Source organism: Canis lupus, chromosome 17, assembly GCF_048164855.1.
Source record: "Canis lupus baileyi chromosome 17, mCanLup2.hap1, whole genome shotgun sequence".
In the NCBI taxonomy this organism is placed as follows: Eukaryota; Metazoa; Chordata; class Mammalia; order Carnivora; family Canidae; genus Canis; species Canis lupus.
In genome coordinates this window covers 54,930,831-55,219,188 of record NC_132854.1, presented here as the reverse complement: position 1 = coordinate 55,219,188, position 288,358 = coordinate 54,930,831, and the positions used below count along the sequence as shown (strand labels likewise).

Here is a 288,358-nt window from a genome sequence, read left to right as displayed (position 1 = left end):
CTTCCTTTGAACTTTTAGGATGTGAAAGCAAAAGCTTGGATCAGTCATCACAAACTCCAATGCCTTCATGGACCATACAAGTTATGCAGATATGGGAAGCAACAAGAAATCATGATAGGAAGTGATAGCTCAATAAGAATAAATGCCAGGCCTAAATGTAGAGTTAAAATTCATACATTCAAAAACACTGTGTCAGGTACACCCAATGCGACCTACAGGTCACCGCTTGCAAACCTTGGTATAGAGAGTTTCTAGTTTATCACATACTTTAAATAGGCTGAAAAGTAGCACCATAAAATACTACCACTACTGACTGACCATGTGTATTAAATGCTCACTTTGTGTCAGATGTTGTGCTAGTATTTTTAATTCTCGAATCAAGTGAGGGACTATTGTTATTTATTATCATAGAAGAAGAAACATGTTCAGAGATGTCATGACCTTCTGTCACCCAAGGTCACAGAATGCTACGAGGAAGAGGCCAGACTTGACTCAGACACATATTTTTGATGGCAAATTCCATATTCTTGACTACCATTCCACAAGAATTAGATTTTGGCCAGAGAAGCTTTTAAGAAGGTAGAATTTGAGCTGTTAAACGGAAGCTAGGCAGAAAGGCCAAGAGAGTTTTCTGTGCCATGTTGTTCTTATCTATTTATAGCGTCCTTTTTTATCCCTTGGTAAGAGTAAATCATTGCAATATCCTTTAAAATGACAATCAATCGAATATCCAATATTCTGGTGAAATGAAAACATGTAACACAATAATAATGTCCTCAAAAAGAACAAAAGTAAGAGGAGTGTGGCCTTGACTGAAGCTTTCTGTATACATCCCAGGAGGATCCCAGGATAACTAACCAGCCGTGGGCATTTTCTGATCCTTTGCTTCATGAATGTGCTCAGCTCATTTGCCAGAAGTCATGTAGAAGCATCACCTTCTGGGATGGAACTGGGAACTAAGACTGTCAATCTCTAGCGACCGTCCTCAGCTGTCTCCATGAAACTAACCACTGCTGTATCTTGGTGCTTTTATACTGTTTCCAAGAATATTTTGCTAAGGCTTCTTACACTGAGAGCAACATAGGACAGTTTGTGATCTGTTTTGAGTTTTCCAGGAGCAGACTTCTACACGGAGACACTCAACTTGGCTCATTCCAATGTCACTCACTGAAAGGCAGGCTCAAACTAAGTTATTTAAGCCAGAAGTCCCAAATACCTACTTGATATTTGTGGTCAATTTTATGAGTTTCAATTGAAAACAAGAATGGGGGCAGCCCCGGTGGCTCAGCAGTTTAGTGCCGCCTTCAGCCAAGGGCCTGATCCTGCGGACCCGGAATCGAGTCCCACGTCAGGCTCCCTGCATGGAGCCTGCTTCTCCCTTTGCCTGTGTCTCTGCCTCTCTCTCTCTGTGTCTCTCATGAATAAATAAATAAAATCCTAAAAAAAAAAAAAAAAAAAAGAAAACAAGAATGGCCTTCCAGATGTTATTTACTCCCAAGAATTATGCCTCCAGTTCAGGTAACTGCCATCATTGGTTCACTAATTACTAACCTTGCATTAAAAAAACAAAAGCAAAAAACAAAACAAAACAAAACAAAACAAAAAAACAAAAGCAACTCAGAGCCAGATATAAGTATTTAACATTAATACTTAATTACCATTGCTTCATCTAACTGGCTCTCTAGGAGACCTGCCTGGTTTACCTGAATCTTGTTTTTGAGTCAAAAGTCTTTGGACATTTTCCAATATCTTCTCCCATTCCGTAGGCTGCCTTTTAGTTTTGTTGACTGTTTCCTTCCTTGTGCAGAAGCTTTTTATCTCAATGAAGTCCCAATAGTTCACTTTTGCCTTTGTTTCCCTTGTCTTTAGAGATGGGTCTAGCAAGAAGTTGCTGCAGCCGAGGTCGAAAAGGTTGCTGCCTGTGTTGTCCTCTATGATTTTGAAGAATTCCTGCCTCACATTTAGGTCTTTCATCCATTTTGAATTTGTCTATGTGTAAGGTGTAAGAAATGGTCCAGTTGCATTCTTCTACCTGTGGCTGCCCAATTTTCCCAGCACTACTTATTGAAGAGACTTTTTTCCATTGTATATTCTTTCCTGCTTTGTCAAAGATGAGTTGACCATAGAGTTGAGGGTCTATTTCTGGGTTCTCTAGTCTATTCATTGATCTATGTGTTCATTTTTGTGCCAGTACCAGACTGTCTTGATGGTCATGGCTTTGTGATACACCCTGAACTCTGGCATCATGATGGTACCAGCTTTGGTTTTCTTTTTCAACACCCCTCTGGTTATTCTGGGTCTCTTCTGGTTCCATACAAATTTTAGGATTGTTTGTACCAGCTCTGTGAAAAAATGTCCATGCTACGTTGATAGCGATTGCAGTGAATGCGTAGATTGCTCTGGGTAGCATAGACATTTTAACAATATTTATTCTTCCAATCCATGAACATGGAATGTTTTTCCATTTCTTTGTGTCTTCCTTAATTTCTTTCATAAATTTTCTGTAGTTTTTAGAGTACAGATCCTCTACCCCTTTGATTAGGTTCATTCCTAGTTATCTTATGGTTTTTGATACAATTGTAAATGGGATCGATTCCTTAATTTCTCTTTCTTCTGTCTCATCATTAGTGTATATCCGAGATCTATAAAGAACTTATCAAACTCAACACCCAAAAAACAATCCAGTCAAGAAATGGGCAGAAGACATGAACAGACATTCCTTCAGAGAAGACATATAAATGGCCAACAGACACATGAAAAAAATGCTCCACATTGCTTGACATCAGAGAAATACAAATCAAAACCACAGTGAGATCCCACCTCACACCAGTTAGAATGGCAAAAATTAACAAGACAGCAAACAACAAATGTTGGCAAGGATGCAGAGAAAAGGGAACCTTCTTACATTTTGGTGGGAATGCAAGCTGCTACAGCCACTCTGGAAAACAGTGTGGAGGTTCCTCAAAAAGTTAAAAATAAAGCTACCCTTCGACTCAGCAATTACACTGCTAGGGATTTACAATTGTATTGATTTGAAGGGGCACCTGCACCCCAATGTTCATAGCAGCAGTGTCCACAATAGCACACTGTGGAAGGAGCCGAGATGTCCATCAATAGATGGATAAAGAGGATGTGGTCTATATATCCAATGGAATATTACTCAGCCATCAGAAAGGATGAATACTAAAAAAAAAAAGAAAGAAAGGATGAATACTTACCATTTACATTGACATGGATGGAACTGGAGGGTATTATGCTGAGCAAAGTAAGTCAATCAGAGAGAAGAAATTATAATGTGGTTTCACTAGTATGTGGAATATAAGAAACAGCACAGAGCATCACAGGGGAAGGGAGGGAAAACTGAATGGGAAGTCATCAGAGAGGGAGAAAAACCATGAGAGACTCTTGACTATAGGAAACAAATGGAAGGTTGCTGGAGGGGAGGTAGGTGGGGAGATGGGATAACTGGTTGATGGGCATTAAAGAGGGCACATGATGTGATGAGCAAGGGGTGTTATACACAACTGATAAATTACTGAACACTAAGGATGTCCTATATATTGGCTAATTGAATTTAAATAATAATAATAAAAAAAACCAGAACAGGAAAAAAAAATGTCTCTGGACAAAAACATTTGTCTTTGTCTCTAGTACTTTGGAACTCTAGAGCAATTAGAGTTTATTTCCCTCCATACCAGGTTAAAAGCTTTGACTCATGATTTGTAACTTGTTGGAGAAAACAAATTTATTGATCTTCTGAACATTTCTAATTACTTTTGGGGAGTTGACACTTACTCCTCCTTTAGCTTTTTATAGGAAAATCCTGTTACGGCTTCATCCAACTTGTCTTAGCTGGAAGGGGACCATCTGGTTGTCTGCTTCTCCAACTCTCCTGACAGGAGTCATTTCTAATTGGATGTCTCTGATGATAACTCTTAACAGTTTTCTTCTCCAACATATACACATTTATTTGGCTGGGAAGTACTAATTTAAGATTTGGTAATCCATGGAAGCTTCTAAATGTTTTAAGAGAGATCTCAGATGGGGTAAAATCTTTTATCATCTGAAAATTTTGAAGTACACTTAAATAAACAATTTCTAGAAAGAACTCTACAAGTGGTTTTCTTGTTACCTTCCTGACATGCGTGCGCGCATATGTTTTTGTGTGTAAAACCAACCATTGATATACGGGCTAGGTATGTCGTAGTCTGATGTAGCCAGACAGAAAATAAACAAAATGAGAAGCTTAGAGAAACTTCCTTGATTTGGAAAAACCTTGACCTTTTCAGACTCATTTCTCATGGTTTTTCCATTGGCAGTGGTTAGAATTAAGATGGCATTAATAGCTGCCTGCACTGAATTTTCTTACTTTTTTCTTTTCCTTTTCCATGCTCTACATTCAGTGTTTATCAAACCCCTCTACTTCCTATTGGAACGAAGTTTAATTTTTACATTCTGATGACAAACTACTCTGGGCCTTCTTGGGACCACTGACATAGGATGTGGATGTCACCTCATTACATCAGGATCTCTTTCTCTCTCTTTCTCTCTCTCTCTTTTTAAGCTTATGGATAAGGCACTGACCCCAAAGTAAAAGAAGAGTTTCTGAAATCTCTGCACAACTCCTAAAATCAAGATGGAGTAATAGCTCCTTCTGTAATTTCTGCCAATTAATCCACCCCCACACCACAAACCAAAGATTCCACAATAAGTTAAAGAGCAGCGTTAGTGACTCAGATGGAAGGATTTCACCCATATGGCCCTACTGCAGTGGTTTTTCACTTGCTGGCTGGTATTTCCCTTTGTACTAACAGTGACATTTACCTGGGGGGAGGGGTGGGGGAAGAGATGACATTACTTGCCCGGCAGCTCCTGAGTCCTCAGCCTTGGGAGTGGAGGGAGCAAACCAGGCCTCCGGGGATTGGAACCCATGAACTCATACTTTGCCCAGTCAGAGCCTTTCATGGGCTCCCCACATATACAGAATAGGCCCCCCAATACAGCAGAACTGTCGGGGCCTTCCCAGATCTGCACTAGTTTGCCTTTCAGCATTCCTTGGCACTTCTTTACCCCAAATCAAACAAACTGAATTATTCTAGTTCCCCCACAAATGTCACATCTTTTTTTTTTTTTTTTTTTTTTTGCCTCCATCTCTGGCTCATGCTGTTGTTCCTGCCTGGAATGTCTTTCTCAGCTCCAGAAAAGCAAAATCAGATTCATCTTTTAAGGCCTGTGAAACTTTTTCAGATACGGTCTCTTCTCTTTCCAAAGATCCGTACCTCCCTTAACACCTTGACCCCTTCTGCCTTATAGTCAGATTGTTTGTTTACATTTGCTGTAAGTTCCATGAAGGAGACATCTGCTGCTTATTTGTTTTTATGCATGAGACTCCGCTTGGCAGAGTTTTTGCAGGGCCTCGGTGACTACTTATTGAATTGAATCTCAAACCCAACATTTTGAAGTCAGCAGCTCCTTTCTCGGCACCCATTCCCACGTCCTCTGGAATTCCCCAGCCTGGTGATAGGGACACTGCCCACTTCATTGCCCATGCCCGGGCATGTAGCATCACTCTTTCTCCTCTGTTCCTTAATCCTTCAACCTCCATCTAACCAATGATTGTATCCTGTCAACTCTGTCTTCTTTAGCAATCTCAGAATTGCACCTCTGTTAGGACACCTGGGTGGCTCAGTGGTTGAGCATCTGCCTTTGGCTCAGGGCATGATCCCAGGGTCCTGGGATGGAGTCCAGCATCGGGCTCCCCATGGGGAGCCTGCTTCTCCCTCTGCCTGTGTCTCTGCCTCTCTCTCTCTGTGTGTCTCATGAATAAATAAATAAAATCTTAAAAAAAAAAAAAAAAGAATTGCACTCCTGTTCTTTCCTGCCATGGTGCTGTAACATTAGATTTGGCCATCACCATCCCTTACCTGGAATGCCACAGCAGCTCCGAACTGGTCAGTCTGTCTCCCTTCTTGCCCTCCTTGTCACCCCTACCCAAACCTATTATTTTTCCACAGCATATCTAGTGATCTCTCTAAAATGCAGACTTTACTATGTCACTCTCTTGTCCGTGAGTCTCGGAATCTAATTTAGCTTCTTTAATGTTGTGTATAAGGCCCTTTAGAATCTGACTCCCTCTTTCCTTTATCATTGATCTATTGCTCCTCCTCATTTTCCACCAAACTCCACTCATACTGGATACGTAGGTTTCTGGGAAGGCTCTTCAGTATTTCTATGATGTTTGATACAAATTTATGTTTTAAATATATTTTAACTCTTTAAGAAACTATAATAAAAACTTTCTCAAATGTATATCACAGTTCTGTGTACCGAGGACCATTAATACATTAATTTGGATTGCAAGTTAGTTCTTTAGGATGGAACTTCTACCTTTTTCTTTTAAGATTTACTTATTTATTTTAGTGAGAGTGCATGCATGAGTCGCGGGGTGCGGGGGAGAGGCAGAGGGAGAAGGAGAGAGAATCTTCAAGCAGACTCCTTGCTGAGCAGGGAGCCCAATGCCGGACTTGATCCTGTGACCCTGGGATCCATGACCTGAGCCGAAATCAAGAGCTGGATACTTAACTGATTGAGCCACCCGAGGTACCCCTGGAACTTCAACCTTTTTTGACTATATACTTAAAATTCTGCTAAATGCATCATTGATTCAAAAAGTTGGTAATTTTTCATGGGATTATTTTTTTAAAAGGCCAAGTAAAAAATTCTACTCAAGTAAAAATTGTGTATCCTTGCTATACAGCTCATTAAATATCAAACAAGGCTCAGACTCACGGTATAGGCACATGTATCTCTACACGTCAAAGTATCATATTTTACTAGAGATATTTTAGCACTTACTGAGGGTTGGGGTGTTTGTTGCTGACTTGTATATCATGATGAGAAGTGCACACCATTGTAATATATTGTTGTGGTTAAACTTTGAAACTAAAATCTCTTTGACTCCTTGACTAAGTTTTTAGATTAGTTCATTTGTAGGGTACACTATGATGGAAAGAGAGCTGTGAAAAAAACATACTTTCCTTTTTCATCTACTTCTCTGTGTGAACTAGGGTTTTCTAGTTACTTTGAAATACGCACACACACACACATTTTTTTTCAATGGCCAAACATAACCAAATACAACTGAAATAATTTGGATGCAGAAGTCGATACGAAGCAAAGCGTTAACATTCAATTTCAGATATTTATGTTCATTAGACTTATCTGCTGTTCTCATTGATGGATGAGCAAATATTAAAAATCTAAATGTTTAAAATAAATTTGTGTTAGTAAAGTATCATATTTATCTATTTTATGTAATTGAGCTCCAAGTAAGCATTCAGTTAAAAACACCTTTTTTTTTTTTTAAAGTGAGAACCATTAAGACTACAAGAAGACTGTTTTTCTCTTGATCCTATTAAGGCATTCACAATATGTCCTCCCGAAGCATTAGAGAGAAGAACCACCAGATGTCCACAGGCATGTTTTCTGTTCCAGCCAGGACCAGCTCTATTCCGAATGGAGACTTGTCCTGTTGGCATATGTGTTCTCAGGGGAACATACTAAGGTATAGCTGACTTCCTGGGTGGGGGGGTGGGTATCCTCATCTCTGCCCCGATTTCCCACACTTCTCTCAGGGTTATACCTTTGAGAAGCCTCTTGGTGTTGAGAGCATGACCATGCATATTCTTCCCTTTTGCTTTGCTTCCTCTGCTCCCCATCTCCTTCCACACACACAGCATTGTACTATTCCCACGTACTCCAAAGAACAGAATTTGCTCTGCAGAACTACTAAATTGCAACAGCGTCAGGTAGTATCTTGCCCTGTGTGTTTTTTCAATACGAAGGCACCATACCTCCATGTGGGATTCATAATTTCTAGAATTTTAGGTTCTTCCTTAACCAGTCAGAAAATACGTGTTTATGGTTGTAGAATTTTTCCTCCCTACAGAGTGCTAACTGAAGGCGTGTTTGGTGTTTGTGATCAGCGAGTTATATGCTAGCTGGACTGGTCTTGTGCTGATATGGTCTAGCTGAACCCATAAAGACATGGATGCTGGCAGTGCTAATTCCACTGGGTTAAATTCCACCAGGAGGACAGGTGCTTACAGCTGCCCAGAATGGCATTGAGAGATATGAGTTTGTCCTTGTCCTTTTGAACACCATCCTGGTTGGATTCCTGAGAGCTTTAATTGTCACCCTGTGAACCGAGCTGGTCTTTGGCTTGGTGTTTATCAGCTCCCGAGCTGAGGAAATTGGGCTTTATCTCTTTCAGATTAGATCACTACAAGCCTCATTGGGTAAAGCTAGTGGGAGGAGGGATGGGGAGAGTAAAGCCCTTACTCCTTTTACTCAAAATGATTCTGCAAAGCCCATACCCTTGACAGAACAAAGCCCAGGACTCCCGCCCCATCCCCTGACCCAGCTCAGGATAACTAACTGGGGATTTATTTATTTACTTCTTTCAAGGGCTTTTTAATTAGTAAACCTTTCCCTTAACTAAAACGCTGATCTCTTTCAAGATAAAGCTCTTTGGGCCTCAGGTTTCTAGTCTCTTTTCCATTTCCTTCAGCTTTTATTAACTCCGTAGCCAGGTAGAGGGTGGCGGCTGTGGGATGGGGTGTCTGGCCCACTATGGAACTTTGTATCTTCCCCTGCTGTCCTGAGATCCCACTCCATCCTCTTCTTTGGTGGGGGGGGGGGGAGGAGAGAGAAAGAGAGAGAGAGAGAGAGAGAGAGAGAGGAAAAGAAAAGAAAGAAAGAAAGAAAGAAAGAAAGAAGGAAGAAAGAAAGAGAGAGAGAGAAAAAAAAGGAAAAAACTCTCCTAAACGCTGCAGTTGTTCCATATGATTTTTCTTTTTCTTTTTCTTTTTCTTTTTCTTTTTCTTTTTCTTTTTCTTTTTCTTTTTCTTTTTCTTTTTCTTTTTCTTCTTTTTCTTTTTCTCTTTCTCTTTTTTTCTTTTTCTTTTTCTTCTTTTTCTTTTTCTTTTCTTTTTTTTAAGTAGGCTCCATACCCAGCATGGAGCCTAACATGGGGCCTGAACTCATGCCCCTGAGACACCCCTATAGGATTTTGATTTTAAAGGGAAAGCTTTCCTCTGGCTTAGGGTCTGGCTGAGTGCTGGCAGTGTTTTATGGCTACAAGGTGCCTTGGGGTGGAAAAGCAGGGCCCCAGGGACGCTGTCACAGGCATAGGAACTGCATCTTGCAAAGGTGGCAGGCCTGTGCCCCCCACCCCCTCACCCCAGGGCCCTCAACTTAGCGTCTCTTTGTGGCACAGCCCCTTCTGCAAGGCCCTGGCACCCCCTCACCGTTTATTGTCCCTCCTCGATGCCCTGTTCTTTGACCTCTCGGGCAACAAACGACTTCCTGATTGCCAAAGCTGGGCCCCACCCGCCTGCCCTGGCCAAGATGTGGACCGAGGACTGTGCAGGGCTTCACCGAAATTCACGGATCCCCAGTGAAGTTACCTCCCTGGGCGTATTTATCTTGAAGGCGAGCTGGCTGCTTTGGAGTGTCTGGTGATTAACCGTTTCTTCTTGCTTTTTTTTTTTTTTTTTTTTTAACCCATGCTAGGGCTGAGGAAGGAAAATTCAATCCTTGCTACTTTTAGAGTGTGGAGTCGGCAACGTGGGCAACATATACCTGGGGCCCACTGGGGGTCCCCGGTGGGAAGGGAGGGGGAGAAAAGATCACAGGATTTCTGAAGCTCAAGTAAGCTGCATTCATGAGCAAATCAGCCGTCTCCTGGTTCTTGACCTCCTTTGGGCATTGTGAGGGCTGATGAGCTCATGCTTGTAAAGAGTGCAAGCCTTTAATTGAAGTATAATTAATAATCATCTGATAAGTGAATAACAATAATAATGATGATGTAATCCCCTTCCCCCACAGCCCCACTCCTGTTTCTTTGGGGAGTAACATTATGACATGATGTCCCAGTGTACTCAATTAGATGAATGACTGTAGGTGCGGACAAATCATCACAGCCATGTGCTCGCCGGCACAGCCCAGGATTGGCCTGCCACCGAGAAACCCGAGGGCCTAGAACAATGCAGCAATGTTCTCTAACCATTGCGTCGTTCAGATAATGGGCAAGTTCAAGCTGTTTCATGACTCAGGTACTAGGACAACCTACTTGCTTCTTTGCAACCTGGTGGCCCTCCCAGGCAGGAGAGATGAGTATGGAAGCCTTACGGAGTGTGACAGTGACTTATTTCTCCTGTTCCTCTGCCTCGTGCTTTCCACAGACCCCCACATCCTGGAAGATGAATGAGCGAGTCTTCCAAGGGGGGGTGACATGAGTGGATTTCTACCTGCCTCTACGCCAATGATCATCCGAGGGACATCTGGATGCGATAACGTGGCCGAGATTTATCTCGAGTACCTGATGGGATGAATGGAAAAGCAATGGGTTTTAGAAAAAAGGAATCTTTTTTGTTCTCTTGGCTTCTCCCAGTGGAATCTAAAAAAACCAGAGCCCTCAGAGTGGACACCAAGCTTAAAAGAAGTGCTTAGGATGGGAACGGGGTGGGGGGAATTATGAAGGAGGCAATTCATCACCCACTTTTGCCCTAAAGTCTTCTCAGGCCAGAAGGCTGAGATAGGCAGAATGGAATCCTCAGCTAGAAAAGATAATAACACCTTTCATTTGCAAACAATTTACAGTTTACAAAGCACTTTCATGCAGCATGACCTCATCTGGGTCTCCCAGTATCTCTGCAAGGTTGGCTAAGTTTATAATCACCAGTTTATAGATGAGGAGACTGAGGTCCAAAGTGGCTAAGTGACTCACCCACCCAGAGAGAAAGTGGCAGAGTGGGAGCCAAACCCAAGTTCCTAACCGGACACTAGGACTTCCTCCACGATGGACAGAGTCCACAATCTTCTCCCTCCTGGGAAGATCAGTGTTCGATTTATTCAACAAATAGGTAATGAACGCTCGTTCTGTGCTGGGCACGGTGCTGGGTGCTGCGGGGACAGCAGTGAAACGGGACATATAAGGCTTGTTTCATAATATTTTCACCACGGTAATAGTCTTGTGCGGCTGGCATCTCTAGGCCACGCTCTCCATTCAGAGAGATCCCGTAGGAAAGTCCTTTTGCTGCAACAGTGAAAGTCCGTTCCATCTAGCTAATGTACAAAAGGGAAATCTTTTTTTTTTTTTTAAGATTTATTATTTATTTATTTATTTATTTATTTATTTATTTATTTATTTATTCATGAGAGACACACAGAGGCAGAGACACATGCAGAGGGAGAAGCAGGCTCCCTGTGGGGATCCCATGTGGGACTCGATCCCAGGACCCCAGGATCATGACCTGAGCCCAAGGCAGACGCTCAACCACTGAGCCACAAGGGAAACCTATTACAAAAGTTATGGGTGTCTCACGGAATCTAATCAAATGTTGGTCCATCCCAAGCTTTGGGATGGCTAAGAACTTTTCCAAGATTCCCAACATTTGGGAAAGGACAGCTTCCAAGCTTTCAGCAGCGGGACCAAGGAGAACTTTTCTTTCCATCTAGATCACGTTTTTCTGCTTCCAAGTTCAAATCCCCAACAGAGAGAATCTGATTGGCCTAAAGTCTCTAGCCTTGAAACAACCCAGGCCATCTGTGCAGACGTCACCACTAGAGGTCCATCCATGGGTGCCGGAAACCAATGGGTGCTGACGAGGCTGCACAAAGATGTGGTCAGTACCATGTGCCCACCCCAGACTTTGGATGACACCCCAGAAGAAGCAGGTAGGCAGGAACGAGTGCCCAAAACTCTGTCATCACCTTCCCGAGGCTCATCTCCCCTAATTTTTCTATTTAAATTCTCAATATTCCAGAGAGAGATTTCTGTAGAAAACACAAATGAAATAATCTTTTATAAATACATTCTGAAATACTTATGGGCAAAATGTCTGGGATTTTTCTTTCAAATATTCCAGGAAACAAGAAGGGTGGGACATGATAAAATAAGTGTGTATGTTGATCCTTGTTAAAGCTGAGTGGTGGGTACATGGGGGTTCGTTCTACTATTCTCTCTACTTTTCTCTATTTTTGAAAATACTTATAAAACGAGTTAGAAAGGGGAATCTGCATGGCTCAGTCGGTTAGCGTCTAACTCTTGATTTTGGCTCAGTCACCACCTCAGGGCCATGAGATGGGCCCGCATTGGAGTCTGTGCTGAGCATAGAGCATGGAGGCTGCTTAGGAGTCTCTCCCTCCCTCTATCCTCCCCATCCCTGCACACATACATTCTCTCTCTAAAAACACAAAACAAAACCAAAAGTAAGCAAAAACCAAAAGTCAAGTAAGAAAAACGCAAAGGGATTATTCTGTGTCATTATGTTCTTTCCTTGAGCCTGTTTTTTTGGTTTGTTTGGGTTTTTATCTGTATAGATTTTGTGGGGAGAGTCCCTACTTGCCTTGTCATCTCCATTATTTGATGTTTCTTGCGGGATAGAATCATTTAATCAATTTTGCAAGTATGTGTGGAGGGCTCCCTCAGGTCAGGTGGTCTCTCCAGCTTCCAGGTGAGCTAACAGCACCAGCAGTTTGGGGTATTTGCTTGTGTATTTCCTTCACCACCAGTCCTTGGTACGGATTCCACAAAATGTTCTAGAGGGACTCTCGTTGCCCCGATGGCTCTGCTGACCCTTCTGTGCCAACTCTGCCATGAAGGGACAACAACAGCTGGAGGAAAGATCACACAAGAGCTTGGGAAGCCCCTGGGAGGCATTTGCAACTGCAAGGGGCATTTCTTCCCTGGCATCTGTTGCCCAGCACAGCTTCAGACATTGGCTGATGGCTCTGGGGTCAGGCCAGGTTCTAAAACACATTCAGGAACAACCTTTATTTTGACCCAAGGGGAAAGAAGAAAGGAGAGAAACAGCTCACTTGGCCCGGGCTCAGGTGGGGTGGGCCAGGTCAGGCGGCTCGCAGCAGGTGCCCAGCTGTATCTGTTTCCAGCAGTTCCATTAACACTTGGCAAGTTGCACTCACCTTCAGCATTTGTAACATGCGATTGTTGACACAACTAATATTACCTCATGCTCTTGGGCCTTTATGTGTTCCCTTGCCATTGTCATCAGAACGCAGGATCTCTGGGGTTCCTTTTCTATATATGCCATGTTTGTCCATGGCAGGGAGACAGTGTAGCCCCCCCCAACCTTCCCACCAAAAACACAGCGCCCTCATTTCTCCTGTCTGGATTGATGTTAAGCACTTAACATAATTGCCTTGCCGAAAAAAATAGCCAGAGATGTACAGTTGGCCCCACCATGGCCTCATATTTCAAAACCAGCCAGGCTTCTTTTTAAATACTCCTTTACAGGGTGTGAAATCCATCATGTCATGCGAGGTCCCCCAGGGCGCAGGGGAGACAAGACTCTCGTCTTCCTCTGGAAACACAGCCAATGAGTTGAGTTCTTCGCCTCCCCTGGCCGCCCCCACCTACCCTCGGTTCTTCATCTCATGACTTTCCAGTTGATTTCTCGTCAGTGGGCTTCCTCTTTTGAGTTGGCGGCCACCTCTGTGACTCTCGTCTGCTCTGCATGAAGAAACCACAACCGAATCGTTAGCAGCCCATTCTCTTCCCTGGGGTCAACCTGGCCCTTCCTATAGACCAGCGACGTTCACCCTACTTACTTTCTCAGGGTGAGTCAATACCCGAACCCTGGCCATTTTCTTTACCTCCCCCCTTGAAATGCCTCCTTTTTTTCCTTAGAATGGCCCAGGCTTCACCAGACCCACGCTTGTCTTCCCTCAAGCAACCTTCTCCTCTGCCCCCAGAGTGGGGGGTGGTAGGTAGGCCCTGTAGTAGAAGTGGGAAAACACAAAGCTGTTGACAATTTGTTCTTGCCCATCTATTGTATTAGAAGGTGGGGCCAGGAGTAAAGAAAAATAGCCTAGAAAAGCGAATCCTGTATAAAAAGAAAGAAACTGGGACACCTGGGTGGCTCAGCGGTTGAGCGTCTGCCCTTGGCTCAGGGCGTGACCCCAGGGTCCTGGGATCGAGTCCCACATCGGGTCCCTGCAGTAAGCCTGCTTCTCCCTCTGTCTGTGTTGTGTCTCTGCCTCTCTGTGTCTCTCAGGAATAAATAAAAAAAAAAAAAAAAAGAAAGAAAAGAAATAAAACAACAGCAAAGCAAATGACATCCTGCCATTCGCTTGGAGTATCAGTGGGCAACGAAATGCTAGAGCTTCCTTCTGCTTGCTGCTTACCTACCGATGGAGAGTGATCACGGCTTACAGTAAGAAAATGTAGGTGAGGTGGCTCAGTCAGTTGGGTGTCTGCCTGCCTTCGAGTCAGGTTGTGATGCCAGGGTCCTGGGATTGAGGCCCTCATGGGGCTCCCTGCTCAGTGGGGAGTAGGCTTCTCCCTCTGCCCCTCCTCCTACTTGTTTTCTCTCTCTCTCTCTCTTTCTCTTTCTCTTTTTCTCTCTCTCAAATAAATACAATTAAAAAAAAAAAAAGAAAATGCAGGTGATGAGGGGGCATTGACAGAGGGATTGACTAACCTATACGCCAGGCAGACAGCCCTCAGCTGCGCTACGTTTCACTTACTTCCTGCTGAATCACATCACCGGTGCTCAGGTGAGCCAGACCACCTTCTGGAAAACCATTCCTGGCCTCTGTCTGCTTGGTGCTGGATTTCCTCTTCTTACGACTGGTGTGGGTGCCATGACCCCCCGCCACCCCCCAGCAGGTGATGCTGTGGTTATGACTATTTCCTGGCCGCCGGGCCTTGCAGAGAAGAGTCAGAACACACCAGTTTGGCCCCTGGATCCGGCCTGTGCAGCCCTGCCGTGGTCTGCCCTGAGCCCTTTCCCTGGTGTGTGCACACACGCACGCTCGCCCTCCATGTGCTGGTTTGCCGTCTCCGTGCGTCTTCTGGTTACTAACTCAAAATTGGAACGTGAGGTCTCTTTCCTCCCTATGTCACGAAATCAAGAGTTTCTGTTGAGATGCTTAGAGCTGGTTTAGAATAATGACCGCAGATAAGACCGTGCCAAGAAGGTCTACACACCAGGCTGTACCAAGGAGACTCTGATTTCCCTGGTGGTGGGGGTGAGGGGGTGGGGGTGGTCCTTCTGTTTCCCTAGAATGATAAGCTCGGGCCTTACCTTGGGATACTTACTGTTTCTTCAAAGACTGTTTGCTTGTAGATTAACTTTGATCTTTGTCCACAACGAAAATGCTGGGGAGGTCAAACTATGTGGAGTGGAAGTACGAGGAGAGATGTGCATGACCCAGAGGCCCACGATGGGGACGCCCTACCCACCCCATTTGCCTAATCACGGGCCCAGATGAATGGAGACCTGGAGCCACACGGCCATCCACTTCGCAGGCCGGATACAGAATGAGGAGAGTTCAGAGGTAAGCAAGGCAGATACCATCCCTGCCCTTTTATGGACAATAGTCTACTGGGAAGACAGACTTAAAGAAATCAGAATAAATAATATAAGACTCTCATTATATGAGAGATAAATGTTAGAAAATTTAAAAAAAAAAGCAAGCAAGAAAAAAGATAAGATAAAAAAAAAAAAAGAGCTGGTCATACAACAACACGGCCCAGGCTGGAGCATCTGGGAAGATGATGTTTATGGGGAGATGTCAAGGATCAGGGGAGATGGTGGGAACTGGGGGGCGGTAGGGAGAGAGAGGGCACATAGTAAGGGTTGGGCTGGTATTTCACAGCAATTGCAATCTCCCTGGGAGAAAGGTAGCACTCTTCAGATCCCTTGGGAGTTTGTCCTAAGCCAATTTGGTTAAGTATGGGTCTCATTCATAATGATAATAACACAACAGTAATGCTTATTAAATGCTTGCTTGTGGGTAGATATCCTGCTAAGTGTCAAAGGTCACCTCGGTGAGGCTGTCCCTAGACACCCTGCATAGCAACCCCCCACCTCCTATTTCCTAGACTCTGTTTTTCTTTTCCCTTATCTTTTCTCTTACCACCATCTGGCATTGTCTATTGTCTGCCTGTCAGGCTGGAACGTGACCTACATGACAGCAGGTACTTTTGCCTCTTTTGTTCATTGCTGTGTCCCCAGAGCTTAAAACACTATCTGGAAATTACTTGGTGCTCAAGAAAATACATATTTGTTAAACGAATGGATATTGTTCATTTAATCCTCACGGCCTGTCTGTGAAGTAGGTACTGTGCGCCTTCCTCCGCAGATGAGCAAATTGCACAGAGAGATTCAGTGATTTACCGAAGGTCACACAGCCATCCGAGCCCAGGCAGCCCGACTCCAGAGTCTTGCACCACGGGCCTGTGTGCAAAATGGAAGGAGTTGTGAAAAGAATGTGCCAATTTGACTTAGAGCTTTTCTCTGGGTAAATGGCGTTCTGTTTAAAGACTTCAGAAACGTGATCCAATTCGGTATTGCAGTTCTAGATGCTACTGGTTTTATAACACAGGGATCATCGAGCAAGTGGAATGTAAGGACAATCATTGGATAAGGAAGCCTTGTGCCAACCCAGGGGACTTGCAATCCAGATAAGATAAGGAAGTACTGAGTCACACTTTCAGATCCTAGAATATAATCTGAAGCCAGTGTTCCTGGAATATTCTTCACTTACAACTGACGTCTTAATGACTTAACTCAGTCTGGCTACTAGGGATGTGAAATATGGAAACATGATTTACTGTTTGACTTGTTTAGTTGAACTAAATGCTCAGAAGTGGTTGTTGGTGGCTTGTGTATGCGTGTCCCAAAAACCAAGAGTTAGAATAAAGAAAACAGAAATATTTACCCCATAAATCCATACAGTAGACAACAGATTCAGTCTTGATGTGCTGTTTTTCACAGCTCTTCATGCCTCTGAGCCAAAATTATTTCAGCCTCTGGAATATAAGACCTCCTCCTGAGGCCATTTTGACAGTTCTTTCCTCTGACCAATTATTCTTCAGGAATGTAGCTGTCAATAGTTGGCTTTTTCCCAGATAAGAACGGTTTTATCTTTGTGCATGTGTATGGAGTTGTCAAAGAAAGGAACTTGCTTTTGATCTCAGAAACTTCATCTTTTCCTTTCTGCCCACGTACCCCTGAATCACTCAGCAGTCCCTAACCTCTTTTTCTAGGAAAGCTATTTAGGAGTTCAGCATTTATTTTGCTTTTTCTTTGGCCACTTACCATGTCAGAAGTGGTGAGTAATTCTGGTCCTTTTCACACGTCTGTCTTTATGTTGTCTTTCTGGGTCCGTCTCTTGGTGCCTGGCTCTGGTCCTTTCTGACTCAAGTGTACCATACACTCTCTGGCACACATACACAAATTTAGATCTACAAGAAGTGATGTATTTACAAGGAGTGTGTACAATTGCCACAAACTCACTGAAGATCTGTACCTTGTGGTATGTGTAAGTTATACCTCAATAAGAAGAAGGAGTTTTGTGTTTACAAATTTGTGGCAAATTTAATGAGAGTTTAAGCATCTCTTGAGTGGATCTATGTATTGGTCGGTGCCCCCAACAATAACTCAATTGGTATGATTGTTGAGTAAAGACAATACTTGTGGCTATGAGAGCTGCCATCAGCAACCGTTATTCATAGGTTACGAATGCTCAAGTTTTAACTCAATTTCTGCATACACAGAGCCACTGGAAGCCCGTTACCACCAGGAACTTGAAAGCACTGGAGCAGTTTCAGTGCAGGGAGGGGCAGTCTAGTAAAGAATGCATGAAGGGGTGCCTGGGTGGCTCAACTGGTTAAGCATCTGAGTCTTGATTTCTGCTCAGGTCATGATCTCAGGGTCTTGGGATCCCAAGCCCCCCATTAGGATCCTCACTGCTGAGTCTGATTGTCTGTCTCCCTCTGCTCTTTGCTCTGCTCTCTCTCTCAAATAAATAAATAAGATCTTTTAAGAAACACACACACATACACACACAATCAATGCATGAAGATTCTAGCAAACACCTTTTTTGTGGGATGCCTTGGACAAGTAACTCTTTCTCTTGCCCTTAGATTTCTTATCTGCAAAAGAGGATAACATTTGCCCCACTTTATTCCTAAGATTGTTATGAGGAGAATTACTTTTAAGCCAATGAAGTATATATTTAGCGCTCACTCAACCATGTCATATTCTGTGGGCACAGAAGTAGGAAAAGGCTTGCTTCTTGCATTCACAGAACTTAGGGACGAAGACAAGAAGGAAGACCAGTAGATACATGTTTACAATAGACAATATCACATCATCTAGGTGATGGGGTGCAGAGTGATGCAGACTCAAGTAAGAGAAACTTTAATTCTCGCTGGTGCCATTGGAGAAGGCTTTGTGGAAGCACAAGCATTTGAACAAGACCCTGCAGGAGGATGGTTTGGAAGACTTTCCAAGTAGAGGGGCGATAGGAACACAGCACAGAGATAGGTCTCCATGACAACCGAATGAGTCTGTAAACTATAAAACACGATTCAGTGGTAAAATATCATTTGTTACCTCTACTGGGGTCACTGCTCACCTTCCCCAGCACCCATGGCCACTCTAGGTAATAAAATAGCCTAGCTATTCCAAAAAAAGCCTAGCTTCCCAGCTTCCAGAACTTTGGGCTAGGCATGACTAACTATGGTAACCTTCAGTCTCAAAGGAGGTGATGCTACAGCTCAAGTACAACTCGGAAGAATAAACATCACCCAAAGGTTCACAGTTAAATTCTCTTTCCATCTTCTCACATTTCCCCCAAACCCTTCTCACATGGGCCTCCCCACTGCCCGCCCCTCTCATCAACTCTTCTCCCTTAACAAGGACCAGGGCAGGCTCTGAGGGGACCAGCCCATACTCAAACCCTGATGATGCTGATTTCTAGCTGTGTTATAGGAAGCACCCTCCTTTAATCCATGTAAGACATTTTACATCTATAAAATGGGAATGAAAATGATAGTCCCCACTTCATAGTGTTGCTGAGAAGGTTAAGTAAAATAATGTACCTGGTATGTAACACTCAAAATGTTATGTATCATATTATCACCTGGAGTAGGTGTTGCCAGACGATGGCTGGGGGCCAAATCCAGCCACGTCCATTTGTTTGTGTAACGTCTAAGCAGCTTCCTGTTGCAATAGCAGGGTGGAACCGTGACAGAGACTGTACGCTTCACAAAGCTAAAATACTGGCTGTCGGGCCCTTTGCAGAAAAAGTGTGCTGACCTCTGACCCGGAGAGCAGAGAAGAGAAAGCCAGCTTAGGTGGCATTTACAGCCAGTTAGATTTTGTCCTCAATGGGCTTGCTGATGCCTTTACGTCCTTATTATTGGTCCATGGCATCTAATGATCTATGGTGTGAACCCCTTATAATGGAGAAGTCCTTGGAGAGATCCTCACATCTCAGTACCATGGAGATTCCTGGGATCTATTTCCATCCTCTTGGGGTCCAGTATTAATAGATAAGGATCACATAGCAAATGTGGCGAAGGTGGGTACCAAGTTTCAGCTCTTATTAGTTACAGCATAATCTCAAATGGAAACTGCAGAAAACTGGAAGGTGAAAGAGAAGTTAGCATTACCAGGTAATGACCTAGTCACCAAGCAGAGGCAAGCAACAACACGGAAAAAGAAGCAAACTGTGGTGAGTGGTGTGAAGTTGCCATTGACCTCCTCTTGTGTACCTTAAATTAAGAGCCTTATGAAGTCCACTCCAATTCCATTTAAATATCCCTCTTTTAAAGACCTGCAACATTATTGTTATTATAAGATATACAGAAACCTGGGTAGATTGGGATTATGCGTTGGAGCAGTATTTCTAGGGCTTTGTTGTTTGCATACTGGGAAGAGCACCAGATCTGAGTCCAGGAAACATTGCCATGATCTAGGTGGGACCACAGAAGCATGTCACCTCACCCCTCTTAGCCTCAGGCTCCAGCATAGACAATCTCTTTGTTAATTGTTAGAGGATAATAAAAGGAGACGCTCCTAGAGTGGCGTGTGCATGTGTATGACTCTGTGGTGGGGTGTTCTGTAAGGAAGTGACTGTAAGCTTTCTTTTGAATGGTAGATGCAATGACAAAATATTCTAAGATGCGTTTTGGTCGCAACTGTTTTCACCTACTACCCCTTAGGCCATCTGCATCCCTTCCCCTTATTCAACCAAGGTAAGGTTGCTTTGGACCCCAGCTGCCATCAAGGCAGAGAATGAACCTAGTATTCACTTGTCCACACTTGTGATCCAGAGGCATGCATTCCTAAGATCATTGGCCAGGGGATTTGTCCCCGTCAGTGAAGAGGCTTTTTTAATCAAATAAAAAACAGATGTTCACTAATTTTAAAAATTCATTAAAAACGCCAACATTCATTGAGCTGTCACTATATCCCAAGCACTGTAGTAAGTGCTGGGGCCAGCAAGAATGGACAGACAATGTCCTTTAATGACCTCATATCCAGCCTTGGAAAACTCTTTTAACAATTCCATTCTGAAAACACGTTCTTTTATTTTGTTACAGCCAGTGACGACTGTGAGGCTCTCTGACACCCCATCCCACGACACCTTCACTGTCCTTCCTCCCACGCTTGATGCCTCTCCTTCCGGTTTCCACTTACTTTTGGAATTTCTTCCCCACGCAAATGTAAATGACTGTCAACAGTTCGGAAGATTTTTCTTCCTGGGGAACTTGCATTATAGTTCCATGTCCTCCCAACAGCACTTTTGTGCTAAACCTGGAGTTGGTCTCAGAATCCATCTGTCATTACCAATCAAGGTTGGCAAGGTCTACAGCTATTCATCATGGTTTAAGCCAAGGCTGAAATTTCAGGAATAAGATAATAAACACTAGGTTCAATTTTGGGGAGGGGAGGGAGGGGGAAATGGAGGTTTCATTTTTTTGTTTTGTTTTGTTTTGTTTTGGGGGGTTTTTTAGGGGGAAGCCCTGCAAAGTAAGATGACAGAGATATAGCCTACCCCTGTTATACATAAGGTCCCAACTTAGCAAAGGGAATAGCCCAAGGGTGGCAATTATCCTGCAGAAATGTTCTCTAGCAAGAAGAAAATCAGAGATGATCTTCACTGGGCTGAAAACCTTTTCATGGAGAAAAGGAAGAGTGTGATATTTATATTACTATAAAGGCACAGCTACTCAAAATATCCATAATAAGTGGAGAATTCAGAGCAGAAGCACTGTGGGTAGAGAAGGCACTAGAGGTGCTTTAAGGTGCCTAAATGAACAGTTGGCCTCAAGAAGAATCTAATTTGAATGCTGTAGAGCTAGCATATGAGGAGTTCTATTCTAGAAAGTTCTACGTACCGTGCTTGACAGGAGCTAACGTCCAAAGAAGGAAAATGAACACGTTCACTAATGAGGATTCAACTTGCAGTTGTAGTGTCAAAAAACTCAAAAATTTAAATAATATTCCAAAGCTTTCATGGTATTTATTTTTAAAAGATTTATTTATTTACTTGAGAGAGAGAGAGAGAGTGAGTGTGAGAGAGGGGCTGAGGGAGAGGGAGAGAGAGAAAGAGAGAGAATCCCAAGCAGGCTCCACCCTAGAGCAGAACCCCATGCGAGGCTCCATGGTAGGATCCTGAGCTCAAGACCTAAGCCAAAGCCACGAGTCAGATACTTAACCAACTGAGCCACCCAGGTGCCCCAGCTTTCACAGTCTAAATATTGTGAAAGTATGCATTAAACTTGGGAACCTGCTGTGATATAGTAGATTGTAAACATTTCCATATAGTTATAAATTTCAAATGCAACAGTATGCCCTCATGATTATAATAATAAATAAATCCAGGAGAGCTTAGTTCAAATAAACACATTATTGGAGTTGACAACGCAAGTGTGAACACCTCCCCGACTCACGGCTGTGCTCACTGCAGATCTCTGTTGGCAAAGGAGCCAACTTGGTATGGTCTAGGCTCTCTCAAGAAGCTCTCTTGACAATGTCTTGGCTGTGAATCTCTGAAGCTCTTCTTCAGTTGTCAAAGTATTTGAATCACTTGTCTACAGGTATATGCGTGTGATGATACAGCTGCCTTAATAATCTGCAGAAATATGCACAAAGTTATATTTCTGCCGACATCCCATTACCAATATAAAAATATCATCTGCTGTTTTGGTCATTTGCATTAATAATTAATTAGAAGCCTTTAAAATTCCCATTTCCCTCAAAGCTACATTTTTATAAGGGCTTGATTTGTTTCTCTCAATAATTTTGTGAAGTTTTCAGTGTTTTTACCAAATAAGTATCTTTTTATGTACCTTATAAATGCACAAAGACATAAAAAGTATTGTAAGATACCCCGGTATTATTATTTACCCTTATGATTTGTTTTAATTGGATTTTAAACATGGGCTTAACATCATATGTATACACAACCATGTGGTTATCTTGACCGGTAAGATTAACCTTGAACTACTCCTTCCTTCAAGGAGTATTGAAGGAAGGTATTGTCTCATTAGATGACCCTCCCTATCACCTCACAGATAAAGAACCAAGCTTTCTGCAATGTTTGAATTCATATTTTCCCCCCAAATGCAGTTGTAGGGGAGTCAAATAAATAGTAGATTTAGCAGCGGGGTTTATGCCTCAATTCTGTCAACAACCCAGATTAGCTGTTATTAAAAGGGCCTTTTGTTTAAGCTTTCAGAGCCTCAATTTTGCCATCCTTGAAATGGAAATGATATTATTTTTTTCTTATTAAGTAGCCCATTTAATTAAAAAATATTTACTAACATAATCTTTGAGAAAAGCACTGGGTAAAAACTCTAACATTAAGCAAATACAAGACCTCGTAAGACATGCTGTGATATTTTATCGCACCATGACTTCATCAGTCCCTATATATAGTTCTAACGATACCCAAACATTAATTGTATTTGGTCATTGGTAGTGGACATTTTTGTTTTTGTTTTTGCTTTTTAATCTGTCCCCAAAAAATGTACATCTTCTTCTGATGATAGTACAATTTTCCATGGAAATATCTTTTTCCTACTTCTTAATCCATGTGACTGGCCTGCCCAATGTGATGTAAGTGTGGCCAATCAAAGTACCAATCAAGTGTGGCCAATCTGGACTCAGTGACTGGTTCAGAAATGATTCTTCTGAGATGAAGCCGGGTAAATAAAAACTTGATTCTGGAATTTACCGGGTAGGGGCTCTCAACTAGAAGAATTAAGAAGCTTAGGAAAATTAAGTCTGGAGGTGCTCATGGTCATCTTATCACCAGATTGAAGCTAACGATAAACTATTGAAACTAACAGACAAGCAGGAGATGGAGAAGAACATATTCTGAATTACATCATTGGCATCCCTGAATTCATAACCTCTGAGGTTTCATTCGTGTGCTTTTTAGTTATCCAGCCCATGGATTTCTTTTTCACTTTAGACTTTGGAGTTGAGTTTCTGTCACTTGCAGTGAAAAGAGCCTTGACTGATTCATTAACTTCTCACTATGAAGGAGATGCTCTATAAAGAGTCCATGGCCAAGCTATGAATGACTCACAATTGCGTCAATAGATACATGGTGCTAAATGCCAGTGATATGGTTGTGTGATGGCCTTCACCCCATCTTCTGTACATAGCTGGACTGCCTAATAGACCCCGAGCCTGGATCTTCAGAGTCTAGGTTCTCAGCCAGCACCACAGCTCATCTAAACCCAGCCAACAGGTGAGTCTGCTCTTTTGTCAGATTGACGCCAGCTTTTAACCCTGGGGCTAGGATATGCTTCTAATAAATCCTCGTAGAATCCTGATGACTCAACTCTTCCCTGATTCATTCAAGATTTCCTACTGCCTGCAGAAGCTTAAATATTGCCTGAGTTGCACCCTCCCCCCAATCCATTGGCTCTCTCAGACTTTGGTGCCTGCAATGGATTTGAGCTCGCTCTAAATTACTCCTGAATATAACACTGAATTTGAACTCCTGACCACCATCCTCCTCTACCAGAATTGGACTGAACTTCCTTTCTCAGTTTTTCCTGGCTCCTGGACTTCCTTACCCTTCTACCATTCATTGGAAGTGATGAAAGCAATTTCATTTATAGATCTCTACACTTAGATATAGTGAGGCTATATCAGGATCTCAAATGTACTTTTTAAAAATAAATGAGATTTTTCAATTTTTCATGTACCAAGTGCCTATCCCCCACCCACAACCCCGAAATCAGAATCATGCTGGAGTTCTGTGGCCAGACTCTATTTGGGAAACCAGCCAAAGGGAATCTCTGCAACAGATTGGTCCAGCCTCAATTATGGCAGAGTAGTTGGACTACATGTTACTCCAAGAAAAAAAGTCCTGCCCAGAGTCACTCAGCACATTGTCATGTTGGCCCCGCAAAAGCAGGACAAGTGGAGAATGCCCACTGAAGACAGGAGTGACTTCATGCTCTGTCCCTGGAATTGCCGCTGAACTTGTCCTAGGAGTGAATGTTGGGTGCTAACCAAGAGGACTTTGATGATGGTTGGTAAATTTGGAAAATGAGTCCTTTGCCCGGATGACTCCTCACATTCGTAAGTTGGTGCTTTAATCTCCATGTCATCTGAGGCAAGGAATGTTGGGTTTCCTGCTTGGATGTGGGAAGTTGAAGACAGAGCTCTGAGACCTTGTCTACTTTAAACTGAGGAGCCAGGGAAAACTGCCAAGATTTTCTCCTTTCCTGATGGCCCAGGATCATCTCCCATTCTGATCTTGACCAGCCCTTGGAGCTCTTGCACCTCTCTGGGCTGATGGAAAGGACATGAGTCCAAGAGCAGAGTTCAGAAGACCCCCAAGACAACTTAAATCAGGAAAGGTAGAGTCCCAAGCCAGAAGTCATAGGGAGGCCAATCCTTTCCTTACAAGCTGACCAAGTGGCTGAGCACCTGAGAAGTCAAGTTCAGAGGGAATGGAATACAGCCCAGAGGCCATGTGGTGATACCATCCCTCCTACCATAGTCCTTGGATTTTGTCACGGCTGGGGAAAGGGATGGGGTAGTGAGTCTCAGTCCAGAACCATAAACTGAACTGTGGGTAACAGTTTCCATATAAATGATAAATGCTGGCTACACCTTGGACTAGCTCACCAAAGTCTATTAAAAGCAGAACATAGGAACAAAGCTTTATGCCTACAAGAAATTTGTTCTGAGTTTAAAAAAGAAACAAAACAAAAACTGACCGATGAACTTAGGTACACACCTTCTATGTAAAGCTGGAGACAGTCTGTACTGTACTTGGGTAAATGCAGGGTGGTTTTGAACATATGGTAAGTGCTTGATGACCACTTTATGCCTGATAGATTAGTTATTCTATAAAAGATTATCATGTTCTTTTCATTTGCTTTCTTTTTTTGTAAGTCATTTTCAATTAACTTCCGTATATGACACGCAGAATCCTAATAACAGACATCTTTACAGGTGCATGATCCATGTCAGTGTGCCTTAATTCTTCCTTTTCGTGTAAAATATTTGTTGAGATGTATATATATACATCTCAACAAATATTTTACATATTATATACAAATAATACATATTATATACATATGCTTACACACATACATATATACATATACATATACACAGAATCTGATAAATTTAAAAGCAAAAATTTGTTTCTTTTGAGAGTTAACCAAAGTCTTGACTTTCACCATTCATATACTAAAGCACAGATTTTCCTTAAAGATAAATTCTCTGTTTCAAAACGTTGGTGAAAGGGCAGCAGGGATAAAGAATTTCAACAGTTTAGGGGTGGTGGAAGGGGAAGTGGGCGGGGGGTGGGGGTGACTGGGTGACGGGCACTGAGGGGGGCACTTGACGGGATGAGCACTGGGTATTATTCTATATGTTGGCAAATTGAACACCAATAAAAAATAAATTTATAATAAAAAAAAGAATTTCAACAGTTTAAACTTAAGGTCCTGGGAAAAGTCCAAATGGAGAATATTTTATGATTATGAGAAGTTGGCTTTTTTATCTGATTATTTTTTACAGAGTCAGAAACACCCAGAGGGCAGTCAGAGTGCTGAGCAGTGACACGGCAAAGAGGGCTGGGACACTGTTCCAAGGGCCCCACGTGCTCTGCCCAGCTCACTGTGGAGGTGGCTTAGCTTTGGCGAGTCGCACAGATAGTCATTCAGGCCCAGATCTTGAATTTCAGCATATTTTGCTTCTGAAAAGACAAAAACCAATTATTGATAGCTATGCTGACCTCAGATACACAGGCTATCTTAGCAAAATGATCTTTTCCAACCGTATTATTGCCAGTTAGAGGTGACCCTGAACTTGTTGATAGTTTAGTGAAAAAAAAACAAAACAAAACCCAAACCCAAGAAATAGATAGTCTCCCTGCATTTTGTGTCTTCAGTTACCAACACGGTTTTGCCAGCCAAGCTCTCTCTTACTAAGGGGTCCTTTGTAAGATCATTCCAATGCCCTGGGAACCACTATTGGAGACTGTAGTTATGGAGTCTATGGAGACTCCTACTGGAGTGTATGGAGAGCAGAGCCCCACATAGAGAAAATCTGATCTAAAATACAGGAAGAAAGTGCTATGGTGAGCTCCTAGATGTAGCTGGACGCCTCTCTGTCTCCTCCAAGAGAATATGTCTCCTAAGAGGCCTAAGCCGTATCTGGCTCAGCCTCTATCCTATGTTGGGCTAAGTGTTTTGAACATAGCAGATGCTCGAAAGCTGTACTCTGGACTTTTGAGGTTGAGTTGAACTAGACCTTGGCATCATCGATTTATAATGAAAACAAGATTCAGATTTGGACTTTTTCCGTTCTAGTCTCAGTCCCCACAGCCTCCAATGGAAGTCTGAGGAACCCCCATCTCTTGCTCTGCACCTCGGTGAGCCACCCTGCCCCAGTGCTACCTAAGGTCTTTTCTCAGACAAGCAGCAGCAGCTACCCCACACCTTCCCTCCTGCCTCTGCTTGTCTGGCATGCTCAGCCCCTACAGCCTTGGGCTCCCAGCTGCCTTTGAAAAGGGTCGGAGGCATTGAAGTCAGGGCTTCTGATATTTCACGACATCCATTAATCATAATCATACAGCTACCTTTTTTTTTTTTTTTTTTTAGGATCTGCTATGTACTGGATAATGTGCTGGACTTGCTCAAAACCTGTTACTTATTTACTTTGCCTTGAGCCAGAAGAGTGATTCCTTTTGCTAATTCATTTGTTTAGACAGTGAAGATCCCTGATTTAATGAAACACATGTTCCTATGGAAAAAGAGAGACAACAAACAAGTAAACAAGGTAATTTCAGATAGTGACTACACAATGAAGAAATTGCAACTGGGTTATGATGTAGTTAACGCCGCTTTAAATATCAACATCAAGGAGAATCTCTGCAAGGCGGTGACATTAGTTCTGAACCCCAAATAAAGCAAAGGAGACTGGTAATGTAAAGGGCATTCATGTGCAAGGACCAGCATGGGCAAAGCTCAGAGGAGAGTATGGGCTTATCGTATTATGAAGTTATCTATGGATCTGTCTTTCTCTGCCAGAATTTGAGCAATATCTTAGTTCACCTACACACTCAGGAAGGAGATTTCCATCCCCAGCATCCTCCCCACCCCCAGCTCAGCAGGGACACTGTACTACATTCATAAGCATTTTCTTTATCTTTCAAGATGTAGCCAAAACCCTACCTCTGCTTTCCCATCTTGGTATTCAGTAAATTGATTTTGTATTTGTTTTCTCCTGGTTTATTTTTGCTGTATGAAACACGGGTCATCGCATCTACCTAGGCACCTCCTGGTACTTGTGAGGCTTTCATTCAACACATTTCCTAAGCATCAACCTTGTGCTGGGTATGGGGCTAAGGCTTGGGACTTAAAGATGCACATGGGTTGGTAACTGCTCTGTGACGGGTATGTATTTTGATAATTAGATTTGTATCATAGATAGCTATTTCCAGCAATGGCGGGAGAATTGACTGAAAAGCAACTAAATTGTATATTTGTATATAAAGAAAACAATAAGTATGTATATATGCACATGAATGTGTGTGTGTTATAGATAGCTGCTATTTGTAGCACTAACACCCATCCCCCTTTATTTTCCTGGAAAGAACACCCTGTTTTCATTGATTACCACCCCCCCACACCACTCCTGTTCCATGAGGTTGGGTGAGATTGATTCCAGTCTTGGGTTCCAGAGTGGCCATGTCATAGGTTCTGGCCAATCAACACCATGTTAATCCTAAGCATTTTGCTAGGAAATGAGAAAAAGTTTCTCTCCTCTGGGGCAGTTGAAAGGCTACGATGCATGACTGGAGCTCTGGAAGAGATCTTACCACTATGGAGGAGGAGTCTATGGAGAGTAGAGCCTCACATAGAGAAAATCTGATCTAAAATATAGGGAGAAAAAAAATAAAATAAATATAGGGAGAAAGTGCTATGATGAGCTCTTAGATCTAGCTGGACCCTCTTGACTCAGTTAAATGAACCAAAAAATTCCCTTTCTTATTGGTTCGAGTTTTCTGCTACCTACAATCCAAATGTTCCTGAATAATATAGATGAAGAGCCTAAGGCACATTGACATTAGTTGCCCAAGATCCCATAGTTAGTGAGTAGCTATGTTTACTTTAAATTCAGGAAATTGATCTCCAGAGTATTTGCTCTAAATTGCCTCTTAGATCAAGGTGGAAAGGGAGAGGAGCAGATGGATTTGAGATCTGTAGATGGTTGGAGCTGTAGAACTTGGGGACAGGCTGGACATGTGAATCAGGAAAACATGACTTCCATGTCAGGGAGATGATGGTGTCACTCATAGAGAAGGAGGAAATACCAAACAGAGGACATATATGGGGGTGGAAAAGAGTTGAATGCGATGAGTTGCGTTCTGGATGTTTTGAGTATGAAGTGTCTGTGGGGCATGCAAATAGAAATGGCAGGACCACAGGTGAACAAAAAGCTCTGGGCTGGATTCACTCAGTCTTTTAACAAATACTTATTAAAGGTCTGCTTTGTGGGAGCCATTGGACTAGATTAATGGGGATATATGGGAGAACTCTATAGTCATAGAAATTTTTAAAAAGATTTTATATATTTATTTGAGAGAGAGAGTGCATGCATGTGCAAGAGAGAGAGAGAAAGGATGAATGGGGCATAGGGGTAGAGGGAAAGGAAGAAGCAGACTGTCTGCCGAGCAATGTGGAACTCGATCTAGGATCATGACCTGAGCCGAAGGCTGATGCTATGGAAATTTTTTGGACTCACAGAGTTTACATTTAAGTCTGAGTATCAGGGGATCCCTGGGTGGCGCAGCGGTTTGGCGCCTGCCTTTGGCCCAGGGCGCGATCCTGGAGACCCGGGATCAAATCCCACATCAGGCTCCCGGTGCATGGAGCCTGCTTCTCTCTCGGCCTATGTCTCTGCCTCTCTCTCTCTCTCTCTGTGACTATCATAAATAAATAAAAATTGAAAAAAAATATAAAAAAAAAAGTCTGAGTATCAGTGTATAAGTGATCTTTGAGGTGTATGGGTGAATGAGAGTACCTGAGAATTGTATATAGAGTAAGAATAAAAAGAAATTTAACTTGTGTATCTCAGTTTCCTTGCCTATAACTACCCCATGGGGTTGTTCTGAAAGTTAAACTTTTAGAATGATGCTGTATAATGAGCCAACTGTGTATCTTAGCTATGATATGTGTGAGGTGCTGCTGATGTTGATAATGAAGACACTGTAAAGAGCAAAGAAACTGGGGCAGGAAGTGTCAGAAGTCGGGGTTAATGCATAACCTGGAGGTAAGATTGTGCTTATCACAAATGAGTCTAGATATACAGAATGAAATCAGAAAGGATACAAAACTGAACTTTCATTCTTACTGTTGCAGTACTTGCCATTATAGAGGCAACTGTTGAGAAAAGCAAATTTATTTGGTTTTGAAGTACCCCAGCCCCTATTAAATTAAATTTAAATGAAGGTGCCACTTAGCTGGGTGCCAGGGATGCACATACAAACACGAATGTGATATTGCCTTTTTCCTCAATGACGTTTATGTCCTCATGGCCCTCATTAGTGTCAACTTCTTGCCTCCACTGAGTTCTTCTTTGCACTCGTAGCCCTTTCTCCATTGACGGACAGGCATTAGCCTAAGTACAAAAGTCGGCTATTAGTCTTGATTTACATACACACTCACACGCAATATTAAGTCAAAGCCTCCGTCCCGTGGTGACTTGATTGAAAGCTTAGGGAGGTGGATGACATCCACTCCAGCCATCCTTTCTCTGCTCACTCTGAACACCTTCTAATGTGTACCTTTTTCTTACACAAAGCAATACCACTCTCTTGAAGCTCCACCCCAGAGCTATTGCCAGGCCTCTGTTTACACATCCAAGGATTTAGCAGATGCTTTGAGGTTTCACCTTAAAGAGTCTGAATAAATTCTTAGAAAAGGGTCATCTTCTTCCCTAGTCTTTACCTGGGAAGAGAAAGGTGGTTTACTCAGAGATAGACTGCAGGTATCTATGAAATATTTATACACGAACTTAAAAATACGTACATTTTTAGTAAAAAATATTGCATTATGCTCTACATGTATTTTTGTTGTCTGCCCTTTCACGATTATAAATATATTTTAAACATTTTTAGTGTCAACAACTCTGATCTAGAACATGATTTTTAATGGCCACATATTACTCTGTCTATGGCTATAATGTAATTTTCTTATGTAGTTTTGACATTTAAATTGTTTTCAATGTTTCACTTTCATAAATAATTAATTGGAGAACATCTTTGGGTCTATACCCTGTGGTATCCCTGACACCTATAATAGAGCCTGGCATTTAGTAATTGTTCACTAAAATATTTGCTGAGTGAATGAGTGAATATGTTACCTTGATTTTCATTCCAGGTGCTAGTGTTTTTTTCATACTGCGTATTATTTAAGTCCAAAGTTTTCTTTTTAATAATAACCAGTTATCACAGACTGTGCAAATCAAGGTCCCAGTTCCAATAGGTAGTTTTAGTTAACATGATACTATGCAAAGTGACGACTGTATTACTTTGTTTCCTTAATTCAAAAGTAATGCGTGCCAACTTTAGACCATTTGGAAAATGCATATAAAGAAAAGGAAGAAAGGTAAAATCACCTCTGATTACAGCACTCTTAATTACATTAAGAGTTAATCACTATGACATTTTTATATATATATCCTCATTAATCTTTTTTTATGCAAATATATGGAGTTTTTTTTTTTTTACAAAAAAGGAGGTATAATACTATGCATAGTTTAGTAACTGCTCATGTCATTAAGTGTTTTTTCTTTTACATAGTTATTATCAGGCTTCTAGTGTTACGTTTTATGTATGAACTGCAATATTTTTATCTAATCTCTCATTGTGGGCGAAGTACATAGTTTTTTGTATAAACCATTCCAAATATTCTAAAATCTAATTAATATATATGTTTTTGTAGTTTTCAAATGTTGCACTATAAAGCTATACTAATTTCTAAAAAGCAGAAATACATACTATAGTATAGTTTTGCTACAAAGTAGATTGGGGGAAAAAATAGGTGGCACTTTTCCATGTCCTACTTGATCTATTTCTGTGTTATTTGAAAACTTTACCAATGGTTCGTATTAATTTTATAATTAAAAATAAACACTGAAAATGTTTTTGAATTTTAATTTACATGTAGCACCCAGATCTTGGTTTCTAATCCCATTCTCCAATAAAAGGAACCTGCGCTCCTTAAAAAAAAAAAGGTTAACTCCAGGGTTAGGGTAAGGGAAATTTAAGATGATCCTGGAACATCTTGTAGTGCCAGAGAATAAGAAAAAGCTCAAAAGGAAAAAAAAAAAAAAAAAAAAAAGCTACATGTCAAAAGGATACAGGGACCAACCAATGGCCAAATCCAGAATAGTCTGAGCTGCACAAGACATGGTATTGGATTGTAACCCAAAGTATAAAATAAATATCCATGAGCTCCTAACGTGATATAAATAATAATAGTAATAAATGATATAAATGTAATGTGAATAACTAAAGAAATAAATAAATGAGGGATGGGGGCAGAGACAGCTCTTCCTTACAGAAGAACTCCAACTCATTTTCAGAGAGCCTACCCAACTTCCAGGAGGTGGAGCTTAATCACCCCCAGTCAAAATAAAAGAAACCACCCCCGCACTTTGAACACGGAGAGCTGTGTTTTGTGGGTGCAGCACGCAAAGGGGAGATCAGGGACTTTACAGTGACGAGCATCACCTTGGCAAGGTGATGGCCATCAATGTAACAGCGGTAAGTCATGTTGACAGCATGTGCCCTTGATATGATGTGATGAAAATGGGCACTCGGTATCTGTGGTTTCCCACACTAAGAAACTTGGGCCCAGGGATCCCTGGGTGGCACAGCGGTTTAGCGCCTGCCTTTGGCCCAGGGCGCGATCCTGGAGATCTGGGATCGAATCCCACGTCGGGCTCCCGGTGCATGGAGCCTGCTTCTCCCTCTGCCTGTGTCTCTGCCTCTCTCTCTCTCTCACTGTGTGCCTATCATAAATAAATAAAAATTAAAAAAAAAAAAAGAAACTTGGGCCCAGTCTAATCTTGAGAAAACACCAGACAAATCCTAACCAAGAGGCTTTCTACGGAACATCTGGCCAGCATTCCTCCACCGTTCAGGTCATCAAAGACAAGGCATAGCAGAGAAACAGTCACAGCTCAGAGGAGGCTATGTAGCTAGGAGGATGAAAAGCAATGTGGGATCCTGAATTAGATCCCAGAGCAGAGAAAGGACATTAGTAGAAAACGCAAGGAAACCCGAACCAAACCTGGAGCTGAGTTAACAGGGTCGTGCCAATGCTGACATCTTACTTTTGATCATTGTAGCACAGTTTCTGTAGGAATAATACCATTAGGGGAGATTCTCTGAGGGGGGTACCAGAACCCTTGGCGCTATCTTTGTAACTTTTCTGTAACTGTAAAACTATCATGAAATAAAAAGTCATTTCAAAAAAATTGAAGTGCTTCCATCAACGAACATGCCTATCAGCAAGTAGCTTGGCATTAAAAAAAACCGAACCACTTCTAACCCCCTACGTCATACCTAATCAGGTTACGGAACACGATGAGTTAGAATCACAGAGTTAGGCCCACCCTGTCCAATGGCTGTGTTTTTAATATTGTGTCTTTGTCCTTTTTTTTAATAGGGCCTGCCTTTGGCATGCCTGTGATATCACGGCTCTGTCTTTAATCCTGCCCTACCTCTGACTCAGGCTTGTGCTGTAGCCAGGGGCCCCATCCTCTGTACTGGGCCTCAGCATCTTGAGGCTCCCACATCCTAACATTGAGCCTGGATGGATTTTCTGCAGCCACTGATACTTTGGATCTTGTGCCTTTTCAACTACTTTCTCTCAGTCAGTCGGGTCTTGGTAAGGTTAAGAGCTACTTTTGTTAAGGACGTTAGACTGGATTCTAAGGGCAACAGGAAGCTTTTGAAGACTTTTAAGCAAAAGAGATGCATAATCTGTAGAATATGAACCAGGAGGGAGGGATGCAAGAGTGGCTTTCAGAGTGGCTATTACGGCAGCCCCCCGGGGAAGATGCGGTAGGCCCAGACCCGGGTGCTGGCACTGCGGGTGGGGACTTCTGATACCATGACAATGAATAATGATAATCATAAACATTTATATACTCCTATGGGGTTTCCACTGCAAATGCCTTTACATTCTTTGTCAATTAATGTTTACAACCCTGGGTAGAGTTTCCATTTTGCAAATGAGAAAAACTGGAGCCATACGAAATTAAGTGAATTGCTCCAGGCTAAGCAGCATAATTTTAACCCAAGCATTTTGATTCCAAATCCAATGTGCTTTTCCAGTGCCCAATTGCAAGATTAAGGGGGAGATACATGTTAACAATTTGGTCTATTACCCCTTGGGTTAATGGCTTTCGAAATTACCGTACTTACAAGCTTAGGAATACATATTCCTGGGCCCCCCACCGTTGGAGGTTCTGACCCAGCTTCTGGAAGGGGGGCCCAGAGCTCTGTAGCACCCTGGAGGCTATAAGGAAAGGGGCTTGTGAAGCTCACTCTGAAAACCAGAACTGCCATGGTCTTTGCTTCTTTTCCCAATTCCCATGCACAGGCAACATGGGGGGCAGCTGTTCTCCAAGTTCATGCACCAGCGGTGATTCATGTACTGAGTGTGGAGCCTGACTCTGGGCTCCATCTCACAACCCTGAGATCGCGACCTGAACCTAAATCAAGTTTATTGATTGCCCACCATGAACTAGGCACTGTAGAAATGCTTTGATGTAGAAATCTATATCCAAAAAAAAAATGGATATAGATTTTTTAAACTATTTTTTAAAATATTTATTTATTTATTTATTTATTTATTTATTTATTTATTTATTTATTTAAGACAGAGAAAAAAGAGAGTAGAAGAGGTAGAGGGAGAATCTCAGGCAGACTCCGTGCTGAGTGTGGAGTCTGACTCGGGGCTCCATCTCACAACCCTGAGATGGTGACCTGATCCGAAATCAAGAATCAGATGCTTAACTGACTGAGCTACCCTGTTGCCAGCATCTTTTTAAACTATTATTTGAGGGGATCCTGAGTGGCTCAGTGGTTGAGCGTCTGCCTTCAGCTCAGGGTGTGATCCTGGGGTTCTGGGATCGAATCCCACATCAGATCAGGCTCCCTGCGTGGAGCCTGCTTCTCCAGGCCTGTGTCTCTGCCTCTCTCTGAGTGTCTCTCATGAATAAATAAACAAAATCTTAAAAAAAAAAAAACTATTATTTGTGCAGTCATCTTTCCAAATCTGAGTAGCATTAGCAAACTTGACTTTGAAGCTATTTTTGCTGTTGAATGATTACTTTGTCCTTTTCGCTCCTGTCCTGCCCTGAGCCTCTTCTGCGATCGCTGTCCCCATGTCCCAGGCCTGGCTCTGTGACTTCCCAGCAGCAGGCCTCCAGCCACAGAAGCGCCGCCACACACCGGCTCCTCCAGAACAGAAGCCCCAGCCCACAGCAGGCTCAGAGCGTGTGGTTTCGCAGCCACAGGGAAGAGGGGATGGGAGAGGTTGGTGTGAGCATCTTCTCATCTTCAGCACTCCAAGCGGAACTGCAGGTGATGACTTCAGTGCGCCGCTTCTCCTTTAAGAAAATAATGAAATTGTCCAGAATCGTTCCCTGTCTTATTTGGCCTAAATAATGGATTTTCTTTCTTTGTTTAGCTCTCTGGTACATCTAAAATCAGATGTACTGCTTTATGTAATTGTTTCTTGTTACTACTTTATTTGAAGGTCACTTAAGGCTTGTGGCTCACTATTTGTGAATTTTATCTACTTTTCAATCATTACAAGAGCATAAATACCTACGTACTTGCGTCTCGAGTTACAAAAAAAGTGGGGGGGTGGGGGGAGCCCAGCTCACATGGGTTAGGTGCTCTGAAGAGCAAAACTGCAGTGACCCATCACTGTTTTATGGATACGCTTTGCCTCAGCCCCCACCGGGCCACCATGCAATTCCAGGCCCTCACTCACCACAGGAATATTTTCCTGGAAGGCAGAGTCAACCCAGAGAAAACCATTCTTTCCATGTGGTGATGGCTTCTCCCCAGAGGCCTGGCCTCAGCAAGGGGTGTGGAGAGGCATGTTTCCACTTCACCCAAAGGGGCCCTGGTCTGCCACACATGCAACTTGCCAAACCCAGGGGGTATGTCCCTCCCTCTACCTCAGCTGAGAGCTCTCTGGTGGGGAGAAGACGCATGGAAGTTTATTGATTGCCCACCATGGACTGGGCACTGTAGAAATGGTTTGATCGCTTACAAACATCTCTTTCCCTCCAGCAGGTGGGACTACACGTGGCCGTCATCGGGTGGCCTTCTCGGTGGTCGGTACTCTCTGGGACCCCTCGGCCCTGGGCAGCACACACTCCACAGCCCGGGCTTGGCAGGGTTTCCCAATGGGATTCCCAAGGATCACAAATCCTCCTGGCTGGGGGCACCTGGAAACTCTCCTGCAGGACACAGTTGGCTCTTTCAGCTCCACTGTTGCCCCTGCCCCCAACCTTGGTTTATTTTAGGATCAACGCAAACCGCTGACCTCTCACAGCAAGCCCTAGGGGTCAGGACCTAGTTTAGCTCTCAGTGGCTCTCCTCACCTTAAAGGGGACATAGAAGGGATCTATTCTTTGTATTCCCCTCTAAGGCGACGGCCATGGGTCATATAGTCCCAGTCTCTGTCTAACAGCAAGGCCAGGTGAAGCCAGCAAACCTTGTTCACTCCAATGTGCTAACTTTGGATCTTTCTGAATAATCCTTCCTGATTTTGCTTGTGGGGTTGAGGAACAGCCCTCTCCATAGTCCCTGTCCCACAAACAGCCCCCTGACGTTGGGGGCCTGGACACACCCTTCACGAGGGCAGCCCTCTAGGAGTGGTGAGACCTCCATCTGCTTTCATAACTCTTTCAGACAGCGGGTCTGTGGGGAGAAGGGAGGAACCAGGATTGGTCCGAGCTGGTTTCTAAGGAGCCCAGCCTAGAATCTACATCATGACTACCCAGGGTTTGGTGAACTTGAGTCTACGGTGTTTAATCAGAAAGCTGGAAGCATGGGGTGGTTGGCATCGCCGGGCAGAGAAACATCCACAACAGGCAAGCGCCCTCAATGGAGGCAGGGCCTGTATGGGCCATCGTGGTGGAAGCAGGACCCCTCACAGCAGCTGGGGGGAGGGAGCGATGACAAGTCCTGGCCCTCCAGAGAGAAAGGAGTGTTCTGGCAAGGCGTGGGCAGATTGTCAGGCCCCAAGCCAGGCAGCTGTGGTTTGGGGCCGGGTTCCAGGGCCAGCAGAGAACTGGAATGCCAAATGGGAGCTGAGCAGGCGCCCAGTCATATGCCAGACTTGGCCCACGGGGCGGGTTTAGACAGAAATGCTCTGCTTTCAGGGCACCTGGGTGCCAAAGAGCTTTCCTCATATACCTGGATCCTGGGCTTGGCACAGCAAGACTGATCGAGTCCCTTTCCCCCAACTAGTGGCCAAAGGTCCCAAATTATGAAACAATAAGCTTGTGTAGGATCAGATCAGCTACCTAGCAGAGTAGAGTAAGTGTGCAGATGTTCCAGGGATCTAGGTTTACCTCTATCTTCATCCTCCCCACCAGATTCTTCCCTTGAGAGGCAGCCGTTCTTATAAACTGAAACAGATGAGTTCTTGCTAAGATGCCTGATAGATTTTTTTTTAAATCTCTTAAATTCACACACAAAGAAACTGTAGATGATAGATATATACATCTATACCTACCCACAGACACACTTACGCATGCAGATCGGTCTTACATACATAGTAGATGAATCCCTAAAAAGTCATCCTTAAGTTTTTATAAATAATTTTTACTTGAAATTATCAAGGCAACATCTCCTGATGGATCAGTATGCTCTCTTTCATTAAATAATAGGACATATGCAGCCTAACTTTTTTTTTCCTTTCCTAGTTTTTTTGCCAGGAACCTCAGAGCTCAACTTCCTATTTAATTTCATTAATTCATTAGCTTCAATCTTCTGATAGAATAGTTATTTTCTTTGAACCTATTTTGTTACATGACTTCTGTATATAGGTCCTTGATGTAGTGACTTCACGGGTATTCATCAAATGTAAGTTTCCATGATTTTCAAAGTGAATAATGAGCAAGTGATAAATAGCATCTTAAAAATACGTACCAGGGAAGTTTGCCAATTGATGGATTACTAAGTTCTGGAAAAGCAGAACTCTACTGTAAGGAACAGAGTCCTATCTTGGAACCTACTTGCGTGGAGTCTGGAGTGTGGAATTCACCCTCTGTGGTTGAGTGTGAAGGAGGGTACCTCTGTGTTGGAAGGACCCACAGTAGGAGAGAACTCCTGGTCTCCCCCATGGGTGCGCTTTGCCAACACCACTCACTTTGCACCTACTCTCTCAGCCATATTTGCAAACACACCTAGGAATGTTGGCTACATCCTCCCCGGGCAATACAGACAATGCTTTTGCAGTCCTTTATCTGACCTACTTGGTCAACACGGCGCCTTGACTCAAAGATATCAGGGAAGAAAAAGGCCTGCAGTGTCACTGAGTCCATTCCTCCGGGTGGGGCAGGAGTGAGAAGAAACCTGATCGGCCCCCTCCATCTCTAGGGAGAAGCATGTGGTGAAATCTCCTCTTTCCACCCAGAGCAAAGCCATCGGCATTGGCCATCTTAGGAGTAACCAATTTAGTTTCTCATTCTGGCATCCATCCTTACTGTGTTCTTGGAGATAATTGGCTGAAGCAGGAATATGTGTTTAGAAAATCTCTCACAAGCATATCGTGGGGCCAATAACCCACGTGCTGTTCCTCAGCTCTGTTAACCCTGGTCTGAAGGTGGAGGCTGGAGCTCTGCTCTCCTCAGGAGGGGCTGGCACCTGGTGGCTCTGCGGGGCTGGGTGAGTACGGTGGACAGTACTGCCCCCAGAAGACTGGGAAGATGAGCCACTGTCTTGGCCAGTTTTCCAGGCAGGGGGCCATCGGTATGGAGTGAATGGCATTAGGATCCCCAGTGTCCTAGAGGCAGGAAATGGATAGATGGAAGGTATCTCCCCTCAGAAGCAGCTCTTTGGGCACACATGTCATCCTCGGCTCTGATTTCAAAGGTCAAAAAGGGAAAGTCCTAGGGCAACCTGGAATCATCCTAAAATAAGTAGAGGACTGACATGGGGGAAGGGATTTGGCTTATATCATGTAATGTTTTGAGGAACTGAACTTGGACCTGTGAACACCAGTTAGAAGGAGACCAAACTGGGTTCCACATGAGGAAGGTTTTCTATCTCTTAAGGTTGTTCAAAAGTTACTGTTTGCTGGGTACAGAGTTTCTGTTCTGGAAGAAGAGGGTTCTGTGAACCGGTGGTGGGGATGGTGTTACAACAAGGTGAAGGTACTTCATGCACCGACTGTACACTTGAAAATAGTTAAAAGGGTAAATATTTTGTAATGCATATTTTATCACAGTAAGGAAATTAGGTAAACATCGTTGGAGATTAAAGGACCTTGTGACAGTGGAAGAAAAGTGACTAGTAGCCAGCTTATCACACTAGCCTGAGTGTGCTCTTCTGGTAGCTGCTGCTGGTTTTCTTTTGAAGAAGCAGTCCCAGAAACCACAAACTAATATGGAGAGAGAGGCTAATTCCTCAGGATTTTTTAGACAGAAAATAAGAGCAGGAAGGCAAGTTTCCTTAGGAAAGGGGGCCCATCTGCCTCCCTCTCGTCTGCATGTGCGAGTGGACAGCATGGGGTACTCATTAGCTCCTGGGGGCAGCAAGAGGCATGGTGATGGTGAGGAAAGATTCTTCCTACTTCTAGTTTTGTAGTTATTTAGCCTCTTAGAGCCTCACTTTCTTTATCTGTAAAATGGGAATAACATCTTTGCAGAAACAGAGAAGTGGTCTCTGAAAGTACCTACCACATAGTGATTACCCACAAAAATGTTCATTATCACTGGTCTCCCCACAATAGTCATTTTTTTAAAGTTCTACTTTTTAGACACATTTTTGCCATGATTTGTCTGTCAGGGATGTGGTTCCTGCCAAATTCATCTTAGCAACCAGGAAATGGAGTTGATACTGCAAAACATATTATGCTTATTCAAGGCAATATAACCCAGTGCTATTTTGAACATCCTGGGTGTTTTACAAAAGGAAGAGTTATTATTTGTCTTAGGTTCATTGGGACCTTCCTCAGGGTCCATCAGTGGCACAGCTGAGACTTGGTCTCCTGACCCAGGAGACACTTGGCCCCACTGCATGGCCCACTCAAGTGTCCTCCAGCTCTCACCTAAATGCCTGGATCAGAGACTCTTCTGGAAGAGGTCCAGGAGGTACTTCATCAGCATTCCACACTCTGCCAAACGACAACCGGGAGACGGAGGCCAAAGCCAACCAGGGGAAATAAAGGCAGCAATGCTTTTTCTAACTAGTCCATCAGCACTGAGGCTGTAGGGTGCTCCTCTCTCCTAGCCACCCCCAGACATGCTTGTCTGTAGTCACCAGGGCTTGACCTGACAGACTGGTGGAACAGAGGGAAACTTCCATGAGGACTTGGGGAATAGAAACCCTGTGAAATGTGAAACCACTGCTCTGACTTGTCCACAGCGCTTTGGGGCACAGAAAGGGAATTTCTGGTCTCTGGTCTCTGTTCAAGCCAGCACGGAGTGCCTCTACCCATTTCCCCACCCCTACTGAGGGACATTTGGCAGCACTTGAAAATGGCAAGACCCTGCAGGTTGCAGTTGTCCAGCCCTGGTCCTCCAGTGTTCCAGGTGGACTCTGGATTTTGCCTGATTCCTACCTCCTGAGACTCAGCTGCCTCAGATGGGGCAGCAGCAGGTGTTGTAAGACACCTATTGTCTTGGCATGTGTGCCTCACCATTTCCCTATACTTCAATCCCATCTTGGTGTTTGCTGTAAAAGATTACCTCAAGTCATTGATGCCAAAAACCCAATTCAAACTAATTTAGGTAAAGATGGGAAATTACAGGCCTTGGGAAGTCTAAGGGTGAATCTAGGCAGCTGAATCCAGGAACCCAGATCATGTCTCCATGACAGTATTTTGTGCTCTCTTTTTTCTCCACATCTCCCCTGTGGCCTTCATTCTCATTCTCCCTACCTGGTAGCAGGGATGGCCACCAAGTCCCCAACTTTTTATTAGCTTCACAGCTGCAGAGCATAGAAAGGGAATCTCCTTCCATCATCAGATGATTTTCTAGAGGCTGATGAAACACCAAAAATAACTTTAGTTTCTGCCTTCAAGCCTCTTATGGCAAATGGGTTAAGCCTACGAGATCACTGGAGTTTGATTGGTTTATAAAAAAGAAGAAAATATGATTTTGAAACTGGATGTATTTGTATGTGAAGCCTCTAGAAGGGATTCTGGAGAATCAGGGAACTAACTGAATGCCACTGAATGCCTAAAGTTAAGAAGTAGGGGCTCCAGGACAGGGAAGGAGAAAAAAAGAAGGGCACTTGAAAGAATTTTGGCCTCTCACAACTTTGGTTATATATCATTTCCAACAGCTATAGTTAGTTCCTTGGCTCCACACAATCATGATTTGTGGTGATCTAAACATGAAAACAGTGGTCACTACATAAAGTATATGTGAGTAAATTGGTGAGACTCGACCTGGGAAGCCAAGGGTCTGACTCTACCTTCTTTTACAGATCTGGAAGGTGTTGGGAAAGGAATAGGAGCCTGCTGCTAATGTAACCAAAGTGAAGTTTCCAGCATGAGTAATTAGCGTGAAACACCTACAAAGGGGTACTTGGGTCACTTAGTCCGTTAAGCATCTGACTTTGGCTCAGGTCATGATTGCAGAGTTTTGTGATTGAGCCCCACATCAGGCTCCTTGCTCCACGGGGACCCTGTTTCTCCCTCTCCCTCTGCCCATCCCCACCCTCTGCTTGTATTCTCTCTCTCCCACTCTCTCTCAAAAAAATGAGTAATACCTTTAAAAAAAAAACAAAACCAACCTTCAAACTTGGTAAGGAACTATAGAATCACTAGTGGTAGTAGAGGAAAGAAAGAAAGAAAGAAAGAAAGAAAGAAAGAAAGAAAGAAAGAAAGAAAGAAAGAAAGAAAGAAAGAAAGAAGAAAGAAAGAAAAGAAGAAAAAAGAAGAAAGAAAGAAGAAAGAAAGAAAGAAAGAAAGAAAGAAAGAAAGAAAGAAAGAAAAAGAAAAGCTTTTTTCTAACCACAGACATTCACTGTAAGGGCACAAAGGCTTCTATTTCATGGCCAAGATGGAATAACAGGAAATGAATTGACTCTCCTGCTCTCAGTAACTAGAAAATTGGACAGAATATTGAAACAATAGTTTTCAGATATTAAACAACAGGCAGCATTAAACTATGGCCTTGAGAGGAGAGGTGGAAGGTAAGGAGAAGCTGGGAGTTCTATAATTGTTCCAGCTTGCTACCTCGGGGCAATTTCCAAATTGCAGTGCAGAGGGAGAAACAGAACTCAATAATCTCATTGGAATGAAGAATTATAGAGATCCAGGTGAAAGGATGTTGAAGGCACTAGAATTTATAGATATGGGTATGAGAAACAGGGAGCTACCGAGAGAGAGCAAGCTCCAGAGATTTGCAGAGGGGTTGCTTCAAAACTTTAGTTGAGTACTGAACTATCTACACACAAGAGGAAAGTATATGGTAGGGGAAAAACCCCTCAAAGCAGCAGGCTGAACATTTCCTGGGGTTCACACAGGGCTGGGAATAGTTTATAGGCAGGAGGGAGACTCTTCTCATTCAGTTCTACCATACTATTGGAACTAAACACATCCTGGACTAAAGGTTGCATTGGATCCACCCATAATAAAACTTAAAATCAAACCTTGAAAGGATCCAGTTGCTTCTAGGCAACTTAACCTTGTGCTATAATAAAGTTCACCACTATTTCAAAGAATACAACAAAATCCACCAAAGAACAATATAGAATTACAGTGTCAGGCATGCAATGAAGCAGGAAAATATTATTCCTAACCAGGAGAAAAACTGATCAATAGAAACAGACCCCAAAATTTCAGAAATGATGAATTAGCAGATAAGAGCATTAAAACAGCCATTTAAAACATGCTACCCATGTACAAGAAAGAAGAAGAAAACATAAACATGATAAGAAGACAGACTGATGACATAGAAAAAAAAGATATGGATGGGACAAATACAGATTAATAATGCAGTATCTTAAATGAAAAACACTGGATGAGAATAATAGTTGATCAGATACTGCAGAAAAAAAAGATAAGTGAGGTCGAAGGCAGAGCAGTAGAAACTATCCACAAGGAAGCATAGAGAGAAAAAAGACTGAAAAAATTAAGAGAGCTTAGTGACTTGTGGGCTGTATATGTATAATCCAAGTGGATGACATCTGTATAATTAAAGTGTCAAGGAAATGATGTGAGGGGTGGGGAGAAAATATTTGAAGAATCATGAATAAAAATGTTTTAACTTTGATGAAAACTATATATTGACAGATTCAAGGAGCTCAACAAACACCAAGCAGAATAAACATTAAGAAAACCATAACAAGACACATTATAAGCAAATTGTTCAAAATCAGTGTAAAAAGAAAATCTTAAAAAGCAACCAGAGGAAAAGGGACACATCACATACCTGGAAACAAAAATGACCATAACAGCAGATTTCTTATTACAAACTGGAATCTGGAAGACAATGGAGCAATGTCTTTAAGGAAATGAAAGAAAAACTGTCAATCTTGGATTTAATGCTCAGCAAAAACAATACACAACAATATAAAAGTCATTAGAAACAACAAATACCCACCATTTGCTTTGACGTGGATGGAACTGGAGGGTATTATGCTGAGTGAAATAAGTCAATCGGAGAAGGACAAACATTATATGTTCTCATTCATTTGGGGAATATAAATAATAGTGAAAGGGAATAGAAGGGAAGGGAGAAGAAATGTGTGGGAAATATTAGAAAGGGAGACAGAACATAAAGACTCCTAACTCTGGGAAACGAACTAGGGGTGGTGGGTGGGGGGTTGGTGTGACTGAATGATGGGCACTGAGGGCGGCACTTGGTGGGATGAGCACTGGGTGTTATGCTATATGTTGGCAAATTGAACTCCAATAAAAATAAACAAATGAATAAATAAATAAATAAATAAAACAATATAAAAAGAAAGACAGTGAAAGCAATATAAAAATAAGAGTGAAATGAAAACTTCAAACAAACAAAGGTGAGAGAATTCATTGCTAGAAGCTCTTCATTATAAGAAATATTAATAGAAGTTTTGTAGGTAGGATAACCACTTGAGAAAAGGATCTACTTAAATAGACCAAAGAGTGCCAGAAATGGTAAATATGTGCATAATTTCTTTAAATGATTGACTGTCTAGAGCAAAAATAATCACAGTGTATTGTGAGGTTCATAACCCATGTTGAAGCAAAATGTATGAAAGTGGCACAAAGAAGGAAGAAATGGAAATATACTGTTGTTAGATTCATTTACTATACTTAAAGTGGAATAATATTGGGGCGCCTGGGGGCTCAGTCGGTTAAGCGTCTGCCTTCACCTCCGGTCATGATCCCAGGATCCTGGGTCAAGTCCCACATCAGGCTCCCGATCAGCTCCTTCCTCTCTCTCTGCCCCTCCCCTGGCTCTTGCTCTCTTCCCTCTCATTCACTCTCTCTCTCAAATGAATAAATAAAATCTTTTTTTTTTAAAGTGGAATAATATTATTTGAAGTTAGACTGTTGTACATTAAAAAGTATAATACATACCCTGTAGGGCACCAAAATATGTTACACAGATCAAGTCTTGGTAAACAAAACAAAACAAAAACAACAGCACAACCAGAAAACAAAAAAACTCCAAAGTGCTATTTCAATAATTTTATCATTCTTAAATTTGTGTCTTTCATTCTGGCTTTAATTAGCTATAATGACATTTGTAATTTCAAAATTTAACCTGTCTCTGTAGTTCAACATCTGCTCCTCCTTTATTAAACATTGCCAAGTAACAGCGCAGGAAGTATTTTCAGCAACATGCTGGTCTCAGCAAGCTAAATTTGGTACTGTGGAATTTGTTGGTGAGGATAAACTATGTGAGAATTCCTATGCTTGAAGTAATGCTGGCATCGGGCCACTTCTATTTAAATGATGGCTTTGGAAAAAATGGTGTTTACAAACTGATCCTACCACTTACAAACTGTACTACCTTCTGTTGGGGAAAATACGTAAGGTCCCTGTGACTTGGAGGTCCCATACATTGCACATGGTGGAGAGAAGAATACACACTGCTCTGGAGCCCTTCCTTATTTCCCGTAGAATGAACAGACTTTTGGAAACCGTGATGGAAAACTTGCTTACTTAATAACTAGCCATTCTTGTCAGATGAGTAGAAAATAATACTGAGTGACCTCATTGGTTTTTCCATCAATGTGTCTCCCTATTCGGGACTACACGTGGGTCATATTTGAAACTATGAGCTTAAATCAGGTCTATTACTTAGTGGCTGGCTGGATAATCTGATAGTGGCACAACATTGTTAAGTGGTGGTGGATAACTTAAGGAAGGTATACAGTTAATAAGCACATCTTAAAAAAAAAGCACATCTAGATAGAGACCCAGGCAGCCTGGCGTGGTAATAAAGAACAAGTCAGGGATTCAAGAGATCCAAACACTGTCCCAGTTTTGCCATTTGCTAGACCCAAAGCAAGCCCATGTGACCTCCCCAGGCCTTAGTTTCTATTTGGACTAAAGTAATGCTTCCCTAAGTGGAGTGCATACCACACACTAATAACACCAGATTTTGTTATTAGTGTATTTTAGAAAATATAACCATTTTAGAGACTATAGCTCTATCCAACCATAATTTTATAAGTATTGCTGATGAGGATGAATGAACATATAAAAATCAAGTGAATATAAAGACAAATATTATGTAAACAAGAGTCCAGACAATACTAGGATGGAGAAAAAAAAACTGGAAACATTATCAGTCTAAAACGCTGGGTTTAGAAATATTTGTTTTAAAGCGTTTACAATAGCACATAGTTTGCACATAATAGTGTAAATAAAATAAGAGAAAGATCCTGGCCACAAAACAGTAGAAAGTAGATGTCAGTTCTCTATACTAGGAAATCAATAGATAATGCTAAAATTTTTTTTAAAAGCCTAAGTAGAAATATTATAGTTTTTTTTTTGAAGATTTTATTTATTTATTTTGAGAGAGAGTGTGTATGAGTGGGGAGGGCTAAAGGGAGAGGGAGAAGCTCAAGCGGACTCCCTGCTGAGTGTAAATCCGGATGTGGAATTTGATCTCATGACCCTGAGATTATGACCTGAGCTGAAATCAAAAGTCCCACGCTTAACCGACTGACCCAGGCACCTCTGTCAGGGTTTGTTTTTAAAAATAGAGAATTGAAGCTAAATATGAAAACAATAATTTAGAAGCACTAAAAATGTTAACTTCAAGAGGTGGAGTACGATTTTATTTTATTTTTTTATTTTTTTTAAGATTTTATTATTTTTATCCATGAGAGACACACAGAGAGAGAGGGGCAGAGACTCAGGCAGAGGGAGAAGCAGGCACCATGCAGGGAGCCCGACATGGGACTCGATCCCGGGACTCCAGGGTCAGGCCCTGGGCCAAAGGCGGCGCTAAACCACTGAGCTACCAGGGCTGCCCCGATTTTATTTTTTTGTAACAAGTATTGTAGAACTATTTGACCCTTAACTATATACAAAATAGTTTTGGCACAATTTTTAAAATCCATTTAAAAAGTTATAAGAGTATGATGCATATGACAGTACTTTGGAAAATACTGGCGGGCAAGACTGTAACCTCCCAATAATCTGTGAACTGATTGAGATAAATCTCCATTGGCATTTGTTTGTTGTCATGACACCCAGGAAGCTCAAGTCACACGCGTTTATTATTTAAATTATCACGAATTATCTTGGGGACAGTGGTGCAGAAGATTGTAATATGGAGACTTTACAGAATTTTATCACCCATGGCTGAATATATTTGTGACTCCTGAAAAACTTTAAGTACTCATTTATAAAGGTACATGTTCGCCTAATAAATATGGCCCTTCATCCCCCCTTCCTTTTTTTTTAAGGATTTTATTTATTTATTCATGAGAGACACACACAGAGAGAGAGAGAGAGAGGTGGAGACACAGGCAGAGGGAGAAGCAGGCTCCATGCAGGGAGCCCAACGTGGTACTCGATCCCAGGACTCTAGGTTCATGCCCCGAGCTGAAGGCAGATGCTCAACCACTGAGCCATCCAGGTGCCACTCATTCCCCCCCTTTTAAGCTACAGATGATTCTGGAATTGCTGGAATCAGGATGCACAGACCACAGCTGGAAGCCTTTATCGATTCCATTTCATGACATTTATTAAGTTGGAAATATGAGAAGTGGGTAGGCATCTATCGTTAAATGAGATAAAACATATAAAATACCAGGCACTGAAATGAACATTTGCTACCCTCTCTTCCACGCAACCCCATGGGGAAGAAGATTAACAGGCAATCACTCAAATTGTCACTGATCATTTCTTGGGTTCCTGGAACCTGGAACCAGAGTGATGTTTGGGATGTGAGGAGCTTCTTTCATAGGCGGAGTCTAGAATTGTATCAGAAGAAAGGAAAAATTAATGGAAAATGACTTGATCTTACACCCGATCGTTTGGAACATTCCAAAGCCAAGAGAGGCCTTTCTTGTCACACGTGATTTCATGATAATTAGGGCCAGCTGTGCCTGGGCAATTCAGGTCAAACCAGATGCCAAACCCAACTCAAACACTTGCAGGAAGATCTTGATCGTCAAGAGCCTTCAAACATCCTGTAGAAAATCAAAAGAAGGTAAGTTGTGTTATCTTTTCCCATTTTGCCAAAATGTTTTTGAGTCACCGACAACTTCTATGGTGTTCACTTGTGCTTCGTACCTAAAGATAATGCTGCTGCTGATAGATTGTGCATATATGGAAAAATCCTTAAAGGGGGGGCATCATTAACAGCTTTTCCACTCTGCTGGGATTTGTTCTTGGATTATTGCCCCTACCCATAAACCAGACAACTCACCCATATTTCTAGCCAATAGAGATGAACTGTCTCAGAATCTCTCTGAACTAGAGAGGAATTGAGTGACTGGGGAATGGTTTGGAAAGAGGGAGACTTTTACTATATGCTCCGTTGTAACTTTTGAACTTAAACGAAAAGATGTATGAGAATTTCCTATTTTAAAAAGTAAGCACTATTAAAAAAAATACCTTTTCTTGGGAAGCCTGGGTGGCTCAGTGGTTGAGCGTCTGTCTTCCAGTAGGGTTGTGATCCCGGAGTCCTGGGATTGAGTAATGATACTCGCATCAGGCTCACTGCAGGGAGCCTGCCTCTCTCCCTCTCTCTCTCTCTCTCTCTCTGTCTCTCAAGAATAAATAAATAAAATATTTTTTAAAAACCACACTTTTCTTTTCAGTGGGAGATATATTTGTTTGCTAACTGGCTCACCTTAGCTAGAGAAATTCTAGTTGACACAAACCCTACTTTAGAGACTGGAAACTTCTTCCAGGTCACTTCAATTTTATTCTTCCTATCGAACTGTGGATTTCTTAAAGTATTTTGAATTGCAGATCCTTTCATCTCATATTTCTTTTACTTCTACTTCTACTTCAGGACAACCTTTTTTTTTTTTTTTTTTTTTTTTTTTACAGCTGTAGCTGAGAGAGCTCCCCAACAAAGCCATACAGTATTTTGCTTCACTAGAAGGAAAGTAGGTTAGGCCCCAAAGCAGTGTTGGGGTTGCTTGGTCTCGTGACTCCCTGCTTACCTCAAGCCGGCCTGCCCCTTCTCTTAGGCCCCTGTTTTCACAGGCCACTTGGTTGCAGCTAGAAAGGAGGTGGAGTAAGAGCCATGGCTCTCCTGCTATTTGTTATGGTGACCGACTTGGGGCTGAATGGAGAATTCACTGCATTCCTGAAGTTGACTCACTTCCAACCAAAACCCTTGGGTTGGGGTTGGAACTCAGCTCAGGCTTTCCAAAGGGCTGTTCCTGTGAGCTGGCCTTGGATGATCTTATCTGGGCCAGCTCAGGATTGCTCTTCAGCTTGGAGACCTCAGTCTAGCTTGTTCGGTAGGACGTTGACTTAAAAAAAAAAAAAAAAAAAGGCTTAGCTATCTGGAGATGAGAAAGAGAATTCTGAGAAGCATTTTCAGAATTGATCTAGACTCATCTGGGTTCCATGAACAGTAGAAGCTCCAACAAAGTAACCTCCTCCAGCTGTCCTAGATGTGAGCACATGTCAAAGGTATTGCAGGAACAGGCTGGTTCCAGAAGTGAAGGGAGCTCGCACTTAATTGGATTCTCTGCTTTAATTACTGGCAGCCACACTCCTAGATTCTCTCAAGTTCTGCAGCAAGATTAGTATAGAGATGCAATAATATTGTCCTTGAAGGCGTTTTAACCTTTTTACTGAGTAATTCTACGATGTATAATAGAACTCATACCACTGACCCCTAGGTTTTCCCATTTTGGTGAAACCTATACTCAATTTATAGATCAGCGGTCCCTAAATGAACTATTTGTGTGTAGTGGACATGCAAGGTAACAATGTGGGGGAACAATCAGAAAATATTTGAACCTAAATTTATTTTTATTCAAAATAAAACAGAAAGCTTTACTAGTATTTAATGAATGGGTTGCCACTGGTCCCTTCTCTTAGTCCACATGTCAGAAGGTCAAGGGTTCTGGATGACAGAGGAGAAAACTTGAAGGAATCTTATAGTTTGGAGAAATTAATAGCATCACCATAATTTATTTGTTTTTAACGTACTGGGACACAGTGCAGTTTATGTGCGACAGGTTGCATGGATTTGCAGGTTTTATAATCTTTAAAGTCTAGTTTTGATAAAACTAAACCTTATTAAAATAGGCTAATGGCATGAAAATATTTCTGTAATGGAACCAGGGAGTAAAGCTGATATCAAAATACAATCAAGTAAACAAGATTATGGTAGAGCAGACACCTCTCTTATTTATGAGGTTAAAACAAGGTAAAAATAAGGAATCTATTTCATCACATAATCCCAACTAAAAATACTAGTGAGAGCAGAAATATGATTATTTTATCTTTATCTCATCTTCTTGAAATGTCTATTTTTGTGATTTTTTTGAGCATACATAATATGTTAATGGAATTCTACATGTCTATGATTTTATAAGTAGATAACCATCTCATGAGCAAGTATGCCCAAACATTTTCTTACTGATGGGATATGCAATCAAAACAATTTGGAGGTCACTGTTAAAGAGAGGCAAACTAAAGCAAAATAATATTCAATTATTTCTTTGTATCCTGAAAACAAATGAGTCAGAAATAAGTTCTGTCCTTGAGTCCAATCACAGCAAGCCCACCGCTCAGGGTCTCTGTGATTCTCGAAAATGCCATCTTCTTAAAATATTATTTCTAATATTGTGTGTGAATTAAACCCATGAGGCTAAAACAATGCTGTGGGAAGAATGAAAGTTCTCAAGTCAGACAGCCCTGGGATGTAGCCCAGGCCCTGTAATTTACTTGCTCTGTAACCCACATAGTCTTGGTTTCCTTATCTGTCCCCTGGGGGGTAAATGACCTCACAGAGTTGGGAGGATTACACGAATTAATAAATACACAGTCTCTGGCATATGGTAGCCTTCCCTCCCCCTGCATTATATTTTAACTATAATTCATGAAATTTAACTCTAGACTAGACTAGAGTGAGGTTGGCCCAAATACTTCCAGAAGTCAGAAATGCTGTAAGAATAAAATCATTACCCTTATCTCCAACATACTCATGCAGATTCCACCCTACTCGACCTGAGCCACCTGCACCGAAATGCTCCAACACTCTACACTGAGCACTTCTAGCATCTTCATGCTGCCAAAGAGCATGTTTAGTTTCCAGGACTTTCTTGGAAATGCTAATGGACCATGTCACCAGGAGACTGAATATTGAAATCATATGAGTCATGTCAGAATCTTAGCAGTGGTGACTGACAAAGTAAATCAAATGAAAGTAAAACTTTGCATTTGTAAATAAACAATGCTTGCATTACACATACTACGAAAAGCAGAACTCAACAAGCCATGTCGGCTGGTAGAGACATCCAGAGGGATCTGTGATTACACTGGGGGGAGGAGTAGAGTGAGAGAAGCCCCCATAAGTAGACATTTTAGAAACAGGAGAAGGGCATGAGAGTTTTGTGTCCAGAAAAGGGGGATGTTTTTAAAATAATAAGCAAAAGGATTGACAAAAGATCTGAATGGATGCTTCACCAAAGATGACATTCAGGTGGCAAATAAGCAAATAGGAAGATGCTCGACATCATTAGTCATTAGAAACATACAAACTAAAAACCACAAAGACCATCACTACATGCTTTTAGAATGATATAAAAGAAGAGAAAAAGAAAAAAACTGGAAACCCCAAGTGCTGATAAGGATGAACTCTTATACTTTCCTGGCAGGAATTCACAGTGGTACAGCCACTTTGGAAAAGAGTTTGCTAGTCTCTTATAAAGTTAAATATGTACTTACCATATAATCAACAACCCACTCCCAGATATATACCCAAATGGGCTGAAAACTCATGCTCCCACAAAACCTATACCTGGATGTTTACAGCAGCCTTGCTCGTAAACTGGGAACAACTCAGATGTCCTTCCACAGACGAATAGATAAACTGTGGTATCTCCACACCACGAAATACTACTCAATAACAACAAGGAACAAACTGCCGGTCATACAACATGGATAAATCTGAGATTATCTTTTGTATGGTGAAAGAAGCCAGAACCTAAATGCTACATGTTGTATGATTCCATTTGTATGGCATTGTCAAGAAGGCAAAACTATAAGGACAGTCGGGAGAGGAGAGAGGTTGGGATAGGAGAGGAGTTGATGACAAAGGGGAAACGCAAAGGAATTTTGAGGGTGATGGAACTGTCCTATATATTATTATGGCAGAGAATACATGACTCTGCATTTGTCAAAATCCATAGAATAGTCTAAAGTTCTTTGTCTAGAATTCATTCAAAGAATGAATTTGGGGCAGCCCAGGTGGCTCAGCAGTTTAGCGCTGCCTTCGGTCCAGGGCCTATCCTGGAGACCCGGGATCGAGTCCCACGTCAGGCTCCCTGCATGGAGCCTTCTTCTCCCTCTGCCTGTATCTCTCTCTCTCTCTCTCTCTCTCTCTGTGTGTCTCTATGAATAAATAAATAAAATCTTAAAAAAAAAACAACAAAGAATGAATTTTATTACATGCAAGTAAAAGAAAAAATCAACCAGACTGTCAGAAGCCCCAGATGCAATGTAGACTGTGGCAAATGAACAAAATAGTATTATAAATGAAAGATATGAGCATGGTTACAGGGGTGGGGAAGAAAGGAAACAATTTAAGTAACTCTGCAAATAGTGTTTTGAGTGGATATAGCGAGGCTAAAGACAAAAAAAATGACTTGTATACAAAACTATAGTATACTCCAGTGAGCAAATTTTTCTCTTACAGGGTATGGGTTAGCAATTTTGAAACTACTTTACCTTCATGCCAGAGTTGAACAAGGTAAATATAGCATAGATAATGAGAGCCAGGTTTCTTCTTGTTGGGGGAAGAAGTAGTATGCAAAGGGCCAACCTGTGGTCCTGGATTGCGTTGTTGGCATCCGTATGAACTCGTGTGTGGTATGTTTGTATGCTTTTAATATATATTTAGACAGATAAGGGATTCTTGACTTTGACACTATTGACATTTTGGGCTGGAGAATTCTTTTTTATTTGTGCCTGTGCATTGTGGGATGTTTGGCAGCATCCCCAACTTTTACCTACTAGATCCCAGTAGTAGCACCCTCCCCTTGAGTTGTGATGCCTCAAAATGTCTGCAAACATTACCCAATATCCCCTGGAGTGGAGGTGGGGGGACAAGATTGCCCCTGCTGGAGAACCACTGAATTAGTTGTATGCAGAAGCGAATACAGATATCTGTGTCTGCATGGTTTAGTATGCATGTATGATTTCCTAGTTCTATCGACTGATGATCTAGAAAACAGTGACATCTCAGTGCATATGAGCTAACTCACTCAGATCTTGGCTTCTAAATACCAATCTTCAATAGAAAGAATTAGGGCTCCTTGGAGAAGTGGTTGGTTCCAGGAGTGGGTCAGGGAAAATACAGGATGTGCCTGAAGCACCTTGTGATGTTACAAAATAGGGGCATGCTCCAAAGACAGCATGGGGGACTTTTGAAACCTGAACAAGCCTCCAGTGGCTGGAGCTACAATGATTTGAGGGGAAAAAATACCAACAATACGGGATTTTAATATGGAGAAAAATCTAAATATCCATGAGTCTATAGTGCTGTCAATGAATAGGTGGAAGAGACATGACGATTCTTCCTCCCAGAAGAATTCAAGTCAATAAATGTAGAAAGGATGAAGGAAACTGGAGAATCATTTGAACATCACAGTCATCATTGCAAAAGGAAAGAACCACTTAATGGATGCTAAAATTGGTAGGTGAAAGTTGAAGGAGAAACCTGGCCAACATTGCCCTAACCAAATGATCAGCGTTAACATACCTGGTAATTAAGACACACTGATATTATTTACTCCTTAATAGGATGCAATGAGAATAGATGCAGTTTCACCTCTGAATTTTATAACTTTAGGTTGCCAGGAGACAACAGACAAACCCAAATTGAAGGACATTTTACAACATACCTGACATTAGTCTTCAAAATTGTTGTCGAGGGCAGCCCGGGTGGCTCAGTGGTTTGGCTCTGCCTTCAGCCCAGGGCCTAATCCTGGAGGCCTGGGATTGAGTCCCACATCGGGCTCCCTGCATGGAGCCTGCTTCTTCCTCTCTGTCTGTGTCTGTTTATCTCTCATGAATAAATAAATAAATCTTTAAAAAAAAATTGTTGTCAAGATTGCAAAAGACAAGACCAAGTAACTATAACAGATTAGAAGAGACTAAGGAGGCAGGACAACTAAAGGCACTGGGGCGTTCTGGAATAGAAAACCGGACATGGAATAGAAAAACTGGGGAAATCTGATTGAAGTCTACAGCTTAGTTAACTATTTTGTATCAAGGCTAATTTCTTAATTTTGCCAATTGCATCATGATTAGGTCAAGTGTTGACATTAGAGGAAGCTGAGTAAAGACTTTAGGAACTCTCTGGATTGATTGCAAATTTTGCAGGTCTAAAATTATACAAAAATAAAGTTTTTGGTTTTTTTTTGTAAGATGAGAACCGTGGAGTATTCCTCTGCATGACACTCTCAGTTCAATGATAACACATAAGTTATATTCCAAATGCTATTCAACAGCTCTAAAAATGAATAAATTTCCAGAAACTGCTACCAAAGGTACATGGAGGTAATTAAGGAACTCTGAGTAATTCTGAGAACTCTGAGAACCTACCATGTATTCTTCAGTGTCAATCACTTCTAAGGAATTAAAGAGTCCTATCTTTTAGAGATCTATAAAACATGTCACATTTTTCCTATATATTGAGAGTTTGATATATCCTAAAAAAGAGAATGTGGCTCCGAGTAGTTGTTAGAATCATTTTGAATGAAAATGAAAAGAGATGTACAATCTGCCTTTTTTTCCTGGTGAAGCCACTTCTCCTCCTCCTCTTCCTCTAAGTATTTTCCCAAGGTTCCTACCTGATAGACCTGAATGTGCAATATTAAAGGAAGCTGGTTGCAGTGGGGACATGAACCCACTGGGGAGGCAGGGCAGAGAGCCAGACCCTACGTCAGAGAAGAAGCGTTGAAGACAGTCGAGAAGAATGGCTGCCTTCTCAGTCCTGCTGAGCTCCCAGCCTGTGGCAGATGATCATTCCTCACAACACCAACACCCTGTGAAGGTCTGCAGCATTGTCCCGTTGAAGGGCTCAAGTTGTGAATGGCTAAGCCAGTTGCCCAAGGCCACACAGCTACAAGTAGCAGAGCCAGGTCTCGAAACCAAACATTCTAAGGCCACAGCCAACACCATTGCCACTTTTCCTCAAAGTCCTCACAGTGGTTGTGGAGGTGAAGCAACCTAAGGCTGAGAAACCAGGAAGCCACTGTGGTCAGAAGTAAGACGAGGTCTGGAAGTCAGACCGGATGGCATGGGTCAAGGCAGGCGGAGGTCTTGGAGCTCAGTGGCCAAGAGAGTGACTGCAGGCAATGTTAGCTCCATGGACCTTGTTCTTTCCTCTTGGGAGTAGGAACTGAGGTAGGTGTGAGCTGAGCTGACCGGCGGCTGTGTGAGGAAGGAGGCAGTGAGCCGAACGGGCAGGAGCATAGGAGGAGACTCACACTAGCATGATGAAAGCCTAGGCCCTAGGACTTACCTTTGTAGGACGTTGGCCACCTCTTTGAGCCTGATTCCCTACCTGTAAAATAGGCATCATAATTGTGAACCAGATCATGTTACTTCTCTACTCAAAATCCTCCAGTGGCATCTGATCACACCTAGAGCAAAAGTCCCAAATGTACAAGGCCCCCTGTGACCTAGCCTCTGGATCCTATCCAATCTCTCACCTGCTTCTTGCTCACATTGCGTCAGCCATGCTGGCCTCCTTGCTTTTCCTCCTACACTTGCTCAGTCTCACCTCAGTAGACAGTTTGAAGCCCCCTGTCCAGGTAGACTTTCAACAGGTGTTGCCTCTGTCTGGAATGCTCTTCCCCCAGATTTGTGCATGATTCACTCCTCTATTAATCCAGGCCCCTGTTCCCAGGTCATGCTCCCTTTCCTCCATCGTCCTTCTCCATCTCCTTCATCCCTTTCCTCTGCTTCATTTCTTCACCTCATTTTCACCCCCACCTGACATGATGTTATAGAGCCATGCTTGGATTTTCTGTTGTCTTTCTCACTTGAACACCAGCTCAGCTCCACCACAACAGTGACTGTGTCATTTTTAAATCGCTGTGTTCCCACTGGCTTCCTCCTAGTGGGTATTCATATATTTTATGAACTTGTAACACTGTTGTGAAGAGTAAAATTAGATAAGGCACATTAGATGATGCTTGTTAGTGCTCGATATTAAAGGTTAAGAGAACAGGGGCACCTGGGTGGCTCAGTGGTTGAGCATCTGCCTTTGGCTCAGGCCATGATCCCGGGGTCCCAAGATCGAGTCCCACGTCAGGCTCCCTACCGGGAGTCTGCTTCTCCCTCTGCCTGTGTCTCTGCACCCCCCTCTCTCTCTGTGTGTGTCTCTCATGAATAAATAAACAAAATCTTAAAAAATATATATTTAAAGGGTAAAAGAACAGAGAATGCAGATGTAGTTTGATGCTTGCTGAATATTGGGTAAGAGAGCTAGGGGTATAGGGTGGTTCCTACCTGTTGCCAAGATAACAAAAACAGAGACACCAATTTATCATTTTATTATTATGGAATTCTAGAAAAGTCAGTATGTCACATAGAGAGAGGTGGTGACACTGACTGCGGTGATGGGGCACCGGATGATAAGAAAAAGGCCAGACATTTATTCTTTTTTCCAGTTCTCATACCTCTGTACCCAAACACTCTCCAAATAGTGCCACATTTTCATCTTTATTGGTGGCAGCACAGGATATTCTTCATGCATTGGCACACATGACCAGTTTTTAAGAGCTGGTTTTTGAAACACAACTCTGACGCGGATGGACAAATCTGCTCCTCAGAGGACCTCAGTCGGCACATCATTTTTGTCCTGGATTACTGCAAAAAACCTCCCAACCGCTTGCCTTGAGTCTTGTGCTTTTCTTAATGAACCGTCTCAGATCACTTTCCCAAAGCAGGGGATGGAGCACTTTCCTAAACCCACCGTGGGGCACTGCTGCCTACCGAAGAGCACAGAAACTCCTTACTTGTCCTATTTACCACCCTGGACCATCTGAGTCCAAGCGCCTTTCTAGGCTCATCCTAGATCCACCCGTAGCCTCTGGTTCTCAGACAGAGGGCATCCCTCACCATTCAGTGCTCCCTACACAGTTACCTGCATTCTCACCTGCTTCCTTGTTCCTGAACCCAGACCTTCCCCTTTCCACCACTCACCCCACCATCAAAATTCTGCTCAAGGCCTAGTTCAAACCCACATGCCTGTGATTGCTCTTTTGAACGCAAAGCTTTCCTGTGCCCCATGCATGATTTTCACTTATTCCTCAGGGGTACACTTAGTTCGCTTTGCATGTGTTAGTTGGTGTTTTGTGTCTATCTTTTCTACTATGGCCAAGGTTTTGGAGGGCAGAGACTGTGTCATATTCTTTTTTGGTTCAACCTTCAGAGCGTTGTTCAGAGCAGGTGATCCGTGGAGGTCTGATGAATATGCGTTCCCTGGGCAGTTCAGCGTAGGCTCTGTGGTTGGTTTAATATTTCTAGAGAGTCCACAGTGAGATAGACATGGGATGGGGTTCAACAGTGTCTGCTCTGTCACTCCCATTTCCGATGAGATGTGGAATGAGACTCATTACAGGAACTGGGTTTTAATTTTTTATGTTAATTTTTTAAAATGAAAATATAGGTTAAATGTAGCAACTAACTGTCTAGTGGGAGAAAATAGGGCTAACACACCAGACAAGCCCATAGATAACAAATGGTGGTATTAATCCTTTAAAATCTGTTGATTTCTATGACATTCTAATGCTCATATTCATCCGTTCATTTGGCACAGCAGTTACTTAACTAGCATGCAACCAAAACATCATAGTTTATAATAGGATTGGGATATGCTGGTGCCTTTACACAACTGAGCTTAGAGGAGTGGGGTGGAAGAGATTAATTAAGAAAGTTACTTAAAGTTAACTGGAGGTTACTGTTTATTTATTTACTTTTAAGGTTTTGTTTATTCATGAGAGACACACAGAGGCAGAGACACAGGCAGAGGGAGAAGCAGGCTCCCTGCAGGGAACCCGATATGGGACTCGATCCCGGGACCCTGGGGATCACTCCCTGAGCCGAAGACAGATGCTCAACCACTGAGCCACCCAGATGCCCATGGAGGTTATTTTTTAAAAGTAAAGAATTGGAAACTACCTAAATGTTCATCAGTCGGGCACTCATTAAGTAAATTGGAGAATCCACACATCATGTTAACGCATGGGACCAGCATAGAAAAATATGCATAGTAGATACTCAGGAAAAAGGACAAGTTGCAGAACAATACATATGGTATGATACAATTTATATTGGGAAAAACTTCTATGAGTGCACAAAAGTGTGAATAAAACACATAAATTGTGTATACATACACACATATACACACACACATTTATATTTTTTTTTCTGGAAGAGTACATACGTTAAACTGTTAGCAGCAGCTATCTGTAAGAAAAGGAATTGAAAAGGAAGTGCAAAGTCAGAGAAAGGGAAGGATAATGTTCAGTTCTAATTCTTTATATTTCTGTGTAATTTGAATTCGTTATAATAAGTACATGTTATATTTGCAATTAAGAGCAACAGTCCCTAAAGGGAATCCTTTGAAGAAAGAGGACATTCCCAGGGCAGAAGGGTGTTGGAATGGCAGTAAACACACGGCCTCAGAAACCTAGAGAGGGGAGCGGTCAGGGGGCCACACACAAGCGAAGCCACCATCTTCTGTTAGGATCTGGCCCCACTACTGTGGGATGTGCGCCGGTCACCACCAACCCCACAGAGACACAACCCTAGGAGGGGACCTGTGCATTCACTTACCTGCCTAATCACCATCACTCCTACATTGGGATCAAATGGTTTTCTCTCCTGGTGGAAACCCCTTCAGGAAAGGATTGGAGCTTGGGGTGTAGGCTAGAATTCATTTAACCCATGCTTCCCCACCCAGAAGCCAGCCCACTCCAGTAGTATTTCAGTGCATCCAATTCAATTCCTATGTGGGCCTCCAGAAGGGACACCTAATGGGCACCCTTGTTTTGATAAGCATTCATCAACAGTGTTGAAGGATATCCTCAAGTTGCTCTTTTGTTCTGTTTTTTAGGTAAAGTTATCTCAGGATCTGTTGACTCTCACATAGTTCCTGCTCAAAGCAGGATTTGGTTGGTTGTTTCTGTGCAAAGTTGGTATAGGAGACAGAGCCCTGGAGGACAGGCTTCTGGAAACTTCGAAGAGAGCTGTTTTCTTCTCTGTGCTTCAGTGTCCTCATCTGTTAAACGAAAGGGTGGTACCAGATGATGTCCAGGGTCTTATTAAGCACTAACAGTTTTATTCCGGTCTGTGAACCTTTGCATGAACACATACCCTCCACCCAGGGTGGTGTGGGGCATGGGGAGGCCCAGAGACTTCCGGTATAGGTGACTTGTTTCAATTCTTTCTCTTTTGACTGCTCCTCTGTCCTTCTTCCAAAGTAAAAAACTAACACCTCACAGTGCTATAATCTGATATGGAATCTGCCCAAGTGGCAAGCGCAGAAAACAGCAAAAAGCTACACAAGGACAGACACCCATTCTATCATGTCCAGAGACGAAGGCCCATTGTCCAGCACTACATCTGGCCCCAAGAAGGTGCTCAATATGAGTTCTTTGAACAAATAAATTAGTGAATAAATGATGTCATCAGCTGAGAGAAAGGCCAGTCTGATGAAAGGAAGGCTGGAACTTCTGGAAATGGACCTTGGGGCCAGCTTAAAGGCTCTCCTGGAGCCCACCTCACTACCACGGCCTTGAATTCTTTTCTCTTCCTGGGGGAAGAGGGGCATCTCCGGGACTGAAGGAGGGTTCTCTGAGGTGTAGCAAGTGAGACTGGCTATCCCCTCCCTACAGAATGTTCTACAAGAAAGGATTTTAATCCCTCACCAAATAGAGCCCTTTATTTTTTCATTTACAGTTGGGAAGTGAACTAACCTGACTGAACAGTCGCGAATGAAAGTTTTTCAGGGTCTGGTTGAGCAAGTGGATGGGACTCGTTCAAAGACAGAGCAGGGCATCAAAAAATTAGAGCTCAAACAATGCTTGAAAGTTTTGTTATCTTAAGTAGGTTAAACTAATTTGTCTATACTTTTGTTTATCCTTTTATTGGCTTAATAAGTTCTTTCTTCAAGGACAACACAATGATAAATTTCAGCCAACTTTAGTTGTCAAAAATGCCTAACTTCGGTCATTCAAATTAATATACTGGAAAAATTTACCTGTTAACTTTCACAGCCGACTCTTTCAGAGGCTCCTACCTACTTATTTCTGATGTCCAACTTCCTTGTCACTCATATTTTACTGTAATCTCTCTGATTTCTAATTCTTGTCTTTTTCTGCGTATCCCTTGTTCGTGCTCAATTTTCTACTTTTAGCTCCTTGTAACGTCTCATTGCCAAAGAGCACCAAGCTTCATTGCTCCTGGCATTTGTGAAATGTTGAGTTTTCCCCCAAATGTGTGTGCTTCCAGCAAATCAACACACATGAAGAAGGATCCAAATGTGGTTTGGTCTCTTTTTAATGCTTCTTTGAGCCCTGGTCAAAGTGAGAGAGACAGTATGGCCTAGGATGTGAAAAACAGCTTGACTATTGGTCAGTACTAGAGGCCTGTGATTTAAGGGACATTTGTTCACCTTTCTAGGCCTCAGTTTCTCATTGCAAAAAAGAGGCTATTAAAGCTGACTACCCTCTGTGTTTTCAGTTTTGACTTTCCACTGTGTTGTGAGAGGCAGCATTTGGAAGTAGTTGGTATGATTTATAAGCCAATTTAGGTCAACCAGAAAGGGATAATGTAAATCTTGAGAAATACAACTACCAGGGTGCCCAGAGACTCATGTAATCACCTCTCTTCCTGGAGAGATTAGGAAATTGTGGTTGAAAAACAAAAAGCCCTAAGTTGCAGTCCTGGACTCATTGATTAAAAACAACAAAAACAACAACAACAAACCTAAGTCAGTATTTTCCTTAAAAAAGAAAGAACTACAAACAGTATGTTTTGAGGTGAAAGAAAAGTAAACAAGCATGAAAAAATGTTTATTAAAATTTTTAAACTTTCAGTCACATGGTTGTTCTGGAACACAAAAGCCTTCCCTGTTTTTGTTACTAAGTGGCCTGTGATTTAAAGCTCCTGACAACACCAGCCGCTCACAATGACACTGTCCCCCTTTCTTCCCTGCACGGTCCTAGCAGACGCTCATTTGTATGTATGGTTTCAGCCTGTCTGCAGCGTCTGGCCAAAGGGACAGATACTAATGGCATATGGTAATTACTATCCAACAACTTCCTTTCATTAGAGTGTTTATTAACATTCTCACTTCTGCCCATTGAACCAGCTGGCACGAGGGGACACTGGCAGCCCGGAGTTCACGTGCTGTTTTCACTCCGGGTTCACACGATAGAATAGAATTTTCCTTTTGGGTAATGAAACCTTTTCTGTTTCTATGTCAGCCGAGAGCTTTCTGAGATGCCCGGAAGCTGACACCAAAACAATAACTTGGAAACAAAGGTCTTGCGATCGTGCCCCACCTTTAGACTTGTTCCAGATGTATTTTGGTACCATAGCATGGTAGGTATCCATCCATCCGTTTCGACATCTCTTCTGTATCATTAGTGGGCACCAAAGGACCCTTCTAACTCTGTGCGCCCAGAAGCTTTGAAATAATTTGTATATTAGTGAAACTATAAGCTATCTTAGGAAGAACATCAGTCTTTTCTAAATACAACTCTAGTCTGGATTTCTCAAGAGCAAGACAAGACATGGTTCACTAAAATTTAAGGGCATGGGCACTGGGGGAGTTGGGGCAGAGTAAGCTAGCCAGGCAAAAGGCCTGAAAGGCCCAAAATTTGGACATCACGATGAACTATGAACAGATACATTTTCATATTGAACAACAGCCCAATTAACCATAAAGAGCTCTTTAGATCTTTCCACTTCATTGATCGCACATGTCCCTTTAAGGCACCCCGAGGAGGGAAATGGACAAGTCCCCACCAGAATGACAAAGCAGGAATGACACGGTAAACAAGTGGTTTCCAGCCTTTCCACCCAGTGACATCCCCCAGCAATCACTTGTCGCAGAATATCAACTGTAGGAAAGAGAGCAGAATGCTAAAGAGGCCGTTCTTAGACAGTCCCTTTGTCAGGAAATCACAGTAGATTCCACTTTCAAGGGGATCAGAAGCTTGTTCTCATCTGATCAGGCTGTCTTGCCACAGATATTAGACTAATGGGGGTTTTTTGCTCTCAGAGTAGAGCACAGCTTTCGAATACCATGCAAAGAGCAGTGATTTTGCCAAGGGATTTTCACAGTTGCAAAGGCCTTACAGCTTTTGTACCTTCTTTTTAAATGAAAGCTAAAGCAAGCTTTGTATTATTAATCCTGTGAGGAGGCCACATGTCTTTCTCTTCTCACCCTTGTGTCCCAGGCACCAGACCCAACCAGCAACCAGGGTTATGTGATCTAAAGCCAAGACTACACTTGGTTTGGTCACACTCTGTGTGGGTCTGGTGTCAAGGAGCTCTGGGAAGGAAGGTCTCTGGCGTTGCTGGGGGTGGGCAGATAATGGGGTACCACCAACCACGGGGAGGGTGCTTTAGTGAGAGGTATTCATTTAATCAACAGGTATTTGTTACCTACAAACAAAACTGAGATTTAGCTGTTATGCATCAGGATGGTTGTATCTACTAGTTTTTAAAACATCAAAATACTTCCATACTGATGGTTAAATGTCCCTACACCGAGTCTCCCCTGTATCTCTATCTGCCCCACACATCATCAATCCCCTGTACCTCCTGAATTCCTAAGACCAAGTACCTACAAGATTTGAACTTAGCCTCACAGGGGCCTCTAGGACTCTGCTCTGGCATCAGAGCTCATATGGTGTGAAAAGGGCAGTGACCACTTATGTGGGTGTAAATAGCTACACTCTCCCCCATTGCCTCTAATGTCCCAGCACTAAGCTGGGTGTCAGTGATACACAGGGGAATAAAACATTGACCCCTGTCTTCCAGGATCGCCCAACCAGGTGGAGACTATCACACACAAAAAAGCTCTGTGCTAAACCCCAGGAATTTTGAGATGATGCCACTTTGGTGAAACTGATTTGCAGACTTGGAAACTGGACTTTATCAACATGCTAGAGTGGATCAAGTTCTCAGGGACAGATCACATGAGTCAAGCTCTCAAGAGACAGCTCTATAAACCAAAATCACAATTTATTAATTTGTGATGAGAAATGAGAACTTCCAAGCAGAATGGACATTCGTGTCACCTTGACTAACACATTCTCTCCCCGTGGGAAACTAAATAGGAAGACCAATGGTAATGAGAACACAGCTTGAGTACACAGCCTGGGCAGGGGATATTAGAGGGATGGTTTTAGTGTCAAAGGGTGTCACATTTTCTTAAGCTCATGTCTTCATTTCCTCTTGGGAGATGGACCTGCCAAACAGATAGGACTGGATGTTCCCGTCAACTCACCCGTGCACTCGTCCCTTGGCAAGCCTTTCCCCTCTGACTCCCACTTTCTCTTTCCAAGTAGACCCCCTCCCTTGGTTCACTCATTCTATCTTTAGATTTGTTAATACCTTCAACTAGTCTCCAGCCAAACTCTGTTGGTTTCCTGTCCCTGGCTTGGAAGCCCTCTCTCTTTCAGGTGGCCCGCACAAATCCTGGTGTTTGGGTTGGATCCCTGTCATTTAACTCTTTGCTGCTCAGGCTTGGCTAACTTTCAGGAGCATCTAAGAAATCTTAAAAAAATACTGATGTCTAGTTCCTACCTCCAGGGATTCTGATTTAATTGATCCAGAGTGCAGTTTGGGCATTGGGCTTTTTTTTTTTTTTTTTTTTTAAACCTCACCAAAATATGCAACCGGGATCTGGGGCTCCTGAAGAGTTGAAATTCAAAGAAAAGAGCATTGAATTTGAACAAAGTCTGAGAATCACTGACACAACTCTCAGAGTTGGAGGATGTCTCGACCTGCATCAGCTTTTAACACATGCCAGCACTCTGGTTCCAGCCCAAGCTGCTGATGTATTTGGTCTGGAGCGGGAGCCAGGCAAAGGCATTTTTACAAAACTCCCCAGATGATTCCAATGTGTGGCCAGGGTTGAGATTGAATGGTCTAAATGTTAGTTTTACTGAATTTTTGGTATCAGTTCCTCCTTGGACATGGCATTGCACAGAGGGGAAAATAGGAGATGAATTGTGGGAAAGGTCTGTAGAGGTGGGTTTTCCAGAGGAACAGCAGGGGCCTATGGGTGTAAGCTCAAGTGGCATCAGCAGGACGAGCACATGGCCAGGATGTGGTAGAGGAACTCAAAGTAGGTTTCTTGAGGTCTATACCAAGCTTCAGGTATTTCTCTGCCATGGACATATATACTCTTAAGAAGTATCTTCTAGTAACTTCAGTAGACGTCACTGAAGTCAATGGGTGTACTTGAGGCAAGTTTGGTCTGCTGTACACTTTCCTGTAGGAAACTGACTTCTTGTCTTCTTTGAGTACTCTTTTGGCTGCCCCTCCACCTAAGCCCCCCTACTTCCTGAAGATCGCCATATTGAAAGAGGCTTAGCGACATTCCGGTCCATATTGTTTTTCACTCTGTTTAGCAGAGAAGCAAGAGACTGGAGAATCCCAGCCCGTCGTCTTCCTAAATAAGCTAAGGATTTTCCATTTTCCTCACAATTCCCTAATTTCCTGTTGGCGTTTTTAACCTTTCCAAAGAGCATTAAAAGTCATCTGGGCTCTCAGGGTGTTTGTAGCCTTGTCTGATTGCAGGGCATCTGGGAAAGCTATCAACTCCATTTTGTAAGCAACTTAAAAAAAAAAAAAAAAAACTGCATTCCTAGGAAAGGAAAAGGCAATGGGCCGGGCTGAGGTCTACCCTAGTGCCTTGACCCTTCTTTCTCCTGGGACTGCCAGTCATGGGCCTACAAACTAAAAGATTGTGAGTAGGGATGTGAGCCACTCGCTGTGCAGATGACACAGCACGATTCCAAGGGAGCCACTGACTCAACATGCTGTGACCACAGTGCTCACAGCCACCTTCCCCCCTGCTCTGTTCGGCAGGTTCAGCAGAGGTACCATTCTTTGAATTTCACTTCCTCTGGGGCCCCAGATTCTGGGGCACATTTGTGCTTCTGACACATGCAGCGCCAGAGAAGTCCCTTGTTTTCCTGGGCTTCATTTGTTCATCTAGAAATAGATAGGTGTTTTCCGGGTCTCAGCATTATTCCACGAGCCACTTTCTCCAGGCCTGTGGGAGCCCAGCTATTTGCATGACAGAAACAATTGGCACATAATCTCTTGGATAGACTAAAGAGAACATTAATTTGAAGACTTTGATAACCAGATCTGAGGCTGAATTCTTCTCTCTGGCCCCTTTTACACATTTCAGATTAGGATCCCTTGAGGCCTGTCCCTAGATTATGCGCATGAGGACCCAGTATTTCTCAGGAAGGAACTATAGGAAGAAACCCCCTCTAAAAGGCATCTCTCAAAAAAATAAAATAAAATAAAAAATAAAAGGTATCTCTCTAGATCATTTGAAGAGGAGCCACGCTCAGCTCTTTATAATCTTATAAATATCCATCATTAAATATGGTCCTATAAGATAGTCCTCCCCCTCACCGTAACTGATGAGCTTCCGATCAGGATTGTCTTTGTCTTCAGAAACCAACAGTTTAGGTGTCCATAGGTTGGTTCTACTGCATTTGCATGGTCACGTATGCATCGCTGCCTCATGGTCTCATCTTTAGCTGGTCACAGTGAGACACTTCTCCAAACTCCCAGACACTGTGGTGAATGGTAAGCCCAGATGAAAGAGTCAGATCCCCATGAGATTGATGGGCATCCGGTGTGGTGCATGTGTGTGTGTGGACCCGCGAGAGGTAGTTTGATTCCTCATGCCAGGATGTTTATTTGCTCACTATTCAAAGTCACAAAAACTTCCAGGAGGCAACTGTGCTAGGAGCACTTTGTTGTTGTCTTGTTTCATGCCCTCTTTTCTAAAGAGAATTGTAATTGCTTAATGTTACCCTGGAAGATCCATAAAGATTTTTGGTTATAACTGTAGGGTTTTAGGGCCAGCAGACACCTTAGAGATCATCTGTCTGATGCTGGCACCAAGCTTCTACACATGACAAAGCAGCAGTGTAAAGTCACACAGCAAGTTTGTGGCAGGTAACACCCAGGTCCCCTTGACTATGTTACCCCCCAAGAACCTCGACCCACCACTCAGTCATTACAAACATAACCCTGTTTTCCCCTACCTGAAGCTGGACTACATCGTTAGTAATGAAGCAAATTTCACTACTTCATGCCCACTCTGGCTCAGCCAAGATATCCTCAATCCTCTGTAACATGTCTCCTTAGTTTTCTGGAAATCTCCATATACATGGACAGATTTACTCTGCTGGGTCCACCGGGCCACTCTTCACCACCAGACACCACTGAGCACCACTGTCTCATGCCACAGCACTGGAAAGCGGTGGAGCTCCCCAAAATGCTAAAAGTGTCCTGGCTCTGGTTCCACCTCCTCCTAGAAATGGTCTCCTTCACCATATAGTTACTTTGTGGCCTCAGGGAAGCTGCTTCTTTGGGGCTCTGATCTTTTCTGTTAGGACTTCCACGTGAGTCTTGTGTAAGGGGTAAGTGACTAAGTGTGGATGTATGTGTGTCTGTGAAACAAAAGTGAGTGACAAACACTCTACTGAGAACTTGAATCACAAAGACTTAGCACAGGATCAAGCTGCCCAAGCCAGGCTCCAGCTCCCCTTAGGATGAGTTCTTTCTCAGAGGGCTCCTCAGTTGTTCGTGCAAATAAATGTCTCCTCTAGGCCCACCCCAGGGGTTTAGATTTATGCCCATAGTTGAACTCCAGCTCAGATGTAAGGTAGATCCCTATCATACCAGTAGTTTTCTTCTTCTAAGTATATAATGTTAATTGAGTATTAAAGGATCCATTTGGCTTGAGGGCCAGACCTTTTCTATGAATGTGGCCTAAATACCACCCTTGCTTTCTGTTCCTCAATTTTTCCATCCACAGTAGCTTTCCCCCATCTGCTCTGCTGGGAGACAGCAATGGATCCAGGCCTTGTGGGGCTTGAAGCTTGTATACTTTTTGGCATCATCTAATAAAAAAGAGTACAAGATGCCAAATACAACGTCAGTACAAGAATGAATTTTGGGTTAGAATGAGTATGGATATCACAACATATTTTAAAGTCTAAAAAGATGACCAATAATAAAACTATAAAACCTAGAAAAAAATATCAAAATATTTTTTTTGTTGGGATGCCTGGGTGGCTCAGTGGTTGAGCAACTGCCTTTGGCTCAGAGTGTGATCCCAGAGTCCTGAGATCGAGTCCCACATCAGGTTCCCTATATTGAGCCTGCTTCTCTCTCTGCCTCTCTCTCTTTCTCATGAATAAATAAATAAAATCTTTTTAAAAATATTTTTTATTGTTTGACTGTCTGGTACACCTCTCTAATTTCTTTTCAACTACTTTTTTTTTTTGCTGCATACTTATTAATTGCTTCTTTTTTTTTAACCATGATTTTGTAGTACCATTTTTTTTATAGTGATAATACATAACTTAGTATTTCCCCTCGCATGGTTGATGGTAAATTGTATTTTATTACTGATAGTTAGAAAAGTTTCTTTTGGCTTCACAACATGTTATCAGTCATCTCTTGTAAACTTTTAGGATGAGGCGAACTTCTTTATAATTTCTTTCACGTATGAGCTGTAAGATTTCCAGGCAGTTCAAGTTTGCACAGTAACTAATCTTCAACACTCTTTGGATTGGTGACACTCACTAACTGGCATTAGGAGGGATCCATGCAACTGAAGTGACCTGAAGCTTAAGCCTCCTTTACCTCCTACCCTAGCTTCTCTGGAAAATGAGTAGAAAAATGCCCACCAAATCCACTTCTCCCCACCCGCTCTCCACCACTATGCTGGAGCCAGCTCTGCAACCGTTGCTCAGATAGCACTAGAGCCTAGAATGTGTGCATATGGCAGCTGCAGCAGAGATAATGAAACTGGTCTCGAACATTTTTTTCTGTTGCTTAAAGCACTTCCAACTAATAAGCAGATACATTTATGTTGGACCAAGTCACCAAGGAACTCTTAGGAATGAGTTAAAGCTCTTGGGGTGTCGCAGTGGGGCATCACGCTCACTGTATCTTTCTTCTTGAATCCAGCAGTTTTCAAATAGTGCTACACAGACCCATAGGTTTCCAGAGATTCCTCAGGGCCTGCCTAGGATGAGGATGGGGGAAAGTACTCCATGGGCAGAGCCCTGGGTCTCCCCTATCCATCAGATTCAATCAGATTCAACTGTTTTATATATTGAAAGGTTTCCATTAAATGAAAGTGTTTTGCTTAAAAGAAAAGTCTGAGAATTTTTTCCCAGTTATTTTTCATCCAGAACAAGCAGTATGCACTCAAGATGTGTACTCTTTGCCGTTTAGAAATACTGTCCATTCATTTGCCAATGATTACTAGTCAAAACACTTACAATTAAATGATTTTTTTTTTGTTCTGTGTTTCACTACTACAAGTTCATCTAATATGTAGGTCAGTTTGTTTCAGGATTGGATTATTTCTACTTTCAATTTTCTGTTCAAAATGCAATTCTTTGAATAAAAACCATTTTGTTTCAATCACTTAACACAGATACTCTGGGAACACCAACAGTTTCTTGGTACAGCAGGGACACATCTACTGTTGGCATTTAATAAGGTGGTTTTGTGTTGTGTGTGTATGTGTTTGTTTTTTTTTTTTTTAACTTTCCTTTTTAGCTCTCAGAGTTATTCCTGTATTCACTTGAGGTTTGCCCTAGTATTTTTCTCTGGATTTTGTTATCAAGCTCTACATTTTGCCAACTCTTCCATTTAGGTGTTTGCTTTTGTAAGATGATTTGCAAATGAGAAATGATTAGCATTTTTCAGATGTTGTTTGTTACTTTGGTGCTATATCTTCTTCTCTTTTCCATAAAGGTCACAGGACATGTATTACCTTTCTCTCTTTATTCCTCCTTATCTTCAAGAACTGGTCAGGAATTACATACCTTAGGCAATTAGTGAGTCAATTTATACTTGAACAAGCAGATACTTGAACAACTTGGTATTTCTGATTCCGAGTTTTCCTTCCTGGCTTTTTTTTTTTTTTTCCTCTTCCGTAGGTTTCTTAGAAGCTGATTTTGGTTCCTTCTCATATTCCACGTGTTCCGCCTGAGAAATCCCACCCATAACCACTGCCTCAGTATCACGTGTGCAGGAACCATATCTATTTACCTCTCAAGCTGTGTTTACTTTCCTGAGTTCAAGACCATATTTTGTTTGTTTTCTAAGAAGCGTACTTCATTTTTCTAAATTTTTTTTATTATTGAAGTATAGTTGTCATACAATGTTGTATTACTTTCAGTTGCAGAACATAGTTATTTGACAATTCTATACATTACACATGCTCAACCTGGTAAGTGTAGCTACCATCTCTCACCCAGCAAAGTTATTACAAAATTATTGACTATATTCCCTATACTGTAGTTTTCACTTCCATGACATATGTTTTATAACTAGAAGTTTGTACTTCTTAATTCCCATGATCTATTTCACTCATCCTGTCATCTGCCTCCCCTTTGGCAACCACAAGTTTGATCTCTGTATTTAAGGTCTCTTTCTTTTTTTTTTTTTTTTTAATTTATTTATTAATGAGAGAAAGAGAGAGGCAGAGACACAGGCAGAGGGAGAAGCAGGCTCCATGCCGGGAGCCTGATGTGGGACTCAATCCCGGGTCTGCAGGATCAGGCCCTGGGCTGAAGGCGGCGCTAAACCGCTGAGCCACCAGGTCTGCTCTTAAGGTCTGTTTCTTGTTGTTTGTTCATTTTTGTCTTTTAGATTCCACATGTAAGTGAAATTATGTGGTATTTGTCTTTCTCTATCTGACTTATTTCTGTTAGCATAATATCCACTAGGTCCATCTATGTTGTTGCAAATGGCAAGACCCCCCCTTTTTTATGGCTGAGTAATATGGAGACTCATAATTTTAATGGCTAATGAGTTATCACCACGAAGTCCCCTAAGGCCTCAATATTAAGCTACTCCTTGAAATAAAGAATGAAGTTGTCTCCATGTAATGAGATAGACCATTATGTTTGCTCTATAATGTTATTGTCTTTTGAATCAAGCATAGTGCCAATTCAATGAAATTCCCTTTTCAGGGTCAGCCAAAGTCAAAATGCTAAGAGCAAATTTAAAAGAAAATAGCTATTATTAGAAGTAATCTGTTATACTTTAGGGGCAGCCTGGGTGGCTCAGCGGTTTAGCGCCGCCTTCAGCCCAGAGTCTGATCCTGAAGACCGGGGATTGAGTCCCACATAGGCTCCCTTCAGGGAGCCTACTTCTCCCTCTGCCTGTGTCTCTGTCTCTCTCTCTCTTTCTGTGTGTCTCTCATGAATAAATAAAATCTTAAAAAAAAAAGTAATCTGTTATACTTTAATTGGTCAAACCAAACTATACTGCTCATTGTGATATAGGTTTGACAGCCTTCTGGGGTCTAACAGCCCATCCTCTGGTAGGGAACCAGGCATATGCCCAAGCTGTGTCATGAACCCTATTTATAAGACTATAAAACATGGAATATAGTTCCCATATTGGAAATCCCATTTTTGAAAAAAATGTGAAAAACTGTCCCTTTTGACTGGAATTTGGAACAAAATATCTCTTCCTTTCATGTGTCCGAAAGTCTAGATCATATCCCTCCCTTTACAGCCGTTCACTCATCCCACAGATATTCGCTACGTGCTTTCTTGTAGCAGGCCCATTCTAGTTGCTGTGAGACCTTGGAGACCAAGACAGGAAGTGGAGCTTTACCTTTTGGAACAGGTAAACAAGCACAGAAGCAACATGACTTTGAAGGTGATAAGTAAGGTTGGAAGATGAAGCAGAACAAGGTGGAAGGAGTGTGAAGGGGGGATTAGGGTTGCTGTTTCAGGTAGAGGGGCGAGGGATAGACTCTCTGGAGGAGAAGCAATCTTTGGATAGAAGCTTGAGTGAGGTGAGAGGGAGCTCTGTGCAGATTAGGGGGAAGAGCATTCCAGGTGAGGGAATAGCGAGTACACAGGTCCAGAGATAGGAATGGGCTTGATGTGTTAAGGAAGGGCTATTGACTTCATGTCCATGGATAGAATCAGAGGCCCTGAAGTTGAATGGGGGAAAAAATCGCATCTCTCTTTTCACTAACTTCCAACTGAAAGTTAGCTTTTCTTTCATTGAGGAATATGGGCAAACAAACTGCAGTGCATTAGCAGCCTCTGCAACTTGTCACCCAAAGAAATCACCGACACTTTCATATAACATTATAGTTGTTACAGATATCTGCAAATGTCATTTGTGCCCATCACGACTTCAAAATTATGATAGTTGTTAGGGCTGCTAGATCCTGATATTTAACATGGTGACAAAGAAGCACATCTATTACTTATCACAAATTTGATTTTTAGTACTCTGGTAATCATATTTCAGTGCAGTTGTATCTTTTGTAATCTCATGCATTTTATTTTATGAATTTAAAAACTTGCCTCTGACAGACAATCCATTGGTCTTATGAGGTTGCTGAAGGGATTGAGGCCACAGAAAAGGTTGAGAACTCACATCCTTGAGGAGAGCAAGAGGGCAAGAGTAAAGTAGCGATTTAGTAGTTGAGTTGGATGCGGTATGCAGGGTCCAGATCAGCAGGGTTGGCGAGGCCATAGTTGAGAGTGGAGTTTTTATGTTAAGGGCAATGGGAAATTAGTAGAGGCTTTTGACTGAGGGTTGTTTTCTTTCTTTTTTTAAAATTTTATTTATTTTTATTTTTTTAAGTAAGCTCTAAGCCCCGTATGGGGCCTGAACTCACCATCCCGAGATCAAGGGCCATGTGCTCTATTGACTGAACCAACCGGATGTCTGTAGAGGCTTTTGAGTTAAGAGCCAACATGATCTGATTTAAGCATTGGGTCACTCTGGCTGCTGTATGGACAAAAGATTGTTACGGTTAAGAATGGTATCCGGGAGACGGTGAAAAGGCCAGATGGAAGGCCAGTTGGAAGATGATGGTAGAGGTAGTGGTGGTGGAAGAGGTCACAATTTAGTGGTGTATTTTGAAGGCAGAACTGACAATTTGATGACAGACCAGATGTGCATGTGTGAGGAGAAAAAAGAAGAAAGACTTTCAGGTTTATAGCAAGTGGGTGAATAGTGGTGCTGCTTGTCAACATAGCAGGGGCTGGGGAGGAATAGGTTTGGGAGGTGGGGTGAGGTGACTATGGAACCAAGAGTCAGTTCTCTTTTAAATAGATTACACTTGACATGCCCATCAGCCATCCACATGGAGCTAACTGGGTAGGAGTTGGGTATGACCGTGGAGCCTGGAAAGGTCCACAAGGGATAGAGAATGAAATGTTGGGTCCTGGGTGTACAGTTGATATGTGAAGTCATGGGACTGGAAGAGATCACCAACGGAGAGGAAACATCCAACATTTAGAGGTCTGGAAGAGAAGGAAGGAGCTGGCAAAGTTAAATGAAGTGCACAGCCAGGGAGACAGGAAGGTAGGATGGATGTTTAAAGAAATACTGCGGAAGAAAGAAGTCATTTGAATCATAAAACATGGCTCAGTGCAAATGCCACACAGTACTTTAAAAACGGAATTTTGTAGCACAAACAATAATGGGTGAACAGAGTACGGTACAGTGTCTGTACACTACAGAGCTCCACTTGAGACTGTGGTGTAGCTATGGACAGATCCTAGATTTCAGGACTTGATGTCTGCGACTGTAGACTGTAGTTGGTGTACAAGCGTGTTATGTTCTTGGGTATGTTGTTTGACCACTTTGCTTTTTTTCTTTTTTCTGTCTGTAAATTGAAATCCATCCATAATGCTGACCTGTTTTACAGGAAGGTTGTGAAAAATCTCACATACCCACAAGGGAAAATCGACCACAGTCTGCTTTGCAATATCAAGGTGCTGAACAGCAGGGTGGGACTTTACCCAGTTGTGTGTTCAGCATGGCTCTTATGTGGGTCCTGAATTCATCAGTCCGCACCTTTACTATATAATTCTACTAGGTCCTGTTCTAGACAAAAATGTAGAAGGAAAATTAATCGTTAGCTGTTCCATATGTCTTTTTAGATACCTCTAGCCTAACTTTGTCAGGCCCCACAGGATCTCCTCAGTCTGACTTCTCCAAGGGTTTCACATGATGCCCACTTTTCCCAAGTCTCTTTTAACAACGTGAGGTAAGGCTTCCTGTTCCCTCAAGGCCATGCCTTGCAGATGCAGGCTACCAACTCCCTGGCCCTACATCCTTTACCAGTAGGCACAGAGCCTATGGGAGTTGTAGGAACAATCCAGTCCTTCATAAGTGCCAGCGGAGGCTCCTTCTTCATCCTCTACCCTTCCCATTATCCATAACACAGTATGTTCCTGCGCCATCCCTTCCGGTTGTGTGGTTAAACCACATCCCAGTCTCTTCCAGCTGTGCCCAACTTCCCCAAGTCCCAAGATACAGATATGGGAAGGACTTTGGGCTAGGGGCTAAAAGGCCTGGATTCTGATTCTATGCCACTACATGCCACTTAAATGGTGAGTTTTACCTTCCAGAACACATGGTCTAGATGAGCTTCAGAGTTGCTCTCACTCAACCCTACCACAGCCTGATAGGGAGGACCATTTTACCGAACCCTGGTAAAATGTTAGTGGGCAGTAACTAGACTAATATGTTTCCTCTTTCTGGTCACACATTTGAACTTTACCTTGAGTGTCCTGAGGAATTTTATCTTCCCTTATTCCCAAAGGTTTATTTCAATTTCAATAGTGGGGCAGGCCCACAAGGGTACATCACTTCAGATAACTGAGCCTTCTAGTAGACCTCAAACCACCTTCTCCACTTATATCTCTGAACAGTCCTGACTATGAGGACCAGTTGGTTAAATGAAAGGGATATGGGGATAGGTCAGTGGAGAACCATCTGATTAAAAAAAAAATTGTTAGGTTTCAGGCCTATAGGGTGCATCTCATTCGAGAGGAGATGAATTGGTGGGAAAACAGAAGACTAGAGAGATAACTGCTTGTTAGCTTCCCTCCCTCTCCCCCACTGGTCTGAGAGTGGCCAGACAAGGGTCCTTCCCTGTGGACGAGGGTGGAGAATCAAAATAATAGGAAAGTCATCACCACATCTCATAGTCTAGCTCCCAGAGGGCAGAAAGAATCCTCAGGTCTCTGTTCAAGTCAGAGGGATATCCTAGCTTTTCAGAGTCTGCCTGTCTCGGTGTTGTGATGGTAAGAGTGGAGACCTGTTAAAAGCAAGGATTTGCAAATGCTGTCATTCTCTCTGTACTTCCAAAATCATCCAGGCTCCACTTGTGTTCACGCGACTCCTGTGACCTTTTCCAGGCCATTCCCAAGTGGGCCAAAGGTCTAGAGAAAAGCCCCATTAAGGAGAATGGAGACGAAAATGCTACCCCACCCCCACTCTGTGAGACCTGGAAAAGGAATAGCAAGTGGAACTGTAGAATACTGAATAGTCTCCCTGGGGAGAAAGAAGACATCCACTATCTGGCTGGCTTTGGTCTTTGTGGGGACAGTCCAAGATCAGACAAAGGCTGCCTGAGAAATAAGATCTATCACTTAAATATTCAGTTCCCCAAAATGTCTACAATTTAATTAAACAACAGGGTTGATCTTCTAGCTCTTGAGGAGCTCTTTTTAATTAAACTTTGCATTTCTTCTCTCGGCTCTGCAGAGACATTCCAGGGTAGCATTTGGCTTTGAATGAGCAGTCATTTTGGCCACCCACGATGGTTTGGAAAAGTCCCACTGCTGAGTTAACAAAATTCTTCAATGTGAATATCATTGACTTTTCATTTTCACTGATATCCAGAAACTTTCACTACCGTTAATGAAACATGTGTGTGTTTTATTCCTTTTGTGGTCGTCTGCAAAATATCTCTGTGTAGCACTCAGATGTTGACTAAGTTTCAGGCCAAATTTCAATTATTCCATGTGTAAAATGGTGTCACAACTCTGACGCTTCACACAAAATGATTTTACACTTTGGACGAGGAATAAAAAGCTCAGGACAGTGTATGTGGCAATGACATCTAAAACCCAGTAGCCAGACATCATAAGTCTGGACACCAATCACCCTGCATTACAGTGAGGAAGCTACCACTGCAGAAATTGCTTGAATTTAAAGTAGCAGCTTGAGTGCTCAGAGTGGAGAGAGTCCATCTAGGGTAAAAAGGACATTAAATTATGATGTAAACATTATTCTCATAAGCTATTTCAAGTTCGGCCTGAGACAGTGCTCTGCACATGTTGAAGCAAGCTGATTAACAAGGAGAACGGAGCAAACTGACCGAGAGGCAAGCCAGAGAAGGCTGAGATGAGAAAAGATGGAAGAATGAGGGGGAACAATGTGGTTATTGCCTTCTTATGATACTGACTGTAAAATGTGAAACTATGCGGCCATTTTCTGCTCTGTAGAAACATACTTCCCAAAATGCTATGTTTCCACCTAATTCTGTAGCACAGATATACATAATCTGAGTGTCTCCATCTAAATTCTTGGAAAAACTGAGGCAGAGCATCATAAATTTCAGATTGGAAACAAAATCCACCAAAATAATGAAGATTTCTAAAATCCAAGGTCACTCTTGATGGACTGGTGTTCAAAATATTAACTGTAACCTTCCCAACAAGTTTTGTTATGCAATGTTATTTTAGAGCATCGCAAAACAATGCCTAGAACTGATCATTGGAATTTTTTTCTTTTTTAACAATTTGCAATATGAAAAGCCTGGCAAAAGTTGGTGTTGCTCTACTGTAACCATTAGTATGTTGTGCTTTGGGGTAATTCATTGACTTTACAGCAAATGCTAATTAAGCCAGAAATAATTGCTTTATAATGTGTGTATAAGAAACAGGAAATGGTAAGTTGAAAAAGAACCAAGAAGTTTTTCAGTTTCTTTTTGAATATAACCATATGATACATTCCTCTTTTTTCTTCTCTGTGTGAAAGCAGAGTAATTCTGGTTGCTCTGTTTTGCTGTCTTTGAGGGTTTGTTTCTAATAACTAGTCTAAGCAATTTGAAAATGCTTCTTTTTTTATTCCTAAGGGAAAGCAATGGCCTATATAAAGCATGCTCTGCTTCAAAACTGACTAATGTTAAGATTATCTACATCATTAATGAACACAAGTGGCTTGAAATATTATACAGGGGAATCTGTTCTTAAGGCAGGACCAGGAACATAGCAACAGGGAAAATAAATCCATTCTTAATAACAAATGAACAACCACAGAAGAAAAGTGCTGAGATCTCTTCCTAGCACAAAACAAGAAACTAAACTATTAAAGGAAAAGAACTATTGGTAGCCCTAGAACCCACAATATAAGCTGGATCCTGAGCCTCACTTGCATTGTGATTTTCCAGATCTTTGAAAACTGACTTTCTATGCTGGGCATGCTGAATGCATAAATATAATGGACCTTACTGAGTAGTTACAGTTCATGTTATGATTACTCATCGACATCTTTAGCTAGTGGAGGTTTTGGGTAGCATTATTTTATATAGGTCAATGGCTATTAAAAATAAACTCCAAGATCTTAAAACAAAATATATGTGAAGATCTTTTCGAATGTTTAATCTGCAAGGCCAATGTAAGACAGTATCATTTTATGTCAATATAGGTAGAACATATGGCCAAGGGGCTTGGAACTCATTTTTAGATGGAAATTTCGTGATAGTTATTCTAAATGAAAATAACCAGTACGTGTATCTTTGGCCATTGAATTTGAAGGAGAAAGAAGAGGAGAAAAGAAAATAGAAATTTGTATTAGTTAGGATTCGATTTTCATATAACAGGAACCCAAGTCCAACTAAATAAAGGAAATTTTTTGGCTTGTGTAAAACTTCAAGTCCGGATAGGGAGCTGGACCCAGAGACTTGAGTATTATTTGGTATCTCTCTCTCTCTATTGGCCTCATCTTTTCCACTGCCAATGTTCTTTCCTCAAAACATAGGAAAGACGGTGTATTAGTCAGGGTTCTCTAGAGAAAAGGAACATGTATATGTTCATGTATATGCGTATCTATGCCTACATCTGTCAGAATGGCTACACTAACAACACAACAAAGAACAGGTGTTGGTGAGGATGTGGAGAACCCTCTTGCACTGGTGCAGCCACTCTGGAGAACAGTGTGGAGGCTCCTCAAAAAGTTAAAAATAGAACTATCCTATGACCTAGCAACTGCAATACTAGGTATTTATCCAAAGGATACAAAGATACAGATGTGATGGGGTACATGTACCCCAATGTTTATAGTAGTATTATCAATAATAGCCAAACTATGGAGACAACTCAAATGTCCATCAACTGATGAATGGAGAAAGAAGATGTGGAGTGCTTGGGTGGCTCAGTCGGTTGAGTGTCCTACTCGTGGTTTCTGGTTTACTTGATCTCAGGGTCATGAGATCAAGACCCATGCTAGGCTCCACACTCACCACTGAATCTGCTTGAGATTCTCTCTTCCTCTCTCTCTGTCCATCCCACTTGTGTGCTCATGCTCTCTCACTCTCTCTTTCACTAAAAAAAATAAATAAATCTTTAAGAAAAAAGATATATTATATATATATATATATATATATATATCAGACTATTATTTAGTCATCAAAAAATGAAATCTTGCCATTTACAACAACATGGATGGAGTTAGAGTGTACTATGCTAAGTGAAATTAGTCAGTCAGAAAAAGACAAATACCAGATGATCTCATTCATATGTGGAATTTAAGAAAGAAAACAGATGAACATATGGGGAGGAAGAAACAAAAAAAAGAAAAAAAGGAGAGAGGGAAACAAGCCATAAGAGACTCTTAATGATAGAGAACAAACTGAGGGGTGATGGAGGGAAGACGGGTGATGGAGGGTGATGGGATGGGCTAGATGGGTGATGGGTATTAAAGAGGGCCCTTGTTATGATGAACACTGGGTGTTGTATTTAAGTTATGAATCATTGAATTCTACTCCAGAAACCAATATTGCACTGTATGCTAAGTAAATATACAGTAAAAAATTTCCTTTTTTAATTTTAAAAAAGTAAAAAAAAAATTCCTTTTTTAAATTTTTATTTTACAGAATTGACTCATACAATTGTGGATGCTGATCTATCCAAACTCTGCAGGATGGCTTGGCAGAGTGGAGAGCCAGGGAAGAGCCAATGTTACAGTTTAAGTCCAAAGACCATCAAGCTACAGAATTTCCTCTTGCTTGGGTTACATCAATATTTTTACTATTCTGGCCTTCAACTAATTAGATGAGTCCCACTTGCATCATGGAGGTCAATCTGCTTTACTGAAATCCACCTATTTTAATGTTAATATTATCTAAATCTCCCTCACAGAAACTTCCAGAATAATATTTGACCAAAATTCTGGGCACTGTGGTTCGGCCAAGTTGACACATGAAATTAACCATTACAGATGGCTTCAAACAGTCCTAGTCTTCAGCATTCCAAATTAAAAACTCAAGCAAAGAAAGTAAGTTTTTTTTCCCCTAGGATCCATATACCAAGCCCAAATAAAGATCTTGATTAGACATACTTTTATCCCATGACCATCCCAGAAATGCCACTACTATGGTTGACAGGCCCATCAGCACCTCACGCAATGGCAAAGGGGCATGGTAAGCCCTTTGTAACTGTTCCGCCATCATGTTCACTGAGCATATGACTATCTGGGACATACTAAGCCATCTTGTAGGTGGGTTCGTGCTATGTAAATTCCCATCCAGTGCTGAGTTCATATTTTGGGGAAAGGTATATGTGGCTAAATGCTGTGGGATAAGAGATAAGTGAAGGATAGACAGAGAAGAGTCCACCTTTAAGTATGTGGGAAGGAAACGTGTTTCAACTGCATAATCTATGACCCATTCATTGATCACCACCTAATTCATTCCAATAGGAACACACTGGACAACAACGAATGCCTTAGCCAAATTAGATAAAATTGTTTGGAATCTTCTTTAGGTGATGATAGGGCTCCCCAGGTTTTAGAATGTGGATATAAGTTGGGATGTGTTATAATTATTTGTTCCTATTCCATTAGCCTATTCCTATTGTTTGGAGAGTTATTTAAATTAGTTATTGATCTCTATTTAATAGTGAATAAATATTGATAGTTTTATTTCTAGTATTCATATTTGGTTTGTGTTTGAACTCTAAAATATGTTTACACCTAAGTCATTCTATGACATCTATGGGAAAACTTTTCCCTCTCAATTTCAGATACACTTATGAATCTGTTTTTTTTTTTTATTCAAATTCAATTTGCCAACATATAGTATAACACCCAGTGCTCTTCCCATCAGGTGTGCTCCTTAGTACCCATCACTCAGTTACCCCATTCCCCTTCTGCAACCCTTTGTTTCGCAGAGTTAGGAGTCTCTCCGGGTTTGTCTCCCTCTCTCATGTTTACCACTTATGCATCTGTTGAACAATTGATTTATTTCTGTCTTTAAAACTTGTTTCCTCCGTCCTTGTTGTGACTCACCCCTTTCACTTGTTGATTCAATAGCTACAATGTTCCAGGCTTTGTGAAAGATGCTCAGGTTATATGGATGGACAAGGCAGGGATGGTTGGTCTATATCCTATGGAGAAACCCAGACTGAAACAAATCATTGTAGGTGTGACATTGGGGCCTCAGAGCATGCATTTGTGTACTAACCTCACTCAGGCTCTCTCTGACTCTCATACCATTATTCTCCTCTGCTCTACTTCTCTCATCCAGTGTGCTTTTCTTTTATCTTGCAATGTTTTATTTATATTTGAAAGCTACCTGAATTCTTTTGGGAAGGAAGCAGAATATAAATGAACTAACAGCTCTTATTTTGCAGTGTGAGTTTAGCTATTTTAGCCAATGCATTTTGTTATTTTAGTAAAATGCCCTACTCAAGAACCATCTCAAAAGCATGTTACAGGTAGAAAGGTACACTAGTTGGAATGAGAGGACCCTTCTGCCTAGATTCTAGTCCCCACTGTGGGCAGAATCAGATAAGCAGCCCTCTTCTGGGGATGTTTCTCAAATTTAAATAATGATAACTGCACTATTAAAAGAATTATCATAGACCTCCATTATTGACTTATTTTTATTATGTTACTTAAATATGGAAAGTCATAAAATAAGGTATAAACTCCATATATATATAGTTATTATACAACTATAAAGCCAAAACACATTTGTTTATTAAATACAAGCAAGTCTGCAAAGCTAATATACACAAATCAACAATTTTAATGTGATGAAGAATGCTGTTTTGCTGGAATTAAATTTCAAGCACCGCCTCATAACCGATTTTATGATTTTTTGGTTTCCCTTTTGTGACTTCCATAGTACTGATGTGACTTCAAAAATACTACTACTAACACTTATTCACCTAAGTATGCTTTTCAAGACAGTATTAACGTTTTCAAGACGTTGTTCTTTTAGTTGAATAAAATCTTACACATAAGCAAAACTGTCAGTGAGAAATCCAGGGATTTAAATCCAGTTTTAAAAGTAGCTCTATAAAACTGTCTTGTTCTTTTGAAGATAAAGTTAACATCACAATATAATTAGAATATACATTAAATGAATCACAAACCTAATTACTGCTTGAATAAGGAACAGAAAAATGCTTCACTGTATATTTGCTATTATGCTTGCTGCTAATGAATTTTTGCAAGTTGGTACATATAACGATGGGATCTGCTTACAAGAGGAATACATACTGACTGCAGTAGAGCAGATTCTTTTGAATGTAAAACTTTGACCATGGGATTAGTGAATCAACTCTCTCAGCACTTTCCTCTTTTCAAACTCCGGCAAAATTTTTGTCCGCATAGCATCCTCATTGGAAGTACAAGTATTGCGTGGATATGCTCAGAATTCCATGTGATTCTGATAATCCTAATTCTTTTTTAAGATTACCATTGAGATTAAAATGTAATAGTAATAATAATTTTTATAAAGATCCCAGACCTTAGGGAAACATACAGAGCCCATAGCTTAAGAAATATTGCCTTGCAGAATTCTTTTATATCAGGTTGACCCCTATGACACAGAATAATAGCCTCACAGGATTGAGACAGAGAGGGCATCCCAAGCCCAAATCCAGGCTTCTTTCTCGTCTTTCCTCTTCACCACTTGTCACCATTTGCCCCCATCTGTGGACAGACTCATCCATGGCCCATCAGCTCCTGCCCAAGATGCCAAGGGGTCATTGTCTACCTTTACCAGATGCTCTGACAAAAAGAGGATTGAGGAGCTCTCCAACTGTGCTTCCTACATTGTAATATGCACATACATCCCTGTAGATCTTGCTCGAATGCAGATTCTGACTTAGTAGGTCTGGAGTGGGGACTGAAATTGCATTTCTTTCTTTCCCTCTTTCTTTTTTAGATTTATTTATTTATTTGAGAGAGAGAGAGAGAGAGAGAGAGAGAGAATAGTGGGAGGGGCAGAGGAAGAGAGAGAGAGAATCCCAAGCCAGCTCCATGCTAAATGGGGAGCCTGAGGTGGAGCTCAAGAGGAGGCTTCCATGACTTTGAGATCACGACCCCAGTCCAGACAAAGAATCTAGCCCTTAACCGACTGTGCTACCCACCACCCCTGAAATTGTATTTCTAACAGGCGTCCGGCATCCATGCAATGCTCCAGCCCGCACTGGAGAAGACTGAGTCTAAGCCCTGTGGCTCTCTTCTAGGACACACCTTAGAAGAGGCAACTTTGCATCTTTTGCCCTAAATTACTGGAAATTTGCCCTAATTCTGTGTTTTGCTTGGGACTTTGGCATTTTGGCTTCTACAAAATGGAGCAAGGATTTATTAAATAGATTAAACAGATTACACGAGTCTTATTTTTATCCAAGAGAAAGCAAAGTTTCATCAGACTCAAAGGTCTTTATATTCTAGGAACTTTTCATATCACTTGTTGGTATGAAGTTTCTGTAAGATTAATAGCCAAAAGATCAATAACTAAAACTCTAGTAACCCTGAATTACTTAGAATTCTTAGTGGTAAATCAATAAATTGATTAATTTAGAAATAAATTGAGTGATTTTATTTTCCTTTTGGGGTGGATTTCACTGACTGCCAGAGCACTTAAATGTGCCATTATATAAGCCTGTTCCCAAATTGATATTTATGGTTAGGAAGTATTTTGATTTTTAATTAAATGCTATATATTGTTGGAAGAAACTCAGGACAAAACTCTCTTCCTTCTGTGAAACCTATGAAAATCATCCTGTATCAGTTATAAATGCAGATGGCTGTGAGTGACAGAGAATCCAACTCACTGTGGTTTTGGCAGATGGTGGGTTACTTTCCTCACATAACAAGACTCCTGGAGGTGGGTGCCCTGGCAGGTTCAGCAGCTCATGGATGTCAGGGTCACTATCTTGGCAATTCTCCTGGTCTTTTCTTCCTCATCACAAGATGGCTGCCTCCCGTTTAAGAAGTCAGATCTGCATTTACAGGGAGAAAAAGGAGGATAAGGAGGGCATCCTCTGTATCCATGGATTCAACCAAAATAGCCAAACATTTCTGAAAAGCCCCAGTGGCCTCCTCCATGTGTCACTGGTGATAACTGTGTCATGTGACCATTCCCTCCCCACCCCCCAGTAATGGAGGCAAGGGAGAAGTTTGAGAATAGATGATGAATCATCCATCCAATTTTTTTTTTTTTTTTTACTCTCCAAAGTTCTCTTTAACTGAAGCAGAATATTGTTTAACTTCGGTTTGTTTGTTTGTCTAATGCTACGTCTCTGGTGATAGTAATTGCGGTGGTTTAAGAAGTATGAGAGATACATGAAATTCCTGAAAAGAAGCTCAAGGTTCAAAGATTTCTGATGAATATGAAAAGTAGAACCCTACTACCTGAGGCTCATTCTAAGAACATGTGAAAGTGTCCTGAGGTAAAAAGGTCACAGGGTCATAAACTAAGTCTTGGAGACATTCTTGTGGTTCCATCCCGCTGAGTCCACAAGGACTGCAGGATTCAGCAGGAAAGATTTCTCCTTCCTTTCCTTAGAGCATTTTTGAAGCTTTTAAAAGGAGAGTTTCTAGAAACATGACAATGCGACAGAGTTCCTGGCTCCTGGCTCCTTTGTCCTTCCCTGGTTTTATCACAGCAGGCTGCTGTTCCCAATGGGTCCACATCCCACTGGAGACCTCAGCATAGCCTCATTCCCCCTCCCTACATGCCCCAGGGGAGACCTTCTTCATTAAGCAGCTAAGAAAGAACATTGCAAAGATTCCAGCACTTGCTCAGTGTTTGATTTCTTGACCTCTTCTTTATTTTGACACTTTGATATGATCCAGTAGTTTTTAGCATTATACTTGGTCTATTTGACATATTTGTTCTAAACTGGTCATGGATTCTTGACTTTGTCCTTAATTTCTAATTCTACTTATAAGCATTAGGTTTTTAGTGACTATTTCTAAGGAAGTCCCTTAGTGACTATTTCTATGGGCCCATGCATTTATCTGTGTGGAGTCTTTTGTTTTCCAGTTTTGCTAGGAATTCTGTATTTCTTATCTTTTTACAGAACTAAGATGGCTGCTGTTATGATGTTAGGCCAACCTGTATATGGATTTCTTCATTTACTTGTACTTCAGGTGCTGCCATACAGGATGCTGTATCAGGATGGCATCCCCACCACCCCTGGAGGTCAGCCTCAAATGGAATAAAGCATATTTAACCGTATTTTGAGTGTTCTCTCCTCCATGTCTAGGATCTATGTTACTAAAGTACCAGACTATAATCACACAAAATTGTATTTTCAATAGAAGGAGAAAGTCTATTCATATAGATTTAACTGTACAATAACATCTTCTTGAGACCTATTTTGATGAGTTTTTCTTCTAGAAGTTTCTGTGTTTTAAAGAAGATATGGGAAAGAATTCAGAAATAGGACTCAGAATAAAGGTTCAGATCTTGGGGAACCTGGACAAAAGAGAGTTTTTTTGTTTTTTGGGTTTTTTAAAATATTTTATTTATTTATTCATGAGAGACACAGAAAGAGAGAGAGGCAGAGACATCGGCAGAGAGAAAAGCAGGCCCCCTGCAGGAAGCCCCCTGCAGGGACTGGATCCCAAGACTCCAGGATCACGCCCTGGGCCAAAAGCAGGCGCTCAACCAATGAGCCACCCAGGGAATCCCCAAAAGAGAGAGTTTTAAGCAAGGAGTCCTACCTGGGCCCCTTAAAATGGAAGGTGTATGGGGCAGAGTGTGCATACATTACTGCTCTTTATAAGGCTTGGCCCCACCCCCAAGTATGATCAAAGAGATGTTGCCATAAGGGAACCTACTCCAAGAATAGCTTGGGTTACCACAAATGTCTGGAGTAGGAGTGGTGGCTGAATTGCAAGAAAATGGCACTGAACAAGGAAGTAAGAAACTAAAGAGAAACTGAATCTGCTCCTCAGGGCTCCTTGAAGGCAACCCCAATAGTGTCTTTTACTAAATACTTTCAGAGAGTAAAGACTGTAATTTCTGTGGACAGAAAGAAAAACTTGAATTAAAAATCAGATTTAATCTCAACTTTCTAACATAATAAATTAAGACCAGAATGAGCGGTGAGGGGACTCAACCTTTCTGCTTTTCTCAGACAATATGATATGTCCCCATTTGATAATGCTTATGGTGGTGATCATGGTGAAAATATGAGTGCTTCTTTCTGAACAAAAAAAGCATTTAATTACCAAGTTGTTTGCAAAGAATATAAACCTGATATTAAAAGGTTGAAAGAAACTTAGAACTAAGTTTGTGTCTACAAAGCTGTAGTTGTCAAGAAGGTAGGATGCTGGGACAAAAACAGGTAAATAGATCAATGGAATAGAATAGAAAACCCAGAAATGGACCCACAACTCTATGTATCTTAATCTTTGAAAAAGCAGGAAAAAATATCCAATAGAAAAAAGTCAGTCTTTTCAACAAATGATGTTGGGAAAACTGAACAGCAACATGCAGAAGAATGAAACTGGACCACTCTCTTACACCATCGACAGAAATAAATGAAAAAATGGATAAAAGACCTAAATGCGAGACAGGAAGCCATCAAAATACTAGAGAACATAGGCAGCAACCTCTTTGACCTTGGCTGCAGCAACTTTTTGCTGGACACATCTCTGGAGGCAACGGAAACAGAAGCAAAAATGAACTATTGGGACTTCATCAAGATAAAAGGCTTCTGCATAACGAAGGAAACAATCAATAAAACTAAAGGGCAGCCTACAGAATGGGAGAAAGTATTTGCAAATAACATGTCTGATAAAGGGTTAGTATTCAAAATCTATAAAGAACTTATCAAACTCAGCACCCAAAAACCAAATAATCCAGTTAAGAAAAGGGCAGAAAACATGAATACACATTTTTCCAAAGGACATCCAGATAGCCAACAGACACATGAGAAGATGCTCCACATCACTCCTCATCAGGGACATACAAATCAAAACCACAATGAGATACCACCTCACACCTGTCAGGATGGCTAAAATGAACAACACAACAAACAACAGGTGTTGGCAAGGATGTGGAGAAAGGGGACCCCCTTACACTGGTGGTGGGAATGCAAACTGGTGCAGCCACTCTGGAGAACAAGTTCCTCAAAAAGTTAAAAATGGAACTGCCCTGTGAGCCAGCAATTGCACTACTGGGTGTTTACCCAAAGGATACAAAAATACAGATTCAAAGGGGTACATGAACCCCAATGTTTATAGCAGCATTGCCATCAACAGCCAAACTATGGAGAGAGCCCCAATATCCATCGACTGATGAATGGATAAAGAAGATGTGGCAGGGCGCCTGGGTAGCTCAGTCAGTTAAGCATCCAACTCTTGACTTTGGCTCAGGTCATGATCTTAGGGTTGTGGTATTGAGCCCCATGTGGGGCTCCTCCTCAGTGCAGAGTCTGCTTAAGATTCTCTCCTTCTCCTTCCACCCTTCCCTCATTTACACATGCTCTCTCTTTCTCCCTCTCTTAAGTAAGTAAGTAAGTAAGTAAATAAATAAATAAATAAATTCTTTTTTTAAAAAAAGATGTGACATATATCTAGAATGGAATATTAATCAGCCATCACAAAGAATGAAATCTTGCCATTTGCAACAACATGGATGGAGCTAGAGTATATTATGCTAAGTGAAAAAAGTCAGAGAAAGACAAATTCCATATGATCTCACTCATACGTGGAGTTTAAGAAAGAAAGCAGATGAACATATGGGAAGGGGGCAAAAAGAGAGAGAGGTAAGCAAACCATAAGAGATTCTTAATGAAAGAACAAACTGAGGGTCGCTGGAGGGGGTGGGTGGGCGATGGGCATTAAGGAGGGCACTTGTTGGGATGAGCACTGGGTGTTATATGCAACTGGCGAATCACTGAATTCTACTCCTGCAACTAATATTACACTATATGTTAACTAACTAGAATTTAAATAAAAATTTGGGGGAAAAAGGAAGTGTAGTGTCAAGATGTTTAAAAATGACCAAAAATGGTTGACTGCTTAAATACATACAGTGGCAAAAATATACCCTTGCTTTTCGGAGCAGCAAAGAGGTGTCAGCTTACGGAACAAGGAAATGATGGGTCTTAAACACACTGTTTTGATGAGCGACAGCTGGTGACTATGTTCTGTGTGTGGCATTTCAGAGTGTTTTTGTGTGTGCATGTGGTAAAGTACCAAGAGTTGTATGTAACCAACTCCTAGGCCTTGGAATTGACTTCTTCCAAGTGGCTGCTTTTTCCCCAATGCTGGATCTCTGGTCATACAACCTGTTTTCCCATTCCCTGATGCTTTGGTTTGCATTTTTATCATTTTTTCCCTAAATCTTCATCACCCTTCAGAAATGACATAGCCTCCTTCTTCAATAAGAAAATGGAAGCTGTTTGGCCCACTTCTCTTTGGCTTCCGTGCCCTCTGCCCTCTGGTAATGATGTCTTTACCCATCCTTCCCCCTTCCTGTCTCAGAGGAAGCATCATCCTTAATTCTTTCCAGGGCTAATCCATCTGCCTGTGGTCTTGAGTCTTGATTTATCACTCATCTCCAATCTCACCCTCTCTCTCTTCACTGGCATTTCTCTAATCCATATACATGTTGGATTTATACCATCCTTAGATGAAACATGTCGCCTTTCAAAGGCCATTCCCAACTTGCTCCCTGCCTATCATGGCTGTTGACCAGACCTGAGACCCCATGTCCCTGGGAAACGGTTGCTGCCCTAGCCTCACCTCCTCTCTGTTGTCAAAGTCCTGGAGGCTCCTTGGTTCTGACAGGTCCCCCTTCCTCATGCCGCCATCTACCTCAGAACACCAACTCTTCCCTACTGTGGGGCTAGGGGTCCCATGGTCTCTCTTGTCTCAGGCTTGACTTTCTCCCCTAGACCTGGAGCCTGCTCTTCATTTTTGAACTGTACTGTGCAAAGCTGTTCTGAAGATCCAATGAGATAACAGATGTGAAGTCACATGAAAAACACTTAAGAAATGGGAGCTTTTTATCAGGGTTAGCTTGTCCCTGACTATAGAAAACTGACTCGAACACCCTACCTCCCCAGGGCCCCCCAGCCCGTCCTCCATCCCTGCTGTCCACCAGTGAACAACCTAAGCTGAGGTCGTACATTGAGCTCTCTCCCCACAGATGACATGCTGGTCTGTGCAACTGCACCTCCACCTGGCACCCTCCATTCCCACACAACTTGGACTCCCCAGTAGGGGTATCTCCAAAGTTTCTGCTTCGTCAGAGTGAGTGGACCACCCCGCCATCTGCTCCATGACACGTAACATCTCAAACCTTGGTTTTACAGGTTGTGATTTATCAACTTATACCTTAGGACCCAAACTCTTCAAAGGTCAAAGTCCACTCTCCTAGGCGTTGAGCCTGTTTCCTTCCTGTCTCTCTGTAGCGTTTCCTTCTGGCTCCTGAAATCTCTCCTATTGTAACTGATTTCCCTCAAAATCAGGTTCTTTCTCTCTGCCTCTTCCTACACCCCTGCTCCGAGAGCCCCTCTGACGTTGTATACCTTTCTTGCCTGACCAGGCTCATTACCTATTCACCAGGAATGCCAAAATCACCACAACATGAGTCTAGCCTTCCCTAACTCCAGACCCAGGGGGCCTTCAAACTATACACTTCCAACAGTCTCTGGTCCCCTTCCTTCCTCCTGCATCCCCCAACTCTGTGACTGGGAAACCCACCCACCTCCATTCAAGGCAGAAAATTCAGTTACCACCGACCCCCCCGCCCCACCACCACCTACTGCTCCAACTACAGATTTCATCCATCTCCATGCTTTATCCATGTTACTTCTTTCCCATCTTTTCACTATGCTTAGTTCAAACCCTCATGATGTTTTATCCAATTTCAGTAACTTCCAAACTGGTCTCCCTCCTCACCACCCGCACTCTGGGGCCAGCTATCTTTAGAGAATTCACATAGCCACCCTGCTTCACTGCTTTTGACGAGTCTCCTTTGCCAAAATCATTAGTAAAGCATTCCATATCCTCCACAATCAGGCTCCGGTTTGTTCTTTTATGCTCACCTCTTGCCAAAAGCTCCCTGGACCCAAGCTGAGTGGGATGTGGTCTCTGTTTTGTTTGTTATTTCATTTCGTCAACTGATCAACTAATTTTCACTCACAGGTTTTCTCCTCTGCCAAACAGCTCAGCCCTGCCTGAATTGTTTAGCATATGTAGATGATTCAATCCCAGAAAATATCTTTGCGTGGATATTTTTAGTCATCAAATGACATAAACACTCTACACATTAATCATAGAGTTTATAAAATTTCAAAGGAAACCTATAACTATATGATGGCAACTCAGAAATGTTTGAAAGAATCATGGCATAATGATATTAGCAGAACAATTCCCAAAACTTCATCCCATTGATATCCAACGCTTATTTACCCAAGCTGTGGGAAGGAAACAGCACAAATAACTCACAACATTAAGTAGAAAAATAGACATATTTTGTTGGATACTACATGATATTTTTTTCCATCTTGCAGAGTGACTTTTCTAAGGAGGCTTTTGTTAGATTGAGAAAAATTAATTTCTAATCCCAGCCATCAAGCAGCTGATGCTAAACTGGGGAGTGACTCAAAAGCATGGGAATTTCAGGCATCAGGCTGACTAGGAGACTATATCTGTTATAGTCTTCATAAATATGGATTTTAATATGAATTTACAACTCTAATTTGGACGTAAAATGTGTTTTTCCAGCCCCACTTGGCTATTGATTTGCTTTCATTTTATGCCATCGCGGCTTATGTCTTAACTCAAGATTGTCGTTAATGCTACACCAGGAACCTGCTCTATAACTGCTAGGAATGTAGAAAGTTGGTGATTTTTGGTTTCTTTGTCATTGTGTATGGGTCAGACGTAAAGTACATTCATACAGCGGAGTCTACAAAATATAGTCATTGTTGAAATGAGAGGTCATTCTATTTTTACTCACTTTCACTTTAATTGCAAATTGTTAGTGCAGGAATTTCCACAAAAGGGTTATGCAAGCATGCCCAAATTGCTTGAAATATTTTCCACTTCTCTGACTTCCCATGGGAAAAGCCACTAGGTTGCATTTGTGGCATCTCAGTTGGTTCAAGCAGCCTAATTGGGATTTAGAAGCTTTCAACTGGGCGGGTGTACAGAGGGACATCCAGGATTGGAACTCCTGTCTCCGTTTCCTCTCTCGAATCTGGAAAAGTGTAAATCACCCATCATTCATACGATCTGAATGATGGCAGCCAACATCCAGATTTTGTTCCTTCACTGTTCCCATTTTTACATTTAATTCTTTAAAATGATTTCAAAAAAAAAAAAAAAAAACAAGAAGATTTCAACTGTTGGCCAGGAATTTCGTCAGGAAAGCAAAGTACACTATTGTGTTCTCTTTAAAAAAAAAGTGGGGGGGGGGGTTTGCATCTCCTCTGGGAGAAATATACTCTTGGGCACTGGGAACTTTCCTGTCTCTTAGGCAGAAGCACCTAATCACCGCCCCATCTGTCAGAGCCACCTAATTGCAAACACGGGCCTTTCGCAAGGTAGTGTACTAATGCAAAACAATTAATTAAAGCTCGGAGGAGAAGAGCTGTTTAAAGGTACATACTCCCCTCCAGAAGTATAACTCCCACCATGTGGTCTTGCACCGATTCTCTCCCATGCTTTCTTACACACCCTCGTCCGCCTACCCACGCAAATTGCATTTGCCCTACTTTTCAGTTGCCCCTGTCCAGCATTCGATGCAACTGAGACAAGTCAGGGAAAAAGCCAAAGTCAGCAGGTCTTTACTTGTCTCCCAAGCTTTACTGGGCATTTAATATAAACCCCTGGGGGTCTTGTTAGAGTGCGGATTCTGATTCAGCAGGTCTGAGGGGGGCCCGGGAAGCATCATTTCGAGGGGGCTCCCAGCAGTTCTGCTGCAGCTGGTCCCAGACCACAGTTTCAGTAGGAATGATCTAGGTTATGAGGTGCTCTCCCCCCAGCCCCCCACCCTGATGTGAATTGGGACTTATATTTTCAGGATTCCTGTGCAAGCCCGTCTCCATCTCACTGGCTCCATACAATGGACACATCCCCAGATGATCTCACCTGTTTCACGGCTTCTCAATCCTACTTTCCTCCTTGGCCTCAGTCGCTGTTTCCTCTGGAATCCTCAAGGAAGCACTTCAGTGTCTAGGACTCTGAGAGATCACGCAAGGATTATGTTCAAGACGTGTTCCCTCCTGATAGTTTGAGAAACAAAGACACACGTCTTCTCCTCTTGATTATAACTGAACTGTGGCCAGGCAGGGCGCCTTTTGGAAAAACATACTGGATATGAGAAATGTGTCCCAAACTCCCTAGGGGTCTTAAGCTCATGTGCCTCAGGCTCCTTCTCAGTAAAAAAAAAAACAAAAAACAAACAAACAAACAAAAAAAACAAAAAAAAAAAAACAACTATAAGCCTCAATTTGTTGATCTTTAAAGCCCCCTCTTTCTCTAACCCTTGAGGATTCTGACAGTTGGTAGTTAAATCGTCTGGAGGAATTCCTACTGACTTAAACCAGTGGATGCTCTTTTAGGAAGGTCATCCTATTAATATGGAAACCCTGTTGAACTCTGCAAATTCTGGTCCCACCTTTGTGGGACCCAGGAGGATATTACTCCACCTATAAGAATAGCATGAGGGCACTGCAACCTTGTTAGGTTTTTTTTTTAATTAAAAAAATATTTTGGGGGGGCAGACTGGGTGGCTCAGCGGTTTAGCTCCTGCCTTCAGCCCAGGGTGTGATCCTGGAGACCCAGGATCGAGTCCCACATCGGGCTCCCTGCATGGAGTCTGCTTCTCCCTCTGCCTGTGTCTCTGCCTCTCTCTCTATCTGTGTCTCTCATGAATAAATAAATTTAAAAAAAATTTTTTTTTAAAGATTTATTTGTTTTAGAGAGAGAGTGGAGGGGGTGAGAAAGAGGGAGAGAGAAACCAAAGCCAACTCTATACTGAGCATGGAGCCCCACAAGGGGTTCAATCTCATGATCCTGAGCATGGAGCTCCACAAGGGGCTCGATCTCATGATCCTGAGCATGGAGCTCCATAAGGGGCTTGATCTCATATTCGTGAGATCAGGACCTGAGCCGAAAACAACAGTTGGACACCTAACCGACTGTGCCACCCAGGTACCCTTATTTTTGTTATTTTTTTTCAGTAGGCTCCATACTCAGCATGGAGCCCAAGGGGGTTTCGAACTCACAACCCTGAGATCTAGACCTGAGCTGAGATCAAGAGTCAGCCTGAGCCACCCAGGTGCACCTACATCCTTGTTAGCTTATTCCTACCCGTCTTTATGGCTGGACTCTGAGTTTCTGGTCTAAGCTCTCTGTGGGGAAGGGAGGCAGTCATGAGGACTGTGCCTTGTTGCCAAGACCACAAGACTTGGTGGGACCAGGTAAGTATTTACCCCAAGCACGTCAAGTCAGCCTAACCCAAAACAGGAAGTAGAGAGTGACTCTAAGAAGCCAAACCAGAGACAAGACCTGCAGTGAGCTGGAACCAGAGTCAAGAAAATAAGGTATGATCAGAAACTGGGAGGCTTGGGAACAGTCCAGGAAGCAGAATTTGAAAGGACGTGTAGTGAGTGGTTTTGGGTGGAGACTGAAAATGCTTGCAGGGGGTACAACTAATGTTTGAGTTACTCTATTAAAGGAGCTACTCAGGGCTAGTCAGAGAACTTTGTGAGGGCAGAAACTCTACTCGTGTTCTGCAGAGTACCTCTAACAATTACATGCTCAAGTAAAAGAGATGAGCCAAAGTGAAAATGTGCAAATGAACGAATGAATGAAACAAGTCTATTTTCAGATCACGTAATTTATCCACGCTCCTCCTATCCGTTCTCTCCTTTTTCTTGGCAGCCATACAAGTTCATATTCTTATTATTTCTCAAGCAAACCAAAGGGACTCCCCATTTGTCCAGTCCCTCCCAACTTTACTTCATACTGCACAATGGCAGCAGGATCAGTTCTTGTTGGTGCCTTAGTTACCTGCATATCCTTTTCCATCAGAGAATGTAAGTCTCTTGAGGTTGATGGCAAGTGATCTACCAGTTTTGTATGTTCACTGTGGCTAGCACTCAATAACTATTTGGGCTTTTTTAAAATTTTTTAAAAATTTTTATTTATTTATGATAGTCACACAGAGAGAGAGAGAGAGGCAGAGACACAGGCAGAGGGAGAAGCAGGCTCCATGCAGGGAGCCCGACGTGGGATTCGATCCCGGGTCTCCAGGATCACGCCCTGGGCCAAAGGCAGACCTTAAACCACTGCGCCACCCAGGGTTCCCTTTTTTTAAGATTTTATGTATTTGAGAGAGAGTGAGTGAGCAAGAGCACAGGTCCGGGGAGAAGTAGAGGCAGAAGGAGAGGGAGAAGCAGGCTTCCCACTAAGCAGGGAGCCCGATGCAGGGCTCGATCCCAGGACCCTGGGATGACAACCTGAACCAAAGGCAAACATTGAACCCACTGAGCCACCCAGGTGCCCCTCAATAACTATTTGTTGAACTGACTCATCTATGTTCATTATAAGTCATTTTAAGATCAATATCCCAAACATTTAAGGTAATAACTTTCTTACAATGTTATTTTTCAGTACTAAGACGTCTGAGAGTTATACTTGATTGAAATGTTCTTATAAAATCAACTCATTTAAACTTTCACATTAATTATTATTCTAGGATTGAGTTAGTACTTTTTTAAGTTAGGGAAACCTTTCATGAAGTAGAGATTCTTCACTTAAAAAAAAAGCAAACTCTGTGAGAGCTATGGGCACCCTTTCCCCAACAAATGCACCTGTGCACATATGCACCATCTTGCATGTGTTTCCAAGGGGTTCAGGAATCCTCTTGCAGGCCCCAGAGTTGATAGAAGTCAAGCCTAGAACTTCTGCTGGAGAAGAATGAAGGTTTTCTGCAGCTGAAACACTTTCCCTTGTTTCCTCCTTCACTCTCTTCCCCCAGCCTTGCCACCTGGCATTCAGGAATGCAGAGAATCAGTCCATCAATACCCATTTTGAAATTAAAAACAGAAACTAGGCAGGAGGCAGGGTACAGTATATTCTGTGCTCTTATCAACAATAGTCTTTATCATGTGATTATAAAAATCAAGGAAGGATTGGCTGATGTGACCACTCTGGAAGCCTGGAAACATAGGCAGGTGCTTTTGCAATTGCCAGCTGATGAAAGAGAGCACACCTCTCCACCCAGCCCTGGGGGCTCCTGGGAGCTTCTAACTGTCCTTGAGGAAATGTTAAGAGCAAGGGCTGATTCTGAGCCTCAGGAGCACCTCCCCCTTTTATTTCTTTGAAGATTCCTTTCCCCATCCCTTCAGTTTCAAAATAGTGTGTGGATCTGACATATAGGAAAGGTTGCTAGGAGAAGGGGGATTAGGGCCTCAAAAATAAAAAAATGAAGCTAACCTCTCAAATGTTGATTCTGGTTTAATTCCCTGACAGCTTTGTCCCAGAAGTAAGGGCTTCCAAGTTTCTGTTTCAAGTGAAGATATTTCCATATCCTTTTGCAATTTTGAAATCAGAAATTTCTCTGATGCAAGTTGTCATAGCATGATGGAAGAGAACAGAAAAATCTGTTGAGATCTCAGGATTCACTCACCTTTCACACTCTTTTTCTTTTCACTCTTTTTGCTGGCCTTCTATCTCACAGTGGTAGTTTCACCAGGGTCCAACCAGCCTTTGAAACGGATCCTAAACCTCTTTAGAAGCCCTTGAACCTTCTCTGGGCTCCACCAGTTTAGCTCATGATTGATTTCCCAGCATGTTGAGAGGCAGATGGTTTGATAAGCAGCATGTTGATGCATAAAAAGCACAGTCATTGATGATCAATTATATAAGAAAATTACGGTTTAATAGACATCATCAATTTTGATTTCTGTCACCAGAAGAGGTAAAATGATGGGGTGGGAATAGTATGTGTTTCCTTTAATTAACCTGTGAAGAAACCGATTGTCTTGTGGCAAGCTTCACATTCAGTCATTTCAAAATGAGAGGGAACCAAGTTGCAACAAGAATGACAGATATTAAGAGATGTACGTGAGAGGAAGACCCTGCATTTGGAGGAAGATGGATTGAAAACTAACCCAAGCATCATTTAATAACAGTGTACACAGTATCTTGGATGGAAAAATCCATGAAATTTTCCACTGTTCAAATTCAAGGCCCCAGAGGTAGCATAGCAAAAATCAGACACAACCTGCTATCAAATCAATGCCACCAGACTAATTGTTCTCTTCACCAATGAAAGGTAGGACATGGTGTACATAGGAGTTGAAGCAAATATATTTGAGGTTCTCTGGCAAGCTTCTTGCTACTTAACTCTGTGGGTTTAGACAACACTATGCACGTCTAGATCTCAGTTCCCCATTGATAAAATAAGAGGATTATAGTTGTAAGACCTAGCACGTTTTAACACTTTCACAGTGTCAAGGACCATGCCTGGCGTTTTAATGTATTTTCTTCAATCTCTTAAGCAACTTTACGAAGTAGATATTATTTCCACATTACAGAGGAAGTTAAGGCACAGAGAAAAGAATTAATCACCAGATGTGACATAAGAAACAAGTGATGGATCTATGATTCTTACCCTCCTCTATGGGACTCCAAGATAGTCCCTGACAGGCTTGGATTAGTTTGCTAGGGACGTCATAACAAAATGTCACAGACTGCGTGGCTTAAGCCATAGCCATTGATTGTCTCACAGTTCTGGAAGCCAGAAGTTCGAGATCAGGGTGTTGGCAGGGTTGGCTCCTGAGGATGCACGGGAGACTGTTCCATCCCTCTCTCCTAGCTTCTGGTGGCTTGCTGGCAATCTTTGACATTCCTTGACTTGTGCGTGGCAGGATGACTCCAATCTCCACATGGTGTTCTCTCTGTATTCATGTCTGTCTAAATCCCCTCCTTTTTATAAAGGTGCTAGTTATATAGGATAATAAGCCCATCCTACTCCAGCATGATCACATCTTAATAATTTCATCTGCGGCCACTCTATTTCCAAACGAAGTCACATTCAGAGGTACTGGGCATTAGGACTTGAAGATATGAATTTGGGGGGGACACAGTTGAACCCAGAACAGTGCTTTTAATCTTATTAAGGCCCTACAAGAGGGATCCCTGGGTGGCGCAGTGGTTTGGCGCCTGCCTTTGGCCTAGGGCATGATCCTGGAGACCCGGGATCGAATCCCACGTCGGGCTCCCGGTGCGTGGAGCCTGCTTCTCCCTCTGCCTGTGTCTCTGCCTCTCTCTCTCTCTCTGTGACTATCATAAATAAATAAAAATTTAAAAAAAAAGGCCCTACAAGAGAAATGCACAAAGAGTTTATTAATAATAGGACATAAGCAATAGTTCCAGATGACACTTTATGCCAGAGTGCATTAGTGTTTTCTTGGGTGGATAATCAGCACTAACGCTTCAGAAGCTTAAGGAAACCACATTTGGCTGGATGACAAAGCAGTGCCTTCCACTGTGATGGGACTTCCACTGAGTGGAGATAAATGGCAAAGTCCATGTGGTCAGTAAGGAGAAGAAAGAGGGGTGTTGCCGTGTGTAAAACAGTGTGTGTTTGTTAGAAAGTGTGAGATACGTAAAGAAGGGATGCTGTCCCTGTCATCAAGGAACTTACAATTGAGCTTCAGAGGCATGAATCAAACCCAAGAAAAGTTAATTCTCAAGGCAAACGTTTAGAAGATGATCTTCACCAACACATCTCTGGGCAGCTGGGCAGTAGGGTGACCTGCGGTGGCCACATGAGTGACAGAGGCCACAGTGAGCTCCAGTACTTTGAGAATGTCCTTGGGTCACTAATGATGTGAACTGGGGTTTTGGCTTTATTTTATTTATTTTTATTTATTTATTTTTTTTAAAGATTTTATGTATTTATTCATGATAGAGAGAGAGAGAGAGAGAGGCAGAGACACTGGCTGAGGGAGAAGCAGGCTTCATGCTGGGAGCCCGACGCGGGACTCGATCCCGGGACTCCAGGATCACACCCTGGGCCAAAGGCAGGAGCTAAACCGCTGAGCCACCCAAGGATCCCCTTAGCTTTTTTTTAAAGGGTGGGCTTTGTGTAGGAGAACAGCAGGCAGAGGCGTTCCCACAGAGAGAACAAAGTAGTCAAGTCTGAGGCCTGACTTGCCATCAGACTTGCCAGTTGGGCTGAAACACCAGGTTCTTATAGGGAATGCTCTCAGGCTACCTTCAACTTTCCAGAATCCTGCATCAAAGCGACCCATCTAGGAAGACATTTAATCAAAGTATGTGGTCAAAACTTGTGTTCTATAGGACATTGGTAGGTGTTCTTCAATTGGTAAAAAAAAAAAAAAAAAAAAAAAAAAAAAAAGGTTACAGGTTTAATAAGTTTAGGAAATACTGCATTAATGGTAAGATTTCAGAGATACTAGCAAAAAACAAGTGGCATCCTCAAAGGGAGCAATTTCAGGAGAGTTTAGTAAATGACTGGGCAAGCTTTGAGGAAACCACAAAGGAGGGAGAGTGGCCCGTGGCTGGTAGCAGCAGGAGCCATTAACTACCCCTAGGCTGAAGGGTGTGGGGTAGAAAGGCTGTTGCCCCTGAAGAGGGATGGCTGACAGGGATGTGCCCTTGAGCTGAGGATGCAGCCAGCCCAAGATGACTTGATGGGGCAGAGTCAGGGGAATATATATCCCCTCCCACTGCCCCCCCTCCCCACCTCCTGTTCAAACCCACTCATGCCAAAGTCCAGGCAATCCACTGATAGAAAGCCTCAAGTCATCCTCCCGAGGCACAGAGCGGAGAGGGGGTGGGGCTCATGGATTTGGAGGGACGGATGGAAGTTTTCCAGCACAAAGAGTACCTTCACAGGAGGGCTTCTTAGAGTATCTAGTATGTTCATGTGTTAGTGACCCTACAAAGGAGGCTAAGGGGGGCAGTATTCCTAAATTAGCTTTACCACAAAATTCCTTTTTTGAAGGATTTCTAGCACCAATGATCAAAGGAATCCATCTTGGGAATCTTTGACCTGTGGGATGAAATCAAGCCTCTTATATCAGTCAAGCTTCTTTCAAATCAAACTGTCAGAAACCAGTCTCAAGTTAGTTTAAACAAAAAGAGGATGTGTTTGGGGCACCTGGGTGGCTCGGTTGGTTAAGCGGCCCACTCTTGATCTCATTTCAGGTCATGATCTGAGGGTTGTGAGATCAAGCCCCATGTCTGGCTCTGAGCTGAACATGGAGACTGCCTGGGATTCTCTCTCTCCTTCTCCTTCTGCTCCTCCCCACCCACTTAACCACCCTCCACCCTCCCATTCATGTGCTCTCTCTCTCTGTCTCTCTCTCTCTCTAAAACAAAAAAACAAAACAAAACAAAACAAAAATACACCAGAACGTGTTGGTTTACACATAATTGGTGAGTCAGCAGGGACCATTGATTCAGGCATGGATGGATCCAGGAACTTTAACTATAGTGAGGGTCTGTCTGTCTCTTTGGCGCTCCACTCTGCCTATCTAAGCTTTATTCTGCATGCTGGCTCTCGGCAGGAGAGCAGCACCGCTGCTGACTGCCTCATACCACCTCTTCTCAGCTTGGCAATCCCAGTGAAGAAGAGACTTCTTTCTTCCTATGTCCATATGCAAATCCCATGATGATTCTGAGTGTTCCTGCCCAGGGAAAGTATTCATCTCTGAACAATACCTGTCCTGTGATCACACACTGAGGTCCTATGATAGACTCCACTCAGCCCTTTGGAGGTAGGGAGGGGGACTGGCCACATTTTCACAGACTCACCAGGACCCTATCACCCCACAGAGAGGGTAAGGATGATTCCAAAGAAACAAAAAGAGAAGGCCATGATAAAGCATGCAAACTTCCTACAAACTAAAAGGATAGCTTCCATGATCTACCACATTTCTTTCCAGAGCATTCATGTCTTCCCCCAGATTCAGCCTCCAGCAGTGTATTCCAATGCTCTCTTTTATAAACTCCCTGCTCCAGCCAGACTAATCTACTTGAACACACCATAAATTCCTGTATTTATTCCTTAGACTCTCATCAGACTGGAATCCTGCTTCATCTGAATCAAGCCTCAAGACTGCAACAGACTCCGTCTACTGTGTCCCCCGTTCCTCAGTATAAGCTACAGTTCTAGTTTTCTCTCCTCTGAACTCCTATTGCATTAAAATTCTACCCCCTGCCCTTCCTTGTTAATGTGCGTATATGTATGTCTAGTATCCCTACAGACATGACTAGATTGTAAGCTCCTTAAACTCCATGAAATCATCTTCATACCTTTGGACTCTATATCTACCTTGGCTGGCCCATTGTAGATGTTAATTAAATATAGTTTGGTTGTTTTTTCAAAAGTTCAAGGTTAGCATCCCATCTTTTCTTGTTTGCCTGCATTGTTATCAATCCTTTATGTCCTCTAGGCCACCTTATAGAGTGGCTTTGAAAAATGTTCCTACCAAAAAAAAAAAAAAAGAAAAGAAAAATGTTCCTACCTTACCGGGGTCCCAGCCTCCTATCAGAGGGTTATCAGTGTCAATGTTGTGGAAAAGAATAATCCTCTAACTCATTTATTTGTTCATTTAGTCACTTGTTCAGTTCATATCAATTACCTTCTAATCACCTTCTAATGACCAACACACTGTGTTAGGTGTTGTGGAGCATACACAGATAAATGAAAAATAGATTGTGCCCTAAGAATCCTTAAAAAGGAAGGGGAGCCTGGGTGGCTCATTTTGGTTGAGCATCTGTCTTCGGCTCAGGTCATGATCCCAGGGTCCTGGGATGGAGTCCCACATTGAGTTCCCTGCTCAGCAAGGAGCCTGCTTCTCCCTCTCCCTCTGCTCCTTGCCTCTGTTACTCTCTCCTGTTCTGTCTCTCTCTCAAATAAAAAAATAAAATCTTAAAAAAAAAAAAAAACTGGTAGGGAATATAAAATAAGAACAAAACACAAGGTAATAGATTGTGCATCAAACATTTTACAATCCTCTGTAGAGGAGAATTGGCAACATCTAACAAAACTACGTAAACATTTAACCCTTAACGCAGCAATGCTGCTTCTAGGAATTAACCCTGAAAATAGATCTCCATTTATGTGAAACAGTGTATGTACAAAATTTTTCATTATGGCAATTTTGTAACAGAAAAACTGGGAAGAAACCTAAATACCCATCCTTAGAAGATGGTTAAATAAACTGTGGAACATCCACACAGTGGAATACTATGTAACCCTAAAAAAGACAGAAGAAGATTATCTGTTGAGTGATTTCCAATATATATTGCTAAGAGAAAATAGAAGTAGGGTATAAAAGTGTACTAATGTGCTAGCTTTTGTCTATAAAAGAAAAAATATATAAAATATTATATTTGCTAATATTTGCACAATGAGAGAAGGAAAGGATGTAAACCAGAAATAAATGAAAATGAATACTTACAGGATCAGGGGGGCGGGGGGTGGGGAGGAACAGGTGGTTAGGAGCGAAGCATCTAAAAGGTCTAACTTTTGAGCCATATAAATCTTTTATATATTCAAAAATGAAACTAAATTTAAAAGAAAGAAACCAAGCATTCAAATTGAATGCAAACATAAACAAATGAACATAACTGCATATCAAATTGGTAGCCTAACTACAGAGAGAAAAAAAAATCATCCAGGTAGCTCTGAAGCCAGGATTCTGACAACATAGTTAGTAAGAAATGTTCTAAGGTCAAAGAGAAGCAAATAAATCTTAAATTTTAGTACGTTTGTTGTCAGCAATTATATTGATGCTGTAATTTTGAAACTGTGTGTATGTGTGTACGTGCATGTGTGTGTGTGTGTGTGTTGAAGAGGGTAAATGAGTAATTACACTGATGTGGGAACCAGAGAGCACACACTGTGGAATAAGAAAGATGTAACTCTGAAATTGGGGAAAATGAAGGAAAACTCTGTTGTGCTCAATTCGAATTTAAAATATCAGTATAAATTTTTTTAAAAGATTTTATTTATTTATTTATGAGAGACACAGAGAGAAAGAGAGAGGCAGAGACACAGGCAGAGGGAGAAGCAGGCTCCATGCAGGGAGCCCGACATGGGACTTGATCCCAGGTCTCCAAGATCTGCCCTGAACCAAGCCAGCGCTAAAATGCTGAGCCACCTGGGTTGCCCTAAATTTTTTTTTAATAAAGAGATTTCCTAACCCGTCCATCAAAAGAGACTAAAACAATGACATCCCAATAGAAATGAGCACTTCCAACACCCAGATTTTGTTTTCTAATTACCAATTCCCCACAGAAAGGAACTAGGGCCACTTGAGAAATGGCTTATTTCAGAATTGGTACAAGTTTAAGGTAAATATGGAGTATCTTGTTCCATAAAGCAAAGAAATACACAAACTCTAATGGAGTTGGTGTCAAAATATCACACGAAGGAACTTCAGAGTTTCTTGCTAGCCAAATTTGGCACAAATTGAGTATAAACAAGAATATGGATCATAACATGTTGAATAAAAAAAAAATCAACAAGTCTCTGCAGACTTAAAGAGGAGATTCAGTAAAATATTACTCATCGATAAAAAGGAACTGCCAAAACACACAACATGGATGAGTCTCAAAATCGAGCAGAGTGAAAAAATCCAGACAAAAAGGATTACATTCCATAGGGTTCCACTGATATAAATTCTAGAAAATGAGAACTAGTTGAGAGTGACAGAAAGCAGAGCAGTTTTTGCCTGCGGATGGGGTTAGAGGAGAGAGGGTGAAAAGAAACATCCCTTTAACAACTGCAAGGTGAGGAGCAAACTGAAAAGGAAATCACATCAGACCTGACCTCAGTATAAAATGATAATTTGGAGGAGACATTTGCTGCACCCATTCCCGAGGCCAAGAAGACCCCCTTCGTAGTAGACCTTGACATATGAATGGAATAAAAATCTCAATCATATTGCTACTTATGAGATCTGTGCTATTGGTAGGGGACCACTGAGGACATCCTGATTCCAATCCTGGGTACAATTCAATTGATATATTTTGTTACTGGTTGAATTGTTCTTTTTTTTTTTTTATTTTTCTAAAGATTTTATTTATTTTTAAATAAAGCAATCACAAGTGGGGAGGAAGTTCAGAGGGAGAGGGAGCAGGGACCCTGGTGTGGGGCTGCATCCCAGGACTCCTGAGTCATGACCTGAGCCTAAGGCACATGCTTCACCGACTGAGCCACTCGGGAGCCCCTGAAATGTTCTTTTAAAGAGTATATAGTTGTTTTCAAATAGGCTCTTTAATAATTCCATTTCTCTAAGCACCGAGAAATAGTGGTTTCTATTCTATCCATGTACAAGTCATTACTTCCAATTTCGATGTTTTATCATATATTGAATATTTACCAAGTTCTGCAGTAAGTCAGGAAGCATGTACATAGTGTCATGAGAGAACAAATTTATAAGCTACCATCATCATGGAGATTCTGCGAGAAGCCCATCTCATCAGTCACTTAGGAATATTATGTATAAGATTTACAGTCCTTGCAAGTGAGGTTTTCATATGTGATCGAAGTGTCTATCCCTTACTGCTACAGCCCAGTAAGTGCACAGATGGTGCCGTGTGCTGGGCAGAAAGGTGGGTGGGGACCCAAAGGCACCCTCCTGGTGCCTGTAGAAGCCAACATGTGGGCTTGCCACAGAGTAAAAGAAGCAGCCGACGGGCTCCTGGGAGGTTCAATTGGTTAAGCATCCCACTCTTGGTTTCAGCTCAGGTCGTGATCTCAGGGTCATGAGATTGAGTCCCCCATGGGGGACTCCCCATGCTCAGCAGGGAGTCTGCTTAAGCTTCTCTCTCTCTCTCTGACCCCCCCCCACCGTTTTCTCTCTCTCCCTTGCCCTCACACGTGCTCTCTCTCTCTCTCTCTCAAATAAATAAATATAAATAAATAAATCTTTTTTAAAAAAAGAAGCAGCCAAATTCAAGGACTGATCTCCTCAATCAGCATGAGCCCCCGTGCTAGAGAGGAGTTTAGCGATGTAGTGTTTCAGGGTGTTGGGTTGGCCAGTCCCCCTAGAATACCATGTGCCATGTGACTGTGGCCCCTACAATTGATCACACCCCTTGGGTGAAGTACTCCAAGCTCTGTTGTAAGCAGAAGTGAGTCATCCACCCAGGGCTCTTCTAGATCTTTCCTACAGGGACTTGAGCTTTTGGCTCTGTCCATCTGTTTCTTCCCAAGGAAACACATGTTCGGGCCTCAGGAGAGGGCCTGGAGCCTTGTGGAGCAAATTGCAGGCTCTACTCCTACTTTGCCCTCCGTAGCCCATGACCCTCTGTGACAAGGTGTACATTCCTCTGCTTTCAGATTGCTATTGACTATGGGATGTGAACCTAATCTTTAAAGTTTATCTTCTTTGAAGTCTTTTGGGAGTACTTACTATTTAAAGAAAGCAAGTGGCAAATCCTGGGAAAATGTGCATAATTACAACATAATTGATTTACCATGTAAACTTGCATCTCATTTCACTTTATTTTTATTTTTTATTTATTTTTTAAAAGATTTTATCCATTTATTCATGAGAGACACACACAGAGAGAGAGGCAGAGACATAGGCAGAGGGAGAAGCAGGCTCCATGCAGGGAGCCTGATGTGGGACTCGATCCTGGGAATCCAGGATCATGCCCTGAGCTGAAGGCAGACGGTCAACCCCTGAGCTACCCAGGCATCCCATCTTATTTCACTTTAAACATGGGGAGGCTGGAGTGCACAGCTGTACTTTCCAGAAGCAGAGGTAACTTATCCCATTCCAAGGTGGCACGTCGTTAGAGATCATAATCCCCTCCACTGGTGAGCAGAGCTTTGTCCTTGCTGCCCTTCATTGCCAGGGCATCTTCTCCTTTGGGTTTGGGGCAACCATCCCCAGCTTCCTTCCTTTTCTCCCCCCACTACATTACACGTGACTGAGCAACGTCCAAGGGCTAATTTGGGAGGAGTTGAGGGAGTCAAATGGGACTTTGTATTTATGATTCATTTCCACTAGCCTTACAGAGATGATGGATGGCACTGAATAACACATCCAATTTTTGAGGCTTGATATTTGCTAACTATGTAGCCAGGCCCCTTTGGCTCTCATTGAAGGAGAAACTTAAGCTATTAACTGAGATTAAGTGACTCATTTTGAGGTCAAACAGTAAATCAAGGATAGAATGAGAATTAGAACCACAGCTCCAAAGAGCTGCAAAAACAGACGTGAAGAGGAAAGAAGGATACAAGTTAAGAAGATTTCTCTTTCTCCTCTGACTACACTGACAGACAACCTTGGCTGTGGATTATTCTCAGGGATTAATAATTCATCTTGAACCTCAATAATGAATTAGAGTGTTCATGGACACGGCATCTTTGTGTGACGGTTCTGTGCTCTACTCTAGAAGAAAGTGGAAACGGATTTAAATGGTTCACGGATCTCTGCCTGCTGCTCTGTCTGCAGGGTGGAAGCACTTCAACATAACCCAGCAAGAATTCATTTAACACATGTTGTATGCCAAGCATTGTGTTAGTCCTCTAAAACAAATATCAGAAAAAATTTTTTAAAAATATTTTGTTTATTTATTCGTGAGAGACACAGAGGGAGGCAGAGACACAGGCAGAGGGAGAAGCAGGCTCCATGCAGGGAGCCTGACTCGGGACTCGATCCCAGGACCCCAGGATCACGACCTGAGCTGAAGGAAAATGCTCAGCCACTCACCCAGGTGCCCCAAATATCAGAAGTTTAAATAAGACCCAATCCCTGCCCATAAGGAACTTAAGAGTCCAGTGATCTACTCCTTACCTCAAATTGTTGTTTGAACCATTCTCTTTCTGACTTGTATAATTACAAGAAGAACGCAAATTAGACTTTGACTCTAAAGTATCAAGAATACACAGTTCCTGAAGACCCGATTGCTTGTTTTTTATTCAGCCGGATGAACCGGAGGATGCCAACACGCACACATTGACATCAGTGGCTGCCCTTCAGTTGTAGACTTGGAAAGTGGATTCTAAATCCTCCAGTGAAATGTTTTGGCAGGCATTTTCATCCAGATATGATTAACAAAACTAAAACAATGCGCACATCGATTCTGACTCTCAGGGAGGTCCTTGCTGGAAGTGTTAGCAACTGGAGTTTCGAGTGCTTTTGTCCAACCGAATCTCATTTCCCCACCAGTCATAATCTTTTAAGTAGCTTTTCTGTATTGGGGTAAATAAAGTAGCATAGGCATTTCCTTGCCCAGCCACTCTTTGCATTTTTCATCACTGTGACATTTTTGGAGGTTATGACTGACCCATGACTTAACGACGTAAGAATACTCTCAACAGCAGAAAGGCTGTTGGAAAAGCTATCACACAAGTATGCAACCAGCTAGAAATCTGAAGGAGCATGGTCTGTGCAGTCCATTCATTCAACAAATATGTACCCGGTACATTTTTTTTTTTTTAAGATTTACTTATTTATTTGGAGAGAGAACAAACGGGAGAGGCAGAGGGAGAGGGAGAGAGGATCTCCAGCAGACTCCGAGCTGAGCATGGAACCTAAAGAGGGATCATGACCTGAGCTGAAACCAAGAGTCAGACGCTCAACTGATTGTGCCACCCAGGCACACCAGGACAAACACATTAATGAAATCTTCCGACCTGCTTCAGCAGACTTCCCCACCTCTGCCTTCTTCACCTCTAACCAATGCAACTTTGGGGACTTCTTCAGAAAGAAACAGAGGTCATTGCTTGGGAACACCTTCACATTCCTGTCTTCTGACTTCTCGATCTGTTCTCATTTTTACTTGTATGGTCTCAGAGCATCACCATCTTTCCTCCTGCCCAGGTTAACTCATGGTTCTGTGTTCTAGAGCCCATTCCTTCCCAGTTAAGGATCTCCTTGCCATCCAAAACTTCCTTCTCCTCCTATCCTTGGGTACTTTACTTTCTGCATATAAAGAAGCTTGACCCTCCTCTTCCTGGGCCCTTGAGCCCAATCTGACCATGGCCTCCTCTTCTTTTACTTCAAAGCTTCTAGAAGGACTGGCAATTGCTCACTTTCTCACCCACTGTTCACTTCTCGAGCCACCATCCTCTGGCTTCTCTTCTTTATGCCACTGAGATAACGCTTGCCAAAGTTATCGTTCATTTCCAAGCCCATCGAATTTTATTTTACTTTATTTGTCACAGGTCTTCATGTCTTTTGAAACTGCTTTCCGTCTGGAAACTGCTACTCCCTGGGCCTTGAGGTATACTATGTTGGTCCTCCTCTTTCTGTGCTGGCCACTCTCAGTGACTCCAGAAGCTTCTTGTCCATTATGCCTGATGACAGAAACCTCAGCATGGGTAGTTTTCTGTGCACCTCACATTAAACTATTGCATTTTAGTCTTAACAACAAACTTTAATGAGTACAAGTATCCCCCCCTTTCAGTCACAACAAACGTGAGGCTTAGAAAGGCTAAGCCATCTGCCCAGAGTCAGGGCAGGTGCCCGAGTCCAACCTAGGCGGCCAAGCCCCAGAAGCCCGCCCCACCTCTCAGCACCTAGATGTTACCTTTCCCCTCAACCCTTTTGATTAATTTTAGCACCTCATTTATCTTCATCTCACCTCTATGTTCTCCCAGAGAGATCTAATTTACTTCCATGTTTTAATGATGGCCTACCTATATAGTGACGACTCCTGGGACGGTTCCGACAAAGAAGCAGACTCCAAACTGGACCTGAATATGGGAGAGACTCACTTGGGAGAAATGCCTATAAGGGATAAAGGAGAGAGTGGGGACAGAAGAGGATTTTCTCAGTGTGCCCCTGAGAAAATCTACGTTAGAGAAATCCTGCAGGGTGTGCTGTGCTCAGTCATGGGCAGGAGCGGCCCAGGGAGGTGGGGGCACAGGGAGCCCTGCAGTGGGCCCCAGTGGAGGGGCAGGAGGCTCTCTGCCAACTAGGTTCATCACAGCAGGTGCCCTGGAAGGGACACCTGAGCAGTTTACCAGGGAGTACACCTCCATCAATAACACGGAACTCCAAGAGACCTTTCCGGTGCTAACCAGTCTTTGAATTTCAGTCCTACACTCAACCATTCTCTTGCCATGGCTATCCCAGTCTCACGAAACCTCAAGCTCAGCATGTCCAACACTCAACCCACTTAAGGGCCTCAACCCTAAAAGTTCCATGTTCTCCATAGTCCTGACCTCAGTGTGTGGCACTGCCACCCATCCATCATCTGAAGCCCCTCCTTCCCTCACCTCTGCACATACAATCCGAAACAAAGTTCTGTGGATTTTATGTCCTAAATTTCTCTTAAATTGGTTGCTCATCCCCTCTCCATCCACACTACTGCTGCCTGTGCGCAGGGCCTCATCATTTCACTCTGTCAGAAGAGCTTTCTATCTGCTCTCCTCATTGGGCCCCTCCCACTGCGCTGCCCACGGAGCGATCTTTCCCCACAAAACTCACCCCATGGACTGATAATCCCAGTATGACGTCGAGAGTGCTTAGAAGTGAACCTCACGTGCTAGGGAATTGGGTCCCTGATGGAAGTACAAGGAAGGTTTCCTGGAGGGAAAGCATCTGCAAAACCACCAAGTACATGATTAGCCCCTGTTTCAATAGAGGATAATGCACTTGGCTGTTCATGGCCAAGAACGGTTTAGTCATAGGAACGTTACGTGCTGCTATTAAAACAGCAAATTGCTAAAGACAAATAAGGAAAATGCTTCAATTTCCCCGAAGGTTGAGGACCTTTAGGCTTGGGATTTCTGTCTTTTAAGTGCAGTCAGCATCGACACATATCCGCTGGCTGCGTTTCACGTTCAGCCACCGACTTTGCCACAGCGCTCCCTGACCTCACCTCACACTTCCCATCTCCTCTGAACCTGAGAGGCAAACTCATTCTTACCTCTCTTCAGGGAGGGATTGTTTATTGTTTCTCCGAAGAGAAACTTGAGAAGGCCAACAGTGTGGGCCTCTTTGCAGGTACAATGAATTCTTGATGGGTCTGAGAAACAACCACCCAACTAACAGTCTATTTCGGATTTCAAGGACATCAAAGAACTTTAGAAAATCACCCAAGTTTTGAGTATTTTGAGTTTAATCTCAGGACGTGTCAATTGAGATATTACTCTAATATGCTCTGGAGGATACTAGATAGTTTGCTCAGTGAACTGACTTGTGAAAATTTAATCAGCTAACTTACGCTTCCTGTCTCAGTGCATCCAGGATGCAGAAATAAACACTTGGCTTCTTCCAGAAGAAATTCATTCTGCATTCTCTAGGATACAATGCAATAGAAACTATAATAGATCAGATCAACAGACACATGTGAAGATGCTATAAACCATAAATAATGCCAAATATCAGCTTTATAATTTTGGCATCTAAACATAATTTCCCTAGAGGATTTCATTTTAATCACAAATAGTTTATGAACTGGCTTCATATTCATGTTTATTTTCTAAAGGAAATGATCCCATTATCTTCCCTTTGACTGTAGGAGCAGAGGAGAAACAGCAGGAGAAAGACAGATGAAGGAAAGGTCATGGCTATCGATTTGATTGTTCAGGCAGATGATTAACTGCCTCTGCAGAGACAGCCCCAAGGGCCACGGAAGCCGTGGCTCGATTGAAGACTTTCCCAAGTTTCCCTCCTTATTATTGAAATCTGCTCTTGGTTTCACAGGTATACATTGGTGGCTTGATAACTTCATTTTGTGCGCTCTAATTTTTCCTCCGTATTCAAGACCAGCAAAGCAGGTAGTAGCTCTATGCCCAGTGAGGCATCTCCATGCCAGGGTTTGTGTTTGTGCCAAGGTGGGAAGGAGCAAGAGGCAGAAGAAGCCCAGAGAGATCGGACCCAAGACACAAAGTGAGGAGAGGAGGCATCGCTGCCACACTGGGTGGCTGTTCATTCTTTTTTAGAGTACTGGCTCAGTCCCAGTACAAATAGGCACTTTCCTGGTGGACCAGACTATTGGTTTTCTATACTCCAGTTAACTGAGACAAGCTGGTGGGTCAAGATCAGCTGGAGAATATGTGTCACAACACAATACTACACATAAAGTTCTAGTTTTATTAGCAGCAACCATTATTATTATGAAATAAATGTGAGCCCACTAATGGTTATTCTTATAATAACATCTTTCTCCCTCCTGTGCACTCCAGTGATCTTTCCTGGGGGAGAGCTGTGGTCGGAGGGGGTTACTAATAGGCCAGGGAGAAGAGGAAATCACTTCTTGGCTACACTTCTTGGTGTTTGGTGCCTAAGCACCTCCTCTGTGTTGGGTGTCATGGTGGGAATAAGGTTGAGAAATGCTTGGTTCAAGAACAATTTCTCAGGGTGGGGGGCCCGGGCCCCAAAGCTGGTGCATGACCACACTTACGTGTAGCATCTTTCTTCTCTCTTCCTCCTCCCTCTGCAGTCTGATGCTGCAACACACAACATTCACGTGGTGCTTAAACACTTCGGATGAGCTCCTTCCAAACCTTTCACTGAGTTGCCTTGGGCCAGCCTGCTGCCCCCAACTGGGTGCTGCAGCTCTGCCCTCACGGCTGCAAGCATCCAAGGAAAAGAGGGAAATGGAACCAATCACCTGGCTGTTCCAGGATGCCATCATCGGGTACCTAGCCTACCGGAAAAATAGGCAGCGTTTTCCTTTTTCACATCATAAGCATTTGTCATTTAACTGCTGTATGACCTCAGGAAAAATATCTGAGCCTCTCCAAGGCTCAATTTTCTCACCTGGCAAATGGAAATATGGTAGGTTGGTTGTAAGGGTTAAGTGAGGTCTTGTTGCTGGGAGGAAAACTGTTCTTCTTCTAACTTGAGTACAGATTATCAGGAGAAAAGATGAGAAGTTTATTTACTTTCACAGGAGCCTGCAGATCAAACGGCTCTCAGAACAGCCAGAGATAGGGGTTATATACTCAATGGGAAGAAGGGAGGGGAGGGAAGGGCCTTCTCCGGTAAACAGAGGGAAGGGATGGCAGTTTCAGATAGAGTTTGTTAAGCAATTAGGTGATAATATTAGACTGCTCTCTGGCTGTGAATCTCCTGAGAGGGAACTGATAAGCTGTGTTTTTTGGGAGGTTCTGCTTAAGTTAGATTTCTTTTTTCTTTTTTTTTTTTTAATGAAAGAGAGAGAGAGAGCTTGAATGGAAGGGGAGGAAGGGAAAGGAGAGAGAGAATCTCCAGCAGACTCTGTGCAAAGGGAAGAGGCCAATGGAGGGCTCAATCTCACGACCCTGAGATCATGACCTGAGCTGAAATGGAGAGTCAGATGCTTAACTGACTGAGCCACTCAGGCGCCCCAATAAGGGTTCTTTTGTGGCAGCTGTTTGCTCAGATGTTTTTGGCTTCAAGTAATCGCTAGGCCACTGAGGTACTAATTGGATCCCTTCACCATAAGACGGTGTTGGAGGTGTTATAGGATAGTTCAGAGACATTACCAAACAAAGGGCACCACCAACCCTAGGGCCGATGGCTCCCTCTGGGCAAAGAGGAGTAGGATGGACCACAGAGCGACAGCAGCGAGGGGGAGCCACGAGGCCTGTCTCAAGAAGAGAAAAGAAATTCCCACTCTCTACTTTTCTACCATAAACACAAATGAAGGGTTTCTGTCTCTACCAGGTAACAGCCTCTTTGACCCACAGCATAAGAAAAAAAAAATCAAGCTGAATAAAAATAACTTTATTTATGAACTTTTACTTCACATTGCATAGATTTTCTGTTTTGATTCCAATTTTTAAGGAACTCATATTCCCCCATTTGTTTGTGGTATACAGTATGTGGCTGAGAGTGAAGACACATTAGGAAAAAAAATCATGTAATACACAGTTATATCAAATATGGTTATTGTACCAACATAGACTGACTCCCAGTGAGAACCTTGCTTTAGTTTTGTTACTTATAATTTTTAAAGGATTTATTATTTGCATGAAGCGCAAAGGGCATTGAGTCAAACCTGTGAATGTTATTCTACATTAATGCAAATAACTTCTAAAAGGATAAATCTGACATTTTAATAGGGCCGATACAACAAATCTTTTCTTCCATGAGGTACATTTCCCCTTCCAATGGCTAACTCATATATATGTATTTATTTATTTAGTTAAGATTTTATTTATTCATTCATGAGAGACAGAGAGAGAGAGAAGCAGAAACATAGGCAGAGGGAGGAGCAGGCTCCATGCCGGGAGCCCAGTGTGGGACTCCATCCCGGGTCTCCAGGATCACACCCTAGGCGGAAGGCAGGCGCTAAACCGCCAAGCCACCCAGGGATCCCCTAACTTATATTTAAATAAGAAGTAAGGAGAGTAAGGTACAATGGTGGTAATGAAATGCGCACCCAACATTTCTTGGAGTGACTTAGTCACTGATGCCAAAGATTATCAATTAGTCTAAGAACATGGAGTACATATTAACAAGCGTTTCTGGAATTATTTTAGGAGAGGTGACATTTCTCATAGTCCAAGAGGTCCCCTATGTTCAACCATTCTTTCTGCCCCATAGTCACCTGCTTAAGACCAGGACATGATAGAACTACTCAGTGGTTCTAGTCACTTAAGAAAAAAATCTTGCTCTCTGCAAGTTGCCAGAATTTTTGTCTGCGTTATTGTTTCTTTTGGGTTATAAATCCCAAAGCAGTAGCTTTCAGCTCTGGTGTCATGAGCCAGACATTGATGTGTCCTCATCTGTGCGAGTGAAAGGAAAGGATGGCAACTCAAGGAGTGAGATGTGGATAGGACTGAGCAAAACTCACAGCTTGCCCTATAGGTGTGCCTAGACCCCTAATGCATCTTGAATGCCTATAGGAGTGGGTCCTTCATGCAAAAGTCCTCTGTAAAGTGTGCCCCTTTAGAACAAAGGTTGGGGCCATGTTGACACAGGTATCTGCCCAGCATGGAAGAGTGTCCTCACAAGCTGGGAATCTCCTAAGGACCTCGATGATGATAGTAACAATCATGGTGACAACAAAGGTGGTGATGAGGATGATAATGTGCCTTTGTTCTCAAGTAATTGCCAGTTTCCCCTATTTCATCTTTTCTTTGCCTACATCCAGAAAAGCTAGAAAGTGAGCCTAAAGGCAAAGACTCCTTCCTCCCCGGAAGCACAATGGACGCTAAGAGGTAAAATGTACAAACTCTTCTCATCTGCCTGTTCCACCCATAGGCCTGGATAAAGGTATGATCTACTTTCCCATGTCTGAGGTCCCTTTGGAGCCCCATCAGTATAAATTCAAGGTTCAGCATGGCTAGCAAAGAATAATGGGTGTTGCTCTTGTGGCAGACACTGCAGTGTTTACCCAATAGCCAGTCTCACCCCCAACCCCTTCTGGTGTTTACTCTGCAGCTCTGGGGCATGAAACATCAATCAGAGGCAATCACAATAGTCTTCTCTCCGCCAGTAACTGGTTTAGGCATTGGCACCTTGACCCTGTCTTTCCCTGAGGGTGAGTCTGCTGTGGAAAGTCTGGAAAAGCTTTTCCTCATTAGTTAAAAATAAAAAGTTGCACAAGAGGACATACTCTTTCCTTTGCTGGACATCATGGTACCTGCATGTGATACCGGGAGCTGCTGTAATCCCTGGGGGCCAGGAGAGGAGCTATTGGCCACATACGGGGGATGTGAAGCTGCTGAACAGAAAGAAGGGGAGCACCTAAGTCTTTGATGCCATCACGGTGCCCCTGTGGTGAGCTAACCTGGTCCTGCTCCCTCTGTGGCATTCTAGGTGGGTGATGGAGGTTGTAAGCCTGTGATTGCTTAAACCACTTTAAGGAGTGTAAGTCTTCTGCTGCTTGTGGGAAAACTAGCAGACACATACTTTAGAAGATCATCCAGGCTTCTGATCAGCCACGCAGTGATAAAGGCCATGAAATTGGTAAAGAAACTACAGGACCATGCACATGAGTTGCCCTGGCCCCTCATATAGTTGCTGGTCTAAGAAAAAATCATTGAAAATAGGGCACCTGGGTGGCTCAGTCGGTTGAGCATTTGCCTTCGGCTCAGGTCATGATCCCATGGTCCTGGGATGGAGCCCCACATTGGGCTCCCCGCTCAGCAGGGGAACCTGCTTCTCCCTCTCCCTCTGCTGCTCTCCCTGCTTGTGCTCGCTCTGTCAAATAAATAAATAATTAAAATCTTTAAACAACAACAACAAAATCATTGAAAACTATAATTTTTCAGTCTTCTACATCCATTCACTCACTTACTCAATGACTATTCAGTTAGCTCTTGCTGTGGTTTTGCTGAAGGACATAAAAAATAGCATACCTCAGGGTGACTTAGTGCTGTAGCATTCACCAAGAACTTCACATGCTCTATTTGATGCCCACAAGAACTCAGTGAAATCAGTATTTATTATTCCTATTTCACAGATGGAAAAATCTGAGGCTCAAAATGATTATCCAAATTTCCATAACCTGACTCCAAGTCCATGTTTTTTTTCCATCCAAATCTGAAATGTATCTTGCCTGCAGGATGCTCAGGATCAAAAGCTATGGAGATGAGGTATCCCTACATTTAAAATGAAAAAAAAAAAAAAACCTCAAATAATATTTGGATGGCAATGCAAACAGCTATTCAATTAATTTTACAGTATACTAAGTAGTTAAGTACCAAGTGTAGAAGGTGAGAGCAAGCATCATCCAGGAGGAACTTAGCAATGTTGATGGAGAGTCAGTGTGTATGTTTAGTACAAGTGGAAAATAATCTTTCCCACACAGGGACTAACAGCTGTATTGGAATCTGATATAATCATATAAAAACAATTATAATTTCATATAAATAAAAAATGCATAAGCCAGATTCATGTTTCTTATCAGATCTTAGTTACCTACTTTTGTCATCTGTAAGTAATTAATTCCAAGCTTGAAAGATTTGATAAAATAATTTCATTTGAAAAGCAATCATGCATGTATGTTGAGAATATTAGAGGAAAGATTTAAGGTGATTTCATTTGCCTCAATAACAAAGTGAAGGAAATGGATACACTTTAGATTCTTACTTTTACTAATTATTACTTATTTCACTTACAGAGCTAATAACACTCAAGCCCTTCAAACTGTGCTGTCTGCTTCAGGCTATTTAACTTTAAATTTTATTAATTAAAATAAAATGAAATAAAAGTTTAAAATATAGTTTCTCAGTTGCACTTCCCACACTTCATGCGCTCAAGAGCCACATTGGTTAGTGGCTACCATACTGGATAGTGCCAAATATAGGACATTTTGGTCTTCGCAGAAAGGTCTGCTGGACACCGCTGCTCTAGATTCTCGCAAGTGATGGACTGATAGAGAATGTAGTTATTTCTTGAAAGGGGGGAGATACTCATTTCATACTAGAATTTGTTTTTGCATTGCATTATATAATTATAGCATCAGAGTTGCTTTGTTCACTCATTATGAAACAAATATTTGCGCTTTGTTAGGCACTGTATACATACACTATTTCAGTTCCCCTAGGAATTGACAATTGTTTCTCCCAGAATCTAGTGCCTATCACCACGCAGGAAAATAGTCCTACTTAATAATTTGTTTATTAATGGGATGACTGAGGAACAACACAGACCTTAAAACTTCTTCCTCTGTCATTGGGCAGGTTAGGAATGCAACCTATGCCTCAACTGCAGATGATAAAGCAAATTCTTGGTCGGTTACCCAATCTCTTCTCTTTTTTGCTGATAGAACTCAAGTTTTATTCAGGACAATAATGTCCCCAGCCAGAAAGGGATCAAGATTTTACCACACACACATGAGAATTTTATTTCAGCTTTCCCATCCTCTCTTTCAGCTAGTATGGCCATGTACTCCAGATTTGGCCAGGGAGATCTAAGAAGAGCTCTGAGGAGAGTGGAATTTGTGTAAAGTCTTTTTCCTTCCTAGTAAAAGAAAATTGACTTGACTATACCACTTGCCTCTTTCCCCTCATACTTGTTTTGAATGTGGATGTGATGTCGGGAGGTGCCACAGGCATCTTGCAACTCTGAGGACATAAGTATAAGTGAAGAACCAAGAAAACAGAGACAGACTTTGTCGTTGTTGAGCTACTGAGCCACTCCCTGAGCTACCATCAGACTTCCTATAGAAAAACAAAACACCCATTCATTTGAGCCACTTTTAACTAGGTATTCTGTTACTTGCAGCTAAAAGCAACCCTAATTTATACACAGCACTGTGGTACTACTTTGGGTTTCTGGACCCAATTCTAGCACGGGTGGAGAGGGGCTTTCAGCACACCACCAGGCAATTTTCAGACACCAGCAGGGTGTTTGGAAATTCAACTCAATTCAATTCAATTCTTAAACTATCCACTTGGAGACAGCATCAGATGCCACAAGTTATGGGCTCAGTCCTACAAGGCTGCCTCCCCATACCCCCACCCACTTCAGATGCTAGGCAAAGCCCAGATCATCACCAGTGATTCTGACTGGCTCTAGGTCGAGAGGTTCCCATGGCCCTTTCCTTGGGTTTGATTACTTTGCTAGAGCAGTTCACAAAACACAATGAAACATTTTACCTACTAGATGACTAGGATATGAAAGGATATGACTCAGGAGCAGCCTGATGGAAGAGATACAGAGAGTGAGGTATGTGGGAAGGGATGCGGAGCTTCCATGCCCTCTCCAGGTGTGCCATTGTCCCTATGTCTCCGTGTGTTCACCAGCCTGGAAGCTCTGCCTTTCATCCTTTGGGTTTTTATGGAGACCTCATTACACAGGCATGATTGGTTGAATCTTTGGCCTGATTGATTCAATCTCCAGCAACTCTACACCCACCCCAGAGGTAGCCCTGGGGGTGAGACTGAGCCTCTAATCACATGATTGGTTCTATGGGCAATCAGCCCCCATCCTTAGGTTACCTGAAGGCTTTCCAAAAGTCATTTCATTAACTTAACAAAAGACCCTTTGCTCTCTCTTATCCCAGGGTTTTTGGAGCTGTGAGTCAGGAGCCATAAACAGAGGCCAAATATATATGAGAAATATTTTTTGGGGGGTCATCTGAATGGCCAAATATATTTCTTACAAATCACAATATCTTAGGTAAACAATGTTGCATGCAGACCATCCAATCCTTCTTCATGAGGCAACTTTTTATCTGATAAGATTCTATATTTGGGGTGGTCATTATAATGTACCCTCAGAAACAAACTCAAGTATAGAGGACAAACTGGTGTTTGCCAGAGGGGAAGGGGTGGAGGATGGGTGAAATAGGTGAGGGGGATTAAGAAATGCAAATGTCAAGTTATAAAATAGACAAGTCATAAGGATGAAAAAGTACATCATAGGGGATACAGTCAATAATTTTGTAATAATATTGTATGTAATAATTGTATGTAATAAATTATATGTAATAATATTGTATGGTGACAGATGGTCACTACACTTATGTTGTGAGCATTGGGTGATATACAGAATTGTTGAATCGCTGTGTTGTACACCTGACATACAATATAATATTGTATGTCAACTATCCTTTAATATTAAAAACTGGCACCCGGTGACATTCAAGACTTTCATAAGAAGTCTTAGAGCTTCTACTCATACTAGTGGGCGTGTTCTCTCTTGAGACTCTCTCTGGAGGAAACCAGCAGTCCTGTAAGAACTGCAACTACATGAAACACTTGTGTAGAGAGAGTGATGCTGGCCAGCTGCCAACTATCCCAGCCATCCCAGCTGAGGCCCCAGATTTCATGAAACAGAGAAAAGCATTCCCACTCTGCCCTCCTCAAATTCCTGACCCACCAAGTCACAAGCACAATAACATGTTTTATGCCTCTAACTTTCAGGATGGTTTGTTATGCAACAAAAGATAACTGGAACACCCTTGGGATATCTCACATCCATTAAGACTAAACCATTTTATTTTTTTTAAGTAGGCTCCACCTCCAAAGTGGGGTTTGAACTCATGACCCTGAGACCAAGAGACACACTCTTTACTGACTGAGCCAGCCAGGTGTCCCAAGACTAAACCATTTTATAAATACTGGCTTCTCAGAACTTCATTTTAATTCTTTGAACATCATCATCATATTGACCTAATTCTGCCTATCTCTATCATCCTTTTGCCAGACTTCCTGTTTTCCTCACTGGATCTGGTACCGTCTGGTACAGTTATGGAAGTCATGCACTGCACAAAAAAAAAGGTGTCAGACCAAGAGGTTGAGTAGTGTTGAAGTAAGTCTTTTTTCTTTTTTTTAATTAACATAAACATTGTATAGCCTAGTGGCTGCCCTGACTGGGACAGACAGTCTCCCAAAGTTTTCATCATCAGGTCTCTTTGCTGATATTTGATTGCCTATACAGTGTAATCCAATCTTACCTTTACCTTCATTTTCTTTCTTTCTTTCTTTTTTTTTTTTTTTTTGCATCCTTAATGCCTTAAAATACTACTCATTGTGTCTCCTGTAAGTACTGTATTCCTTTTTTTCCTCTTTCCCCATTAAGGAACTATTTTTTTCTCTCAACTGAAGCAGCTTGTTTTCTGATTATACATAATATTTGCCTGTTTAAAAAATTTAAAGAATACATAAAAGTATAAGGAAGAAAGTAAAAAAAAATAAAATCACCTGAAATCCCATCCCTGAGATAACGGTCATTAACATTTCGTTGATTTTTTTTTCCATGTGACTTTTTTCATATATATGGAAACTTCTGGATCTTTCTGTCTGCTTTCTCCAGTCTTTTCCCCAGATGATCAATGTAGAGCCATCTAATTAGAATCCTCTACAAATTTAGTTGTCAGACTTTGCCTGAATGCTTACACTGCTTAGTAATATTTAAAATCTCTCACTTTCTTCCAACCACATTTGGTTAGTTGACAGCTTTTCAGTTCTCAAACACTACTCATTTGGCTGAAAATAGTGAGTGCCTCCATGACTCCCCCTCACCTAAGTGGACTTCTGTTGTGGCCCATTGTTAGAAGGTGGTTGAGGGACAATAAGGTATCCTCCAGACTGAAAAGAGAGAAAAGGAAGCCAGCCACTCCATACCATTTACACAGTTTTATTAGGGGTGACTCACTAACAGGAAGGATTGGCTGGACAATAATCCAGGCACTATACAGCTATTTTCCTCAAAGTCTGGCCCTTAATTCACAGATTTTATAGACTGAGGGGATGTGCAGAGGTCATTGGGGTGAGGTCAAAGGTAGCTGTCTAAAGTGGCACCATCTGTGCACCAGAGCAGAGGGAGGGGAAGAAACTATGTTATTTACTAGTTATCTAAAGTAGTGTCATCTGTGTGCCAGAGGGACCATCAGAACAAACCTTCCTTTTGGTCAGGGCATACGTTAACGTCCAGGAGGCCTGGAACATGTAACCCCAAGGGAAGTCACTAAGTGGACACAAACCCAAGATGGAAAGGCCAAAGATAGAGGAGTTAGTATTGTTAATGCTTCTATACCTATGCATCCAAAAAGGGTGAAGAGGGGCAAAGAGAAAGAAAGAAAGTCAGGGCTATCTCAGAATGGGCAGTTGGCAAGCTTTGAAGACAGAAGCTGGGAAGGTGATGTATATTAGACCGGGATGGCATATTCACTGGAGCAAGGCCAGGTCCAGATGCAAGAGTCAAAAAGTAAGATTGCAATGGAAGCAAATGAAACAAACGTCTTGTAGAAATCCTGTTAGACACCTGAGAGTGGCTCTAACAGGGCTTTATTACAACCAACACCAGTTGCTAAAGTACTTACAGGTGTTAAGTGGAACTCATTACAGGCTGGACTCCTGGCTCTTGAGGACCGACTCCATGTGGCTCCTCGGTCAGTTATTCCCCTCACAGAACCTGCCTGACCATGAGCCTTGGAACAGCTCTTGCCTGCAGGAAGGCTAAGTGAGTACCATTCTTTGTTCAAGGGCTATAGAACTTCTTTTTTTTTTTTTTAATTTATTTTTTATTGGTGTTCAATGTACTAACATACAGAATAACCCCCAGTGCCCGTCACCCATTCACTCCCACCCCCCGCCCTCCTCCCCTTCTACCACCCCTAGTTCGTTTCCCAGAGTTAGCAGTCTTTACGTTCTGTCTCCCTTTCTGATATTTCCCACACATTTCTTCCCCCTTCCCTTATATTCCCTTTCACTATTATTTATATTCCCCAAATGAATGAGAACATATAATGTTTGTCCTTCTCCGACTGGCTTACTCTTCCAGATTGTAGTTGCCCTAGGCCCAGCTCTGCCCCGAGACAGATTCTCTCAAAGCAAAATCTCTTCCTGACATTCCTAAAACCCTTGCCAAACTCTGACAAGAGTATATTTATCATCACAAGCCATGTTTTGAAGTGGGAAACTGTACGTTTTGCTGCTATGTAGAAAAGAGGGAAAAATCACCAAGTCCTTCAGTAAAGGACAAGATCCGAGGGTCAGGTGGCTTCTAATGCAGGCTTTCAAGCAACCTACCCATCTTCAGCTGCATAGTTACTGTCGATGTCCAAAGTTCCTGTGATTCCAAATCCTAAGCATTTCAGAGACATTATGGTATAAATCAGGTCACTTCCAGACTTCTCTCACTGCTGGTTTAGGATTCGCTTTTCACAAGTCTACTAATGCAGTTATCGCTCATCCATCTGCTTTACAGTTTTCAAAATGTTGGTGATGTTTGTCCTCACGGGTGTGTGCCTGTTTTACATTATGTATTTTTAACCTTTTGCTGTCATTTTTGAGGGGTTTGGGAAAGAAATTGAAGTAAATGTGCCCTCAGTTTATCGTCTTAAAACAGAAGGTTAGTATGCAAGTATTTGCAAAGGAGAGCAACATGGTAAAAATGTTATTTTGAGAAGTTAAGATCATCTGTAAAACGCAGGAAAAGCTAGAGGGTCAGAAATATAAGTTAAGGAGTCAGGAGAGCACACAAGAATCCAAAAGAGAGAAAAGCAAAGATCTAAAATATAATCCTGGCAAAGAGAATGAAAAGAAAGACCCCAATCTTAAAAAAAAAAAAAAAAAGAGGAAAGACTTTGTTGACCAATTGACAAGATGGAAGAAAAAAGAATCTGTGCATTGTTGAGCTTGGAACAGAATGAGAGGCTCCTATGAACTTATGAGAAGTAATGAAGAGATTTTGGGGGGGCAATTGATGGGTTCTATTTTTGTAACAGTGAGTGTTGAGAATGAAGGATATGGGTGCTATTTTCTTAGAACAGCCAAAATAGAACAGAAATTCTGCCAAAACTCATCAAACCTTTTTATTAATTTACAGGGTAATAACTTTTAAAATACATTTGGAATATATATATATTCAAGAATTTCTAAGTCGACATGGGAAATGAATGGACTCAAAGATTCAGGTGGTAATGTCTTCTCTTCCTCCACATGAAGGTCATAATTTTTCAGGAAAGGAGTTTTATTCTTGGGAGATGATAAATCAGAGTTTCTGACTTGGGAGTTACCAGTTTAAGTTTCGGGTACCGCAGTGAAATCAGGTTTGGAAAAAAAAAAATCCTGCAGCTTCTCATCCCACTGGTAGTCAGGCTGCCATTTTAGTTAAGAGACCATAAGAGTCTTTTTAAAGAAATCTGATTAGCCCAAAAGGCAAAGCCTAAATATACAGACAACAGAGGCTCCCTGTGCCAGTCAGGAATCTCCATAGAAACAGAATCAATAGGATATATGTATATTAAGAGATTTATTTTAAGGAATTGGCTCACACAATTGTAGGGGGCCAGAAAATGCTGAATCTGCTGGGCAGACCAGTAGGCAGGCCACTCAGGCAAGAGTTGATGTTCCAGACTTGACTCTGAAATCTGTAGGACAGGGCAGCCCAGGTGGCTCAGCGGTTTAGTGCTGCCTTCAGCCCAGGGCGTGATCCTGGAGACCCAGGACCGAAGTCCCATGTTGGGCTCCCTGCATGGAGCCTGCTTCTCCCTCTGCCTGTGTCTCTGCCTCTCTCTCTCTGTGTCTCTCATGAATAAATAAATAAAATCTTTAAAAAAAATAAAAATGAAACCTGTAGGACAAGCCAACAGGTTGGAAACTGAGGCAGGATTTCTTTGTTACAGTCTTGAGGCAGAATTATTTTTCTCTGGGAAGCCTTTGGGAAATTTTCGCTCTTAAGGCCCTCTACCTATTAGATGAGGTCCACCCACATCATCGAGGATAATCTCCTGTAAAGTCAACTGTTTGTAGATGATAATCACATCTCAAGATGACTTTACAACAATGTCTAGAGTAGTATTTGACCGAACAACTGGGCCAAGCCATGCCTAGACAAGGTGATGCGTAAAATTTAGCCCTAGCACTCCCCAATGAAACTGCTCAACCAGATGGCCCCAATACCAAAGCCCAACATAAATAAGGCATACTCATGGCACAGACCTCCTAGTCAGCTTTTTAAATGCTCTATGCTCAGGGGCACCTGGCTGGCTTAGTCAGTAGAGCATGGGACTGTCGATCTCAGGACTGTGAGTCTGAGCCCCATGCTGGGCAGAGAGATTACTTAAGAAAAATAGTAATAAAACAAAAATAAAAAGATTGTCTAAATGTACCACACCAAAGAAAGATCGGTTAATTGAGAATCCGTAGACATCGCAAGACAGTCCTTTAGAGGGAACAAAAACAGTTTAGGGAGAAGAAAGCAACAAAAAAAACTATCGTTAAAATTCTCAGGAGATAAGAGACAATAATTTGACCATGAAACAAGGAGACACTGTTGGGGAGCTGGCGGTGGGGTGGGGGAAGGTTCAGAGAGCTAAAAGGACTTCCTTGAAAGTATAAAAATTAATACATAAATTGAAAACTCAGTAAGAGGGTTACAAGATAAAATTGAAGCAATCTCTAAGAAAGTAAAACAAAATGACAAGAGATGGGAAACTGACGGGGGGGGGGGGTGGGGGGAGGTCATTTTAGGAGGATTGAATAAGTTTTCCAGAAAGAAAACAGAGAAAATGGAGGAGAGGAAATTTCAAAGAAATAATTCAAAACATTTCTGCACATTAAAGGTTACAAGTTTCCAGACTGAAAATGTTTACCAAGTTCCCAGCCCAGCAGATGAATATCTATCCACACCAAGTGATTTCATCATGAAATTTAAGGAATCAAAGATAAGAGAGTAAAGTTTTGGGTGAGTGGGATGGATAGATTACATACAATCGATCAACAATCAGACTGACTTCAGGCTTCTCGACAGCGTCAGCAGAGGGCACATTAAAATGAAGCCTTCAAAATTCTGGGGACAAATGATATTTTTACCCAGAATTCTATTTCCAACCAAACCCAGCAAATTTAAGGGTAGAAGAATGATGTTTTTATAAATAAAAGTTTTCTTTCTTTTTTTTAAAGATCTTATTTATTTATTCAAGAAAGACACAGAGAGAGAGGCAGAGACACAGGCAGAGGGAGAAGCAAGCTCCCTGTGGGGAGCCTGATGCGGGACTCGATCCCAGGACGCCCTGAGCCGAAGGCAGATGCTCAACCACTGAACCGCCCAGGCGCCCCAAATAAAAGTTTTCTAAAATTCATTTCCCAACCACTTTTTCTCAGCAAGTAGTAAAGGGTGTACTCCTCCAAGAAAAGGAGTGAATAAAGAAGAAGAGGACAGGAGATTCAGGAATCCAGGCCTCTAACAAAAGAGACAGGCAAAGGGAATACTTAGCAGGATGAAGGGAGATCCCAGGACACAGCTGGCATGGAGAGGGTAGTCAGTCCATATGAGTAAGGTCAGAGGATCCTGGGACAGATGGCTCCAAGAGCATGAAATTGATGATTGCACCCAGCATATTTGAACATATTAAGAAGAGAGTGACACCTCTTGAGGATTGTTTGGGGCACAAAAGTAAACAATTAAAAAAATATATATATATATTAGATTCAGGAAAAGCAAAAGGTCATTGAAGAAAGGAAAAGTAATAATGTCAGCTAATACCACTGGGTTCAATTGTCTAGTGAAAACAATGTAAATAGTGACTATGGCTTCACAAAATCACATGCCTGTGCAGAGGCTGTATGTTTGTGGTGCAGGCGAGGAAGTGGAGGAGGGCAGCTAAATCCTTATCTTACATAATAAAAATAAACAGTATGTAATCCTAAAAAATCAAGAAAAAGTAGTTACTTCAGTTGCAGTCCAGTACTGTTGTTTAAAGATCTAGAGGTGAGTTTATTTTTTAATTTTTATTAAGATTTTATTTATTTATTTGACACAGAGAGAACACAGGAAGGAGGGGCAGAGGGAGACACAGGGAGCCTGATCCGGGTCTTGATCCCAGAACCCGGGATCATGACCTGAGCCAAAAGCAGCCATGTAACTGATTGAGCCACGCAGGTGCCCCTAGAGGTGCATTTAAAAAAGAGGAAAAATCAGAGTTCAAATTGTCTCTGGGACGAAAAAAAATAATGAGCTAATGGGAGAGAAGATAATTACTTTTCATACTAAGTTTGGTAGAACTGCTTGATCCTTCTTGCATACATAATTTTGACAAGTCTTTTTAAACCCTCAAGCCTGGAGGACAAAACCCAAACTCTTGGAGGTCCAAGAGTTCACCCTCTGGAGTCAGAGTGACCTGGATTCTAATACCAGCTTTGCCACTTCCCAGTGATGTAACCTTGGGTGAATTATCTAAGTTCTCCAAACTCTGTGGAAAGGGTAATGATGCATCCCGAGTGATCCACAGCCCTGGTTGTGAAGAACGAATAAAATAACTTAGGTCAAATCTAAGCATTAGGCCTGATGCATCCTCAGTGTCGTATAAACTTTCGCTAATGTTTTTGGCTACAGTCAGGCTGACATTCAAGGCTCTCTCTGTTATCTCTCCCATCTGCTTTTCCGACCTCGCATCTTATTCCTTTTCCAGAAAGATTCGAAGCTTGGGCCAGGCAGTTCTCATCCTTTCTGGAACCTACTGCGTTCTTTCCTGCCTCCCCACAATTGCTTGTTTCCCTATTCCCAACCTATTTTGGTTGAGATAACAATGGAAAAGACATGTGTTACACCCTGTAAATAACTAGGCAATATTTGCATCCATTGGATCGAAATCCAAGATGTAAATATTTCCTCTAGGGGCTAAAAGCCGAAAGGAGGAGTTCCATTTTTGTTCAAGATGTGTTAATCTTGTCATTGCTCAAGGTTGCCATGGCTCCTGTTTGGCACTTCCAGGACTTAAGCTTATGCCACCACATCTGAACAAGTGGAAATAACTGCATTTGATTGAGACAGACTGGCAGGCTAAGAATCTTGTGAGATAGGTCAACGTTGCAAGTAGAAACATAAGCCAGAATTTTTGTGTCTCGGTTATGCACTCATTCTGGCTGCTGTGTATTTCCAAGCTTCGTTTTTTTTCCTGGTGAACAGGGAGCAATTTATTTTGTAAACCAGGGGGAGATATTCTTTTCCCTTTCCTGTGGCACAGTTTAAATGGGAAAAACCCAGTAACCATTTGCTTGTAGTTTTTAAAAAATAAAGTCTTTGATTTAGTAAGTAATTTGTTAGTTATTTTATTAGAGACTTCATTAGGATATGAAGATATACGTGCTCTAGCCTAAAAAATAAGGATTAAACCGGAGAAAATTAAGCTAATTAACTTGGACAATTCATGTTCTTCCGTCAACTTCACAATTATTTTCAAATTCACAGTCATAGTTCAGAAGGGTTCCTTGGACAGAAATCAAAATTGTGTTTTTATGAGACTCACTAACCTATCTCTCATGACATTTATGCCCTCTGGTACTTTCTCTCTTGGTTCTTATCTAGCCGCTTAGAGACTTTTGGTCTCTGGTGTATATGGGAAGCGAATAGCAATGGGAATAGTGTTAATTGCTCTTGACTGCTTGAAATGCTCACAAGATTTCAAAACTTTATAAATCATCTTATAAGATTTCTTTTGCAGATTCAAAAAGGAGGGATAATATCATCTTCTAATCATCATTCTAAGGTGAATGCAGATAGGTCATCTGGAATCTTATACAAATTCAACAGCATTTCATCATTTATTATCCTTGCCATCAATATTTTGTTGACATTTGCTGACACTTTATGAATGTCCCTAAGGCATATGGTACTAAATCAGTTGCTATAAGGTGTACAACTGTATAGACTAGGAATATTCTCTTTCCTCATAAGGTAAATAATTCATGAAGAGCTGTTTCATGTAAGCTGTATTTATTTATTTGTTTGTTATCAATGGTAAAGTGGGAGATGAGAACATTTTAATGAAAAACAGAAAAGTAAAAACCCTCAGGCTGAGTTTTGAAACCCTTATTCCCTTGACTTTATGTATTTATTTTTAAATATTTTATTTATTTATTCATGAGAGACAGAGACACAGACAGAGGGAGAAGCAGGCTCCATACATGGAGCTGGATGTGGGACTTGATCCTGGGTCTCCAGGATCATGCCCAGGGCTGAAGGCAGGCGCCAAACCTCTGAGCCACCCAGGCTGCCCTCTGTTGACTTTAAAAAAGGATAAAGAAGAAAAGATTTAGTCAAGCAAAGGACTTCTAAACTTTCACTTTAGTTTCAACTTCAACTTTAGGACACTTCGGAAACAAATAGAGCACAGGTAATCTCTACTTTCGATAACTTCTTCTAAAGATTTTATTAATTTGATAGAGAGCACCAACGGGGGAATGGCAGGCAGAGGGAGTGGGAGAACCAGGCTACCCACTGAGCAGGGAGCCGGACACAGGGCTCCATCCCAGGACCCTGGGATCATGACCTGAGCTGAAGGCAGATGTTAAACTGGCTGAAGGCAGATGTTAAACTGGCTGAGCCACCCAGGTGCCCCAATAATTTCTTCTAAACTGAGTATTAACCCATGATTTCCCTTTACTTCTAATTATTTTCTTGCTTATTAATTTAAACATACCTATCTGTTTAAATCTCGTGGTAACAAAGTCCTAGATAGCAGGAAAAGATACACTGCCAAAGAAAAATTGCCAACTACAAGTTGGGACTGTTTTAAATTAAGGTCAAATCCAGGGGCCCCTGGGTAGCTCAGTCAGTTAAGCATCTGACTCTTGTGGCTCAGGTCATGATCTCGGGGTCATGGGATCAAGTCCTGTGGCAGGCTCACGCTCAGTGAGGAGTCCATTCGTCCCTCTCCCTGCCCTCCCTTGCCCCCCCCCCCACTCTCTTGTGCTCTCTGTCTCTAAAATAAATAAATAAATAAATAAATAAATAAATAAATAAATAAATAAATAATCTTAAAAAAAAAAGTTCAGATCCAAAAAAGGACCCATAAACCAAGTTTCCAGGACCACTCATTATATACTGGCTACCAATGAGTAGCATGAAAGTAACACTGAGTATCAACCCCTGTGGTTCGAAAATTTCATCTGATAATGGCACCTTCCTTGGGTTCAATACTACAATGACTTCAAGTACAGTGGTTGCCAACTCTGCAATTAACAGATTGATGAATATACTGAAAAATTGGGCAGTTCTCAAGTGGTAATCCCACTAATGGATATTATGCTTGATAAATTAATTCTGAGGCTTAACTTCTGTACAGAGTGGAAAACAATTAGAAAATCAAAGAGAAAACAAAAATAGACAACAGCCCAAGACACAAATGTCAAAGAAATGGCTTGTAGCATCTCAGACAGAGGAGGACAAGAAGAAACAGACTTTTTCAGAAACATGGCCCATGATATGAGATGACTACCTCATTAGTCGGCCTCAAGTGGCTGAGTGGTGTGGAATGCTGCTTTGCACATGCACGTGACGTGAGTGCAAAAGCTTTTTGTTCGTGACGATTTTACTGCTGTCTATGCAGGACTCGCTCAATTACATGTGATGACCACGTACTTTTTCCATCACAGCATCTACAAGAATGTTTCATTTGGATTTGCCAGAACAACAGCTAATGAATGGCCAACGGGGCCTCATATCCCTTCCCACCAAAGTGGTGCCCAGGGAACCCCACCCCCGACTGCAGTTTAATATTTTCCTAATATTTCCCTTTCTTTTTCTTATTCTACTTTTTTCTTCTCTCTTTCTATGACTGGTAATACGCAGGTTGGGGTCAAACACTTCAAAATTATTTCTGGTTTAATAGTCCTCGTTTTCAAATGTGCTTTTCAGACTTTAATTAAACCTAGTCTCCCTGAGGGCCTACAGGGAAGCAGTGTTTTTTCTGCTTTCCAGAAGGGAACAATGGAAAAGGAATAATGACTACAGACAGTAGAAGTGGAAAGGACAATAAAAAAGAAACTCTCCTGACCTATTCTGAATTTAGAAGCTTTTCTGCCTGTCTTCAGACCTAAATTCACTATGAAGCATTTTGTGGGAAATCTATTTCCTTGAGGAAGTTGACAGGCATTATATTCTGTTTTAATAAAATGGGAAAAAACTCTCACTAATTTCTTATAGCATCACACATAAAGTAAAACACAAAATATGAGAAAAATGTCCAGTTTCAGCTTAGATAAAAAAATATTTTTATTATTTAAGTAATAAAAATGATTATTTTTATTTCTAGGAAAATTTATTCATAATTTATGAACAGAAAAATATATTCATAAATTTATTCATAATTAGACCAAAAATAATTACAATTTGGCCTACCTGCCTTCAAAGTCATAATTTGACAATCTTCTATAATTATAATTATATTGAGACACTTTTGTCTTTAAAATCCACACATAAGTGGACATAAAACAAACAACAAAACTTCAATGAGACAGCCACTGGTTAGTTGACCCTGTATTTGCTGAGGCCAAAGAGTACATTTACAAGTGATATAAAAAACAAAAAACAAAACAAAAAACTAAACATAAGGAACATACTTTGGGGGGATAACAAAATATCCTTGAGAAAGCACCTATCCTTTCTTCCACAGTAAGACAAAGAGAATTTTACTTCTAAAGGCAGATGGTATAGGCCTCGTTTGTTTTTTTTTAAGAGTTTATTTATTTATTCATGAGACACACACACACACACACACACAGAGAGAGAGAGAGAGAGAGAGAGAGAGGCAGAGACACAAGCAGAGGGAGAAGCAGGCTCCACACTGGGAGCCCGATGGGGGACTCGATCCCAGGACTCCAGGATCACACCCTGGGCCAAAGGCAGGTGCTAAACCGCTGAGCCACCCAGGGATCCCCATATAGGCCTGTTTTTAAAGAGAAGGCAAAAGAGCCCCCCCACCTTTGAGATATAGTTCTGTACAAATCTTAACAGCTTATAGGAACAGAAGTAACAAGGTATAGACATCAAATTGATGAAGATCTTCTCGCATAAAACTTGTATTATTTTATTGAAGTAATAAATAACCTACAGTGTTATATTAATTTCAGGTGTAGCATATAATGAGTTACCAATTCTGTACATTGCCCAGTGATCATCACAATAAATGTACTCTTAATCCCCTTGCTCTCTTTCACCTTGCCTCCCCTTTGGTAACCACCAGCTGGTTGTAAAATCTGTATTTTTAATAACTGAAGAAATGAAAAGAATGAGACATTGGATGGGAAAGAAAACATTCTAGCATGGGCCAGTTTGGAGTGGACTGAGGAGCGTGAGTGACAGAGTCCAGAGGCAGAAGAAGCATAAGACATGGACACAAAGTGAGAAATAGCTTCCCCTGTCACTGGAGCCCTGGCACAGTGTTCATTAGGCTCCACTTCTCACTGTTCTTCCTGACACCAGATGATCAATCCAGGCTAATTGTGGCAATTCCATTCGCCTTGCCAGGAACTGGCTTAGGAAAGGGGCCTGTGACCCAATGAGAAAAGTCTGCTGACGGGCTTCTGGAAAAGGTCCTCTCACTCTTCTGAAAGAATTAGAGGAGGAGATGGACTTTCTCCTTTTCTTTGGAATATACTCACCCAAACCTCTTCCCTAAAAATTGGCAGAGTGGGGGAATGGAAAGAATTTCAGAATTTGAGGACATGGATGAGTTATGAATCAACCAATCTTGAATCCTCCCTTACTTCTGGACTTTCATTCATGTGAAATAATGTTTCCTTATGCTTGAGTCAGTGTATTTACTCATTTATTTATTAGAGATCTGATTGGCTTTACTAATCAGTTCTTGAATCGGGCAGTAACCCATCAAGTAAAGGGCAACTCCTAAGCCAGTTTAAATCAGGGTTTTCTGTTATTTATTAACCAAGAATTCTCTAGCTGAGGGACACCTGGGTGGCTCAGAGTGTGATCCTGGGTCTGGGGATCAAGTCCTGTATTGGGCTCCCTGCTGGGAGCCTGCTTCTCTCTGCCTATGTCTCTGCCTCTCTCTCTCTCTGTCTCTCAGGAATAAATAAAATCTTTAAAAAAAAATTCTGAAATTGAAATAATTAATGAGATATATTGGGTATTTCACCAAAACTCTTGCAGAGTTTTTTATTATGGTTTCCCTAATGTATATTTATATATACATTATATATAATGTATATTTATACTCAAGTTCGCTGAGCCTAGTTCCTTCTACAATCTGGATTCTCTTCTCAACACATAGATCTTTCTCAAGTCCTAACTCAAGAATCCCTTTATATGTTGTTTACTTGAGAGGCATCTGAACTAACTGACTTGAAATAACTTTGCAACCGAGGTATTGGTGTTCAGAATGGAAGGATAAGCAAGCAGCATCAGTTACAAAATAATGCTTAAAACATCAGTGTGTCACATATGATCCCTTCTAGACAATATAACAAATGAGCTAATAAAGATGTCATAACTAGCCAACTTGACGTTCCTAATAATGTGGCCAGAAAGCAAATAGAATTTATAAAGAATTTCTTTATTCTTCCCCTCACTCTTCCACTGACTGATGACTATCTTGTTAATGACAATATATTCTCTATTCTGTGCTGGTAATTGAGAGCTAAACCTTCACAATGGATATCAATATTCATGTTGCTGGGATTAGGAACAATGGGTATAAAAGAACAGTCCTGTTACTTCCAGGATCTTGATCTTGATCTTCAGCCAGTATTGCTGAAGCTGAAAAATCACAGGTCTTTCGGAATAAATATCTTTGGGTGAAAATTTGACTTTTTAAAGTAGCATAGCAAGGGTGGCATTACAATGAGTGAAGTCGATGGTAGGTTTGACTAGTAAAGTGAAATGGGATGGCCTCAAACCTGGGGTTTCTTATGTCCTCTGGGGCCCCTTTGTAGGAGTCTTGGGAGTGCTCTGTCCTTTTGCCAGGACCCTTTTGTCCTTAGTTTGACCATAATAATAGCATATAGGTAACAAAGGAAGAAATACAGTAGGGGAGATAGTAATTCTTGTGCCCAGCATTCTTTTATATTTGTAGTCTTTCTCTAGTGCTTTCCTATACCTAAGTGTACCTCATAGCACATCTGAGCTATTGCAATATCTTGACCTCTGTCATTTCCCACTTGAAATAATCTCATGCTCCTGTCAAGTTGCCTTTCTTGTCCACAGTTCTTATTTATTATCCTCATGATAGCTAGAATCACTTTTTAAAAAATTTATTTATTTATTCATGAGAGAGAGAGAGAGAGAGAGGCAGAGACACAGGCAGAGGGAGAAGCAGGCTTCATGCAGGTAGCCCGATACAGGACTCGATCCTGGGACTCCAGGATCACGCCCTGGGCTGAAGGCAGGCGCCAAACCGCCAAGCCACCCAGGGATCCCTAGAATCATTCTTTTAAAATATTTACACAGTATACCATTTTCCCTCCTCTTACTCTCAACTTTTCTATATCCTTATGATTTAATGTTGCCTCTTTCCTGTTGGGACTCCAATTGTATGTATCTCGGACCTTCTTACTGTAGGCTCCATGTTTCTTATCGTCTGTTCTGTATCTTCTCTCTCTACATTCTGGATATTTTCCTCTGTTCCATCGTCCAGTCCACCAAATCTCTTTTTAGCTTTATCTAATCTGTTATTAATCTCTTCTATTGAATTTTTAATTTTAGTTATGGTATTTTTCATATATAAATTTTGAGGGGCTCATTTTTAGGTTTTTAGTTTTCTTCCAAAATCTTAGTCTTTTTAATATTTTGACATATTAAATACAGCTATTTTTAAGTTTGTGCTGGATGGAGCTTCAGTGGGTCTATTTCTGTTTTCTCTTGTTTATCTAGGTTTCCATCATGTCTCCCCTTATGTACTTGGATATTTGGGGTGTGACATGTTTTTACAGAAATTTGCTCCTATAGATAGCAAGGGGCTCTAAGAATCCAATCTCAGAATCAAGTTGATTTGAAGCAAGGATTCATTCCCTATGAAGGTCAGTTGATTCTCGGTTCATCCTTACTTCTATAATTTAGCCTACTGAAGTATCAACCCAAAGCCTGAATGGTTTACCAGGTTTATTCCTCATCTCTTTGTGACTTCAATTTTTTCACCTTGGCTTCACAAGCCTGTCAAAAACACTAATTTCTCAATTTCTTAGCTGCTTCTTCCAGAATCGGTAAAGACTCTATAGGAAAAGTTCCCTAACTGCCAAGCTTGTGTCTGTGATTTGTTTTCTCCTGGAACGTGGCCTTGTAATTCTTAATTAACTTGTTGGTTCTCTAATGCCTTCAAGGAAATTTTTTTCTAACATTTTGTCCAGGGTTTTTGTTTTTGTTGTTGTTCTCAGTGGGAGTCTTTATTCAAATTACCCAGTCTACTATGCCAGAAGTGAAAAAATCTGATCCTTTAAAAATATAAGTCAAATGATGACACTGAAACTCTCCATAAGTAAAATAAAAGTCCAATGACTTTTATCCAGCAGATCCTATGCATCTAATTCCAGGCTACCTCTCCAACTTTATTGCCTCCAACTCTCAAAAACTTTCCATAAATCTAAGGATAAACTTGACATAAACTTCTAAAGCAGAAAGGTCATGTGATATGTTTATTTTATAACCCTTATAGCATTTGGCATATTATCTGAGCAATTTATCAATTATGATTAAATTTAAATATATGCTAAAAAATAAAGATTCCCCCAAATAATGGCTTAAACTAGACAGTTTATTTCCCACATATATGGAAGTAGTCTAGAGATAGGCAGTCCAAGGGTTTTAGGAAGGCAGCAAGTATCAGGGACCCAGGCTTTTTTTTTTTTTTTTTTTTTTTATCTTGTTGCTTTACTGTGCATGGTATCCATTCTCAAAGTTCATCTATGGCCTAAGATGGTGCTAAAGTTCCTGATAGTAGCTGTAAGGAGGAAGAGGGAAGTAAAAGAGTGCTTCTCCATTTTAGCAGACTTTTCAGAACACATAACATCTCTGCTTTCTTCTGATTACCTAGCCAGTGTTGTGGCTTCACCTAGCTACAAGGGCAACTCAGAAATGTAGACTTGTAGCTGAGTAGCAGTGGGCTAAGCTAGAAAATTAGAGTACATTTAGAAATAAGACACGGGTATGCAACCAGCAATCTCTGCTACAAACACTAAGCACATTTTTTCCTAAAAGTTTTTGGATTGTCTCTTTTTCTTGATCTGGATCATCTCAACTACTGCTGATTCATTTCAATGCTTACATCATTAAAATACACAATTTCAATCTTCCAAAGATTTTCCATGCAAAATCCTACAATTGAAACTTCTCCACCAAGCAAAACAACTTGTCTTCTGTTTCTTATGCAAACATAGAAATATTATTTCTTTAATAAAAAAATTTTTTTTGGCAAAATGAGAGATGGGAAATTTCCCCTGAACACCCAGAGTTGTCAATCACATATTTTCAGTAAGTTTACTCTGGTCTACTGAATGTGAATGCTTCTCTTAATTAGTCCATATCTATAGTTAATTTATGTAGTGTGAGCACCACTGTCTTAGTCCATTTGATATAACAAAATAACAGACTGGGTGCCTTATAAACTACAAATTTTTATTTATCATAGTTCTGGAGACTTAGGAAGTCCAAGATCCAGATACAGATGATTGAGTGTCTGGTAAGGATCTGTTTTCTGGTTGATAGTTGGATGTCTCTTTGCTGTGCCCTTCTGTGGGAGAAAGGGTAACAGATGTCTTTGAGGTCTCTTTCATATAGGACACTAATCTCATTCATGAGGAGTCCATCTTCATGACTTAATTACCTCCTAAAGGTCCCACCTCCAAATATCCAAATACCATTGGGGATTAGGTTTCAATAAGTGAATTTGGGGGGGACACAAACACTGAGTCTGTAGAAGCCATTTTCTGTGAACCTCTAATTAATATGTCTATTAATACTTTCTCTACTGGATTTTAATTAATGTGTGTCTTTTCCACTGGACAGTAACCTCCAAGCAGTTGGAAGCAATGTCTGTTTTGCTCTCATGCCTAGCATCTAGCATGGTGGGTGGGGCATAGTAGGTGTTCACTGCATATTTATTGAAAGAAGGTGGAATTTAACCTTTATTGCACACCCATTATATGCCAGGTAGTAGAGTATTTTGCAAATATACTTTTATTGATTTTTCATAACAGCCAAATGTGATAAGAATTATGTCCCCTTTCACAGATGAGGTAAATGAGGCTTGAAGAAGATAAATAATTAAACTAAGTCACAAAGCCAGAAAGAGGTGGATCTGAGGTCTGACCTATAACCTCTGTCTCTACTGTAAATGCTCATTTGACGCTGGCATATTTCTGTCAACTAGGTGGGCTGTTCCCTGGCTTCCTCTGATAAAGGGCTGACTGATTTCATGATAAGATGGAAATACTAAATAGTAGATGATTATCTTTTCCATGGCAAATTCCTGAAGTCTCCGTGCTCTAATTAAAGGAACTCACTTATAACAATTATATAACAGACTTAATGGTAGGCAGTTGGGTCAGTTGCTAGTTTAAAAAGGATGGATTCAGGAACATGTCTTCAAAAACCTGACAATGTGGACCACCAATTACCCACAAGGGTCAATTTGTTTAGGTGATACAATTTTGATATTAGATTTCTGGGACAAAGCAGGAACAATGCCAAAAATTTCAGTCACCATACCACATAAACTTTAAAGGGTGAGGAAAAGGCAAGAAAGGCAGAAAAGATAAAGGAAAAAAGAGAGAGAAACATATACAAAAGAGTGGAAAACATACAAAACAGTGAAGTGGAGAGGAGAAGGGAATGACACTCATTTGTTTTGTTGTTGTTTTGGGTTTACTTCCTTTAGCTACTCAGCTTTCAGTCCCCATTCTTTCAGTAATAGCTTCCCCATTTACTTTTTGGTAATTCCATACGCACTTTTGGATTCCATCTGGTGAGACTGTTGTTTGGGGACCCTGACTTCCCCCAGCCCCTGAGCAAGTTGAACCTAGCTAAACCAGTCACATGCTCTCTTCCTGGAATCAGAATCCTTTGTTTCAGATGCAGCTGTTGAGAAGTTCATGCTGTGGAGACTCCTGTGAGCTATCTGGGTCTGTCCTTTCCACCACTGGATCTTCAGCCTCCTCTCCTCAATCCTTGGAACTTCCCAATTTTCCCAATAAATTCTTTCCTGGTTTAAGTTTATCGGAGGCAGCTACTCTTGTTTGCAACCAAAGAACACGAGCTGATATACTCAAGGAAGAAGGAGGCAGGTGGAAATCAATGCTGAAATTAAGATCTGGGATAAGATCCATTGAGAATCTGTTTTCAGTTCCCAAAGCAGTAGGTACTGGGATCAAACCTAGTTTAAATGAAACAAAGGACAAATTAGTGTTCAATCATCTCAGATCTCTAGGAGCAAATATACTCACTCTATAAAGTAGCGGAAGGCTTCCAAAAGGTAAGAGAAATATTCTTTTCAAGGATAACCTATTGTAGGATTGACATCACAATTTGGGGTACTGAAAAAGTGTTTCCTGCAAGGCAGAGGTTTACCTCAGTTTTTATTTTATAAGATTTCTGTGTCTTTGATAATTTCACATTTTGGCATGACTAAAGGATTTTTCCATTCAAATCAACCTCCTTCAACTTGGCTAGTCCCTCTTCCTCCCCCCTGACTTGCCCCGTGGGATTCTTTCTTTTCACTGCCAAGGATTAAATTCTCTGTGAAAGCCTTGAAGGCAATAGACATCTGTACAGGAAAGGAGATACAAAACTGTCCAAAAAGAGAGAAGCACTCCCAAAGCCTTAGTGAGAAAATAATTGAACTCTTATTCATATTGGGAAAAAGTCTGGTTTCAAACTGAGTTTTTTATTGACTTTTTTTTTTCATAAAAGGATCATCGTTTATGTTGAATAAGAAAACGGTTATTGTTCTACTTTACCAAAGATGCTAAGTTTGCATGTTTTAAACATCAAACAAACATCTCCATAGAGAATGGCTTGCTTCCAATACCTGGTGAGCAGGCCAGACTTTCAGAGCAGCCCAGTTACACCAGTTCTGTGTTGATGGGTGAGCGATTCAAGATAGAAGGCTGAATTAGAATTCAGTCCTAATCCTGCTTAAGATGCTGGTTTTACTAGGTCTTAGCTTGATGGTCAGAAGACAATCCCACATAGCTCTAGTAGCACAGATCCATTGCTCCCTCTTCAAGCCACGAGCATGGAAGGCATGGGTGTTATTAGCAATGTGCAAATGGCAGATGCTGTGAGGACAAATGGAAAAAGACACATAGTATATAATGTCCACCTTAACTATTATCCTGTTATCAGTCCTAATCTCTCCACCTTATAAATATCTAACATTAATATTGTATTTCTGGCAGTTGATGAATGGAGTCCTATGTTGTATCAAACTACAGTGATTGTCAGTTTAGACAAGATGAGGGGATCATGTGAGAATGATATATTATCAGACCTCTATCATCTCAACTTTAGTTAGTTCAGTCTATTAATCTAACAACTCATGGGAAGCTTGAGGCTGGAAACGAGGGAGTACGATTCATTGGACAAGAACTGAGTTCTAGATATGAACTCTTAGAAAATAGACTCTTGAAAATGTCTTCTCTTTGTGTTTATTTGCCATTGGGAAATGGTATCTTTTTTTCTTCCTTTTTACTCTGTGTGAAAATTTAGCTTGGGGGGAAAAATCACATAGGTTATTATGTCAGGTCTCCCAAATGGTTAGACGACTGACCCTTCAGTAAAAAAAAAAAAAAAAAAGAAAGAAAACCTAAGGGTTCTTGGCTTTTCTTATAATTGCTCAGGCTCCAATTCTGTTGAAAAGTGAATGGAAAAGCTATTCTATGAAATGACTCTTTAATATTTGATAAATGAGTCAGTCTTGTGGGCCTATATGGTTGCAGCGGTCATGCTTCTCCGCTAAGACTGCATATGTTCACATGGGATGGTCATTAAGCAAGCCTTTTAAGATGACAGAACTCCATTCTTCTGTCTCATTTCCCAGAAAGAAGAATAATGGAATAAAGTCTGGAGAGTAAAAAGGGGAAGAAAGGGGGATACGCTCTTCCCCCACCACGGCTTTCTAACCTAGAAAGGCAACATCATTTGTGGCAAAGAGCTGCATTCTACGTGGCAAAATAAATGGGAGGTATTTATTACTAAATCTTCGTGACACTTTAATGAGATAGTGGGAGAATATTATTATTAGGGCCTTAATGATTTGGGAAAATTGAGACAAAGGGATGCTGGAAAATATATTAAATATTACACTATTAATCTGAATTAAAAGACCAGAACTGGCTCAAATATTTTAGTTCAGGGAAAGGAACCTCAAGCTGGAGAGTGAATTGGATGATATAGACTAGATCCAGCTTTCACCTGGATTCAGATGTTATTTCCACTCTATTCCAAGTGAGATTTGCTTTTAACCATAGACTAAGAGAGCTCTGGTCTCTCCCCAGAGAAATCAGGCTGTCAGACCTCTCCCTTGGATTTTTCTTCCCCACCACACACCCCCACACTCCATGTATGCCACACATACCTACCAGCTGCCCACCAAAACCAGCTGCCTCAGGACAGGGCTGTCAAGGGAAGTCCTCCTATGGATGGACAGCCCTTGGTGGCAGCAGGAATCCTCTGCATGATTGTCCCTATGGCCTCGATTCTGACTTTGGGCTCTGGCCCATGTCTGGTGAAAGGAAATACATACCCATTGTAGAAAACATGAAAAGTACACATTTTTTTTTAATTGCTTACAATCTCACCACCCAGAGTGATCACTGCCAATATTTTGATATAGTTTTTAAAAATTCAATCTAACTAAGACATGTAAGTTGGAGTCACACTATATATGCACTTTTGAATCCTGCTTTACTTCTCTCTTTTTTTTTAGCTTTGTATGTGAGGATTTCTCCGTGTTATAAAAACATTCTTTGTAATTGCTACCCACATCTATTATATAAAAAAAAATAATGATTATAGAGATCAAGGAAAAACCAGAAAACGGAAGGAGAAAAAAATAATCTAAAAGTTGAAGATGGAGGAATGATTGTTATAATCACCAATTTATGGAGTAGGATGTTCAAGGAAAAAATTAGGAACTGGTACATAAGGAATGAAGCTGCTTTGACAAATGTATAAAATAACAAAAAGATAGTTGTTAGCACAGGTGTAATATATAATATTTAAATACCAAGAAATCAATTGCTATTGTGTAGCATTGAGTTATATTGGTAAGATTAATTAAAGCAGTTTTACTAAATAATAAGGAAATGCCTACATTTTAAAAAGATGCCTAGAGAAAATATGTAAAAGGGAGCTCATTAATTGTAAGAATAATAATATTCTTAACATGGCATTGCACGTTAGATTCCCTTTGTGAGCTTTAGTGAGGAGTTAGAAAAAGAGGCAAATGACAGTCTGTTAAAGGCAGAACTAAAAAAAAAAAAAAAAAAAAAAAAGACAGAACTGTCTATTTCCTCCTCATCCCTGCCAAAGACTATTATTCTCAAGGACAAGAAAAAAATGTGGTAGTATTTGAAGCTCTAGCATAGTATTTTGTGTTCACTGGAGACTGATTCTGATACCACCAGCCCCTCCCTCCCTTTGCTTCGGGCTCTCTCCCACTTCCCAGTTACAGCCAAGGGGTGGGCTAGAGCTGAGAGGACAGGACCCTGGAGAAGGCTGTGGCTTATTGCGAAGATGATGGATGGGCTCCCGGGTCACAGAAGCTGCATTCCAATCCAAGAGTTGTCACCACTAGCTGTGTCACCTGGGCAAGTGACTCAAACTGTTTACGGTTTCCTTTCCCCCTTTATATAGTGGAGATCATGAAATCTATTTCTTATGGGATGTTAAACAAAAATTGGTTGTTATTTATAGTTCATTTTTATTTTTCCATATCTCCCCTCCCACCCCCTGCTTTTTTTTTGACCATGGAATTGTAGTTCACTTCAACAGTGATTCTAGTTTCTTGTTCATTTCATCTTTATAATCAATCCACTAAATTTATGCTATGATGAGCCAGAAAGATTCTCTCATCTCAGTACTTGCCATTTGATGTTTAATAAAGCTTATAGGCTCATAGGTGGCACTAATAATATTCTTTAAACATTCATTAAACAAAAATTCCCTCATTAAATTTTTTTTATTGTAGGGTACCTGGGTGGCCTAGTCAGTTAAGTGTCTGCCTTCTGCTTGGGTCATGATCTCAGGGTCCTGGGATAGAGTCCCAGTTCAGGCTTCCGGCTCAACAAGGGTCTGCTCTCCCTCTCCCTTAGTGTGCACTCTCTCTCTCTCTCTCTCTCTCTCAAGTTAATAAAATCTTTTTTTTTTTTTTAAGATTTTATTTATTTATTTATTCACGAGAGACACAGAGAGAGAGAGGCAGAGACACAAGCAGAGGGAGAAGCAGGCTCCATACAGGGAGCCTGAATGTGGGACTCAATCTGGGATTCTGGGATCATGCCCTGAGCCAAAGGTCAGACGCTCAACCACTAAGCCACCCAGGCGTCCCAAGTTAATAAAATCTTTAAAAAAATAAAATAAGAACTTCCCTATATTAAAAAAATAAATAAATAAAGAAGTAAATTTTTTATTGAGAGCCTTATATGTGCTAGGCACTATGCCAAATAATATGGCTAGAAATGAATAAATCCTAGCTGGATAAGAAAGTTAAAGAGATGATGTCCAGTATATTTAGAAAAATATATAATTTATAATGGAAGGAAGCTAGTAAAAATTGGATTCTCCGTATAAGTTAATGACAATGTTCTTTAATTTTAGGAAACTTTTTGATGGGTAAGAATATGAACTAAGAAACTGGAAAGGTGGGGCACTTGGGTGGCTCAGTCAGTTAAGCATCTACCTTTGGCTCAGGTCATGATCCCGGGGTCGTGGGATGGAGCCTCATGTCAGGCTCCCTGCTTGGTGGGGAGCCCCTTCTCCCTCTCCCTCTGCTTCTCTCCTGTTTGTGTGTACTCTCTTGCTCTCTCTCTGTCAAATAAATAAATACAATTAAAAAAAAAAACTAAACAAAAGAAATTGGAAATGTAAAATGAAGTGATAATCAGGAGGCTTAATTTTAGCCCATACATTAGCTATACAATTTTGTGCAAGGCATTTAATTTTTTCTCTAACAGTACAATGGAATTCAGGGTCGCAAAACAAATAAATCAAATACTCTCCTAAATAACTCATGGGTTCAAGAGGAAACCACAATGGAAATTATAATTAGAAGGGTAATTAGAAAGGTAATGGTGATTAGTATTAATTAGAATGAAGTGAATGTATGTAAATGAATTTAAAATAAAAGACAGATTGAAAGTAATTGAGCTACAAATGCATCTCAAAAAGCTAAGAAAAAACAAAGTAGAAAAAGAAAATAATGAAAGTAACAATAGAAAGTAAGGAAATAGAAAAATAATAAAAATATAGATCATTAACAAAAGCAAGATCTCATTTTTGGAAAGAATCCAGATAAGGCAATTTATGAAAACTGGCAATTTATGGGCTAACCTCACTTAGATGCCATTTAGATGCAAAATTTCTAAATTAAGTAGTAAGAAATCATATCCAATAATGTATTAGTCTGTATGTATGTATGTAGTGTGATTAATGGTACAGCCATTATGGAAAACAGCATCCAATAATGTATTAAAATCATTTCTAACAATTTATTAAAATACAGTGTGATTAATGGTACAGCCATTATGGAAAACAGTTCTTAAAAAAATTAAAAATGGAATTACCATAAGATCCAGCTATGGCACTTCTGGTTATATATCCAAAAAAACTAAAAGAGTATCTTAAAGAGATATTTGCACACCCATGTTCATTGTAGCACTATTCACAATAGTCAAGGGGAGGAAGCAACTCTAATACCTATTAACAGATGAGTGAATAAAGAAAATGTGAAATATACCCATAAGGGAATATTATGTAGCCTTAAAAAAAAAAAAGAGGGAAATCTTGTCACATACTACAACATGAATGAATCTTGAGGCTGTTATGCTAAGTGAATTAAGCCAGTCACACAAAAAAATATTGTATGAATCCACACATAGGACATGTCTATAAGGTAGTCAGAAGCATGAAAACAGAGAATAGAAAGGTGGTTACCAAAAGCTGAGAAGAAGGGGATAGCAGAATTAGTGTTTAGTGGGTATAGAGTTTCAGTTTTACAAGACGAACATGTTCTAAAGATTGGTTGCACAACAGTGTGAATATATGTAACACTACTGACCCATACCCTTAAAAATGGTTAATAATGTAATGTTATATGTTTTTGCCATCTCACTGACATGAGATTATGTGATTTTGGCACAGTGGATTAAGAAAAAAAATGATCGGGATCCCTGGGTGGCGCAGCGATTTGGCGCCTGCCTTTGGCCCAGGGCGCGATCCTGGAGACCCGGGATCGAATCCCACGTCGGGCTCCCGGTGCATGGAGCCTGCTTCTCCCTCTGCCTGTGTCTCTGCCTCTCTCTCTCTCTCTATCATAAATAAATAAAAATTAAAAAAAAAAAAAAGAAAAAAAATGATCATGGCATAGTGGATAATACTCAGACACTGGACTGAAATGGCCTGGGTTCCAATCCTACTTCTACCACTTATCTATGTAACTTTGGGCAAATTACTTTTTTGTCCTTTAGTTTTTCATTAAAGTAAAGATAAAAATAGATCATAACACCTCAACCCAAATAACAACACAAACATCGTGAGCAAGTGGGTTTATCCCAATATCTGTCAGTCTAATCCACTGTATTAAGAGATAAAAGAATCAACAGATGCAGAAAAATGTTAAAATTCAACACTTGAAATGTTTTTCTCTAAGACTTATGTGGCTTTTCTTTCCTTTCCCTTAGGCCTCTGCTCAGTTGTCATCTTATCAGTGAGGCCTTTTCGGACCACCCTGTATACACTAACACCCTACTGCACCCTATCTTCTAACCCTGCCTTACATATCTTCACAAAAGCACTTCCTAGGCATAAAGATAATGGAAGAAACAGCAAAGAAAAAATAGACAAATTTGACTACTTGAAAAGGTAAAACTTCTGGATGCCAAAAAAAAATAAAAAAATAAAAAGCAAAACTAAAAGGCAAATTTCAAAATTGAGGAGAGTATTTACCAGCAATATAACTGGAAAAGGGAGTTCATAGAGAATAATAAGAAAACTTTTATAGAAAGAGTTGGCAAAACCTGTATAGAAAGAGTACTCAGAATAATCCATTGCAGAACATGAATTAGTGACTCGAATTAGAAAAAAAACAACAACAAAACTTCAACCTCACAGAGAGACTAAGAAATTGAAATAAAGGGATGCTTTTAAAAAGAAGTTTTTGAAATTAGAATGATTTTTTTAAAGAATATAATTCGTGTGATAAGATGGGCCCTTGTGCCCTGCTGGTGAGAATATAAAATGATTCACATTTTCTTATATGAATGGTGTTTTGCTGGGTAACAAGTTACTATTATACTTAGCAGCTCAAAGCAACAAATATCTATCATTTCACCGTTTCTGCAGATCAGAGACCCAGGAACTGCTTAGCCTGCTGCGCAGGTAGGGCAGTTTGCAGCTGGGGGTGGTCCCTGCAGGCTCCATGGAGGCCCGAGAAACTACTTTTAGGCTCACTCATGAGGTTTAGGCCAGAATCAGTGGCTCATGCCTATTGGCCAAGAACCTCATCCTTGCTATGTGGACTTCTCCAGAGGCTGCCAGCCTGTCCCCCAGCCTGGCAGCTGAGTTCTCTCAGGGCTAGTGACTCGAGAGAAAGTGTGACCAAGACAAGTCACAGTTTCTTTTATAATCTAACCTTGCAGGTGACTTATCATCGCTCTGCTGTATTCTCTTAGTCACATAGACAAATCTTGGTAAATATGGATAGGGACGACCTAAGGGTTTGAAGACCAGGAGGCAGGGATATTGAGGGCCTTCTTGATGGCTAGTTGCCACATTTCTTTAAGCAATTCATCAATATTTAAAAGTTTGTATCTGAGACGCCTGGGTGGCTCAGCAGTTGAGCGTCTGCCTTTGGCTCAGGACATGATCCCGGGGTTCTGGGATCGAGTCCCACATTGGGCTTCCTGCATGGAGCCTGCTTCTCCCTCTGCCTATGTCTCTGTCTCTCTCTCTCTGTCTCTCATGAATAAATAAATAAAATCTTTAAAAATAAATAAAAATTAAAAAATAAAAGTTTATATCTACCCTTCAATAATGTTAGGTAATTACATCCCCAGCAATTTTTTTCTAAGAAAGTAATCATGTATGTGGACAAATAATATGCCTAAGCATGTTTAGTATATCATTTTTATAACAGTATAATCTGGGAATCATTTAAATGTGTAATAACAGAGGATTTATTTATCAAATAATGGTAATACCATATGATGGACTATAATGGATCCATCAAAAGTGGTGATTTTTGGAAGAATTTTCATATCGTGGGGAAATGATATAACGCTTAGGACATTATAAGGCAGGGCATGTACATTTATACATAATATGCCGATTATGTAAAAATTAAAATAATTATGTTTTAAAAAAGATGGACATATCCTAATGCAGCAAGAAGATAAAACAGAATATATGTACTATCCCTGGCCTCCCCTCTCCCCTACACAAGCTAAACCTGGATCTACTTATAAAGAAATAATCAAACAGATCTAGCTTGTGGGATGTAGTGAAAAATGACTGGTCTGCAATCTTCAAAAAATGTCAGTATCAGAAAAGATAGAAAAAAACTAATTCTATACTCAGGAGAAGACAGTAATGATATACAATGATGTTTAGGAGTCCAGGTTCTGTATGTCTGGGCTTCCTTTTTGTACGATGAAGATGTACCTGCCTCTCCCACCCTCCCCCAGAATGAATAAAAATAAAGGAGCTAAGTCAGAGACAGGCATGGATCCTTTATTTTCCTTATTTAGGTAATTTCTATGCCCAACATGGGGCTTGAACTCACAACCCCAAGATCAAGAGTCTCACACTCTACTGACTAAGGCAGTTAGATGCCCCCAGAAGTGGATCCTTTAAATGCAAAGAGGTTTGGTAAGAGAGTGGGTCTGCTTAATCTTTCAGATAACTTCTCCTAGCTGCTCTCCAACCTTCCCCAGGCACCTGAAAGTTCTGTGTTAATTCAAAATTCTAGGGGCACTTGGCTGGCTCAGTAGAGCACATGATTCTTAATCTCAGGGTCATGAGTTCAAGCCCCACGTTGGGTGTGGAGCCTACTTAAAAAAATGGATAAATTAAAATAAAATAAATAAAATTCTATTCCCGTGTGGCTTTTCTGGACATTACCTCTGTATCCCTAACTAAGTACTTGCTCCACTACTGACCCTATTATTCTTTCATGACCTGATTATTGCACATTACTGCTGTAATATCCTCTACTGAAATATGATTATAGTCATTCCTGAATGTTCTGTTAGAAAGTCTGTAGGCATAAGCGGAGTTCCACATTAAAAATGAGCTACAATTTAGACAAGTCTTTAATAAATGTTTGTGGGCAGAGAGACCTCATTGAAACAAAAGCAATCAATTCTTGTTATCTTTGCTATTAGAAGAAAGCAATAGTGGAATTCTTCCAAAACAGTGCATAAAGTATAATACTTTAATGGATTTTCTCCCCCTCAATGGATTTGCCTGCCTAAACTTTTTTTTTTTTTTCTTTTGGTCTAGACCAAATTTCTAATGATTTCACATCCCTTTGCACACATTTGTAGTTTGGGGATGGGGGGACTCCACTGGTGTTGATTGAGAGGTTCAGGATGGTCTAGGAATGCAAACTGCCCTTGGGAAATTCACATGCAAATAACGAGGTGGAGATTGTAGCCTAAATACTGATCAAAATGCAATTCAATCTGTGCCATAGACTTCAGGCTCTTCTGGCCCTTGGGACAACCACAGTCACGTCAATGGAATGGGGGCCTTTCCTGAACTGGACAAGCAAGTCTAAGCTTTTAAAAAGTTCCCTAGTTTCCTTTTGAAAATGGAATTTAAGCTTATGTTTTAGAAAACTTCGTGTTAGTGCTTTAAAAGTGGAGCTGATGACTTACTACTGTTACTTATTTTAAACAGAAAACGTACTTTTTAAGTCTTTCTCCTTAGGAATATTCCATCTGTCCCTGTAAGGATAATAGGCTGCCATGTAATAAAATTGATGAATGTTAAATACATAGGGACTCAGGACTTTTATTTTATGCAGGGTTGTTTGCTATCATGTTTATCAGGGAACAAGTAGCCTCAAAGAATCTTTTAGTACATTGTTACTCTCCCTGCTTTCTGCTATGTTTGGTGTATTTTCCCGGTCATTTTAGTAATATTGTTAGATTTAGAACATAGAGGCAAATGTCTACCGTGAAAAAAAACAAAGAAACCAAAGCAAAAACCCAACAACGAAAAATTAAGGCATCTAACAATACTTATACACTTACTAAGAATGAATGATCAAAATAAGGAGTGATAATTGCAGTTTTTTACATCTGTACTGGGCACTACCAGATGCTCATTTCCCAGCAGATGTGTTCATCAATGAGGAATCATAGTTTTTCAACTACAATGCTGCTATTATTTCACATTGAAATTATTCTTTTTTAAAAAAGATTTATTGAGGGCAGCCCGGGTGGCTCAGCTGTTTAGCACCACCTTAAGCCCAGGGCTTGATCCTGGAGACCCGGGATCGAGTCCCACGTCAGGCTCCCTACATGGAGCCTGCTTCTCCCTCTGCCTGGGTCTCTGCCTCTCTCTCTCTCTCTGTGTCTCTCATGAATAAATAAATAAAATCTTAAAAAAAAAAAAAAGATTTATTGATATAAGTCATCTCTCCACCCAACATGGGGCTCAAATTCAGACCCTGAGATCAAGGGTCCCCTGCTTTACCAACTGAGCCAGCCAGGTGCCCCACATTGAAATTAGTCATCTAATTTCTAAAGCTCCATATTGTGCCAATGTAGTTGGGGGATTAAGAAGTGTTTACAATAATTTGAAAGTCTCTAGTTACTTTTAACCTGGAGGAAGAATGTCTTTGGTGAAATACGAACCAAATTGTTCTCCTGTTCCTTTCCATTTGTCCTTTGTTTACAATAAGGTTATGCAAATATATCTAAGCTGGGGGTAAGGGGTGGGGGAAGGTTATCTCTTTTTGTGCTTCCAGAGATATATAAAAGACTATTGTATAGGCAATTTCATCTAATAAAGGGCCCACAGTAGTTATTCACTTAATGACACTGAAGTTGGATCGTCTTAGCTTTCCTGTCCTTAGTTCTTCTAAGGGGAACAAAACCCCACATTTCCTATCTTCTAGTTGTTACCAATACAGCAGCCCACAAATAATTACATACTTTTAGTTAATTCAACTTTAAGTACTTTTCAGGGGAGAAAAACCATATTTTAACCTAACGAAGTCAAAAATATCTGCAATACAACTCAGATAGGATCAGCCATACTTGTTAATATGCATTTGTGAGATGTTGAATGTTTTTTCTTTTAATTAGTCGATACGCTTTTATTTGCTTTTATTGTCTATGTTTTTGCAGCAGTATTATTCATGAAGTAGAACTCATGTCCTTAGGATGGATAGCAAGTGGTGTTATTATGTGGCTGCTGCTGCATAATATTCACAAAGAAGTAAATGAAGTATTATACTATTTTGGGGTTTCATCAACGTGAAGCTGGGTTGTAATTTCGATTTCTGAAGTATGATTAGGGGAATGGCAGTGGGGGGGAGGGGGAGCAGGGAATGGGAAGGGAAGAGAGAGAAATGGCAAATAAGGCATTTGTTATAAAATCTATTCGACATTCAAAAAAATGTTGACTTGTAGATCAAAGCTATTTGAAAATACATGAAGGTCTGAGTCTTAAATGAGTGACTCATCTGGTACAACTAGTAATAAGATGAATGCTAAGTTAATGTCTTATTAGAACAAAGTTATTGGAAACAGTGCCAAAAGACTATTTTCTTTGGACATTTTAATAATGCAGAGCTGGGTGGAAATGGTGAATTGCCTCCTCCGAAGATTCTACAGATCTGAGAGGCTCTGGGGTCAAAATATCCCTGTTCTTCCAAAAAAAGAAGCAGCATAAAGAAGTCCTATTTTCAGGCAGCTACTATGTACTCACTAGGAATATACTAGAGCTACAGAATAATTACGATTAAAAAAGAATTTACTGGGGGCGCCAGGGTGGCTCAGTTGGCTAAGGGTCTGCTTTATGCTCAGGTCATGATCTTGTGGCCCTGGGATCCAGCTCCTCATCGGGCTTCCTGCTCAGTCAGAGGTCTGCTTCTCCCTTTCCCTCAGCCACTCCCTACCGTCGCGTGTGCTCTCTCTCAAAAAAATAAAATAATAAAAAAAAGAATTTACTGACCGCTTGCACACTGTGCTAAATAAATATTACGTATTCAATTTAGAAACATATCCATAATGATCAGCAAGGTAGCTTCTTTTATTTTTTTTTAAGGTTTTATTTATTTATTCATGAGAGATAGAGAGAGAGGCAGAGACACAGGCAGAGAGAAAGCAGGCCCCCTGTGGGGAGCCCACTGTGGGACTCAGGACTTGATCCTGGGACCTTGGGATCACGACCTGAGTGAAAGGCCAACGCTCAACCACTGAGCCACCCAGATGCCCCAGTAAGGTAGTTTCTTTATTCTAACCTAAGTTATATAATCGAAGGCGGTTTTTATTATTCTGACAATTGTAGGGGAAGAAAAATAATTTTCCCTCTACCCTTCTGAGTTCTTAGCTGAGACCCTTGTAAAAAAAAAAAAAAGGGAGAAAAACAAACAAATTTATTAACATGCTTACCTCCTGTATACATGGAAGGCACTCAGGAAAAATGAGTTACTCTGAGGTGTCTTTAGAATTCAGGATTAAGTGCTATCTTAAGAGGGAAAGGGTAGGGGAGATAGAGGAGAGTGAATGATTTTTGGGAAAGATGAATGGGCCATTAGAAGAACAGATGGGAGGTATGATAGTTTGTGACAAAGTCTGAGTATGGTGTCAACTTGAAGTCACTTCTTCATGACAGTTGGTTGAGGAAACTCCAGGGGAGGGCATTTATGATATCTGAGTTCCTTTTGGAGAATATGTCTTCAGGCAGATAAAAGGAGTTCATAAATAGTCCTGCATTTGCTTTTTAAGTGCCTGTAACTCAAAATATCGATATACCAAAGCAGCATGTGGTGGCATGTCTTATTACCCTTTACAATCATAAGTAAAAGAAAAAAGGATATTTCGTGTAGGAAGAAATGCAAAAATAATAGCAAAACCCTCATTTGATATTAATACTTCAAAATGGAAGTTTTGACTAATAGGAAGCTAGTAAATTTTTTAGATATATTAACTAAGTCAAGCTTTAAACAATGGATCATTTTATCTGAAATTACTCTACTTATTGTAGGCTTTGTAGGAGGTCTGTGACTAGTCATGCCAAGTAAGTTCTTAGAAAATAGTTCTGGGGTTCATCTCACTGGAAGAAGCACATCAATTCTTCACATCCTTAAACAAGGATGGAAAGAATGCATTTCCAAAATCCACAAAGGCTGAAGATTCCAGTTCTCATCAGTATTTAACAGGATGCCCTATCCCTAAACAAATGCAAAGCTGTCAGAAAAGGAGAGATTCAACTCATATCTTCTTACTGTTTTCACTGGACTTTGCTGTTTACAGAAAAAATAAAATGCTTTGGGCATGATGTTCCATGAAAAAGAGTAGTCAGCAAGTTGTTATAGGCTTAGATTGGACAAGGAGAATTTTACAGAGATCAAGTAAAGAACAGAGAAGGAAATTTAATACTGTTGAATGCCCTTGACCAAAATTTTGATAATGAGCTTATTTCCTAATGTCATAATTTCTGAACTTAATGTTCTTCAGAAACATCTTGTGAAAAGTCTAGTAGTAAAGTTCATGTGATAAGTTATGTTGACAATATTATTATATAATGCAGGATTTATGAAATTCTTTGTAAGTACTTGTTGAGTACCTATCATATGCCTGACCAAATAAAGAAAATTTAGCTCCTTTCTCAAGATGCTTTTTATTGGAAGGATTCCTTTCAAAATTCTTTTTTTTTTGTAAAGATTTTATTTATTTATTTATGAGAGACACAGAGAGAGAGAGAGAGAGAGAGAGGCAGAGACACAGGCAGAGGGAGAAGCAGGCTCCATGCAAGGACCCCGATGAGGGACTCGAACCCAGGAATCCGGGATCAAGCCCTGAGCCAAAGGTAGGTGCTCAACTACTGAGCCACTCTGGCGTCCCTCAAAATTCTTGTTTTTATCGAATAATTTGGGATCAATGTTGGGATAATATAAATATTACCTAATTTATTACCTATTCAAATATGTATTGATATAGGTGTAATTTAACAACCATTTTTATAATGTCAGTTCTGACTTGAATAAGGAGTATGTTTAGAAACTCTTTAATAAATAAAATCTTAAAAAAAAAAGAAACTTTAAACATCAAAGGTAAGTCACTGAATCAGCATTATCAATGTGATCCCATTCCTATCTATAAATAACTAGGGCAAAAGAGCACCTGGACCTTCTCTTCCTTTTTTTGATGGAAAGCTTGGTTGGCATTTTTGCAATTAACTTTATGTTTAACCTCAGTTATATACTTAATTATCCTGAGTTTAACAAGTGTGTATAGCATGTAATAAAACAAATCAATTATGTTGGGCTTTTTCCTCCTAAATTCCATCTCACACTTTACTTTGAAATTCTAACCTCTCCTCTTTAAATCATTCTAATTTTATCCTTCATATAGAAAGGTTTTGTAAACATCTTCCATATGTAAGCAATACTATTGCCTGTAACATTACGTGGTTGTTAACATTAATGGATTTTATCTTATGCTTCTGTCTCCAATTATCTTGTGTACATCTAAGATTTTTTTCTTAAGATTTTATTTATTTATTCATGAGAGACACCCAGAGAGAAGCAGATACACAGGCAGAGGGAGAAGCAGGCTTCTGGCAGGGAGCCTGATTCAGGACTCGATCCCCAGACTCAGGATCAGGACCTAAGCTGAAGGCAGCTGCTCAACCGCTGAGCCACCCAGGCATCCCTCTTCTTTTTTTTAAAGGTATTACAATAAGAAAAGATTTTGGCCTTTAATGAATTCCTGTTTTTCTTCTACAATGAAATTAACTGGAAATGTCAATTTAAATGTTACTAAAAACTACCTTATCAGTTTTTCTTTTTAAACATAAAGTCAGAACAGAGGGCAAAAATGAATGACCAAAGGAAAATTTTATATTAAGGAATGACTTCAAAAGCCATTCCTTTTCCCTTGAGCTTTGAGACTTGAGATACACCTAACTGTTCATGAACCTAATCTTTAAATACAAAGAAACACTGGCTGCTATGATTTGTACTTTTTGACCTGGTTTTGGTTCATGCACGGTAGAAGGACAGACGTCTTATTAGAATTATGATACAAACAAAAATAATAAATGTATTTATTTCTATAATTTTATTCAAAAAGATGTACAAATACAAATTGGTCCTTAGAACATATTGAAAAGGCTAGATTACTATTGTCTCTATTCTGCAGGCACTCATGTTCAATAAATGCTAATTGCTAAAATGGGAAAACATTTATCTTGTCCTATATAGACAGCGTTCCTCAATTATGTACGATTAATGCCTTTTTTTTCAGCCGACATCTGCTTTTGATCAGTGAAAGATCATCCAACTTACTAAATCGTTGTTCTGTTCGTTTATGTCCAGTTCCTACATGACCACAGTAGAGTCTGAAATATGTACACTCTTTCTTAGAATGTCTCTGCATCGGGAGAAAAGGATGTTCCCAGATCCTTTGGAGACCTCATTAGAAAAATCAAAATGTGAGTACTCTGTAGAAAGTTAACTTGGGAGCTAGAATTGGCAGGAGCCTGATCTAACAAAGTGGCTGGAGGCAGCTGTGAGGGGTGGTTACACTACAGCCATTTGCATCACAGTCTCAGCACTTGCCAACTTGTGAGACCTCAACCTCTGGGCACCTCACTTTACTTATTTGTAAAGTGGGGTGGGGTAATTATAGTCCCTACTTTATACAGTTGTGAGGATTGAGATAAAACACTTAAAGCATTTAGAACAATGTGTAGTACAGAGTAGGCATTAAGTAAATATTAGCTCTCATCTGGGGAGATTTGGAGTGTTATTTGACTATAGACTTAAAAAAACCCCTAAATTAACAAATTACTTCTTTTTGCATTGTCACTTCATGGTTCTGTAGCAGAAGTTAGGATTTTTTTTCAATTGTGAGAAAATTCTCTAAATTAACACATTCATAAGTCAGAAAAGACTATAGCAGAATCTGTAACATTTATATTTGGTCAAACAGGCAAAAAGTCTTTTATCCTCTTCATGAAGAAGAAAAGCTGTATGTAATTAGTGTGTGTGCAGCATATCTTTCTTGGCATTCAAAAGCATTAAAAGAACACTCATTGATTTCCAAGAAAGTTTTGAAAAAAAAAATACCAGTCCCTAGAGTTCAGACTGCTTTTTTAGAAAAATCTCTCCACCCAGAGGCATGGAATCTGAAATTTAGAGGACCTGAGTATCCAGACTTGGGTATAAACTATGGACAAGTTATTTAACACCTCTGTGATCACTTCTAAAATGAGAATGTCTTTTCCTTCAAAGGGTAGAATTAATGTGTATCCGTGTGCCCTCTGAACCATAAATTAAGATTTCTGAATTCAAACTTCTTTTGTTTTATAAGAATATCTCCTTTGAGGATATAAAATTGTGTCACTGATCAGAAACATACTTGTATTAAAAAATTAAATGCTGCAAAAATTAATTAAAAGCTAAACTGCACTTATTGAAATTTGAATGAGAAATTTCAAAATAAGCATTTTGTGCTATTTACAAAAGTCAAATAGCATACACTATTTCTGGTCTCATTTAAAAATTTTTCTAGAGAGCGAATTGATTTATAAACATGCTGTAATATCCCTAAGCATAAGTTTCTGCATTTGTAAAAATGTGTGACTTTTTTTTTCAGATGGTATTTAAAGTTACAGATAAGTAATACTGATAACTGAAGCATTGGTTAGCTAGAATTATTAGGCATCTTTTCTGTACATGTTTTTCTTTAATATCTGTCTTTTCACTCATTGCTGTTCTGAGTGTTCAGTATTCTCCTCCTGCCCTTTGAAGGCATTACTTTTGGAGAATCACTTGGTTTTAAAGACCGACCCATTTCACAAGGTAAGTTGTGTCATAATGTTCAGCAAATTTTCTATTTCATGGCAGGAAAAAAACACTAAACACAGCCAAATACACGTTTGTTTTCAAAGTCGCAGTAACTAGATTTAAGTGAACACTGCACTACAGTCAACAGAGAGTAATTCAGAGCTACACCTTCAGAATGTAAACGGGAAATTCAGTCTTTCAAAAGGCAAAGGAGAACTCTACTAAGTTCAAAGGATTTAATGACTTCATTACATATAGCACTCAGCATTTCATATTAATGTAAAAAAATCCAGACTTTTAAAATTAAAAGGTGGTAACATAAAGGCACCTGGCTGTTCAAGTGCTTCTGCTTGTTTTAATGTACTTAAAATGGCCACAGAAATGCTGGCAACTGAGAGATCCAGAGAGGTTTCTAAAACTCAGGTTTCCATAATCGCAGAGTTGATCCTTGTATCTTACTGGGGCTTGATGCAGCCTAAACAGGAATTTGGAAGTGATATGACAGACAAAAATGAAATACGTTTGAAAAGGCCATATTTTCCTATGACTTACATTCTCCTGGAAGTTTTTTCTTTTTTTGAACTTCCTTTTAAAAGAAATAATACTACCATCCTCCCTACCCCCAACAAACCAGCCCAAAACAATATCCTTTACTACTACTGGTTATCAGAACGAGTATCTGCTTTTGTAGGGCTGTCTCAACTTATGGTCAACTTTGGATAAGACTTTATTATATGTTTCATCTGCTTCTAATCCTATCAGCACAATCATAGAGGGTATTTAGGGTCCAAGGGTGTGTGTGTGTGTTGAGCTGTTGTTGTTTGGGGTTATTTATTTTTGTTTGGGGTAATTTAAAACTTGGACCTAACACAACATTTTGAGAGATCAAGTACATTTTTTTTTAAGAACATTTTCTTTCATAGGAGTCCAAAGAAACATATTTTGTCTATCTACATCCCATTGCAGGTTCAAATGGCTAGGATAGTTTCTATTTTCCATTCACAAACTATTAAATAGTATGTTAGATTTGCATTTCAATCATGGATGGCAACCATTAACCACCAGTTTCACCTGCAATGAGAATTGTCGGATATTAAAAAAAAATTATTTTTGTAAAATACACGAATGGCCATGGGTATGTAAAAATACATTCACATATTCATTAATATACCACAAGTGCCATTTCTTCAAACATATTTCATTTTTATTATCACACCATTTTCAATATTTGTGGTCACCTACTTTGTACCTAGCACGGAGCTCCACATTAGCAATTTAAAGTAAAAAAAAAAAAATGTATTCCTGCGTTTGGGTTCAGTGGGGGAGACCACAGAAAAAGCAACAATATATTATAACTTTGACACAGGATATACACAGGGTGTTGAGGGTGCATTTTTATTCAGTGGTGCAAGAGAATGGTGACTCTGTGGGATGGAATGAAGAAAATGTAGAGAAACCTAAAGCTAACGTGCCGAATGGACAACTAGATGTCTATCAAACTGTGCAAGAGACTATAGCTCTTTATGCTCAAACAAGCTCCTGAAGTCGGATTATTACCCCACACAGCTGTGAGATCTCCTAAATTAGAGGTCTAACCATAAAAGTTTAGTCCTCTAACAACCTAAGCAAAAATAAATAAATAAATAAATAAATAAATAAATAAATAAATAAATAAATAAATAAATAAATAAAAATTTCTCTCTAGGATTTTCCCCTACCAGTTTGTTGTTTAATTCCTGGGAGAGGAGCACATTCCCGCTTAGTAGCACATTCTAGCTTAGAGCTGGAATGTTTCGACGGGTAGTGCTAGGGAAGCAACTTCCAGTAAACTGCCTCCAATCAGACCTGACGTTGCTTCTGCAGAACTGTGTTCAGACCGTGCAGGGTTTTTTTTTGTTTGTTTGTTTTGTTTCAAACTGGAATTGCAGATGGCTTTTTCTTTTTCACCTGTAAAAGGTGGTCTTCATTGATCACTGCATCTGTGTGGCCACCAGGACTTCGGTCTTGTAAGTCCAACCCACAGGGGTGGGGTGGGGTGGGGTGGGGTGGGGGCTATAGCCTGGACGAAAAGGCTTGCATGCTGGAGATCAGCTCCACCTGTTGAGGTCAATTAGTTTACAGGGGCTAGAGGCTGCGGCTTCCCTCCAGGTAGGGATGGGTAGGGATGGACTGCAAGCAAGCACGCCCTCTCCAGACCAGAGCCTGCCCGGGAGGAACCCCGGCAGCTAAGAGCAAGCAGCTGCAGCAGCTGCAACAGCTGCAACAGCTGCCGGGGCTGGCGCACCCCGGCCCGTCGAAGGGCGAGGGGACCGCATGGCAGTCACCACCGCACTGCACAAAAGGCAGCCCCTATCTAGGAGGCGCTGGGGCCTGGCGCGGTCCGCGGAGCTCGGGGCGCAGGAGCGCGGGGGCGGGGGGGTGGGGGGTGGGCGAGCTCCGCCTGCAGGGGGCCGGGGGCGCGCCCAGGTGCAGCGGGGAGGGAGGGGGGTGGTGGTGGGAGGAGGAGGGCTCCGCCACGCGCCTAGGAAGAAAGCCTGACTCATGTCGTGTCGTGGCGGTGGCGGCGGGCTCCTGGGAACTGCAACTCGTGATGCTGTTGCTGCGGAGAAAAGCCTCATTACCCATTCCGCGGGCGGGCAAGGGCGGGGGGGGGGGCGGACACCCACCCCCTCCCCGGGGCGCGCACTCCCGGGCCCCGCCCCGCCCCCTCCCCCTCCCCTGCCGCGCGCCCGCCCGCGCCCGCTCCCGCGCCCGCGCACGCGCACCGGCCGCGAGCGAGAACAGAGCGGACACACCTAACCTGCGCGCGCGCGCCCCGCGCCCCGCCCCCACTCGGGCCGAGCCGCGCAGCCCGACCCGGATCCGCTCCCCCGCCCGAAGCGCCCCTCCCCTCCCTTCCCCTCCCCTCCCCTCTCTCCGCGGCCTCGGCGCCTCCGCCAGCCTTCGGCAATTTCCGGCGCTCGGCGAGGCCCGAGGCCCCGCCGCCGCCTCCTCCGCCGGACCCGGCTTTCTGTCTGCGGCGCCGGGGCGCATGCGCAGACGCCATCTTCCTCCGTCTCCTTCGCCTGCCCCCTCCCCCTCCCCCCTGCCGCCGCCGCCGCCGCCTCCTCCTCCTCTCGCCGGCGGTCGCCCCTCCTCCTCCTCGTCCTCCTCCTCCTCCTGCGCTCGGGCGCTGGTCCCTCCTCTCCCGCTGCCGCGAGAGACTGGGGGACGCGGCGGAGCCGGAGGAGAGCACTAGTAACAACCACCACGGCCCCCTCCCCGCCCGCCCGCCCTCCGCACCCACCCACTCGCCGACACCGGCCAACCCCACCTCCCGTTCCTTTGAACGGCGTCGGCTGCAGTCGCTTGCACCAGCCCGTCTGGCCCCCAGCGCCGCCGAGGAAGGAGCCGCCCGCGAGGACGAGGACGAGGACGGGGACGAGGACGAGGAGCCGAGCGGCTCGCAGCCCGCCGCCGCCCCCCGGGGAGGCCCGGGCGCCGGCCCCTTCCTCCCCGAGGACGCGTGCCGAGCCGAGGCGCCTGCCCCGAGGGAGGAAAATGCTCGGGCTCCATGGCTGCCAGTGATGGAGCGGTCCCTGCGCTCCCGCCGCCGCCGCCGCCGCGCCCCGGCCGTGCTCCGCGAGGACCCGGCGTCCCTGCGCGCCCGCCCGCGCCCCGTTGCTGGGCTCACCGTACCGGGCGCCCCGCCGCCCCGCTCCGAGCCTCGCCGCCCCGGCCCCGGCCGCGGCCAGCGTCTGCTCACGGAACAGCCGCCGCGAGCCCAGGGGGTTTGAAAGGGTCCGCGGGGCGCGGGCGGGGAGGGCCGAGCGGGGCCGGCGGGGCCGGGAGGGGACAGGCTTGAGCGACCCTGAGCTCGGGGCTCGGGGCTCGGGGGCGGCGAGGGGACGGCGGCCCCCGCTCCGCGCCGCCTCGGCCGGTGCACGGCGCCCGGGAGGCTCTTGCAGCGGCCGCCGCCGCAGGGGCTGCGGTGCCCCCGAGTCGGCCGGAGAAGGTGGGCATTTCTCGGCTTCCCCACCTCCTCCTCCCCCTCGTCTCCCCCGCACCCCACCCCACCCCACCCCACCCCACCCCCACCCTCCCCTGCCCCCTCCCTCCTGCCCCGCACCCCACGTGAAGGCGGACTAGAGAGGGGGGTGTGAGACTAGAGGGGAAAGTGAATGGCGGAGGACTGAAGGGGTCCCCCCCGCTCCCCCACCTCTCGGGCCGCCCCGTTCACCCTCGTTCATCCTCCCTTCCCGAAGCTCGCCCTCGAAGGCAGGAGCGGCCGGCGCCTTCTGCTGAGGAGGAGGAGGAGGAGGAGGAGGAGGAGGACCCGGACCCGCGCCGGGCGGAGCGTCAGGTCCCGTTTTCTTCCCCGGCGTCTCGAATACAAAGATTACGGTGCAGAAGAAGGAAATTGCACTCGCCTCCTCCGCCCCCCCGGCCCCCGACACAATGCACCAGCCGCCCGAGTCCACCGCCGCGGCGGCCGCGGCCGCTGCAGACATTAGCGCTAGGAAGATGGCGCACCCGGCGATGTTCCCTCGAAGGGGCAGCGGCGGCGGCGGCGGCGGCGGCGGCGGCGGCGCCTCTGCGCTCAGCGCGGCAGGTACCGGCGTCGGTAGTAGTGTCACATCTTCCGAGGATTTTCCGCCTCCGTCGCTGCTCCAGCCGCCTCCCCCCGCCGCATCCTCCACGTCGGGGCCGCAGCCTCCGCCTCCACAAAGCCTGAACCTCCTCTCGCAGGCTCAGCTGCAGGCACAGCCCCTCGCGCCGGGCGGGACTCAGATGAAAAAGAAAAGTGGCTTCCAGATAACCAGCGTCACCCCGGCTCAGATCTCCGCCAGCATCAGCTCCAACAACAGCATCGCCGAGGACACGGAGAGCTACGACGACCTGGACGAGTCCCACACGGAGGATCTGTCTTCCTCCGAGATCCTCGATGTGTCACTTTCCAGGGCGACCGACTTGGGGGAGCCTGAGCGCAGCTCCTCAGAAGAGACTCTGAATAACTTCCAGGAAGCCGAGACACCTGGGGCAGTGTCTCCCAACCAGCCCCACCTCCCGCAGCCTCATCTGCCCCACCTTCCCCCCCAGAACGTTGTGATCAATGGGAACGCTCATCCTCACCACCTCCATCACCACCATCACATTCATCACGGGCACCACCTCCACCACGGGCACCACCATCCATCCCATGCCGGCGTGGCCAGTCCACCCATTCCCGGAGGGCCACCCTCCAGCCCGGGATCCAGAAAACTCTCTGCCCCTGGAAGCGCCGACAGCGTTGCACCAGCTGCACCGACTTCTGCTGTATCATCGGGAGGCTCACCTGCATCCGTAATGACTAATATCCGAGCTCCAAGTACTACCGGCAGTATAGGTATAAGTTCTGTTACTGGCGCTACTACGGTGAATAATGTTAACATCACTGCTGTGGGTACTTTTAATCCTAGCGTGACAAGCAGCATGCTTAGTAATGCCAGTATAAATGCGAGCAATATCCCTAGTGCTGCTAGTGCGAGTGTCGGGCCTGGAGTTAGCAGCGGTGTGAATGTGAATATCTTGAGTGGCATGGGCAATGGTTCTATTTCTTCCTCCGCTGTTGTTAACAGCGCCCCTAATGCAGCTGCAGGGATGACTGTGGGATCAGTTTCCAGTCAGCAGCAGCCACCGACAGTTAACACGTCGAGGTTCAGAGTTGTGAAGTTAGATTCTAGTTCTGAACCTTTTAAGAAAGGTAGATGGACTTGCACCGAGTTCTATGAGAAAGAAAACGCCGCACCTGCTGCAGAAGGTGTGGCGATGAATAAAGTGGTGGAAACTGTAAAACAAAACCCAGAAGTGACTTCTGAGAGGGAGAGCACTAGTGGGAGTTCAGTGAGCAGTAGTGTCAGCACACTGAGTCACTACACAGAGAGTGTGGGAAGTGGAGAGATGGGAGCCCCTACTGTGGTGGTGCAGCAGCAGCAGCAGCAGCAGCCAACTCTTCAAGGTATGGCTCTTCAACAGATGGATTTCAGTAGCTCTGGTCCTCAGAGTATTTCAGCAGTCAGTATACCACAGAGTATTTCTCAGTCACAGATCACACAAGTACAGTTGCAGTCGCAAGAACTGAGCTATCAAAAGCCAGGTCTTCAGCCTGTCCCTCTGCAAGCCACTCTCAGTACCGCGACGGGTATCCAGCCATCACCTGTGAATGTGGTTGGTGTAACTTCAGCTTTAGGTCAGCAGCCTTCCATTTCCAGTTTGGCTCAACCCCAACTGCCATATTCTCAGCCGGCTCCTCCAGTGCAAGCTCCCCTTCCAGGGGCACCACCCCAACAGTTACAGTATGGACAACAGCAACCGACTGTATCTGCACAGATGGTCCCAGGCCATGGTAAACCGGTGACTCAGAATCCTACTTCAGAGTATGTGCAGCAGCAGCCGCCGCCGCCGATGCTCCAAACAGCGGTGTCCTCGGGACAGCCCAGTGCTGCGAGCGTGGGAGCAGGATCGACCGTGATTCCTACGGCCCAGCCACAGAGCATCCAGCTGCCAGTGCAGCCCACCGCAATCCAAGCACAACCTGCAGGGGCCTCTGGCCAGCCTGTTGGCCAGGCTCAGACGGCAGGATCTGTGGTACCTACTGGCGGTCAAATCGCAAATATTGGTCAACAGGCAAACATAGCTACTGCGGTGCAGCAGCCCTCTACCCAAGTCACACCTTCAGTTATTCAGCAAGGTGCTCCTCCGTCTTCACAGATAGTTTCACCTGCTCAAACCGCGATTATTCATCAGGGAGTTCAAACTAGTGCTTCGAGCCTTCCTCAACAATTGGTCCTTGCACCCCAAAGTACCTTGTTAACTGTGCCTCCCCAGCCGCAAGGAGTAGAATCAGTAGCTCAAGTTTCGCAGCAGTTGCCTGCAGTTAGTCCTTTGCCCTCTGCTAGTAGTATTTCTGTTACAAATCAGGTTAGTTCAGCTGGTCCTTCTGGAATGCCTTCTGCCCCAACAAACTTGGTTCCACCACAGAATATAGCACAAACCCCTGCCACTCAAAATGGTAATTTGGTTCAGAGTGTTAGTCAACCTCCCTTGATAGCAACTAATATAAATCTGCCTCTGGCACAACAGATCCCACTAAGTTCTACTCAGTTCTCTGCACAATCATTAGCTCAGGCAATTGGAAGCCAAATTGAAGATGCCAGGCGCCCAGCGGAACCCTCCTTAGTTGGCTTACCTCAGACTATCAGTGGTGACAGTGGGGGAATGTCAGCAGTTTCAGATGGGAGTAGCAGCAGCCTAGCAGCCTCTGCTTCTCTTTTCCCGTTGAAGGTGCTACCGCTGACGACACCCCTGGTGGATGGCGAGGATGAGAGGTAAGATTATGCCGTGTTTCTGCAGACATTCAACGGATTCAGAGTAGTGAATCTATTGAGTAGCTTTGTACATGCACAAAATTTGTCGAGAGCATTACCTCTTTTTTTCATTTTTGTGTGTGAAAATCGTTTTCGTGGTAAGTTTCCTAGAGCAAGAGTGTCATGGAATGGTTTCAGAGTGGAGATAGCAGGTGGGTGTAAGTATGCAAACTATTTGACAATAGTTATTGAGTATTAAGTATAGGTCTGAGGGCACCAGGTGTTTTTTTGTTATGCTTTTTAAAGGGATTTCTTACAGAAGATTTTTGCTAACCTATATTAATAGTTCATCCATTCCTTTGAATTACTAAAATACTTATGATCATCTCTGGGGGCTGGAGGCGGGCGGGGGGGTGCTGTGGTTCCCACGAATGTTTCTCCTTTTCACTTCTACTGTGTTTGATCTTAGTCTGCAAAAGATAATGTTACCTGCTTTTCCTAGTCAGACATTATAGGAAAGATGACCTAGTCTGGGTTATATAGGTTACCCTTATACTGTAATTGACCAACTTTTGTACACTTATTTAATGGTCATTTTATCTGAACCGAAGAGGAATGGGAATCTTAGAAAGTATGTCATGGGGGAGGGGGGCTTACACTGTCAAAATAACCAGATTTATCTTTGATAGTGGTAGTCTGTACATTTTATTTTCCCTTTTGTATAGTGGATCAAGGTGGTAGCCATTTTAAAGAATAAGGAAAGTCTTGAAGGGTTGGATTTATAGGGGCATGGAAATAAGACTTTGTTCTCCTGTTAATCTATTCCACCTGTTCCCTTCTTTGCCAAAAAAAATACGTAAGGCCAAAAAAAAAAAAAAAACTATTAAACCAGTGTTTTCATGATTGAATTGGAAATAATGCTCTAACCATGCCACTGAATCAAATTGTGTCCTTTAAGCTGACTGATTAGAAAGTTGTGAAATCTCTAATGATTCTACATGGCTTTTAAACAAAGTTGATTTTTTAAAGGAATGTTCTTGTCACAGATTTGCAGGTCTGTGACTTAACCTTGATCAAAATAGCATCATAGGGAGTTAATGACCAAGGCTATTTATTTTAGCCATGCAACTCGGCATAAGCTCTAAAGACATTTAATTATTTTAGTATTAGTTGGAGATTTTTGTGATGGAACTTTCATCAAACCAATTGGAAATTTATATCCTAAATGTGTCTTTGTGGTTTTCACCTTGGAAAAATTGAGAGTATTTCAAAAGAATTGCAGTTTTTAGAAAAAGAGAACAAAGGCCAAATGTTCCAGTGAGGTTTTCACGATACATATATTTTTTTAATTACTTAAGAGATGTTAGTTAAAAGTATGGTTAATTGATATAATTTAAAATCTTGTCTTTCAGGATTTTTATAATTTTTTCAGGAGTCATATAATTAAAACCTTGTTACCTAACCAAATGAATTCCGTATCACGTATACAAAGTTTACTTAAGAGGACCTCTTCTAGGATGTGGTTTCCTTAAGAGTCCTAATATAATTACTGATAAAACTCTGTTTCATAGGTCAATATTCACACCTGTAGTTACTAATATTCACTATAATTTTAAATAATTATTTGCCCCAAATATTAATGTTTTCTAAATCTAGAGTGTGTGATTGAGTGAAGCCCCTGAAAATCAGGTATTATGTGCATACTGATTCCAGCAAGATAAAAGACAGATGAAATACACAAATGAAAACCACACATTTTGAATTGAAACCTGCCACGATTTTTGTTAATTACCATTTGTGGTCTCCTGGTTGACTTTCTCCTTTTCTTCCCCTGGTGGTAGGGCATGATAGAGCTTTCCACAACTTGCTTTTCCAGACAATTAAAGTCAGATGTTGCCACTTAGAAGTAGGTTTTTCATTGTAGGGATAGAGGGCAGTTTAAGGTATTTAGTACAAAATTAACTTTTCCATACAGTAACTAAGAGGAAGATTAATTAGGGGCGAATTATGTAGAAAGATTTGGAAATGAACAAGAAGTATGATTGAATATTGGTGTGAAGTAACTTGAGTTGACTCTACCTGTTTTGAATATACTACATATTTGAACCTTTGTTAGTTAACATCAAAGTCATCAAAACCAGGAAAGTTTTGTTTCATAGTTATCCTTTAAATGCTGAAAAATCAAAATGTGTCACCCCTAAAATACCTGTAAAAGTCAATAAGGGGAAACATGTATATTATTTTTTTTCATGGTGTTTCACTGCAAATTATTTCTTTTATCCCCAAAGTTTAGAGAAAAGAAATGTTTCATTTAAACTTGCCCTTGGAAGGGAGTTTGAGAATATCTACGAGAGAAAAAAGTGATAATGATTATAAAAAAAATTCTTACCTTTTCTTTCCATGATAACATCTGTGTCACTTGCATCTTCTGAGGTTTGCTCACCAATTTCTCTCTTCAAGAGGTAGAAGGGGGGCGGTACGTTATAATTTCAATATTATGACTTAGAAACCGTGTTAGCGATGTAACTTTTTTTGGTGGTGAGGCAAATGAAAGATGGTTATTCTTTAGGTTTCTTTTGAAATAATACTCTTAACTCTTTAAAACTTAAAATGTTTATTAGGTATGTGGAACATGCTTTCAGTTCATCATTGGGCAAGACCATAAATTAGAAACATGGGTCAGGGGTTAAGATAATAATGTATCTTGTTTTTTAAAATTCACTCTCATTGAAAAGGTATTAATGTCTTATTTTATCCTTTTACATGAACTTACCTTTATTAAACAGGGAAAATATAGGCATTTCACACTGATCTGTGGTCTTCTGTGTTTTCCAACTCTTAGTACAGCCTTTTATGTAAAATTGGTCATACTTCTATTCATCGCATTAAGACTCAGCTCAGTTGTTACCTCTAAAGCATTCCCTTTACCCAGAACATGTTGTTTCCTTAGCACTTTTTGGTATTCCTCTATGTAACACACTGCACTCATTCAATTATAATTATGTTTACCTGTCTTCCTCACAAGACTCTGAGCTCCTTAAGGGCAAGAACTAAATATTTTTTGAACAAATTAACGAGTTGACCTTTCTCTCTCTCTTTTTTTTTTTTTCTGTCACTATTTAAAATTTATATTGTTTCTCATCTTAAGCACAGCTATTAGAGATTCAGGGTCATACAGTATATGCAATAAATTGAAAAGAATAAAGACACTTGCTTTTTTGCACTTCTTTCACCTCATCATTATTTGAGGTGAATTTATCTCTGTCTTCTGAATACAAATGCCTCTTATGTAGTGGGCCCTCAAATTTTGTTGAAGAGGAAGGAAAGTCTTATCTATGAAATAGGAGTAGTACTCATTTTTGCCTACTGAGGATGGTAGCATTAGATAAAATGTTTTAACTATAGAATACTAAGCTACAGGCTTTACTTTTTATTTAGGTTGTACCTGCACACTTTAAAGAGTAAAAAAGTTTACATGATTATCAAAACAAACAAAAGCTTCCTGTCCCCTTCCTTTTCCATTTTTTCCTTTCCCAAAAGCAGTCACTTACCTCTTTTCAGTAATCCTTGTCCTGTTTACCTCCTAGTTTGTAAACAACATGCTTGTATTGTTACTGGATATGCAACATGGCTTTGATGGGTAGGAGCATGGACTCTGGAATTAGACTGTAGGTTTGAATCTTCTCTGTCAACTGTTTTATGTAACATTGGGCTACTTAACCTCTCTCTACGCCTCATTTTGCTCATGTAAAAAAAAAGTGGGGGTGTACCTATGTCAATAGGGTTGTCATAGGAAATGAATTTGGGAAAGCCTTTAGAACTGTATCTAACTCACATGCCCAGTATAGTGTGTGTTAAATAAAATACTCTCTGCTTTTGTTTTGCTTTTATTAACTTCCTGGATAGAAAATGAAGATTTAATTTTGTTATCAGCTACTCCACTAATCTCCCTTACCTCACGGCACCCTTTCTTCTTAATGGTTATGATTTCAGCATTCTTGTAAAATAACACTTTTCATGTGCTGTACAATGTACCACACTTGCCTGCCTCCCTCCACCACACCCCAGCTATCTAGTACATGTAGAATGTATAGTATATATATTTCTATATATTACTTAGCATATAGAAATGGTAGTAGGTACCTCCCCCCCCCCCCCCCCCCCGCCCCAGGTTTTCATCTGTTTCCTCCGAATTGGCTTTATGCCCATTTTTGCTTTGCCTTATGGGACAGAGCCTTTCCTCAGATGTCTGGTAGTTCTTGGTCATCTGCTTGCACATTAGACTAAAGAGCTTATCTTGTGTGACTTGTTGACTGTTAGCTTTACCATAGGGTGCTCTGGCTGAAGTTCAGTGTCTCTGCCCCACCCTGTGGCTTAGTTTTTGCTGTAATTATCACTAATTCACCTTTTCATTGAGTGTCCCTTGAGATGTTCAGACATACCAGGTATTGTTATCAATTTTATCTTCCTGAGGCAGTGTCTCATGTCCCTCTGACCTTCATTCTGGACTGAGTGTCTTCTAGACCTGGTACACAATCATTATTGTGGGATTCCCTTCACTGTCTCCTGGGGTTGGCTTTCCATTTTGCAGTGATCCATGTCATGTTCATTCTTGATTTACTTGATGTTTTAAAATCGTTTTAGGAGTGCCTAGCTGGTTCAATTCATAGAGCATGTGACACTTGATCTCAGGATCATGAATTCGAGCCCCATGTTGGGGTGAGATTATTAAAAAAAAAAAAAAAAAAAGAAAAAGAAAAAATTCTAAGGGGTGCCTGGCTGGCTCAGTCTGTAGAGCATGCAACTCATGATCTCAGGGTTGTGAGTTTGAGCCTCGTGTTGGATGTAGAGATTTCTTTACAATCTTAAAAAAAAAAAAAAAGGTTTTAGTTTACTCTGACACTTGTTTGATTATTTGGTTAGGTTAAGAATACTACATGTAAAGTTGTAATTTATAATTTTACTCCATTGCTTTCTAGCTTCCATATTGCTTTTCAGAAGTCTGAGTAGTTCTCATTTCTCAAATATTGTGTGTTGTTTTAAATTTTTTCTCTGACCTTTTTACTCCTCTCTCTCTTCCCCTCTCTCACTCTTTAATTCTCTGAAAGCTTTTATGATTGTATCTATTTCCAGGGTTTGGAAATTTTATAGTAATGGGTCCTTCTGTAGGTCTCTTTTCATCCATCTTGTTGAGTACTTGGTGTGCCCTTTTGATATGGAACCATCTTTTAAAATTTTTTTTAAATTAAAAAAAAATTTTTTTTTAAAAATTCATGAGACACACACAGAGAGAGAGAGAGAGAGAGAGGCAGAGACACAGGCAGAGGGAGAAGCATTCTCCATGCAGGGAGCCCGACGTGGGATTCGATCCCGGATCTCCATGATCATGCCCTGGGCTGAAGGTGGCACTAAACCGCTGAGCCACCTGGGCTGCCCCTGGAACCATCTTTTAATTCGTGGGAGTTTTTTTTTTTTTTTTTTTAATGAGGTCTTGGTTATAATTTCCCATTTTCTTTTTTATTTTTTTTCCCTTTCTCAAACTCTTATTGGGGTTATGGATCTTCTTGACTTTTTTCTAATTTTCTTGTATTTTACTATTTTCCATCTCCTTTTCTATTTGCTCCATTTTTATTGAGGTTTTCATGTATTATCATATATTTAATTTCCCAAATCTTTTATTTTTTGGTCCTTGCTCCTTCTAAATAGTATCCTGCTATAGAAACAATAGTACATTCTCTTATATGAATATATAAACATTATTATTTTTAAAAAATATTTCTTCTTGTGTGATCAGTGTCCCCTAGGTTTGTTTTCTTAGTTTGTATTTGCTTTGGTCTTTTTTTTTTTTTTTTTGCGCTTTGGTCTTTATCTTTAACATTCTGTAGCCTTGGATGGTTGGTGGTTGTGTGTGAATAGGGGAGTAAAATGCTAATTAGAAATCCTCAGTGAGCCTTGTTATCTTTACTGTATGGTAACTAGACTGGGCTGTTTGGTTAGAGGACTTTTAATGTCAGTGTCTTCATGTCTTTGAGGTGGTTAGATCCCCTATAGAAGTCTCTTTCTTGCCTGAGATGAAGGTTGTGGGGGATAGGGAAGTTGGGTAAAAGGTCTTGGGGGAATCTGAGTATCCCCGTATATATTTCTTCACTCAGGCATCCTGTTTTTTGTATGTCTTCCTGCCTCTGGCTATACTTGATTTTCTCAATCTTGGGATATTGTGTTTTATATTCTTCAGACAATATATTTTCAGTTTTTTGTTGGCTTTGGGGAGGGGTGGTTGGTATCAGTGGTGCTGGTTACTTCTTAAAAAGACATTTACACAATCTTTCTTTATTTTATCGCCCTCTCTCCCCCATATCCCACTTTGGATGTATGTGGTCCTGCCAATTGCTGAGTCTTTTGGGGATTTTACAGTTTAAATTGGGTTTGTTCTTGGCTTTCTCCACTGTTTGCTAAAGATTTGATTTTCTAGTGTTTGCTAAGTCATTTGTCACTCAACCATCTGCTTTCCAGTTTCTGAATTTTTGTAGCTATTGTCTTTTCACCCATTCTCTTCATTTTTTGTGAGCTTATGTCGTTATATCTTAAAAATTCATTTTTTTTCTGGTAATCTTAGTGGGGTTTTTAGAAAAGGAGTATGAAATGTGTTTACTATCATTATATACCTGTCTTAACTATAGAATATTGCCCTATTGAATATGAAGAATGATGCAAATTTTAATAAAGTCATTGCTCCAAGATTTGATCTGTAATGACAACATAAATTTTAAGAGTGGAATTGCTTGGCTTATATTCATTAGAAATAAGAATAGTACGTAAGTCAGTATTTCAGTTCACAGACATGATTAGAAATGTTAGAATTAGATCCAGTTAATATTTATCATCACATTAAACCAACTCAACAACCCTGGGTTAAGTTTTTTCTATTTTACTGGCGACTAAACTGAAGCTTAGTTTATTAGAGAGATGGAGTTGCCTCTGGTTACATGTATTGTAGTAAAACAGCTAATATTTAAAGCCATTTTTCCAATTAAGTATTTTGGTATTTTTGCTAATAAAGCCAACAAGAGGTAAGACCCATAAATAATATTAGAGTGGCTGAAAACCTGAAAAGAAGGCAGACTCCTTTGATTTGTGTATTTGTGCAAATAACAGAATTACCGTGGAACATACCAATGTTTACCTGTAAGCCCTTGATGAGAAAAAAGTGGTTAAAGTCATCACGTTGATGTACCTTGAATGCAGTAGGTTTTTTCCTTTTGAAAGTTGTATGAAATTTTTTTTTTTCAGGAAAACTGTTTTAACTTCCTAATAATTTAAATTCAGTTTTTGTAGCTTTGGCTTCAGAATTGTAGGTCAAGTAGATTTTGGTTCTTGCTTAGAAAGTTGAATTTAAAAGTACGAAACTGAGATCCTGGGTGGCGCAGCGGTTTGGCGCCTGCCTTTGGCCCAGGGCGGGATCCTGGAGACCCGGGATTGAATCCCACATCGGGCTCCCGGTGCATGGAGCCTGCTTCTCCCTCTGCCTGTGTCTCTGCCTCTCTCTCTCTCAACTGTGTGCCTATCATAAATAAATTAAAAAAAAAAAAAAAAAAAAAAATTTAATTTTTATTTATTTATGATAGTCACAGAGAGAGAGAGGCAGAGACATAGGCAGAGGGAGAAGCAGCTCCATGCACTGGGAGCCCGAAGTGGGATTCAATCCCGGGTCTCCAGGATCGCGCCCTGGGCCAAAGGCAGGCGCCAAACCGCTGCGCCACCCAGGGATCCCAATAAATAAAAATTAAAAAAAAAATAAAATAAAAGTACGAAACTATGCAAAGCATGACCTGTTCTGGTGCTGCAATATTAGAAGCGTGCTGCAATATTGGAACTCTGGTGGTTGGTTTTTGCCATGTCACTGTATTGTTACCATTGAATATGTCATGGTAAGAATATGCTTTAACGGCTCATTAAAAGGAATTACATGTTTACATTATTTTAAAGAACTCTTTATAATTAGTTTTAGATTCTAGGTTGACTTTTTTTTTTTTTCTAGCTTCACATATATTCACATATCCTTCCACCATTTCTTCCTTACCAGTCGGTTTGACCCGGAAATCTTATTTGACTTTTTAGCATTGTTGGGCCTAGTTGACCTTTGTTTTTCCTCTTTCTTGAAACACTCTCTTTTGCTTTCAGTTCCTTCCCACCTTTCTGGCCCTTTTTTTCAATCTTTCCTAGATTCACCTACTCTGTCAGACTCAGTGTTGGAGTTTCTTCAGGTTTCTGGTTCCTCTTCTCACTTACTGCCTTTTCCATAAGTGATCATCTGCTCTGTGGCTTTAGATGCAGTCTATGCTCTCAGTTTCTGAACATGCACCATTAGCCCACCCTTCTCTTAGCTTTAGGGTGACCCTGTTATGTGCCTTTGTAAGACATCTCCACTTGCATTCTGATAGTCCCAACAGAGCATGAACTTATCTCTTCATTACCTAATCTCTCACATCTCTCTTTTGTTTATCTTCATTTTAATAATTATTTCTTACTAGTTCTTCACTTTAGAAACCTGAGGGCCATGCCTGGTAACTCTCTTTTCCTCACCCCATGCATCTTGACCATAACCTTCAAAATATATCTTAATTCATCTGCCCCACCACCACCATTGCTACAACTCTTGTCTAAACATATTTACCTCTTAAAGTACTGCAGTAGCTTCCTCACTAGCCTCTTGCATATATTCTTGAGTTTCTTTATTATTATATCTTGTAGTCAGAATGATAGTCTTAAAAATCTGTTTAGATCACATATTTGCCCAACACCCTTAAAAGCCTTCCTATTACTTTGAAAATACTTTTTTGCTTTTGCTCACCTCTGGCATCATATTATGCCACTTCCCCCCCCTACTTTTCTGCGTTCCATCTGCCTTCTTTCAGTTCAAGTTGCCATCTATCCTTACTTCTTCCTTAAGGGTAAGCACACAGTACACACTGTTCCTTCAGCCTGAACATCCGGTGTTCACCTGCTTTCCATTCCTTCTCAAAGTTTACCGGTCACATTTTAATAAAAAAAAATTTCAGTTCCAGTGTAATTAATATATCATATTAGTTTCAGGTCTGCAGTATAGTGATTCAACAATTCTATACACTGCTACTTGGTGCTCCTCACAAGTGTATTAACCATCACTTTTTGATAGGCCTTCTCTGAGCTAGCAAACGAAACTCAGGTTCTTTGTTAATGCTGTTCTTTTTAATGTTTATTACAGTTTGTAATTTTTTTTTTTTTTTTGTGAGTGTGATTATCTGATGGTTTTAAGTTTCATGGACCGGGATGTTTGGTATGCTACTACATATCCAAAGTATATTTCAATGCTTAACAGATAGCTTGGTAAAAATCTATGTAGTGAGTAAATGAGGCAAAGTGGCAAAAAGATAACTTGTTTTTTTTTAAATCACTACTGTGGTATATTTGGAAGGTAAATAAGTTCTGTATAGATGACCATGTGATATCACTGTTTCTTCCTCTAATAGAGGTGAATCAGAATTGATTGATTACTTTTTGCTTTGTTTATGAGCCAAAAAAGCAATCTCAGTCGTTGGTTTTAAGAAGCATTTTGTTTTATGTTTGTGCTTATTTTGTATTTACCTATTTTTATGCCAATAAAAGTTCTTCAACTTGAATAAGACCAAAAAAACCCCTATTTACTTCTAAATTAGGATATCAGTATTCTTTATCAACTTTGAATTCGTTCATCTACTCAACATATAATGTGAATCTGAAGCAGTATCCAAGTATTGGAAGTCCTTTGGTGCAGTTTCAGCTTTTGAAAATATAAACATTTAACTTGTAAAAATGTCATTTGTATTGAGAGTTTTCTTTATTAGACAGTTTAGTAAATAATGAGTTAATTACCTGTTTAAAATTCCAAACTGATCTATTTTACTTATAGTTATTATGGTTACTTGTTATTGAACAGGTAAGTTATGGATTATGTAAAGAGGAATGAGAGGTTTGGCAGTGATCAGAATTAGCAATAAATTGATTATGGGTATTAATGGGAGTAAAAAAGTGTTAAGAGATGAGGTCTTTACTTTTGGGGTAATTAAAAACAGACGGGGAAAATGTAGAATCTAATGCTGTAGTACAATATCATCAGTTGTGAGAGAAACCTATCAGTATTTAATCTGGTTGGCTGGCTTAAAACCATATTTGTGTAGATTGGGGAGAAGATTTACTATGGTTGATTTTTATTAAGAATTAACTTTAGATCATGGTGTGTATGGATCTATCATGGTATAGATGGTATTGCCCTTCCTCATCCATGAAGCTGTAAAGGGTTACTCTGAGCTTCATGTGGTTAAGACAGATGAGATAACATCTTGTTTTTCCAGGCTTCCTAGATTATTTTTGTAATATCAGCTCACCACTCAAGTTGGGGAACTTCTGATACCTTGGGTACATGCCTGAGTAAGTTGTAGTTGGATTGATTATAAAATTGCTCATTGTGATGAGACTTCATTCTCTCCCAGCTTATCTAGTTATCTAATTTCTTTGGTATGAGGCTTTCCTTGTGTATCTTCACATGGTAATAAACAGCATATTGACTAGTTAGGAATGTTTTGAAGGTATAAACATATAATTTAGGTAATATCTAGCAGTAAATTTTTGTTATAATGTGGCTATGGTACATTTTCATTGGTAATAGTAGTGAAACATTCTTGTATGACTTTTTTTTTTTTTAAGATTTTATTAATTTATTTGAGAGAGAGAGCGAGCATGAGATAGGGGAGGGTCAGAGGGAAGCAGACTCCCCTTGATCCTGGAACTCTGGGATTGGGACCTGAGCTGAAGGCAGACACTTTAATGGACTGAGCCGCCCAGGCATCCCTGGGGGGTTGTTTTTAACAAAGTATTTTGAAATAGATTATATCCCCTTGAGTCCTAGCAGTCTTAAATTTGATAGGATGCTTTTGTTCAGTTTTCAGAGAGGAAGAAAGAGTCCGGTACATTTATTCAGTCATTGATTAAATATTGAGTTACTACTCTGTGTTAGGTACTGTCTTTAGCTTGTTTGTAGACTCTAACAATTTAGCAGTAAGAGTAGTAGTTGTAAGAGCTGAATATTCCAGTACTTAGGGGCAGGATTGTTCTAAGCACTTTACATATATCAGCTTATTTAATTCTCAGAACAATCTTATATGAGTTGTAAGTAGCATTATTATCCCCATATTGCAGGTGAGGAAACTGAGGCATAGAATGGTTAACTTAAAAGATGAAGTAACTTATTCAGAGGTCACATAGCTAGTAAGTGGGAGCTAGGATTTAAATCCAGGCAGTCTGGGTTTCAGAGTTTGTACTCTGAACAACCCTTGCACACTGTTGGGCTCTGTAGCGTATGATCAGACCTGAGTCTGACAGCAGTATTGAAAGTTGTTTTCGCAGTCAGATTTCCTATATTGGAAGGCACTGGGAACTGCAAATATCTCTTATCCTGTTCTATCCTCATCTTATTTTGATCTTGGAAGTTTGAGTGGGAATGCTACTCTTATACTCAACAATATAAGCCCTGTGAGAAGAAGGACCTTATCCATCTAGTTTACCTGTGTATTCTCACTGCATGCAACAGTACCTGGCTCATACTATGTTCTGAAATATTTGTCGAACGAGTGAATTCAGACATGTGGCAGAAAACCCCCATAAACATCCAGAATGGAGATATCATGCCAAATACTCTGGCACCCTGTTACCATTATGTTCACAGCCATTCTGACATACAGAAGGAAGTTTCAGATCTTCCCACATATATTACTGTACCTGTTACATTAAATTCTTTCTATTTATTGAGTAGGTACTAGGTGTACATTATTCCATAGTAATGGTGTAGGCAAAGATGTGATCAAACATGGTTCTTGTCCTTAGGGAGTGTATATGACATGCATATGGTGAAATGATATGACAACATAATAGCTAAATAACAGTTTTAAATGACATGAAAAAATAAAAATAAATGACATGAGGATGTGAAATCAACAAATCAAATTTAGAGCTGGGAATCTTGAGGTCTCACTCAACTCTTGGTTTATAGATGGAGGAACAATTTCAGAAAGGCTGAGTGAATTCTCAGTGCTACAAAATGTTCTCAGACTAACTGGAACTCGAGTCTCGAAAATGACATAGGAAATTGCATTCAGAATTCACAGATGGGATAGAATGGACCTTTGGTAGGTCAGGGATGCAGTGTGTTTTGAATGGACCTTTTGAAAGTTTTGGGTTGAAGGAAAATGTTTCAGGCAAGAGAGTATTAATGAAAAGGGTAAGAAATAAGAAAAGCATTGAGAACATCAGTAAGGCAACAGTTGGATTTAATAGAGCAAGTTTGTTTTAGGAAGTGACTGAAGATTGAATTCCAGGAGTAATCTGGCGTTCAACACTTGTTGACTAAATCACATTCAAGGAAGATTGGTGTAAAAAGAAGCTGTATTTGGATTGGAATGGGGGTATACTTGGAAGCAGGGAGGACCAGATAGGAAATTGTTTTTTGTTATTTTTTAATAAATGAAGGAAATTAAAGGGATAGTGATTTTCTTTGTAAAATGATTCAGTATAGAAGCCCTTTGGTTAGCAGATTTCTCAGTTTATAAAAATACTGTATTCACTTTCCTATCCTCTTTTCCCTCAAAGCAATATATTTGTCTTCTCACTTTAAAAACAGACAAAAATAGCCTAGTTTCTAGGAAAGGCTATTATCTATAGTTGTAGTTTTAAAGGTATGTTAGATAAGTCATAACCTTGAGGTAGGATTTTCGGCAGTTGGTTTTCATGGGGTTCATCTGTGTCTAATCCAAAGCAGATGTGTCCCAAATATATTTAGTAGTGAAAAGAAATCTGAGTGTGAACTATTATTTTACTATTGGTTTTTTACATTAGTGATCAGAGACCTTTCCCTGTTTACTTTTCATACATTCCATTGCTAGTCTCTTCCAGGCAGTGGAAAGAGGAGGAATTATTTCTTCCTATCCCCCTGAGCACTCATAAGTCTCTACCAAAGGGGAAATGGTATTGGTATATATAGTTATTTAAAATGTTGAAAGAGGACAGCCCTGGTGGCTCAGCGGTTTAGCGCCGTCTGCAGCCCAGCGTGTGATCCTGGAGACCCTGGATCCAGTCCCACATCAGGCTCCCTGCATGGAGCCTGCTTCTCCCTCTGCCTGTGTCTCTGCTTCTCTCTCTCCTCTCTGTGTATTCTCATGAATAAATAAATAAAATCTTTAAAAAAATAAAATGTTAAAAGAGCATGAATGCTGTCATCGACAATAAATCTAATTTGATTATTTTACTGACATTTAAGGTGCCCCCAAAGTAAGTTATTCCTTAATATGTTGGTGCCTTTTTTCACTTCATTTGCCATTTAAAATTTTGAGAATATACCCATATGTGTGTGTGGATATCTATACATAAAAGAATACAATTTTTAAAAGGACATTTTGTAATTCTTAGATTACAAAGTGTCCTATGTCTTTGAAAGAATATAACTTACTAAGTATTCGCACAGAGGTATTTCTATCCTTAAGGAGAGCCTACTTATTCTAGAATATCTCTACATATAGATAATATAGATGTCTGTGTGTACACACACACACAGGAAAAAGATAATAGGTAACAGGCTCCAAATACTGCCCTCCTACTATTTTTGTTCCTTTGCTTCAGTTGTTTTCACCTACTTATAATTTATTTTGTAATGTTTATAGCTCCCTTTGTAGGCTGCTTGAAACATTTTAGGGACTGACTTGGGATAGAAGTGCAATAAATGGAAAAAGTATGACAAAGGTGGGATATGAGAGATATTAATAAAGCAGTATTGAGAGTCAGAAGGTAAAGATCATATGCTTTTGAAGAGGTAATGTTTGAGAGAAGTTATTTTAGTAGAGAAAACTTACACCAAGAAGGTTCAGGGTATAGGGAGGATTTATGGAAAAGAGCATAGGACATAGTCTAAGTTAATAGATGATGGTGTCTGTATATAGGAACATAGAAGATAAGGCTAACTTTGAAAAGCCTTAAAGGCAGGATTGAGAAGTCTGGACTTAATTGGACATGGAATGGAGGGCCGTTTTTAGTTTTTGTGCTGTGTAGTGGCATGGTCTCAGTGCTGGGTTTTAGGAAACTGCTGACTTTATTTGTGATGTCTAGTTGCTTCCTTCCCTAATGGGGTATGAGAAACTCAGTAATTCCTTTTTCTGTCAGTGGTGGAGATGGAGATATATTCTCTTCGTGGTTGCAATCAGAGATGATGGTTTGAATCAGTGACCTTGACCTCATTAGGAAAGCTAAGAAGGCAAGGACCCAATCCACACATGGTAACACTCCACTAATCCAGAGTTGAATACTGGTAACTTAATCCTTTGGAATACATCTCTGGAATGTAAAGGCCTCCAAACTGCTTGAAATTGCTATCACAAAATAAAGCCATGTGGATACCCCCCGCCCCGCCCTCCCAACACCCTCCCCAGGGCTATTTTTGGTTCTTTTCTTTTTTAGACTTTTTAAGTCTTATGTTTGTTTGCTAGCTTTATCATCTTAAAGCAGATGAGGAAGCGGAAGGAAAAACGGGATTCTAAGGCAGGTAAGATGACATTGGGAAAGTAGTAGCTATAGCCTGACAGCAAAGGAGGAGTTAGAAATTTTAAGAATACCTCAAAGAAACAGGATATCATATTGAATGATTCACCAGTTAAAAGTGAGATTATATGATAGATAATTTAACTCACCAACATCCTTAGGAAGTTTTTGTTTATGCTTAGTATTAATTTTATTTGTTGTGTTTTATTGTGGTATTTTCAGCAATGCCAAGGATTCTCTTTCTGTTCAGGAAAAACTCGTATTTAAAAAAAAAACTTTTTAAAGGTGATTGCCATAAAACTTTAATATTAGCAAATTTATTTTAGAAAAATGCTGCTTTTAAGTTACTTTTTTTGCTTTTTTGTTCAAGTGTATTGCTATGGGTGCAAGGTGGTGTGAGGTGAATTGAGAAAAGACTGATTTTGACCGTTATGCTGTCCACTCATCAGGTGCTGAGAAGCCATCAAATGTCTGGGTTTTTCTCTTCCTCTTTTTAGACTTTATTACTGTAATTATCTTACTTTCCTTTGAGAGTCAAGCTTAGAGCCATCTCTTCTCTTTGGTTAATGCTCCCTGTTATTGTAGAATCTTGGAATAAAAAATTTGACTCCAAAGTTGTTTAGCTTCATTGTGTTTTTTCTTTGGGAATCTACCAAATATTATTTACTAGTTATTCTCTGAAATGACAGCAGGATTTAATATGTTTAGACAACTGCTATATTTTATTATTAGGAATTTTACTTATTTCTGGGTTCCAGGGAAGAAGGGTAGATCCAAAATGGGGAAATGAGTTTAAATCTAAATTAGATATCTTAATAATGTCTCTTTCATTCTTTCTTTTTTTTTTTTTTTTCTCTTTCATTCTTGAATCCAACAACAATTAACCATGATAGTAAACCCTAATTCTTCTAGGAACAAGTATATTTAATGCTTATTGAAGGAACATAGGATTTGAATTATTGGCCTCTTTAGCTGTTTTTTTGGTAAATTTATATAAGATTAATGATAAATTCGTTGGGAACCTGAGGATTGTATGACAGATGATTCTAAAATTTCTTCTACTGTATTATAGGCTGATAGATTATTTAAATAAAATATTATCAAATTAAATAACTTGGTCACATAAAACTACTAAGTGATGGAGTATTCTGCTAGGTGATTTGATTCCAAAGCTTGTACTCTTAACCATTTTGGAGATTGTCCTGGCCCACTGATGAGCATCAAAAGGTGACAGCTGACAGCTATAAAAAGCAGTCTTTAGCCTATGAAGATGGAGGCATTTGGCCCTGTAGACTGCATTGGTTTCTCATTAGAGAATTGTACAGTGACTGATGTTCCTAATCCTGTCAATCCTTAGTTATTTTCTCTTAATATTATTTTCCTCCTAATTAACTCTCTTAATTTTGAAAGCATTCTACACAAAATGATTAAACTTTCGCTGAAGAATAAACTTTTAATTTGGAGAATTTGCTTTAGTGGAATCCAATTTTTAAGACTAAATGAGTGTAGAGAAAGTTTTCTGATATGAACCTTTTCAGTAAGTCAAGTTAGTAGCCTTTCATTGGTCTCATTTAGTGAGCTTTTATAGTAAAGTGTTCATACTTTATATATATATATATATTAAGGCTTAACATCAAATTACATTGATACTTTGTAAAGTAGAAAACTCCCTTTAATCAGTTGAATCATAATGGTACATTTTATAACTCAAATCTTTTAATTTTGAATGGTTATAGCTTATATTTGCATCTCCTGCTTATTACTGGAATAAGAAAGTGCTAGTTTATGTGAATACCCTGTAGTAAGTTGAAGAACAGGATTTACCTTGTCTTCTTGCTTATTATCTTAGAAGAGGGAGTTTATTATTATTATTTTTTTAAAGAATTGCATTAGGTATTCTTTTAATTCAAAGTTTTTTTTACAGTAGAGGTTCTTTCCTTCATTTTCATTATATTTTCCTTGATTTATAAACATTGAAACTCTAGAAAGAAGCAATTGGAATTTCTTAAAAAATTGTAGTTAATAATAAAGATCTTAATGGATCTAGTAAATTTATCATTTAATAGTAATATAGTGTAAATCTTAATCACTTTTTCCATAATTTCACTCTCCACTAATGTGAAATAGCTAAAAGCTACTGAAAGCCAGTAATTTTCACATCTTGTACAAGTTGATTGCATTTCTAGACATTTTACTTATTGATACACTTTTGACAGTCTAAATTTGCATTCTTCCCAATCCAGGTAGGCAATCATATTGAAGGGAGAATGTTTAAAAGTAGGATTGCCTTTTGTGAAATGGAAGGCCGAAAGACATGCTTTGGGTTTTTTCTTTTATTTAAAGGTTTAGTTTCTAGTTGTACTAAAATTTTTAGCTCATGAGGATCTACCAGTATTTCATTAAATTTTCTTATTAAGAAATGAATCCAAAATGCAAAAGCTTTTTAACAAGTAGACACCTGGCCTAACAAAACCTGAGTTGTGCTGTATTTGAGCTTATTAATATGTGACCTAAATGCCATTTAGTGGTCTGAGTTAGAGTCTTAACACATGAGTAAGAGAGCAGAAACAGAGAAATAGGTATAGAAGACCATTAAAGGCTACAGAAGGAAAAGAGGAGGATCTGGTGATGATTGATAAATTACTTAACAGTTTTGTTGTCTACATCTCTATAGCTAGCAATATAAAATGTTCTAGAAAAACTAGGCTAGTTTAAGCAGTTGTCTGTTAGCCTTTGAGGCTTTTTTATAGCACTTCTAGTCTTTCCTGGTATTGTGATGATTTATTTACTTAAGAAATATTTGAATGTTATGTATGGTAGCACTGAACAAAGGTACTAAGGACACAAAAAAAGTCATGGTTTTGGTTTTCAAGAGTTTTGTCTAGTATTCTGAAGAAGCATCATAAGATCTTGATATAACTTCTGAATTCTCAAAATTAAGTTACATTATGCTTAGTTCTGTAAATGGTGTGCATGAGAGCTTTTTGATTCAAATGAGTTGATTAACCAAGGCTATGGATTAAGAAGCATAGAGGACAAGGAGGTAGTGTTTAACGAGCATTAGCTTTGGCATCAGATCTGGTATCTAATCTTGTTTATGCCACCTTTTTATTGTGTGACCTTTGTAAATGTAAGCGTAAGCCCAATTTACTTACCTGTGAAGTGGGAGTAATAGTTACCCTTGCACTGTTGTTGGGAGGATTAGAAGGGATAAAGGATGTAATGCACCTAGCTCAGTTCTTAGTAGTTTTTGTGCACGGTAGCTGCTTTTATTATTGTGCAAGTAAAAATGATTCCTTTCAGAAGCACTGTAAATTAAAATTAAAAGCTTGTCTACGTAGTTATAGACTTTCTACATACTATAGCTTTCTAAACCAGTGATTCTGCACCTTTGTGACATTTTTGGTATAGGCTTTCTTTCCTGGGGCTCCATAAGGGAATTAATCCCTATAGGAAGAAGAAGGACTAATCTCTCTCAGTCCTCCTAGGAATGGCATGTATCTTGTATCACCATTCTAGATGCATATAAAAAAGGGAATTTATTACTAATAATGGCATCAGAGATTAATTCTTCTGAGTCTTAGGCTGCTGGGACTGTATTACAACTATTTGAGAAGTGCTTAGAAATTCTCTTTTTTTTCTTTTTTTAAAAGATTATTTATTCATGAGAGAGAGACGGAGGAAGAGACACAGGCAGAGGGAGAGGCAGGCTCCATGCAGGGAGCCCCATGTAGAACTCAGTCCTGGGACTCCAGGATCATGCCCTGGGCTGAAGGCAGGCACTAAACTGCTGAGCCACACAGGGATCCCCCAGTGCTTAGAAATTCTTAAATTTATAAAAACAAAAGTTATTGCAAAGCATGCCTTCCTCTCTTTCTTAATAGGGTAGGGATTACTTACAGAGAATATAGTGTCTTCTGGCATTTGTTAATATTTCCAAGATAGAACTATTACCCTAATTAAGTGATTCTTAAACTTTTTCATTTTAAAGGTTGTTTTAGATGGGCCTAGTGTCCTGAAGACCATCTGTTCCATACTCGGTACCATATGGGACTGAACACTATCTCCTTAGAATGAATGGAATTAATCAATTTGTTTTTAATAAGATAATGGGTCAGTACCTGGTTTTTAGGTTTCAAAGATTCATTGAACTGGATTTTGAAATTTAGTATAAAAGTTTCAAAAGTAGTGTTTTTGTATACCACTTCTTCAAGGAAAAAAAAAAATTCTAGAGCCCAGGCATCTTGGGGAATGTTTTTTGTTATATACATCTTGGAGGTTAACCTTGTATTTTAATGTATTAGAGACTGAAATTCTGCAGAAGAGAGACAATTTTATTTATTAATCACTAACCTTACCAACCTTTTTGATCATCTAACATTTGTGAATGCCCTATAGAACTAGTGTTCTTTGTAATGCACTTGGGAAATGTTAATCCCCTTCATATTACATATGAGAAATGTTTTGGGCCGTATAGTTAAGTAGTGGTGGCAGACTTCACTGGATTTCTTCTGTACAATTATTATTCTACCCTCAACAGTTCCTTTCTTGCTATACCATCCTGTTTTTCATAAGTATTCGATTTATATTAGAAATAAAAGTAAAATTGTTGTCACGTGAGTATATATACCAAGTGAGCCATCTGGCTGAAGTTTAAGAACATATTTTGAGAACTACAGCACTGACATATTTGCAGCCTCATTTAATTGGCCTTGTCATTGTAAATGGTTTACAGACCTTAGGGGGATAGACTTCCTATGAGTTAATATATTCCTGGGGGAAATCTGTAAACAGGATAGAAAGAACTAGTTAACTCTGTAAACATTCAGAGATAGGGAGGCTAATCAGTTTGTTCTATGCTTTGATTACCATTAATGTAGAACTTTTTACTAACTTGTGTTTCTTATGTTTTAAAGTTTAATGTTATTAACAAAGTAAATGAGCCAGCTGAACGTTCTCATCTCCCATTTATCCATTCTCTATGTTACGCTTATTTGAGAAATGGATTAAGAAAATAAAAAAAGGGATGTCAAATTCTGAGGACAAAAACTGAAGTCTTGGGGACTAAAAGATTTATCAAAGGGGTGGAAAGAATGATTATCGGAGATGTTTCTGAAGATCTATTGGTAGATTAAGGAAGGAATGTCTCTTTTGGGAATGTCTTTGAAGGTAGACCACTGTAAAACTGGAATGTCAGAATTTTTAAAACTACTAGCTGCATTTAACAGTTTAAGAAATTTGACTCAAGTTTTGAGGGAAGAATGGAAAGAGAAGTACTATACTCTCGTATTCTGAATAAAATTTAAAGGAGCGATTTATTAAAACGTGAAGGAATATACATGACTTATTTCTTAATGAGGGTATATCCATATGTAAAGTCTTGCTGAATTGAGAACTTTAGTAGTATTGGCACTTTCAAGGGTTTTAATCCAAGATTTGTTGTGACTTTTTCAAAATTGTATTGATAGCCTATACAATGCTAACTAAACTTCATGTATTTTTTGTCAAAGTTGTATTTCTCAGATTATTAACTTGACAGTGGTGATATTTTTTTCCCTTCATACCTTTTTGGCAGTATTTTCCTTTTCAAGACATGGATTAGGACTATACAATCTTATTCCCAAAATGTCTGGAAAGTAGAATCAGCTATGGAAGTGGTAAATGGTCAGTAAAATACCAGGATTAAGGTATTTTTCCAGGATTTAAATTTAAGATAGCATATCAGGTTGGACATTTCTCATTTTTCTGTTGTGTAATCTCATTACTGCATAGAACTTATCTGATGAGTAGTTGATTAACACGTGCTGTCTTAATTTCCAATGGAAAGGTTTCCTTCTCTCTAAAACTTGTGGATGCTATTGACATTATGATGTTCTTTTTGTCACTGCAGCCTCAGTGTGCAGACAAGTTTAATAGAGTAGATTAAAGGCATTATTTGTAACTAGATATGTCTTTTAAAGAACCTGCCCCATTTTATTGATAAAGAATTGGAAGACGCCCTGTTCTTATATGAAGTATTATATACAGTTTTATTGTTTCTATCATATTTACATTTATATAATTATATTTGATTTTTATTGGACTCAAATTGAAATGAGGAAGCAAACGACCTTTCTTTGATCTCATATATATATATATACGTATATATATATACACATACATATATATGCAAAATTTATATATATATATAAAAGAATTTGAGTAAATATATTGCAAGCTATCCATAAATAACTTTTAAAATACACTGCAATTGAGGACAATTAAGACATCCATACAGAATATCTTATATTCTGTAACAAACCAAAGACTGTTCTCTGGGTAGTAGAATTGAGCTGTCAATCAGTAGAGAATAAAGTCTAATTTGTTACTGCCAGATTATTATTTTAATCATGCTCATCATAACAGAAATGATGACTTAAATTGTAGATACGATATTTAAATTACATTAAAATAATTAGAATCATTAAATTCTTTGAAATTTTTATGCATTTAAAAGACTATGCTATAGATTTGTTAGGCAAGTCAATAGATATGTAAACTAGAAATTCAAATGTAAAAAAATCTTTCTGCATCTTCTTTGTAGATACTTAAAAGGTAAGAGAGAATTCTGATTACCATTTCAATTTACTTTTAGATACAGGCTTTTCAGGTTCAATAGAAACATCTGTTTCTAGATTATTTATTTTGCTGATATGGAGTTTTGCTGCACTTCATTTCTAAGTTTTATTGCCTTGTCAAACTTTGATTGGTTGATAGAAATGACAAAGTAAATAACTATCAACTCATCTATATTTAAATGAAATCGAAGGAAAGAATTTCAGAATTCTACTTAAAACACTAGCAGTTTGTCATATACTAATATTTGAAAAGAAAATATTTAATTGTTAATGAAAATAATATGACTTAGAAAAGTATAAAATTAGGATTCTGGATCCTGGAGACAAACTGGTTTTGAATTTCCTGCTCTTACAGCTACTAGGTGTATGATCTTAGGTGAGTTACTTTATTACTTTGTGCCTTAGTTTCCTCATCAGTAAAATTGTGATCATTTTAATATTGTATATGTCAGAGTTATTTTGAAGATTGAATGAGGCAGTATATATAAAATGCATAATATATTACTTGCTATATACTAAGTTCAATAAATGTTAAAAAATGAAAAGGTCGGGCAGCCCTGGGTGGCTCAGTGGTTTAGCACCGCCTTCGGCCCAGGGTGTGGTCCTGGAGACCCAGGATTGAGTCCCACATCAGGCTCCCTGCAAGGAGCCTGCCTCTCCCTCTGCCTGTGTCTCTGTCCCCCCCCACCTTCTGTCTCTCATGAATAAATAAATAAAAATCTAAAAAAAAAAAGTCATTATTTTATTTGTAACTGATTTTTACAAGTGAATGTAAATTATTTGGCTGGCTCACGGAGAACAGGATGTGACTTTCAGGATTGTGAGTTTGAGCCCCACGTTGAGTGTAGAGGATGACTTAAATAATTAGATTAAAAAATAAATTATTTTGAAGCTTCATCATTTGATTTTTAGTAAAAAAAAAAAAATGCAAGAGGGACACTGATGGCACTAAACTTCGTTTCCTACAGACATTTTTAAAGAAAAACTGAGCAGAATTTTTTATTCCTCCCATTTTTATAATGTAGCAGAAGTTTATACATGATAATTAACTTGGGACAGCTTTTGGTTTCTTATCTACCTATTCTATCATATGTTTACTGTAGTCTAAAGCTAATTTCTACAACTAGTTGTTTAACATAAACATACTTCAGTTTTTCTGTTTGTGGGTGAGGTTTTCTCTTTTGATTTCATATACTTCTGAATCAGAGTTCTCTGTATAGAGAACTATTTCCCAAAGAAATTAAAAAACATCATCTGATTAATTTTCTGATATTTGTACAGAACATGACATAATGCTATTATTTCCATTAGGATTTGTTTTTAAAGAAAGATTGGTGTAAACTTTTCATATGAAAAATGTAGATTTATATTTCTTAGTGGACATTCCATGGATATGTCAAATATGGTACCTTATTCAGAACCTGTTTTATTTTTTAGTTTATTTTAAGATAATTTTAGATTTACCAAAAAGTCGCAGATTTCATAAAATTCTCATATACTTTACCCAGTTTTCCTTCATGGTCTTATTTTATATAACCAAAGAACAAACATAGAAATCAGGATTTACTACTAGCAAATCTGTAAACTTTATTTGAATTTTGACCATTGTCCATTCACTAAGTGACCTTTTTCTGGTCCAGGATCTAACCTAGGATCTCATACTCTTGCACTAATTACCATGTCTCCTTAGACTCCTCCAATCTGGGATGCTTCCTCATTTTCTCTTTGCCTTTCATGACTTTAACTTTTTTTTTTTTTTTTTTTGACTTTGACATTTTTGAAGAATACTAGCTAGTTAGAATGTCCCTTAACTTGTGTGTCTGGTATTTCTCATGAACAAATTGGGATAATGCATTTTTGGCAAGGATACCACAGAAATGATATGATGTCCTTAACATTAGTCAGTGCATTATATCAGGAGGTATATGGTATTGATTGTTCTGTTACTGGTGACATTATCTTGATCATTTGGTTAAAGATAGATCTGCCAAGTTTCTATACTCTTAAAATTATTCTTTTTTCCCCTTTTGTGAATAGCAAGTGTTTTATGGGGAGATATTTTGTGACATTATAAATATCTTGTTTCTCATCATATTTTCAATTTCTCATATTCTCCTATATTCTCATCATAATTTCCATTAATTTTAGCATCCATCAATCTTGCTTGATCAGAACCTTTTGAATTTAATACTGTAACATATTTTGTTATTGATGTATTTCTTGTTATAGATGGATAAGTGTCTCAAAGGAATTAATGTAAAGGCAGCATAATTCATAAAACATCACTGTTTTTCTTTCTGTAGTCTTTTCATCTGTTTCTGAATGCACTTATTAGGGATGTAGCACAATCCAAGGTACTGGAATAAAAAAATGTGATAGAAAGATAATCCTTTTTCCCCCCCTGGTATCTTGTATATATACTTCAGTATATGCTGGCCATTATAAGAACAAAGCCAAATATTTCATACTAGCAAAATAAACAGGTGGAAAAGAGGTAAAAATAATAGTCTGGATTAATTATGAAAAGAATTTATGAGGGCAATTTAGAAAATTTTCTTAACAATATACTTTTACCAAGGTTTTCTTTCCTTGTCAAATCTAGAGGCCTTTTTCATTCAAAGTAGGCAATGGAAAATTTAAATAAGTTTGTGTTTAATCTTCTTGACCTTGAAGTTGCTGTTTTTTTTTTTTTAACACAATGTATATTTTTATGATTGCCTTTTGTCTTTTATTCTGTGGTAGATTAACTACTTTAAAAAATGTGTTATGCATTGTTTATCTGTTTTACTTCATCTTCTACCTTAATCCGTGGATCATGAAAACACATTACTTGTCTCTTGTTTATCTGTTAACAAATACTTGATGTTTAGACCTAGTGGAGTAACTTGAATCTCAATAACATTTTTGGGTAGTATCATTTCCAAAAGGGTGAAGAGAAAATATATGGTTAATCTTAGAATTTGGTAGATCTTGAAACATTCTAATAATTAGGGTTTTTCATTCTTACTACTACTTTCTTCTTGGGGTGCCTAGGTTAAGCGTCTGCCTTGGGCTCAGGTCATCATCTCAGGGTCCTAGGGTAGAGCCTTGCATCAGGCTCCCTGCTTAGTGGGGAGTCTGCTTCTCCCTCTCTCTGCCTCATAATGCTCTGCATTCCTTAAAGTTTCAGGCTTTCTTCCTTATTTTTGTGTTTTTGAAGTGTATCCTACTCAACAGTATATACAAGATTGTGGATTAGAAGTAATCGTTTTCTCCAGAGTCAGTACAATACCATGGCTAATTCTAAAGAAGCTGGTTTTGTTTGTTAGTTCCTTTGCTTTTTGGCATGATCTCCCTTTTTCAAACTGAATATCTAAAATTGGGTGTTCTGGCAATATCTGATTTCTTACTAATTTTGAATCTGGAAAAGACCAGTAGAAAATCTATAATAGGTGTTATAATTTAGCAAAAATTTTTATCATCTTAGGATACCTTTGAAGTTCTGCTGACCGTGTTGGAAAAACCATCCTAGAAATTGATTTCTTCCAGAAGAGATACATGAAAGTAGTATTTTTGATAATTTTTATTTTCTTTGGGGTTAGAAAGTTGAACATTTTAGTGTCTACTTTAGATAATCAGCCACTTGACAAAATTCTTCTTTTTGTTTCTTGATCAGTAGTCTTCATTCATTTGTAAAACATTTACAGAATTAACTCACTGTGTCAGCTCTTTCTGGAGATACGGTTTCTGTTATGGTTTTCTTGATTTTCTTCTTACTGCCAGCTGGGACTGTTCTGGGAACCTGGAGGGGTTTGTGAGAAATTCTTTTCTTTATAGACAGCCTTAGAACTAGTAAGGAGTGATGAAAGATGAGTTAAGAATATGTTATATCATGGCTTAACTTAGCATAGAATGTTTTGTTTTATAGATGATGTATAAATATGTAAATCAGCAAGTTCAATTTTAGTTATAATACAAATGAATAGAAATAGTTTATAGAAACATATTGCCTCTTATTTCGTTGCTTAAAAATGATTAGGCTTAGGTTTTTCTCTTTCTTCAGTATTAGCAATGCTTAAAACTAATAAGCAGTACATGCTCATTTAGTAATTTAGTACTGAGAACAAATACTGCAAATAGTCTAGTCTGAACATTTCAGGAGAATTTCTCAGAGTGGTATTTATATATAAAATTCTTAGATTTATTGTTTCTGATTTGAATATAACTGAATTTTCACTAAGAATCTTTAAAAATTGAAATATTATTGATAAGGTTCAAGTGATTTTATTGAGGTGTAGTGGATTAGTAGACCTCCTAACATCCATTTGAGTTCCTTTGTGGCATTTTAGCACTGGTGGATTTGTTAGCTTTGTTTTGAAATTTATTCTCTTAGCAGTTGAAATACAAGTTCTCCAGTGGAGTGCTTATTTTTTCCATCTCTTTAAACATCACGTAGAAGAGTGGTGTCTTAAAATAGAATTAAGTAAGGTCCTACTGTGTCATTCTTAAGAGCCTTTGTCAATAGTAGTCTCACAATGGCTGCTCTTTCTTGTTTGAATAATGATCTCATTTTGAAAGTGCCTTTACATTTTTCTTTATAAATGATACATTATCAAATCCATAGTCTTCATAAATAATTAACTCTTGAAGCAAGAGAGATACGAGCGCTTCTCAATGATTCAAAATAATTTCTATTTAAGGACATTTGTTTATTCATTTTTGAGTATGAATATGTTGAATCCACAAGTTTTGGTACATCAGGCAAAACAAGTTATTTCCTGAAAGTAATCTCACTTGGGAGAAGTTTATGAGTGGATCTGCTTCTCCAGCCCTATAATTATCTATCCTAAGACCATTTGTTTTTGCTTTTAATATGTTTGTATTTTTCAGTTATGAATCCTGTGGGGTATGGTAAAGAAATCAAGGCTTTAGAGCTCCTACTGTATGAGAAATTGTAAACTTAGCCTACTATTAATCTGAGCAAAATATGATTTGTTAGGAGTTATTTTTCATTTTGAAAGTGAAGCGAGCCTGTAACTTAAAAAAAAAAAAAAATTACTAGTTGTATTTCCTGTTCCCAAGTGGAATGCTCCCTTTTTGTCTGTGTTTTCAATCAGATGCACTGTTACTACTGATTAGTATTCAAGAAATAAGGGAAAACGGGGAAATTTGGGAAATCATATCTTCATAGTTTCTGAATTTACTTTTTAAAACTTTAAAGTGGTTAAAGTTTACTTAGATCTCATTAATTTGGGAATCTTTAATCTTATAGTTTATATTAAAATATTAGATATGAAAAATAATCATTTTTCAAGGGAATTGATTAGAAAAGACTAGAGGGTACATTTTTAATAATTAAAAAAATACTTTTATAGCACCTGTTTGCACAGTATACAGTAATCCCTCCTTATCTTCCAAGACTCCAAGTGAATATCTGAAAATGTGGGTATTACCGAACCCTGTATATACTGTCTTTTTCTCTGTGCATAACATACCTATGATAAAGTTTCACTTATAAATTAGATCAGGAAAAGATGAACAACAGTAATAAAATAGAACAATGATAACAAAAATGTGATAAAAGTTATGTGAATGTGGTCTGTCTCTCAACATCTTATCGCATGTCTTCACCCTTCTATTTGTAATGATGTGAGATGATAAAATGCTAGTGATGAGATGAAGTGAGGTGAATGACCAATGTGACGTAGCATTAGGCTGTTGTTGACCTTCTGATGATGTGTCAGGATCATCTGCTTTTGGATCATGGTTGAACAGGGTAACTGGAACCACAGAGAGCAAAACCACAGGGGGTCTGTAGGTACTACTAAGATGGCTGTGGGGCCTACTGTAGGTACAATGAATACATAAATAAGCTAGCTATGATGTATTAATGCTAAGCTTTTCTCATCTGTTGAAAAGCACCCCCTTAAGAACTCCAGCTGTGGAATACTTTGTTAATCTATTTGGGATTATAGTGTTTTGTTTTTTGACTCTTGAAAATACCTAATTAGAGTACAATTCTTGAGATATTTAGTATTCAGATCTTTTTCTAGTTTGTACTCCTTTCCTCTCATCATCCCTCATAATGTGATATGTGACCTCCTCAATGTGATTATACTATGAAATACTGTGGTAAGCTATTGCTTAAAAAGTATAGTCTTCAAAACTCAAAGACTTTAGGACTTAAAATCTATTGGAAACTTAAAAATAAAAAAAAAAAAATAGCTGCCACATAGGCTTATAAGGTACTTTCGTAGTTAGTTGATACCTCTTGCTAGATGGCACTTGCACCCCCTGGACTTCTTTTAGATATCTTTTTTCACTTCTTTACATTTTGGAAATCACAGATTTGATGGTTAAATTCATAGGTTTTCTTTTCTTAGTCCAAACTGTTTTCATTTCTCACTTGTACAGAATTGGATATATTCCTAAAGTAGAAGGGTTAGCTTGTCTTTCTTCTTCAGGCTTTAAAAAAAATTGAGTCTAAATGTTGTTAGGTAATGGAATAACGATTCCTTTTCAGCTGTTGGTATATTTCCAAACTGGCTGCCAGAGCCAAGAGGAAGTGAAGGCTTTAAAACACTAACTTTGGTTGGTTGCTACTTTCTTAGTGCTGAGACTATAACCTTTGTTGGTTGATTGATAGAGAACAAGAGAGCACAATCCTCGTTCCACTAACAGGTAAGGAACCTTTCTGATAACCAGTTGGCGTGAGAGAGAAATTACCCGATAACATTTTTTTCTTAATTTATCCACAAATATAACATGTCCATGAAATACTATACTGTGACTGTGTTCTATACAAAAGGAATGTGCAGCACCTTTCTATTTAAGAATAAGATCTGAAATTTAATAGGGATTTATCACTCTGTACTACAAAGTACAATTATCTATTTTCTACTTACGTTAAAGTTTACCCTGCAGTCCCTGTAACTTTAAATACATATCTGCCGATCTTACTCTCCTTTCAGCTTTTCCTTGATCAGATGCTATGTGCTTTGACTTCTTTCTCTTATTTACCTTATTCCTATAATAAAGTAAACTATTTTCCAGTGTCTTTATCATCATCTATTATTTGGGTATATCTTACTGCTTTAATTCCTGCATTATAGCCATTAATGATTTATTTCCTGGTCCTTCTTGACCCCAAACCAATGATCATACAATTTATAAAAGATTTGGAGATTGTATTCCCTATGTCCACTGTTCTGCCCTCCTACTTTTAAATATGAGTGCTTGAAGAATGAATCTTTTCTAGGGACAGTAGTCGTAGCTTGATAAAATTTAGGTTTAGCTTTGTATTGCTGTAATATGGGACTGTAGTCTGATTAATTCTTTAAATTACTGGAGACTTTAAAACGAGAACAAATTCAGCTTCTTAGACAATTCCCAAAGTTTAGTAATATTTCTGTTAATATGCTTGATTATTCTGTTTCTCCTTTTCAATCCATCTTCTTCTCTTTGGCAGAAGATTAACTGGAACTCCTCCTTTGATATATCTGAGGTCGAGTGCCTTTCCCGGTCCCTTTAAGACAACTGTGCTCTTGTTTCTAGTCCTAATTTATCATTTTTTTGAGTTGGTCTTCCACTCGAAGTCGGGTGGTTTGTCACAGAGAATGTTACGGCTTACACCACGATAGGTCCCTTCTTAATAGTTACTGAAGAATTAATCATTTGTGGTGACAGATTTCTAAAGTTCAAATTAAGGAGGCACTAAAGAAAGTATGCTCAAGGGTAGCTCCTTTTTATCCTGAGGATAAGTCATTACAAACTCAAATGACCAGAGAATGTAATTTCTTAATAAGAATTTTTTCTTAAATCTATATTCAGCTCTCTATTTCAGTGCTTCTCTCCTACCAGAGGTGCAAGGAGTGATCCTAGAACCACAGATACAGCCAAGACCACGGAGAGCTTTTGACGTCAGGGGTCCACTTTCTCCACTGAACCCTTGGAAGCAGAATATCCAGCTTCTGGAGAGAGTGGGAAAGGATAATAAACAAGTGGGTGCTTTCCATTATTTACTTGGGTTTATTTATAGATTGGAGTGTCCTTCCATTGCCCATTTAATTCTATTGGGTTCATTATAAGAACCAAGTGGGGCTGCAACCTGTTTATTTTTTTTTCTAAGAATGCTAACTAGTGCCCATTCAAAACAGATACCTAACAGTTTATTTAATTTTCTCTCCAGATAATTAAAGCAGTGGATGATTTGGGCACTAGATTTGGTGACTGCTTGTATAGTCCACGGGAATTTTAAAAAGGAATGTTTGCCCATTTTAACCTTTAATGGTATTAGTGGACTTCTAAGTGCTCTTTTATATTCCAGTAATTAAGAAGTTTTTGTATTTCATCTTTGGGCAAGCTGGACATCTGAACTGTCCTAATTTATGCTGTCTGATGTCCAGGTGTTATCCTACTCTGTTAGAACTTTTTGGTCTTTTTCCTAACTCAAACTTTAGGACTTCATATGAATTAGATCTTTTAGAAGATACAATGATAGTACCTTTATGGTTTTACTGTCAAATCGAGGCTTCATTCTTTAATAAGATGAATGTGAATGATTATAAGTTTCAGGATATATTATCCCTGAAAGCTACGTTAAATATATACTCATAAGTAGTTTCCCATTCCCTAGGAATAATGTTATTTGTGGCAAAAGAGCCTTGTCCTAGATGTTTCCCATGGCATTAAGATGGTTTTCTCTTAGTTTCTTTGATGCCAAGGGTAGGATTTGATTCCAGGAAGTTCTTATCATCTACAGTGGGTAGAACGTGAACTTTGGTGTCTTTGGCAAGTTTTCATTTTTCCTTGGTGGATTCCTTCTGTGACTCCAGGTATCTTGATAATGGGAGACCGGTTTATTTGTTCTCTAATTGCCCAGATTTCTTTCAACTGGTAAACATCATACTTCTTCAGCAAAAGGAACTCTTCTAGCAGAGCCTTCATGGATGATATCTGTCACACATGCAGCACCTGCAGTTTGGAAGGCAGTGGTGAACGGAGCCACGCAATATATCTAGAAGACACAAGGATGAGAGAGCCACCTGTTCTTGTCATTTATAAACTTTAAGATTTACTCTGGTGTACTCTTGGTCTGGAAACGGAAAGGCTCAAATAATGAAATAATTTTTTCAGATTGGAGTTTTACATGGCCATGCAAACATTCCTTTCTATTCAGAAGACTGAAATAGAGGAAATATGAGAGACTCCTTTCTTTTAAAAGCAGCTCTCTGTTTCACTTAAAAGATTTGTGGGATTGAAAAATCACCTTAATGAAGCAGGCAACCCCCCGCCCCCGTTTTTTTTAGTAGTATAGGAGATCCCAAAGACTTCTCAAACTGTTTTTTGTTGCCTGACACTGAAAAGAGCTAGTAAACAAAAGGTGAACTTAATTATTCCCAAATTATGTTTAGTGTTAGGATACACTCTTTCAGGCTTATCTTTTTCTGGTCTTGAGCCTTAATTCTTATTTGTCAAATCAACAAAGATACCAGTATAAAGACATCTTTTGAGATCAAATAGGTTGGTCGGTCTTCTAAAGTAGTAAATATCTGTTAAATTTGAGGTATTGTTCTGCCTTGAAGTTTGAATGATACTGAAACGAAGAAGTGTTTTATAAGAGCAAAGGCTATTAGTAGTATTAGAATAAGCCTCTACATGTGAATAAGTGTTGCAAAATAGTTACCCAAATGGAAGTAGTTATCAAAATGTTTCTATTTTTCTCTTTGGTATCTATTAAATAGTCAAAAGTTATTAAGGAAGTTTTTGAAAGTTATTTGATGCTGCCAGTTTGTTTTATTTGGTATAGTTTTTTGGAATAGAAATTCTAGAATCCTTAATATGGGAGCATCTAAAATGTTTTAGGAATCTTGAAGGTCTTAGGAACCACATTTACTAAGTTATAACTTGGCCTTTAGTCTTTCTTTCCATGAGACCTGTTTTTTGCCTCATTAATTATAAATTTTTGTATAGTACTTAAAAGTTTAAAAGATCAATTTGAACTAAAATTTCCGTAGGGAGCTCTGAATTCCCATAAATGATTACAGCTTTTTAACTTGATTTGTTGCTGTTAAATATGAATAAGACAGTCTTTACAAACACATAAATTTAAAAATACCCACCATTTTAGAAAGAACTCAGGGGAAATGAAAGTGAAATTTGCTTGGAAATTAAGTTGAACTCTTTGAACCACAGTACCAACCAGTTTATGGCCTGTGCGATTATAAGCCTTTTGTTTCAGCTTTAAAGATGAAAAGTGATTTAATCTCTTAACCTCATGCTTTGATTAAATTTTAGCTCTGTTCCTTAAAGTGTGCAAAAGAAATGTAAGTGCATTTCCATTTACCTCATGCCACTAAAAGCTATTTAAAAGTGAAACTTTTTGTATATTAATGTGAACTGATTTGTTTATTTAAACTTTTATTTTGATACATTTTCCTTTCAGATTTTTTTATATTTCGTGTCACTATGCAATTCTATATTTTTCAGTGTTTATTTTATGATTATTAGTATAAGCTAATTTTTTTCCTAGAATGACTAATTGTGTAATATTTGTATTATGTGATCATTTGAAAACTAATAAATATTTTCTCCATGAAAAAAATGCACTTACTGATAAATGGCTTATTTTGTTTCAGGAGTAGACAATGAAAACAATATTTTTAAGTGTATTTTAATTTTATGTGTCATCCTCTAAGTATTTCTGAATATATATCCTATTCTTGTGTATGTTAATCTTTTTTGAAAAAATTTTTAAAAAACTGTTAAATTAAAATGATTATTCATTGGGTCACCCAGTGCCAAATGTATGAAATAGGTAATCTATTTATTTAGTCTTTTTTCCCATTTTCCTGATTAGCTTCATCTTTGTTTCCAGAAGGGGGTTGGTTTCTTTTTTTTTTTTTTTAGATGCCATTTTGGTGTGTCCATTTTGCAAACCATTAAAACTCTCGAGCAAATATTGTAAATATCAGGAATAAACATGGTCAAATCTTTTAAAGTGAGATTGATCAAAATATAAACGGAAAGGTAAAACCCGTTACAAAATAGCATATAAAAGACAAATCCTCGCCTTAGGAAAAAAAAAAAAAGCATTTGGAAATAATGGCCGATTGGAAAACTACCCAATTCACTAGAGCTGTTAACAGGAGACAAAAAATATTTTATATTTTAATGTTCTGTTTGAACTGATAATCATAAGAGAAATTTTAAGAGTCTCTTGCTTTTAACTTTATCAAGACAACATGGAAAAGGATAAAGCTTAGTTTTTATGATTATAGCTACATAAACTTAATTGAAGCCACTGGAACAATTTACCTTTTCTATGTAGTTTTCTAGAAGCAAGAGGGATTTTCCTTTTGATTAAGAAGTGGACTCCAAAAATTAAAAATCAATGTTGGAATGGGGTCCTAGACAAGAAATAAAAGTTGGATTAATGACAACTTGTGGATTAAAATGAAACAGTTTGGCTTCCCAAGGAAATTACACTCTGAAAAAATAAAAAGGAAATTCTGATATAGAATAGTTACTGTTTGGGGGATAGCAGGAAGCTGAAATTCTTGGCCTTATTACTCTGGTAAGTTTGGAAAAGAAGTTAAGATTCTGTGGATAAGATTTTGGTTTTAGAATTAAAGCCATTAAAAGATTCACAGACCTATTTCAATGGAAGGCTATATTTTTTACTTGAATTAAAAAATTTTATAAGCTTTAACTATACATGCTTAAAAGACTGGGGTGTGGGGTGTTGAATAAAAATTTTGTACTAGAAACTTCGATCATAATGTAAAAATAATGGTGAAATGAGAGTTTTATATACTTTAATTTTTATTATGTGGACTCTTCCTACATTTGTCTTCAAAATAAAAACATTACAGAATGTTAAACATGGCTTACCTTTATATCTTTGAGGTATGAGAACATAGGCTTATTGTTTCACCATCATTCATTGGATTAACTATAGTATAAAATTTTGTTTTGTTCTTTAGTGAGGAGACAAAATAGCTTTTGTTTAAAAAAAAGTAAATGTCATATAAACAGTGTGGCTGACAAAGAACTGACCTTACAGTTTTTTGTAAATATGAGCTCACATCTTATTCTTATTTTGCTTTGCTATATTGAAATAATTGGGTAAAATGTCAGTGCTTAGACATCCTAAGCAATTTTTTGCTTTCTTTTCATTCAGGTATTTTTACTTCCTGTTAAAAAGATTGCATATTAATATAGTCCTAAAATGTGAAAGATTTTTGTTTTCAAAAATAAGCACATAGGTGCTCTAAAATTATTTCCACTAATATCATCAAGGTAATTAGATCACTGCATTAAAAATGTTAGGGAACTTCAAAGTATGCTTCGGAATTTTCAGGAATTATGATCAAAAGGGATCTCTACTCGAGGTAAGGTATGGCATAGGTAGAAAAATGTTAAAAAATGTGTTCAATGAAATGTCTGATGGTAAACTACAACAGATATCCTTGGATTTTGAGACAGGTGTAGAATTAGGAAAATAATTTTTCTAAAAACGTCTCTGCCAGAGAAGAGAAAAAGATAAATCACAGATTTGTTTTTGTAGGACTTTGGAATGCATTTAGATAACATATACCCACCCAGATATTGTTTCTTTGGTATACTTAGCCTCCTATGTGTCAGGGCATCTTTTATCTGTGCACTCTCTCTTAGTGTTATCATCCACTTTTAATTTAGTATTTCTTAAGCTCTGAGCACTATTAAAATATTACAATTTGTATGGAAAGTGGAGTACATATTCCATGAGATTATTGTCTGGCTTCATTTTGCCTGTTTTTCTTAAGTGCTATCTAGAACTAGAAAACAGTTGTACTGAATAATTTTTATCTTGGTTTAAGAAATTTTGAGTTTTAAAAGTATGCATTTATGCTGCAACTTAGGGGAATTTGTTACATAAGGCTTAAAAAATAATAATGTTGGCTAGCATGTAAAATCATTTAGAGAAAAACATGCTACTCTTCTCTGAGGAATATTAAGTAGGTTCACAGAGTAAAAGTGTTAGCATATACTATTTAGTACATCTAGAAACAAAGGAAAATTCAATATCCAATACAAATGATCTAGAAAAATGATTTAGGTTTATTTCCCCCTAGAAATACGAGTATAGTTTATTCAATAGATGGTACCATAGAAATCATAATAATCTTTTATCCTATCTTTTAATTCTTATTATAAGAATACTAGCTTGTGGACATTGGTGTTCAGTTAAAATAGTTCACTATTCCATTTTCACCTTTATGGTAGCGCAAAAGATTGTGTTGGTGTGTAAACTAGAGATACAACTCACTACTTCATGAGGTAGATGACCCCATATTTAGGATACTCTAATGGTGTGAAGTTGATCCGTATTTGCTTCCGTGTCCTATTTTTTTTTTTTAACTACCATAGACCTTGTCTAGTTAGCATCCTTGTTTTATACAAAGTAATGAACATGCAAGGATATCTCCTGTATATCTGATATCACGCAGTTGATAAACAACTGTAGGACTCGGGGCTCCTGACCACAAGCTGCTGCCTTCTCATGTTGATCCTAGTTCTGGACAACATAGGTTGATTTCCTTCAAATATGACAGCCTTCCGGTGTTGTAAGATGGCTGTTTTCCAGCATTAATTTCAAGCGTGTTTTGTTGCGCTTATTTTTAAATAGATCAAGCACCTCCATTTTATTGCTCTTACTCATGTAACTTTGTTTTGAACTCCGTAAAAGTCTTTTTTTTTTTTTTTTTTTTTAAATTTCTGAACATGCTTCAGTTTATCATTGTTCTCAATGTGTGACACCGAGCCAACACATGACAGGTGTGTTCCACCTGTTTGGCCTTAGACTACCCCTGTCACTTTGTTTATCCTTACCTATCCAGTAAGGTGCTTAATTTTATACACAAAAATTCTGTAGTGATATGCAAAATATTTTGTATCTAAAAATTAGGCTAGTAGTTAGTCTTCATGTACTGGCAAGTGTGTACAGTTGAGTGGGAAAAAAAAAAGTAGTAGCTAAGGCCTTGAGGAGTCCTAGTTTAAAATGTACAGTCTTCCATTCTTTGCTTGCTTAGTTCTGGCTGAGATTAACTATACATTCCATTTTAAATGACTTGCATAATGTGAAAAATGTTATTTTTCAGGTGATTCTTGCTAATTTAAGGGTAACCAGGCCCTTTGGAGCTAAACTGTTGACACGGGACTGACAATGAGAAGAAAATCAACTTGTGTTTAGTAACGTAATTAAAATTAGAAACCAAAGGCTACCTCAGTGGAAAGGTTTGGGATGTGTCCCAAACAGCAGAAGATGAAGTAGCAGCCCTGGAAATCTGAGAATGTGGCCTACGTTCTAATGAAATCAGCATAGTTTTGAAATACAAGTGCGAATACTATAGCGATGTTTTAGCATACCAACATTTTAAATTACAATGAAATAATTAGCTTTTTTCGCCCAAATTTTTAAATTGAGCTCCTGTAAGACACAAGGTGTTTGTTTAATGGTTGCATGGGCCTCTCTGGGTACTACAGGTTTACCTTTGTTTGAGAAATACCTGTTTGAAAGAGGGCATATTATCCTTCTTGAGTTAGAATTTTAGGGCAAATGAGGGAGAAAAGAACAAACACATGCCTGCTCTGTGCAGCTTTGGCCAGGTGCTTTATATGTATTTACCTAATGTAACCTAGCAGACCTGTGAGAAAGGTGACCTTTTTCATTTTACACACAAAGTTACTGAAGCCCAGAGGTTTCAGAATCTGCCCAAGGGCACATAATCAGTAAGCAACAAAGATGGCATTTGAAAGACCTGTCAAAATAGAATTTTATTGCACCTTTGATTGCTAAATATCTTTGCCAAAAAGAATGCATGTTCTCAGGAACGTATTTTATAGAACCTCAGTGTTTAATGTAGATAAAAGGGATATTTTCTTAGTATGCAATTTTTAAAATCCACTCTTTTTAAAAAAAGTTTATTTTATTTTTACTTATTTTATTTACAGGAAATATTTTAGTTTTACAGGAAAATTGGCCAGAAAGTACAGAGAGGCCCCCGCAACCCCCAATCATATACCCTATTTTCCCTCTCATATTTTACTTTGTTCTTAACCTCTCACTTCTGGGTTGCACATTTTTTGCAATTAATGAACTAATATTGATAGACATCATTAGGATTTACTTTTGTGTCAAATACAATTTGGGTTTTGCTAAATATTTTTGTGTTCATGAGAGCTACTGATCTGTAATTTTCCTTTCTTGTAATGTCTGTGTCTGATTTTGATACTAGATTTGCCTCGTAGAGTGAGGAATTATTCCCTTTATTTCTTCTTTCTGAAAGAGATTGCAGAAAGTTAGTATCATTTCCTTAAATATTTGCTAGTGTTCACCAGTGAAGCCATATGAGCTTGGTGCTTTCTTCTTGTGAAGGCTATTAACTGCTGATTCTATTTCTTTAATACAGATAACCCTATTCAGTTTGTTTCTTGTGTAAGTTTTGATAGAGTGTATCTTTTATGGAATTATTTCATCTCAAGTTTTCAAATTTGTAGTGATAGGGTTATTCATAATACTCCTTAATAGCTTTTAATATCCAAAGGACTGGCTGTAATGGCCCCTCTTTCATTTGTAATATTAGTTGTTTCTTCTTTTCCACTTGTTAGCCTGGCCAGAGATTTATCAATCTTACTGATAAAATAGCCAGGTTTTTTTACTTTTTTTTTTTTTTTTCTGTATTTTAGAGTTTTCCATCTCATCGATTTCTGTTCTAATTTTTATTTCTTCTACTTGCCTTAGGTTTATATTGCTCTTCTTTCTAAGCATTGTTTTTGCACTATCCCAGTATTCTGATAAATTGTATTTTCATCTTGTAGTTCTAAATATTTTAAAATTTCTCTTGAGGATTTTTTTTTTTTACACCAGTGTGTTATTTTGAAGTATGTTGTTTAATCTCCATGTATCTTGGGATTTTCATCTACCTGTGAATATTTGTTATTGACCTTTAGTTTAATTCCACTGTGGTTTGAGAGCATTCTCAATGTTGTTTCTATCCTTTCATATTTTTTGTGATGTGTTTTATGGTGAGTGTTCCATGTGAGCATGAAAGGGCATATTTTGTTGGATGAAGTATTTTTCAGGTGTCACTTAGGTCTAGTTCATTGATGCTGTTCGGTTCAACTGTGTCCTTACTGATTCTCTACCTCCTGGATCTGCAGTTACTGATGAGGATAGAACAGTGTTGAAGTCTTTAAGTATAAATAATAGTGGATAGACTAACCAGTTTTTAATTTTGGTTCTATCAGTTTTTGCCTCATGTATGTTGATGCCTATTGTTAGGCCATTGTGTGTTAAGGCTTGTTATGTTCTCATGGAGAATTGATCCTTTCATTAGGTAATGACTCTTTATTCCTGGTAACTTTTTCTTGTTCTGAAGTCTGCATTTCCTGAAATTAATGAAGCTATTCTAGCTTTATTTTGATTAGTGTTATCATGGCATAATATCTTCATCTTTTCACATTTAATCTACATATATCTTTATATTTAAAGTGTGTTTCTTATAGACCCCCTTAATCTACATATATCTTTGTTTTTTAAAATGGGTCTTTTTTTTATCCACTTGGTAGTGTTTGTCTTTTAATTGATAATATTTCAGCCATTTACATTTAAAGCAATTATTGATATAGTTGGATTAATATGTTTATAACTTTTTCATTGCCTTTGTTCTTTTAAAACAACATTTTAAATAAAGGTGGCTCAGCGGTTTAGCGCTGCCTTCAGCCCAGGGCCTGATCCTAGAGACCTGGGATCAAGTCCCACGTCGGGCTTCCTGCATGGGGCCTGCTTCTCCCTCTGCCTGTGTCTCTGCCTCTCTGCCTGCCTCTCTCTCTCTGTGTCTCTCATGATTAAATAAAATGTTTAAAATTTATATCTTTTCCTCCTTTTTAAGTTTTTCTGATATTGAGTATATTCCATTTTCTCTCAACAAACTTTTAATGTTTTTTAGTTATTGCCTTAGAGTTTGCTATATACATTTATAACTAATCTACCTTAAAATAATACACACCACTTCATGAGTAGAGTGGGTATCTTATAATAGAATATTCTTGCTTTTTTCCTGCCCATCTTTTATAAGATCGCTGCCCTTTATTTCACTTTTCTATAAGCTATAATCAACAAAATATTGTTGCTGTCATTTTGAACAAATTGTTATATCAATTTAGAGTCTTAAAAATAAGAGGTTTTGTTTTGCCTTTTGAAATTACTTCTCTGATGCTCTTCCAAAAGGAAATTGTGTAGACCCATGACCTGTATAATCTCTTTCCTCTGGAGAACTTATTTTAGAATTTCTTTCAAAGCAGGTCCACTGGTGACAAATTCCCTCCATTTTTGTGCGAAAAATTTTCTTCTTAATTTTGAAGGATACCTTTGCTATATACAGATTTCTAGATGGGTAGGTTTTTTTTTTTTTTTTTTTTTTCTCCTGTCTCAACACTTTAAATACTCTGTCTTCTTGCTTGTATAATTAAAAAAACAAATACCTGATCTAATTCTTATCCTTATTCCTCTGTAGGTCAGGTTTCCTCTCCCTTACTCCTACCTCTGGTTCTTTGAAGATTTTTCCTTTGTCTTTGATTTTCTACAGTTTGAATATGATATGCCTAAGTATAGATATTTTGGTTTTATCCTATGTCATGTTCTCTGAGCTTACTGGATCTGTGCTGTTAGTGTCTGTTACAAATTTTGAAAAATTCTTAGCCATTACTTTTTCAAATAATTCTTTAGTTCCTTTTTCTCTTCTCCTCCTGGTATTCCCATTGTGCATATGTTGCATCTTTTTAAATTGTCCCATGGCTTTTGGATATTCCTTTTTCCCCTTCTCTTTACAGCGTAGGAAGATTCTGTTGCTACGTCTTTTAGCTCACTAATTCTTAGGCCGTGTGCAGTCAGCTTATGAGCCCATGAAGTGCATTTTTTATTTCTGACTTTGTTTTTTGAATCCTAGCATTTCCTTTTGATTCTTAGAGTTGCATTACCCATCTGTTTCTGCATTTTATCCTCCTCTTCCATTAGAGCATTTACTGTATTAGTAGTTGTTTGAAATTGTTGGTCTAGTAGTTCAAACATATCTTCCATATCTGAATCTGGTTCTGATGCTTGCTTTGTATATTCAGATTTTTTTTGTGTGTGTTTTAAATCTTTTAGGGTGCCTTATTATTTTTTTGTTAAGTGCTAGACGTGCTGTATTGGAAAAGGAACTTGGGCAAATAGGTCTATAGTGAGGTTTTATGTTGATCTGGCTAGGTGTTAGTCTGTTTACTGTTTGTTCTACCTATATGTGTCAAAAGCTGAAATTCCCTCTAATGCGGAATTTTTTTTTGACCAATCTGTTTTCTTTGGGATTTCTTAGAGATTCCTTTATAAATGGAATCTGAGCTTTGCCATTCTTCTAGGAATTCCCTATTGATGTAATGGGTAGGGTGTGGATGTGGAAGCGCTTTGTGATCCTATCTTTAGGTCTCAGTCTTTTAGTGGACTCTACTGTTGGCTTTCACCTTCGCAAGTACCCTCCTTTCCCCTTATGATATACGAAAGGTAGAAAGGGTCTGATTTGGATACTTCCCTTTATCCATTTTGTTAGGCTTTGGTAAAATAATATTCCTTGTGGGCAGCCCTTTGTTAAGGAGAACCATATGCTCTGGGTATATTTCAAAAGGGTTACTTTTCCTTCTCCTGCTTCCAGAAGTAGAAGAGATTTTTCTCTGTTCTTCACCCTGCTAACCTGATGGGGCTTATGGAGATAAAATTCATGAAAATATAAGAGGCCCCATAAGGTTGATTTCCCAGGAGTTTTTTTTTTTTTTTTTTTTAAGATTTTATTTATTTAATGAGAGCTACAGAGAGAGAGGCAGAGAAGAGACACAGACAGAGAGAGAGAGAGAGAGAGAGAGAGAGAGAGGGAGGCAGAGGGAGAAGCAGGCTCCATGCAGGGAGCCCGACATGGGACTCGATCCCGGGTCTCCAGGATCACACCCTGGGCCGAAGGCAGGCGCCAAACTGCTGAGCCACCCGGGTGTCCCTCCCAGGAGTTCTTAATCTCTTAAATTTATGTGCTCTCTGTCTCTAGCAGTCAATTCCTTGTACGTTTTTCTACCCAGCTGGCTGCAGCAGTGGTTTCTCCTAGTATACCACCAGGTATACTGCTGCTGCTGTTATATTTGCATTCTCCACTTTTGGAGCTGACCGTTGGTCCTGTGACCTCAGTTCTCTCTCATGGGTGGAAGGAGAGTGTTGTTGATTTTTACTTTAGCTTTTTTCTTGTTGTGTGCTCAGAAGTGACAACTTTTACTTGCTGGACTGGAGACTGAGAGTCACTGAGCATTTTTAAATATTCGAATTTGCCTTCAATTTGGTTTGAGTCCTTACACAAGTAATGGTGTTTTATTAGGGGACTTCTAAGCCATTATGGTTATTTAATTTGGTTTATTTAGTCCTATTTAGCATCCACTTACTAAATTTCATGCATCTTCCAAACACTGGTGGTAATTAAGATGCTTCTACCCTTGTATAGCTCTTTTTAAAGTCTTTTGCTTTTTTCATTGTCTTGTAGATCCTGGATATATCTCTTGTATCTTGTCAAGGACTTTGGCTTTAGTATTTTCTCTTTTTATGAGCAGATCTCCCTCTTTACTAGATCAGTAATATGTTTGGTTATGTAGTCATTTATCATCTTTAGAAAAGGAACTTTGATTCTTTCCCTACCCTCTGTCTTCTGTAATCTCTGTTCGCTTTTATTGTCTACTCATAATGTTACAGTTTCTCAAATTTTATGTTTCTTTCAATCCATTCCAATCTGACTTTTGGCATCTAATACTACTATGACTGCTCTTGCCAAAGTCACTCAGTCCTTGCTGTTGCCAAACCACTGCCTTTTTATTTGATCTTTTAACAGAATTCAGCATAATTGAACATTTCTACCTTCTGAAATGCCCTTTTCTTGACTTCTATAGCAGCATATATTTTTGGTTTTCCTCCATGCATTTAGTTTTTAGTTGTTGTTGCTGGTCTTACTCTTTCATCCAACTATGGAAAGTAGTTCAGTGCTCTGTCCTTGAGCTTTTCCCTTAACCTCTTCTCCCTTTACACTTAGATAATTGATTGATTGATTGATTTAATCTCTACACCCAACATGGGGCTTGAACTCACAGCTTCAAGATCAAGAATTGCACAGTCTTCTGACTGAGCCAGTCAGGCGCCCCTATGCTAGATAATCTTATCCATATTAGATGGCTTAATAATTTTGTTACCTCTGCCCCAATTTTTATCTCCCCTTACCCCCAGCCCCTCTCAAAGCTCCAGTCTTGATACTCACTTGTATAATTAAAAAGTTAAAATGCCCAATCCTGTACAATTTTTCTCCTAGTCTTCCTTACCTCAGGGGAGCACCACTGTTTATCTCATTATATGAAAAACCATGAAGTGATCTCGTCCTCATCTCCCAAATACTGTCTCCTCATTTTTGTTAGTCCCTTTGTTTGCTTTTGACTTTGTAAACTTAATTTATTTACAGCAGTTTTTTTAATTATTTTTTTAAATTTTAAGTAAATTCTGTACCACATGTGGGGCTCAAACTCACAATGCTGTAATCAAGAGTCATATGTTCTACAGACCAAGCCAGCTAGGTGCCCCTATTTACAGCAGTTTTAAGTTTACAGAAAAATTGACCAAAGGGTACAGAGAGTTATATTGATTCCCCCTCCCTCTTTCCCTACTAATATCTTGGATTTATTTTTAACATTTCTTGCAACTGAACCAATTTTGATACCTTAAGTTTACATTAGGATTCACTAACTGTGTGGGTTTTGCTAAATGCGTAATGGCCCATACCCACCATTTGGGTATCTTATGATACCCATAGGAATTCCACTGCTCTTAAAAATGCTTTTTTTTTTTTTTACCCCTTAAAAATAGTTTTTGTACCACCTTCTCATCCTTCACTATTCCAATCCCTGGCAATTACTGATCTTTCCTTTGCCGGTAGTTTTGCCTTCTCCAAATGTCATACAGTAAGTAGTCTTTTCTAGTGGCTTCTTAATTTTGCAATATGCAGTTAATGTTCATTCTCCTTGTCTTTCTGTGACTTTATATATAGCCTCTTCCTTTTTATCACTGTCTAGATCTACCAGTTTATTCACCTATTGAAGTGCATATTGGTTACTTCCAATTTTTGGCACTTTGGGGTGAAGTGCTGTGAACGAACATTCATGTACAAATTTTTTTGTGGACGTAAGTTTTCAGCTCCTTTGGAAAAAATATCAAGTAGTGTGGTTGTTGGATCTAATGGTAAGCCTATGCCTAGCCTTGTAAGAAACCACCAAACTGCCTTCCGCAGTAGCTGAACCATTTTGCATTCTCACCAGTGGTCAACAAAAGAGTTCTTGTTATTCCACATCTTCGTCAGTGTTTTGTGTTGTTGGTGTTTTGGATTGTAGCTACTCTCATAGGTGTATGGTGGTATCGTTTTAATTTGCAATTAATTCCGTGGTGATATGATACCAAGCATCTTTTCATAAGCTGCTTATCCATTTGTATATCATCTTTGATATACAAATATTGTATATCATTATATGACTTGTCTTCATTCTCTTAACAGTGTCTCTTGCAAAGCAGCAGTTTTTTCCATCAGTTTTTTTCTTTTGTGGATCATACATTTGGTGCTGTATCCAAAAACTTACTGCGAAACCCATGGTTGCTTAGATCTTCTGTGTTATGTTGTGGAGGTTTTATTTTTCTTTCTTTCTTTCTTCTCTTTTCTTTTCTTTTCTTTTCTTTTCTTTTCTTTTCTTTTCTTTTTTCTTTTCTTTCTTTTCTTTTCTTTTTTTCTATTTATTCATGAGAGACACAGAGAAAGAAGCAAGAGACATAGGCAGAAGGAGAAGCAGGTTCCCTGCAAGGATCCTGATGTGGGACTTGATCCCTGGACCCTGGGATCATGCCCTGAGCTCAAGGCAGATGCTCAACCGCTGAGCCACCCAGGCATCCCTGTTTTAGAGTTTTGAGTTTTACGTTTAGAACTATGATAAGTTTTGGATTCACTTTTTTGAAAAACTTTTTTTTTTTGTATGTGGATGCCCAGTTGTTTTAGTACCATTTTTTAAAAAAGACTATCTTTTCTCCTTTGAATTGCTTTTGCTCCTTTTTTGAAGGTCAGACTTACCTCCTGAGTCTCTCTCAAACTTTGTCCACATGTTAACCAATTCCATCTATCTCCTCCAAGCCACCATCCCCTCTTGCCTGAACAGTGGCCCTTACTGTACTGGTCTTCTCGCTTTATCTCTTGACCTTTGCATTCTTCACAGAATATGACTTATTACAGTTTTAAGGCATAAATAAAATCTTGTCTATTTTCTGCTTAATACTAATTGCTTTCTTTTAAAAACAATAATATCCAAATTCTTTATCATGGCCTGTTAGGCCCTGAGTGATCTTGCCCTGACTTTTCCTCAATTTTACCCTTGCTTCTACTCTGCAGACAACCGTGGGCTTATTTAGCCTCTGAAGTATTTATTTATCCCCTATCTTAGGGGATTCATAATTAATAATGGACTCTTTCCCCACTTTTAGGTCTCAGTTTAAATGTTTTCAGCGATGCCTTCTCTAGTTAGTATATTGTAAACATCCAATTCTTTATTTTGCTAGTCATTCTCTGTTCTCCTGATTTCTCTCTAGTGTTTTTTCTCAATTTGAAAGCATATATTGTTCATTGCCTGACTTCATACAATCAGAGATCACGGCTGTCTATGCTGTTTTTAGCACCTGGCACAGTTGTTGCCACAGAAGAGGCACTGAACACATTTTAATGCAGAAGACATGGGCAGCCTTTGAAATGCCCAGATCTAGTGAGGGAGATCCACATATATGTAGATGAATTGCAGTGCCACATTAGTGCTATTGGACAGTTGTTGTAGTCCCAGAAAATAGGAGATGAAGGATTAAATAAAAATCTTTGGGATTCTTTCTCACTAGTGTGAACTAGTGATCACATGATTCAGTTTATGAAGTCTTATTGCTGAGGATCTTTAGCCATTAATTTATATTTTTATTATTTGCTAATGTGAGGGTCTATATAACTCTCTTCCTAGCAATCACAGACTTAGGATCTTAAGTGTCAGGAGAACCCATCATTTTGAAGGGACAGTATAGGTGTGTAGGGGCAGTGTCAAGCCCATGATGAGCTCAGATGTCATAATGATTGAGCATTGGCTCTAGAGTCAAGGTTTGCTTTTGAATACCCAGTGCTGCCATTTCCCTTGGCAGATCACTTAACTTGCCTGTGCCTTAGTTTCCCCATGTGTGAAGGAGCTATAATAAATTTAATATTAAGGATATTGAGGATAAAATGATATCCTCAAAATGATTTTGAGGATAAAATGGATGAAAAAAAATACGTGGCACACTTACTATGTGCCCCATCCTGCAATCAATGAAGCTATTTCTGTTATCCTATAAAGACCTCGTTTAAATAAAATTCTATGACGTTAGAATATACTTACATTGAGCAACATGCAGCTCTCTCCACAGACCCCTCACTTCCTACTTTATGGTCTCCCTATGGCAAACCTAAATTATGCCTTTTGTAGCGCCCCTCTCCTTCCTATGCCCTCCATCATACCACCTCTGCTTTCTTAGATTCCTAACATTTTATTATCCCTTCTTTTCATATTTACCTTCTTCCTCTCAACTAGTTCCTTCTCATATATGTATAAACATGTTAAAGTCTCTCCAACTAAAAAAAAAAAAGTAGCTACTGCCTCCCTCCTCTTACCTACACAAACCAAACACAAACTTAAAAAACATTCATTCCTTCCATGTCACTCCCTTCTCAGTCTACTCCAGTCTTGTTTCTACCTCTTAATAACTTTGTTGAGATAATACTACTGAGGTCATCACGGCCTAGTCACTGAATCCGACGGACAGTTTTCCTACCTTGTCAGCAGCGTTGAACACGATTGATGTCATTCTCTTGACATTTTCTGTCTGTGGGTCTTCTGATTTCCTTGTAACTTTTTGGTGATTCTTAGTCTCATTTGCAGACTATTTTTATATGTTGGGGTTTCTAAGGTAGAATCCTTGGTCAGATTTCATTTCATTGTGTGTCTGGATCCACACTGCAGATTCAGTACCTTTATAATGATGAACTAAGTTTAATAACATGGGTCCAACTTTGTAGATTCGTCCTTGGCATCTCTTTGTTCTCCAAGAGCAAACGTATTTTAGGAATTTATGATCTTCCTGCCTTAAATCTGGGCTTCCTTTATATCATTCTTCATTTTAGTGAATATTACCCCCAGTCCATTATCTAGTCTTATTTTTGTGCCTAAACTATCTCATCAACCCGTGTCTCTGTTTTCACTACTCTGGCTCAATCCATTATTTTCTAACTTGGACTATAACAGTTCTAATTGGTTTCCTTGTATACACCCTGTGCTAATCGAATTTCAGCCTCCACAATGCAGCCAAAGTGTATTTCTCAAGACACAAATTTAATGATATTATCCCTTTAATTAAAACACTCAATTGGTTTTCTATAGCTCTTAAGATCCATGGGAAGAATAGGGACAAAAATCCCTAATACTAAAATTTGTGGAAACCCCCAAAAGACCAAGTCCTTTCTTTTCTCTCCAGTTGCACCTTTGGCCACGTGGTGTTTTTTTTTTCTCTCTCATCCTTCATGTCTCAGCTCCGTGGTCATTTCCTTACCTGAGGAACACCTCCTCTGATCTCTGGTATGTTAGATCAGCATCCTTTTGCTTTCACAGTGCCGTGAACATACTATATCGTTGCTTTTAGTCATGGTTTTACCTTTTTGTGTGCCATTTCTCCCTCTAGCTAAAAGGCCCTAAGAGGCCAAGGATCCTGTTTGCTTAACACAGTAACAGGCTTATATCCATTGACATCTTAAGGTGCCAATTTTATTTTTCTTTTACTAAAGAAAAAAAAGTAATCCAGTGCAAAATAAGTCCGCAATATTGAAAGAATTTTCTATAAAAGCTGAATTAACTTAAACTGTAACATTTTCTCCCAGCTGCCTGCCTTTCTATGATGGTAAAAGCAATGTTATTTAAGAAAAAAGTTCAGGAATCTATTTTTAGATTCTGATACTGTGTGAAAATAATGGCACTTAATAATGGTTCCTGTTTTAGGCCTTCCAAAACAAACATTAGATTTATTTCTAACTTTGAAGATAAATATTCAAGTTGGTTTTGATTTTGCTTTAAGTGTAGGTTTGATGACTTTCTGAACTCTCAAGTGATTCTGACTTACGATCGTATCTGGGAAGGGATATTTAGTGATAATTTTAGTTTAAGAACATCACAAGAATTTTTAAATTTAGGGGGATGTGTAGTGAATCATTGCTTGTTTGCTTGTCTAGCTCTTCATTAATTTATCCTTTCTTTTTTTCTCATGCTTTTGTTTTTTATAGAAAGATTACCTACTGTCAGCATTTCTGTTTTCATTCCTCACTTCAGGACATTCTCTGCACCATTCATTTAGGGGACTGAGAAGGTCATTTCCATAACATTAAATTTTTGCCTTGACTCCATTTATTCTTCATATCAGATAGTTTAGCATAGAAAGACTCAGTTTCCCATTTAATGCTGGATGGTTTTCAAAGGAAAGTTTAAAAAATGTATCAAATAACCTTTTTGTAATTTTAGGGCCTGTTTTCCTAGGATCTGAATAATAAACACTCCTGGCAGCCTGGCATTTGGTAGTTGGAATAAACTAATCACTTCAGCCTTTTGCAATCACTTAAAATACTCATTAACTGTGAGTCATTGTTTTGAAATAATGTACATTATAGCTCTTTTTGTTTTTCTTGCCTGAATTGCCTAACGTTCTTTAGAACAGCTCTGTGGCAGCTTTGAGCTTAGTGTACATTTTTATTCTCAAAATTGGGTAGTACAAAAGTATATTGCTGGAAAACAAAGATTCCCATCCAGTCAGATTGGTAGCACATGTCATTTTGTAGAGCAGAGTTCACTGAAGTATAGAACTTTTTCTTCTTGCCGAGGTACTGATAAGTTTATTTTGAGAAAATGTGTATGTTTGAATTAACAGGGAACTAATTATCTCTGGCATCTTAAAAACGTATAAACATGTTCCTTTGCTAAAGATAGAACTTCATTTATTTTCCTAATTAAATTTGTAGTAGTCCTTTGAAAGCAGATAAGAATCTTCATATTTACTTACCAGTTAGAAGTCAGTCTCTATTATCACACTGACTAAAATCTATCTGTATAAAAGAGCTTATTAAATACTTTGTAAAATTTGTATAGTTTTTTTTTAAGATTTTATTGATTTATTCACGAGAGGGAGGGAGAGAGGCAGGCTCCCTGCAAGGAGCCCGATGCGGGAATCAATCCCGGAACCTGGGGTCATGCCCTGATCTGAAGGCAGATCAATCTCTTAAGCACCCAGGCGTCCTGAAATTTGTAAAGTTTTAATTATAAGGACTCAGTAATTTTTTCTTAAGTAATTTTTATTCAAACAATTTAAGCATGTAGTCTTTTTTTTCCCCCAAGTTGCTTGCATTCTTTACATTTTCTGTCAAGCCTTTTCTTCATGGAAAATGTGGCTTAATAATAATGAACTGTGGTTTTTCAGCACTGTCTTTGGAAAGTAGTGAAGAATAACCTTGTAATGGCTATCAGATTTTTAAAAAATGATTAGCAGCTCCACTTCCACTTTTCATATCAACCAGAGCTTTGGTATTTTAGCTGCAAAATTCAGTGCATTAAGAATGAAAACCAATAATCACTGTCTGGAAGTCACATTCTGTGTCCCCTGAACTCTTTGTGCTGGTTGATTGATACAGGACAATCTGAATAAAGACTCGTTTTATGCACATTTTCTAATTAAGTAGTCTAAATTCCAAACTTTTATTTAAATGTATTCACCTTTCCATAGTGTAGTTTCTTAGTAGGTCTGTAGTATATCAATGTTGGCAAATTTAGATTGCCCTTTTCACTGAATCTACTCAAAATGTCAGGTTACCTGTAATGGAGAAGAGGTTATTCTAAAAGATCCATCACCTCTTCTACATTCTTGGAAATGTAATTTTGATATGAAGCCTCTACAAAGAAGGAAGATATTTATATGTAAATTCTAACCTTATAGTTTTTAAGTGAAACATTGAGTACTATTTATTGGCTACACTTCTGGTCATTATCTTATTTTCTATTTAACTTTGGCTTCTTGATAGGAAAAGGACTAAATTTGTTACATAAATTGTCTTTTTATTGCTCACTTCAATAAATCTTTTTTTTTTTAAGCTCACCCCTAATATAAGTACTCATTTTGAGTGTGCAGATGAGATAGGGTTTTTTTTTTTTTTTAATGATTACTCTCAACATTTCGGTACAAATTACAAAATGATAAAGATGTTCTAAAACATCCATCTTTAAGATTCCTTTGACATAGGAAGTACTCCAGAAAAGCAGTTACTCTTTCATGAACTACTAATAACATTCACTTTACATTGAAGGAACAGGTTCGGTGTGTTTATTGTGTTGAAGATTCTGTTTTGTCATTACAGAAAAGGTCAGCAAATTTTGCATGTCTTTCTTGTAAAAGTCAAGTCCATGGCCCATCTTTTAAATTTAACAACTCCTAAGTTCTTTACAATAAATAGAGAATGTAGAAGGGAAAATAATTTTTAACTACTCCCTGTCTCATTAAGTATCCTAATGATTCTTCTATTTTAAAGGCTTAAAAAAATAAAAGAAAAGGAATTAAGCGCATTGATGATATCCTGGAACATTGAGCACACACTTCTTATTTCTACTTCTTTGCTGCAGTACCTTCCCCGTGACTGAATGACTAGTTGAGTGATTTTCCCCTGAGTTGCTGTCTCTGTAAATTTATCTGAGAATCCCCCCCTCCTTTTTTTTTTTTTTTGAGAATCCCTTTTCTAGGTAAGGCAGCTATTCTATCAGAAGTTATACGCAGAATTTATAAGAAGAAATTTGGTGTTGAGATTACATGTTCTCCAGTAAAACTTTCCTTGAATTCTTCACATATACACACAAAATGTTTATTTTGGAAATAGAACCTAGCAAGGATCATAGGCAGAGACGTGTGGAATATGTGTCTTTTATCTCCTATAGCCACTCCTTTCCTTTCCTACTATATAATTTGCTCTAATACTTCTTTCTTCCTATATTAAGCAATTTATACTATAATTCTTTTGACAATATTTACTGATTAAGGATTGCATTTTAATTTGTCACTTTGCTGGGGTTTTTTTAAATCATTTATCCATTTTTACTGTAGAAGGAATAGCAAATCTTTCCATTGTGATAGAACTTTATTTGCTAGTACTGTTTAGTGGGTGTTGTAAAATGTTGAAAGAATTGGATTGAATTTTGCATGGCTTTAAACAGGTCTTTAAGAAATTAGGATGTTTGTGTTCTGGCTTTAGTTTAAGTTTTAGATGTTAATAGCACACACATTCTCATAAATTATCAGCACAGTATATATTTAGGACTGTGTTGGTTTTGGTAGTAGACACAAATCTTTATTTCATAGTGAATTCTTGGTAGTTTTGCAGGTTCATTTTTCATAGATCTGATTAGCACGATCAACTCATGTGGTTAATTCATGAGGGTGTTCGTGCCAGGAAAAGTGTTCACCTCTACCATTTTCCTTTTATGTGTTTGTGTTTACATTATTAATATCCCTAATTCTGTATTCCGTTGCAGGAATATTTCAAAGCTGTTTCTCCATTTGGCATGGAGTATTTTGGTTAAAACAATATAAAATAGCCCATTTAATTTAGATGCCTATAAACTGCAGTGGAATTTAAAACAAGGAAAACAACAAAAAAGAGTGGCTACTGAAATTCCTATACCTTTGTGGCACTGCCTGTGGGGAAGCCTTGACTGGAACACACCTCGAACACTATAGTTGACAGAGACCATCTGACCCAGGGATGGCCTAAGTATGCGGTATCAGTTTGCATATTTATCAGCAGAGTGCAACGTCTTAACTTCTCAAGATTAAAAAAATTTTTTAAAATATTTATTCCTGCACCAAACAGATGATCTTTTACACCCTATTTTGAAATTTTCTGGTTTAGAGTATGGTTAAAAAACTTTTTCTTTCATAGTTCTTGAAAGTTAAAGAAATTTTAACATACAAATTGTTTTAAGAAACCATTAACAATTTTTCCATCACCTTAATTCCCTCAATTTTTTTTTTATTTCCGAGGGTATAGAGCTTTCTGAATGAAATCCTCATAAGATCTTAGATAAATATGAAAGCAAAGTTTGATTAAAGTAATAACCTACATCCATGATACTTTGATAGCTAAATCCTATAAATAGGGCCGTATGAATAAAGTAAGCAATCTGTTTTTAACTTTGTCCTCCTAGGGAGGATGAGACAATTTGTTTATTAGAAATACTCTTTGTGACTTAACATATATAATTTGTTTACCTCCACTTTGAAACAGTATGTTCGTTTTCTTCTGGGGACTTTTCTTTTTTCATTAAAACTTTTGAATATGCAGATATGTTTTTGGCATTTATTTAATCGTAGACATTTAAAAAGAGTCCATCAAGCTGGAAAATATTTTAAGACGCTCAGGTTTTGATAAAGAAGTAATGTCCCCACACATTTAAGTTTGAAAATTTAATGATTACTTTCTGTTAGTGATGTGTCTTAGAAATTATAGGGGCTAATAACTTCTGGGATATTTTCTAGTTTATACTGTTATTTTTTCTCCAACTTTTACTAATATTTTAGGAGAAAATCTTTTTTTTTTTAAATTCTTTTTAACTGTGATGTTATGTTGCTGTTCTATGTTTTAGGTGTAATGGTCATGGATAGGTGCACACTGTATAAGAAAATAAATGCTAGTTTGTGAAATGGGCTGTAGCACAAGATGAATAAAGAAGTTTTGAAAATTAGCTTCCATTTTTCAGTTGTTAGCCGCTGATGATTGAAAGGGTTGTGTATATATTATACATGTACATACATATAATCTGGATCAAATTGTATTTGTATATTATACATATACATGTATTTGTGTATACCCATGGTATGTGCACATGCACGTATATATGTATATCTAAACACTTTGTTGATCCCCTGACCAGAGGGATCTCAGATAGCTGTAATTCTAGATTACTTTTTTAGAATTGGTGGTATGTTCTAGAGTTAAGGAATCAGGTGGTGGCAGGAAGAAGAAAGGGGTAACTAACAACTGGATAGGTCTGGGGAGATGACCGCTACCCCTTTCTTCATTTTTAGTAGTAATCAGCCTGCTTTGGCTGAAATGTCTTAGGTTTGCCTTTGAGAAGCTGCTGCTAATCGTGTCACTGTTGCCAGAAATAGGAGGGAGAAGGAAGGGGAATTATAGAGAAAACTTGAATTTTAAAATCTTATCTTTGAGGGGAGAAATTTCAAGTGCCTGGATTTTCATAATTTCTACTTAGTGTATATTTTGATGGGTTGTCTTTAAAGTGTCCCTTTTTACATTTTTCTCTATTTAACAAACAGAAATCAAATAGTATTTCACTTGTAATATTGATATATTGATTTTTTTCTCATGATAAGTAAGGAAGAATGTTTCATTACTGGCATAATGCAGTCACTGGGTGTGTTTTGAAGATGGCCTAGATGTGTTTGATGTGTTAGGATGACCTGGGTTTTTATGTCGACTGGCTACCATATAGCTAGTTTCTATTAGCTATCACCAGGTATTTGGAGCCTGAATCCAAGTATTTGGGAACTTTTATTAAGAGACTAAGTCTATTAAGAGACTTTTCTTTTCTTTTTTTTTTTTTTTTTTAATAGAGTCATCAGAATTAGGAGAGAGGTCACCCACAGTGCAGGGGAAATGGGAAGAGGGGGTGCCTCTCATCACTGAGCATCAATTTCTCGTGCCCTCAGATTCCCAAGCACACTAGTGAGGTTCAACAAGAAAACTCTTTTAATGGTATAGATGCTGATACTCTGCAGGTAAAGTAACACATTACTCTAGGGATAACACAGCTAGCTAAAACATTTGGAAAACTACTTCTGGAAATGGGATCAGGTTTATATTAAAATCAACTTCACTTTTGATTCCAGCCATTCCTTTCAAAGCCCTATAGAGTGCTACACGGAAAGTGTTTATCTACTCTCAGCAATAGTATACGTTGAAGTGGAGGATTTTATTCATAATGATATCTTTATTTTCCCCCCCTCTGTGAAGTTATTGCTTATTTGAAGTGAAGAGGTTTTGTTTAAAAAGATTTTTTTTTTTTTTTTTTTAGGATCAAATCATTTTATTGAGGGGCTTCAGAGAAAGGTTAGGGGGGCAGCTGGGCGAGGACAATGACATTGATCTGATGTCCTTGGCCTGGCTGAAACCTTTTTTTTTTTTTTTTAAAGACTTTATTTATTAAAGAAACAGAGAGGCAGAGACACAGGTAGAGGGAGAAGCAGGCTCCATGCAGGGAGCCCAATGTGGGACTTGATCCTGGGTCCCCAGGCTGAAGGCGACGCTAAACTGCTGAGCCACCTGGGCTGCCCAAGGCTAAAGCCTTTCAATGTCACACTTGTCAAAAGCTATTTTAAAAATTTTAATGGGTTTATAACTAGTGCATATTGCAAAGTTTTGCTATTACCCCTGTTCCAAATTCACCTGGTAGTAGCTACCTTCCTAACCCAGCTGTAAGCAGCCATGATTAATTAAATTCTTTATTGTTCTGTCAGACATTATACATATTTAAGCAATTCAGAATTTATTTTTTCACTTTAATTTTTAAAATTTTTTTTAATTTTTTCACTTTAAAATTGTATGCAAAAGGTAGCACACCATACAGTTTTGTCCCTTTTTTCATACAGTAAATAGACTACTTACTCATTCTTTTTTCTAACAATTTCATAATACTGCATTATATGGATAGACCGTATTTTACTTACCCAGTCTCTAATTAATGTATTTTAGGTTGCCTTTTGCTAATACCGTGATGAGTAGCCTTGTACATATCTCATTTCATATCTGCATAAGTGTATTCATAAGTCAAATTCCCAAGAGTAGACTTGCAGTTAAGTTTGAGGAATATTGTCACATTGCTATATATGAGGTTTGTACCAATTTATGCTCCCACTAGTAAAGGATAAAAGTGCCTGTTCCCTTGTCATTAGAGTATGCTGTTGAATTTGTTTTATTCAGAAATATGTGAAAATTGTATCTCAGAGTAGTTTTTATTTGCATATTTTTTATGAGTAACTTTAAGCTTTTCCTATTTATTTGTTTTCCATGTACTACCAGTTCATATATTTTTCCCATTTCTATTGAGTTTTTTTTGTTGTTAGGCTTTTGTGATAAGAGGCACTAGCCAGTATTTTTCCCAGTTTTGACATTTGTTTTTTGATTTTTATGTGTGTGTGTGTGTGTGTGTGTGTGTTGCCATGTAGAGATTTTTTATTTTTATGGAATCAAATTAAAGTTTCCTTTTATGACTAATATTTTGAGTCAGACTTCTACACTCCAGTTTCTTTATACATATACATAATTGTTTTATTTTATATTTATATATATTTAAGAAATTGTATATATTTTTGACTATTGGTTTCATTTTTTTCTATATGAATCTTCCACTCCTTTGGATTTTATTTTGGTTCAATGATAGATCTGACTTTACCTTTCTGTAGATAGCTCCTGTTGTTCTGACAACATTTAATTGAATATATTTTCTCCAGATGATCAGAGCATACTCCAAATGGGTTTAATGTTTGAATTTGAGGGTGATAAATGAAAAAATGGGTAATAGAAAAGGTAACATTTTCTAGTTTCAGTTCCCTTCTTGGTTGAGTTACTAAACTTTTAATTATCTGTAGGTACCCACAAGTTGAAAGGAACTCTTCCCAAACTTTTCTACTGCATCTGCTAGAGTTTAGTGTAGGTTATCGTGTGGCTGTCTGGGTTTATCTATGAAAACTATTTTTCATTGGTGTCTGAGGTTGTTCATGTGTACTTACATAACTAGTCTTCTGAATTGTCTTCCCCAAAGACCTTAAGTAGCTAACTTGAGAGCAAATTTAGAAGGTGAAGGAGATTTGATATCCTACTATGGCTCAGTATAGCACTGACTAGTATTGCTTATGGTGACTTATCACTGGATATGTCTTGTCTGTTAGCTATTAGGATTTCCAATGGCTTATACAAATTCTGAATAATAATAATAAAAGAACCACGAGGTTGTATAAGCTGATCTCTATTCTGGTCAGTTCACACTATTTCAGGAGTGCTTTCTATTGTTAAATATTTCACTCTATTGTATTAGGCTACTTTCTTCCTAATCCATTTATCTTCGTATTTTCAAGTATGAAAATCTGTTTTTAACATCAAAAAAAGTCACAGATATTTGTGATTTTTGTATATAACTAAGAAAAGACATGACAGAAGCCTATCATGATTGACATAAGCCAATCTCTCTTATAGTGAGATTGAAGTTGGTGCTGTATTGATCACAAAAAGCATCTACATACATTTGAGAAAGTGTACAACGTTCATGTTTGAAGATACAGGGCCCAGGCCATCCTTATTTGTCAGTCACATATTAGATCCTATACACTAAGTCATTTTAACTAAGCCCTAGAGGAAGCAAAGCAAAATGGTGAGGGAGGCAGTCCCCTCTCTCATGTGGGAGCTGACTTAATAGGGGAGACAGCCATTACAGAACATTCCAGACCTGTTAGAGCAGTGTTAGGGGATCATGGTGTGGCGGGTCATAGCTAAACCTAACCTGCCCTGGCGGAGCAGGGAAGACCAGCCTGACGAGGTGACTTTTAAGCTGATCTCTGAAGGAGGATCCATGAGGCAGAGCTGTAGGCAAGAAAATCAAGTAGGAGGCAATTTCAGGATGTAGGCAAGAGCTAATGTGGGTCTTAACTAGGGCAGAGGCTTTAGAGATAGGAACGAAGAGACTGATTTAAGATAGACTTAGGAATTCCTGTCTTGTTAATTGATGGATGTGGGTGTAGGCAAGGGATAAATTAAGAATAACTTGTTTTTTTTTTTTTTAAAAAGAATAACTTGTTTTTCTAGGTAGAAAGTGATTCTGTTTCACAGAAATAGAAAATACAGGAGGAACAGGTTTTCAGAGGGAAGACTAAGTCACTTTTTTTTAAGCATGCTGAGTTTGAAACAAATATCCAAATAGAGGATGGCCAGTGAACATTCACATTTGAGCCAGTGAACACATCACAAGATTGGGATACAGTTCTGAAATTGGAGGATACTCATTTGGAAGCTGTTATCCTAATGCTGATAAACAAGGATATGAGAGTAGAGGCATGGCCCAGGAAGCATATGTAAAATAAGAGCTGAGAGCTGAAAGAAGAAAGAGCTTTTGGGAACCTCAGCATATAAGGGCTGGGAAGACTCCCAGGGCCTTTGATTGGGCAGTTTGTTCCTCTAACTGCTATCCAGCTTCTTCACCTAACCAAACCTTATCAGGCCTTCAGCAGTTGAATTAAAATCTGTCTTCGTCATGAAATCATTTCTACCACTTTCTCTAGAATTTAGAAAAAAAAAAAAAAGACATCGTTGGTAGCTTATTTTTTTGTCAAATACTACTGCATAGAACCCCAGATTTTTGGCTTGATTGACTGGCTCCTGATTGTTTAAAAACAAAAAGTGTGCGTGTGTACATTTTTGTATGCTACCATTTAGATGGGTAGGTATTCTCAGGTTGTCATACTGAGCAACTACTGTCTATCAGTTAATTATGTGCTCGATGTTAGAGATCAAGAAATAAGATCTCTTATTCTTATTACCAGGATACCAGGTACTTAGGGTACCAGGAACTTAATGTGGAAAATAAGACAGCTGGGGAGAAGGGGGTGTTTTATGAAGTTTACAGTTTGCCCTATTCTCCCCTCCCAAGTGTAAATTTGAACTAATTTGTTGCTAAGTAAACTTTGTTTCTCTCGCAACCATTAGAGTGACATAAGCTTACCTGTAGAAAAGCAGTGAAAAATCCTAGGTATAGGTTTTTGTTCATATTTGAAAATATTTGAAATTATACCTGGTATGTTCAACTTCCCATAATTTCTTAACATTTTCCCATGTTATCACAGGTTCTTCAGAAATATTTTTACTTGCTATATAGAAACGTGGATGAATCAGAGTTTACTTATTTTCATTGCCAGACATTTCATTTTTTTCATTCTTTCCTTATAAATGGTGCTTTAATGAACATTCATATTTGTACATTTATCTTTTCATGCATTTAGGATTGTTTCCCTAGGGTTAATTCACAGATGTGAAATTACTGGGCAAAAGAGTACAAACATTTTGGAGGCGCCTAATAAATACTGGCAAATTGCTTTTCAGGAGAGCCTTGACTATATTTACACTAGCAATATATGCGTGTACTCGGGTCATTATCTTTTACTAATTTTGCTAATTTTCTAATTTCGTGGGTGAAAAGAGTATCTTGTTTTAGTATGAACCTTTGGTTATTAGTGAAGGTAAACATGTTAAAACTAATTGTATTTCTTCTTTTGATGGCCTATCTTCTTTCTTCCCCCCTTTAGTTCTAGTAGCTAATTCAGTGAACAATTGCACGTTCTTACTGTATCTTTCATGACTTAGACTTCTATCCCTGTAGCTTGTATGTTTTTCATGACAGAGGGGTCTAGGTTTTTTAGTCTTAAAAGTGTATTAAAACTTTCCTACTTCTCGCCCCTCCCCCCCTTTTAAAACTGTGGTAAACTACCCATAATGTAAAACTTGCCATCCTAACCATTTTTAAAAGTATAGTTCAGTTGCATTGGGTGCGTTCACTTTGTCGGACAACTGTCTCCACCACCCTACCCTGTTGGTCATTTTGGTTAATCCTGCAGCACAACAACGTTGGCTTTGAAATTCAGCAGTGTTGCTTGTAGCATTCTTACTGTTCATGAACCGTTATTATGGTTGATATTTTTGTAGTCATTTTGTGGAGATTTGTTGGTTTGTCTAGGTGTAGAAGCACACTGAGTGCAGTGGCTGAGATTTCAGTTTAGGTTGGCTTTTTTGAGTTGTTGCTAATAATTTAGGGTCCCTCATTCAAAGTAATGGCTTATTAGCATTTCTGCATGTCAGTTTTCCCCAAACTTACTATTTAGTTCTACAAAGATGGAAGATCATCTACTACTTCATGCTTATTACAGGGCCTCACGTGATAGTTCTATGGTTTGTTCTTTTTTGACTGGATGCTTCACTCAGAAATTTTTACCCACAAGGATGGGGCCTGTGTGTCTGTCTCTACATGTTGGCAGAGGGCACGGGAAGTACAAAGGCTGTGCAGTGGGATGAGTGTGACTTAGTCAAGGAACAGAAGGGAGGCCAGGGTGACTGGACATGAGGGGCCAGGGGAACAGCGGTAGGAGACGGGAGCTGCAGTTAAGTTCCTACATGATCGTGACTAGAACTCTACTAAAGGATTTTAACTGGACGTGGGGTGAAGGAGGCAACACAGTCTAATATGTGTTTTTTTTTAAAAGATCATAGTGACTGCTGGATGGAGAAGTGGATTTATAGAGAAAGAAGAGAAGAAGCAGGGTGATGTGTTGGGAAGCTGTTTCTGTTACCTGGGTGGCACTGTTATAACTGATATTCTCTCTGTTTGTTACTAAATCCATATCGTGACCATCTGCAGCACAACTGAAGATAACTGGCCAGGTTTATTCCACGGAAAAGTGAAACTTAACCAGAACAAAGGAGCTTGGGAGTGATGGGTTCATTAATACCATAATATAACCCCAGACTAAATATAGTTAGCATGTGAATCTCAAAAATTCACTGTCAACTATCTTTGAACGTCTCTGTGAGGTTAAATGAGCTTTAATTATAAAGGACTTAGTGAATTCAGAAAGATACTCGTATCCCTGTTTCATATATGAAGAACAGGGAGTACAGTCATTAATAGCACTGAAATAAAAAGCAAAACATCTGTCAGTTTCTTTAAATGCAGGCACCCTTTTGGCACCATCATCCTTTTAGTTTAATTCCTTCCAAGTCTATTAGAACTTAGGGCGTAAGCGAAATTTGAGAGTTTGATGTACATTTTTGGCATTTTTAATTTTTGTGTCACAAGTTAAAATGTCATGTCACTGCTCTGAGAAGCTGCCTGTGCTCCCCCAAGCCTGGGCGAAGGCCCCTCTCCTGTGCTCTGATTGGACCTCATACCTTCCTCTCTGGTAGGTGTGTATTACTGAGCTTAGTCCTCAGGCTTTGAGGACAGAGATCAAGCCTGGGGACAGTGAAGGAAAAAGGGGTGGGGGAGGGGCATTGGGGAGGCAAACTGGGAGGGACTGACTAGAGGCAAGTGTGAAACTTCTGTAAAGTCCTGTGAATCTTGTCTTTGACACGCTGCAGTACAGTTTTAATATAAAGTAGTATTTATAATAGCCCAACATGGAGTAAAATTGACATTCCAGGGAGCCCTCTGTGTGGTTTACACTGTGGCTTACACTATTACCTTCTTCAGGGTGAGGAGTTCCAGTGCTGTAGTAGTTAGTAGACTTTCCACGTTCTTCATTTGCTTTGATGGCTTTGGGATAACACTGGTATCCACACGATTAGGCTTTGTAAGGTTTTTTTTTTTTTTTTTTTTTAATAGTATATTTGTTTGGAGTATAAAATGTTGAAAGGAATTCAGATCCTTAGTTCTTCAGGACGACCTATAGTCTGACTCCTTTCCTTCTTAGTCCTGGCTAAGCTTGCTGTTTCATTCCTTGATGACCCTTGCTGATTTTGACACTGCACAGCTCTAGTTGTCCTATTTCTCCTTATCTCCTTGCTTGGTTATTTACTCTCCTTCCCTTGAGCTAGGTATGTATAAGTCATCTCCTTAGGTCTGTTTCTTTCGGTCAACTTCCTGCTGAAGCATTTGCCACAGTTCTTCAACTCTGCCCTCCGTAGAGGATCCTAAGTCCTTATCTTCAACCTTGGGTCTCTTCCCCATCGCCTTGTCCAATGGAGCTGACCACCGGCCTCAGATTTTGTTTGAATTTCTCCAAAGCCTGTAGCTTCTGTGAGTGATTGCCTTGGTGTTCCTGTCACCGAGGCTCCAAAGCTCAGTCACCTTGGCATCCACTTTCATATGCCTCCCACATGCTTGTCCCTAGGTCCCCCATGCCTGCTGCACAGCAGACACTGTGTTGTCTCTGATTCTGATCTTACCTTTTTTTCTCCTTTTGCCTTCCATCCCCATCATCACCACCACAACCCAGGTGCTTACTGCTTCTTTGGACTGTTGTGGGAGACACCATATGGGCCATTTAGCATCCAAGCCTACCTCCCTCCTTCCCAGTCTTAGTCTTATTAAAACATTAATCAGTGTTTTATGCAGTTAGTCTTATTCAAACATTCCCTCTCAGTACCCAGTTTAGAAATCTTTAGTGGCTTCCCATTGTTCTAGCTGACTACTGACTCATACTTTTAATAATAATACTTCAGCATAGCCCCTTGCTCTTTCTTCCATACCCTCCCTACCTAGAATTCCCACTTCATTCTTCCTCTGAAACTTATCTATCCTGGGGCTACATTTTAGCTTCTGCTTGCTTAGATGTGATCTGCTTTTGGAAACTCAAGACTTTTCTGTTGGTGATGGTGTTGTTATTGGCAGTTTTTTGCTACCCATCCACACCCTACCTTAATCATTTCTTTGGGTCAGCAGGGCCAGAGTGGTTATAAGAAGGGGCTCTGGAGTTACACTGCCTGAATTCACATGCTAGTTCCACCTGTTACTACTCCTGTACCTTGAGCTGATTACTTGACCTCTGTGAGCCTCATTTTTCCCCATTTATGAATTGTAAACAGTAATAGTATCCAGCTTTCAGGGCTGCTCTGAGGAATAAGTAAATTAATACATGTTTATGTATGTATGTTAAAACACTGCCCAACACTATAGAAATACCCTATTCTGTAAGCTTCTTAAAGGTGGAGAATCTTTGATTCTTACTTGGAGTGTCCTATAGAACCTATCATGGTACCTTACATTTAGTAGGCATTCAATAATTACTTATTGAATGAAATTGAAATTTATTGAAAAATGCAGTTGTCCAATAACAGCTACTTTTGGTTTTGAAATAAGGCTGTTCAAACTTGTACAGAGTAGTTTCGGCAGTCATAAAGTGAGGTCACAGGGTTTTTCCGGGATAATTTAATAGCAGAGTATATGGTTTCCTTGTTTAATTACATGGTTGGGGAAAAAATAAAACAACTATGTAGTTTTAAATTTAAAAATATGTATTTTAAACAAAATTATACAAAGATGATGAAATAGTGAATCTTTGAACACTCAAATGTCTAAAACGTAAGCTTTGGTGTTTTAAATTAAAAAAAAACATTAAAAAAAAAACAAAACCCAAGAATTATATTGGGCAACAGTTTGCGTGCAACAGAGACAACCTTCCAAGTGAAAGCCTCCCACAATAGAATTAGAGTGAGTTATGTGTGGTTTCTTTCAAGAACACTAGTTTTAGTGTCCATTCTGGGATTTTTAACTTATATTTACATTTGGCTCTTGCAGCACATCTACTGAATAGAGTTTTGGAGTCAGTTCTTGGATTGAATAAGAGATGTCCAGGACTAATGTTTGCTTTTGGTCCTGTATGTTAAATTTTAATACATTGGAATTGTGCTAATGATGTTTTAAGCTTAAATATTTAACATTCCATCAGGTAGTTATATTTATATAATTTTAAAGAAACGGCAAACATTATCATTGGGGTAGACATTTAATTTAGTTGTATCAATCTGCTGGAGACTTTTAATAGGCACTATAGGCTCTAAAATTAGACCACAGGTGAAATGTAGAGTGTCGTTTGGTTTTGTTGGAAAAAAGAGAAGAAATTCCCATTAAAAATGGGCTTAATCTTTCTGGCTCCACAAGGAGAAAAATGAAATCTTTACCAGTAAACAGAAGCCTGGTTAAGTGCCCTAAGAAAGTAAAATTATTTTTCAAACTTTAACATTTTATTATATTTGGTGATCTCAAGTGAAATAGTGTTTTCCTTTGTTGGTTTTACAGGGGTTTTAAGCGTTAGACAAAGAACCACTAGAAGTTCAGGTTCCCACTGAATAATCATTACTTATAAAGTCTAGGTATATCATCTTGTATATTTAACAAAGAATTAACTAAATTTCCGTCTTTCTATGTTAACATGCTGTTTAATTAATGTCTCTTAATTTTGTCATGGATTTATTTAAAATATTAAGATATTCTAAATATTGCTAGTCACAATATAGATATATTCAAGAATCTATAAAATTAGGTTTTGTAATGGATCAGTGTGTTTAAATAAAAGGAGGAAAGGTATCAAGTAACTGTAATGAAATATTCACTAGCTGTAGTATGACCTGCTCATCCACTTGGCAAGTCTTACCTCTGTTTGTTTCATTTGTCTTTATAACCTTCGGGTAGAAACACTGGGGGTTCATGCTGTAAAGTGCTCTATTCTCTGTGCTTTAGAGTTGAAAATACTGGGAAATTTTTATATTTTAGGTCACATACACTTCTTCCCCCACCCCTGCCGGTTGAAAAAAATCCATAAGCATGTAGATGGTTTACAAATTTATTAGCAATGGTAATATAAAAATTCAAGGGTATGGCATCCTTCAATTGTGGTGGAAATAATTCATTCCTGTTCCTTTCTTTTCTGCCATGTTAACTTTAATTTAGATTTGTATATTCCAAAAGAGAGTCCCAGCAGATTTCTCGAGACTTTTATGGTGAACTATATCACCTCTCTGCCCCCTGCTGTTTTCTATTTACTTGAGGGTATCTGCCTGGGAATATTAGAAACTGTCAGGAGGAATAGAATTGGTGAAATAGCAACCTTCATATCAGTAATTGTAGGAAAACTGGAATATTGTTGGTTGTAGATATGTCTATGCTATGTGAATCTTGTTCATATATTTTCAAACTTCATTATGTTCAATATGCACATATTACTATCTCTATAATGATTGACAACCATAGTTTTTGGCTCCAGCCAAGCTTATAAATCAAGTAACCTGGTCTCACCTATTTGAATTCATTCTTTGTTTCTTGATTTCTTACGGCTATTCTCGATTGCAGTGATCAATTAAAGATTTATTTTCTCGTGTGCGTGTGTGTGTGTGGACCTAGTGCTGTGAGAATACAAGGAAAGTTTGTTGTGGTTCTTACTCTAAATAGCTTGCAGTTTTGTTGTGAAGAAAATATATGCATGCAAAATAGTTACAAAAATAGTGAATCCTTAAGGATAAAGTCACAGATGTAGTCCGCACATGGAAGATGAGCTAAGTGGATTCAGAGCAACAGGATTGGACTTACTGAAGTAGTAAGGACTCTGGAGCTAGACCCTCTGGATTTGAATCCTGATTCTACCACTTTCTAGCTATGTGAATTTGATGAAGTAACTCAATTTCTGCCTGTTTCTTCAGATGTCAAATGGGGATGATAATACAACCTACCTACTGGGATTGTTGACTTGTGGCCTTCCTTAACTGGGGTTTCTTGAGAAAATTAAACCCCAATGGCCTAAGGCATCTATTTTAAGTAATGACTTCTCTTTTATGCATCTGGAATGGCACTAGTTATGAACCATCCTTGGGAGATTTGAGAACACAGCCACAGCGGTGGTTCTAAGAAGGAACCCTGGTTGGGGACTAAATGAGTTAACATAGAATAAATCATGTGGAACAGGGCTTGCAAGTGTTAGCTGTTATGTTGGACTCTGAGTTTTTAACTGGAGGTTAAAGAGTTTTTCAGGCTGGGAGAAGTTAAAGGTTATCTGGGAGTGTTTTCCATCACAAACAGGTATCCAGTTACTTTGTATCTCTAGGACCAAGATGGGACCTGGAAAATCAACAACTGTAGTCATGAATCAGAAAAGCATGGAACATTTAAAAGTAATGGTTCCGTATTAAAAACAAAACAAAAACAACCCACAAAACTCCTTATCCTTATCAAAGTCATGTAAATTTACGAATATATTGATACTATGAGAGAAAAACATACAATTTTTAGTAAGCAAGAAATGGCAAATGGAAATTAACCATGTACCAAAAAGGTAAATTGATGCACCTTTCTTTTTGTGGCTATAATTTTGTGTTGTTGCCATAAAGGCAAGTTGGAGAGAGACATTTATTTCATTTGGTCTATAGTGTCATGCAACCACAATTTTACGTAGATTAAATACTAAAAATTGGCTGTTGAGTAAAAAGATCATTGGTTAACATTGGGAGAGAGCCATTTCAGTGGAGCATCCCCCCGCAGTACATGTGTTAGTACTCATTTTCTCTCTCACAGTTTTAGTATGATATTTGGAGATTTATATAGCTTTGATACCGTTAATATGCTTAGGGAATTGTTATTGTTGTTTTTACTACAATAGACTCCTAACTTGTCTTCCTACATTTAAAGTTCCACTTCCCTGCTATTTATCCTGCATGTCATGTAGGTGATCATTTTCAGTCATCTGTTCCACTTGACTTACACTCCACCCCTTCTCTAGCCCCACCTCTGGGACCAAGTTGGACTGTAGGGAGGACTGAAAGAATTTCATTTCAATATTAGGGGATTCAGCAGGAGGAGCAGTACAAATCTGATATTCAGTATTTATAATTGGTATACCACTTTGTTCCCCACCTCACATCCTATTTTAGGTGCCTGGGATATTTAATTTCTCTTTGCAGAGTCCTTGTTTTGGTAAGTCTAAGCCTATTCATGGAACTCAGAGACTGAGTCTCTCCGATGTGTGTGTGGCATTAACAGTGCCCTATCCATTGGGCAGATATTAAACACTTGCCTAATTATTACCTGTTGCCTGTCGGAGTTTCATCTGTTTTTTACCTGTTACATTTTCCATACCGCCTACTCTTGGTTCACCACCTCCTACTTTCTAGTTTCAAATCCTTATCTGTTCCCATCCCACCCCAGGAACATATGACAGTGGCAGACAGTAAAATGTTCCTTATTGAACTGTGGTGAAGGAAGGAGCCAGCCAAGTGGATGCCATTGAATGTATGAGATAAAGTAAGTCTGTGGAAAAAAAAAAAAAGATGAAGTTTTAGCATTAAGAACCCAGATGGAAGACTTTAATTTCTTTTGCTTGAGATTATAATTTAGAAATTTTAAGGTGGACTGTGGGAAGGAGAGTGAGGGAATTTAATGGATTGGCTCTATCATCTCTGAAATTTAGGTAGAAATGTGACTTGTTGATAGATAAAATATAATGGCTCTAAGAGAATATATATATATATATATATATATATATATATATATATATATATATATATTTATGTGGGGAATGGATATGTCATCAACCAAGAATGAACACAAGAATTGTTGAACAGCTGTGACTGAATAAATCTGATTATGTCTGGCTTCTGTAACATTTGGGAGCCCAGCAGCAGACTGGCTAATAATTAGTCCAGTGCATATAAGTGGTTTTTTTAAGATATATTCCAGAAGGGGTTAAAGGCAGCTTACAAAAATATATCCAGCATGACAAAATAAAATTAAGTGTATATTGTGGCAAAGGAGAGAGTTTGAAAAGGATTAGATGGAGGCCAGAATGAGAATAATACCCAGACTCTGCATATGAGGAAGTCTAGAAATGGGCCGTAAATTAGCTGAGAGCTTTCTAGCAGCCAGTGTAGAGATGGAAAAAGTAATTGCAGATTCCAACCCTGTACGACATAAAACAAATGAGTTAATTAGGCAAAGTGCAAGAATTGTTGGCACTGGGAAAATATTTGCCCGAGGTCTTTTCTGTGAATTTATAAACTTAATGAAAATGGAGAACATGCTTTGGGTCAGCAGAAATAGCCAAGGAAAAATCAGTCTTGACTGTGAGAGAAGTAAGTTAATAACGGCACTTCATTTTTTAGATGTTGGGAATCTATAGATATTATTACATGGGCAGAATTAAATTGAACAGTTAGAGTAAAAATTGCCCTGTGAACAATGAAAACACATGACTGTAGTTTGTCATTCAAGTATTATTTTATAGGAAGTAGAAGTTTTAGATATTTCAGAATACTGGTTTACCTCTAGTCATTAAGGCAGTCTAGAGCTATATTCCTACTTACCTGAGTTTACCTAGGCACATTCAAATTTAGATTGTCAAAGCATTCTCAGATAACCCAGTGTTTACAGCAGAAACAATTGAACAATTCTTTGAAATTTAAATTTTCTATGAAAAATATTCTTGAAAGTATCTGGTTTCTAGCACATTACCTCATACCAACCAAATGCTTTGGTGAACTTAAGAACCCAATGCAGTGTGACTAGGGGAATTGGTAGGAAGTGGTATAGGAGTGAGCATAATTGTTTGTCTAACTCTAAAGACCAAAATTGATTGTGTATTTCCAGTGAGGGAGAGAACAGTTAGCTAAATTTTTATTTTTAGGTTTTCATCTCAAAACTAATGGATTTTTACCTCCTCTGTAGTCTACCTTAATAAAAAAGAAAATTTACATTTATTTAGGTTGACTTAGAGCAATTTTTAAATAAGGATTAGAGAATATTATTTCATGTATTAAGTGCACTAAATCAAGAAAGCTCTTGTTTAATTAGTTTGAGGATAGATTACTTAGCAGAAATATTGCACAGACAAGTTGCTAATTATTCTCTCAGATGTTGGCCAGCCATGAAAACCTAGTGATCAAGTAGCAAAAGGTAGGCAGATCTATGAATTATTTCATGTTTGTTTGAGCAAATGATGAATGTTTGCTGAGGGAGGTACTTGAGATATAAATATGATGAAATTATGGGCCCTGCTCTCAGGGGGTTATCTAGTCTATAGGAAAGTAAGCCAGTTACACTACGGTGTGGTAAATTCTCTGATAAATGCTTGCTATGTTGTGAAAGTAGTGAACTAGGAGCGAGGGAATAACCCTTTCTAGAGGGTGAGACGATTAGTTTGCATTTTGGAAAGATGGATCCAGCAGCAATTTGGTAAAGGGGTTAAAAATGGGGAACAATATTGTTGGCAACTAGATGACCTGGGACACTGTTGTAGTTAGTAGTTAGTAGGTGAGAAGTGATAGACCTGAATTAAGGCAGGGACAAGAGCAAGGGAAAGGAGGAGGAGAGAATCATAATTTGGCAATGGAGGTGGAATCTTCCTTGACTCGGTGCCGTATGGGATGTGAGAGGTGTTAGAAAAGTGAGATTGAATACAATTTTGGCTCTCTAATTCAGGTCACAGGTTTTATTTTGTTTTGATTTTAAATTGAGATGAAATTCAACTTAACATAAACAAATTAACCATTTTAACGTGTGCAATCCAGTTGTCTATAGTACATTCACAGTGCTGTGTAACCACCACTTTCTATGTTTCAAGACATTTTCATCACTCCAGAAGAAAACTCCATGCCCATTACACAGCAAGCAACTCCCCATTTGCCCTCACCCTAGCTCCGGCAACCACCAATTTGCTTTCTGTTTCTATGGATTTACCTATTCTGAATATTTCATACGCATGGCAGCGTACCATATATAGCCCCTTTAATCAGGCTTATTTTATTTAGCATACTGGTTTCCAGTTTCGTCTACATAGCATGAATCAGTTCTTCATTTTTGCGGCTGAATAATGTTCTATGTGTGTATATTGACTACATTTTGTTAGTTCGTCTGTTAATGAACATTTTTTTTTTTTTACAGTTTTATTTAGTTGAGAGACAGAGCGTGAGACACAGCACAAGCAGGGAGGAGGGGCAGAGGGAGAGGGAGAAGCTGACTCCCCTGCTGAGCAGGGAGCCTGATGCCAACTCAATCCCGGAACCTTAGGATCATGACCTGAGCCCCGAGGCAGACGCTTAACCAACTGAGCCACCCAGGTGCCCTATTAATGGACATTTTGAGGTGTTTCTACCTTTTGTGTGGTGCTGTGAATATTTGGGTCCAAATATTTGTTTAAGTTACCTATTTTCAGTTCTTTTGGACGCATATGAGTGGAATTGCTGAGTCATATGGCAATTCTGTGTTTAACTTTCTGAAAAACCACCACGCTGTTTTCCACAGAAGCTGTACCATTTTACATTCCCAACAGCAATGTATGAAGGTTCTGATTTCTCTCCACATCCTTACCAATATTTGTTTTCTGCATTTTTAATTATAGCCATTCTAATGGGTATGAGGTGATACCTCATTGTGGTTTTGATTTCCATTTCCCTAATGATTAATGATGTTTAGCATCTTTCATGTGCTTGTTAGCTATTTGTGTATCTTTTAAATTCCACTTGTAGACACATACCCAGAAGTATAATACTAGATATATGTTTTGCAAATATTTTCTTCCAGTCTGTAGGTTTTCATTTTCTTGATAATGCCCTTTGATCCATAAAATTTTTAATTTTGATGCAGTCCAGTTTATTTTTCTCTTGTTGCCTGTGCTTTTGCTGTTGTATCTAAGAATCCCCAAGGACATGAAATTTTACTCTCTGTTTTGTTCTAAGAATTTTATAGTTTTGGTTCCTATACCTTGATCGTTAGTCTGTTGTGAGTTTGTATATGGTGTGAGTAAGAGTCTAACTTTATTCTTTTGCATGTGGATGTCCAGTTGTGCCAGCATCATTTGTTGAGGAGACTTTTCCTATTGAATGGTCTTGGCACCCCTTTCTAAAATCAACTGGCCATGGTTGTATGGGTTTATTTCTGTATCCTTTGTCCTGTATGATCTCTGAAGTGTGCATTTCTTTAGTTTGTCAGCTAGTGTTTTGGCGGAGATTTCCTTGACTACCTAGAGCTCCTCACCCCACGCTTCTCCCCCCAGATACCCCAGATACCCCAGTTTTCTCAGTCTTTGCATATTGACTCTGTTTTGGGACACTCCTTATGCTTAGCTAGGCTGTTTACAGTTCTCCCTTAATCTTTTCCTCTTGCTTGTACTGAGCCTAAGGATTGGCCAGGGGTGAAAATTTAGGGTCTCCGTACATCCTGCTGTGGGCATGCACTTTGGCATTCTAAATTCCTCAATTTATATGATAGCTTTTCAATGTATTAATTTTCCAAAGAATCTCTCTCCCCATTTTTCAACATATTTTTTATGTGCTTTATCTTCAGCTTCAGACAATAGTGGGTTATTCATTTGCCTTTCAGTGTTCTAAAGCAATGCCCTGTGCTTAGACACTTTTGCCACTCTGAGAGAGTCTGAGTTAGGTGAAGCAAAGGCAAGCAACTTATCAGTCCTTCAGTTTGTAAGAAAGTACATAAATTACTTGATGAATTATCACAAAATAATGGATATGTAACCTTCATCTGGATTAAAAAAAACAAAAAGCAAAACAGAACATTCCTAGCATTCTAGAATACCCTCTCAAACTATCTCCTAATTACTACTCTCCTTCTTTTCCCTAAAGGTAACTATTCTACAGACTTTTAACAGTATCAGTTTTGTTCATTTTGAACTCTATATAAATGAAATTATATACTATATATATATTTTTCTCAGTATTTTTCAGATTCTGAGTTTCATAGGAGTTTGTTCATTTTCTTGGCTATATAGTATTTCATTGTAGAACATTCTGTTTTTCTATTCTATTGATAGGTATTTGGGTTGTTTCCATTTTGGAGATTCTTATGAATAATGCATCTGTGACTATTCTTGTATATGTCTTTTGATGCACATATGTTTGCATTTCTCTGGAATATATTCCTAGGAATAAGATTGCTTAAATATAAAAAAAGACCAAAAAAGACTGCTGATTGGTTTGTGTATAGTAGATATTTCCAGGTTTCCAAACCTATACCTATTTTCACACCTACCAGTTATGTATGAGTGCTTCAGTTGCTTCATACCCTATCTACCACTTAGATTTTTTTTTTTTTAAATGAGAGCAGAAAGAGGGAGAGGGAGAGAGAATCTTAAGCAGGCTCTTTCAGATCATGACCTGAGCAAAAATCAAGAGTCGTATGTTTAACTGACTGAGCCACCCAGAAGTCTAACTCATCACTTAGATTTAAACCCACTTGTCAATCTTTCTAATTTTAGCCATCTTGGTGGGTGTGTAGTGTACCTCATTGTGGTTTTATATTGCATTTTCCTTATTACTAATGAGGTTGAACATAGGTTATTTGGATGTGTTACTTTGTAAAATGCTTGTTCATGTTTCTTACCCACTTTTTCAAGAGTAATTTTTTTTCCTTATAGGGGCAGCTAATGGCTCAGTATTAACATTTGGAAAGACCATCTTGTCTCTTCTTTGTTGTGTTAAAATTTTTTTTTAAAGATAGAATTGGCACGTAATGTTATCTTAGTTTCAGGTATATAACAATGATTTATGTATGTATATATTGCAAAATAATATAAGTCTAGTCAATGCCCATATTGCAAAAATAATCACTACAATAAGTCTAGTTAATGCCCCTCACCACATAAAATTTATTTTTTTCCTGTGATGAGAACTTCTAAAATTTATTCTCTTAGAAACTTTTCAAATATAGAGCATTATTAACTACGTTTACCATGCTGTACATTATAGCCCAGGACTTATTTCTTTATAACTGGAATTTTATACTTTTTGAACTCTTTTACCGATTTAATGCTTCTCTCCCCCCCCGCCCCCGCCCCCCCCCCCCCCCCCCCCGCAGCCTCTGGTCACCACTACTCTTTTTTTTTTTTTGTATCTATCAATTTGGTTGTTTTTATTTCATTGTTGTTTATAGTATACATTAGGTGAGATCATGTGGTATTTGTGTTTATCTGTCTGACTTAATTCACTTAACATAATGACCGGAAGATTCATTCATGTTAATGCAAATGACAGAATTTTCTTATTTTTTAATGGCTGAATGATATTCGTGTGTGTTTGTGTGTGTGTGTGTGTGTGTGTGTATCAATCACATTTTCTTTACCCATTTATCCACCAATGGATGCATAGGTTGCTTCCATGTCTTGGCTGTCACGAACAATGCTATAATGAACATGGGTGTGCAGAAATCTTTTCAAGTTAGTGTTTTTTGTTTTCTTTCAGATAAATACTCAGCAGTGGAATTGATGGATCATATGGTAGTTCTAGTTTTAATTTTTTGGGGAACCTCCATACTGTTTTCCAAGCTGGCTGTGTCAGTCTACATTTCTATCATCAGTACACAAGGATTCCCTTTTCTCCACATCCTGACCAACTCTTGCTATTTCTTGTCTTAATACCAGCCATTCTAACAGGAGTGAGGTGATATGTCATTGCACTTTTGATTTGAATTTTCATGGTCATTAGTGAAGTTGAGCGTCTTTTTGTGTAACTGTTGGCCATCCATAGATCTTCTTTGAAAAGATGTCTGTTCATAGATGTCTGATGATCCTCTGCTCATTTTTATTTTTCTAAAAGATTTTATTTATTTATTCATGAGAGATAGAGAGGCAGAGACATAGAGAAGCAGGCTCTGTGCAAAGAGCCTGATGCAGAACTCGATCCCGGATCCAGGGGATCACGCCTTGATCCAAAGGCAGATGCTCAACACTGAGCCACCCAGGTGTCCCCTTCTGCCCATTTTTAAATTGGATTATTTGTTTTCTGTTTTTTTTTTTTTTTGCTGTTGAGTTGTTTGAGTTCTTTATATATTTTGGATGTTAACTCCCAATCAGATACAAGATTTGCAAATATTTTTCCCCATTCTATATGTTGTCTTTTCATCTTGTTGATCAAGATTTCCTTTGCTGTGCAGCAGTTTTGTGGTTTACTGTAGTCCCCCTTGTGATGATAGTTTTTGATGCTTTTCTGGTATCAAATCCAAAAATCATTAGTCTTAGTAGACCAACATCAAGGAGTTTACTGCCTATGTTTTCTTCTAGGAGTTTCATGATTTCAGATTTCTTACATTCAAGTCTCATCCATTTTGAGTTAATTTTTGTGCCTAGTGTAAAATAGTGGTCCAGTTTCATTCTTTTGCACGTGACTGTCCAGTTTTCCCAACACCATTTGTTAAAGAGATTGTCCTTTTCCCATTGTATATTCTTGGCTCCTTTGTTGTAAATTAATTGACCACATATGAATGGGTTCATTTCTGGGAATCTCTATTTTTTGTTACTTTTGTTTTTATTTTTATTTAAATTTTTTTAAAAATTTGAGTCTAGGGGATCCCTGGGTGGCTCAGCGGTTTGGCGCCTGCCTTTGGCCTGGGGCGCGATCCTGGGGTCCCGGGATCGGATCCCGCATCGGACTCCCAGTATGGAGCCTGCTTCTCCCTCTGCCTGTGTCTCTGCCTCTTTCTCTCTTTCTGTGTCTATCATGAATGAATAAATAAATAAATAAAATCTTTAAAAAAATTTTTGAGTCTAGTTGACACATACTGTTTGTGTTTCAAGTGTACAACCTAGTGATTTGACAAGTTTATGCCTTATGCTATATGCTCACCGCAAGTACAGCTACCATCTAGAGCTACATACCATATTATACAATGCTATTACAATATCATTGACTATATTCCTTATGCCGTGACTTTTATTCCCATGACTTACCATTCTATATCTGGAAGCCTGTATCTACCATCCTCCTTCACCTTTTTGGTCTCTCTGTTCTGTTCATCGATCTGTGTGTCTCTCTTTAAGCCCATACCATACTATTATGATTACTATAGCTATGCAATACAGTTTGGAATCGGGAAGCATGTTTTTTGTTTTCCAGTTTTTTGTTCTCAAGGTCGCTTTGGCTATTCTGGGTCTTTCATGGTTCCATACAAATTTTAGGATTTTTGTTCTATTACTGTGAAAAAAAAAATCATTGTAATTTTGATAGGTATTGCATTGAATCTATAGATTGCTGTGGGTCGTATGGCTATTTTAATAATTTTTCCAGTCCATGTGCACTGATTATCTTTCCATTTATTTGTGTTGTCTTCAGTTTTTTTCATCAGTGTCTCATAGTTTACAGTGTACAGGTCTTTGACCTTTCTGGACAAATTTATCCCTAGGTATTTTATTCTTTTTGATACACATGTAAATGGGATTGTTTTCTTAATTTTCTCTTTTTGATAGTTTGTTATTATGTATAGAAAGGCATCTGATATTTGTATATTGATTTTATATTCTCCAACTTTCCTGAGTTTGTTGATTAGTTCTAACAGTTTTTTGATGTCATCTTTAGGAATTTTTGCATAAAATATAATGTCCTCTAAAATAGTGGTAATTTTACTTCCTTTCTTATTTGGATTTCTTTTTCTTGCCTAATTGTTCTGACTAGGATTTCTAATATTATGTTGAAAGTGGCTATCTTGTCTTGTTCCTGATCTTAAAGGAAAAGCTTTCAGTTTTTCCTTGTTGAGTATGATATTAGCCATGGCCCTTAAATATGCTGAGATTAATTCCCTCTGTACCCACTTTGTTGTGAAATTTTATCATAAATGGATGCTGAATTTTGTCAGATGCTTTTTCTGCATCTATTGATATATTGTGATTTTTATCTTTCATTTTGTTAATGTGGCATATCACTTGATTGATTTGTGGATATTCAACCATCCTGGTGTCCCTGGAATAAATCCCACTTGATCATAGTATATGATCTTCTTAATGAATTGTTTAATTTGGTTTGCTAATATTTCACTGAAAATTTTTGCATCTGTGTTCATCAGGAATATTGGCCACTAATTTTCTTTTCTTGTGTCTTTGTCTGGTTTTGGTATCAGGGTAATGCTGACCTCATAAAATGAGTTTGGAAGTGCTCCATCTCTTGTGTTTTTTAAAAGTTTGTAAGGATCCATACTAATTTTTTAAATGTTTGTTAGAATTCACCAGTGAAGCCATGTAGTCCTGGACTTCTGTTTGTTGGGAGGTTTTGATTACTGACTGATTCAGTCTCCCTCCAAGTAATTAATTGGTCTGTTAAGATTTTCTACTTTTTTATGATTCAGCTTGGTAGGTAGTATGTTTCTAGGAATTTATCCACTTCTAGGTAGTCCAATTTGTTAACATATAATTGTTCATAGTAGTCTTTTAATGATCCTTTATATTTCTCTGTCATCAGTTGTAATGTCTCCTCATTTCTGATTTGAGTCCTCTTTTTTCCTTGGAGAGTCTAGCTAAAGTTTGTCCTTTTTGTTTGTCCTTTCAGAAAACCAGCTCTCTGTTTCACTGATATATTCTTTTAATATACTATTGCTTTGTTAAAAATTTTGATATCTGAGAGGGTAAGTCCTCCATCTTTTGGTTTTTTAAGATGCCATGAGTATTATGGGGTCTTTGCTTTTCTGTATGAATATTATGGTTCCTCATGAAACCATTTTGGAAGTTTGATGGAGTATCAGTAAATCTTCGGCTCAGTTTGGGGATTTATGGTACTGAATCTCTCCATCTATTTGGGGTTCTCCTATACTTCAATTAAATTCTACATATCTTTTATTAAATTTTAGATGCTTTATATTTCTGTTGCTTTTGTAAATAGTATCTTTTTGAAAATTACATTTTTTACATGTTGATATATATAGAATTATTAGCCACTTTGCTAAAACTTGTTATTGATTCTAAAATTCTATGTATATTATTTTTTCTGTGTAGACAACCATATTATCTGAGGTTAATAGCTTTGTTTCTTCCTTTGCAATTAAAGTTTTTTTTTCTACTTTTTGTTCAATAGAAACGTGAGCAACATGTCATTTTGAATTTTCTAGAGTCATAGTAAAAAATAAACAGATGAAACTGATTTTAATAATATGCTTTATTTCATTTAACCCAATATTGTTATTTCAGCATGTTATCAGCATAAAAATTATTAATGAGATATTTTACTACTTTTTTGGTACTAAATCTTTGCAAGCTGGTATGCATTTCACATTTATAGTACATCTCAAAGTGTACTAGCCATATTTCAAGTGCTCATGGCCACTTGTGACTAGTGGCCACTGTATTGGACAATGCAGCACTAGAATTTCCAGTAGAGTGCCAATACTGGGCATATTTATCTTGTTCCTAATTTTGAAACCTGCTTCTGACATTTCACCATTAGGAAGGCTGTGTTCTATAGTTTTTGACAGATATCTTTTATGTGGTAAAGGAAATTTCTTTATATCTTTACTTAGTTTCATTATTAGTAAGTAATTTATATTGAATACTGTTAAATAAGTTTTATATTTATTGAGATGACTTTTTTTCTTTTAATCTGTTAAATTTAAAGATTTTCTAATGGCATTGCTAGTATAAACATAAGTTGGTTGTGATGCTTTTTTAAAATTTATTACTAGATTTATTTTATTTTGTTCATTGGGTTTTATGGATTCTTAGACTTCATAAAAGAGAATGAGAGAATTTGTCTCTCAATATATTTGATCTCTCTCTCTATATGAGAGATCATGAGAGAGAGATCATGTATATATATCTGTATATATCTATATAAATTTATATTCAGCTTTAGTTTCATGTATGCTTGTAGAGCATATTCTTTAATTTTGAGGTTGAATATTCTCTACGTGTTCATTAAGATAAGTTTTTAAATTTCTTTGTTGAAATCTGTATTCTATTTGCTTGAATAGCATTTGAATATAAATTTATATTCAATTTATAAAATGCTTTCTGCATTATTACTTTGGCAGCATGTCTTACAAGTCTGCATTAAAAAAAGTGATTGATTGATTGATTTATGGGAGGGGGGGACGGAGGGAGGAGCAGAGGGAGAGGGACAAGCTGACTCTGTGCTGAGTGTAGAGCCTGACATAGGGCTCGATCTCACAATCATGAGATCATGACCTGAGCCAAGATCAAGAGATGAACTCTTAACTGACTGTGAGCCACCCAGGTGCCTCTGCATCTTCTTTTTAAGTGTTTTGAATTTCCATTATGATTTTGGTTTTGACTCACAAATTATTTGAATGTGTGTTTTGAAATCATCAAATGGCAGGTATTTTTACATTTTATCATTTTGTTAGTGAATTCTGTATTGATGAATTGCGTAGTGATCTGCTAACTTGATTGTATCCTAGGACTCTTGGAAATTCATTTACCCTTGCCTTACGGTTTAGCACAGGAACACTTTAGTTGTTTCATGTATGCTTGTGGAGCATATTCTTTAATTTTGAGGTTGAGTATTCTCTACGTGTCCATTAAGATAAGTTTTTAAATTTCTTTGTTGAAATCTGTATTCTATTTGCTTGACCCAACAATATTAGAGAAAGGTGACTGACACTTTCTCCCTCACAGTTCTACCAAAATTTGCTTTAAATATTTATATGTATTAAGTGTATACAAGTTTAGAATTGCTATGCATTGAAGCTGTTAGGTCATGACTCTTTAATCCTAGTGCTGCTGTTTGCTCAGCTCTCTTTTGTCTTCTTTTAGCAAGCTTATTCTACCTATCTTCAGTTGGTATTGCTAATGATATCTTTTTTTCCATTTTCTGCCTTTTCATGCTTTATATTTTAGGGCATCTCTTGTAAATACAGGGTAGCAGGATTTGGGTCAGGGGAGGGACATTCCTATCCCCCCGCCCCCTTTTCTTGTTTGGAACCTGTAAGTTCTTGTGTTCTTTTAATCAACTTAACAAAATCTAAGGTTAATCAATATCTTAAAACCTACCATTTCTTGAAAAAGTATAAAATCATTACCACATTTTAATACTAATTACTACTTTCCCCACAATTTGCATGATATTGTTTTTTTTTTTTTAATTTTTATTTATTTATGGTAGTCACAGAGAGACAGAGAGAGAGAGAGAGAGAGAGAGGCAGAGACACAGGCAGAGGGAGAAGCAGGCTCCATGCACCGGGGAGCCCGATGTGGGATTCGATCCCGGGTCTCCAGGATCGCGCCCTGGGCCAAAGGCAGGCACCAAACCACTGCGCCACCCAGGGATCCCGATATTGTTGTTCATAATTCTAATTTCATTTTTAAATAATTCACAAATTTGGCGTTATTTTCTATAGACAATGTTTGTTTAGCTTTAACTACATGTTTATCTGCTTCTTTTTTACTCTTCTTTCTTGTAACTCATACTTTCTGAATGGCACAGTTTCCTTCTTCCTAAAGAATATATATTTTGGAAATTCCTTTAGTGAATGTTAAATGGTTAACTTATTTTCTGCTTTTCTGAACATAGGTGTATTTTACTCTAGTTCTTGGAAGGTCTGGGTACCCATTTCTAGGCTGAAAGTTATCCTGGTCATCATTTTTTTCTGCAAAAGCAGAACATTTTTGAAATCTTTCTAATGAAAAATATAATTGGAATTCTAATTACTATGTGCAGGCTTAACGAAAATAATCTTACTAAGGAGCCTCTTAATATTGTACAAAATTTGTATTAGGTTACTGATAGAAGAACGTTATACGTTTGTGTGGTAACTGCCCTTGGGTTTGTGGATGGAGTCGCTATTTATAGTGCCTATTACTGTTTATGGCCTTAAGTCTTGTTTGCTTATACTAAGCACTCGTTTTTCAGAAACTCATATTTTATTAGTTGTTGATGGTAAGAGGGCCATCTGTCTGCATTTGTCTTTTAAAATCTTATTTTTTAAACTGTTGCATTGATTTACATTGACTTGAGTAGATTTATTATTTCTGCCTGTTTCTTCTTCTATAATACAGCAAAAGAAAGGGGATGGAGTCCAATATTCATTGAATCTTTATCATTCATACCGTATACCCTAAAAATCTTTCCTTTTTAATTCTTACTATAATCCCACTTTCTATTTCATAAATGAAGAAATTGAAAGTTAAGTGACTTCTCAAGATGTTACAGCATCTTTAAAGTGTTAAAATTAGGAGTCAAAACACAAGTGCTCATGTATATTCTACAATTCTGGTGTCATTTAAGTTAAGATGTCCTGTAGTAATCCTCTTTACAAAGATTAGCAGGTGGACTGAATTAAGCTACCTGTGTAGCTTAATGTTAGATGTGCACAAGAGCCCCCTTCCAACTAATAATATTCTGCGTAGCTTTAAAGACCTACAATTAGATTTATTTGTAGGATTCAAGATAGTTGTCTTATGCCACAATCATTAAATATATTTATCATCAGTGTCACTTGTACTTTTAATAACCCTTATCACTCCCAGCCTTCTCTACCCCAACTTATGTCCTAGACTAATATGACAAGTCATAATAAATAACTTGGTATTTTTCCTCTTCCAGACTAATTAAAATAACACCTACATTTAAGCCCAGCATTCAGAGATATTATTTACCTCTGGTTTGGGAATCACTATTATTTATAATGTATAAAATATGAGCTATTTTGGGAAGAGGGGAAAGATTGTACTCCCTGGCTTGGCCATAGGAAATTAATATATTCTGTGTACTCGTAAAGGCTTATATAGAAAGAAATGGAAATTCCATTATTGTACATACTAGAGACTTTAGAGGGATGTTTGAACATTCCTATTGTTGACTGTAGGAATAATTTCAAGCTCACAGGCTACTCAAAACGTTCAGATATTATTTAAGTTTCTTTTACCTATTCATATTCATTTTTTCAATTTTTCTGATGTGACAGTATGTCTTGTATTTGTTAACAAATGTTGTGACTTTTTATTCTGTATTTAAATAATACATTTTTAAAGAGGCCAGATTTGTGGATAATATGCCTATATGTTTAGATTTTTAAAAATTAGTTTAGAAATTAAATTAAATAGACTCTTACATAAATAAAATTTCACTTTAAGACTGCCAGGGTCATGTAGGTAAAAATGTTCTGGAAGTCTGTGGACAGCTATTTTAAAATATGCTGTGATATGTTAGCGCCATCTACTGTTAAGTAAGAATAATCATTTCTTGGTGTACATTTGGATTTTTCCCAGTGCCATATTGTAGGTCCTGCATATTTCCTGGGATATTCTCACTTAGTTGACCACTCAATAGAATCTGCACGTTTGGCGTAGTCAAATGATATACTATGTATTTGCAAGGTTGACCAATGTTTGGAGATTTTTGCCTCGTAATTGTCAAGGCAACAGTCACAAATTTCCTACAATATCCTTAACAGTTTGGAGTTTTAAAATAAAGCTAGCTAATTATGCTAGCTTCTCATGTAGCACTTTTGTTTTAAGATTTTGCTGATTGATTTATTATTCTTATAAAATGACTGGTGGATTAAAATAGGGATTTAAATTGAATGTTCCATTTGTAGTTGAAAGACTGTGGAAAACTATTTCTCAATCTGTGGCTTGTTAATTAATTGAAAGTCCAAATCCGCGTGGCACAGCATTAAGTGTGTTGGTAATTTAGAGGAAAGTCTTTGTCTAAGTAATATGATCACTTTCTTGGAGTTCAATTTGTTAATGGAAAGGATATTGCAAAAATAGGTTTATGTAGGGGCACCTGGGTGGCTCAGTTGGTTAAGTGTCTGCCTTCAGCTCAAGTCATGATCTCAGGGTCCCAGGATTGAGGCCCACGTCAGGCTTCCTGCACAGTGGGGAGACTATTTCACTCTCTATGTAGCCCTCCCCCCGATCGTGCACGCACCCTCTCTCTCTCTCTCTCTCTCTCAAAATAAATAAAATCTTTAAAAAATAGCTTTATATAATGTACTACTTAAACTTCAAATTTAGGATCTCCGAGTTTAAATGTTGGCTTTCTCACTTGTTCCATTTGTGATCTTGAGACCATGAACCCTAACTTTGAGCCTGTGTCCTCATCTGTAGGTGGGAATCAAAATAGCAGTACCTACCTCTTAGGATTATGTGAAACATGAACAGAGTACTCCTAAAGCGCTTAGCATAGCTTCTGGCACATAAACACTTAATAAATGTTATTTATCATTATTGTCATTATTACTACTTTTATTACTGGCTTGTATAATAAAAGTGAATATAATGTTTCAATAAATATATTTTTATCTTAGTAACCCCTTTTTTGAAACCTGGACCTTATGAATAAAATACGCAGCTTAAGAATATAAATGTTCAAAATGTTTACTATTTGTGCTTACCATTCAGAGTAGAGGCAGAGTGAAAAGAGGAGACCAAAGGGGGTCCTGGGTCCTGGATCTGTTGGTTACTAGCCTGGGTAATGTGCAGCAATATTTTAACCCATGGCTCCGTTTCTTCATCTGGAAAATGGGTTTTTTTTGAGGATTAAATAATAGGATGCATGTGTAAAGCCATCGTTCTTAACATTTACTAGACTCAGAGGACATAACTGTTTTTATTTTCTTTCAGTAACACCGTACTACAAGTTTATGGACATGTGCGGATTTCTATAGTTTTGTCACTCCTACTCCAGTAAAATATTAAGCACCCTTTGTATTTGAAAAACTGTTGGAGTTTGAGAAGCATGCAAAGAAATTGTGACATCCTCAAGTATAATTGAAATGGGTTATAAATATATGAAGGGTTTTTAAAGTTAATTTGAATAATGCAATAATATTTGAATCCAGTTTTTTTTATTTTTTTAAAGATTTTATTTATATATTCATGAGAGACCTAGAGAGAGAGAGAAAGGCAGAGACACAGGCAGAGGGAGAAGCAGGCTCCATGCAGGAAGCCCAACATGGGACTCGATCCCGGGTCTCCAGGATCAGGCCCTGGGCTGAAGGCGGCGCTAAACCGCTGAGCCCCGTGGGGCTGCCCTGGATCCAGTTTTTAAAATCAACTAGACAGAAAGTGTTTTTTTAGGAGTTCAAAGGAGGAATACCTTTTATAGTGGATCTAGCTTACTGGTTCCCTACCAACTTTATTATCATTGCTGTTGTTGTCATTATTACTATGATCATGATGGTGATAGGACATTCCAGGGCATTCTAGGAGGACATATGGAAATAAAATCCACTCATGGATTATTAGAAATATTTATTGATTTCATATTATCTACCAGCCTAATGGAACCAGGCTGTGAATGTATTCAGCCTGGAAGGTGAGGATGGAGGGGTATGTGGTGGGAGATGATCAACGTTGAATATTGTTCATGAGCATGGGAGATGCTGGCAAGTATATGAAAATGAAAGCCTCTGCCTCACAGTTGTGCTAACTAAAACTAGTGTTCTTTTCTCACACCAACATAAATTTCTGTGTATAATTATAAATAGCTAATTCCCTCCTGTGTCCTCTGGGACTTTGCTTTATCAGGATATGTCCTCTCTTGTTATGTTTACTTTTTGACTCTTGATGACCCACCAGCCCCACCCAAGCCCTTGCCCCCCCCCCCCCCCGGGGCCCCCATTCCCCTGCGCTGTTGTCGTGTGACCTCACCAGGCTTCCTCTCAAGCTTCTGAAATTGTTGTTTTGCAAATACTACCAATGAGTTGCCAACTGTCTCAACTCTAAAACACTTTTCAGAGCTGATCTCTTTGACCTCTGTCTTCAGCGTTGTATCCTTTACTTGGCACATTCTCTTCCCTGGCTCCAGTGTAAAAATGCACCATTCACTCCTAGCTGTCCTCTCTCTGGACCTTCTCCTCTTTGGTCTCATTTACGGTTTGTCGTTTTAAGTGTTGGTGTTCCTTTAGAGTCTATCATTTGCCCTTCCTTCTTTTTACTCTGTAGGTTTTCTTTGCATTCCAGGCACCTCAGCCCTCCATATGCTGATGGTTGGATGCCTCCGCCTGAGTTTTCTCTATGGCTTCGGAGTTCTCTGAGTTCAGCTACTGGTAGCATGCAAGGGGAAGAGGACATGGCTCCAGCCCCTCGCAATCTCCATCACTTGTTAACACACTAAAGCTTCCCTCAGCAAACATACAATCTATGTAAAACAAACAACAACAACTATAAAAACTTATGTAGCATGTTTGGTGCTACTTTTGGAAGCATGGAAACTCAACCTCAAGAAGTGTCTCCTAATCCTTTCTGCCCCAGGACTACTCCTTTATAGAAATTCTGGAGCTGCCCTTCACTGTCCCCAGTTTCCCTGTGAACGTATTTACTTGGATGTACCATCCAAACCTGGCTCCTCATTTATCCCTCCTTTCTTTTTTGATTTCATTTTTATTATCCCTCCTTTCAAACAATATGCTGCCCCAGTCAACAGTACCAAGATGTACTCTGTATCCTAAGCCCAAACCCCCAAATCATCCTAAACTCTGCTTCTTAACTTAAATAGCCAACTAGTCCTGGCATTACTATTACCTTAATTTCTTTCATCTCTGAAAGACTTTGCTTCATTATAATTATTTGATTCATGTCTGTGTTTTTTTTTTTTTGCACTAGAATTTTTATGTTCCCACTACTTACCATAATTTGTATATGGTAGTTAAATGCTCAACTAATAACTTTTATATGTAGAAATAAATTTATCAGCAACCCCTAGTTCCCCAGGAATTAAATAGTATCTTAACTTCTTAAAGTCAAAGTACTCTAAAACAATAGGTTTTCTCATCCTAATTTTAAAATGTTATATTGACAAATGTTAATGTTATATCAGAGGGAAATATAAAATCTTAAGTTCCCCGATTTAAAAAAAAAAGTTTTTTTATGTACGATTGATACATTTTGGAACCTGTACACTTCTAATCTCTTCATTTTTTAAAATGAAGTCCAAGGGCACCTGGGTGGCTCAGCTGGTTAAGCATTCGGCTGCTGATCTTAATTTAGTTCTTGATCTCAGGGTCATGAACTCAAGTCTTGTGTTGGGCTCCACGGTGTAGAGTCTACTTAAAAATAAAATAAAAATTTTATTTCTATAAATGTTCTTTCCATTAGTCCTATTATCAATCCAGTTGTTAAAATTTGATATTTCTCAGTATTTATTCATTGTATACTCTCAAATAGTGGTTTGCTAGTTACCTTTTTGTTAAATGTATGACTGTGCTTTCCATTTGTTGTCCTTTGTGGAATAAATTATTCCCAATACACAGCAGTCCTTCCAGGACCAGCCTACAGGTATAGACTTTTCCCATTTCAGTCCTAAATAAATAGCAAAAGAGAGGCTAGTATGTTCTAAATTCTAGATGGTAACAATTTAATTATGTAGGTTTTCTAATGCTTTTAGTATCTAACCTAAGAGAAATATTCAGATAATCAAAACTTAAATTTTCAGATATCTGATCTTACAATAACCTTATTTTAACCTTTTGATGATTGTGGTTTGATGATGACTCTGTTACAGCATCAGGGTGAAGAGTTGTCTCATATGGAGACTACTTCATTTTTCTGTCATGTTAGACTAAAAACCATCTCTTCTTGAGCCTAGGTTTGGCTGGTAACACGTTGCTTTTTTCATTTGATTGCTTTTAATCTCTCTTGAGTCCCTGGAAGCTAGGTAATCAAGCTTTAAGAATTATAGGATTGGGGCATCTGGGTGGTTCAGTCAGTTAAGAATCTGCCTTTGGCTCAGGTCATGATACCAGTGCCCTGGGATTGAGTCCCACATTGGGCTCCCTGCTCAGCCGGGAGTCTGCTTCTCCCTCTCCCTCTGTCTCACCCCTCTCATGCTCTGTCTCACATGCACTCTTTCAAATGAATAAATAAAAATTTTTTTAATTGTGTGATAAACTAGAGTTAGTAATTATCAAGATGTAAGGAGAACAGAGTTTATTTCTTTGGCATAGGGGCTTTATGAGAATTTTTTCCAACTATTCAGTCTTTTGAGTTTCTAGACTATGTCCTGAAGGTTAGGATTGCTGATTCTAGAGACCTGGAGGTAGTTCCCATTCATTTATGGTTCATCTGCTGCTATTTCCATTGCATCACTTATGGAGCAATGTGGGACAAAGCAAGAGGGCTTAATTTTTTTTAAGCTTTTATTTTAATTCATTAGTTAGCAGAGTGTTATATGTGTTTCAGGTGTACAGTATATTGATTCAGCACTTCTATATATCACACTGTGCTCATCACAAGTGTACTCCTTAATCTCCATCCCATATTGTACTCATCCCCCCTCCTACCTCCCCTCTGGTAACCATCAGTTTGTTCTGTATAGCTAAGAGTCTCTTTCTTGGTTTGTCTCTCTTTTTTTCTCCTTTGCTTGTTTTGTTTCTTAAATTCACATACGAGTGAAATCATATGGTGTTTGTCTTTTTCTAGCTGTTTCCATGCATTGCAAATGGCAAGACTTCATTCTTTTTCATGGCTGAGTAGTATTTCATTGTGTATATATACCATATCTTTATCCATTCATCTGCTGATGGACAGTAGGGCTGTCCCGTAGTTTGACCATTGTAAATAATGTTGTTATAAACATAGGGATGCATGTATCCCTTTGAATTAGATTTTTTGTATTCTCTGAGTAAATATCTTGTAGTGCAATTGCTGGGTGGTAGGATAACTCTATTTTTAACTTTTTTTAGAAACCTTCATACTGTTCTCCAGAGTGGCTGCACTAGTCTGCATTCCTGCCAACAGTGCAGGAGTGTTCCCCTTTCTCCACGCCCATCCTTGCCGACACCTGTTATTTCTTGTGTTTTTGATTTTAGTGATTCTGACAGGCATGAGGTGGTATCTCATGGTAGTTTTGATTTGTATTTCCTTGATGACCAATGATGTTGAGTATCTTCGTGTGTCTGTTGGCCATCTGTGTATCTTCCTTGGAAAAATATCTGTTTATGTCTTCTGTCCATTTTTTAATTGGCTTATTCATTTTTGGGTGAATTTTTTAAAGTTCTTTATATATTTTGGATACTAACTCTTTATTGGATGTCATTTGCAAATATGTTCCCCCATTTTGTAGGTTGCCTTTTAGTTCTATTGAGTGTTTCCTTTGCTGTGCAGAAGTTTTTAGTTTGATGTAGTCCTAATAGTTGATTTTTGGTTTTGTTTCCCTTGCCTTGGGGGACTTACCTAGAAAGAAGTTACTACAGCTGATGTGAAAGAGGTTATTGCATGTGTTCTCTAGGGTTTTTATGGTTTCAGGTCTCACATTTAGGTATTTAATCCATTTTGAATTTATTTTTGTGGATGGTGTTAAAAAAGTGGTTCAGTTTCATTGTTTGCATGTTGCAGTCCAGTTTTCCCAACACCATTTGTTGAAGAGACTTTTTCCAATGGATATTCTCTCCTGCTTTGGTTTCTTTAAAATTAAAAAAAAATTTCTTTAAAGATTTTATTTATTCGTGAGAGAGAGAGAGGCAGAGACACAGGCAGAGGGATAAACAGGCTCCATGCAGGGAGCCTGATTCAGGATTTGATCCCGGGTCCCCAGAATCACGCCTGAAGACGGTGCTAAACTGCTGAGCCACCCAGGCTGCCCTCTCTCCTGTTTTGTTAAAGATTATTTGAACATATAGTTGTGGGTTTATTTCTGGGTTTTCTATTCTGTTCCATTGATCTATGTTTTTGTGCCAGTACGATAGTGTTTTGATCACTACAGCTTTGGAGCTTTAATCTTTGGTGATAAGGGCATGACTGAAAATCTCTATACACCCATAGCACATATTCATGAATTTAACTTCATTGCCAGAGCCTTTATCTAGCACTATTTATAAAGATCATTAGTGTCTGTGCCTGTATACGGGGCTCTCCTGCTGGGTAGTGTGCATAGCAGGGAGGACTAGGGTCTATGGTGGAGTGTGAGAAACAAACTAAATACAAGTTTTCTATAAATGATTTGATGCTAACTTATGTTTTAGAATGTGTCATAAATTTTCTATCATTGCCTCATATTAAAAAGCTATTATCACTAAAAATGTGAAAAAAATCTAGTACACCATTATTTTACTTTTTCAAAATTTGATCTGTCATATTTGTTTCTTGTGGAGTCAATAGAGCATGTGCATTCTGGCATCAGGCTGCCAGATTCCAAGCCTGACTCAAAAAGTTATTCACTTATACCTGGAACATGGCCATGTTACTTAGTGTCTCTGAAATTGGGTTTTCCTAGTGATAAATAATAAAATTATCGTGGAGATTACATGAGACAATATATATGTAAAGTACTTAGAACAATGTGTGGAGTTCAGTAGTGGTAATATTATTCTGTATATATGTTTTTCTGTAGAAAACACTTGAAAGTAAATTTTCATATATCTTCAGACTTAGGACTTCTGGAATCTTCTGGCATCTCCAAAAGAATATTACGATTTAATTATTTAAGCATTAAGCAATTCAAATTTTGAGTTTTGTCCTAGCTTTCACAAGGAATCTGGTGAAATTATTTTACCTATTACATAAGGACTTTATTTTAAAATAAGAGTAAAATACAAAAAAAAAAAAAAAAAAAGTAAAATACTTGCTGTATTCTCCATAGTTTACTCTTTTCTCTCTTAAACACATCTGACTTCCAGGCAGTGTGTTAGGCTCTGGGGATGCAACAGTGAAAAAAAAGCACACATGTTCCCTGTCCGCTATACATCTAGTGTAATAAGGGAGTCTGGCTGTCTTACCTTTAATCACACAGGTAACTAAATTCTACTAAGAACTGGTCTTTAGATCTATGAGAGCATTTGACAGGGAGAACTTACTGAATCTAAGGATTCAGGAAAGGCTCACTTCAAGAAGCAACTTAGGTTGAGATCCAAGGAAGGATCAGTGTCATTAACTAGAAAAGGAGTAAATGTGGCAGTGCGTGCATTTCTAACAGAAACAGGAAGGAGCTATTATATATGAAGGATATGCATTTAAAAATAATGAATTCTTATTTTTTGCGGTGGTAGTATTTTCCTGTTAAATATATTATTTAATTTAAATATAAATTCTAATTACTGCATATAGAAAAAACAATCATAAAATTTGACTCCTAATTAACTATGATTTTAAAAAATAGATTCTTAAAAATAGAGCACATTCATTCTCTTTTTGTACGTTGGCACCATTAGGTGATAGTTAACAAAAGGAGAACCATTTTGTTATTCTAAGTGTACTGCAAATTATGAGTAATTTATAGTTTTTGACTGACTGAGAATTAACTACTCTTTTATAATTCTAATATTTTTCCATTCTTATATTTGTGGCAATAAATTACACAAGTTCTATAGTTTGTCTATAGTTACATAACTGTTGAAGTATAAAGTTGCATAGACTTGAGTAAAAATACCTAAGAAACATATTCTGTTAATAATCACATTTCAATTTATTTTTAGAAACTCCATATCCCTGTGACTTGTTTTTTTGTTGTTGTTGTTAGAATATTAGTTTTAATGATTGCATAATACAAGTGTGGCAGTTGCCTCTACCTGCTAGAGTATGGCACCAGTCCCTCTTCTTCTAAGTATTTTTTGGAAGTCCAAAGAGTATCTCCTGCCGATTCCTGCAGCTATCTGGTGTCAGCCAGCCTGGCATTAGTTTGAACTTACTTCTTTCCTTCTGGCCACCCCCTGAGGTGTGTCATGTTCTCTGGGCAGCGCCACTTTCCTTGTGTCGCTGATCCATTACAGAGACCAGCTGGGCCGGGCCACTGAACCATTCCTAGGGCTCACTAGTGAAGCGAAGTCTGAGAGTTTAATCTGTGAAAAGACTTTTCATTCTTGATTTAATTTAATTTATTAGTATTATTTTTTAAAAGATATTATTTACTTATTCATGAGAGACAGAGAGAGGCAGAGACACAGGCAGAGGGAGAAGCAGGCTCCATGCAGAGACTCTGATGTGGGACTTAATCCCAGGATCCTGGGATCACGCCCTGGGCCGAAGGCAGATGCTCAACCGCTAAGCCACCCAGGGGTCCCTTGATTTAATTTTACTAATGGCAATATAGGACTATTCACATTTCCTAGGTTGTTTCAGTAAATTGTATTTCTCTAACAATTTGCCCATTTAATCTGTATATCTTTAATTACAATTATATTCCTTTTTTATTCCTGATACTGCCTCTTTCTGCCTTCTCTTTTTTCTTAATCACACTGAAGGTTTAATGGTTTATTTTTATAGTCTTTTTCACAGAGCCAATATTTGGCTTTGTTGACAACATGATTGCTTCCTATTTTAATATTTTTTGCTATGATTTTTATTACCTCTTTTCCTGTATTTTGGCTTCCTTCACTGGGAGCCCCCCAGTGTTCTCGATTAAAGCCTTATCCCACTCTTCTTTCACCTTTATTTGAATGCTCAAGACTGTACATTTTCCCTAAGTGTTGCTTCGGTTGCCTCCCGAAGTTCTGATGTGCGCTCTATTTGTTACTGTTCACTTCTAGTCTCAAAAGTGTCTGTTCCTGTGATGGTGACTCCTTTGTCTTCTAGTTTTCCTTTATTCTCTAAGGCTTCATCTAGTTTTAAAGATGCCCAGCTGGCACCTTTACTTTTCTACATCCTGTTTCATAATCTCTATCACTTCGCTTTTACTGATGTCCCTTCCTTTATGCGGTATTTCTCAGTCTTTTTCTACCTTCTGCAGTCAGTCGCACTGCAGGTTGTTTAGGAAGAAAAACAAATAAAGAATTGTGTTCCCCACCCCACCTCCCGCTTGAGTAAAATGTGAGTAAAATGTGGTGCATTTGCAGGTCCAGACTAGAATGTCCTTGCCACAAACTGCAGGGAGGACGACAAGGCCTCCAGGGCCGGGAAAGCCGCCTGGCAGCTGATCTTTCCATGGCTCTCTGAGACCTTGACACCTGCTCGCTTGGCTTGTGCATTGCCTTTCCTCTTGAGGGTTGCCTCCCTCCTCTCCATCTTCATCCTCATCCTTCCTTTATCCTTTCTCCTCCTCACGTCTTCTTCCATCCCCTGAATCCTCACTGTTTGACTTGATTTGTTTTTGTTGTTGTTGTTGTTGTTGTTTTTTCCACCTCCACCCCACTCCCACATAAAAACATGTTTCAAAAGTTGAAAAATCAGGCAGCCCTGGTGGCTCAGAGGTTTAGCACCGCCTTCAGCCCAGGGCGTGATCTGGAGACACGGGTTCGAGTCCTGCGTCGGGCTCCCTGCATGGGGCTCCCTGCATGGGGCCTGCTTCTCCCTCTGCCTGTGTCTCTGCCTCTCTCTCTCTCTCTCTCTATGTGTGTCTCTCATGAATAAATAAATAAAAATTTAAAAAAAGATCCCCCCCCCGCCCCCCCCGCTAGACACTTCTGGATCCAGGTGCAATGATCCATAGAGGGGCCCTAGGAGGCTATGTACTTGCTCCCATGCAAAGAAACCCTGAAAGGGAGAGGAAAAAAAAAAAAAAAAAAAGATGTGCACCACCCTTTTGCACAGCGAGTGGCTCTCATCCGCCCCGGGGCGCAGTCCCAGGGCGCTGCCCCTTTAAGCAGAGACGGCCTGGGGGCCGGGGAGCTGCGGGGGGGGGGGGGGGGGGGGGGTGCGGGGTCTCGGGGTCGCGGTCGGGTCGCAGGGCGTCGGTTGGCCCCTGGAGAGCAGCGCCCTGCACGGCGGGAGACCTCGGTAGCTTGGGGGACGGGCGCCCCCGAGGCCGGCGACCTAGGTAGCTTGGGGCCCCGGGCGCCCCAGGTCACCCCCCCCCCCCAGGCAGTTGGCCTCTGGGCCCCGCCCACCCTGGTGCAGGGATGAGCTTCCTGGGGCCCCGGCTCCCTCCGGCTGTGCTCTTCCCAGAAGCTGCTTTTAGAGCCACCTGGAAGACCTTGGGGGCTTGGGCGGGGGGAAGGATGCCCCCCCTTGGGTGGCAGGAGGAGTGGCACCTGCCTGCAGGGGATGCTCTTGAAACATTGAGTCGTTTGTCTCAACTCCCCCTCCAGGTGAAGCTCCTGTGGGTGGACTTAACATTGTAGGTGTTTCGGGATCAGCTATGGAGCTTTTCTGCTTAAAAAAAAAAAAAAAGACCACCTTCGTGTATGTGCGCTTGACAAGGCTGCTGGCTGTGCTGGTCGAGGTTCTCTAAATAGAGGGCTTGCAATGTGAAGCAGCGGGCGCCTGGTTCTTTTGAAATGTTCGAAATGTTCCTTGCCCGCCCCCCCCTTTTTTTTTTAGAGCTGGCAAATTCTAGCTTAATGCTTAGTGTGTACACAGGTCTCTATCCGCGTGCATGCGCGTTCATGCGTGCATCTGTATGTTTATATGTATGTGTGTCTGCATACTGTATGGAGGTAGTGGGGTTTTTATTTTTATTGTTGTTGCTGTTTTTTGGATTTTATTTATTGATTCATTCGTTCATTCATGAGAGGCACAGAGAGAGAGAGAGGCAGAGGGAGAAGCAGGCCCCATGCAGGGAGCTCCATGCGAGACTCGATCTCACGATCCTGGAGCCAAAGGCAGAGGCCCAACCACAGAGCCACCCAGGTGCACGTGTATGTAGTGCTTTTTTAAAGATTTTATTTATTTATTCATGAGAGGCACAGATAGGTAGAGACACAGGCAGAGGGAGAAGGCTCCATGCAGGGAGCCCCATGTAGGACTCGATCCCAGGTCTCCAGGGTCACGCTCTGGGCCAAAGGCAGATGCTAAACCTCTGAGTCACCCTGGGCTGCCCTGTAGTGGTTTTTTCTTTTTTTTTTTTTTTGATTGGAGTTTGGCAAAAGTACGCGTCCACTCCTGTAGTTCTCCGTAAATGTAAAATACTTACCGAGGAGTTGGTATTGACTTTTCAAATGAAGATTTAACTTAGAATTACATTTTTAAGACCATTTAAATTGCGAAATGAGCTGTTAACTGGCTTAAAAAATAGAGAAAATAACAGGAATTTTGCAGTTAGCTTGCTATGGAAAGATGTAGATTGAAGTTAGTTTTATCTGAAGGGAAGTGACTCAAAAGGATAATGGACAAATGCGGTTATGTCTTTGGTAATTAAATCTGCAGATTCACAGATACTAACGGTTTGAGGAAAAGATACTCATTAGAGCTGAAATTGCAAATGGGAAATTTTCTGCTTAGCGTAAATGAAAATTATTGAATCTCAAAGAAGAAATTAGCCTTTTGTCTAAATTGATCCTTGCATAGGGTGGCAGATTTTTCTAATTAGTTCTAATGAAAAATTAGTTCATTAATTCTAATTATTGATTAATGGGTTCCTGTAATGTTTGTAAACCTTTTTTTTTTTTTTTTTTTTTTTTGTAAACTTTCTGATAAAATCATCACATGATTTTAGGGCACTCAGTGGACTTAAGAAATCATTTAATATCTGATTACTAATGGCCTAATGATATTTATTTTTATAATAGTATAAATGCAGATGGAAAGATTGTTTTTTAAAAAACCTTGAAATAATTTAGATTTTAGTTGACGAATAGACAATGAGGGGTTATTTAAGATGTAATTTTTTTTTAGAGCTGGCTTGTGATGATTTTTCAAAGACACACTTTAGTTAAACCAAATAGAACTTATAACCCACAAATAAATATCCCATTGGAATTAATGGTTAATTGAAAATATTTTGGGTATGTAGGATACATTTCACCTCAATTATAGCATTAAGCAATCTTATTTGCCTACTTGTTTTGTGAGATTACTTGCCTCCCTGATGACTGGCTTTGGAAGTAACTTACTACTCTAAGTGCTTTTACATATATTGTCTCTTTTGGATCCTTGGAATAACTTGTGAAGGGAGGTAGGGCAAATATTTTTATCCTTATTTTACAAGCAAAGAAATTGAACTCAAGAGATAGCTACTTAAGGAAGCATAGCTACCTAGAATAGGTCCCAGTCTTTTGGCTCCTGTGTTTATATTTTTTATATATATTTAGTACATTTGAAGTATGCTCAGTAAATATTTGTCATATGAATTAGCAGAAATATTTTTCTTTTTAAAAAAATAATTTTCATCATAAAAGCAATGTATACTCATTAAGGATTTAACTAGAAATCTCTTTAATACAACTGATCATATTTTATCGGCAATTTAAAATCTGATCATAGACCCAGTCTGAATGAAGAAGGTTATCTAGAGAAATTTATGTCCAATTTTAGGGATAGGTAGGGAGAAAATTAAGTAAAGTGTTCATTTTATTAGAGTTAAAAGTTAAAAGGGGAAATGGAGTAAAAGGAAGGGCTGTGATAGAACTTTAAATGGTGGCAATTTGTTAAAACAAGAATTTGCAACAAATGAACTTCCAAACCTATGTTTCTTATGGAACTTACAGATGATACCAATATCCTTGTTTCTCCTGTAGCCACTTAGTGGATTATTTGGACTATGGACAGAAAAGATAAAAGATGGTAGAAATATTTATTTGCTTAATATTTGATAGTTTCATCATCCTTGATAAAACTTTTTGTTTTGTACCTCTTCTTACTATTGCCAGTCTTAAGTCTGTGTAGTACATGACTTTATACTATAAACACTTGCTGCACAATTAAATGTGGAGCTCCTTTGGGGAATGATTTTGAAAATGGAAGGAATGGGCAAAAAATAGGTACCTCGAAACAAAGTTAGTTGCCTTCCCAAATTCTATTATATTCTCTACATACTTGTTTGAAATATTTAGCAGTAGATCGTCTCTTTGTGTAACATTTTGAGGGTAAAGATTATGAATTTTTATGTTCTTTCCATATATGAACAAAAAGAGGTATTTGTTAAATGGATAAGAAGCGAGAGAAAAATCAGATATGCTAATGGATATGAGTATCTCGGGGGTTAATACCAGCATGCACAGTAAAAAATGCTGCTTTATGTGAAAAAAGAGAAGGTTGTGAGATAAGATAACCAGGATTTGTCAAAGAAGTAAATTCAGATGATGCTTTAGATCACAAAACTGGCAGTAGTTGCCCTTTGCTCTCTCCTGAAAGTTTTAACAATATAAATGCTTCTTAAAGTCCTCATTAACAGAAGAAAAAGTTTGGCAGGAAGATCTGAGTGTCTTTTCAGAAACACCTTTGCAGCTATTCTATTTGTATCTATAGAAATACCTATTCTGTTGGATATGGTGGTTGGGAACTCAAGCAGTCGGGCTGTGCCACTTAGGTTATTTGTCCTCAAAGCCTCAATGACCTTATTGCTAAATTGGGGATAGTAAGAGTACCTCCTTCGCAAGGTTAATGTGAGGATTATTAAATACGACAGATCAGATATAGTCCATAGCACAGATTTATAAGGAACTCTCAATAAATGTGAATTACTACAATGAGTAATATTCAACAGTTTTTGACCTGCATAAATAGAATTTCATATGATTCAATCTCATATTACGAGCATCATGGGTTTTTTTGTAATTTGTGTTCAAAATTTCACATTTGATTAAGAATAAACTTTCAGTCTTTTATACGTTAAAAGAGACTTATTTTTCACTTACTAGTTTTCTAAAAGGAATTAATTGTTAGAGGTTCTCTGAAAATGCCAGCAATCCTATATTTTTATCTGTTTTAAAATTAGCCTTATTTATGTCAACATGTCAAGAAACTTAATTCTTTGTTTACATTTGTTGAGGAGGCTCAATAATTTAAGAATTATAAAATATATGTAGTAAAGGTATAATTGAAATTTACTACATGTATTCCTACATCATAGTTTAAAGTTGATCAAGCAATGCTATGTTGTGGGCGGGAAAAATTTTACAGTTTCATTTATATAATATGGTTATTTAACTACAGAAAGAAAAGCATGATCCATAATTGATACAGAAAATTTACTGAGCATTCCAAGTGCTTTATGTTTGAAGAGAGAATTTAGTTTGACCTTACAATTTCTTTAAGTCAAACATTGGCAATTTGATAAATTTCTATAAACTTCAGGGGACATTAAAATTGATATTTAAGATTTTAAAATGCTATATTATTTTGACTTTTTTTAATAAAAGCACATTTTTTAAAAGCCAAATTTTGTTTTAAAATAAGTAGTGAAGTTAAAAAAAAAAAGTAAAAAGTAGTGAAGTGCTTTTGAATAGGAACCACAAGGTGGCAGGATTGTATTTTTGCAGATTCTTTTTGCTTTGATGTACAGCAAACCCCTGGTTATCTAAAATCAGAAGTTTTCCATGTGATTAACTGTTAAGCATTTTATATACCAGAACTTTTAAATTTTAACTTTTCCGGTGGAAAAATTCCTAAAGTACATTCCATGCTTTCCAGAATTCCCAAGCAGAAGAATAGAACTCAGCCTTTATCAGTGAGCCATTTGAATACCAGTTATTGGATTGTGTCAAGATGAAGTGATAACAGCTAAAGGTGGTGTGGAGGGAGTGAGGACTGGTCCCAGCAGAGACTGGATTTTTGTGCTCTCGAGCTGTGCCTGACGTCAGCCTGCCTTTTGCTTATCAACGTTTTTTCCTAATAAAGTGAAGTGAATCATGTCAAGTGCCAGACTCTGGCATGGCACAACATGGTTTTGTGCATGATGAAAAGCAAATGAAGGCAAACATTACCTTCTCCCAGGGGATTTTGTGACAGGTTGTTGGAGGGAAGGAAAATGAACTATGAGGCCTTGAAAATTTATCATCAGTGGCCCCTCTAGACAAGGAGGAATAGTAATGAGGAACATTAGAAACTAGAGTAACTATTTGCGTAGCAACTTTAAAAAATCTTTCTTATAATATTTTAGACTCAATTGGGCATACTTTATATGGATGAGATAATATTGATTACAACAGATATGTCTAGGTGTGTGTGCATTTCCCTGTTTTGCTGATCTATTCATTGGAGAGGTGTTCCCAGGCATTTTGTGTCTTTACTGGTGATTCAATAAGCATTGGGTAAAATCTTGAGCCTCTTGGACTTTTCAGTTTATTTCTGGATGCCGCTTTTTTTTTTTTGCCACAGCTTTTCCCTGCCCTCCCATATACTTGCAGGTCGAGGGTTGTTCTGTGTATCTGTTAACAAAAAAAAATTGGACTAATTGAGAGGTTTCCTTCTGGATTTCTTTCCTTCATTAATAATTTGCATATTTTTTGAATCTTTTAAAAGATACTATATATAGAGTTCATCAGACCAAATATCAGAGGGAATCAATTTGACCTCACATAAGCACTAAGAAAGCAGTTGTTGGGCTCAACTGATTAAGGGGAGAGGAGGAGGACGTGTGTTTCTCTGGCTGTCGCTAATGTTCATCTACCTGATGCCTGCCGCTCTTCTGCTCTCCATAGTGATCATCAGCTTCTGGAGGCCTGAGTGTTTGCCTTCATCTTTCATTCAGCCCTTCTGGGGTAACTGGAGACCTCTTATAAGCGGTCCAGAGAAGCCAAGGAAATGACTGATAAATTAACTCTACCTGAAATGGATATTAGCGCATAGACACTTGATCCATGCTTCTCAGTTCTCCTTGGTAGTAACAACTTTTTTTTTTTTTTTTAAACTTCTAGTAGATGAAGCGGTATAAGTTTTAGAACTAAAATATATGGATAAGTTTTCCTAACTTGTAATTTTCGACTGTATAAATTTTCTTCCCGGCAAGGTACTATATGTTTTTAAGTAAAAATAATCTTACTCAAAATTTGCAAAAGTGTTTTTGTGGATTATATAAAAGATTCATGGTTTAAGAACAGGCTATAAACCCTCCCTGTTGCATTAGAGCAGTTTTTGTGTAATTGTACACCCTGAAACTAACTTTGAGATTACCTGAAGGATCAGATGCGAGAGCTCAGCTGTGTTAACATCCTCTTAAACACTCTGCAAAACAAAGTATTAGCGAACGGCTCACCTGAGATGGTACCAAGTTTGAACATTTCACTCCAAGATAGCTAGAATCTCATTAAAAGGATTTAAAGAATTAGCCCACAATTTCAGTATTTTTCTGATTCTAAATGTAGTTTTAAGATCTATTTAATTCTTGTTTTGATGAAGGGATTTTGGGTTAAAAAATACATTGTATTGAATGAATTTTTTTAAGAAATTAGAGTTGGTAAAGGGGCAGTTAGTTACAGCCCTGGAATGCCAAGCTAAAGAGTGTGGCTTTATCCTGAAGGTAGTGTGTAATCACTAAAGGACTCTAACTGAATGACAGGCAAGAAAATTAAGAAAATTCTAAGAATTTAGCCTGGAAGCAGTATACAGGATGAATTTGTTTGGATCTGGCTGGATAGAGATTGGGATCAGATTGACCAGATGATATGGTGATAATCTGGAAGTTTTACATGGGTCTGGATTAGGTTGGTGGCAGTGGGACTAGAGAAAGAAAAGGGAGAGATAGTATCAGGGAAGAATTGATAAGACCTAGCAAATCGCTAAGTGTGTTTCAGAAAAAAAGTGTTATGTAAAATTTCTATTTCTGTCCGAGACAGAAGTCTCAGACATAAGCTCGTCTTCTACAGGAAAACTATTTCTGTACATTTAGTGTATTTCAAAGTCTTCATTATAAAGGAAATAATGCTACTTGATGTAAAGCTCAACAAGGAAGACACTGTTGATTTTGAGCCTGATTTCGTAGAATGATGGCTAAAAGTGACTGAAAGATCATGGTGTAGTGGTTCTCAAATAGTAGTAGCGTCAAAATCACTTGCTTTATTGGAAATGGGGGAGAATGTTCTCAAAGGCTGCAGAGTGTCATGGCTAAGAGCACGGAGCGTATGTCGGTCTATAGGTTTGAAAACGGGGTCCGCCCTTTACCATGGGCAAGCCACTTAATTTCTCTGTGTCCCAGTTAACTATTAGGGGTTCCAGGAACTAAATCAGATAAAACCTAGAAAATGCATAGGAGATTGCCTGGCACATTGTAAACACTGAATAAATGGTAGCAGCTGTTGCTATATTTCCTACGTCTTGGAGATTGCAATCCATACCTTTGACATTGGGCTCAGGAATCTATTTTTAAAATATCCCTACTCTGATCACCAAGTATGAAAACTCGTTGCAATCTGCTTTTCTACCTCCATATAATAGTGTTTAAACCACTCTATCCATTTTTATCCTTTATTTTGACGTTCCAAAGATGGCCATGTTTTTAAACAGTATGTGCTACTATTGTAGCACACTCGGTCAGGACTCCTTTTGAGGACCTTACCTAAATCCTTCTGGAAATTCCTCCCAGGCTCCCTCATTTCTCCCCACTCTGTCGCCCCAGTGGAACTGAGGCTCCTCGGTTCCAGCCCCGCAGGCTGCTTCTCCCAGAAACAGATTAGTGCTCCATTGGTCTTGAACCCCACATTCCAGCTCTGATTACTTCCAGCCCTCTCAGAAATATCCTTATAAATCTTATTGAGGAAAATAATATAGTCTTATTTACTAATTGCAATTGCAAAGTTTTTAAATGCATAAATATCAGTATTTTGCTTTTTTTTTTTTTTTTTTTCTTTCTTTCTTTATAAGACCTTGTTCTCTAATCCTTTGATTATGGCTGGTGCCTTCCTCTGGTTTAGTGGTTCTTAGCCCTGACTAAGCCCCGGGGAACTTTTAAAACCTACTAATGCTCAGGACTCAGATAGACCAATTACGTCAGAACAGGCCTGAGTATCTGTATTTGTGAAAAGCTTCCCACTTGACTCTTAGGTTTCGGTCTGGGCTGAGGAGCGCTGAAGTAGGCCCAGTCTCATCACCTGCCTCACCACAGTCTGGTCAGACAAAGGAGTGCTTCAGCCATCTGAGGTGAATACAGCTTCTCTAGTCTGGCCAAGTATTTGAGGCAGATAAAGAGGAAGCTTATGTAAGCCTCTCCATGTACCCCTGTCTCCATGCTTTAGACCTTTTATATGCCATTCCCGTGGTAGGTCAAGGTTACATACTCTCCGTTACATACTCTCCTAGAACTGCAAAGTTTTCCTCAATAGTGCAGGCGTTTCTTCTATACCATGATATGTATGTTCCTTAAAACCTCATTTTACAGAACTGCACGGGGAAAAAAATAAGGCAGTTTATGGAGAAAACAGAGTTGGGGCCAACCACTCAACACTCAGGCAGCTTTGTAGCCAGAGCAGTAAGCGAACAAAAAATTGGTACCGGCTCGATATAGCTGGAAGCTCTCCTGGTAGATATCAAAAATACACACACAAAAAAGTAGAGTGAAATGCCAGCAATATTTTAATGAGAGCAGAGGCGGCAGGTGCTAAGATAACGCAGAAGGCAATGGAGCTCCAAGCCAGTGGGGGCTGTGGCGAGGCTGGTACAGGAGGCAGCCAGGCTACCATGAGCTGGAAGCTGCACAGAGCTTGGGGAGCGGGGCGGGGGGGGGGGGTGCTCCTGATGGAAGCACTTGCTTTTAAGTTTTGTTAAATACAAACGAAAGGCCTCTTGCTGCTGCTATAGCAACAGAGTTGAGAGCTTTTTTTCCTTTCTTGTTACAGGTTGCAGTTCACTGACTGTTCTGACTCCCCTTGTGTAGGAAAAATCCCCCTGAATCAACAAAACTTTGGTGTTACCCTGACATCGTTTTTTCCGTCGACTGATCACTCGTGAACTAATTTGCCTTCCAGAAACACATGCATGTTGTAGCGAAGTGGACCATATACCACCATCTGTAATCCTAGACTAATTTGTGGCATGACTTGACTTAGCTTCTTTCTCACTAGAATGTAAGCTCCCTGAGGTGGGACTGGGACGCTTTTGAAATCTGGTCCCAACAGGCATTTCCTGAATAAATGAATGGATGAATGAATGAATGACTCAACTTTTCTAATATAAGTGGTGGGAGCAAGTAGAGATAGGAGCATGGAGTGTGCTTTTAAAAAATGAAACATGAGAGTGACCTAACCTTACAGAAAGTTTAGGAAGTCGAGGAGGAAATAACCCCCGAGCCTTTCCTTAGTCATACTCTAAAACAGTTATTATTATTACATGGCCTTTTGAAGTATATATATTCTATATTATAACATTATCCTAAAATTGAATGGCTTAAAACAATAAACATTATCTTACTCCCTTTCTAAGGGGCTGAGAATTTGGGAGAGACTTAGCGGGATGGTTCGGGATGGTTCTGCTTCAGGGTGTGTCATGAAGTTATAGTCAAAATGTCAGTCACAGCTACAGTCCTCACTGGGCTAAAGGATCCACCTCTAAGGTGGCTCACTCACACGGTTGGCAAGTTGATGCTGGATCTTGACAGGATGCACCTAAATCCCCTGCTACGTGGAACTCCCCATAGTCCTACATGACAGTCTTCATGGGCATGGCAGCTGGCTTCTCTCAGAGAGAATGATCAAAGAGACAGTAAAGGAGAACCCTTATTATGCCTTAGTCTTAGAAATCATACACCGTCATTTGTGCAATATTTTTCTCAGGGCAGCACTATTCACTATGGAGAAGAACGTTATAAGGGTATGAAAACCAAGAGGGGCGGGTCATTGGGGGCCATCTTGAAGGCTGGCCACCACACATATGTGTTCATGCTTATAGGTGTCATCATAGGTCATGCATAGTCTCTGTCTTTTTGTTCATTTAACATTGTATGTGTATTTTCTATGTTGCTTAGTTTTTCTATTATTTTTCATTGACTCTAACTCCCTAATTTCTTTTGTTTCTAAATACGAGATTATAGAACATGATAGTTAGACTTAATTTTTTCTAAAATTCAATTTAGCAGTCAATGAGGACTCTCTGTGCATAGCTAAGCATTTTAAATTTGCCAATATATTCTTTTTTTAAAAATTTTATTCATTTATTCATGAAAGACACACAGAGAGAGAGGCAGAGGGAGAAGCAGGCTCCACACAGGGAGCCCAATGTGGGACTCAATCCCAGGTCCCTAAGATCACGCCCTGAGCTGAAGGCAGATGCTCAACCACTGAGCCACCCAGGGATTTCCCCAATATATTCTTGAATATATGAAAATGTAAGCTATGTACATACATATAAAATACCTCAATTATGAGTATAGTAAGCAGTATAGAAAATGACTGATTTTTCTTTTTTTTTTTCATGATTTAATCTGTTCTGGCATTGTTCTTTGAAAATTACTATGATTGGATTTGCAGGTAAGGATTCTTTTAAACTTTATTAATCTTAAGGGCAAATGAATATAAATTTGCAAATACGATTTCTTTTTTTGTGAAATCCTCGAGTCAAATGCTACACATTTAAGGATTTAGACATATCTTTTAAAGGCCGTTTTGGAAGAGAGAACAGTTTTCTTTTTCTAAACTTCCTGATTAAATTCAGTAATCTGAATTTATTCTCATTGACCTATCTCTGGCTTCAAGTGTATAGTGTTCTTATAGGTTGGCTGTTTAGCCATCTTAACTTCAGAAGTGCACCTAGTCTCTGAGCTGCAGTTTAATTAGAACTATTGTTTTTATAATTCTGGATAGACTGAAGATTAATATGTCAGAAAATTTGTGAATATGTCATGAGTTGAATTTTATTTATAGATGTCAGATCATTACCACTTTTCAAAGAAGTTTTCATGGGCTTTTAAACTAAAATTCTGTAATTTTAGGAAATTACACATAGTTTTTATATTCATTTATACTTTCTTTAGGCTTATACACAGAAGGTGAAGTCCGTTTTGTTACTTTGTCAAGTAAAATTGATCCCTTTGGTCTAACACTTGAGCAATTCATGTGCAGGATTTTCTTATAGGATCAACTTTAGTTTTAGGATTAGTTGGGGGAAGGACTAAAATTATTAAGTGAATTTCTTTCACTGAAAAGAGTGACATGATTTCAATTATTTTTTAATTTCTCAAGGTCTTAAATATACATCTAAAATCTTGTTTATAATTATACATTAACTTGCTTTTTATACATTATATATATTTTATATATAAGCTTTGCTTTTCACAGATAACAGAACTTCTAAATATTTCCAGACACATTTACCATCTTAATGGACATTATATTACGTTACATTATATTGCAATGGTTTCTTTCCTTGTTCCTTACTCTCTTCCATTCCAGTTTTAGAACTTTTTAAGTTACTTTTTGTCCTTTTGCCGCTCTCTCTAAATTCTTCACATCCTCTTTTTTCATGTGGAAATAGTCTCTATCAAGTTCTTTAAACATCCAGATAAATACCATAAGTAGGGTAATTTTCAATATCTTGTAACTTACAATAATAGACTGTTAAGCTCTATTTATATATTTCTACATTGTATGAGGTTTATTTTTATTTGGATTTTTGTGTTGTATTTGTGCTCATTGCATTTGCAGGCTTGTAAATGACTTGTTGAAGTAGATGACCCATCTAACTAAAAGTAGTATGGGCCAGAGTATATCTTGAACATTTGCTATAATCACAGAGAAACACTCAGAAGGCTTGCTAGAAATATATCATTACTGCTTTCTTTTGTTGTGCAGAGTCTGCTCTTACTTTCTATAAAAGAGATTAAAGGAGGCTGTTATGATACAGAGCTTACAGAGCCATGTTTTCTATTATGCATTACCTTTCTAAAAATGCCTATATGTGAAATAGATATTTAATGTTTTATGACTTGAACAAAACAAGGTACTTAGTTAAATGATAGTAATTGTTATTTTGCCAAAATAGTAATATTCATGTATATGTATGTTGGCAATCTAGGAATCACTGGTCTGGATTATTTTTATTGTATGATGGTTTCTGTGTAATACATATACTTATTTGTTATAGTGATAGAATCATTTAAAGTAATGATTATATTTTGATAACTTGGTTTCCTTTAAAATCACTCCCCAAATGCCTTCACAGGCTAAGAGCCTTTACCAGAATTTCTTCCTAGTCTTTGCTCTTGTCCTTCCTCGTTCAGCCTTCATTCTGTATCTGGAATCACCTTTCTGAAATCCAGAACACGCTCCTGTAGTAATGCCTTCAGTATCTGCTCTCGTTTCCTAGAGGCAGGGTTGATATTTGGCTGCTTTGCACTAGGAGGGTGAAATTGGCTATTTACAACCAGCATCTATTCTGATTGCCTGGAGCTCACGTGTTGTGGGGTAAATTTCTGATTCTTTAGCAGTGTTTTCAAGATCTGGGGTAATCAGAATATCTCTGAATACTTCTGCCTCCATTTTCTTCCATTCTGTGATTATTTCAGATGGCCCTACTTCTTGGGCATCTTCCACAAAGATGCTGTGCCTTTCTGCCTGTTTCGTACATGCTTTTCATTTTCCTTGAAATTCTTTCTTTTTGGGGGGCTGATGATTGTAAGATTATTCATGAAGATTCAATTTGGGAGAAAATTCCTTTTTGTAACCTTTCCTGACTACCCAACACCTACAATCCTCCCCCAGCCCCCTCTACTTGTTTACCTCCTTCTATGCTCTCCTTGGTACCTGTGGCACCTAAGATGTCATACTTATTACTTTGCACTTTATTTATTGCTTGCAGATATACCACCCTTCCTGGACTATGGAGCTATCACAGTGCTTAGCCCAGATTATCACCAAGGAAGTACTTTCGGTGAAGTGGAAATTGGTTTTTTGAACCAGGCAGACCTGAGTCCAAATTTCAGGTCTGTCATTTAACAGCAGTGGTTGAATTAAGTTCTCCTCTGAGTTTGCTCCTCTGTGTATGTGATGATAATAGAGATGAGATGACTATTAAACAAGATGATATGTAGAGTGCTTAGTGCATTGCCTGGTGCATAGTTGTTCAATTTTCCTAGTTAAATTCAGTTTAAAAGTTTTGTCTAGCCTTTTATTTTTCTCTTTGAACAACTTTTTCTCTTTTTCTCTTTTTTCTCTTTTATTTTTCTCTTTTATCTGTAACAAGAATACAGTTTTTATCTGAAAACATTTCTCCCTTCTAGTGCTCTGTGATAAAACTGAATGATGAGTTATATTATTAGTGCTGCTAAGGAAAAACACTGTTTACAAATTTCGACCAGCTTTTTAGAAGAAGAGCTGCTTCACTCTTTAAAGGGAGCCCAGAGACTAGCCCAGTTCCAGGCACAAAATGTTTGTGAAATAATATGCAATAGATATCTGTGGCAGGGAACTATCGTGGGAAAGAAAGACTGTCTTCCCTTCCTTGTTCTGGGCATGAAGTCACTTGATTTCTTGCTGGAGAAACAGGCATACCACAATCATGGGGGAAAGAAAGACATAGAAGCTGATGGAGAGTTCCCCCTCCTTAGCTTTTCCTTGAGGAGAGACTAAGATGGTACAAACAGCCTTTTTGAAGGAGGCTGCCAGGACTGTTGCATAGTTTGAGACATTGAATAAATTGATGAGGGAAAAAAAACATATAAAAGAAAAATATTAGGAATTACTATGTGAACTAATTCAACAAATCACAGAGATTAAAGTAAAACTTGAGTTGTCCTTTTACCAAAACAAGGAAATCTTCTTTGGTTCTTGGGATGATTATTATGATTCTTTCTTAGGATTATTATCATACGGTTAGGGAACAATAAATCGAGTCCTATAAGGTGATTCTCAAAGCTGAAACATTTTCTTTTAGATACAGTCTGTAACAATACTGCTTATGTAGGCTATTTTCAAGAAGTTTTCTAATTTAAAAGGTAAGTGGAGAACATGTGTTGACCTCTTTTGATTAAACTCAAATGACTGAAGCAGAAAGTAGTTCGGAGCACAAGGTTCGAGCCTTACCTGCTCACGTTATTGTTGCAGGAAATACCAGGTACTTTGCTTGTATTATCTTCTCATTTTACATAGGAAGAAATAACTTTTGGAAATTTGAATTAAAGTCCAACTCCAAAGCTCAAAATCTGATTATTACTCTTTAAAGTTGCATTTAAAGGGGCGCCTGAGTGTCTCAGTCTGTTAACTGACTCTTGATTTCAGCTCAGGTCATGATCTCAGGGTCATGAGATCGAGCACTACAACAGGCTCGATGCTGAGCATGGATCCTGCTTGACATTCTCTCTGTCTCCCTCAAATAAAAAGTTGCATTTAAAATGTCAATTTTAGGGATGCCTGGGTGGCTCAGTGGTTGAGCGTGTCTGCCTTCGGCTCAGGGTGTGATCCCGGAATCTTGGGATTGAGACGCACATCTGGCTCCCCACGAAGAGCCTGCTTCTCCCTCTGCCTATGTCTCTGCCTCTTTATCTGTGTCTTTCATGAATAAATAAAATCTTTAAAAAAAATTTTAAAAGGTCAATTCTAATCTGGGATTAAATAGACTTTGAGCTTTACAATTACATATCTAGATTTAAATGACCAAAATAATATCATAGATACTTTTAAGGGTTCTTTGGAAGCGACATTTTAATTGGAATTAGAAAGAGTAAGCCAGCATCATTTTGGCTTTACTTCTCTTAGGCCATATAGAATCTTGCTGTTAAGAGAATGTGGAGAATTTTTGCTGGTACCAGAATCTTAGAAACATTGGGAGGCTAAATGTGATAGAAATTGTGAATCAAATAATCAAAGCCTTCACTAATCTGTTTAAAAAATGAAAGTAGGTCCTAGAACTTTTTCTATTTTGAAATAAGGAGACCTTGAAATCCACAGAAACTTAATTTTCCAAGTCCACCAATAATATAAGACGGCATGGGGGAGACTTAGATCAAATGCATACATTTAAAATAGATAACCTGCGTCATCAAAATTGAAAATTTGATCCAGTGTAGATCCTCCTCCTTCACTTTACTTCCCATACCATCCCTGGAAATCCTGCAGTTCCCTCATCTGTACTCTGCCTCTCCCTACCACTGAAGTCTTTGGAAATTATAAAGATATTTGAAGCTACCAAGCCAACGACTGCTGACACTAAAAGAAGCAGCTTCAGCAGGATTTGGAGATTTCCAGTAAAGGTCTTGGTTTATAGATAGTGCTTTCTCTTTGATTGGGAGGAAGGTTGTTCCTGTTTGTTTGCTTCCGTTGGCTCTTCAGTCTATATCCTCAACAATCTTCCTGTTTCTTCTTTTTCTTTGGAGCTTGTTCCTCCTGACTTCACGTGAGGTTGCTCTAGCCATGCAAGTTTCCTTTATTTTCATGGGTTATCTTTGGTGTCCACAGCATGGATTCTTTTATTCATCTTGCTCTAGAGAAATTACATGTTCTTTCCTTTAAAAGGAAAGAACCTTTCCTCTTTCCACCTTCACCTCAATATTTAAAACCTTTTTTTTTTTTTCATGCACTGCTGGTGCTTTTGAATCAGAGTGATTAGACAGGTTTAGAATGTTGAATGAGTGCTTTTTTATATAGAAAAATTGACATTTGCCAAAGAGTGACAAAATAGAATCTTTGTAACACAGGAAACATGGTGGACTGACATGCCTGGTATACATTTGAGATATGTGTGTGTGTGTGTGTGTGTGTGTGTGTGTGTGTATGTGTGTGTGTGTATGTGTGTGTGTGTTTTTTTTTCTAGGCGACTTGGTTCAGCTGGTGCGGCTTCCTACTTTCACCTCGCGTTTCTTGAAGACATAGGCATAAGCAAAACATGAAGTGTGCGTTATCCTCAAATTGTTCTTTAACATATATATATATTGTTCTGGAACAAATTCGTGTTCTCCAAACAAGCTTTAAAACAGAACAGATTGTACTTGATAGGCTCTTTTAATTTAAAAAAAAAAAAAAAAAAAAGCATGTTCTGTAGTTCTAGGAAATTTTTTTGAATTATTTTATGCTACTTTGCTCCCCTTCATATCCTCTGCTCTGTTTCTGAAATTCCTGTCGTTCAGATGTAAGCCCTCCTAAACTGCTATCTTTTCTTTTCCTCATTTTTCCTTCTTTGGTATTTTGTTTTAGTTCTTAGATATTTCTTCAACTTTGCTTTCCATTTATTCTAGTGAATTCTCACTGTGCTCTCATAATACCCATTTTTCAATTTCTAGGAGCTCTTTTTGGTGTTCTGTTATTGTCTTCCTGCCATCATTATATATCCATGCCTTTCAGGACCTTTAAAGTTTCCTCGTTTCCCTATACTCCCCTGTTTTCTCCAGGTTCCTTTTTTTCCTGAGTGTTGGGTATGTTAGAGGATGGTTGGCCCTTTGCTCAGTTGTTCAGCTGTGTAAGATCGGGACAGGATAAGGTCTGTGTTTCATATAGACTCTCATCTCACTTGCACAATGAGAAGCATGTGGTTTCGAGTATTGAATTCTTTAATGCATATCAGCTATCTTCTGGACTTCCTTTGACATTTGCTTAAGTTCCAACTGGATGAATTAAACCATCTTTTTTTTTTCTGGTCCCCCAAACTGTTGAAATTGACATCTGCCCTATTTCTTCGGCCCTTGTGTGTTTACACTGGATTCTCTATCTCTTTAGTGGTTTGTAGGTGGAAACAGATAAAATGTGCGTGTTTTATCCACCCCATTTACTCAGAAGTAGTTTTAAACAGCTTTGTTGTAGAAGAAAGTAAATTCTAAGATTCTCATGGTTTCATGAAACTTGTCCAAACCAAGACTCAGAAAAGAGCTATCATTGCCTATCTAGTGCTTGAACTTTGGAGGCAGATGATTTTACAGAGGGCACCATTTACTTATTATCAAACATGGGGAAAGATTGAGTTTTTATTGAAAAGTGAAAAGTGCCCCAAAATACTCTTTGAAGAAACTAGGGGAGTACAAAGTGGAATGTAATACTTATTACTGCATTGCTTTCAAGTGCATACCATACTTCTTAAATGCTCTGTGTATCATAATTCTGATCTTAGTAAACATTCTCCACCCAGAGGAAGGAGGACAAGATACCAAAGCACGGGCCATCTCCTTCATCATCTATGGCTTACTGCATGTTCCTGTGATGCTTGACTTTGTTGGGACTCTTGAATATTCGATGGGCATGTCTCTTACCTGTCTTCTCCATTTGAAGAGCCCTTCCGTGACTAATTCTTTCATTTCTTTCAGGTCTTTACTCAAAACACACTTTCTCAGGGAGGCCTTCCTTGACAACTTTGTCTGAAAGTTTACCCTCTCCAATATTGCTTCCGTTCGGCAGTTTGTCCCCCCACATCATCACTATTTCACATACTATGCACATGCCTGTCGTGCTTCTCCTTTAGCCCCACCTTGAGTGTGGGTTCCACCAGGGCAGGGATTCGGTTCACTGCTGAATGCCCAGTACCTGGTCCAGAGCAGGGGTTCAGTATATATAGATGTTCGATTTTCTTCCCTTTTTCAGCTATTTCCATATTCCGGTGATAACCAGTCTATCCAGACTGGGGATTACAAAAATGTGGGGGTGTCTGTTATGTTAATACCACAGAAATATTTTTTGCTTTTCCTAGTGGCAATAAGTCTGGCCTTAACCAAGCCCCACAACTCCTTTGGGCCTCGGTTTCCTCATCTGTATAAATGAGGACAGTAATGGTACCTAGATGAGAGAGCTGTTGGGAGGATAAATGAGTTACATGTAATGGTCTTGGAACAGGCACTGACGAGTCCGAAGTGTGATTAAGTATATGCTGCTATTATCATTATGATTATTGTTACTGTTCATTTTCCTTCATTCAGTAACACCATATGGAGCACTTAGTATATACTAGGTTCTGATTTAGGTGCTTGGCACCCTGGTCAATAAAACAGTAAGTCCCCACCCTCCCCAACCTTCCAGTTCAGGGAGGCAGACGATAAACCTAGTAACTAAATGGGAATGATACTTTGAACATTTTCAGGCTAGGGAGGTGTTGCCCTCAATGTGGGGCTGGGGTTTCAGTAATATTGGTCACAGTCTTAGTTTGGTGGAGGATTTGTGGGTGTTTGTCCTCCTGTTATACTTCATAAATGTTACATGTATTTTGTATGCTTTAAATACTTTATTTAAAAAAATCTTTTCTATTCCAAACATACTAAAGTGTTGAAGCAGATTAATTACTCGTTTAACCTAGTTACCCTGATTTGGTAAGATGGACTTGACCTTTAAAAATCCCTTAATATTTACCTAATCAGTGCCTGCCTCCCTCCCTTTATTAAAACGCAAAGTTGTTTTTAACTAATTCTGCTTCTACTCATAGTGTCTATGAAATAATTAGTTTTGTATAATTTATGCAGCATTACCCTGACTTGGGATAGGTGGCGGGAATCATGTTTTGTCACTGACACTGTTTTAATGCCTTTTGCAAAACATCTTGTTTTATTCAAAATAGTATCACTGAATTTAAAAAATATGTGTAGTATTTGAGTAATAGAATGAAAGATTTTTAAATTTTCTACATTAGACTAAATTAGAGGAATCCTTTTGTGTCTTAACTTTGCCTCCAAACCAGTTACAGATTTGTTCAAATTAAAGCCTATTCAGTTAAGACTATTTCTTTTTTATTACAAACACAAGTCTAATAGTCTGATAAATCAGTATATTTAAGATATAAATTATCCCAAAATGTCTAAGCCTAATGACAATAAGAAACCTTTACAACTTTAAAGACAGGTGTAAATTTTTTTACTAAGTTAACTGTGCATTTCCAGGGTGTCTAGGAAGTGCCCACCTTTTGGTTCTGTGTGGTGTGGAGTTGTGCTCTATACCAGCATCCACTGACTGGAATTTTGTTTAAGCATGATGTGACTTACCTTGGACAAGTTGTCTGGCCACTCTAAGGCTCAGTGTTTTTATTTTCTCTCTAAAAGAAAATAAAGGAACCTACCACCTTAGAGTTGTTGTAAGGCTTAAATAAATAAGAAAATGCACATATAACCAGTTGGTTGAGAAGTCTCAACTTTCCAGGGTATGAATATATGGCAGTTTTATTTTTCTAAAAACTGTACCAGCTTTGCCCGTTGCAAGCTCTTCCTTTTTGCTTTTTAATGGGCCTGCTTCACAGTATCTCACTTTTGTTATACAACTCAAGTTCATTTTTGGACTTAACTGTTTAGGGAACTTTGGATTCTTAAGACTTAGTTCTGGTGTTTAATGACTTTGTATCATATTTGCTTTAAAACTGTCCAGGCTAAGCCTGCATCTCTAGCAGTTTGGAATGGAGATGGGGGCCCCTGATCTGTTCCCGTATCTGTCTGCCCCTTCTCCCCCTCCGTGAGCAAGCTCCCTTGGTGTGGGACTGGGGAGAGGGAGAAGATGGGTGTCCTTACCTCGGACCTTGCAGTGCTCTCCTCTGTCAGCCTTCATGGCTATTGCGTTTGTGATCTGTGGGCTTGTGGTGGCCCCAACAGACCCCATAAGTAAGGGTTCTCCTCAAGTAGCTCACCTAGTCCCTGCCAGTTCCTTCAGAGACATGGCCTCATTTTTCAGTTGCCCCCTCACTGTTGGTTTTCTGCTGGATTCTTCTGGATCTCCCTCCATGAGTGTTCACTGAAGTGTCTCACTCACTGGGGAGAATAAACCTGTAAGGTTTGGTTTTATTTCTTCAAATAACTGCTACTAATTGTGTCCATCGAATCTCTCTTTCACACTGGTAGCAGGCTTCCTTATCAGCATGTAAACATATTTCTATCACTTCTCAGTAAATGTTAGTTATTTAAACAGTCACAGTTTAAAAAAAAATGCATTATTATGTTTTTTTTTTTGTTTTTTTTTTGTTTTTTTTTAGAGAGAAGGAGGGAGGGAGAGGCAGTTGGAGAGGGAGAGAGAATCCTAAGAAGCGTCTACACTCAGTGCTGAGCCAGACATGGGGCTTGATCTCACAATCCTGAGATCAAGACTGGAGCCAAAATCAAGAATTGGCCGCTTAACCAGCTGAGCCACCCAGGCACCCCAGCAGTCACAATTTTTAAAAACTCAGTTCTTCACATTTGGAAACTTGCTTCATGTCAAAATCAGAGTTTTCTTGTCTGTCCACTTTCACCCCCAAAAGCCCCCCCCCCAAAAAAAAAACCCAAAACAAAACAAAACAAAAACAGTCTGGGTCCTGGCACCTTTTTGAGGGATGTTGTTTGGCTCTCACATACTTCCCTTCCTCTCCTCAGTAAGTAGTGCCCCAGCTTTGGGGAATAAGGAGCTCTGAGACGCAGTCTCTGTATCTGCTATTGGCCAGGTCCCGCTTCTTTGTGTTGGTTGCAGCTGCTTTTTGGTCTCCCTCTGATGGACTGTTGGCTCTTCCTGTGAGGCAGCCATTCACATGCAAGCTTCCTAGTGAAACATTTTGGTGGTTCATTGGAAAACTGACTTGATGTCTTCATTCCCAGTCCTCTTCACAGTCAGACCACCTTCACCCTCTTGCTTCCTGGTCCCTTCATCCAGTGTCCTCTTAGACAAGGGTCTTGCCAAATGGCTTCAGCCTCATTATCTTCTGTGGTGTCCACCAGGCCACAGAAAACTCGGGTGCCCTTGTCAAATGGCTGCCCCAGCAGTGTGTGGCCTCTCAGCCCCACCATCTCTTTCCTATATCTGTTCCTGAGATAATCTCATCTATTCCCCAGCTCTTTACTGTACCCCTACCCCCCTGACAACCTCCAAATATTTTGCTCAAGTCAGATCTCACTGAAATTCCAAAGCTGTATTTTCTACTGCCTGGGGTGTCCCATCAGTGTCATTTTCCAGAACCAGTGTCTGACCACAGTGTCCGTCACCCTGGCGAATGTCATCACCTTTCACCCAATCACATAATCCAGAAGCCTGGGACCCCTCCAGCCTCCCTTACCTCCCACACTCCAGTCCTGTTTGTCCCAACTCCCAAATCTCTTTTGCATTCATCCCCTCTTCTCTCTATCTGCCCTCACGGTTCTGGCCCTTACGATTTCCATTCTCTCATGGCAAGGTCCATCTCCTTTCACCTTGTACACTGTGGTCAGGGGGGCCTTGCTGAAACCCAGATCCCATCGCATCACTTGCCTGCTAAAACCCTTTTGTATGGGCCCCCCATGCCCTCAGACTGAAGACTGGTCTCCATCTTGTGGTCTGGAAGGCCCCAGCCTGTCTTCCAACTTGTTAACTTTCTGCTTCTCACTCTACCTCCTACCACTAACCCCCAGCTGATAGGTGCCACACTCAGCCTGCTGCTTTATCACCCTGGTTTACCTGCCCTTTTCATGGAGTGTTCTCTTTTTTTTTTTTTTTTTTTGTACCTTGTGGTCTGACTTTGCAACTCCTACTTATGTTTCAAGGCCCAGAGGCAGCATCTTCTGCTCTCTGAAACATCTCTGGCTTCCTTCTGCTAACTACCATTCTTTTTATAAACCCAAATAATACCAGTTATCACATGTCTTCTCCCTGGCACCAACTACACCCCCTCCCCCCCCAATCACTGACAGTGATCTTAATAACTGTAGTGCCAGGCATAAAGTTCCTAGCCTCTCGTGTTTGCTTAGTGCTGAATAAATATGAATAAATGAGGGAAGGAATACCTGAAGAGTAGAGAAAATTATTTTATTCTAGTTTGTATCTTAGCTAAGATATATTATAGTGGCCACTTCTTTACAGTAGTCAGCAACAAGTTGAAGTACTTGTACATTTGTAAGTCATTGTAAGTTGCATCTTTTCATTGTTTTTTTTATAAAACTGTCGTTTACATTATAAATTATGTATTTCCCACTCCACTGACCGTTGTAGTTCACTCAGTACTTATTGTCTTCATCACATTGTCTTCATGGTGAATAGAGGAAAATATGGCAATGCCAGAATCTTGTTCCGGGTTGGGGTAAGAAATGGGAAGGAGATCCCAGGTGATGACCACCAAGAGTAGAGATCTGTTTTCTGATCTGTGTTCTGAGTGACATGCTGTGAAGGCCACTTTCTCCTCTTGTTGCTGGCCACAGGCTTGGGGAACACAGTCGGCTTCATTCTCTTTGGTCCGGTTGGGCTCCCTCTGGCCCTTACTGCTCTTGAGGATTCTCAAAGGAACTACCAGGCTTAGGAAAGCACAATTTAAAAAATCATTCATAGGCACGTTCACAAAGTGGTGTGTCTGTGTGTCCAGTGATCTTCCTCATGGCCAGGACCTCTTCCAGAGACTGGGGAGCACGTCCGCAGACTGTGGGACTCACTGGCACTGGACTGATCTGAGTGCCTGACAGCTTCTCCAGTATCATAATATAATACAAACAGAGCTTGAGAGGACCGGCTCTCACCAAGAGCCCACATCCTTACTTATGACAAGGCCTGGAAACCCCAGTAGCTGGGGTTTGCAATCTCTATCCTCTTCCAGTTCTAATATTCCTTAGTTCATAAAATATAGTTTATATATATATATATATATAAAATATGTGTATATATAGTATATATATATAAATAAATATTATATAGAATATATAAATAAGCATATGTATATAAATCTGGAAGTGTATATTGGTTTAGAATTCCTGGTCTGCATGTCTAGAAGATAAAATATTGAATCAAAAGTTGGTTCTATGCCTCATCCTACAGTTAAGTAGATAAACCCTGGACAAAACCCACAATGTCTTTGAGCTTTCATTTCTAAACCTACAGAATAAGGAAATTAGAACTATATGATCTCTAAGGTCCATTTCAGCTCTAGAATACTGAATAGATCAATTAAAGAAACCCTCGGGCCCTTTGAAGTCACAGAGCCGGAGTTGAGAGAGACCATAATGTGGAAATGTGTCCTTTGATCAGAGCAGAAGGTACTTATTAAACACTCAGTGTGTCCCCAGCATCCACAGTTACCTCCCCAGTTAATGCTCACTGAAGTCTGCAGTACATTAGAAATTCAGTAGCCATGTAATACCCTTGAATTTATGTTCACCTTTGTAAATAAGAGTGTTCAGTTGAGCTTTATCTGATTGTTTTCGGATCACCAAAGGACTGGCTCTAATGGCCCTAAGTGTTTCTGTATGCATAGAATAATGGTTAACCCAGTTCCTACTGGCTCTTCTTTCCATAGTGCTTATCATTGTTGATATCTTCCAGAATTTAACATGAAAATGTGGCTTAAACTAACTAGTTATTTTTAAAGAGTAAAAGAAGAGCTCGCAGTAGCTATTTTCCGTAGCTGTGCAAAAAGTAAAATAGAAATGGTATTCGTTTTTGATAGGAGACTTGCATGAGGTTCTTGAAATAGAAAATCATAATCAGGACAGCTTTTTACTTCTTCAGATGTTTTTTATAGTGTATCATTTGGCTTCTAAATCTGAGATGCCCTTTTTGCTTGTGACTCCTGATTTTCATAATCTACCACTATTAGGGGAAGTGGTAATTTATGAAGAAACTTGGCTTTGAAGACCTTATTTTTACAGAGATAAAAAAGAAAAAAAGAATGCTGCCTGTTTGAATCCTAGTGCTTAAAGACACTGAGTCTTTTTGGGGTATGAGCATTATTTTCTTTTTTTTTTTTTTTTTTGAATTTGTAGATATGTTAAATAAGGCATAGAAATAGAGGTATGTGCATAGGAGACTGGAAATTGTTTCTAGAATTGTAACAATAATTTGAAAGTAATCATAAATGTTTAGAGAGAAAATATACAGAAAATAATGTTTGTAGAGAGCCTTATATACTATTATATGTGTATACGTAAAAGTTCATATTTATTTTTGAAATGACATTGATTTTTAAATCTTTTTTATTGTTTATTTTTTTAAATATTTATTTATTTAGAGAAAGCATGCATACACGTTGTGGGGCAGGAGAAGGGCAAGGAGGGGCAGATGAAGAGGGAGAGTCTCATACAGACTCTGCTGAGCATGGAGCCTGACATTGGGGCTCAGTCTTAACGGGCCTGAGATCATGACCTGAGCTGAAATCAAGAGTTGGTCACTTAACTGAATAAGCCACTCAGGTGCCCATGATTTTTTAATTTTTTTAAGAATATGTATATATTTTTAAAGATTTTATTATTTTTTATTTTTTTAAAGATTTTATTTTTATTTATTAGAGAGAGAGCAGCAGAGACACAGGCAGAAGGAGAAGCAGGCTCCATGCAGGGAGCCCGACGCAGGACTCGATCCCGGGTCTCCAGGGTCATGCCCTGGGCTGAAGGCGGCGCTAAACCATTGAGCCAGCTGGGCTGCCCAAGATTTTATATTTTTAAAGTAATCTGTACACCCAGCATTGGGCTCAAACTCATAACCCCAGGATCAAGAGTCAAACACTCCAATGACTGAGTTAGCCAGGTGCCCCAGTAAATAAATATAAAAGATTATTTTAAAATTTTATTAGCATTTTGTTAGGGTTTTTGAAGTTCTCACACTTAGAAGCAAGTATTTATTTTTTTTATTTTTAAGATTTATTTATTTGGGCACCTGGGTCGCTCAGTCCATTAAGCGTCTGCCTTCAGCTCAGGTCATGATCCCAGGTCCTGGGATCAAGTCCTGCCATCAGGCTCCCTGTTTAGCTGGGAGCCTGCTTTTCCCTCTGCCTGCTGCTCCCCCGCTTGTGTGTGCTTTCATATGACTATGGAGAAATTAGTTATAAAATAGGCATTTCAGGTCTCTTCAATGAAAGTGTTCAAGTCCTTGGAGTCTATTTTTTATAGCTTTTTATTCTTTGCTTTTACTTTAAAATATTTTTAATCAAAATAATATATGTACAGATATCTAAAGTAGTCAAATCCATAGAAATAGAAAGTAGAATGGTGGTTACCGGGGCTGGAGGGAGAGGATAAAGAAGAGTTGTTTAATTGGTATAGTTTTAGATGTACAAGATGAAAAGCGCTACTTTACAACAGTGTGAATATATTTAATGCTACTGGGCTGCACAGTTAGAAGTGGTTATATTGGTAAATTTTATGTTTTTTGCCACAATAAGTGTATACATATATAAAGATCAAATAGAGAACTATTACAAAATATATAAGCAGTTTCTTTATTTTTTCCCCCATTCTTGCACTGTGCTACCTAGGAGGCAGCTACTTTTTCTTTCTTTCTTTTTTGAGGATAATTTACATATAGTAAAGTTTCCCTTTTTTAGCATATGGTTCTAGAAGTTGGGACAGACACAGGGGGTATACTGCCACCAGCATCAAGAAACAGTTGTGTTACCCACAAAAACCTCCCCTCTGTGACCCTGAAGCTTTGGTGATTTCTGATCTGTTTTCCATCCCTATAGTTTTGCCTTTTCTAGAATGTTATATAAATAGAATCATATATTTAGCAGCCTTTTGAGTCTGGCTTCTTTCCCTTACTGTAATATATCTGAGATTCATTTGTGAGTTATTTTCATTTCATTGTGAGTAGTTAATTTCATTGCTGAGTAGTATTCCATTCCATTGTATAGAGTACCCTGGTGTGTGTAACCAATTGGGTGACATTTGGGTTGCTTCCAGTTTTGAGTGATTATGATAAAACCACTCAAAACATTCATTTGCTAATTTTTGTGAGAACATAAATCTTTCCTTCCCTTAGTAACTTGGGTTGGGATTATTGGGTTTTATGGAGAGTATGTCTAACTTTATGAGTAACTGCTAAACTGTTTTTGCAGAGTGGTTGTAACATTTTGCATTCCCACCATCAATATATGAGCATTTCAGTCACTCTGCATTCTTGTCAACAGTTGGTATTTTAAAGTTAAAATTTTTTTTTAATGTAGCCATTCTATTTTTTTAAATATTTTATTTATTTATTCATGAGAGACACAGAGAGAGAGAGAGGCACAGACACAGGCAGAGGAAGCAGGCTCCATGCAGGGAGCCCGTCGTGGGACTTGATCCCTGGTCTCCAGGGTCAGGCCCTGGGCTGAAGGCGGCACTAAACCGCTGCACCACTGGGGCTGCCCATAATGTAGCCATTCTAATAGGTGTGCAGTGGTGTCTCATTATGGATTTAACTTGCATTCCTGTAATGATTAATGATGTTTAGTATTTTTTCCATACCATTCACATATCTTCTTTGATGATATGTCTTTTGCCAATTTTTTTAATTGGATTGTTTGTTTTCTTGCTATTGAGTTTTGAAAGTTTTTAATATATTCTGGATATAGATTCCTTTATCAGATATGTGACTTGCAATACTTAATTCCAGCCTAGAGTTTGTTCTTGGTTCTTACGGCAGTGCCTTTCAAAAAACAAAATTTCATTTTGATAAAGTCTAATTTATTGGGTTTTTTTCTTGTTTCTTTCATGAAGTATATTTTTAGCGTTAATATCTAAGAAATTTTTGCCTAAATCAGAGTCCCAAAGATTTCTTCTGTGTTTTCTTGCATAAGCTTTATGGTTTGGGATTTTACATTTAGGTCTATGGTCCCTTTTTTTTTTAAAGATTTTTTTTATTTACTTGATAGAGAGCATGCAGAATGAGAGAGTGAAGCACATGAGTGGGTGGGGGGTCGGAGCAGGATCCTCACTGAGCAGGGAGCCCGATGCCGGGCTTGATCCCAGGACTCTGGCACCATGACCCGAGCTGAAGGCAGACACTGAACCAACTGAGCCACCCAGGTACTGCTATGTCTATGATCCATTTTAAGTTAATGTTTCATATGGTGGGAGGAGTGGATCAATTTCGGGGGTTTTGTTTGATTTTATTTTGTAGGTGGCCCTCTAGTTGTCTTAGGAGTATTTGTTGAAAAAATTGTTCTTCTGCATGGAATCACCTTTACATCTTTGTTGAAAATCAATTTGCTACATGCACATGGGTCTGTTTCTGACGTCTTTGTTCTGTTCTGTTAATCTGTACGTCTGTTGTTTCACCAATACCGTACTATCTTGATGAGAGGAGTTTTACAGAAAGTTTTCAGATAAGGTACTAGGAGTCGTTCAGCTTTGTTCTTCTAAAATTGTTTTGGTTATTCCAGTTCCTTTACATGTAAATTTTAGAATCGCTCTGTCATTTTCTACAGAAGGTCTTGCTAAAATTTTTTTGATTGGGACCACACTGATTCTATATATTATTTAAGGGGAAGAGGAATTGACATAATAATTTTGAGTCTTTCAGTTGATGAACATGGTATATCTTGCCATTTGATTTTGTTCTCTTTTGTTCCTTTTATTAATGTTTTGTCATTTTCAACATTAGGATCTTGTATATATTTTGTTAGATTTATACCTATTACATGTGGTTTTTATGTTATTGTAAATGGAAATTTGTAAAATTTGAATTATACTTGTTCATGACAATATATGAAAATACAATAGATTTTTCTATATTGAACTTATATTCCATGACCCTTAAACATGCTTCTTGTTAGTTCTAGTAATTTATTTGGGATTTTGTACATAGAGAATCATCTGTGAATACAGATTTTTTTTTCTTTCCAATCTGAATGCTATTTATGTACTTAGGTATTGATTTGTTTATTTTTGCCTTGTTGCTGGCTATCACTTTCAGTATGAGATTGAGTAGGAGTGGTCAAATTGATTACAATCTTAAAGGAAAAGCATGTATTCTTTTACTGTTAAGTATAACGTAAGCTGAATGCATTTTATAGATGTCCTTTATCAGGTTGAGGAAAATACCTTTAGTTCCTGTTTTGCTGAAAGTTTTGATCATGAATGGATGTTGAATTTTGTCTATTGAGATGACCCTATAATTTTTCTTTAGTCTTTTTATAGAATGAATCACATTGATTGATCTTCAGATGTTTACCTTGCATTCTTGGGATAAATGCTGTTTCGTCAGGATGTATTTATTATCCTTTGTATGCCTCGTTGGATTCAATTTGCTAAAATTTGTTAAGAGTTTTTACATCTATGTCTATTGGTCTGTAGTTTTCCTTTTATTTTTTTTTCTTTGATGATACCTTATTTTAGTACTAGGGAAGTGCTGGTCTCCTAGAATAAGTGGGGGAAATATTTTCTCCTCTTCAGTTTTCTGAAAGAGTTTGTGTAGAATTGGTATTATTTATTCCTTAAATGTTTAGTAAGATTCACCAGTGAATCTATCAGTGCCTGAGGGGTTTTTTTTGTGTAGGAAGATTCTAAACTACATAAAATAGACCTAGCATCATTTATGTTACCTGTTTTTCCTCAAGTGAGTTTTGATAGTGTTTCTATCTAGGAATTTGTCTATTTCATCTAAGTTGTTAAATTTATTGAAATAAATTTGATATGCGATGTTTTTATTTTCATTTAGTTCAAAATATTTCCTTATTTCTCTTTTGATTATTTGTTTGACCCATGAGTTATTTAGATATATGTTATTTTTTCCCCCAAATACTTGGAGATTTTCCAGATAATTTTCTGTAGTTGATTTCTATTTTAATTCCATTGTGCTCAAGAATTTACTTTGAATGATATGAATCCTTTTAAATTAATTAAAACTTGATTTATGGCTCAGAATATGTTCTATCTTGGAAAAAATTCCATGTGTGCTCCAAAAGTGTGTATTCTCTTGTTATTGGATGGAATGTTCTGCAAAAACAAATTAGGTCAAGTGGTTGGCAGTGTTATTCAAGTGTTCTATATCTTTATAGTTATTTTCTGCTTATTTTTTCTTTCAATTATTGAGAGAAGATTGTTGAAAACTCCAACTTTAATTGTGGATTTTCCTATTTCTCTTTGCAGTTCCATCAATTTTTGCTTCGTGTGTTTTAAAGCCCTGTTGTCACTGTGTAAACATTTAGGATTTTTATGACCTCTTGATGAATTGACCCTTTATTCATTATGAAATGATCTTTGCAGTACAGTTTGTCTGAATAGTACAGCCACTTCAGCATTCTTTTGATTATTGTTAGCATACAATATCTTCTTTCATCCTCTTATTTTACCTATTTGTGCATTTATACTTAAAGTATGTTTCTTTATAGGCAGCATATAGTTTTGTCTTGCTTTTTTTAAAAATTATTTGTAAGATTATTAATTAATTAATTAATTAATTAATTTATTCGAGAGAGAGAGAGAGAGAGAGAGGCAGAAACACAGGCAGAGGGAGAAGCAGGCTCCATGCAGCGAGCCCGATGCGGGACTTGATCCCAGGACCCCGAGATCATGACCTGAGCCAAAGGCAGATGCTCAACAGTGGAGCCACCCAGGCACCCCCTTTTCTTGCTTTTTAAAAAACAATTCAATCTGACAACCTCTATATTTTAATTAAGGTGTTTAATTAGAACCATTTACATTTAACGTGATTATTGCTATAGTTGGTTTAAGTCTATATCTTGGTATTTGTTTTTTATTCTGTTCTCTTTTTAAAAAAAATTATTTATTTATTTATTTATTTATTCATTCATTCATTCATTCATTCATGAGAGACACAGGGAGAGGCAGAGACATAGGCAGAGGGAGAAGAGGCTCCCTGTGGGGAGCCTGATATGGGATTCGATCCCAGGACCTGAGCCAAAACCAAAGGCAGACGCTCAACCACTGAGCCACCCAGGCATCCCTTTATTCTGTTCTTTATCCCTCTTTTCCTCTTATTCTATCTTATTTTAGATTGTATATTTTCTTATGATTCCACTCTCCTTTATTGGCTTATTAACTATATCTTTGTATTGTTACCTCAGTCGTTTTAGAGTTTGCAGGATACATCTTATAATAGTCTATTTTCAAGTCATGTAGGAACCTTACAGCTGTATGCTTCTTCTGTCCTCCTGGCTTGTGTTCTCTTTTTGTACTACATTTTACTTCTGTAATATGTTGTCCACCCCCTCCATACATGGTTATTATTTCTGCCTTAATTAATCATCTTTTTCTAATTTTAATGTTTTAAATTAAGTACAGTTGACATACAAAATTCTTTATGTTTCAGGTGAACAGCATAGTGAATTGATAGTTTTATACATTACAAAATTATCTCAGTGATAAGTCTACTAACCAATCTGTCACCACACAAAGTTACTGAGATATCGTTGGCTATATTCCCTATGCTGCACCTTACATCCTTGTGACTTATTTATTTTATAACTGGAAGTTTGTACCTCTTCATCCCCTTCATCTATTTTGACTCCCTCCCGCCTCCCTGGCCACCCTTCTGGTCTCTGGTAACCAACAGTTTATTTCTCATATGAGTCTGTCAATAATAAACACTTATTTATCTCTTAGGTCAGGGAACAGTTTGGGTTTTTGTTTTGGGGTTTTTTTTTTTAACCACATAGTTACCATTTCTGATACTCTTCATTCTTTTGTGTAGATTTAGATTTCCATCTGGTATCGTTTTTCTTCTGTCCAAAGAGCAAACTTTAAAATTTCTTATATTGCAGGTCTGCCTGTGATGAATCCTCCCAGCTTTTGTGTGTCTGTAAAAGAATGAATTTCACCTTTATTTTTGACAGATATTTTTACTGGGCCTAAGATTATAGGTTGACAAGTTTTTGAAAATTTTCTTTTAGCACTTTAAAGATATTACCACATTGTCTGCTGTCTAGCTGTTTACGACTCACGAGTCAGCTACATTCTTTGTTGCTTTGTGTATAATCTGGTTCTTTTCTTGGGCTGCTTTTAAATTTTCTCATTATCACTGGTTTTAAGGCATCTGATTATTACACACTCTTATTGCAGTTTTCTCCACAATTCTCTTGCTTGAGGCTTAGTTTCTTGGATCTGTGGATTTATTATTTTAATAAAACTTGGGGCAAATTGCCATTATTTCTTCAAATATTTTTCCTCTCTCTTTCCCTCTTCTCTTCTTTAGGGACTTCACTAAAAATATATTTGGTTGCGTGAAATTGCCTCACAGTTCAATGATGCTTTTTTCTTCTTTTGTTTTGTTCTTTTTTTCCAGTTTTTTTTTCCTCCAGTTTTATTTTGGATAGTTTCTACTGCTAACATATTTCTAACATAATATTTCTTCTGCCCTAATTTACTGTTAATCTCATGCAGTATATTTTTTTCTCAAACATTTTTCACCTTCAGAAATTTAATTTCTTTATACCTTCCATACCTCTACTTAATATGTTAATTTTCCCTCTACCTTCTTGAACATATAAAATATGGTTGTAATAATTGTTTTAATATCGTTGTCTACAAATTATGTGATTTTTGTTGTATCTGGGTCATTTTGATTGATTTTCTTCCTTGTTATGCGTTATATTTCCCTGCGTTTTGTATGCCTGGTACTTTTCACTGGATGCCAGACACTGTGAATTATTGGATGCTAACTGTATTTTTATTTAATATCCTAGAGCTTTGTTTGGGGACAAAATTAAGTTACTTGGTAATAGTTTGATCTTCAAGGCTTCCTTTAAAACTGCTTTGCACAAGACCAAAACACCATTTAGTCTAGAATTAATTTTTCTAGAACACAACTTTGGTGGTATCCTTCTGAATATCTGGTGCCCCATGTTTACAAGTTGTTTTTTGTTTTGTTTTGTTTTTACTCTGGCTGGTGGTAACACCAGCTATTCCTGACCTTGTGTGATTTCCAGAAGTTATCTCTACCTGCTTCTTTTGGGTGGCTCTTTCTACCCTTGGTAGTTTCCTCATATGCTTGTGCTGGTCAGTGCTCTCATGCAGCCTGGGAGCAGATCCTGTTCTCTTTTACTTTAATCCCTAAACATCACACAGAGTGAATAGAAAAAAATAATGTACTAGAGTTATTTTTTTTCAGTCCCCCCGTCTATTCCTCAGAGGCAGCCATTTTCGATTTTTGTTTTCTCACATTTACCTACATATCTATGTAATATGTTTATGCTGTTATTTCTTGCTTTTCCAATTTTAATATTTTATAATCCAGCTGTCGTAGACTCAGATTCAGCACTTTTAAACCATTCTTATGGCTCAGTTTTTTTCCCCCACCACCTTCCCAATGCAATTAACTTTTTAAACTAATAAAACATTTCAAAATTAATATAGGCATGTAAATTCTATTGATTAGCATAGTAGTTTTTTCTTGCTTTTGTTTTCTGTAAAATTGCTTTGAACTTACCCAGTCGGTCCATTAGATCTGTCATACACCTGTCTGTAGCTCCCCTCTGCCAATGCTCAGACATGGAGGATCATCTGTTTATTCCCTCCCCCAAAGCCCTCCCTCCCAGAGGTTCCCTTCTCTCTGCACCCATACAGGTCAGGTGCTGCTTAGGCTTGCTTAGCAGCTGTCATCTTGAGATTTCCTTCCCCATCATCCTTTGGGTTCCCTCCCTTCTTTCTCTCCAGCATTTGAGTCGCTGGTTCATGTTTCCTATACCTTTTTTCTCTTTTTCCTTTTGAAATACACAGTATTCCTTCTTTTTAAAAATTTCAACCCTTTGCCTGATTTGTTCCTCCACTTTGGTATCTGAAAAGTTGTTCTACCTTTACACTTAAGTGATGATTTGGCCGAATGAGCACGTTTTTCTCTCAGAATTTTCTCCATTGTTGTCTGGCAGCCAGCAAAAACCATTCTGATATTTGTTTCTGTGCTTTATAACTTGTTTTTTCCACTTGGAAGCTTTTGGGATTTTCTTTGTCCCAAGATCTTTACTTTCATGATGAATGTGCTTTTGTGTAGGGCTTTTTTCATTTATTGTGGTGGCCATTTGGTCATCTCATTTAGGCCGGAGACTTGTGCCCTTCAGCTCAGGAAAAATTCTTTATTTCTTCGTTCTGTAGTTTTGGAATCATCTGATTCTGATATTGGACCTCCTAGATTTATCCCTTTAGTTTCTTATTTCTCAATTATGTCTCTTTTTATTTTATTCTACTTTTTAGAAGATTTTTCTCATCTTTATAACTTTTCTATGGAAGTCAAGGACATTTCAAATATGGCTGAATTTTGTGTTGATTTCTTTGGAATTGTTTCTTATTCTGACAGTGTGGGGGACCCAACACAAAACATTTGTTGTTCATCTGCAATTCACCTTTAGTTTGAAGTCCTGAGTTTTATTTGCTATACCTAGCCACCCTACTCCTAGGGCGAGTGAGCTGGCCGTTCCTGGACCACAAGATTTGGTTAGGCACAGGGTGGTATGCTTTAGTGTCTTCCTTGGCAGTCACTTTAGATTTGCGAGGAGTTTGGACAGAGGAAGAAACAAGTTATCCTATTTGAGTGGTGGATCTCCAACTGTACCTATACTGGCTAGGTCAGATGAAGCTTAGAAGAAAAAAGCAGGCGTTACTGAATTAGGAACACAGGCCCTGCCTCTGCTCCTCGTCTCGCATCCTAGTATGCATGCTACCAACATGCACGGGGGGTGGGACTGGAGTCCAAAACAAACCAAACAGAAAAATTAAAACAACAATAAAGAACATGCCGACCTGTAACGTTCAGGCTGTTCCCTGTGCTCCAGATTCTCCACTGGAGTGAGACCTGATCTCTGCCCAATGCCTGACGATGGCTATTGTCATCCATGCCTTCAGGGAGGCAGTGTTTTCCCCGTCCTATCAGCTAGTCTTTGTTGAGCTCTGACTGGGCTCAACAGACTTGTAGATGCTTTGTCTTACAAAGAGAAGTATCTTTGAAAGTAATTCTAGCTTTGAGCCTCAAACATTTCTGACCCATGGGTTTCCCCTCCATGGAGCTTTCCTTCAGTTAATTTGCCTTTTTCAAACTGACTTTCCAGCCTGCATATAAAAATCTAGTTTGAAAGGAATCTTTAAGCAATAGATTTCTAATAATCTGGGGGAATTTTTTCTATCCTCTAGCCTTGCAAGTACTCCAGAAATATATAGACAAATGATCAAAGATATACATACAAGAGATCTCTTGCAATTTTATTTAAAATAGCCAAGTTTTGGAGATGATCATAATGTCCCTATTTATTGGTTAAATAGACTATGATGGCTTATATTGGCTTCTGTAGCTTAATCCACCAGTTGATTTGTTGAAACAAATGAAATGGAAGCAAAACCAGCTTGTTTCTTAATGTTTGTGTTCAAGAAATCACAAACAAATAAAATTCAGTTAATTTCATAATCTTAGGCTTCAGCTGGGAATTTTAAATTCATTTCCTCATATGACTGTAGGATTTTATTTTTAAAGATCATTTTTACAGTTTAAGATGATGCTTTCTTTAATAATTTGTCCTGTGCAGTTCAAATATGTAAATGGTTTAATTACATAGATAGTTTATGGTAACTTTAACTTTCAAAATATAGAAACTATTGTGTATTAAATCTGTCTAGTACTCACAGAGGAACCACACATCCCTGGTTTCCAAATTACTGACTTTTAAGCCTCTGTTTCTTTATACTGAATATGGGTGTCTGCCTCAAATAAATTTCTTTCATTTGAGATAGTATATATATCAGGGTTTGTAAATTCCAAATATGCTAACAGACATTGTTATTCAGAAGCAAAGGCTTAAAATTTGGAGAATATTATGACCCTTCTAATAAAAGGGAATGTTAGTCACACTCAGGTTTTCAACCCATAAGAGAATTGTGTCCTTGTTGTCATCTACCACATTTACCAGACTTGGTCCCTAATTCCTTTAGACCACTTCTAGAACCAAACGCTCCCTGGCAGCACTGGGTCAACTTAAAAGAATGTCTGAAAGTGTCTTCTGGCAATTAAAATGTCCTAAATTAAAGGTAGCTGAGGATTGAAGGATGTGAAATTGAGAGAATGCCTGTTGGAGACAGAAAAGACTGTGTGTATGTGTGTAAATAGAATATTTACATATATATGTTCTGTGGTCAAATTTTACGTTGAAATTGTGATGATACACTTGCCTATAGATTAGAGGAGTCTTCACTATTTGTAGTTTTTTGTTTGTGGTTTTATAGGCTTGTGCCATTAGAGGGCAGTATTGTAGAGGTAAATTTGCTTTCTTGACTAATATTGACTTGCAAACCATAGAATCTATAATAATCAAGCAAATTTAAAGCCTTAGATTTTTAGTACGTTCAACTGCAGCCTCAACTGATGCATCCTTGCAAATATTTTAAATTAATAGATGAAATAAGCAATAGGTTAAGCGTTTTTACACCCAGATCTCTTGATTTTTGCTTGGGGACGGGAATTACTTGGTCAGTATGGCCATAAAGGGCTGAAATACTTACTTTATAATACTTCGATCCTTCTGATGTAAGAAGGCTCACAAGGTTGAGACTTACAGGAATGGGCACTTCTAAACACTTGCTTTAGGGACTCACTGAGCACAGATCAATGTAGGATTCAACCTGTGGCTTGAGTTTTCTAGCTATAAATGGAAGGAGGGAAATGGGATTTTAAGGTTTATGGCTCTAGGGACATTTTGGGAAGAGCTGCCTGACTTCCATCTGATGGGTTCCTTTTTGCCTCAATAGATCCATGCCAAGAAGCAGAGAATACATGTTTTTTGTTTTGCTCCTACAAGCAATAAATCCATGAAAAAGGCAGTAGCCCTCAAAAAAGCAAATGTGATTTTTTTTTTTTCCGTCCCCAATTCCCTACCTCTTTAAAAAGTCCCTATCACCGTACGGTCAGTGTCCCTATAAATGAAACCGCCCGTGGCAGCCTCCCGTACTGTCCGCCTGTAAGAACCAGATAATGGGAATCGAGCGGCTCGAGCGAGCGCCCGGAGCCCGCGGGACTGGGCATGCCCAGTAGCTCGCAGGCTCGCAGGGCTCCGGTTGCAAACAGGCAGCGCTCGCCGTCGGGACGCCGCGGGGACCGGCAGCTCCGGGGACGGGGTCCCGCGGCCTCTAACGTAAGCACGTGCGGGGGCACCGGCTGCCGCCTCGGGGCCCCTCGGTGGCCCGGCCCTCGGCGGTGCGGAGGCCTGCGCGGCCCGGGCGCTCGGCGGGCGCCCCCCTCCCCGCGGCCTGGGCCAGCCCCCCCCCCCCCCGAGCGCGGGCTGGGGCGGGGGCGGGGCCTCGGCGGGGGCGGGGCGAGGGGCGGGCCCGGCGGGCGCTGGCCAATCGGCGCGGCCCGCTCCTCCTTATATGCGGCGCCGAGCCCGAGCCCGGCCGTAGCCCGAGTGCCGCCCGCCCGCCCGCCCGCCCGCCGCCCTGCGAGGCTTCTCCGCGCAGCCGCGGGGGAGCAGCAGCAGCATCTTCCCGGATCGCCAAGCCCCAGAAGCCGGGTGTCTTGAAACTAGGGAAACTGCGCTCTGTTTCTCCCTGGGCTGCAGGAAAGCTTATAAGATTTTTTTTTGATTTTTTTTTTTTTAAATCTAGCTCAAGGCTGCTTGGTATTCCCCCCCCTTTTTTTTTTAATTCCTTTTTTCTTCCGCGAGGGTGTTTTTGGCTGCAATTGCATGAAATCCCAATGGTGTAGACCAGTGGCGATGGATCTAGGAGTTTACCAACTGAGACATTTTTCAATTTCTTTCTTGTCATCCTTGCTGGGGACTGAAAACGCCTCTGTGAGACTTGACAATAGGTAAATGTCGGCTGGGAGAGTTTCTTTACATTTACTCGTGAGATACTTCTGATAATGCAGGTGAAAGATAGCCAGGCGAATTCCTTTGTCCATTGCCGAGGGACGACGACGGTGACACGGATGTTGCTTTTCGAAATGCTTAGAATAGCCTTATTTTTGCAGGTCTGGCCAGAGAGCAGGCGTTTGTGTTTTTTTTTTTTTCAAACCACATTATGTAATTTAGCCTTTTGTGGCTCGCTGAAATAGAGAAATGTCTGGATATATTCGTTAGTAAGAGAGTGGCTGGTGTTTGCTGGAGGTTGAGATCCTACCTAGCGTTGTGGAATGTGCAAAAACCGATGCTAGTAACCTCCCAGAACTGGGAAGTCCTTTTTTTTTTTTTTGGTCTTGGATGTTATAAAAATTCCACTTATCGATTTCCCTCCCCCCCCCCCTCTTTTCCAGCTCCTCTGGTGCAAGTGTGGTAGCTATTGACAACAAAATCGAGCAAGCTATGGTATGTACGGATTGAAAATCATTTGCACGAAATGTGGGCACAGTAGAGAAAGCGAGATGGGGATGGAGCGCGTGCATTCTCGGTGCTGGTGACCGGGAGCTGCCGGCACCGCTCCGCCGGGGCTGCAGGAGGCCACGGGAGGCCGCAGGAGGCCCCAGGCCGAGGCGGCTGCGGAGGGAGGCCGGGCCCGCAGGCCACTGAAGGCGCCCTGTCCGCGGCGCTTGCACACCACGCCGGGCTTTCTGCAGGGGGGCCTCGGTTTTGCTCGGGAATCCCGTTAGGGCCCCTCTGCCCTGCGCGCCCTCAGGTCGCGGGCACGTCCCTAGCGATGTGGCTTTACCAGGAATCCGAAGGGCCACTAGGGAACGGGGCCGGGGGGCGGGGGGGGTGCAGAGTGGGCGCCCCCAGGGCTCGCTAGACCTCGCACAAGCGGACCCCCGGGGACGGAGGCGACCGCCCGACGAGGAAGAACCGGAGAAAAAGTTTGGTCTTTCTCAGCCTTGTGCCTGGATTTCTCCTATTTTTTTATTTCCGCCTTGGCTGTTCTTTGTTATTGGAGCAGCGCCTGTGGCTCTTCTCACGGGATTCTCTGCCCACTGTTGCTAGGCAAACTCCGAACCTTTAATTCGGAGCTATAAATAACTCGCGCTCCCATTGGCTGCGACGTCGGCCCAGGTTTCTGTGATGTCAGCTTAATCACGAAAGGGGGGGCGGGGGTGGAGGGAGGAAAATGCGGCAACATGCTCTGTAGGAACTGGCTGCAGCCGGTGCCGAGGGAGGCGGTGGGGGCGGAGGGCGGGGGAGGGCGGGGGAGGGCGGGCCTGGACATCCCGGGCTCCCGGCTCCCGCCGCCGTCCAGGGCCCGGCCCGGAGCCCGGGGAGTGGGCGCGCGGGTGTCCGCCTTCCCGGCCCAGGGCCGCAGAGGACGCACAGGCTTTTAAAAAGCCCGATCCCCTCGTACGTTAGACCTAAGTATTTCGTACGGTCCTGGTCGTACTCCCCAGATTGCTCCAAGGGCCGCTTGGATCCGCTAAAGGCGGGATGATACGGTCATAGTTTTTGGAGAATCGGGCAAAATAATGCTTTAGAGATTCGGAATCTGGGAAATAATAAGCTAAACCCCTTTCTCTCCTCCTCCCCGCCCCCCCCCCCCCACCTCTGCCTTTCAGGATCTGGTGAAAAGCCATTTGATGTATGCGGTTAGAGAGGAAGTGGAGGTCCTCAAAGAGCAAATCAAAGAACTAATAGAGAAAAATTCCCAGCTGGAGCAGGAAAACAATCTGCTGAAGACACTGGCCAGCCCCGAGCAGCTCGCCCAGTTTCAGGCCCAGCTGCAGACTGGCTCCCCGCCTGCCACCACACAGCCACAGGGGACCACGCAGCCCCCGGCCCAGCCAGCGTCCCAGGGCTCAGGACCAACCGCGTAGCCTCCTCTGCCCGCGAAGAACTGGCTGCTGCTGTCTGAACTGAACAGACCCGGAGAAGATGTGCTAGGGCGGATCCGCCTCCACAGTCACCCATTTCATTGCTTGCTGCGAAAGAGAAGTGAGACTGACCTATGCCATTGTCTCTTTTTTCCAGTATTAAACACTCATACGCTTTCGGCTTGAAGACATTTCTTAGTTGGGTGAATTAAAGGTTAATCAGAGAATTAGCATGGAGATACTGGGACCTCATGCAGCTTGGCAGATAATATAAAGAAGTGGTTTCATTCATGCTGAGGAGCTGTGTGCCTTTCCACCCCTCCCCTGCTCCCCCTCCCCGCTCCCGAGAGTTCTCTCCTGCTTGCACGTAGTGTACTCCATGGGGTTTGAAGCAGTGGGGCTCCACTGGACTTTCTCCTCTTCTCCCCCATGAGGAACTTAAAAGGAGGTCAAAGTAAAGACTGACGCGTAGTCTCACCTAAGATGAGGGGAAACGTAGTTCATCGTACACATTGACGACTGTCACCAAAAATCCATAAAACAATAGTACTGTGCCTCTTTCTGAAACAGCGGACGACACAAAACTCTTAGAGCGACTAAAATGGTGACAGGTAGCTGGGACCTAGGCTCTCGTACCATGAAGGTTGTTTTGCTTATTGTATATTTGTGTATGTAGTGTAACTATTTTGTACAATAGAGGACTGTAACTACTATTATAGGTTGTACAGATTGAAATTTAGATGTTTCATTGGCTGTCTGAAGAGGTGTGGTTTGTCTTTTCTATAGAGATCTACGTAAAAAAAAAAAAAAAAAGAAAAAAAAAAAAACAACACGAAGAAAACCCACACCTAAAGAAATTTTAAGAATTTGGCACCATCGGTCACTTTGTGTAATCCGAAATCTTCTAGTTGCTGAATATCTCGAAGTAAATTCCTGTTCGCTGAAGTCTTTTGATTGAGCTGATTGAATACTTTGAAAAATGACCCGTTCTAGCTAATGAAATGAATTTCGAAGTAGGGGTTTCTGCATATTACCTGTATAGTAGTTCTATGCATACGTTTCTGTGCATGTTCTCTACACAGTTGTAAGGTGTCACTGTATTTAACTGTTGCACTTGTCAACTTTCAATAAAGCATATAAAATGTTGATAAACAAGTGTTTTCATGTTAGAGTATTAACGTCACTGCAGTCACTTCACAGCCACTTCCAGGTAAAGTTAAAACAGTTTGACTATCAAAATCTCAGAGGGGAGTGCGAAGGTTGGACAAAGTAGGGGTGCTAGTGGTTTGAGCTATAGAAGTAAAAGGAAATAGACGTTGCATGATTTGAAGCCAGGAAGGGAAGGGGAGAACGTGAAGGAGATGAGAGCGTATTTATTCATACCAGTATCACCTGGACAAGTGGCTTCACCTCTCAGGGCCCATGTGGGACACTGAAAGAGGAATCTCTCGGTTCTGTGGCTTTAAAGTTCTAGGAGTCTAGGGAAGCCCTAATTTTCTAATGTTTATCAACTAAGCGGGAAATGAGACTTGCTCTCTCTAATCCTAGTAAGCAGCTCTAGAATCAAAAGATGGCAGTTAAGCTGATTTTCACTTTAGGAGCTCTTGTCACCCTGGATTGGGATGTCTTTCCTAGCGTGGATTGAGTGTCCAGCTACTGGAAGTGTCCAGGCAAAAGACAAGATGATTCCGTGGGGTTCCCTCTACGGGCTTTGAGGTGGGACCAGGTGAGCAAGGTGCTCAGTCCTTTCTGTCCTTCCCAGTGGATTCCTTAAGACTAAAATAGGTGGAAATCAAAAGCACAATGGGATCCTCTGGCAAATTGGCATCTGAGATGTGAGCCTGACACGTCCTGGGGGCCACGTGGAGCGGGTGAGCAGTGGGGGGGCGGTTCATCAGCTCTCATCTGCCCTAGGACCTCAGCAGCACCCCCTCCACCCCGTGGGAGTTGGGGCATTTGTAAGCCCTCAGGCTTATTTAAACCCCTGCAGGACAAGGACTTAACTTCGCTGAATCCTTCACTTTTCTGCTGTAGAGCTGGAGGGAGATCAGTGGGTGAGTGAATGGAAGGTCAGTGCCCCCCTGAGAAGTGGACAAGTGCGGGCGCAATACAGACCCCTGATACAGACCCCACAGCTCTCCTTGCAGTAAACCACGCGCTGGCACATGCTGGTGGCAGTTGCCGTGAAGACGGTTTGGGGGATTTGGCGAGGACTTAAAAAAGCCTTTGTCATTTTACTTTGAAGGCGATCTAACTTTGGTTTAAATAAAGGGGGGTATGTACATCATAATTACATTTCCTTTAAAAAAAAAAAAAACATAATCGAAATCTCTGGCCACGCCATCGTTTGTGTTTAATGAAGAGCCTCAACACCAGCCGCCATTAACGGGGAAATTTGGGAGGCTTCATGTCCATGCATCATTAAAGTAATGGAGAACTTCCTTCTCCGTCGTTTAATGGAATTTTGGACTTTTGATTAAAAATGTGAGACTCCCATGACACTTTGGGAGCTGAATACTATGTGTGCAGTAATGAATTCTTTAAAAGATGTTTTCCCATTCATGTTTATTTTAGCAATTGCTAAACATGTTTTTTACATGATTGACATTTCGGGATGTTTAATTTAAAAAGGCATTTTATTACTTGCTTACTGGCCTTTGATGACCTGCGGGTTATTATTTAATTGATTATATCACACTTAGGTTCTGTGGAGCAGGAAAGATTTTTCAGAGGGATGGAATGCTGAACCAGCACTGGGTGTTCGTGACATCATCATTTGCAGCAGGAGACACCGTTGTTCCAATAAAGTAGACACAGAAGGAATTTACATGACTTTAATGACTGTCTGCTTTCTGTTTCAAATTAACAATGTGTATAACTCAGTAGTTCTGTGCTATTTTTTGCATACTCTCAAAACAGATTTGTCATTCTGTGATGAAGATGCCCCAGCAGAATCAATTTTTAAATTTACTCAAGACACGTATAAAAAGTTCATTGGAACTGAAATCAGAAAATGAAAATTAATTTCAACAGACACGACCCTGGCCTTGCTGTACGTACCAGAAGCAGCGGAAGCTCCCAGGAGTCGGACAACAGAACTGCCTTTAGCCATCAACCTCAGGTCCATCCCAGCAGCAGTGATGGTGTAACGGAGGCCCAGGAGAAGGTGTCAACTCCCCTTAGTCGGGATTGGCTCCACGCGGAGAAGTGGGGGCAAGAGAGGGAGCGCACCCCCTAGACCGGCTCTTGCACCTGTCAAATAAGGAGCTGGGTCAGGTCACATTCTGTTCTGCCCTGAAATGCTCCAGTCCTTTGCTTTTTAAGATGAGTCTCCTGTATTATTCTAACTTCTGGGAGGGGGAAGAGCACCATTTTTGTTTGTTCATTTAACTTCTTAAACTAACCTTAATTTGGTTTTAATGGTAGCTCCGCTGGTTGCCAACTCAGTGACCTCAGACAGGGTATTTTACTTGCTTTTCTCTGTTTCCTTAACGCTCAAAATGGGACGTGTTCTCTCCACAGGTTTTTTCTAAGGAGAATGCTGCAAAGCAGTAAGCACAGAGATGGGATCCGAGCAAGTGTTTGAGGAATGCTGGCCTTCCTATTATTTCTGAGTCGCTTGTTCTTTTGTTTATATATTTTGTACTTTTTTGTAGGAAGAAAGCCGTGGCAGTTTTATTTTCTAATAGCTTTTGACCCAGCTTTTGATAGTACTGGTGACTTTTATGACAAAAATACGTTAAAAATGTCATTTAGGGGGCGCCTGGCTGGCTCAATCAGTGGAGCGTGTGACTTTTGATCTTGGGGTTGTGGGTTTGAGCCCCTCGCTGGGCATAGAGATGACTTAAAAATAAAGTTTTTTAAAAAATGCCATTTAGAACATGGACAGAAATGTACCATTTTTTTCTTCATCTCAGAAATAATACCTAAAGGCAGCTCTTTCATTTCTGAGTTAGAGAGGGATTGGTTGAGAATTGTGCTTGTTTGAATATATTGATGGAAGTAAATACACAATTACAGGTGGGAGACATATAGATACACACACACACATATATATACATATATATAATTATTAATTTTCTTATGGGAAAAACAGTGCTATGGAATGCCAGTCAGGCTAAAAAATCTCCGGGATTAGTAACCAGGCTTTAATTAATAGCTATGGAAGGTTCAGTGGCCATTTTAAAATGTGCGAAGTTAATATAATAATTACAATATAAATCTATGCTTTAATCTGGGTTTTTTTTTTTTTTTTAAGATTTTATTTATTCATGAGAGACAGAGGTGGGGTCGGGGACAGAGACACAGGTAGGGGGAGAAGCAGGCTCCCTGCAGGGAGCCCAGTGAGGGACTCGATCTCAGGACTCCTGGCCTACGACCCAAGCTGAAGGCAGACCATGGGGCCACCCAGGTGCCCCAATCCAGGTGTT

General features: G+C 39.5%; 2 protein-coding genes and 3 long non-coding RNA genes across 16 annotated transcripts; 3 read left to right on the top strand and 2 right to left on the bottom strand.

Moving 5' to 3' along the window:
• The first annotated feature begins 12,000 nt into the window (after positions 1 to 12,000).
• LOC140608135 (uncharacterized) lies at positions 12,001 to 27,584 on the top strand. Its single transcript, XR_012010154.1, has 2 exons — positions 12,001 to 15,363; positions 26,966 to 27,584. It is a non-coding gene; the product is annotated as an uncharacterized lncRNA (long non-coding RNA).
• A 19,165-nt stretch (positions 27,585 to 46,749) lies between these two features.
• LOC140608429 (uncharacterized) lies at positions 46,750 to 47,804 on the bottom strand. Its single transcript, XR_012010462.1, has 2 exons — positions 47,651 to 47,804; positions 46,750 to 47,223 (listed from the first exon to the last, which is right to left on the bottom strand). It is a non-coding gene; the product is annotated as an uncharacterized lncRNA (long non-coding RNA).
• Positions 47,805 to 132,094: 84,290 nt separating this feature from the next.
• On the bottom strand, positions 132,095 to 152,470 carry LOC140608134 (uncharacterized). Its single transcript, XR_012010153.1, has 4 exons — positions 152,132 to 152,470; positions 135,515 to 135,661; positions 133,967 to 134,216; positions 132,095 to 133,312 (listed from the first exon to the last, which is right to left on the bottom strand). It is a non-coding gene; the product is annotated as an uncharacterized lncRNA (long non-coding RNA).
• A 27-nt stretch (positions 152,471 to 152,497) lies between these two features.
• LOC140608259 (uncharacterized) lies at positions 152,498 to 154,571 on the top strand. The gene is made up of 3 exons (XM_072783248.1): positions 152,498 to 152,609; positions 153,065 to 154,178; positions 154,429 to 154,571. The coding sequence occupies exons 1-2, from the start codon at positions 152,498 to 152,500 to the stop codon at positions 153,958 to 153,960; spliced, it is 1,008 nt and encodes a 335-aa protein (XP_072639349.1). The 3' UTR covers positions 153,961 to 154,178; positions 154,429 to 154,571.
• TSC22D1 (TSC22 domain family member 1) lies at positions 154,272 to 285,083 on the top strand. Of its 12 annotated transcripts, none has more exons than XM_072782997.1 (4): positions 154,272 to 157,530; positions 186,547 to 186,703; positions 282,453 to 282,504; positions 283,674 to 285,083. In XM_072782997.1, exons 1-3 carry the CDS (start codon positions 154,622 to 154,624, stop codon positions 282,480 to 282,482), a joined length of 3,096 nt encoding a protein of 1,031 aa, XP_072639098.1. In that variant the 5' UTR covers positions 154,272 to 154,621; the 3' UTR covers positions 282,483 to 282,504; positions 283,674 to 285,083. The 12 variants fall into 12 exon arrangements, 9 of the variants coding, with proteins under 9 accessions (XP_072639098.1, XP_072639099.1, XP_072639100.1 ...); XM_072783004.1 differs by lacking the exons at positions 154,272 to 157,530; positions 186,547 to 186,703 and adding exons at positions 245,781 to 245,832; positions 258,496 to 258,619; XR_012010152.1 differs by lacking the exon at positions 283,674 to 285,083 and having other exon boundaries at positions 186,534 to 186,703; positions 282,453 to 282,489.
• Positions 285,084 to 288,358: the final 3,275 nt, after the last annotated feature.

Excerpts from the sequence above, each read along its gene's own strand:
- LOC140608259 (XM_072783248.1), top strand. The coding sequence starts at position 152,498 with ATGGCAGTCACCACCGCACTGCACAAAAGGCAGCCCCTATCTAGGAGG. Across the intron at positions 152,610-153,064 it reads CGGGGGCGGGGGGGTGGGGG|CGCCCCTCCCCTCCCTTCCC; the intron begins GTGGGCGAGCTC and ends CCCCGCCCGAAG.
- TSC22D1 (XM_072782996.1), top strand. The coding sequence starts at position 154,622 with ATGCACCAGCCGCCCGAGTCCACCGCCGCGGCGGCCGCGGCCGCTGCA. Across the intron at positions 157,531-282,452 it reads GTGGATGGCGAGGATGAGAG|CTCCTCTGGTGCAAGTGTGG; the intron begins GTAAGATTATGC and ends CCTCTTTTCCAG. Across the intron at positions 282,505-283,673 it reads ACAAAATCGAGCAAGCTATG|GATCTGGTGAAAAGCCATTT; the intron begins GTATGTACGGAT and ends TCTGCCTTTCAG.